Source organism: Pezoporus occidentalis, unplaced genomic scaffold (assembly GCF_034315485.1).
Source record: "Pezoporus occidentalis ecotype Australia unplaced genomic scaffold, CSIRO_AGI_Poc_V1 ctg22, whole genome shotgun sequence".
Taxonomy (NCBI): domain Eukaryota; kingdom Metazoa; phylum Chordata; class Aves; order Psittaciformes; family Psittacidae; genus Pezoporus; species Pezoporus occidentalis.
Genome location: NW_026914072.1, coordinates 3,760,097 through 4,048,454, shown reverse-complemented (window position 1 = coordinate 4,048,454; position 288,358 = coordinate 3,760,097). Strand labels below are relative to the sequence as shown.

At 38.5% G+C, this 288,358-nt stretch overlaps 1 protein-coding gene across 1 annotated transcript; it reads left to right on the top strand.

The window, feature by feature from the left end:
• Positions 1 to 66,305: 66,305 nt before the first annotated feature.
• On the top strand, positions 66,306 to 261,445 carry SPON1 (spondin 1). The gene is made up of 16 exons (XM_062620262.1): positions 66,306 to 66,702; positions 73,968 to 74,074; positions 104,937 to 105,070; positions 126,283 to 126,356; positions 127,029 to 127,151; positions 130,873 to 131,021; positions 222,291 to 222,355; positions 251,659 to 251,860; positions 252,911 to 253,051; positions 253,383 to 253,458; positions 253,887 to 254,069; positions 254,381 to 254,551; positions 254,664 to 254,831; positions 255,765 to 255,929; positions 257,198 to 257,461; positions 257,762 to 261,445. The coding sequence occupies exons 1-16, from the start codon at positions 66,480 to 66,482 to the stop codon at positions 257,923 to 257,925; spliced, it is 2,409 nt and encodes an 802-aa protein (XP_062476246.1). The 5' UTR covers positions 66,306 to 66,479; the 3' UTR covers positions 257,926 to 261,445.
• The last annotated feature ends 26,913 nt before the right edge of the window (positions 261,446 to 288,358 follow it).

The window sequence follows — 288,358 nt, the reverse complement described above, 5'->3', positions numbered from 1 at the left end:
GAAAAATCACATGGAAGAAAATGTAGTATTTTCAGAGAAATTTTGAAAGAAAAAATAATTGAAGAACTTCATAAAGGAAAAGGGATTCAAAAGCAACATGTATTTATTACAATGTAGTTTGTATAAGACTGGCCTGATTGGTGTCTTCCTTTCCTAAAAAACATTCTGAACAAGGGAAATGTGGTGAATACAATCAGGTGTTTGTAAAATATTTATTGTTAAATTAAAAATTATTCGTCAAAATGGTGGTGATCTGGGAAACTAGCTGAAGAATTGTATGGTGAATAAGGGAAGAATCAGATGGAATTTGTCATAAGGTGGTTTTAAATTTTTCTTGCTGAAAACAGTGTAGAGCTCGTTATCAGACTTAAAATTTCTAGGCTTCTCCTGACCTGTGGCATAATCCTCTCACACTTCTTGTTATGCCTGATGTGATAATTTGATGCTAAAATCTTGCCCCAAGATTGACACTAGGTTTAGTGGAATTTTCAAAAAAAAAGAAAGAGATTTTAATTTCAACTGCATTAATGCTTTGTCTTTTGATAAGTAAAATGATAGTCTTTCAAGAGGGATTGTTTCAACTTGGCATCTGCAGCAAAAACCCACCAATTCTTCAGGAGATTATATGTGGATCAGTGAAGATAAGTGAAGATGAGAAATTCTGGGGTAAATTTTGTGAATCCACATATGACAGCATGTTGGCAAATCAACAGATAGTGCATTCCCACAGGCACAGTAATCCTTCGTACAGTCTTGCTGCTATACTATTCCTGTCCACAGTACCCAGAAACAGGGAACTTGAGATACAAAGTACATTACAGTTAAGCTTGATGGGATATTTTGGTAGCCAGTAATATGAAATATTCTTGTAGAATAGACCTTTTCTAGTAATCAGACAATAGCCAGAGTGTATTTGGCATGCAGCAGAACAACAGTGAAGGAGGTATCTCAGTCTCAAAGTGAGTTTATAACAGATATAGGTCTGTAGGACTATGTGCAGTTGTATCATTGGTAACTGGAGAATTTCGGTGTACTCATAAGATAAGCACCACACAATAAAGAATTAGAATCTGCATGATGTCTTATAATAGACATCTGTCTCTGGATCCACTCAAATGGTGACTCCTCTGAAATGTGTTCTGGAGGGCATTCTCAAGCTATTAAAATTAGATTTTTCAGGTGACACATATGTTTCAATACTAACAGATAATTTCTGATTTTGTTAATTTTCTATACAGTTGTCGTGGTTTAAGCAAAGTCAGCCATAAATCACGCAGTTGCTCTCTCACTCCCCACCTTTTTGCCCTCCCCCTTCTCCTGGAGGGATGGGGAGGAGAATCAAAAGAATGCAACTCCCACGGGCTGAGATAAGAGCAGTCCAGTAACTAAGATGTAACACAAACCACTACTGCTACCACCAATAATAATAATGATAAAGGAAATAACAAAGGAAGAGAATACAACACCTCACCACCTGCAACTGATAACTCGCCCCTCCCATGCCCGACCGAGCACTGACCTACACCTAGTCCAACCCCGCAGTCCACTACCCCTTCCAGGTAACTCTGTTACATCCTGGGCATGACGTGCTGTGGTATGGAATACCTCTTTGGTCAGTTTGGGTCAGGTGTCCTGCCTCTGCTTCCTCCCAGCTTCCCCTCCCCCCCTGGCAGAGCATGAGGCTCACAAAGTCCTTGGCCAGGGTAAACATTACTGAGCAGCAACTAAAAACATCGGTGTTATCAGCGCTGTTCCTAGGACAAAAGTCAAAACGCAACGCTGCACCAGCTACTAAGGAGAAAAAATGACTGCTACTGCTGAACCCAGGACAACAGTATATCCTTATAGTTTGATAGGTTGTCTCACAAGTTTCTATGGTCTTTTCATCTCTAATCTTAACCTACGATCTATAATAATGGGTCCACTCTAAGCAAACCTGTTCAGCTGATCATACTCGTCTGTCTTTCATTACTGCTTTTATTTGTTGTGCTATAGTTTTATCTATCCCTAAGGAATACTAAGTTGCAACTCCCTTTTACTAGACCAATAGATTTTGTGCTATGGCTTTGGTTTATTATCTGCTGCTCTGAGACACTGGGTCAGATAGAACAGCGCTGCATCAACTGGAAATTCTTCCTGTGATTCACTGTATGCCACAGATTTCAGTTTTCTTGTTGTTTTCATTTCTTAACAAAAGAGGTGGGCCTCTGTCATTAAAAAGTGTGCTAAGATCAAAAATTCGTAATGAAAGAAAAAGCTGACTGAACTGCAGTTCCAAATACATTTAACTAAGTAGATTGTTGCACTTGAATTAATGTGAGTAACAGAGATGATCGTCTGTGCTGGGAGTTTAAGACTTTAATGAATTTTGTTTATGGAATAAATAAGTAGCCTGAGGTTTTATTTCCCTTCTTGACCATTTTTCCAAAGGGCGTAAGACTCCTGTTTTTATAGCAGTGTTCAGGTGCTCCTGTTCAGGTGCTGTGTTTCAAAGCTGTGATAGAAAGAATTCCAATTTTGAATCTGTGATTCTGGTTCCTGGTAAAACCTCAAAGAATTGCTGGGACCAGAGAACAATTGACACCTGATTGATAGCACGTAGCTGAGTCCAATGACTGTTGGATCCCTTATGGCTGAGACCTCAGGCTACAAAAAGCAGACAGTGAAGCAGAAGTCTTGTGCATTTTTCCGGCAAAGGTGCTCTGAGAAAACAGTGGGAACAATAATACGAAGGTTTTTACAAAATATGCTGACAGTAACCAAATCCTGTAATAGGGTAATTAATAGGGCAAGAAGGGGCTGAATCCTTGGGGTACTTGGTGTTCTATAGGAAAACTTGTTCTGGTTTTTAAGAAAGAATTGTAGAAATGATCAGAAACATGGGATAATTCATGAACTGTACCACAGAGCAGAGAAAGGGCATACAATACTTTCCTGGATACTGGCAAATGCTACATAACACATCCATAGATACTCTTTGAAATATCCAAAAGTTTAAGAGTGTGAAAAGAAACAAGTAAGACAAGCAAGCCCAAAATAGTGGCTAACCTATTCTGAGACCATGGTCGTTCTTGGACTCTCTCTTGTGACATGGTATGGGAGTATATTTTCTCTGACTATATTGTAACATACCTGTTTACAACATTTTGTAATTTGCTATAATGATTCTGTAATTTTTCTTGTCTGATACATGTTTTAACTTAATAGAGATATATGAATAGATGGGTCACTATAACGGAGAAGTAGCTGACATATGGAGAGCTTGCTCATCTGCAGAAAGGTGGTAGCTTGGCACTGAACAGTAGTGGATCCAGGGGTACAGAAGCCATCCCTGAGCAGCAAAGGCTACTTGTTTGGTTAAAAACTCCTTGTTGCACATGCCCCTCAGTTCTTCAAGGACAGCAAAAAATAAATAAATAAAAGAAAAAGCAAATAGTTGACTACTGACAACTTGTATCTTTGTATGTCCTTGTAAGTTACAACTATTGCCCATTAAGAAATGATGTTTCAAATAACCTGCTACTTCAGGATAGAGTGCCTTGTAAAAGCAGAATTATTTCCTGCAGCTGCATTATGGATGTGGAAAATTGTGTGGTTCTGTGCCCGCCAGTCCCATTAGAGGCTCTGCGGAGATCAGTAATTGCTATGACAAACTATGTTTTCATGCTGGAAAACGGATGTTTCACAGGCAATCAAAAAAATAAACCTTTTTTTCTGAGATCAGGAAAGATCTACAACAAAAAATATATTATTTACAATTTCATTCAATTACTCATTTAACTCTGTTAAGATCTAAGATGTAAACTTTCATCTGTGCTCTTTAGTTACTGTTACTGTTTTGTTCTTTCTACCTTTCATGTTATAAGGTTGAGATACTTTCCTGAAAAGCATTCTGCCAGCAAGGCTTTGTATCAAACTTCCATTTCTGTTTTAAGGTAATCATTACATGGGAGGGATTTGTGACTGAAGGAAGTTAATTTCAACTGTCAATGGGCTTTGTTTGTGTTATGTTCTGCTCTGAGTGAAATAACAGCAATATAAAGAGATTAGGTATGGTTCCACAGGGCAGTATTTCAGCCATCGATTCCAGGAGCTGAATTGGGATTCCAGTTCTTGCTCCAATGTCTCTTTTGCATTTTATTAAATAGTGGTGTAGTACAAAATGCTCACAGACACTGGAACAAGGAGGATAGCTGTGCCTGTGCTCTCTCATGCAAGTGGTTTGCTTAGCCCATTAGCAAGTGTTAGTGATTACATGGATGTCAGAGCTATTTTCAAGAGGATCAGGAACACCTCTGTATTTGAGAGGGGAAAAGCGTGGGTCTCAATGTCCCCAGACCTGCACAAAAGAGGATGTAGCACCTTGTTCCTTAAGACACTCAGAATTTAACCAGACAAGGCCCAAAGCAGGCTGTCTTATCCTTGAAGTTATACCGGCTCTGAGGAGGAGGTTGTGTTAAGCAAAAGCATAAAAGCAGAAATTATGTTATGATTATGATTTCGTAATCATTACATAAATTTCATACATATTTATGAAGTTTCTGGTTGCTGCTTTTTGGGGATCCCCTCCATAGGAACTAAAATCATAGAATTTTAGAATGGTTTGGATTGGAAGAGACCTTAAAGCTCATCTAGTTCCATCCCCCTGCCATGGGCAGGGAGACCTTCCATTAGACCAGGTTGCTGAAAGCCCCATCTACCCTGGCCTCGAACACTGCCAGGAATGGGGTAACTATAGCTTCTCTGGGCAATCTGTGCCAGGGCCTCACCACCCTCACAGGGAAGAACTTCCTAATATCTCATCTCTCGTGAGACCTCACTTGGAGTACTGTGTGCAGTTCTGGTGTCCTCAACATTAAAAGGACATGGAGCTGTTGGAGAAGTCCAGAGGAGGGCCACAAAGGGGCTGAAGCACCTCCCGTATGAAGACAGGCTGAGAAAGTTGGGGCTGTTCAGCCTGGAGATGAGAAGGCTGCGTGGAGACCTCATAGCAGCCTTCCACGCAGACTTTCAGTATCTGAAGGGGGCCTACAAGGATGCTGGGGAGGGACTGTTCATTAGGGACTGTAGTGACAGGACAAGGTAACAGGTTAAAACTTAAATAGGGGAAGTTTAGATTGGGTATAAGGAAGAAGTTCTTTACTGTGAGGGTGGTGAGGCACTGGAATGGGTTGCCCAGGGAAGTTGTGAATGCTCCATCCCTGTCAACATTCAAGGCCAGCTTGGATGGAGTCTTGGATGACATGATTTAGTGTGGGACGTCCCTGCAGGGGGGTTGGAACTAGATGATCTTAAGGTCCTTTCCAACACTAACTATTCTATGATTCCATGATTCTATGATCTAAATCTCCCCTCTGTCAGTATAAAGCCATTCGCCTTTGTCTTATCACTAAAAAAAGTCCTCCCATCCTTTGTGTTTGCAGACTACTAATCCAAGTCTGGATGCTATTCTGCTGCTCCTGGGAGCAGGTATCAAAGTTCTTTTGTGTATCCCAAATGCTTAAACATGTGAGTTTTAGAGAAGAAACCAATACTGATGTCCTTTCCTGCTACTTCAATGGAATGGCTTTTATGATTAAAAAGAAATCCACTAACTAATGGGCCTATTTTCAAAATTAACTAGAGTTATGAAAAAAAGAAAACTTAGGACACCCATTAAAAATAAAGCCCTGAGGCAAAGCAATCCATTATGAAATTGTTCAGTAAAAGTATTCCTTTGAAGTTAATTTTTATGGAAATGTTAGTAAAGTTGCATGTTCTTCCATAGAGGTAGGATATGATTTTATATTAGTTACTAAATAGGTCATTAATATTCAGTGTCAAAGTCATTATTTTGGCCGACAGTAATGTAATTACATGCTGTCCAGAGAGGAAAAGTGAGTATGTAGTGCACATGCTGAGAAATGCACATGTTTATCAAGTTATCAGGTGTTCCTTGGCACTGAGAATCTGTCATCCTGAGAATGTTCTATTCTACTGCATTTTAATGAGCACTGCTGAAGCTATGAATGGTCTGTCAGCACTTTTATTAGGCATCTTATTATTAGGGAGTTTATAGGTTGGCTGTAAAACTTTGCTGTAGGCTAAAACAAGTTAATACTTTCAGAGTAATGTTTTGTGCCAAATTTAATTCAGATAGCTTTAGGCATTTTTCCGTGTTCATATCAGAAGGCAATATTCATGTTCTGATTGAAATCTTTTGAAGTAAGGGAAGGCAAAATACAAATGGCCTCAACCTGCAGCTTTACTTATAGCAGACAGTAAAGACAGTCCACTACTGTAGAATAGATGTTTCACGTAATAATGATATACAGTCACTGTAGTGGTGGACTCAGTGTTTCAGGGTTGAAGATAAAGTCCTTATTGAAACAGAATCCTTCTTTGCCTGAGTAGGGTCTTCAGAACTGGAACTGCCCTGAGGCTAGCTGTGAAAACCCTATATGACTAACTTTGACAGAAATAGATTACATCATTTAAAATGAAAACTATTTATTTAAAATGCTGCAGAAAATTCCTGTTACTTTTCCTGTGTTACACTCAGTGACTAGCTCAGCAGAACAGGGAACTTGCAGGGGTCTCTGGTTTACCTTTGTTTGTGGAACAAATGCTCTCATTTCATACATCAGCATTCATAGTTTGATACTGCTGTTCTGCCAAGTCAAAGCATATACTTTTCAGGAGGAAAGGACACAAAGTAGTATATCATTTGATGGTCACTTCAAGACCTTGGATGTGGAAATGTATTGATCTTTAACTTTATAAAATTGTTGACATGGAAGTTGCATAAACCTGTAGCTAAAGAATCTCAAAAACAAAAAATCAAATGATAAAGTATAATAAGTTTTGTGAAAATGTACTTGTTTTATTTCAGTACAACATGAAGGGGGCAGAATGCCACATAGAGTACATGTTGCTTTAGTAAATAAGATTTCATGTAGCACTGTCACTCTGACCTTAAGTCCTAGACTGTGCAGTTTATTTGATGGTAATGGACACGCTGTGTAATAAGTAGAATAAGTAATAAGTTAAATGTGGACAGATTTTATGAACTCAGTGGTTTCCTTAATGCATGGAATTCAAGGCAGAATCTCAGAGCCAAAGGAGTTCCTCCTTTGTCTTTCTTTTTCATTTGCCTTTCTTCATTGCTTCAACTGTCTCCCAGCTGATATCTACCAATTCGAATGCAAAAAAGATAGATGAGTCACCTTGCAGTTTCAGGCAGCTTCTGTGGGAATCCAACATCTGTGGAATACAAATTGTATAAAAACCCAACTACTGTAGTTTTCTACCAAAAGCTAATTCCTAAGTTTTTACAGGTTAGATAATTGTTTTTTAAATTAGCAATGAACAAGTATTTAAGGTGGAACTCTAGTACCTCAGAACTTGGTCAAAGTCTGTGGATATGAGTAACTGTGTCAAGCTTTAGCGTTTTATCAAGTATTGAAGCTGTGCTAAATGTTGGGCAATTATTATAAGATTATTGTCAGTTCTTCCATTTTATTACAATGGGGAGTCCCCTTTGTGGTGGTTTTCAGTTTGAGCCACAGGTTATTCCTGTTGTTGAGTTTTCAGTGGGCTTGGGGGAAAAGTGAAATCGATAAGGGATTTTGAAAGATTATTTGGTCCTCTTTCTTCTGTGCAAAATTATAAAGATGATGCCCGAATTTTGAGAACCCTTCTGAAGTAAAGCGACTGTCACAATTTAAAGTATATCTTTCCCCCTGTTCTGCTAAAAAAAACCCCTTCTTTTATCAAACACCCAAGGCAGCTATACTTGGATTCAAGCATGGGCTTCGAGGTATTCATGCACTGAAGATCTAGAGTGTCATAGCTGAATTTCATGGTTTGCAGGAATTTCATCTACAAGATGAAGAGCTTTTACACTATATTGATATGCAGATATTTTGTTGTCTTGCAGAATCTAGTATTTTTTCCAGTACTTTTTTTGTGTTGGGTTATTTCTAGAGAGGAGACAGTTCTAAAATTTGTTTTGTTGGCTGCCTTTGCTAAAGTACCATGCATAAAGTGAGTTCCTTCTTTTTTTTTCTGTACATATTTATGGTTTTACTTAAAAAAATCTAAGAAAACAAGTGTGAAGATAGCAAAGACGCACTGCACAAACTTCAGGCAGAGACAACTAGAGATAAAAGATACTTGCATCTCAAGGAAGTAGTTTAGTCTATGGCATTAACTGGGGCTTTTGTAAAGTTCAAACCCTGACTCAATGACTGCTGAAGCTCTAAGATGTTTTGTCCTGGGCTTTTTACTGAAAGTGATCTCTGTAGTGTTTGTAGGTAGACAAGATTTTGCCTGAGCTGCTGAGCTAAGTGATGCTGATCTAATAAGTGTGTCTTTCGAAATCAGAGCTGGGTCCCTCTAGTCCTACTAAGAAACCCGTGCACATGGCAGTGTGTACTGCAGCTTTGTGGAAGCTGATTGCCTCCCCAGCTACTGATTGAATAGAGCATATAAACTGCAGGTTTCTCTCAGAAGAGCCACTGATTTATCTCTTTTCTGTACCTGGAAACAGTCTTCCAACTTGAGGAAATACTGTTATTTTTGAGCCTTTTAATACTTTCCTGTCTTTGAAGGAAATCGGCTGATCGTATTGAAAGGGCCTGGAAGAGGGAGGCTGGCATGGAGGGTGGTCACATTATCTTGTCTTCCTTAGGTAATCAGGCTAAAAATGGGCAGAGAGATCTGTGCTAACACTGAGTTTGATTATATATTTCAAAGTCCAACGTTATGTGGAAGTGTTTGATGAATTTTTAAACAGTCTCACAAAAATTCAGGAAAAGCATTTGTACTGTCAAGTTACTTGAAAAAAGTAGTTCTTAACTAGTGCCTGATATTTTTTCTTCAATTAATTGTTCTTACTGGTTGTACTGTAAATTCAGATGCTAAGATTTCATAATTACATACTCTTTTCAGACATGATAATCAAATACAAGAAAATTAAAGTCAATGTTTAACGAATATGTATGTTCATAGAATATGTATGTATCCTGTTAGATGCTTAAGTCTTGATGTTAAAGTCACTGAGATAAAATACATTTTGCTGTTGTTTTAAATAAATTATTGAGGCATAGGCTGAATATGTTATTTACACCATTGCAGATCCTTACCTTGTCTGTCTCAGTTTTATGGATGTGCAGAAATCCTGTGCCTGAGAGAAACTCTTCAGGTGAGGTGATGTGAGGAGAAAGGTAAAACTGACATTCTGTTCAATAAATACCCCTATGGCCACTATGGACGGTTAGTCAAAGGGAATCTGAAAGAAAACTGGTGAGAATACTAAAACAAAAAAAGGTGCCAAAGAGGAGCTTTGTGTAAGTGCTAGTTAGACTGTGAGAAAGGGGAAAGATGAAACAATGGCCAACGAGACGACGAGTAAACCACAAGTTTTCCTACTTTCAGATAAATGTCAGTTTTGCTAGTACCCTTGCTGCCTGTTAGAAATAGTATAGTTTTTTTTTTGTAGTTCTAAAGTTGTATTTTTTTTTATTGCTAGCCTATGTTTAACCTATGCCTGTAGTTATAAAAGTATGCACTTTGCTAGTAGTGTGAAATACGTCTGTGCTGTCAAAGGTTTGTTAAATAAGCCCTGTAAACAGTGGTGATTAGACTATTCCTCTTTTTATAGTCCAAAAGCAGATAGAACCATTAGGTTTATCCAGTGTGACTTTTTACATATTACAGTCTATTACCTTTCATCCAGATATCCCATTTAACAGATACAGATTTTGGTGAAAAAGTAAATTAAGCCAATTAATCTGGGAGATTTTACTTTGTACAGCAAACTGAATAGTTGGGGTTGAGATGCATTTACTATCAAGTATCTGCAGTAGCCAAAAAATGGAGTGAGATACGCCTAGGTGATATCATTTGCCTGTTGATATGTAGTTCTGTTTTCCCTTATTCTAGGCTCTTTATTAATGAGGGTACCTGTCAGCTGGAACTGTTGTTACATTTTGTTATGAATAAGGATGTCTTAAAACAATAATGGAAGTCTCCCAAGGGAAGAATAGTGATGATTCTTTGAGTCTTTTTACTGGTCTTATGGCTTGGAGTCTGTGTTTGTCCCTTGAATTTTTTAATCAAGCATTTTTTACTTTACTTTGTAGTTCTGTACCACTTTCTTGTAACTCCCTTCTTCCTTAGAATTTTATCACAACTGCAAGTGGAATTTTCTGCTTGGTCACAGCTTTTACTTGTGTTTCGTTTGAATGAGGTGGCCTTATAGTCCTTAACTGTGTTCTCTTTGTCTCAAATTCCTCTCATTCCAGTTTCCCTGACAACTTTCAAAGACATATCCTGTGGTAAAGGGTTTTCTGGGCCTAGTTATGAGGTATTGCTCTTAGAGAAAAACAAAAAGAATGTTAAAAATTAATGCAAAATGCATCTTAAACTTTTCCTAGATGATTAAAGGGGAAACCTGTTGTAGTTGCAATGCATGAAACGATGCAGTACTGTGGAGGGAGAGTGCAGCATGTGAGCAACCACGGCAATCATAGGGCAGAAGATCATCAGGAGAAAAGGAAGATGACCTTAAGCTTCAGGTTTACCTTCAGAACTACATGTAATTGAGGTCTGGTGACAATAAGAAGGCCCTTGGTTCAATCATTTTTCTAAGATGAAAAATTTCATAGGTTACTCTTCCTGATGGTTCAATAGGAATTACAACATGCTGGTATTTATTGTTCCAGGGTGGCAGGATTATCTTTGTTTCAGCAGAGGCAGGCAAGCTGAGAGAAAACAGTAAATGTCAAATAACTGGATTTATGAGAGAGTTAACTTGTCCATTTCTGCTGCTTTTTTGAGCACCCATAGCTTGAGATGGTCTAATTTGCTGGTTACGCCAACCTCGCATCTTCCTGAGCTACTTCTGGTTTTAGGAAGAAAGGGGAATGGTGTGATAATACAATCCATCTCTGTGGCATCATACATTTAGTACTACAGGAGCTATCTATGTAGTATCAACAGTGCTAACCTTAGCAAATAGATATTGAGTCGTAGAACAGATAATTCTTTAACTTTTTTCTGTGGGTTCCATAGCGGGATGTTCCCAGTTTGGTGCACACTGGATGAAATTTGGGAATATAAAGGTCTCTTAAACTACCTTAGGTTCACAACTTTAGATACTTGTAATTTTTTAAAGGCTTAAAAATACTTTTGACAACTGACTGATAGTTTTACAAGTTCCAAGAAAAACACCATGAGGAAAACACCATGAGGGAACATTAGCGGGTTTGTTTTTTATGATAAAAATAAGTCCAATTATCATTCTTTTGACTTACAGTGAGCACTTCACAGAAAATTAATTTGTGAAAATGGAGAAAAATATGCATATCAAGGGATATATTTTAAATACCAGTATAGCAAGTAGATGTGTATGCCTTCATTGCAGCTGTCCTCTTTAGCCGTATGTTTTTCTGTCCCCATTCTGTCAGTCTGCAGTTTTAAACAAAGAGTTCCAAATGTCACTGGTATTTTTATGTAAAAGACAGAATCTGTAACCCTTCAGAGATTGTGTTAATAGCTGCTGCAGTTTGCTGTACACAATATTTCAGCATTTTTCTTACACACACATTTTAGGAATATTAAATATGTAATTCTTAACATTTCTTACTAAAAGGTATTGTTAAATTAAATGATGCATTATTAATAAGCATTTTTTTTTAAATGGAACCTAGTAAAGTTAATGTATAATCTATTACAAAGAATAAGCTACATTTAGTTTCTCTGTCTGCCTGTTCTGGTACAATAGTGCTTCCCTGTTTACTGTTCACATGATTTATTATTTTTACTTGATATTTTACTATCTGTTTGCTTATTCTTTTGCCTACATATACATGTGCAAATATGCATCCTGTACAGTTGCACTCATAAGTCAATGTGAGGTGCTCAGTTTTCTTTCCCATTATAATTCTAAATACCCAGGTTTCAGAGTTTTCTCTTGGCTTGGGGTAAAATGGAGAGGTCTTAAATGAGATAAAAGTGGGCTATGGCAAAAGGAACTGTTGCTTTTGCTTCTTTATTGAAACACCAACGGTTGAAGTCTGTAAGGTTCTGTATCAACACCTTCCAAGAACAGGCCTATGCCTGAGGTCAAGTTTAATCTGAGGCACATCTATTACATCCCATGGCAGTTAACACATCCATTTCTTCTCTCTGATTTCATATAAAAGGGCTTCAAAATATGCACAGAGCAAATTCTTCAGTCTGCGTGTGCAGATTCTGTGATTCTTACTGATTTTTAGTCACATTCCTAAGTGGAGTAGTTGGCTGTAGTGATTGGATGAGATCCTTAGCTGTGTTTTAAGTTAGACTGTCCCAATTCCTAAGATGAAAACCTTCAGCTGTAAGCTGAAGTTCAGCTGAAGCTGAAGCTTCAGCTGCAGTTTAAAACATCAAAACAAAATATATTTTATGTACATAACAATTTTTATTTCATAAAGAATTCCAGGAGTTATCTTTAATTTTCAATACATACATTAAAGCATAGTAACCAAGAAAGGTTATCATATCTAAAGATACTTTTCCAATCCCTTATATTTTGGGGGTGGTATTGTGAGGGTGGAACACTGCATAAACTTTCCGTGTTCTTTAGTCTTTTTCAGCCACTCCTGGAGCATCCCGGTGCCAACCCAAAGGGATCTTTGGCCACATATGTCATGGTGAAGAAGTTTGGACACAAGTGTTTTATCATCATATCAGTACTTTAACACAGCAGTCATTAGAATTCACATGTGTAAATCTGTGTTTTTATGAATTTTGCATCTACTTTCTTCTTTCTCTGTTACTGAAACATTGGCATGCATGATTTCTAGTGACATTGTAACCTAAGGGGAGCTACTTGCAACAACAGCAGTTTATTCAGCCTCATGGGAATTTATATTTGGCCTTAACTAACAGTTTTACTCATTTCGTAAAGTGATTGGTCTCATATGACAGTAGTAGCATATGCAGTAAGGTAGTAAGTGCCATCTGCTGACACATTTGGTGTACAAATTTATACACTGAATACTTCATGTATTTTGTAGACTGATCTGGGCAAATGCAGAAGTTTCTTAGCATTTCAAATGTCTTATGAATTGCACAGCTCCTAAGAGCTCCCAGATATGCAGCTCAGACGGATGAGTGAAAAGCCTGCTTGCCTGGACATTAACCTACATATTCAGTTCTTGTTTTCCAGAACATATTCTATGGCTTCCACCCTTTGGACTCAATCAATGACTATTGCACATAAATAGGAGATCTAAGATGTTGTAAAATAAAGTCAGTTGATCTTGTAAATGAAGCACACTGATGCTTTTGGGGAGATATAGAGGAAAAACACTTCTAAAAATCTAAAAAGAAAAAACAAACCATAAAAACATTGTTTGTAAGGCTTTTTTTCTTTTACTGAAAGAACACAACATATGCTTTGACAGGGTTCAGAAACTGTCCATGTGTGTGGATGCTCTGAAATGTTATCAAAGCAAATGTTACATAGCTAAAACATCATAAGAAGATTTTTCTGATTAATATGTAAATGTTCAGTGGAACTCTAAGATGCATTGCTATAGTCCCTGACTCCATCCTCTAATATGTAGTTTTGAATGCATGTTACACAGATCATCTTCCAGAAACATTTACAAATCTATTACTGCTTAGATGATGTGATGATTCGGCCTTATGTTTAGAGCTGGAGGGTATTGGTAGTATGAGTGTGTGGGTACAGCAGGAGATGTACAAGTAGAAGATGTAGAGCTGCAGTGTGGCTGTCACTGCTGTGTGAGCCCTCCCATGCAGCACCCCACTACTGGTGCTCCAGGGTGGGAACAGAGGGTATCTGACTTGTCTGCTGTGCTTGAGTCTGAAGAGGTGGAGCAGATTTGCTGGTGAGAATGGCATGATTGGCTCAATACTGGGGAATATTTGAAGGCACTCTGAATCGGTTGCTATTTTCTAGGCACTGGATTAGTTGATTGTCTTATGATGAGTCTGATTTGAAGGCATTACATTTCAAAACAGATTACTAAGAACTCCATTTTTTGAGAGGAAGGTGTTAGGAATCTGTCTCTACACTAATGTAATACATATAATATATTATTAACACAATATATTGTTATATATTAATATTAATATATTATTACTTATATACAGTGCTGATAACACTGATGTTTTTAGTTGTTGCTAAGTAATGTTTACCCCAACCAAGGACTTTGTGAGTCTCTTACTCTGCCAGGGAGGAGGGGAGGCCAGGAGGAAGCAGAAACAGGACACCTGACCCAAACTGACCAAAGAGGTATTCCATACCACAGCACATCATGCCCAGGGAGGTAACTGGGAGTTACCCGGAAGGGCACTTGCTCTCTTCTGGGTCAGGCTTGTTTTGGCGGGTGGTTTTGTATTCTCTTCCCTTGTTATCACCCTTATCATTATTATTATTATTGGTGGTAGCAGCAGTGATTTGTGTTATACCTTAGTTACTGGACTGTTCTTATCTCAGCCCGTGGGAGTTACATTCTTTTGATTCTCCTCCCCATCCCTCCGGGGGGGGGGGGGGGGGGGTGGGGGTGGGGGAGGTGGGAAGGAAAGAAAGAGGGGGTGGGGGGGGAGTAAGGGGGGGGGAGTGAGTGAACGAGCTGCGTGGCTGGGTTTAAACTACGACAATACCAAACCCCAAAGTATTTAAATCGTAGGGGTTGGTATATGAAGTACACAGGTGATGCATCAAATCAACTCCCCTAAATTACTTCTATTCTAAGGTAAGAAAGATACAATGATGCTAAAGGCATTTTTTTGTGGGGAAGGAAGGGAGGGCATGTTTTTCTTTGTACATGGCTGCAGAGGCTAGAAGGTTAAGTGGACTTGCTCATGGAGAATAAATACCTGCCCATGGGGCAGACACTGACTTTTAAAGGACATTTCAGAAGCATTTAGAACCCTTTGGCTCTCCTTCCCAAAACATTTTCATGTGACATGTTTTCACTATAGTGTGTAAGAAATTACGTACCAAAAGAGAAGAAATGGCTTCTCGTTTACTATGCAATGTATTTAGGATGCCTGAAATATTCAGAAAGCTTTAGAGCTCACTTTTGTTGTTATTTTTCTTTTACACTAGGTGTAAAGTTACAGGAGTACAGCAGCTTGACAGCTCAGGCAGTACCACCCAAAGTAGTGAAGAGGTGATCATTCTGAAAGAAGAAAAATGTCTACTGTTTGAAATCCTTGAACTCTATACCTACTTAGTTTCAATACCTATAATTTTTCAGAGATTAAATCTCAGCAAAAAGTTCTCCATGATTACAGTTGAGAAAGGCAGACAGGGAATGTAGAAATACAGACTGCTAACGTAGAAAACCCTCCAACTGATATTTTTGGCAGCTTCTCTGGTAATGAGATTTAGCTTTATTTCTTCTTTTCAAAAGGACTGCTATCAAAAATTCAATTTTATATAGAAAATTTGTGCTTTTTCTGTTTGTTTTTTTTTGGGGGGTGGACAAAATTCTTACTCAAAAGTTTCATTTATTTAAAAATAGCATCAAGCCTTTTATTTTTCTGGATACTGAAATGAAGCATGCAAATCACATGCGTTTTTAAGGGAGCAATTAATCATACAAATTATATCAGGACCTGTCTCACCTGCTCTCTTACTTTCTCCCTTCAAATAGCTGTCTGCTCCCTAACATCCATCTCAGCTGACTAATCAACTGCCCTCTTCAACTCCCACCAGAGCTGTCACTAGACATTATCCACATGGTTTTCTTTTCTAACATTTTTGTTTCTTTCTTTTCTTGTGTGATTCTTCTTTTCCTCAGTGATTGGTTTTATGAATGAGTGATTTTACTTTTATACTTTTCTTCTTGGTGGGAGCAATTGTTGTCTCCTGACAGACAGCATCGGACTTTAAATATTTAAAAACCACAAAACACTTTTGGTGTGAAATATTAATTGAAAGTAAGTCTATAGGTTTTTCATATTAGCACTCTAATGAATTTAAAAGTTGCTCATTCCTTATATGAGGAGCAGCCAGGTCAACTCAGTATATTGCCCTCTTCAAAGGCAAATGATAAAAATAATTATTCAGCTCTGCTAAAATCCACCAAAAACTTTTGGGAAGCTGTGTACCAGGTTAATGTGTGTCAAGAGATGACAACTGAGAGACATCATCTTGCTGGAGGTCTTGTACATTGTCTTTTTGAAATTTAGAGGTGCTATGGAGGTATTTGTGTGGTGGGAATGAGGGAAGAAGCAGGCATAAAAATAAAACATTTTTAGCAGTTCCCAGTATATTGCTCTAGTCACTACTTGCTTTATTTATAGGACTATCAGACCCAAATGCATACTCACTCTTACCTGTGACAAACTGGCAAGTGGGACATAAAAATGAAAGATTTTTTCCCTTAGCTGGTAGCTAACGAATCATTGATCTTCCCTAAACTAACATTAATCTTAGAAAGGCAGCAAGAGGATTGTAGGTCTTTCATGGAGATTGAAGGCAGTAAATTGGAAAACAAAAAAAGATCCCTTTGTCCCTTTTACTTATTGTTGGGAATATTTTATAACATTGTGGTTGCCAGTTGATTAAAACTTTTATTTCATTAAAGTTTCATGCTTGGAGAGTAACTGTTCCCATAACTAGCTTAGGCAGTAGTCTGCAACATAATTAGATAATTAGAAAACTAGACTTCTCTTGCTGCCTGTATCATTGGTAGAAACACTCTGTGGATGAGCTTTTAGAAAATCTTCTGAAGTATTTAATACAACAACCTCTAGTGAGCAATTCCAAAGCAGTGGCAGACAGTATCTTATTTTCTTAGCGGATCAGGTAATTTAAAAGAGCACAAAAGTAATGGAGGCATTTATTTCTTAGCTCTTCAAAATTAAAGTAGCAGGGCTTGGAAGCATGATATGCAGATATATTGGGGGATAGGTTGGATGTTTTGATTACCATGTCATCTAAATTCTTCCTTCTGCATTTCCCAATCCTCATTTCTACATGAAGGTTTTATATAATCTGTGATGCTGCTTTGTTGTTGTGAAGAAGGACCTGGATTGGTAAAACTGGATTTGGATTCCAGTTAGGACACAGTCTTTGTAGCTGGGCCACTTGTCTAAAACAGATACTCAGAAGATGTTAATGTTTTAAAATTAACAAAATGAGTCTGTACATGGTTGGTAATTCCATATAACACAGTAAATGCAGAGACCTTGCTTTTAGCACAAAAAAAAGGTAGAACTTGGCAGCAGCATATGCAATAACGTTGTATGCTCTTGCCTCTAAAATAAAAACAGGCCCCCAGGCCTGTCACATGGACATAAGCACACTTTTCAGTGTCTGAATTTCTCTCTGATTAGAAAATGTGTAGGGAAAAGCCTCTTGCTAGCTGTGTGTCAAAAAGAGTGTCAAAAAGAGTGGAAAATGGCTTTCTCTATTCATCTTTCTCCCTGCTTTTCAGCAGTATTACCATTAGATTGTAGGTTTGACTACATTACTACAGTCTTGCTGATCTTTTGTAAATGCATACTTTTAATTTTTGAAGTGTACGAAACTCTCATTGCTGTGAAATAAAAACTGATACCAGCTGTGAAGACTTAGCTGTCATTGTATTTTTGAGTATTACTTAAAACTGGGATTTTGTTTCCGTTGTATGGTAGTCCTGACTAAGAGGGAGAGTGTAAGACTGAACTACTCAGAGGTTCTATGATGGCTGGTTAAAAGGAGCCAAAACCTGAACCATTCCTGAGCTCAGTTTTGCAAACAGAATTGAGTAGGTTTCAGAAAAGTTAAGGTTCACCATTTTTTTCTGTTTTAAAGAGAGAGAAAACAGACACAGAACCCCATCTTTGACTGATAGATAAAATTTAACTTTGGGGTTGGCAAATGTTGACTGTAACTGGTTTTTGGCTGAATCCAGTACCTCAGGAAAAATATCTATGAAAAAATATCTTTGGGGTTTGTTTTTTTTCCACATTTCAGTTTTACATTTTCCTCATCTCTCAGACTACCCTAGTGATTACATTGTACATTGCCATGAGGTTAAATTATGAGTTTAAACTGAAATAAATAACTGTTTGTTTGCATTATTATGCCATAAACTATATCTGAAACAATGTCTATAATGTGTGTTGTAAGGTAATCCTAATTCTAAACGTAATCCTAATTATAAATGTAACATATCTAGCCATATAGTCATGACATTACTAGGTAAAGTTTCTATTTATATCATGCTTATTCAATGATGTACAGAGGTTCTAGTAACTCTAGAAATGTACATATTAATAGTTTCCATCGTTCATACATGAACTAAATATTTTGATGTCAGAGGAATTAGTCTTTTGACTTACTAAGTTGAGGGCAATTTTTGAGAGCTGATAGTATTTTCTTTCAATGATGAAGCACATACAGTGGTCCAGATTTGAATTGTGACTTCTGTAGACAAAGAAAGAGGTGGAGGTCAGTCCTGTATGGCTGAAAATATACTTGGTACTAAAACTTAATGGCTGAAGTATACTTATAAGAGTATGTTTTCACGTCTTTTATTCATATACAGTTTTACCAATTTATTCCCATCAGCCTGCTATTTTCATTTCCCATATATTTACATAGACTCTTTCTCAAATAATGTAAAAGTGGAAAAAAAATGCTACATTAATTTTGAGAGACAGAAATCGAGAGAGAAATAAAAGGTGATAGTTGTTCTTGTCTAAAGCATCACATTACAATCAGAGAAACTAAAAAGTTGTGCTTACTGTTCTCCTTGAATGGATTTTGTGTTTTACCCAGCTGTGTGGTTTTAGGATGATGTCACTGGGGAAAGCCACGGTGGGTCTCTACAGAGAAGGAAAATGTTTAGGTGAGGTGCTAACTTGCCACTTATTCCAATAAAAAATATCTCTGTGGCTTCCAGATCAAACACCTATCTTTTCTCTACACATTGGAGAAGCTTCCATTCTGATGTTTTTTCAACAATCTTTCAGTTTTGATTGGAAACATCTTTTGGAAACCTACTTTCATTTCTGTCTTGTACTCCAAGAATGCCTCTGGGCTCTCCCTGTTCAGTGTATGCATCTGGCCAGGGAAACCAAGGGCCTGACGGATTAAACTGGGTGGTTGGTAGCTTGCCTTCACTGGCATTACTGGAAACTGGGTGGGTTTTTTTCACTTGGCTGTTCATTTAAACATTGCCAGGAGTCCTCTGTTTTACTCATTTACCTTCCATTGCCTTTATTTTAGGTGATGGCGATTATAAACAGTTCCTAGAAGCATATTCCCAATTGCAAGTGTTTATTTTCATCTTTATCATAGTTGTTTTGATGACAATTCACCTTTCTGCCATCAGAATGCCAGAATTTATCCTTAATGAAAAAAATGTATTAGCTTTTTCTATGTTGCATGAGATACAGCAGGGCTGGAATCTGTGACAGTGATTTTCTTATTCCTCTCTTTAATATGGAGCAGTGTCCTGACTTGGACTGCTTGTTGTAATGAGCGCCATTTGGTTTTGGTGGGTTTGTTTTTTGCTATACTTGAGTTGTAAATTCTTCATGTCTCTTTATTTTAGGTCACTTTTAGCATCTTTGAGTCTCAGTTGCATTAAAAGAGAACCTCACTCTATATACCTCATTAGGGACACATAGATTCTTATTTCTTGTACATATTTGAATATTTTGTACTCCTAGGGCTATCTGTTAATTAATAGATTGTACAACAAGAACAAAATGGCATCTTATGCAAATACAACAGTCAAGGAAAAATCACCAATTACATATTCTGTGCTGTGAAAATATATTCATGGCCTTTTTTTGAAATGGAAGAGAGTCAAAGTTAATTTACTGAGTAATATGTTGCAAGTGTGAGAGAACAGAACCAACATTAAAATGAATTGCATCCATATAGTCATTGTCAGTGTCTGAGATGCAGTGGTAAGCAAAGCTTTACAAACACTTATTTGTCATTGTGTGAGGACACAAACATATAGGACAAAGAGCAAGCCATAACAGTCAAGTGATCTTTGCCTTGAGGCAAAGAACGGCACCTGCATGGCCATCAGCTGTTGACTTCTGGTGTGATTATACAATGCCAGGTGCTCAGAAAGAGCTCTGGGAATTGTTTTCTTCCCAGAAATAAAATGCTGCTTTCAGTTCCACAGTCTGCAGTGAGCATCCTAAAAGTACTGCCTGAAGAAGAAGGAGATTTGCAATTATGAGATGCTGGTTAAGTGTTAGGCCAGGGTGGGTTTGAGGTATGTAAGTATCTGGTGCAAAAAATTAATGCATAAGTGTTGGAGAGGAAGTCTAGCATATTAAATAAGAAGAGTTTAGTAAATTTCTGTATTCAAAAAGTGTGTTCTGTGGGAGAAGGTTTTTTTTTTTGCTATCATTTTTATACCATGGAGGAGGGATGAAGATGGGGGGGGGGGGGGGGAATAGGTTCTTATATTGAAATAGAAATCCCCTATTAAATCCCTATTGAAATCCCCTAATAAAATCAATGACAGCATTTTAATGCCTAAACAGACAGAAAGAGTCTGGAGAAAAGGGGGAAACAACTCAGCATGCATCTAAGAAACAAACTTCTGTCAGAGGTACTTTACAATTGCATTCATAAATTGAACATGTATAACATGATGATCCTTTCTTGACATTAACTTTTGGTGTGAGTACTTTTTGTTCACCACCTTCTATTTTTTGAGGAATAAAATAAAGTCTCATTATTAATGAGCAGAAAATACTATACTAGAATTAGAGAATGCTTAGAGTTTGGTGGTGTAAATACTCTCAAATTGTTCTGTTAGTTGTCATTGTGTGAAACATGTAATGTAGTTAGAATGATTTTTCATCTCACATAGCAATTTAATTCTCTCTTCCTGGGCTGTAGTTGGAATTTTAGACAGGTATAGCTGCTTATTTTAAAACAATAAGTTTGTCTATTTTGGAGCACTGGAAATCAAGAATTTCAAGGGAAAAAAAAACACACCCTTTTTATTTGATGAGTTACACAGCTTTTCTGGACCTGTCTGTGTGTCTTGGATGTTTCTGAAACAAATTTATAATAATGAGAGGAATATTTGAGATAGTGTATGTTGGAATTTAGCAGTTCTATGGCAATGGGATCCAGAGAAGACAGAGTAGACCCCTAAGGTGACTTAGGGTGAATCTGGAAGACAAAACACTTTTGGCTGCTTTGCTGTATGGTAGCTGTGTTCTTGGCATAGATGAGCACTAATGCATCCTCTAGCTTATTGAAGACCTTTAAATGGTCCGGGTCCTTACAGCTCAGCCGGCAGTTCCACTGCCTTTTGCATCTAGTCCATTACGTTGCTTTTTTAAATAGAAAGTGGTTTTAAAGTAGATTTTTAAGGTATTTATTGGTGGCAGATTTTTTAACATACTAATTTTTCAGGCATGTTACTCACAAATTGATACAAAGCTAAGATCAGGTCTTAGCCTAAACTAAACATGACAGATTCTTTTACCAAGACCTGAAAAAGAACAAAGCCTTTAAAAATCACAGACATTCCTTTACATGATGTAGTTACTTAAAAGAAAATAAGACGTTGTTATAAATTATTTCTTTGTAGCATTTTGTGGGACTTGTAATTACAAAAGCTTATGTTAAACATTTCCGAGAAATTCATGTAATGAACTACTCTAGTTTTTCTTTGCTTTCTGTAATATTTTTGTAGGATATTTAGACAGTAATCAAATTCAGCTCTTTGTTTCAGAGAAAATAAAGATTTTTCTTCTAAACAAAGCTAATAGTTTTGAGATACTATTTTCATATCTGTACTAACATATAATCATGGGCCAGCCATTGTGTTATGTGCTGTACAGGCAGAACGAAGTCTTTATTCCTGAAGACAGAGAAACTGAAAGGTAAATCCATATAAGTAGGACAAATATCACTGGTCAAGTAAAAGGATTATGAGAAGGAGAGCAAATAAAAAACCTTTCTGTGTCTTATATAGTGGAAGAAAAAATGTGAGAGAAGAAAGGGAACAGAAGCAAAGCAGAAGTGAAGGAAATAGTTAATACATTTAATCAGCTGATGTCTGGAAGAAACATGCAAAATCCATTGCTTGGTGGTAAGTGGAGGGTGCATTTGAAGAGGCAGTTTTGGAAGAGAGCTTATGGCTGTGGGAATTCAGTTTAAACTGGATGAAGGATAGCTGCTCAGCCAGAAATACAAAAGACAGCAGATATCTAAAAGGTGAAGCCAGCTGGACAGCAGAAATTGGGACAAAGATGATTTGCAGCACAGCAGCAAAACCAGGAGAAAAAGACAAGCCTGATGCTTTGGTGGAATGACCACATGGTTCACGTTTGCCAGAGGTGGAGATGTCAAACTTCAGTGAGTACAGAGCATGATAACCTGGGCTCAGGACTGCTCTGTCCAGACTCTCCTGGCTTTCTGCTAGCTTGAAGTACAAGTTCTATGAGCCACCACAGTCTGCCCACTGTAAGGATGATGGAGAGAGCTGAGAATGCAGCAGTAGAGTGCAGGGAAGAAGAAAGAATGGGTGCTACAGAACTTAGGAGAAAAGCAAGAAGAAGAAAGAACTGAAAATTATACCAGCTTGTATGGAGAGCTACAGTATGACCCCCAGGCGTCCAGGAATAGAAAACGACAATAAGTGATGAATTAAATGAGATATGCATATCAATTAATGAACCTCAGAATGGGGGCTGAATTTATTTTAGAAATTGTTTTTAAAGTAGGTGATCTGATCTTTATCCAGTTGTTTTGAACAGCTATCATCTAGGACGTACAGGTGTGAATTCCTTTTCTAGCTCCTTTTATTCACCAAGCTGATTGCAAAGGCTTTTGAAAGCCTGACTTCCTCAACAAAGTATTTCAAGTTCTCTGTAATCATTTTAAATACAGGATTAATTACTTTTCTGCAGTAAGACATCGTATTGAATATAATTTTATTCTGATAGCTTACTGCATGGCTTGCTTGTGATTGTTTACATGTAAGCAATTTCTCCTTCTAAAAGCTCATACGTAATAAAGTAGTTCCGATTTCTTTGGGCTTCTCAAGGTAGAAGTTGGTCTCATTGCAGGAACTGGGACAAAGATGCTCTGCAGTTGATCAGCAGTTCCTGTGGGGAAAAGGCATTCTGTGCTTGGATGGTTGAATTCAGCTGGGCAAAAGAGCATACATTGTACAGAGTATGAAACAAAACTTTTGAAGAGTATTAACTTCCATTTTGCCATATCCCAGCTTCCTAATTCTATTTGTATATCGCATGAGCTATACTGTTAGTAATCCTTTCAGGAGGAAAATCAAGCTACTATTGTTGAGAGATCTGATAGCTTTCACCATCAGGTTTTTCTAGAAGCACCACCGAGTGTTTCCAAATGTTGAAACAAATTACAAACAAGAAAATAAAATTCAAGTGCTTTTAATTTATTCTCTTAAAGCATAAGGCTATGTAATGTATGCATATGTATAAGTAGAGATTTTAGTTTCAATTTGGAATGATTAAAAAGTTTCAAAGAGAAGATTTGTACATAAATCAGTAAATCACTGAAACATATACTTAACATAAGTACATGTATTGTCCTTAAGAAGGTGGCATTTGGGGATGGAAGTACATGTTAAAGACTACTCCTGTGTCTCTCTGTATTTTCTTTTTCTCTCTCTTTTTTAAAATCTGAATCTGGCACTGGGTTAATAATTGGTTCTTATCACCCCAGCAATGGTTAGGACTCTACTGTGCTTAACTATATCCCTGTTTCTCAGATGAGGAATTGAATTAAAGGGAAATAAATTGACTTTCCCACATTAACACAGGATGCATATGGACTTCAAAATAATTCACAATATGTGTGAATTGAATACAAGCTGGATGAAAGCATCTCTCCAGGCAGATGGCAGTGAAAACAACCACCAAATTCTTTCCTTTTTGTGTTTTGTTTTTCCTTCAGTTATGTATAAATAAAGTAGGTTAGGATCTTGGGGTAGTCCACAGAACTGTAGCAAAATGTTGTTCAAATCCCAAATGTCCCAGATGGTTCCATTTACCATTCTAAATAAAAATTAAAGCAGTTGTTATCCCAGAATTTTCAACTTGCAAAGCTTCAACTTTGTCTAAAAAGGAAAGTGAGAAGTGAAAATATAGAAACTCAAGTTCAATTTCTTTGTAGATAGATTTAGCCCAGAAAAACTCTTTCAGTTTAAGAATAAGTTAGTGACAGCTCCAAATTTCTGTCTTAACAGAATACATGCAGAGTATGAAAAGGACAAAGAAAGGGATTTCTTTTTTCTACTGAAATTTTGTTTTTATTTTCTAGTGGGCATGGGAAAAAAAAAGATATATACATTGCATCTCCAGCAATTTCATTATGCTTGCACTGATTAGGTACAAATAATGATACTGTAACAGGTAAAGCAGTTTCTAAAATTATTTTAGAAGCTTTCATCTTTAAATAGGATTCTTTTGATGGGCAGTCTAGTTCTGGAATAAATACTAAGTTTAGATTATATTTTGGGGAGTAGGAGGTTGTATGAGAAGTTTGCCAGCATTGTTTGGAATGTGTCTAAATCATGGTACTTGCTTTTACATGTTGAATGATTTTTCGAGTTGTCGTGGTTCAAAACCAGGCAGAGGGCTCGTTCACTCACTCCCCCCCTTTTTGCTCTCCCCCTACTCCCGGAGGGACGGAGAAGAGAATTGAAATGAATGCAACTCCCACGGGTTGAGATAAGAACAGTTTAGTAACTAAGGTATAACACAAATCACTACTGCTACCACCAATAATAACAATGATAAAGGAAATAACAAGGGAAGAGAATACATCACCTCACCACCAGCCAACCGATAACTCGGCCCCCCCCCCCCCCCCCCCCCCAGCCCGACCAACCTCTGACCGATACCTCCTCCAACCCCACAGTCCCAGCCCTTCTGGGTAACTCTCCATTACATCCTGGGCATGACGTGCTGTGGTATGGAATACCTCTTTGGTCAGGTTGGGTCAGGTGTTCTGTCTCCGCTTCCTCCCGGCTTCCCCTCCTCCCTGGCAGAGCATGAGGCTCACAAAGTCCTTGGCCAAACCAAAACATCGCTTGTTATCAGCTCTGTTCCCGAGCTAAAAGTCAAAACACTGCAGTGCACCAGCTACCAAGAAGGAGAAAAATGACTGCTACTGCTGAACCCAGGACATGAGTACAAACCTATTTGAGAATATAGTTATTATTGCTGAATATGTTTTGGTTTTTTTTTTAATATGAGAATGTTGTAGTCATAATGGTTTAAGGGTATCAGGTAAAGTTAGATGCACAGAGGTAATATCTTTTGTTAAACCACTCCTGGAAGAAGTGGGTAAACTTTTCCCCCTACTTAACAACACGAGCTGGCTTATTCAGTTTGTATTCTGACCTCCTACAGACCTGATTTATGAAAATATTAATCTAGTATTTCCTACAGGATCATCTAGATACAGGAGGTTCTTTTCATGGTGTAAGAACAGAATCTTCATCTTTGCTCCCCTTTGGTCTTGCTTCGTCACAGGTGGGTGTACCCTGGGGGCACTTCATGAGTTTCAGAAAGGCACCAGCAGTGGTGTGCCATGGAGCGGCTCTGGATTGGAGATATGCAAAAACATTGGAAGAGGGAGGCTGAAGTGCTTTTTGCATTGTGTTGCAGTGTCTGCCAAAGATATACACTATTTAATAATTTTTAATATAGCTTGTGTGGAATGAAATATTGCTTCTGAAATTCCATCAGAGATTTAAGTCCTATTATGTCTGTCACCATGGTATGGTTTATGCGTGTGAAGCATAAATTGAATTTGACTTGCACTAACAATTAATTCAAAATGAATGGCTGCCACACCTTTACCTGAAAGATTTTATTTTCAGAATAGATTTCAGATTTCATTGTATTTTGTGTGAAGTGTTAAATACTTGATAGAAAGTTGTTTTCAGATGTCTGGAATGGAAACTTTCAGAAGGTGTTGCTGTGTGAAATAAAACCCCATAATGAATTCTGCTCATTTACTGGGGAGCCATTATTCACATGAAAGAAAATAAACTTTAAATCTGCATGTGATGCTGTAGGTTCTAGAGAGGTGATGAACTGTGACACAAGGCTCTGAATTACTTTTAGCTTAACAGCTGTGAAATTGCATGAAAACACATTTATTTGCATATAAAAAAAATAGAAGCCCTTGGATATGAATGAGAGACTTCTGCTACCAAAAGAAGTCTCTACAAAAACCATTAAGATAAAAAAAGCAAGCACTCTCCAGAGACATTTATGAAAGCATTGGAAGTGTTATCATACTCATTGGGCTGGATTCTCTCACTGCTTACTTGATTTACCTGGTAAGGATAATTGCTGGATTTTATGTAGGAAAACCATTAAGTTTCAGTAACAGAGTATCATTTCACTGGCTTTCAAAACATTATGTAAACACATGGTAATGAGTTCACACCAGGAGAGAGAATTCAGTGACATTTTTTTTTTCCTTGGTCATATGCATTGTCTAAATTTGAACTCTGGATTTCTTGTTGGCTTGACATGTTCTTGATAAACAAATTCAGGGACTTACTAAGCAAGTATGAAGGGTGCGGTATCATAGGAGAAACAACATATGAATATCAAAATAATTATAAAGAACAGTGAATTCTGGGTGTAAGACATTACATTTATATTGCAAAGAGTCTGTCTAAGTAGAATGATAATGCTCTTTGATGGTCTGACAGTTTCTTCTCCTCAGGGCTACCTACTAAAAGAACCTTTGAAATGTTTTGTATCAATCTTTTTTCATATCCTTTCTTGGGTTAGATGGTTCTTTTCTGTTTAGTTAAATGAATTTCACTTTTGACGTATACTCTAAAATGTAGTTCTACTCCACAAAAATGACACTACTGGGTCCTATATTTACTTTACTTCAGCAACTAAATGTCAAGTATATTTACTGTTGAAAGTGTTACTTGATAAATCACAAATCTGAAAACTCAGGCTAGACTGTAAGAGGTGCACGGGTTTTGTTCTTTTTTGTCCATTTTCACTGCTGCAGGAAAAGTTCTGCAAGAGAAATTATGCTGCTGGGCTTGCAGAAGTATAGCTGACCAGAACTCATTAGACAGGTGTTTTGGTGATGGCCAAGAAGGATAATAAATCAATTTTCTGTCTCTTCCCTGGGACAACTATATGTGGGGGTTTGTCATTTATGGTGAAATAAGGTTGATTGTCCACAGGGATCGAATCTGTTCTGCAGTTTGTCATAGCCTGTGTTAGAAACCTTGTGGGTGTGTATTCCTCCAGCTGAACAGCCGTGTTCAGCCTTTGGGTGGTACTTACTACTGCGGCCAATTTGCTGGAGACAGAAAACAACCATATCTCAAACTATGTGCTCTGAGGTATAATGCTATTTATCAAACATGTATAAAATGATACCTGTTCCTTGCCCAGGTTAAATAAAGGTGGTTCATCCTCCTAAGTAAAGACTGGTAATTGGAATCATTTTGGCAGGTGACATGTCATGATTTTGAGTCCATTGTTGTCCCTATATACCATCAGAGCTCTCTGATGCTGTGGTGGCCAGTGCATGCATAGTGAACATTGTTTTTTGATAGCTATGTATATATGATTGATGAATTATAAATAATTCATTATAGAAATGAAAACCTTACAATTGACTGCACCTGACTCACAAATCTATGTACGACATCCGCTGATATAAAAAGTGTCCTATTTGCTAAACGGTGACTTTTTCCTGTTGGGAAATGGAGAGTCCTAGTTCCGGTAGTAATTCAGAATTGCCTTGATGCCATTTTCCACGTTCCACTAAGGCAAATCTCATAAAATTAATATTAGTGGCATCCGTTAGTTAAATGATAGTATTTCTTTACTTTCTCTGCCACTGCATCTGCCAAAGGTGTTGATTTACTCTCATGTCTCACTGTGATCTCAACCACAAAGGCCTGGTTTTCCTTAACAAATACCAATCCACGATATACGATTCGTTTTGTTCATCCTTGAGCAATGGCTCCTGGAATACCACTCAAAAGGTAGAAAAGATCAAAAGGTAGATGTTAAATGACAGTAAAAATTAAAACCAGTGTTTAGAAAGCAAAGTCCACTCTAAAGGAAGCTTTTAAAGGGAGTTAAAGCACCTCAGATTTCTGTTCAGACTGAATTCTGTGACTTTTGCATGTAGTTGTACAATATATGCTAAAGCTGTATGGCCACAGATTTGCTGCTGTAGGTGCTTGTGCTGCCTTGGTTAAAGAGTGAAACAAGTCATGATAATTAATTAGTCGCCTTTGCAGAAATTCTATGTTCAAAGCGATATTACTAAGCAGGCTACATCTGCTAAGGACTGAAAACCCCAAATAAAATAGAATGTTTTTCTTAACAGTTATTATAATGTGATGTAATAAGAACAGATGTTTTTTAATGAACACACTGTGTTTGAAAAACAAACCAATGCAACATCTATTTGTACTTGAATTTTTTTTAAAGGCTGTGTTCATTCATGTTTTATAGCATACTTCCTACTGACATGTTTTTTTCTAGCGACAGTTTTTGCTCTAGCGAGACGTACACTCTGGGGTTTCTGAGTTTTTTTTCATTTCTCAGTAACAAAGCCTGAGTTTTTAAACATCTGCAATCAAAACATTCTTGATATTTTCTCTTCCCATGTTTTAAAAGTGCATGTCAATACACAGCAACTGCTGCCATGCCACTGTCACTCTGAATAGCAAATAGAGTTAAAAAGCAACAGGGCATCAAAAAATTCATTTTAGATTGTAACCCTTTACAGACAGAGACAATCTAGCTGTAAAAGGATTGGATTAAAAAATGAGCTAGAATTTAGATTTTAAAAAATCAGGAGGCCAGAGGAAAAGGTCACTCTTTTCAGTAGGCATTCTTGAACTGTAACATGAAAAGAACGAGTGTTTTCATTAGCTAGGAGTAGCAAATTAAATAAATAATTAAACAACCATAACTCAAGTGGTCCAGCACATCTGAAACATGGGAAGTTTTATCTGAAAGTATATCCAAAAAGAAATAAAGTTGTATTATGAAGTTTTAAATTAATATCTTAATATGCAATGATCCCTGCTACTTTTCTGACAAACCCTTGTCCTGAAGCCACTTGACGGGACCCTGTGACCCTGCTGAGGTGCTGACTGGCTCTGAGCTCTGTTCTCCCATCACTGTATGCATCACTATACTCCCCAGGACAGCCTGACCCCTCCACCCCCTTTTCCCATGCCATGGTCCTTTGTCTAGTTTGGTGATTCTATGCTAGAATATTCCCTGCAACACCTCTTCCCACACTGGGAGGGAAGGTTAGATGGGGCTAATATGCATTAATGTCCCTGATGAGCTTCATCTGGGTCTTTCCCATGCCTAAGGATTCTGGAGCCCATTCCAGCTCAGCTGTTCTGTAGCTTGCAGTCTTTGTCCCTGCTGCTCTGTGGTGACCCGAGTTGAGCTGAACTGGCTCCCCAAGAAAATGGGGTTCAGTGCCTGGTTAGTGGACACACAGAAGTGGTAAGTGTTGGAGTTTATTCTGATAAACTTTCAGGTTTCCGTGCTCCTCCAGTTGGGCTGACTGCAGCTGAGCTGTCTCCAAAATCCAGAAGCTGCTGGATGTTTTTCCACAGATCCTTGGAAGGTATGCTGAAAAATGGATTTAGATTATGAAAAAATGAACCTTAAAGAGCAAAATCAGGTTGTTTAGGCAAAAATCTGTTGTGACCAAGTATCCAGAACTGTGGGAGTGCATTTGAGGGTATTTTCATTTGTGTTAGTTATTGAAGCAAAAAATATTAATATGCACTGGTCTCTGTGCAATCCCTTGTATAACTGGTTATTCAATATTTTCTATATTTTACTTGCTTGGGGTGGAGGGCAAAGGTGGAAAGCTTGTTCAGCAACTTGTGAAGCTAAATGTATTTTCTGATCCATATTCCTTTACCAGATATCCTCTGAGAGCAATTTGTTGTCTGGCCAGGTAATTTAACAAGTTATTAGAACAGATCATTAGCTGTGGAATAGTTACAGGTTGGTAATATTGCCAGGGGCATACAGAGTTCATATTTTCATATTCAGAAGGGCAAAATATGTGTTTTATGGTGAAGAGTTTCACTTATATCCACCAGAAAACACAGGGAGGCATTCTCTCCTATGATCTACTTGGTTCTTCCTCATTCTTTGGTTTTTCTAGCTCTCTCTTTCCAATCTGAAATGCTTTGTGTACTTGCAACAGTTGCATTTTAAATGTTGTATGGCAAATTTAATGGCAAATATAATTCAAAGAATAATTATCAGCAAAGTTGTCATGCAATAAAGTTTCTTGTGACCTTACTGCTTTGTGAGAAAAGGTGTTTCAACCAGCAGAAGAACTGGTAGAGTGATGTTAGGGAATAAAGTGATTGTTTAGTACCCACAGGTGAGACCTCTGGAATTAGCTCGATGTCTTAGATGATCCCCTCCCAAATGCTTAGGCCTATCAGGGGTAGAAGCTCTCAGTGGGATCATCTTTGGGTAGATTTTGCTCTCGGTGAGAAGTTCAAATGTAAACAGTGCTGGATTGCTGTGTGTATCACTTTCAGAATACCTAGAGTGATGTAGCCCAAGGAAGGAAGACACCTACAGCATTTGGCTGTGTATTTTCTGATTTCTGACTTCATGCTCATTGAAAGGAATCCAGAAATCAGCAGGCTGTGGAAAGTGATGGGGGGGCCTCGAAGGGGATGGCAGTGCAAATGCTGCTCAAGTGTGGAGAAAATATCTAGAGGTAGCTAGAGAGACGCTAAGTACTTTTTCTGTCTTAGAAATGAGCTGTTACATAAGATTTATGTACAAACTACAGAAAATAAAGCTTTTTGCTTTATTATCCTGTTTACCAGAGAACTGGAGGGATCACCAGTATCATCAAATAGAGGGGAGGGGCCTTTTCAAAACAAACTTCAATAGTGAGAGGTCAACCACTTGTCCTCAGCGCAACTGCTCCCCTATTTTTTTTTTCACTATTCAGTCTTGATGCCAGTTGAACTGAGGAAGATGCTGCTGCTGCAAACATTCAGAAAGAGGCAGCAAAATCCCCACCGCAAGATTTACGTTGGATGTTGAGTCTTATACATGAAGATGCTGAACTCCTCCAGCATGCAGATGTGTTCTGAAAAGCCAGCATCTCTTGTAGTTTATGATCGTAGTCTTGGCTTTTCTAGGTACTCTCTTTTTGTTTCTCTTGTGTTGAATTTAGAGCGATACTGCTAAAGGCACATAATAAAATATACAAGAAATGATCTGCAGTGTGTTAGTATTTTTTGTGGAATCTTGAGCCTTTGAGATCTTGTAGCATTACATCTCGGGCTTCATTAATGCTTTTGCAGTTAATTTAAGCAAGAAGGATCATGAAAATGTAGAGCAAATTGCGGATTACCGTGGTTATTTTTTTACCATTTTAATCTGTGGAGTTAAATCTCCCAGATTATGCATGCCTCAAAGGAGGAAATGATTTCTCCTATATGAGATGGAAATTTCCTTCTGAATAAGTATCTTAAAGGTCCTATATGAATAGCATGTCTTCCTTTAACGCTTTGGCCATCATTAACTGCTTTTTCATTTGCAATGTTTTGGCTACATTTTGGATTTGAATTTAACACTAATGTTCAAGTATTCTGGTCTATGTTGAGATTTTCCACAACAGTAAAGATTTCCCTGCATTTAGTACTTGGAAGCCTTAGAGACTTTTAACACCAACCTTCCCACACAGATTGTGAATACAACTACAGGACACTTTCCCAGTTGCTATATAGTACTATACATATCTTGTTGGAAGGAGCCCTTGATAAAGCATTCTCTACAAAAGTATCTTAAATGTTAAATAATCACTGTGTGCATAGTAAACATTTAAGTTTTAGATTATTTAGTTCCTTTACAATGGTCCATCCACACAAAGCTTTTTCTCAATCTGCTGTATGTAAACAATTTATTATCTCTCTGAATTATTTGGAGTATTTTAAAATGTCTCCTGGAAAACTTGTTTCCCTTCATAGTCAGTACATATAAGCATTTAGGATTTCTGACTGAGGGGATATGTAGATACATGTCTTTGTTCAAAATGAATGTATGTTTGTTTAAAAAGATTCAGATTTAAAAGTAAGAGATTGGAAGAATGAGGTTGCCCTATAATTGTAAGATGTGAAAGTAGTAAAATTCCCATTATCTTTTTTCTTTCATGGCATTCTCTCTACCTAACTTACTGTCAAGGCTGTTGAGATATAGAGATCAAACTGTGTATACCCTGTGTGAGGGATCATCTGACTTTTATAAAGAAATATTTTTAGCTAAATGTTGGTGTAACCTTTATATGAAGGCTTCTCTGAAAACGGGCAATGTGCAGCAAGCCTGATGTGCTCTCTTTCTTAAAATTTAATCGGCTCTAAGCAGAGTTCTACTGTTTTTTTCTTTTTTAGTCAGTTAACTGTGATTTATAACTATGGCGTAGCTTTTCTAAAGCAACAGTATTTATTCCTCACTTGGATTGTAGAAAGATAAAATGCTGGCTGATCAATGCAAAGTCCAGCTCTCTTGGATGCCTCTACCTTCTAGTGCCCTTACCTATCGGATTCCTCTAAGCAGGTCCTTGAAGAAGCAGAAGTTAGTTCCCCTGAAGTCCAGGCAATCCTACTTATTGCCCTGCTTCCTCCATGCACCCTAACACACCTCTCTTCCCCCCACATTCCCCCCGCCCCCCCCAGTCCTTCATTTTAAAGCACACAACATACCATCAGCATAATATTGTAATATTTTAATTCTTTCATATTACAGCTCCTTCCCATGGAGCTTTGTTGTATGTGACTTGTATTACAGTATGACGTTAAGCTACAGTTTGTATGCAGTAAAATGATGCAGAGAACATGCATTAAACCACCCGTAGTTTTAATGCCACATGATGAATGACATCTCATGGGGGTGAGGGAGGAGAAAGGTCGGTTGCTTTAAAGCCACCAAATCCTGATTCCATTAAAATCACTGGGAATCTTGCCATTGACTTTGTTCATTCCAAGATCTGGATTATGAACAAATATTCAACTATAGAACAATAGCAGCATCATTTTCAGGATTAAAAATAAATAAATAAATAAATAAAATAGCTAAATCCAATAACAACTAAAACCCCCAAAACAAAAAAAGCAAAACCAGAAGAACCCACCACCCAACAAAACAAATCAAACCCACAGCAAAAAAATCTCAACAAAACAAAGAAATCACTCCCAAAATCTTTGAGTAATGTTATCCCATATTTATTGTTTCTGAATATTGTAAGCATTTATCTCTTCCCCACCCAGTTTCAGAGCTCAAAACACATGTATTCAAAGGCTTAGATCAATGTAATTCAAACTGGGCAGAAAACTGAGCTACCCATCCCATGCTGCAAGCAAGGTGTAAGATATCTTTCTTTATATAGATGAAATACTGGCATATCTCCTAGGTTAAGGAAAAGGGAATGTAAGGATTTTATCTGGCCTGCTCAGGAAAAGATCAAAGAAAAGGATTTGAGCTTTAAAGAAAAATGACTTTAAACAAATGAGCAGTTACCAAATACTTGCTTATGGTAACAAACATGCTTGCGCACATGTTGTTGTAGTGAATTACTGTTGCCAGTGCAAATGTCTCTTGCAAAATAAACCCCAACAACCCATTTAATATCTCCCTTCCGATTTTATGCCCTTGTTATTATTTTTTTCTTGGTATTTTGCAGCAGGTACAGCTGAACCTGTAGAGTAGATTGGTATCCGTTCAGCTTGAGCAACAAATGCTGAATTAATCCATTCTATATGTCACCTATATGCTTTGGAAAACAAATTATATTTTGGGTTGTAAGAAAGAAAAAAAAAATCCATGAAATATTTGAGGGTTAGTAGAACATTTCCACTTTTCACTGTGATTAAAAACTTAGGTTTTTTTTTATTTTGTTTGTTTGTTTGTTTGTTTTAATGTAGAATTGTCCTGATAGTCACTATAATATTTTCTTCTAATTCAAGTTTGCTATGCAGGATGCAGCATCAGGTCTGTGTTATGAATGTACCAAACACAAAGTATATTATGTGAGTCAAAATATTTCTAGGAAATGTGTTCTTCCTATTCTACGACTGTCAGGCTGGGAGTGCTCTTTTGAGCACTGTGGTTCCCAAGGTTTCTAAAACTCCCAGTTTCTTAGGAAATTTAATTCTTGGAAGCTTCTAAAGTTGTGCTTCCAGTTCTTTGTCTTGAGTTTTTCTAGGTAGTTTGGTTAGTTACTTCAAAGTAAGCTTGCTTGTTTCTGGGTTTTTTCTTTTTTTCCCCTGCAACTTTCTGCTTTATTATAATTTTTTGTGTCCTTCAGAATGTTAATCTTCTGGAGCCCAGGAACTGTGACTTTCCAGACAACACGGTGCTTCTGACATAATGTTGTATGTTTTCTAGTAATTATAAGTAGTTATAAACCAGTTTTGAATTTGTTGTTTTAGTTTTTTTGGGGGTGTGGTTTGGTTGTTTATTTTATTTCTTATTATGTCAAGCTTAGCAAACATTACTTGCATTTACAATATTTTGTGTAGTGTTGCGAGGTGCAGAAGAGAGTTAAGACATTGCTGTATTATTGCAAAAGCTTTCTCTCAAGACTGAAGGTTTCATAAACATAGTGGTTTGTGTTTCATCCAATGAAAATTCCAGCCCATTAAAAGAATGAGATTTCATTGATGAAATTCATCACGTACGGGAAAAAACATTAATATTGAAGGCTGTATTAATTAGTTTTGAATAATTTAGCATGATAAAAGGGATGTTTGCTGTGGAATATGTAAACAGAATTTGCTGTAGAATACAAGTAAAAATATGACTTGATTATAGTAAACTTGATTTTTTCAGAAAGTTTGGTAAAGATAATTTTTTTTAGTATCAAATTATTTTTGCAGTTGGCAAGGTAAGACTCGCTTAAAGATTTACTTACAGGACTAAGTACACATTTATTCTGTATGTGTGGAAACACATGACATTTATCCCTTTTAAACTATGTAGTGGTTTTGTTTCGCCATAGAATTCAAAAATGGTAACAAAGAGCATAAACACTTACGCTCGTATTTGTGGTAGGATTTAATTTAGGGGTGTTTTCTTTATAATTCTGTTGGGTATGTTTTGGGTTTTTTAATCTTTACTGATCATTCTTTTTGCACAAAGAGTAGCAAAATTGGAAACTCCAATGTAAGGGAAATCCAAGAATTTTGGGCAACATACATACACTGGTTATAAAAATAATTCCAGAGAAGTAGGGCAGGAGGAGCACAAGATGTCTGCTTTATCTGAAATCTCATGGCAGGCTGGTCAACAAATGAGTTTCAACATAAAATTACAGTGACCTTGTGAACTGAATAATTCAGAAGCAGATACCAAGGGTCCTAGTATTGGCTGAGAATTGTGTTGACCGTCAGTTAAGTTTTTAAACCCTTTTTTACTTAGATGAGGAAACAGAGCAGAACAGGGATAAAGTGACTGGTAAATTAATTGTTTTGGCTAACTAATATAATTTTGGTTCCATATGAGTAGTTGAATAACTGGGTTGTTTGAACTCAAATACTTAAGACAATTAATGTAAAGGTAGTTGTGATCTCAGAAAAAATGAAACTTATTTTGTGCTTTTTTCTTGCCTATTGGTTTATATTTTCATTCTGGGACAGCCTAGCAGTGCTACTAGTCCATCTGTGCATCCCTCCTGTGATATGATTTCTCTTTAGCTGTGTGTTCCTCACCTTCTGTTGACTTTTTTTGCTTTATTGTTTAGCTGCCATAATATTTGGATTGACAATTCCCTTTGTGCAGATTTTAAATTTTCTAAATGTGATTCAGTAAGTTTGTACTTATATTCGGGTTATTCCTTCCTGCCATAGGCTTTCTGCATTAATTTAATGAAATTTTTCCTTCATAATTTATTTCCTACAACTTCTTTTCATACTATTAAGGTGTTTTGTGTGTTCTCTTGTGTATGTTGCAGTTTCTGCTGAGTTTTGTGGCTCCTGTTGTGGCTTCTTCATTTAACCAGTGCTTCCATAGCATTCATGATTATGTCAGAATAGCCTTTTCTTCTGTGACTTTTAACCTATCTGAGCATTACTTACATAATTTAAAATACAAAGAAATTGGATTTAGACATAATGCCTGGGTACTGCAGTGACCACCACTGTATTGAAACAGCCTGACCCCTTCACTAGCCAGTCAGCAGCAGCTTTCCCCTGATCAGGTGGTCATCAATACCCCCACTTCTACATTTCAGTTCTTACAGCTTTTGGATTTGCAGTTTATGATCCAGAATAGCTTTCTTCCCATTAGCAAGCTGGAACAACAGCTGTAGATCGAAGAACTGTAATTGACAGTTTTGTTTTTTTCCTTCAAACTCTTTAATTATTTGCATTGCTGAACTACATAATGAAAATCGGAACATGAATGTATTCTTTGTATGTGAACACTACTTTCATTAAGCTTTATGGAAATTTAATGCAACTTGTGGTCTTTCACATCCAAATCTTAACATGACTTTTTTTTTTTTTACTGTACTTCAGGTACCCAGAAAAAAATAATATCTCTCTCTATATATATAAATATAATTAAGTATTTTAGGCTTAATTCTCTGTTATATTTTTTTGTGTGTCACTGTCCTGGGTTCAGCAGTAGCAGTCAGTTTTTCTCCTTCTTAGTAGCTGGTGCAGTGCTGTGTTTTTGACTTTCAGCCTGGGAACAGCGCTGATAACACCGATGTTTTTAGTTGCTGCTCAGTAATGTTTACTCTGACCAAGGACTTTGTGAGTCTCATGCTCTGCCAGGGAGGAGGGGAAGCCGGGAGGAAGCAGAGACAGGACACCTGACCCAAGCTAGCCAAAGAGGTATTCCATACCACAGCACGTCATGCCCAGGGGGGTAACTGGGAGTTACCCAGAAGGACACGGGTTCTTCTGGGTCGGACTCGTTTTTCAGTGGGTGGTATTGGATTCTCTTCCCTTGTTATTTTCTCTTACTGTTGTCATTGGTGGTAGCGGTGGTGATTTGTGTTGTACCTTAGTTACTGTACTGTTCTTGTCTCAACCCGTAGGAGTTGCATTCTTTCGATTCTCCTCCCCATCCCTCTGGGAGCGGGTAAGGGGGTGGGGGAGGGGTCTAAGGAAAGAAAGAGGAAGGAAAAGGTGGGGGAGCGAGTGAATGAGCTGTCTGTCTGGGTTTAAACCACAACAGTTCTTTTTGGCACCCAACGTGGGGCATGAAGGGTTGAGATAATGACAGATCTGACCGAATTAATAGTCACTCGTCACAATACTGATTTATTGGCTCTCAGGGTTGTTCCTCTTGATCTCACAGTTTCAGTATATCGTACCTTACTTCCATCCGGTATTTGCTGTATTAGTGTTTTTCAAGTGTGGGGCTTGGGCTAAGGTTCTTGTCTCATTGTACTTTATGGTAGTGACTTGTAATACAATAGACTCATTGATAATGAAACTGATCTGGCTTACGTTCCCAGTGTGGGCACCGCCTTTAAACTTTGGGAGGTATATAATAAAAGTGCTTAGCAATTACACATCTTTTTTCTTCTTCTTGGGTGGTCAACCTGTGAAGGCGACATTCTTTTACCCTCCCAGTCCGTCCCCCCTCCGTCCCCCCCCCGACTGTTTACAGCATCATTTTAGAGTTTTGAAGTTTTTGAATGGCCTGTTAATGCTGTTGAGACCTGTTTGCTGATTGTGATGGGGATCACCATGTTGGCATGCATACAGAGTGTATTTTGCCCATCATTTGGTTTCAAGTGTTAAGCAGAGTCAGGTTTGGGTCTTGTCTGGGGTCGAATGACGATGTAGGAGGACCAAGAGATTTTCCCTGAGGCTGGACAGCCATGAGTGGCAGGGTGTGTGGGATAGTATGGGCACGTATCTAGGTCAGTGGGCCTCTCCAGTACTTTGGAATTTCACCACCGAACAACTGCAAAATCCAGAAGAATTAGTAAAACACTTAAATGAGGTGTGTGGTCAGTAAATTAACATGCATATGTGTGTATTAATATAGTCAAAGCTTTAAAGGATTGATAGTTTAACAGCTTTGTTAATGGTTATGGGATTTCTAATGCATCTTGCCCTCATGCGGTTGTAATTTCACATGTTATCTGTAAAAGACAGTTACAACTCCCACTAGAGTGTCCTTATGGACATGGGTAATTCTGCGCTCTGACTGCTTAAAGAGTCTTCTTTCATCACCCTGTCCTTCAAGAGAGGGTTTAAACCATGACAGTCACTGAGATAAAACTTCAAAAGGAAAGAAAGGAACTGTATTCTTTTTGCTCAGTGATACTTTAATTCATCTTCTTATTTACTGCTAGCAACAGTCTTTCCAAAAAGGTAAATGAGAATCCCCTGAGTGGCGGCTAGGATTAGTTATAAGCAAATGTCAGCAGATCTTATGAACTCCATTAGTTGAATCAACCTCTGAGCAATTTCCCAGCCTGTTGAGGCTTATATCAAGCCACTGTCATGTTAAGATGAAAATTAGGAAAATTAGGAAGTCTTAAAAGATGCAGAGCTGAAAAGAAGAAAAGTCTGTCAAGATTAATGTAATTCCACTGAGCTGTGTGCCATTAAACCAAATCTTTAGTGTACATTTGGATGTTGTTATCGCCTAGTTATTAAAGTTATCATTTTATTGTTGTATTCTTTTTCTTTTGGGGCTGTGCAGGATATACACTTTGAATATACCTGTGATATGAACAGGCAGATAACTGAAGTGACACAGGACACAAAGTACTTTAAATCCTTAAACTCAAATTAATTTTATTTTTAGCTAGTGCAAGAAGAAGATGTAGAATCTGGGGTGTGGTAGTGTATCTTCACAGGTATTTTGGGGGTTTCCTTGACAAGTATTTAGATTTTTCCACTTCTGGCATTTCCTGTAGGTCTGAGGTCTGCACCAATATTTGAAGTAAGGCTGATGTGTATGGAGTGATGAAAGGGGGGGGGGGGGGGTGGCGGGGCAGCAGCGGCAGCAGACCGATCATACCTTGCTACAGCACTAAAGCAATCACCTTGAGAGCTGCGCTGTCTCGCTGGACCATTATAGTAACAAGGATGTGTATGAGCAAAAGAAGCCTTGAAGGAAAGGGCATTGAAATGCTATCAAAACCAGGCAACTACCTTTTACAAGCACGATCTTTTTCAATTCCTAACCACTGGAATAGAATAATAACCAGAGCCTTCCCCCCAGTTAAACAGATACTTGCATTTGTGCAAAATACCTTTTTCTGTCCTTTAAAAACTTATTTCTGCACCTTCCACATAAGCAAATACTGGAAAATTCATTCTTTCCTCTGGAAGAAAACCTTCAAATGGCTCAAGATCATTATTGGGAAATGCTAGCACTTACTGTCCAGATTTTGCTACATATTTTTTTCCAGGCATAGAAATCACTTAATAGAGAATGTATTTTAAAATCCTGTTTTTGGAGGGTTGTTATTTTGTTTTTCAGAAAGGGAAGCTTTCCTGTTTCACTTACACTGGTTGATAGAGTGTTCTTAGAATAAAATTCCATAATGAGCTTGCTTTTGCAATTTTCTAGACTGCATTACTTTTTGACACCAGACTTACGTGTAGAAACTTTCTTGAGTTTAACATACTGTCTAGAGTTAATGCTTCCTTCTTACAGAGCACGTGAAATAAAACAAATGATGGGCACTCACATTATTTGCATGCTTACCATTTAGTGCATTTAGCTATCAGCTACACCAGTCAACTGATTATATATAATTATTTTTTATGACCAAATCACTATAATTGGTGTTGCTTTTTATTATCGTCATCATTAATGTAATGCAAAGCTTCTTAAAAAGACTTTAAAGAGTCTGGTGTGTCACAGAAAACGTGTATTGCCCAAGGTATCTGGATGAGTATGTATGAACAAAATGAGAATCAAATTGCTTATTTTCTAAGCATCCATTGGGAATAAACTAATTTTAATGCTTCTAGACCATTTAGATTTTTTTTTTTTCTTTATTGTTTTCTATTTTTTTGGTACACTTCTACTTTCAGGTTTCAGCTGTAGCTCTCAGGATCAAAACAAAGTGAGAGGCTTATTTTAAGTTGTTGTAGTTTTGGGGATTTTTTTGGTTTTCATTTTGTTTTGTTTTGTTGTTTTTTTTTTTTTTAATTTCTTTCAATCAGAAGACCAAGAAATCTCTTAGGTTCTATTCTTGTCAAGATCCAAGACCTTTAGTATAGAAAATCTGAAGTAAGGGTCTGAAGTGTGTACACTGTTTATATGAATAGAATATCAGACTAAATTCACCAATGAATCAAAAAGTCATAAGGAACATGAAATTGTCTAGTGTACCTTGTATTTCTTCCTATGTGGCTTTAGGCCAGCAGGCCAAGCCTAGTATTTAATGTCAAAACCTGCAAGATTTTTCACACCAGGTCATTCTTGTGATCCGTTATGTCTGCAAGTCAGAAATGTAAAAATGTATCAAAAGAACTGAGTAAGCTAAGTTTTTTTTCAGGAAATTATTACTTTTTCTTTAGCAATGAAAGTCTTCTAGTAATAGTGAAGCTAAGCAAGTAACATAAGGATATACCTGGATTTTTTAAAATGTAAAAATGGATTAAGTAACTGACTACTGCTGCATTCCAATAAGGGTTTAATGGTGATGCATCCTTTTATACACATATAAATACTTGAATGTTTTTGTTAATCTTGCTCACACTGCCTAAAACTGTATCTGATGTCTAAGTATCTTTTTGAGGTAAAATCAAGGAATTCCTTAGCAACTCAGAGAAACGGAAGTAGTGTTGAAGGTAGAAAATGCAAAGCTGTATTTGGAGTGTGCAGGAAGCTGCTGACCTGTGTTGGATTGGGCCTGTATTAGCAGCAGTTTTAGGGCCTCTGGTTTTACCAGTCACATAAAAGATAGTGCCTTAAGCATGCTCTTACCCACCGGTAATGCAGTGATGTAATGGTTTGGGTCAGAGAGAAACTTTCTGCAGCATTTTCTCCTTCACCTCTATCCGAATGGTAACTTGATGAAACCCAGGGACTAGTGTTAGGGCTGCAAACCACACATGTAAATGGAGGATTAACTCTTCTAACTTTGCAATTAATGAATTAGGTTTTTTTTGTGTATGCAAAGTAGCTTGGGGATAGGAAACAACATGGCATGCATTAGATATTTAAATCTTACATTTCCAGAGGCAGGAAAATCAGAGGCTGAGTTTTTCTCCCATTCTCTTCTGTTCCCTAATAAATAGGGTGTACATATAGGCTTTTATCAGCCGTACTAATACAGAAAAGTAACTTGGTTTTTTGTTCCTTATGTGACCAAGTAGGAAGACACAAGTAGTACAGACACCATCTTTCCCGAGCCGTATGGAAATGTAAGACCGTGTACCAAATCATGTACTTCCATATGGATGGAGAGGGCTGGAAAGGAGCAGCACCATCTACTGACTAAACCCCGTCATTACCAATCCAAATCAGACCTATCAATTACGGCGCAATCTGTGTGTTCTAACCATATGAATGTAATTACCAGACCACCCTGTTTTTTTGGGCTTCTATTTTATTTTATTTTTTTAATAAGTTACCCTCTTTTGAATCGCTACGGATTTAACAGCTGGTCCTGTCAGCTCCCTGACAGTTCAGCTACTGGTGAGGACTTTAAAATAGCTACTTGGGATGTGTAGCTTCTGGGTTACTGACATTCCTTGAGGGACAGGAAACTGCTTTAGTATAAGTGTTACAATGACAGGTAGAAACATGAAGTTTCAGATCCTCAGAGGTATTTATGCCCCTAATGAATATATTGGAAATAAGAATTAGGTACCTTTGAGGAACTGGCCTTGCACTGGGGAAGTTCTCTTTGGCTTTAAGGGAGGGCTTCAGGTATAAGAACAGATTTGGCCAAGTGCTATCCAAGCCTGCTGTGATTAGCCAATAAAGCTGAATTGTGTAATCTGTGGGAGTAGGTTCTCTCCTGTGGGCAGATTTATTTTGTGTGTGGGCAAACACAGGCTGACTTTTGTTTAATTTTTTTTTAAAGATGTTTCTCTTTAAAACATTTACGGTTGCCATATTTTCCTCTGTAGCCCATTGCTAAGAGATATTTACCACAGGGCAAAGTTGTGTTGTGATCATTTGGAATGCTAGTAAAAGTCTCCAGTTAAAAGAAGATAATAAGGATAAGATTGATTTTTCTGATAAACATCTCATCTAGAATGCAGGCATAATGCACTTTAATCCAAGAGGTGACTGGAAAAAAAAAAAAAAAAAGGGCAAAACCAGCTTTAGGTCTGTCTTACAAATGACCCAGAAATTTCATCATCTGTTACAGATTTCTGACCTTCTTTTTGAAGGTGTTGTGTAAAAGATGCAAAACAGTCTTCTGCTTGATATACTTTGAAAAGATAAAGGAATGAATTATTTGTGTTGTTTGATGACATGGACATGGAGAGTATCCGTGAGTCTCCAATATGAATTTTATTTATTCATGACCTGTAATGTTGGAATTTTTTTTAATCAAATGTGTTTTACCTGCCCCTTAAAATGTGTCATAACCTTTAATAGATACTTTAAAAGTAGCACCGGATCTGGAGACAAAAGTTGAAAATGGCAGTCAAATTACTTGAAAGCAGGATGAGTTGTGAGTGGAAATTTGATATCACAGTATCACAGTATGCTAGAGATTGGAAGGGACCTCGAAAGATCATCTAGTCCAATCCCCCTGCCGGAGCAGGAACACCTAGATAATGTTACACAGGAATGTGTCCAGGCGGGTTTTGAATGTCTCCAGGGAAGGAGACTCCACAACCTCCCTGGGCAGCCTGTTCCAGTGTTCCGTCACCCTCACTGAGAAGAAGTTTCTTCTCAAGTTTAAGTGGAACCTCTTGTGTTCCAGTTTGCACCCATTACCCCTTGTCCTATCATTGTTTGCCACTGAGTAGAGCCTGGCTCCATCCTCGTGACACTCCCCCTTTATATATTTATAGACACTTATAATGTCACCCCTCAGTCTCCTCCAAACTATAGAGACCCAGCTCCCTCAGTCTTTCCTCATAAGGGAGATGCTCCACTCCCTTAATCATCTTCGTTGCCCTGCGCTGGACTCTCTCCAGCAGCTCCCTGTCCTTCTTGAACTGAGGGGCCCAGAACTGGACACAGTATTCCAGATGGGGTCTCACCAGGGCAGAGTAGAGGGGAAGGAGGACCTCTCTCGACCTACTAACCACCGCCCTTCTAATACACCCCAGGATGCCATTGGCCTTCTTAGCCACAAGGGCACAGTGTTGGCTCATGGTCATCCTGTCGTCCACTAGGACCCCCAGGTCCCTCTCCCCTACGCTGCTCTCTAACAGGTCGTTCCCCAGCCTATACTGGAACCTGGGGTTGTTCCTGCCCAGATGCAGGACTCTACACTTCCCCTTGTTATATTTCATCCAGTTATTCCCTGCCCAACTCTCCAGCCTGTCCAGGTCTCGCTGGATGGCAGCACAGCCTTCTGGCGTGTCAGCCACTCCTCCCAGCTTAGTGTCATCAGCAAACTTGCTGATAGTACACTCAATTCCCTCATCTAAATCGTTGATGAATATATTAAATAATACCGGTCCCAGTACTGACCCTTGAGGCACTCCACTAGTTACAGGCCTCCAACTAGACTCCGCCCCATAGACTACAGTATCATGATATCATGAGAATAGTAGTGTCTTGTAGTTTTAATCTTGAATACTAATATGACAAATGTTTTAAAATACTCCATTTCCAAACACTGTACCTGAATTCGGCTTTCAATATTTTGTGGTGAGATATATTGAAATGGTTCCCACTGAGTGGCTTTAATTATCTGATTTCATGGGTATTAGGACACCAAAGTGGGAAAAGTTAAAGTGAAAGTGAGTGATGGTTGTTACATCATAAAATATTTTTATGTACAGTGAATTCCTTTCCCTTTTGTGTAATACATAACTATTTATCTCTGTTAAACAGAAAGTTTGAACCTCTGGATTCTGTCAGATTCTGGCATGCAACTCTGTAACTGAAATAAAGACTTGCTTTAGAAGCATTGAATCCTTTGAGCAGTAGTATTAGCAGGCTCCATCTCTTCCACCAGGTTGGACACTGGTAGAAGTGTCCCAGCTTTACAATATAGCTAGCAGCTTAATGTTTGAGAATCCTTTCTGGATTCTGTAGGTCCTAACTGACTAACCTGGTGAGGCTCTAGTGAAGAGGTATTTCTCTTTTTTTGGCCCTTTCTATATTTGGGGGGGGTGGGGGGATATTAAAAATGAAGTCTGAAATCAAGTGAAGATCAAGATTAAAAAGTCACGTAGGTCAAAGAACGGTAGACATGGCTGTAGGGCTGAGGAAAAATGTGGTAGAAAGTTGTTACCTGTGATATCCCTAAACATCTTTGTGCTGAGATTGGAATTGAAATATGCAGACATTCTGTCAGGAGTGTGTGTGCACATGACTTGCTGGTACTTGCTTAAATATTGGTGTTTGCACACCTCAGTAATACTTTTTTATCCTAGTTCCTCAATTTACAGTGACAGGTTTTCTAAGTCAGTCTTGGGGAAGTATTACATTTATTCTTGTTCTGAATATTTGCACCAAATTTCTGGATTTTCAGTACTCCCTGGAGAAGTTTAATTATCCTTAAGAAACCTTAATGATAATCTCCCCATCCTGAGACAGGGAGAAGAACTGTTTGGGTGCATTGTAAACCTCTTGGAAATTGAAGGCACTAGGAGTAATGGTTCCTAAATACCTTCAGTTTTTTGTTGTTGTTTTTGGGATGGTTTTGTTTTTTGTTTTTAGCTTGGGGTTTTTGGTTTTTGGGTTGTTTTTTTTTTTAATGCAATTAGAATCAGCATATATTTCTAAAGCTGTAAAATTCCTTTAGGTGATTACATTTTCAAGCAATTAGAAATTCTTTGATGGTGTTTAATATTTGCAAGTTTAAATTTGAGCTTTGCTTTTAATCTCAGAAGTCTAAGCAAACCCCAGCATTTGGATGCTTTAGGAACATTTGTGATCTAGAGTTGTAGTGGGACTCTAGAATAAGTTGTTTGCAAACTCAAATACTGGAAGTTGTAACCCAAACATTTTCCTTCATTTCTTTGCTCCTTATGCTTTCCTCTTAAAGTGCTAAGTAGATTCAGGCGTTTCTCAAGCTGCAGGCTAGGCTTTGCTGAAAGCATTGGGAGATTTAGCAAACATTTCAACAGACCAGCCTTCAGCTTTTGGTATGTAAATAAGCTGCTGCTTAGTCCTTGTGGTTTAACGTTTTGATATAACAATTAAGGAAATATTACCTAATCCCCTTCTGAATAAATGTCCTTACTAGGAACTGCGAAATTCAGACAAGTACTAACCAGTAGGCAAGTTATGCTAAACACTGAATCATAAAATCACTGTAGGAGTTTAGGTTCTTCCTTGTTCACTCATTGAAATAATAGCTACAAGTTAAACATATTTAAAGTACTATTTGTCGCTTATTATTTCAGTATTACTTTGACAAGCGAAGCATAAGTAATAGGATTGACAACATAATGAAGTCCTGAACTCTTGGAGTCATAAGTTCAAAAAAAAATATTTCCTCTGAGAATTTTCTCAGAAAGTGATGTAATATTGAAATAATCAGGATTGAACTGAGTTTATTACAACATGTATAAATATCTGGCACTGACATACTTCATGAAGATATGCATTGGAAATACCAAAACCCAACCCTTTAGAATTTAGTCTTTTCCCAAAGCCAGCGCAGGATCTCATTTCTCCAGCTTAAGCTATGCAGTCTTTGGCCCTATGAACTGAGATCTACTTTCCTTAGGACGAATGAAAGAATCGTGTTCCGTTATATGAAAAACTGTGGACAAGGACACCTCTTGGAATGGAGTCAGACTGCATTTATATCTAAATGTTTCTCACAAATGCATGACAAGAAAAAAAAAGACTTAAGATAAATAGTGTTTTGAGAGAATGTAACTTAGTGGGACAAACTGATAAAATGTTGCTTTGTGTATTTTATAGATAAGATGATTCAGTTGAGCTTTACAGCATAGGTGACTATATATACCATTGTTAGCTTTATTTAATATACAGAAGATAATCCATTTAGTCTGTCTTCCACTTTTAAAAGTGTTTTTGTCTTTTTTTTTTTTTTTTTTTTAATGGGGTACTTGGTTGATATTTTGAGTACTTGGGTCCATGATCCCAGTTTCTATTTGCTGTACTTACATATATAGCAGGGACAGTATGTGCTGTGAGCAAACCTGGAAATGATTACAGCCTGGCATTACTCAACGTTATACCACGTTGGTCTGGGGATTTTTTGAACCTAGGTAGTTTTATCATACCATTATCCATTCAGATTTTTAAGTGTGCTTTCTCTGGCTTGCAGAAGTAGGGTTTTTTAAACATTAATATCAGTTGTAGAAATTGCCATGGAATACTAGGTTTGAATAACTGACACAGGATAGACATTGACATTACTTCCCTTGTCAGCCAAAGCACATGCAAATCTGAAATGAACACTGTAGAACTGTTAGCAGCTACAGCTGCCACTGAGTCTTTTTTATGTTAAGGCAACTTTGGAGGGCGAACATGCAATGATCAGCATTTTTAAAACAAATAATTATAAAATGCTAATTTCATTATTGTCTCTGGAATAACTTTCATCAACTCTGGTAGAAGTAAGAATGGGCTTCGAAGCTGCAGTGAGCTTATCTAAAGACATCTGTCTTCTGCAGGTTGAATAACCATTGATTTTTATTTTTTTTTCCTGATTATTTCTGCATTACCTACCAGGAACTGAAAATACAAATGCTAAATTGATGTGCTGTGAAAGGAGTTAATCGTGTAGGTGCTGGACAAAAACTAGGATTATTTAAAAACATATTCACACAAATGGTATGGTTAATTTCAGACTTCAGGGTCAGATGAGCTAGAGAAGTGTTCTTTATTGCATCTCTCTCTCTTTCTTGGCATCCTTCCATTATGTTATTTATCTACCTAATCCCTTTTATAGTAATAATCTGAATGAGCCAAGAAATACTCTTCTCTGCCATCCCTGGTACACATATCCTTAAACACTATGCTGCTACTGCCATTTCATTGGACAGATTCTGTGCTGGGTGAATCAGTGCAAAGGGATTCCCAGTTCTCCCTTTCATGACAAACAGAGCCAGACCAAAGTAAAAAGACTGTGATGATAATCTGCAAATTTGAATGTTTTTTGCCTTTGATGTAAATGATCATTCACATAGTTAATACATAGTTGAATTGGGTTATGATTGTCAAATTATATTGGGTAATTGGGAAAAAATAAATTATGTTGTTCTTATCATAAACATACAAATTCTGACATTGAGAATAAATGCCATTAAAAGTAATAATAAATGTGCCCAAAAGAATTATTATTGCTATAACATCTAATTTATCTAAAATTGTGCCCACACACTTTTGTGGAAATACTTTCTTCTGAGACAAATTTATAATAACATTATCGTAAAGTATTTCTAAACTACTATACATTAACTACCTACTTAATGTTATTTCATCCTGCTTTTGAAAGAACTGGAGCACAAAAATGACTAAGTGAATTGTCTGTGCTTAAACTGATATTTTGGAAAAGAGTAATATTGGGTTCTGTGCAGGGCCTTAAAATGCCTTTGTATAGCCTGTAAATATACAGGCAGTATGGGCAGTCACTTGGCAAAATTAGTAGTTTACCTCCATCTGGTCTGATTGAAGATTAGATCAAAAATTAATTCCAATGCCTTGAAAATAAAGTATTGCCTCAAACAAATCTTTTGTTTCTCACATTAAGCACAAGCTCCAACAGTGAGAGAAAATCCCATCAAGATAGCCTTTAACCTGCCTTATCCAAATATTCCTTTCAGTTGCATAACTAAAACTTGATTTTCTGCCCCAGAAGAGATCAGGGACTTAAGCCTGTTGTATCTTAATTAGGAGAATCTTTGAAATGAGATGAATTCTGGAGCAGAAACACAATTTCTAAATGACGTTTTACAAAAACTGTTGTCTACTGGGAGCAAGGAAGGGAAAATAGATGTGGTGGTTATGTTTCCTGAAGTGTCTACTTCACTAAGGTGCTTGGGGGTCCCAAACTAGATGGAGGCCAGGGGAGTTAGGATCAAAATTTCATTCCTGCTCTGAACAGGGTTACCTTCAGGGTCTTCCAGCTTCGGCTGGAAATACAAAGTTGTAGGGGGATTTCTGATAAAGAGAAAGCAACACAAAGCCAAATGCACAGATTTTGCGTAAGTGATGGTATACGGAGTACAGTACAAGCAATCTGTACAGATAATCACTGTACAAGTCTGAATACTTCCATTTTAAAAATGGTTTGTATTATTGGCAGAACATGTTGGTAGAGACACTTTTTAACCAAGTTCACGTTCTTTTTGTAAAACCAGTGTGTAGTAAAGATTCCTAGGAGCACAAAAATAACACGCTGTGCTCTCTAAGTCAACTGAGGATGGTTGTAATTCCCCCTCCCCAGACTGCAAGCTTCCTACATACACTCCACCCAGTTAAGAGACTGGTGCCATAAGCACTTAACAACATTAAATAGAAATATATTGTGGTGAAACGAAGAGACTCCTTGTATGTAATAATTGTGCGAAGCTTGGGGCATGTATGTCCAGCATTACTTGACAGAGTCAAGCACCAGTTGTTTTGATTAGGAGCTTTCCTGCATTAATTCCCTCTTGAATTGTACTGGTTTAAGAATCTATTACATTAAGGTTGTTTATTCTGTGTTATTTCTCATAATGGCATCTTCGATGAACTAGACATCATTAAGCATCTGATGGGTGGGTGGCATCTACTGAGGACTTCAAGATTCTGTGTAGTTTTGGCACCAAAGTTCCCTTTATGCATTTAGCAATGGGTTTTTATAGCAGACTATAGTGACAGAGTCCATAAATAATGTGCAAAGCAGTATATAATGTGCAAAGCAGGAGCTGCTGAGGAAACTCTGAGGGGAAAAAAGAGGATTGTAAAAGGTGGAAGCAAGGACAGGCGGCCTGGGAAGAATACAGGGATGTTGTCCGGGAAGCTAGGGACCAGGTTAGGAAAGCTAAGGCCCAGTTAGAATTAAACTTGGCTAGGGATGTGAAAGAGAACAGGAAGGGATTCTATAGGCACACCGCAAATAAAAGACAGACTAGGGACAATGTGGGCCCTCTCTGGAAGCTATAGGGAAAACTGGCTACTCTGGCTTTGGAGAAGGCTGAGGTTCTTAATGACTTCTTTGCCTCAGTCTTCACTTGGCAAAGGGTCTGACCACACCATCCAAGTCTTGGAAGGCAGACGCAGGGACTGTGAGAATGAAGACCTTTGGCCCACTGTAGGAGATGATCTGGTTCGAGACATCTTAAGAACCTGAACATGCACAAGTCCATGGGTCCTGATGAAATCCACCTGCGGGTCCTGAAGGAGCTGGTGAATGAAGTTGCTAAGCCACTGTCCATCATATTTGAGAAATCATGGCAGTCAGGTGAAGTTCCTGACAACTGGAAAAAGGGAAATATAACCCCCATTTTGAAGAAGGGGAAAAATGGATGACGGGGGGATTACAGACCAGTCAGTCTCACCTCTGTGCCTGGCAAAATCTTGGAGCAGATTCCTCTGGAAGGCATGCTAAGGCACATGAAAATCAACAAGGTGCTTGGTGACAGCCAGCATGGCTTCACTAAGGGGAAATCCTGCCTGACCAGTTTGGTGGCCTTCTATGATGGGGCTACAGAACTGATGGACAGGGGTAGAGCAGTTGATGTCATCTACCTGGACTTGTGCAAAGCATTAGGCACTGTCCCACACGACATCCTGGTCTCTAAATTGGAGAGACATCAATTTGAGGGATTGACCACTCGGTGGATAAAGAACTGGCTGGATGGCTGCACGCAGAGTTGTGGTCAATGGCTCAATGTCCAGCTGGAGACCAGTAATGAGTGGTGTCCCTCAGGGTTCGGTGTTGGGACCAGTCTTGTTCAACATCTTTGTCGCTGATATGGACAGTGGGATTGAGTGCACCCTCAGCAAGTTTGCCGATGACACCAAGCTGTGTGGTTTGGTTGATACCCTGGAGGGAAGGAATGCCATCCAGAGGGACCTTGACACCCTTGTGAGGTGGGCTGATGCCAACCTTATGAAGTTTAACCATGCCAAGTGCAAGGTCCTACACCTGGGTCAGAGCAATCCCAGGCACAGCTCCAGGTTGGGCAGAGAAGAGATTCAGAGCAGCCCTGTGGAGAAGGACTTGGGGGTGTTGGTTGATGAGCAAATGAACATGAGCCAGCTTCAGTGTGTGCTTGCAGCCCAGAAAGCCAACCGTATCCTGGACTGCATCAAAAGGAGCGTGACCAACAGGTCAAAGGAGGTGATCCTGCCCCTCTACTCTGCTCTTGTGAGACCTCACTTGGAGTATTGTGTGCAGTTCTGGTGTCTTCAACATAAAAAGGACATGGAACTGTTGGAACAAGTCCAGAGAAGGGCCATGAGGATGATGAGGGGACCAGGGCACCTCCTTTATGAAGACAGGCTGAGGAAGTTGGGGCTGTTCATCCTGGAGAAGGGAAGGCTGCATGGAGACCTCATAGCAGCCTTCTAGTATCTGAAGAGATGCTGTAAGGATGCTGGGGAGGGACTCTTCATTAGGGACTGTTGTGATAAGACAAGGGGTAATGGATTAAATCTTAAACAGGGGAAATTTAGCTTGGCTATAAGGAGGAAGTTCTTTACTGTGAGGGTGGTGAGGCACTGGAATGGGTTACCCAAGGAAGTTGTGAATGCTCCATCCCTGGCAGTGTTCAGGGCCAGGTTGGACAGAGCCTTGGGTGAGATGGTTTAGTGTGAGGTGTCCCTGCCCATGGCAGGGGGGTTGGAACTAGATGATCCTAAGGTCCTTTCCAGCCCTAACTATTCTATGATATTAAAACAGAAGGATAATTTTTTTGCCTCCGGTTAGTATGCATTATTCTTCTGTTTATCAAATGAAGCAGAGCCATCTAAACATGTGCAATCATGAAATTGGAGATTATCTCACAAATGCATATGAGTTATTTCTACTTAGCTGTCACCTAATGTGCACCTTCCAAAGGATATATGTAGATTTGTTTTTTAAAAGAAGTCTGATGATGGTAGGTGGGCTTTTTTTAATGACTAAATAAGGTTCCTCTTAATATTAAAATGACAAATATTATTTCCCCTTGGACTTCTCTGGGTCTCTGTTCAGTTTTCTCTGATTAGTCAGACGCTGCTTACTGCTGAACTTGTCAGAGCGTTTAAGAGGGTCTATCTTGATAACTTTCTCTTCCAAGGGCCATGGCCATCATAACTCTGAGCGTTGACTAATGGCTTGTAACACTTTCTGTACTCTTCAGATGTGTCTTACAAGAGTAACTCTCCTTGAACAGACCAGTGACTGCTCTGGTGTTGGGTGACAGACCTGGAAACTCCTGCATTCAGCTGACTTGTAGTGGGGCAGTTAACCTGCTTGGTTGCCTTTGGGTGTCTCTGTTTAGTTGTGTTTCAGAATGTCGCATAGACAAGCAGACACCTAGTATTTCTCTAAACTATAAGGAGATGCCTTTGCTTGAAAGAATGGACAGCTCTAAGCCCATGTGTCAGTTCTCCAAGCTACCTTAGCTAGGAACCAAGGAGACTTAAAATGTGAAGAAAATCCCCCCTTAGCCTAGCTATGTACAATGCTGTTAGTCCATACTTCAGTATAAGTAGTTTTGTTAGTTTCTTGCACATACCTTTTGGAACAAAAATATCTCATCCTTTCCAAAATTCTGTTGATTTACTGTTTCTACAACATTCAGTGTTGTGTTTCACATTCAGTACACATTAAACATTTAGTGTGCACTTCAAGTTTTCTTTGCAATAAGACTAATCATTTTAAAAACTAATTTGTGTAAAGTAGCATTTGCCTACCATTGCAATCCAAAATAAAGCTTCATCCACATTTGGCAGAACATGTGCTTTGTGGGAGGGACAATGGTAAAGACCTAAGGAAATCTGAACAAGTAAACCAAAGAAATAGAATTCATTAATAAAAGCCCACTTGGGGCACTGGTTAGTTGAACTCCCTTCTGTTTTAGACAGTTGTAATCCCAGACGAAGCTTTCCCTGGCAGCATTTCAGGGCAAAGCTCATTTTCGTTATGAGGAAGTTCTCTTGAAAAGTCTCCTTACTTAGGTCAGGAGACTGAGGTTTCTTAAGCACAGACTACAAATGCCTTTTTTAAGTTTTTATTTTTGTCTGTGTTTATTGCAATCAGTTACATGAAAATTGGAAGAATGCTGATGATGAACAAGGAGTGATGATTTGGAGGCTGGTGTCTTACTCCATGAGCTCTACTGAGTCAGCTGATTTCTGTCCTTTAGCTTTTATCTTTTCTGAAAGAAATTATTTTCCTTAGGTTTGGGAACAGTGTCTTTTGTAGCTCAAACCCATGCAATTCTGCAACAGCTGAAATAACAGAATCTTTTAAAAAGTGAAGATAGGATTTCTCCTGGGCTTATTTTGATTCCCAAGACCTGTCTGCAGATTACTTACTTATACTCAAGTATAATTCTGTGTTTGCAGATACAGATGCTTATCATTTTGCAAGTAAAAGTTTTTGTCTTCCAGAAAATAAGGGATAACCAAAATCACAAAATTTTAACCAGAGCAACAGGATGTCTGCCTCTTTAAGGGGAGTGGTGGTGTGTAGTATCTGCTGTATGAATGCCTTCAAAGATCATTTATTGGCTTCCACCCCTCCAAAACCCCAGCCTCCTAAGCACAGTACAAGTGTGTTTTGTATGTCCAAATGCTTAGGAGCACCTCCAAGGACATTTTGCTGAGTGCAGATACACTGCCTTTGCGGAGACAAGTTAAACTAACAGCAAGGATGTTTTATCCTATTTCCATTGCCAGATAAGCTTTCTGGTCAAACAGAAGACTTAGGAAAATGCCTTAAAATCAGTCTTTATGTTACAACACTGGAATGAGATACCCTCTATTCACGTATGAAGATGGTTTGGCCATAATCATAGCAGTTATCTCTGCTTGCTCCACTTTCCACCTTGGACAGATCCCAACCAGAGATCTGGTATTCATAAAGGCACTCTTTCTCCATACTTTTCGGATTATTTTACAGTTTTAATCTGTTCTTTCTCTGACAGGTGTAGCAGTTTTGAGACTACAGTGACCTAAAAATTATCACAAAATAACTCTGCCACAAGTGCTCACTCTTTCTCAGAGACTTTGATCTCTATTCCTCTAGTCCAAAACTGGATCTTCCTAGATCAGTTATAAATATTGTACTAAGCTCTTGACCTCTCTGTTTACCAGCTTTCTTCAGAAATCACATGGAACTTCAACAAAGAATCACACAGTAACAAGTTACTGCGTAGGGAATCTATTTGCCCAACTCCAGGTGTTTTTTCATTTTTAAATGGCTAATCTGCAACTGCAGTGGTACCATCCTTTGCTAATCAGCCTGTTATTTTGGGATAAAATCACAAACCATGTAGATGAGGCCCTCAGTGGTACGGTTTAGTGGTGGTTTTGGCAGTTCTGGGGTAATGGTTGGACTCAATGATCTTGTCTCTGTCGTAGAAAGCTGGGATTTGGTTACACCAGTGTCTTCCTTCATTTCATATCTAACTGACCAAAATGATTACCAGAAACACACAAGTAACACAAATGAGTCCTGGCACTAAATATTAAGGGCTACTGGCTACAGTTTTGTTTGTTTTACTTGCCTTGTCATTAGCTCCTTCTCTGTTAAATCTACATTTCCTTTGGCTTTGTAAAAGGCTTCCTAGATGAACACTTATTTCTGCCTTTACGGAAATATTGAAATGACAAAACAAAAACATCCAAACTATTTCTAAATGCTAATTTTACTTATTTGTTGGTAAATAAATGAACACTTGCACATTAGTGACCAACAACTCTGATGCCCTACACTTGCTGTAGTAAATGCTGATGTCATTGTAAAGTGTATAATTTACAAAGCTGTAACTCTTTCTACTCTTTCTAAATTGAATTTTAAAGAGTGTTTTGAACCCTAATTCACTTATGGCCACAAACTCCAGGTGTAGAGATACAGATTAGTTATTCTTAGTTTACAGTTACTTTTTTTTATCATCTGTTTCTCTAGAAATTGTGAAGCTGATTTTCTTTCATTCTTTAAAAATCTACTTGTATTTCTCTTCCTCAGTATGTTTTGATAGTTGTAATTCAACAGCCTAGTTTCTAAGTATTTCTTATGTGCTCTCACATATTGCATAAATTAACTAAATTGCAAGGACCTGTATGTGATAATAAATTCTTGCAATCAGTAGAGCAAAGGAATATTTTTAGTAATTTCCACTCCAGGCTGTAATTTGATGTCTAATTTTCTTACAAAAAGCTTTTCTTGCTGACCCATTTTGTCTTCAGCTGTTCCACATGATACAATGTACCTCGCTTTTCAAAATGCCTGTGAATGATGTCTTTGAAAGAAGGTTTTTCTACATGACCCACAGTCATTTTTCAAAAGTGTCATCCCTAGTCAACCATTATTTGGGTTTTCCCTGTGCACAACACATTCCTGCTTCAGTGATGTGTCATCTTTTTAAAGACAGCTTTGCTGTTACAGTAGGAGAGTTCACAAGGTGCAGAAGCGTTGTCACACTTTCAGTTAGAGTAGGACAGGCCCAGTCCAACAAATCACAGGGTCGTTTTATCAGTCTTTTGACTCTTCTGTTTGTGTGGAGAAGCTCAAATGAAGGTTTTGAATTAGCACAGTACACCTGGCTCTGACCCTTCATCTGAAACTTGAATAAAGTAAAACTGAGTGTCTGGAAAGCTAAGTCAGAAGGCATTTTGACTCCCAAAAGACTTTCTGATAGGACAGTGTTTTGCAGGATTTAGGTTAGGTTTTGCTTCAGAATTTTCCCCAAATCTGTGTATTTCTACTTTACTGGGAGATGGTTATGGATAGGCTCCATGTATGGTGATGCTTGTCCTTTGATGGGACGTCCAGGCACTAAAAAAAGAGACAGCTTATTTCATGAGAGGATCATTTTTCCTTTCTATTTCAATGAGATCAGGGTATGGCTTTTTTTGAAAAAGCACTGTTTTCATAGCTGCAAATTTAAATTGCATTTGATGGCATTACCTTTATGTATACATCTACAAAAATACCTTGCTATTTTGTGGACAGTCTCAAATTTCAGATAATTTCTGAGGACAAACTAAAAACCATTCTCTTTCCCAAATGCTGCATAGCTTTCAAAAGCTCTTGCCTATCTGTCTAGTACATATATTGTTAAACCAGACTGTACTTATTTTTTCCTTATCAAACAGTAAAAGGCAATAATGTAGCACTGAATCGGTGGGGTTTACCTGCTGACAGATCAACATAGGTATTTCTCTCTGTGTCATTATATACTTTAATGCTTAAAAAAAAAAAAAAAATCTGTTGGAAGTTTTATGGCCTACGCAGTGCATTCTTTGCTGCAAAGTCTTATAGGATTGTTCTAGTGATTAAATCACAGTCATAAAGAGCACTTGTCAATAGTTGTATTGTGACTAATTTTTCATAAATGGGGTCCACTGTGGAACTGAGTAGTAACATGCTTTATTTCACTAAGTGAATAAACACAAAGGCTTCCTTATTACAAAATAATAAAACCTTCAGTTTACATCTTCTAGATTAAAGTCTAAAGTCATTCATGGTGTGCATAGGTACAGGATAATTGAATTCTTAGTAACAGGTCTAACAAATTTAAGTGGACATGAAAATAGGACTACAGATGTGTTTATGTACCTGTATGTGCTGTTAAAAGATAACAAATTAAACTCTTCAGTTTGAATTTTTTTTCACACATCTTACTAATAGAATTGTTGAACTATGGATGTACTTTTTCCCTATAATAATATTAGAGCTTTTTGAACCTTCAAAGTAAAAAAGCCAATTTGAGATTTTCAAGACCTTCATTCAAATAACTTGAGCATGTATTATTTTATGAAGTTTATTTTAGTACAAGTTTACTTGACCTGTAAGGTTGGACCAGATCCCTAACAATTATGTTGTTTAGGAAAGCTGTGTTAATGTATGATAGAGCCAATACAGGCTAGAAATCCAGAGTTAAACTCCCAGGCTTGTTTTAGAAATATTGTACATCAGAAGAGTTAAAAGCCTCAAAATAAATTTTTGAATAAACTGACAGGAAGCAAAGTGAATGACCTTTTAATAAAATGTGAAAATAATCATAAGAGTAGAGAAAATAACCTGTTCTAAGTGACTAGGTGCAGCAGTACTAGCTGCAGCTATTGCAGTGAGGTCATGTATCCATTTTTGTATTGTAAAGTCTGTTACCTCACAAATTTTGTGTATGGTCTTCTGTTCTTTCTTTTCTTGTGTTATGGAGACCTTGACACAAACACTTCCATTACTGTCTTGTGGTTTGTGTATTCCATTGCTTTCTGTCCCAGTAGAAGATTTTATCAGCTGTAGATCTTGTCAGTCAACATTACATTTTTCAAGAATAGGCTTTACTTACATTGACAATAACATCTAAAATGGCAGACTTGCTCTTCTTGGATGTAAGCATTGAAGGGTTTCTAAGCACAGTAGTAGTGAGAGGTAAAACTTGTATTGATAGATTTATATTATCCAAATAAACTGGAGAAATAATATGAAGTAGAATGTAAATTGGTAAAGATGCATGGAGTGTGTGATAGATGGGAAGAATCAACTGTGCAAGTAAAAGATGGAGAATGACTAACAAGGCTGTAGTACTGTTGAAGAAGGATAAGATGGGTACAGTGAACAAGACAAAAACTGAACTAGTTCCAAAGTAGCAGGCACTTTCCTGCATATGAGGACATGAACTGATCAAGAATAGTTTTGAAAATTATAATCCTGCTTTGGTATATTTCAGAGGCCCTTTCAGGCCTGTTTGCTGTGCTTTCTAATGTTTGTTTTTTGAAAACATCACAAAGTGTTATCAACTTTTCTTTGTACTACAAATGCATTTTCAACAAGTACCCATTGCATGGCTGCAACAGATCGAACTTGACTGAACTCTAGCTGCAGCTAAAACCGAGTCCTGCTCCTTCTCACCCCCTATGTCTTGTTTAGTTCTGCTGCAGGAATTACAAATTGAATGCTCACCTTGAACTAAAGCTTTACCATTTTATTAGGTTTATCTCTGCACTATGAATTAAATTAATGAAAAAAATTTCATCAGGAAGAAACATGTTCCACGTCAGACCAACAGGGAAGTGCAGGGTATCTGGTTTAAAGTTGCTCTCAAAATACTGGGGAATGGTTTTTGGCTTCTGATGATTTCTAAGTGATGTAATAGAATTTTTTTAGCTGTTTGGGATCAAAAGCATCTATTGCCTTTTTGCCTAAAATTAGAGGGGACTGAACTTAATGATCAAGTAATTCTCTGTAGTTATATATCCTTCTCCCGGCACAGCTCATCAAGTTTATGGCTTTGCATTATTCACAGTCTGTGGCATTCATTATTTTTTGTCAAAGAAATGAAGACTGATTTCTTCAAGTATTCCTGAAGTTCTTGAGTACATAGCCACTTTAAAAGCTTAATCAGTCATGGTTTGAGTTTTCTCATGGGGCCGGGAACTTTTCCAAGGGTACACTGCTGTCTCCAGATACTTTTGTGTTCTCGGCTTTTTCCAGCTTATGCATTGCAATCACTGACGCTTTGTCTCATCTGCTTTTTCTATATTGGATTTATGGAAATTATCACAAAACTCCTTTCTATACCATTAGTCTTTTGATATCACTATGCCCCATGTAGCATATCCTGCCGCTCTCACATAACCTAGAACTAGCCTCTCTGGAGTTCTTTGTTCAAGTCTTTCTCTGTTTAATCTCATACTCATGTTCTTTATCATGTGCATCTTCATTATAGTAATTTTTTTCTTCCATTCTGGTTTTGGGGTTTACTTATACAATTTTCAATGTTCTAGTGCTCTAAAAATATCTTGGAGAATAAAGCCATTAATTTTAGACACTTGTGATCTATGCTTTTCATATATGGTAGTGCAAAATAATGATAAAAAAACATAATGACTTAAGATCTTGATGAAATATGGTATTACATGATGTTTTGCTTTGGATAGGGGAAGGCAGGGCATTTGGTAGTTGGAGAAATCCATTCCACCTTGCTGCTCCTGTGATTAAAGAAAAAAACTACTACAGACAGAAGTATTTCACAACTGTATTGGATTTAGACTTTTTGAGGGTGGGGTTACAGTAGTGTGCATATTTCAGTGACCACAGTTTATCTTCATAACTTCTGATTTCTCTAGAAACATTCCAGATGAATCCCTGTCAGTTGACAGAGCTGAAGTCTGGAGGCTGTCAGATGTCATTGTCTGCTCCAGCAGATGATATGACCTGTGAAACTGATACGAAAGAATATAAGTTGTCGGCAGACTTTCAGTTATCATTGTGCTTGTAGTTACTAATGGATTGCGTCTCAAAGAAAATCACATTCTCTCCCAGTATACCAGGTGAACCTCTTTGGGTGGATCTCTAAAGGAAAAGATACCCAACTGCCATTTCCAAGCATTCCCCAGAAAACTATCCTTGTTTCCAGTATCTCTGATCTTATTCTCAAGAATAAGTAAACTTGCAAAATACATTCCAGAGCTGAGAAAACTAAAATGTAGCACAACATGGCACACCAAATTCCAGGAGCTCAGTAGAGACACTGGTTTATGGCACACACTGGTATCCTCCCACACTAACTGCTGTGTATTCTGTAGGCTAGAAAATAGCTCACTTTTTCACCTACATATGACCCTCCTCCTGACACTTTTCTCCTTCCTTCCCTCTAGCATTCTCTTTACTACTTAGGTACCAATTACCTTTCTTCACAGAGATAGTCTAATGAATGTGTTGCTAACTAAATCCTGTGGACATGCACTTAGCTTTGTAAAACAGCTTTCAGACCTGCAGAAAGCAGGTGCGTTTGAAAGTTTATCTTTTTCTTTTTTTTTTTTTTTTCCCAGCTATGCCAGCTGCTCAGGGATATTTCTTCCTTGCACAAAGCCTGTTTTGCATTACCAGCTTGCAATTTTAACCTAATTTTAATTAAAATAAGATGATGTGCACACCAAACTTACAAGGTACATTGTTAGCATAGTACTTTTGGCTGTTTGAAATTCCATCTGTTTGCCAAGCAAGAAATGCTAACTTTTAACATGTTGTATTTTTCCCCCTGTGTATATGAATATACACATTTGAAAGTTTTTCATATGTGTATTTTTTTTACTCATTTGCTGTCAGATATCTTACATTCCTTTCTAAATTGCAGCCACAAAACTCCCTTGATATGACAAGAAATGGGTCTGTAGATCTCTGAAAGATTTCCCAAAGCTCCTTCAATATTTGAACTGGAAATCTGAGATTTAAGAAACTTTGTTGGAGAACTGTTGTGTTTTTTTTCTGTCATCCCCAGCTGCAGAATCTCTCCACAGAGATTCCATGGATAGTGACGGTCTTTATTTCGCCTACACTTCTAGTGACCTGCATGAATATACAGCAACATTTGGTGTAACAGTCAATTGGAAAAATGCACTGAAGAGAAACTTTCTAAACCTCGTTCATTGCCCTAAACCTGCTTTGAAACTATCTTCCAATACTTGTAGAGCTTTAACCATTGCATACAGTAACAATACATAGCTAGTAGCTATTCCTAGGTTATGTTTTTTTAACTTTAGATCTCAGCACTTTACAGAGGTATTCCGCTCTCCTGTTTGACAGGGAGCTGAGCTACAGAGAAATGTGTGCTCAGACTCAGCCCAGCTGTTCAGTGGCAGAAGGAATTCTGATATGTAAGTCTCTTAGTCTTGCAGTCCCACCTTGGCCTTGAGTCTGAGTCCAGACAAACCTGCCACCTAATGAAAGATGAAAAAAAAAAGCATCAGTAAAACCTGTTACAGTAAAAAAAAATTCTTTTTTTTTTTTCAAGGAAGGCCTACTGAATTCTAAAGGAAAATATGGACAGAATAAATGCATAACAGGTAGCAGGAGGCGGCTGTAAAAAGCATTGCTTTGGGAAATGGTTCTATAGTGCAAACATTTGTGTTCTTGAATTATAGTGCCAGCTTGCAAAGGTGTCAGTGAGTTATGTCACTGATGGCATCACCTTATACTTAAGTTTTCTTCCGGTTTCTTCTGTCTTGGTTTCATGGTCAACACCAGAGATCTCAAAGAGTTCTTCATCCTTCCCCTACCTGCTTGGCTGGAGTTTTTGGTGGTTGTTTTGGACAGGGGTTGTGTGCGTCTTTGAAGGTGATGTAATTCTTGGTTTTGAATCTTTTGTGTTAATAGGATGTGTTATTTCACAAGCATTTTCTCTCCACTTTTACAATGTAATCGTTACTGTAATCTGAGCAAGTATGTAATTAAGTCCTATTCTTATCAGTTGATTGAAGCTTTGATTATTTATTGTATAAAAATGCTTTTTAAAGAGGAGGATGGATTGATTGGTTGATTGAATCAATAATAGTTATATATAGAGCTTGGTGAATGTTTTTATAAATGATTTGTCCAGATGTCTTTTATTTTCTTAATGGAAAAAGATGCAGCCCAGGGATTGGTAAAAAAAGTTGTTCTGTATACAAAATTGAATTTATATTAATGCTTGCCCTGATTTTTTATCCTAGCCATTCTTGAAAGCTCCTTACAACTTTCATAGATGAGCTACTGAAAAAAGAGGAGCTTTATCATGTATCACATACCTTAGAGGAATAAAAATGCAGGGTGAGCAAGTCAGAGCAATAATGTATCTACAGTGTTGAGCAATTCAAACACTATGATATAGTGATAAGCAAGCACTGAGTAGATATCTGTAAATGGCAAAGGTGCTGAATAGCAGAATTCAGTTTGATTAGTGTTCAGTCAGATTCAGTCAAGTTAGACTAAGGTCAAGGCTGATGCAAGAGAACCAGCAAACACATAAATTCAGTATATTGAACAAATTGCCAAGATGCTGATTTCTTTTGGGTTGGGATTAGTGTTCTAAATTAACAGAAGCCCTTGTAGACATGTTGTGTGGCTTAGTTTGGAAAGAGCATAAATGAATTTGTTTCTAGTTAAGGTTTTTTTGTTTTGTTTTGCTTTAGAGCTAAACTTTTATTCTGTGCTAAAAGCTTATGTCCTAGGTGCCCATTGACATAGTGATGGTGAGACCAGCAGTGGTGGGCACCTGGAAGAGGGGCAGCAGGGGGGGTGGATGGCACAAGCACTAGAGGGGGAGCACCAAGGAGCACGTCCCCTCCACCCCCACCATACAGACTGGGATGCTCCTAAAGGGAGCAACGGGTGGGGGAGACAATTAGGCATAATTGGATGAGATGTGACCTAGAAATTGCTGGTGCTCCAGGTTTATGTCAGTGTATTTTCCTTATGGGTAAAAAGCCTCATGCTGGGCTTGGTGAAGCTGGTTCTATTTAACCCACTCTTTGGAGTTTTCAGGCATTCCCACGATAGCTTTTGAGTCACTGTGTGGGATAAAGGGAGAGATATTTTAAGAACATGTTTACTCTCTGGTATTGGAAGGGATCCTGAGTTTAAATGTTCCAAGAAGCCTGGGTCTTTCCTCAGCAAACCTCCTCCCCAAAATAGACTGAGGGTGGAAGATGAGTTTCTGTCAACATCTCAACTTGAAAGATCCATTCAAGAACAGCTTTACTTTAATTCCTGCTCCGCCTGTGGTACCCGGAGAGCTGGCAAGACCTTTCTAGATCTTTTGCAGCCTCTGTGCTCTCTTAAAACCATGGGACAAGACATGTTTTCAGCTTCATTCAGTTTTTGCCCCAGTTAAGCACAAAAGGAACCTTAACAAGGCTTCTCTCTCTCCTTCTGTTTCAGCATTGCAGTATTTCTCTAGTAAATGTATGATACTATTCTCATCTTGTCAAGAACCAAATATTTCTATAAAATTAGAAATGAAATGAGTATTAGCAGTGAAAACTTTTTTGTATTGTCACTATAAAAATATGCTGAAGACATGCACGAATGATCAAGCAAATGTAACTGAGCTACTGGGAAGTTTAATATTGGAGATGTATTGCATTGACTGACAGTAGTATTAAATGGTGAACAGACCTCTGCAAACATTTACTGTCATTACTTTTCACTACTTATATTCTTATGAAAGAGGAAGCTGAGAACAGTGCTACAGAGCCATAATAGATCATCTTAAGTGTCTCCCAAGCCCTTTCCTTTGTCTAACAGGACAACAAATATCATAGAATCCTTGGGTTGGAAGGGACCTTAAAGCCTGTCTCCAAATCTTTTTACTGTACAGGCTTCAAAGACAGCATGGACCAATCTGCATTAGAAAAGACTCATTCCTAATGTCGACAGAGGAGAATTGTAGAGGCAGTGATGGTATTTTCCATTTAAATCAATAGAAGAAGTTTCTGTCTTGTTTAAGAAAATGGACTGTGACTGCTGGGGGAGTGGGAAAGGAAATACAGATACAAATTAGATGAATAGCTAGAGCTATAGTATGACATAAAGGTCTAAAAATGGGATAGGCTTATTTGAAAATGCAATCCTCAAATTCCCTGCTTACCCTCCCAATCACCAAAGATTTACTGTAGAATCTTTTGAAGTGTTATTTGCCAGTCACCTCATGCACTCTTACTTTGCCTGAACAGCAGTGTCCTCTGTCTTGGCAGGGATGAGCAACTAAATATTTAGCAACTAAATATTTAGAGAAAGATCTCTCTGGGGACTTCCTACAACCTATGTCTCTTAATTTGGTAGTAGTATTCAGAATGCCCTTACTGCAAACTTCCAATATTAAGTGATCACCCAAACTCTGAGTAGCTTTTGATCCCAATACAATTATTGCTTTCTGAAGAAGAGAAGGCTCCTCTCAGTCTCCAGAAAACGCATCCTGTTCATTTGAGCTCAACTTTAGAGGTCTCACATTTCCATGAGGGACTGATGGTGCCTCAGGAAGACTTAGAGCTTCACAGTTACAAGCTTTCTAAGAAGTGAGGGGTGAGGATATAAGAACTTGCAAGCAAAGCAAGGAATTGAAACCCATGTCTCTCTGACATCCTAAATGATAATTTAATCTCCAGCTCTTGTGTCAAAGCATAGGCATCACTCTTGCCAGTCATCTTTTGAAAGAGATGAATTCCCCTCTTATTATTACTATATTTATATATTAAAGCTGGGCTTAAGCTTCTAGCCTGTGGGTTTGGGAAGTGACTTTTACAGCCCAGTAAAGTTATGAAGCACTTGATGGCTGTGAGATCTAGGGCACCTGTCACCTTTATTTCTTTTTGGCTGGTTTTGTGGGCATCTGCTCAGTGAACTGACTCTTCTAAGGGGTCAGATAATCTTGTAATCATTTTAGACATTAGCCTGAGGCCCTGGTTTACTTTCAGGACTGGGGCCTTAAAATTAGGTGTTGCATAGCCAAGCACTGCATTGCACATATCACCTCATAGGTAATTCCCAAGACTTCAGATAGATATTTGAAATTGTAGAAGGAAAGAGAACTTTTAAAATGCCACCTACGATATCTTCCAGTCAATGTAGGGACATTCTGCACTAGTTAATGCAGTTTTCTAAAATGGCAGTTAAAAATGAGCTCCTTATTAGAGAAACAAAAGTAAGACAGACTGCAGATCTTGTGAAATGCTTTTGTTTGTTAAGAAAGCCCACTTTGTGGTGGGAGGGGACAGAGTATCCTCCAACCATCACAGCTTCATCATATGCAATATTACCCCATAATGGTTATTATGCCTAATAGTCACGGACAGCAACTTGATTCATCCCAGGAAGTACACAAAGAAAAGCAGCACTGCAGTCTCTAAGATACGAAGCTTGCGCTGTTAAATTTGCCATGGATGGCTGGATTCATCACTTTGCATGTGTCTTTGACTGATACATCATGCTGGATGCTTTAGGCAAGCACACACTAATTAGTAGAACAAATAGAAAACCCTGAGGATGCCCATGCTTAATGACATTGCCCAGCTTCTAAACCGGCTCTGCGACAAATTACTTATTTCACGGTTGTAGGCAGCGCAAGTTAATTTATCTGTATCAGTTGCTGAGTTGAGGCATTCAATTTTAACAAGGCACACTGTATTATACCTTTCTAGGAAACTTTCCAGCACCTTAGCTTTTAACAAAACAGAAACTAGAAGAAACAGGCCAGGCCAATTCAGGGATAAAAAAGTAAAAGATACAGAATCTATTTTAAATTTAAAGAGTCAACAGATGCTGATGAATTAGTTAACTTTTAATTAGTTTGGTACCATATAAAACCCTGAAAATTGTGAAAAGGAATCAAACCAAAATGCTCGGAGGAACGCTGAGTTAGAACCCAGAGCTCTGGCTTGGAACAAAGGTGGATTGTGCAGGACCATGTGCGGTTCTCAGTGTGAACACTTCAGTCAGGTAATTGCTTTTCAATCAATCTCAGCAAAAGAAATGAGAAGTCTAGTATGGAGAGTGAATCACAGGCATCTTACACCAATATGGTTATAGTTGTCATTTTCAGTTGTGTATTGGTTTGCTTTCCTTCACTGATAAATTTGACTGAACCTGGATAAAGTGCACCTTGTTCTCATAAAATGAATGAGGTGAACATAGCAGTCAAATGATATGAAAGAGTCAATGACATGGCTGAACTGTAGTCACTTAATTACCTAAACGAACATGATTTTCAGAAGTGTGCAACTAAATACACAATAACAGGTGGATGAGAATTTAGCTTTTAACTTTGTCATTACTAAACATATGTTTTGAGGGTCTATTGGTTTATATTCCTTATATTTTTGTTTATATGTTTACAGACAAGCTTACAGTAGCAAAGCTCTTGGCGAGTATCCTTCCAGAAAGTAAAATGTTCAGTGTCCTAACAGAGACCTGGAAGAACACCTTTATGTGGCACATAGCACTAGGCTGTTGCTAAACAACTTCTAATGGGACGTTTGGAACCCAAAATCTTGCAAATCTGATACTAACAAATGCCTTAGTGGGCACCAAGAGAGTTTGAAGCTGCTTCCTATTTCCCGTATTTCCAAGGGAGTTGTGCTTAAATGCATTGCATTTATGACTCTGCTACAGTCTTCAAGGCAAGGTTAGACAGAGCCTCGGGCAACATGGTCTAGGCGGCAAGGTGCCCTGGCCTATGTCAGGGGCTTGGAACTAGATGATCTTAAGGTCCTTTCCAACCCTAACCATTCTATGATACTCCCAGAGATGGAGACTAAAAAGGAGTTTGTGCCCTCTTGTACATCTGGCATTCTGAAAGTACCCAGGTCCTGATGGAGGACATACCTTTCCAACTTTCTTTTCCACTTATAAAGCAGTGGAGAAAGGGAGAAAAGAGCAGCACCTGGGGATTGAAGCCTTGGGGATCCTGGGCTGTCAAGGTTGATGTGTTTTCCGCTGCCATAAATTCCTTTTGTGGCTTTAAAGAAGTCATTATGTGTCAGCACGCCTTGTATTAAGGCAAAACAATGAGACCTGCTCCCTCCTTATTTAATCCTGTTTGCATCTGTCTGGGTTTTTTCAGTATCTCCCATGTTCACGGAGGTGAACTTTGTTCTCAGCTGTTGTGTGTAGATGGTGTGCTTGCAGGCACACTTACATAAACACAGGTACATCTACATACGGGTACACTTACACAGCCTGCACTGTTGGTGTGCATGCTTGTAGGCTGGGGTAGGAAAAAAATCTCATGTTTCTGGCACATCTATCTCTCTGCATCTCTCTCCTCTGTGGCACTGAGATGCTTACCCCCGAGAAGCTGCAGTCGATGGTCCTTGCTTGTCGAATGCAAGCTGTTGTCTTGGTCCATCTGCACTGATTTAGTTGATAATGTTTATCATGTCTGCTGGTTTGGAGAGAGATGGGGGAGTGGAAGAGTGTTGGGAAATTCTTCGGGGCTTGTTATCCCTGCAGTAACTATAGACTGTGGCATGAATGTGGGTGATTAATTTCAGGTCTGAGGGCTCAGCCCGAGTGGCAGCCTTTCTGCCGCTGGATGTCTGGGAGACAACAGCGTCCCCCCCTGCTCCGCTCCTCCGCCGAACACAGTGAATTCAGCTAGGCTAAATAAACACTGCCGAGCCGCTAATCACACGCTCTGAAACAAACCAGCACTTCACTTCGGGCTCTGGGCAAGATCAGACGTACCTCCTCCTCCACTCCCTCTCCCCTCCCTCTCTGCCCCCTCCCTGCTTTTCCCCTCCCTCTCCCCTGCAGCCGCCCAGCCTGTCCCTCCGACCCGGCAGCTTCACGCTGGGGGCTGCTGCCGGCTGGGGCTGCCCGAGCCCGTCCGGCCCGTGCTGCCCGCCGTGCCGGTCCTGGCCGCACCCCTTGCGGGCGCCGCCGCCGCCGCCCCGCCGGTCAAAAGTTGTGCGAAGCGCCGAGGATGGGAGCGCATCTTCAGCCTCTCGCCCTGCGGCTTCTGGCGTTGACTTTCCCCTTGGTGGCGAAGGGCTTTTCTGACGAAACCTTGGAGAAAGCCGCGAAATCCGAGGGATATTGCAGTCGTATCCTGCGAGCCCAAGGCACCAGGAGGGAAGGGTACAATGAATTTAGCCTCAGGGTGGAGGGCGACCCAGAATTTTACAAGCCTGGGAACAGTTACCGGGGTAAGTTGACCATCCTCTACATCCCCTGTGAACGACAGTGGTCAGGACAAGGGGCTCAAACTATAACGTGTCTCTGCCTGTCATCTGTGGATCGCTTTTAGCGTGCATGTGTGACTGCGTGGGTTAAAACAGGGTAATATATTCCCACGCATTACTTTATTGGGGATGCTTTCATGACAAGTGAGAAGGAGTTGGATTTCACGGTATCACTTTACTCCCAGCCATTAACTCAGTATTGGGAGGAATTTCCTTTCTTTTATGAATTCTCTGTACCGGCTCAGCGCTAGCACAAGATCACAAATTGATGTAATACAAACCACACTCTTCCCCCGTTTACCTACTTCTCTAAGATTTCTTCCTATCCCTTTAAATGTAACACAGTGAATAGGGGAAGCTTTAAGATTCAGCAGGAAGGAAACTCGGAGCTAGTTGTTCTTGCCCTGAAATAGGAATGTTAATATAATGAGTTAGCATATGGGCAAACAGTGATGCAGCACGCTGCCAACTGCCCACATTTTCCACTTGTGTTTATCCCACCCCCGTCCATTTTTTTTTTTTTCTTTTTTTTTTCCCGGGGAAATGAACAGATGGTTCAAACAGGAAAGAGGCAGGGATGGTGCTAATGACCACTGCAAATAAGAGATGAAGGCATCGGCTCTTTGCTGAGCAGTTCACATGCAATCCTCGAAATTACCTTCCGGAGTACATTTCAGTGTGTTTTTCTAGTTAATAGGCAAAGGCAGTTTTTGGTCACTTGTCCTGCCTCACCATATAATACCTTTAGAAGCAAACCTTGGAGCACGTTGTTAACTTCGTCTTTTAAAAGCACTTTGAAAACAATGTGGACGTTTTTAGGTACCAGAGCTGATGTACTTGTTGGGCAATATCTACTTTTTGGAAAGCAAATTTTGAGACTTTCTTCTAAGTATTTCTCCTTACCTTCCTTAGATTCAGTGTAAAGAGCAATGTTTTCCCATTGCATGAACATAGGAACCTTAGCATAGACAGGGAGGAAAAAGTGTGCACACAGCATAGGCACCATGTTCTCTTAAAGGCTGAAAAATACATCTGCAGCAGTGATTAACTGTTTTGAGGATCATCTTGTAACTTTTCATTACTTTAATTTTTATTTTTTATTTAGCACCCCTCCTTAGGAATTGTTTAATTTTAATGTGGTGTGAGGAAATGCCCATTTCCCACAAATTGGTTGACTGTTGCAGGTGTTAGGATTAGTACCTTGGATCTGAAAGATTTCATCTCGCATGCCTGCTTCATACATCTAAGAAGGATAAAGATAAGTGTCGTTTTCTTTGATAGTGACAATTGTGAATGTTCTTAAAAAGTTTTGGAGTTTATTTCCGTAGAAGTGTTGTTGAATATTTTCAGTCATCTACAGAAGAGGTTTCTATTGTGTGGAGCCATAGGGGGAAGGAAACCCCCAGATGAATTAGCGGGACTCATTTTGTAGAGATACTAGGTCTTGGCATTAGGAACTCAATTAATAAGATCATATTAGTATATTGTAGCTTCTTGGCAGTGAGAAAATTACAGATAATAGTAAAAAGTAAAAATGTAGACCAAATATGTGCCCAAGATTTTGGTACTTAGTATTGAAGTACTTAGAGGGCACATAAGATTATCTAGACAGACCTTTAGCAACACTTCCTAAATGGTGCGAAGAAATAAATGTTACCATAGCATACATGTTATCTATGGCAACAGTTAAACTGCACAGCATTAGAGGAAGTTTCAGAGCTCATTCCCAAAGGAGTTTGTGCAGTGCAACTGCAACTCTATTACTGTCTCATACAAAAGCTAGAAAATCCAACTAATGATAAAAAAAAAAAAAAGGTGGGAGGTTTGTGGGGTTTTTATCTGTAAATTACTAGATGCACAACACTGAGGAAGTTTTGCACAACCATTGTTGTGCTGGAGCCAAATGTGCCTGTTTCTATGGCCCCTGCTTGATTTAATGCAATCTGGATCCTTGGCACATTCCCTAGCAGGCTCCTGGAATAAACTAGTGTGTATGCCAGGTGGAGAACAGAGGATTTAATTGCACGTAGAAATGCTGTGCTCCACCAAGTTGATGGTATAGAGCCATCCATTTATGTTCGTGACTCTGTTGATCATTGGCTGCTGAGACGCTCCTGTGAGACCCTCAAGCTACAGTGACTGGAGGGAACACCGCAGCACTCTTGCCATGGGAGAGTCAGATCATCACAGTTCACAACTGCCATTTGTCTTTGGGGAAATTTCTATGGCTTTCCTGTAGCTACTTGCCTTAAATCACGCAGGATCTATTTGCCCTAAAGGGAAATCTCTGGTGGATCTGTGTGTGTGAAAGCCTTGGTTTTCCACTTCTCTGGAACTGTGGCAGAAGAAATGGCCCTGACCCCTGAATAACCTATTTGAATGAGTATGTGCCTCCTCTGGTCTGCACGCACTGGCGCCAGTAAATAAAAACACGTTTTCCTGTCTCAGACACTTCAAAATGAGGTACCTGCAGGGTTGAGGAGATATCTTCCTTTTCTCCCTTATGTCTAACAAAGCAACACTGGCTATGGGCTTTGTGGTGTCTCACAGGTTTGGTGACATGATTGATTTATAACATCTTATTTGGGACTTCAGATGCTGTAGTCTGCAAGGGACATTCGTCTGCCTGGTCTTTCAGGCTGCAGTATGTTGCATCTCCCCTGGCAGCCAAATGCATGTGGTGGGCAAATCCTCCTGTAGTACCACATTTGTGGGCATACCATCCTGGGATGGAGATTCTCTCCTACCTGCTGGTTAACTTACACCCTGATGTAGCTGCTCTTTCTTCACTGAAGGTCAAAGTTCCTGTTGCATTCAAAGGACACAAGTGAGCCTTAGGTTTAGATGGTGTCATGGGGTAATGATCTTTGAAAGTACTCAGTCATAGTTTTATTGTTCTGTAGAGTTAGATTAATGATTGCGTGAGTTTTCCATGAAAAATGAGATAAATTTGATCCTATTAAAAATACAAATGAAATTGCTTCTAAAAAAAGGCAGCAGTGTGTCCATTTCATGTGCTAACATGCAGTGGACATGGTTTCTGCCATATAATTAACATATTATTCTGATGAAGAAAACAAAGATTTGACTAGTGTAGTCCTTAGATATACCATCTATATGGATGCTGTTTATTTTTTTTAATGGAATTTCCACTTGCAGGTTTGTTCACCTCAGTTTCCAAGGAAAACCTCATTTAATCTTGCATACTGCATTGCACTGGTTTGCGGACTTCTAAGGAATGTTGAGCCTTTTTCATTCCATCTCTCTTCCCCCCCAAGATGCAAACCCTCTTTTCTATACTTTGCATATAAACAGTCATCCAGTAAAAATTTTAGCGATTCTTAAATTTCACAGATTATGGTTAAAAGCAGATATTAAAAGTGTATTTGTTGGTACTTGTATGATATACAGTGCAGGATGTGCTGTTGTGTAGGTTGTAGAAAGTCAAATTTCATGCCTGAAACCAAAGGAAAAATTGCTTTGATCACCCCACCTTTAGCTGGGGAGACTGGGGAAGGAGGAGTGTGTTGAAGGTGTCTGCCAAAATGCAATTTGTAATCAGAGATTTGCTGGAGGGGGTGGAAACAGACAAAAGTAATTGTTAATGTGTAATCTTTCCCTTAAAGCATAATCTTTAACTTTGAAACTTGCACTGAGATGTAACTGATCTGTACAGGAAGTTCATATTATTCAGTGGATATTAATGTGAGTACAGTGTGAGCAGTGCCCAGCTGGTTTGTTAAAGGGCAGAGTTTAGCTCAGGAAGAACTCTCAACTCCTAGGGAGGAGGAGCTGCTCTCTCTTGTGGAAACCAGATGTAGCCTGACAGCTTCCCACTGCTGACTGTGCAATGTGAGCCTCCTCCTGGGCTGAAACAATCAGTTCAGAGCCAGTGCCTACAGAACCACCACCATAACAAGGCTGTGTATTTAGGAGTGCCTCAAATATAAGCCTTGCACTGCAGTGGTGTCTGAGCACACTGGGTAGTTCAGAAAACTGACAGAAATCTTTTCAGCTTGGGTGTTTGTTAACATCTGCTCTGGTCTAGTCCAGGGGCCACCAAAGCACGTGTTCGTGTTGGTACCCTTGAGTTGAGGTTGCACGGACACTAAAGTCCTCAACAAGTCACACCAACATCTCACTTGGGTCCACTTTGCTCCTGCAGTCCATCACCCTCTGGCCCCTTGCCAGTCTCTGGGTGTCCTGTTCCTCCGCAGCAGTGGCTGCTTAGGGGCTGGACCCGGGTCGAGTCTCCAACGGTTTGTTCTCCCTTTAGGCTGGATGTGTTCCTTGGTCGGGCTGACAGCAGAGCCGCCTGGATGCGGGTGCTGGAGGAGCAGTGCACCACAGGGAAGGGCAGGATCATTTGTGGTGGGGAAAGCAGGGATTTATTGTGGGTTTAAATGACTGTGCAACCACAGCATGAGTACTGCTAACCTTAGGCATGCAAAAACTGTGAGTCAGGATTTGGAATGACCTTCCTGTCTTCTTTTTTCCTTTTTCTTTCCTGATGTTTTTGTAGCATTTCCGATGTCCTCTAGTTTATAGGTAGGCATTTGTTTAGAAATTTGAAAGCTGGCTGGTTTGATCTGTAAATTTGTGAGGAAAAAGATGAAAACTGTTGAGTCAATTCACAGCTGGATTCTCTGTTTGCATAATTAAGTGTTTCTGGTGTAACCTTTTACTCATAGTGATTCAGAGTTTTGAATTATATGTAACACATGGAAAAACTTGTTTAATGTAAATACCTTTATGACAATTAGTTTCTAAGAATTGGTGTTCAAGCAAATGCGATGCATTTGTGCTTGTTGAGTTGAGCAGTATGCTGTTGTCAGTTACTGTAACTGAGGGGCTGGCTGTGGATTTGCATTCAGATAAGAGCTGCGAAAGTGTGTGAAATTGGACAAATAATACTAATTATTGAGCAGATAATGGATTAATTAATTGGAGCAATACTTAGAAATGTAATAAGAAATCTTAATGCTATTTTGCTACTGCTTAGTTCCTGTATATAAAATGTGAAAGTTTTTCTCCCCCGATTTATGAATTTTAACCTTATTATAAGGTTCCATGGGATGGAAAGTGTGCTGAAAATTCTGAGAGCTGGGGGACTTGCTGTTATGCTGATTGCTGCTCTAGGTTTGTAAAGGTGCTTGCAGGCATACAGGTCTAAACAGGTCACTTCGATTTAAATTTTTAACCTTTTGTCTCTGTCCAAAAACCCCCTTTTCCACATACAGTCAGGAAGTTATGTATGTTTTTCAGACCCAAATACAGCTGCATAATGCTATAAATCTTCAAATCCGATTTTATATTTTTTGACAACTGAATTTCTGGACCAAAGAGCTCTCCATATATTGCAAATAACTGGGAATATTTTGAAATCCATCTCTTTTAAGAACAATCTGTAATTTTAGTAAGGTGATTCAACCCCTCATGGCCTATTTGTGTGAGGAGGAGTCTTCTGTGAACACTCTCTTATGAAGCAGCACTGGTAGTTGTATGAAAGCTCTGGGTGGTCTTTAGTTTTTATTGTGCCAGTCAGGGTTTGAGAGTGCGACAGCAGTGCGCTACAAGCAGCGCTGCCTGCATTGTGCTTAAAGTAAAAGCTACTTAAAAGCATCAGTAGTCTGGTTTTCTGTCTGTCTTAGTTCAAAAAGTCCTTTTCCCTAATATTTACCTCTGTTTCAGAAAAGGATTCCTAAAAGGTGTTGAAAAAGGTTCAGTAATTTTAAAACTCCCCCAAAAGTCCTGCCTCAAAGTTCTGCCTTTTTCCATCTTTCTGATGGTGTTACAAAGGGTTGCAGCTGGTGTCACTTGACTGTTGCTGGTGGTGCCTAGGTACTGATGATGGCAAACCGGAAAACCATACCAATGTATCTTGCTCTAGCAGAAAAGGAGGGATGTGATCCTGGTCCTGAGTGTGGCAAAATCAGATTAGTCAGCATTATGTTACTTGTTCTCTGCCGGTGGCTCTAGTGACACCCTCCTGGACGGGACTGGTATGTAAAGAAAGGGGGATTGCTGATGTGTAGCATGCTTTGGGCAACCGGAGCTGCCAGTGCAGTCTTTAGAGGTCAGCTTCAGCTATGAGTTGTACTCTGCATCCTCCTCTGCCCTGAGGTTCCGGGAGAGGAAAGACAGTTCTAGAGTGACCATCTCCACCAGCTGGAGTGCTGAGCTGGAGCAGACAATGTGGTCATCTTGCTTTACAGCTAAAGAAACTTCCTGCTGAAGTGCTGAAATGTGCTGAAATACCTATATCCTTGTCTGGGCAGGACAAAAGCTGAAGCCAGATATTCAGGAGATGTTCCCTTGCATTAAAGAAACCCACAAACTGAAACTGAATAACCCACAAGGGAAAAAAAAAAAAAGAGATCCACCACAATAACCCTCTGTCCTGCCTTCAGTTTGGATAATTTTCTCCCTAGTAGCTGGTGCAGTGCTGAGTTTTAGCTTCAGTCTGAGAACAATGCTGATGATAACACACCAGTGTTTTAGTTGTTGCTCCGTAACACCCTGATCAAGGACTGCTCAGTCTCTCATGTTCTAGCAATGAGGAGGGGCACAAGAAGCCAGGAAGAAGCAGAGACAGGACATGTGACCCAAATTAGCTAAAGGGGTATTCCATACCACAGCACGTCATGGCCAGTATATAAACTGGGGGGAGTTGCCTGGAAGGGCAGATCACTGCTCGGGTTGGGCTGGGTATCGGTCAGTGGCTGGGTTTACTGTTTTTTTCCCTTTTAGTTTTATATTATTTTCCCTTGTTATTTCCCTTGTTAGTAGTAGTAGTAGTAGTAGTATTAGTAGTATATATTGCACTTGAGTTATTAAGCTGTTCTCATATCAACCTGCAGGTTTTACATTCTTTTGATTCTCCATCCTGCCTGGGAAAAGCTAAGGTGAGGGTTTAAACCAACTGTGTTTAAACCATGACGCCCTTGTGTAGATCTGAGCAGATTAGCAATCTGCTTTGAGGGGAAAAATACCCAAGCAAATCCACAAACCCTGAGGTATTTCACATCATGCCAGTCTTCTCTGGTTTATGTGGAAACTTGGACTCAACGTTTTTATATTCTGGTTGGCTCTGCTCCATGTTGTTAGCGCTCTAGGTCCGGTGAATACCAACTTAAAACGCATTAAAAGTTGAACTCTGAAAATATATGCAAGTGTTGACTTCCCAATTAATATTATATTTCATTATTTCTCTGTTCACTGTATCTTAGTGACACTTTCTGCTGCCACTCCTGCTTACTTTCGAGGATTCACGTTGATCGCCCTTAAAGAAGGAAAAGAAGGTGACAAAGAAGATGACCATGCAGGAAGTTTTCAGGTGAGAGAACTTTGCTGACCTGCACCTCTAGGAGTCTTCCTTACTGCATGCTTGGCTCAAAGGGTGATGTTACACACACAGCAGAATGCAGACAATGTTGTGTAAGCACAAATATTTGTGGAAGTTGACGTGAGAACAACATGGCATATTTTATATTCCATGCAGCCTCTTAAAGAGGTCAAGACTTGTGCCTTGACTTCAGACTGCCTTCTCACATTCTTAGTTAAAAATAAGCATTAATTGTTTGAACTAGAGGCTAGGACACCAGCATTTGTTATCCAAATAATATGAAAATTGCTTTGTTCACATTTTGCTTTTTGTGTTTCTTTGCCTAGATATTTTTGTCCATTCAGATGTAGATTATGACTCTGAGAAGTGCTTGCCACAGCTATAATTACTACTTTATCAGTCATAAATTAGATTCTGCTGTTTTATTGATGCTCTGTAGTATTTTACTTAACAAACACATTCAGCGGGATGAAATGTTGTTTATCCTTATTAAAATGATCGGAATCCAGAGTGATGATTCACGTAATAGTGTTTCCAGCTAATTCAAGATCACATTGCATGAAAGGAATTCTGGAAATTGAGAATACAGTTCATATTTCTGAAAGTAGGTAGAAATGATGTAGTTTTGTTGTTTGTTGATTCTAAGATGAAGCATTGTTTGCTATTTGACTTTCCAAACTTAGAAAAAATGTTGAACAATACTGACTATAACTTACAGGATGGGTAATAACATTGATAATAATAACAGTTTATAGAAAATTATGCTTACCTCAAAGAATAAGTTCTATATATTTAAGGGAAATACTCTAAAGTTCTAATATTGGTGATCTACAAGGAGACAGAAACCAACTTAATCCTAGCAGCTCTTCCTGAAGCATCTTCTGTTTTTTGTGTACAACAAATACAATATGCAAACTCTACATGTATTTGCCCTTAGTTTGCCTAGAGGCCTTTCTGCTTTTTGTCAGAAAATCTAGAGTAAGTGTGAACTTATTTGATATTGGAATAACTCCATCATCCTTGATATTAAACAATTTCCTAATAGTATTTTGGTGAAATATTTTTAGTTTTCTTAGGTTGTTTCTTTTTAGTTTTTTTTTTTTTTTTAAAGCATAAGCTAGCATTGAAACATCAGCTGCTGTTCAGGAGTGGAAATGGCATTGTTTTATCTATTTTAAAAGAAACTTGTCACCATTCATTTCTGTATTTTAGTTGTTAATATCTCTCTAGCTGTGGGTTATGGGAAAGACTTGGCCTGACTTTTGCCTTTATGGCTAGGCATATTTCTAACTCAGTGCAGTGAGAACCTCACTAAGCTTTGCTGAAGTACAGAGGAATTGAAAGTGAGCAGAGTGGGATGCAAATGGAAAATCTGTATAGGTCAAAAAAAAAAAAAAGCCCAGTGGGTCTCAGTGGAAGGAAGATTGTTGGATTAGCTTTATTTTATGACTTGCAATCCGAAATCAGTATTCGTGTTGGTGGATGAGAGTTTCAAAGGCCCTCACTGTGCTCACCCCACATCAGCACAATTAACTGAAGTTCACTCAGGTAGTGTCTGCCAGTCTTGATGCAGATTTAAGATTCATACTGGAGTATCCAATGAATGCTTACAATGATGAATACTGATGTCTCTTGTGTTGTGGCTAGGAACTAGAGAAGGAAAAATGTTTAGCTCAAGGGTTTGTGCTGCTTTTATTATAATGTGGAGGTCCTCATGGTGTCTGAGGAGCTGTGCAGTGGAATTAAAACCTGTGTGTGCAATAACTTTCACATCGCTCACTGTTACATTTTTCCTGTGCTCAGATGGAGAAAAGGTTATTCAATGAATTACTCAGTGGAACAGAACTCAGTGAAAATTCCTTAATAGTGGCAAGAAACTAAATGCTACTGCTGGACTACTGGCATAAACCTCTGCCTCCATGAGGAGACACATAAACTCTTCAAATGATAGTCAAGGCAAAGCATGTGAATGCACTGCATGAAGCGGAGTGCTTTATTCATGTTAACAAGACTTTGCAGTATAGCCAGGATAGAAAGAAATGAAAGTTGACCACAAAAAGCATGTGTTCCCCCATGCTTTACAGATTGTAATCCACTTTATTTTCAAGCCTGTGAGCATCACTTTCAGGTCATGAAGTGTGTGTTGTAATGTTTTTGGTGGGGAAAATCTGAATCCATGCTCTGCACTCAGGTCAAGATTCTGTTGGGGCTGTGGCTTCTGTTTTGCACAGCTATAGAGTTTTAAACTGATCAACAAATGTAGTGCCTCAAAGCACTGGAAAGGGGCACATGCTAGAGCAACAAGGTGTTAAGGGCTGACATCTCAGTGACTGGTGTGGACATTGTACACTCGGGCTGGAAGAACACTTTTTAGCAGTTGTGGTCATGCTGCAGCAGTTCGAGTGCTGCAACCCACTGCAAAGGGTGACTTGCAGTAAGCAGCTGCCATGACTTGCCTCTGCAGGGGCTTTGCTCTGCTTTTTACAACCTTCTTATGGTTCATTTACTTCTGTCTGACACTGCGAGTCAGCAGGAACGGTCAATCTTCATTAATCATTAAGCTGCAGGGTCTCGGTCCTATAAATAGCACAGCTGTTAAAAAAGTTCTTGGACAGGCAGGTATTTTTGGGTTTTGTATTCTGGTGGGGGTTTTTTGTTTGTTGTTTTTATTTTTTTTTTTTTTGCTACTTATGGTTACCTTTATACTTGCCATGGACCAGAGACCCTTAGGGAAGTGTAGTTTGGATTCTGCCATCCTAAATCTGTTTTCCTCTGAGAAAGTTGAGGCTTTTAAATCTGATTTTACTACTGTTTATTTAATGCTTTGACACTTGTTTTTCTTTGTCCTTTTATCATACCCAGTACACAATTTGTCTCTAAAACAATCGACTGATATTGTCTCCCACAAATGTGTAAACGTATGTTAAATAGCTAAATTAAATATGGTTGGGGAGTTAAAGATGCCAAATTCAGTCATAGAAGTCTGGGGATGTTATAACACGGCTCTTACACCAATAGTAATTGTAGAACTCGGGGGCACAGTGCACACTTTGAAAGCTTTGGTTATCATGTCCTGTTGGCTTCTTTACATAACCCGTTCCCAACTGTTGTCATGCAGATTGCTGGTCTGTCTCTTTCTTGATGTTTAGCAACAGTCTGGAAATTGTTTGAAGGCAGATTATACTCTAAGGCAACAATCAAGCACTGATTGTCTATAGGATAGTACCTAAACTGGCCTTCTTAATCATCATATGTATACAGTGTAATAGATTGAGTCTGGTAAATAACATAGAATACTAGCAATGTAGTTCTGACCCTCATCTCGTCTGTCTCCCTTGTTTTATGAGGAAGAATAAATATCCCAAGAGAACTCTTGGTGGATGTTTTCTGAATCTGTTCTGAAGAGGTGTTCAACGCCACCAAAAACTTCATCTCTTGATGTGGCCTGTTCAAGCTTTTAATAATGTCTAAACTGGAACTTCATTAATAGTGTTTATATTGCTCTCATAATATTTTCTTCCTAAATTAAGAATTTGCTTGGTATTTTGAGACAGTTATTACGAAGTTTCCCCTGTTCTCTCTCCAACTTCACATACACTCTGCCTCTTTCTTGTTAAAATTTCCATATTTTCATTGTAGGGCATCTTTTTTTTTTTAATTTTGCCATTTCTGCAGCTGAGAGTTCAGTCTTATTTATAACCCCCTGAAAATAGTCAGTCTGGACCCTCAGCATAGAATAATGTAGGATTCAGATAAAATAATCCTTGGGAGCATCATAATTTCTTCACTTGTCTCCATGCAGAATCCTCTAAAGGTACTAAATGTGCCTCTATTGCAGGAGCATCACAGCATTGGTCAGGAGGTCCATGATAAAAGTCCTAAATCCTTTCCTGGATGTGTTGCTGCCTATGTTGTGATACCTCGTTTTCTGTCTGCATTTTGTTCTAAGTGCAGAGCTTTGTTGAATTTATAAAAAGTTCTAAACTACAATCCTATCCTCCAAAGTGCTCACAATTCATCCAAAAATTGGTGCTATTTGTGGACTTTATAAGTACATGTTTGAAAATTAATGTGAAATATTGTGTGCAAATGTGACCTGCTTTTCTCATGTACAGTGATAAACTGAGTCATAAAGTCTCAAAATTAGAACCTTATCTGTGTTGCTTTGCATGATCATTTGTTAGATACTTACGTCCACTATTTTTGTGGGAGTTCGGTGTTAAATGCATTTATCGTATTAGTATTTCTGGAGATGTCCTTTTGACTTATTTTTCTTTAGATTGAATTAAGCAATTCTTAGTTTAGGTTACTGAATTTAACGATCCACCAGTGCAAAACCACCACAAGAGCATGAGCAGGCACTGCAGTAGCAAGAATGAAGGTTTCATTAAAAGTATGGCATTTGTGAAAAACGGGAATGTGTTCTGCAGAAGAAAACATTTCAGGAAAGCTAGAGTAGTAGTGAGCTAAGTGAGGAAAGTGGTCTTTTGTTCTAAGTTCTCCTCGGGGCTTACCCTGAAACAATAGCCCAACCTTTGTTTCGTTGCCTTTGCTGTTGAAGACATGCTGACTGGTGACCAGGTCTTTTGAATTGTTTAGCTGACTGATGTGCTTGCTAAAGCTTTTAGATTAAAAGGTGTTTTTACAAGCTCTTAGAAAAGTAGCTCCTCAGTTGCAGTGTTCCAGCATTTTACAGGAATTTGACAGCTTTTTAAGCAATCAATAGCACTGCAGTTTGAAAGAAGCAGTCTTAAAAGGCTTTTAGCCATGTCTCACGATTTATTTATACTTATAGGCAAAGCCTGTTTATAGTTTTCTTAAAATTAATGACTGCAATTATTAAGCTTTTTATATTAAAATTAAGCTATACTTACGTAATCTTGATGTTGCACAGAACTTGTATTTTGTTGTTTTTGTTTTGTTTTTTTTTTTTTAATTTAACCTTGTATCCCAATATAAGCACATTGGGCTATTTAGTAAACTGCTTACTCTGAGATGTATGCAAGGGTGTAGTTTTGCTTAACAAGTGCTCAGAACTTTGCAGTACTTTGCTCGTCTGCATTCTCTACATTCCCTTTTCCAGCATTTTATCACTGAAACTGAGTCTGTCCTCTTAGTGCTTGTAAGCACATGAAAGTAATGCGTTTTTACTCTGATGTGAAACGTTCAATCACTAATGGTTTGCAAATCGGGGGGTGGGAATGAATTTCCAGTTCATAGTGAAATCTCATACTTTAGGTTTCTTAGTAAAGCTTCCTCACAGTACTGAATGAAAACAATGTTTCTATCCAATTACATTTTCAAATTTTAAACTCTTCAGGGTTTTCATGGAGGAGGGCTGAGACGCTGCGGGTAGAAACACAGTCCTCAAGTGATGGATGATGGGAGGGAGAAAGGATTCAACCTATTTGTGTCCTTAAGCCTAGTAATTATATGGCCATAACATTATATACCTGCATTAAATTTTCGAACAGAATACACAGTAGTATGTGCTGGTTTCAAAGAGGCATGGATGCTGTGTGCCCCCCCCCCAAGGGGGGTGAATGCAGTTGCATCCAAGCACCTAAATGAAAATTGTCTTTCTGAAATACCGATCAGTTCTACTATCAGCAGGGGATAAATCAATGTGAAATACCTGCACACAGTCATTAAATTAATGATCCAAAAGGATAACTACAGGAATACATTAAAATGAAAGAATTAAAATATGCCAGGTATATGATCTGGAGACTGAGACAGTAGAGGTGAATTCTGAGTCTGTAGAATTTAAGTCTCCAGGTTTTTTGCATTAGTGAGAGTGTTCATGAATTTTCTTTCTGTAAGAATCATTGCGTATATTATCCTAGACAGAAAAAAAAGAAACAATTTCATAATAGTAAAACAAGCTCTAGTTCTCACCTTTTCTGCAGGGTGGAATTGATTGTTCTTGATGTAAACTTTCCCATATTTTTCTACAAGTCTCTTGACTTCCACATGATGATACTCAGGGATTAAATGAGTTTAAAAGCAGATAAAAGGTATCTGCCACAGGCTGGTCTAGCATTGATTGGAAAATGTGAACACTTTGAATGAGATTAAATACCAAAATCTCTGGTACAGTGGAGGAACCAAAATCTGAACCACTTGTTGCCAAGGGTTTGGTTAAAAATTGCTTCAGGAGGCAGCTGTGTTTTGCTTCATACAGCAGAAGATAATAATTTAGCAGACTGGGGAGTTCCAGGAACTTGTAGAAGACCAACAGCTCTGTGATAGTCACTATTTGTTACTGATGAGGCTGTAGGAAAAGCTACCAAGATTTTGGCCATGTTTTGCATTCTTCCTTTAAGCGTTTATTTGGGTTGGTTTGAGTTTACCTGATGAATGAGGCAAAGACACTTGCATTGTAACATTTCCCACTGTTTATACTAAATGTTGGCTTCTTGCACCTTGGAAATTCCCTCAATTCACTGTATACATAGTTGCAATATCTTTTGGAATTAATTATTGAAACCATAACATCTCACAGCCAGAATCAGAAAACATAGCAAATTTCTGAGTACTGCCCTTTTATGTATTTTTACTACAGTGGGTCTTTGAAGTAAGATGCGTTTACAAAGAGGAAATAAATATTAAACTGTACTTGCTTGCAATATAACTTCACTACTAAATGAAAGTGGGTTTTGGTTACTCAGTCTTGGCTCTTGTCCCTGTTGACAACTTGATTATCTCAGTTGTTTCACTGGAGAGAAGGGATGATATCCAGAGGGACCTTGACACACTTGAGAGGTGGGCCAACATCAACCTCATGAAGTTCAAGCAAGCCAAGTACAAGGTCCTACACCTGGGTCAGGACAATCCCAGGCACTACAGGTTTGGCAGAGAAGAGATTCAGAGCAGCCCTGTGGAGAAGGACTTGGCGGTGTTGATCAACGGTAAACAACATGAGCCAGCTTTAGTGTGTGCTCACAGCTCAGAAAGCCAACTGTAGCCTGGGCTGCATCAAAAGCAGCTTGGCCAGCAAGTCAAAGGAGGTGATCCTGCCCCTCTGCTCTCGTGAGACTCCATTTGGAGTACTGTATGCAGTTATGGTGTCCTCAACGTAAAAATGACTTGGAACTGTTGGAACAAGTCCAGAGGAGGGCCATGAGGATGATCAGGGGACTGGAGCACCTCCTTTATGAAGACAGGCTGTGGAAGTTGGGGCTGTTCAGCCTGGAGAAGAGAAGGCTGCGTGGAGACCTCGTAGCAGCCTTCCAGTATCTGAAAGGGGCCCTATAAGGATGCAGGGGAGGGACTCTTCTTTAGGGACTGTAGTGACAGGACAAGGGGTAGTTGGTTCAAGCTAAAAGAGGGGATGTTCAGGTTAGATATAAGGGTAATGGAACAAGTTGCCCAAGGAAGTTGTGAATGCTTCATCACTGGCAGTATTCAAAGCCAGGCTGGACAGAGCCTTGGATGACATGGTCTAGTGTAAGGTGCCCCTGCCCATGGCATGGGGGGTTGAACTAGACGATCTTAAGGTCCTTTCCAACCTGAGCCATTCTATGATCTTACCACTGTGAGTCTTAATGTAGTTTCTTGGTTGATAATGTAATACAGAAAAGCCAAGAGGCTTTTTGTGACAGCCCTCTGGGATTTATGTGGCCCAAACTTTTCCACCATGAGTGCAAAGAGGATGAGTGTCAACACATAACAAGCTGAAACAAGGCAGGGTAAGACCAGGTCTGAGGAAGAACTTTTCCTCTGTGAGGACAGTCAGGCAGTGGCAGAGGTTGCCCAGGGCAGACTACGAAGTTTCTCACTGCAAGTTTTGAAGACTTGTCTGGATACAAGTATTTGTATGCCTAGTAATGTATTTTGATCATTGAAGTTATGAACAAATGCAAACACACAAAATACTGCCCAGTCTCTACTACCTACTTTAGAGTGTGCACTGTAAGACATGTACAAACAGCCTTTTACATGGGCATTTGAATCAATCTGAAAAAGTTCATATCCGTTGATTTCATATTGAACAACTTGCCTATATATGTATCTTTAAGCTAAATAGTCATAATTTGATCACTCAAAGCAGAAATCTCTTTCTCCCCAGCACCCCTTCATCAGGGCATACACATGCTGATGGAAGCCTGCCTCTTGAGATATGACAGCTAAAATTCCAGACTCCTTTTCAGATCCAAGGCTTATCAGAGTCAGGTTATCTGAAGTCCAACTTCTGCCCTGCCTTGCAGCCTACCAATATGTGCAGCCTACCCGCACAGTGCTGGGTTACTCCATGGTCAGATATAAGAATTGCTTAATTAAATTTCCTGTTAAAAGAGAGTATCTACTAGTTTATTCTGTTCCTTGGATTAACACTAAACTGTAAGGCTTTCTGGTTCTAAGAGGCTCATTAGAGATTTTTTTCCTAGAATTTGGCGCTGACACATCAGCTCCACTCTGTGAGAAGAGTAAAGAGTGGAAATGACTCTGGAAGCACTGTCCCTTTCTGCCATGGAGACTCCAGTCAGGTCTTCAGACACATCAGCATTGGCAGTTCCCTTCTTGTCCTTTTGGGACTTGGGATCATTTGGCACCTTACAAGGTTCACTGTTCAGGTCTCAATTCCAGAGTTGAGGGCAGTTTTGTTCTTGCAGTTATTTAATTCAGAGCCAGTCTGGTTCCACGTGTGCAAATCCCACTAACTCTTTTATCAGTCAGTAAAAGCTGTATGTTCTTCCCCTGGGCGCTATTTGACAACTCAGTGACTCTAAAGGAATGTATTTCAAATATGGCTTTTCTACAGCCCAGGTATTCTACCCAACTTGTTGTTCCAGTCTCAGATAGTCTTTCTTCACATGGCAACTCACCTGGGCCATGTGAAATTTTAGAAAAGACACTTAACCCTCTGGCAACAGCCAGGTGCTTTACAGTTACCATAGGGTAACTGTCATGGGTTGTAGCTCTAGATGTACATAGGCTCCAAGTTGTTTGAAATGTCTGTACAGTGTCTCTTTCTTCATTCATCATGTTGCCATCAGGCTTTCCTCCTTAGGTTTCCCCTTTGGTCTCCTCATTATTTACCCACTTCATCTAAGGCACTCCTCAATTGCTCTAGGTTCTTTGTGTCTCTACTGAGAAAGATCAGCACTCTTATCTCATTAGCTCCTATTATCCTTCTTTAATGCTCCAAGAATTACCTCTGATGTAGTTATTAGCAATTCTGCAGCATCAGAAAACCTTCAGTGTGTCAGTTCCAATGAATTGTACCTTAGAGCAAGCATCTGTTCTTTGCACTTCCACTTCACATAAGGTTACGAAGCCCTTATCAGGTATTTCCTACTGATCTGGACTTCTTCAGCTATCACTGCTTGCCACCTTCACTATGATAGCTATGGATCTGGACAACTGTGCTACCCTTATAATGACACAGGGCTTTAAAAGGAAGTGTTATCCTGGGGAACATGCTTATTCTGATGCTTCTCTCCAAAAGAGCACTGCCAGCCCCCCGGCTGCAGTGACTAGGCTGCAGACACAGAAATATGTCTGTAACTGAAAGTCTTTTCTCATAATGTGCTTTCTTTTCACTTCAACTGATTGTGGGGGGTGGGGCAGGAGGAAGGAGGAAGGTGATGATAAAGGTTGAGGCTCAACTTGGCAGTTTCTCCAGGTTATGCAGACTTTTCTACTGCTGGAAAAAAATCCTGCTGTCAGTCCTCTGGACTTGAGGGAAACATGCAGTAGAAACTCTCCCAGTTAAATAAAGAAGATGACTTAATTATTACTGCCCCCGCCCCTTCGTGTTCAGAGAGAGTCTGGTGACTTGGAAACAGAATGACCCTTTTAAATTCAGGAATTTACCTGCCTGACTCGACAACGAATGATTGTGGTAGGAAAAATCCTTCCTCCATGTTTCATAGTCAAGTGAGGAAAGTCCTCACCACAAGTCATGGCTGAACTAATTGCTAGCAGACTAAATGAACTGCTTCCTATGGCAGTTGTCTTGAGAGCTGCTTTTTAAATTCTGAAGGGAATTTGCATTACCAAAGCGACAAATATTCATTATTCTAGACTGCATGTGTACCCTTCTCAGCCCCAGATACTGTCCACTCTGACAGTCTTCCTTAATAACTACTTCCTTTCTAATGATGGTAGGGACCTCTCAGTGTTTGCGGAAGGATACTGTTTTAACTCCCGTTGCTGTCCTGAACAATTGTAATTGATTATTCTCTTTGCTGTGATAGTTCTTTCTCATGACCTAATAACCCAAGATCGTTAGTCATCTGATCACAGTGTATTTATTCTACACCAGAGTGATACAAAACCTGTTCAGGGAAGTGGCTGTATCTTTTAATTCTGGTGCATTCAACATGCTTGCCTTTTACTGCTTTATCCTAATGTACCTTCATAGATGTTTTTAGTCATTTCATTTCATTTAGCCAGGAATGCAGATCCATAATGATGCCCTCAGAATCACATGCAAGGACTCATACAACTGAAAAATACGCATTCTCATCCTAAACACATCAGATGTTTTGTTTCGATGCTAGTCTTTACTCAAGAGACTTTGCAGACATGTTTCTGAGTAGGATGCTTGATTTTCTTTGGTCTATTTTGTCTGAAAACTGCAAGGTAAGGCTAAGATGTAGCTTTAAGAAGTCTTCTTTCCCTAACCTGGCTGAGACTAGAGTTCCAGACCCCAAAGCCATATAATGTTGCTTTTTCTGTCCCACCTACTCTTGCAGAACTCCAGGGACTTGTCTTGTCCAGCATGATGCTGGATTGCTTCAGTGTTAAAGTGACTTTGTTCACCACTGGTTTGTGAAGTCTGGGATTATAAGGATATTGCTAGATGAAAGTATTTATACAGGAGGATCTCTTCAGACATATGCACAAAGTTCAGTCTTCAGAATTTCTCCTGGTTTCAACCTGCATTCTTGATTATTTTCTAATTGCTTGCTATCTACCTCAGCCTATGCTAGATATGGTCACCTGAATGTTATCTCCTAGTAACATAAAGCCCTGCCAGAGAGGTTTTTAGTGCTCATCTGCTACATAACTGTAATTTTACAAGGGCATCCTGAGGCACTATCCCAGTGTGCAGTCCCACCAGTGGAATTTTATTCACCTTTCTGTTAAGCACTCACACTAATCCCAGCCTGCCCCTGCATCTGAGTCTGTGTGGATTTCCTGATGGTGGTCATCACTGCTGTAAGAGTAATGCTTTCATGGACGACTTCTCATCTGCTAAATTGTTCAGTCACTGAATTGCCCTGGTACCTGTGCAAGACTGTCAATCAGCAGAAAAAGCCAGGGCATACGGCTTTCACTTTAAGCCAGAAAGGTTTTCTCTGTCTCCTCTCCTTCCTGGACTTGCCCCTTTAGTTCTGAGATCTTCCTAAATATAAGAAGAACTTTTATGTTCTGCATTGGCTGAGCCATGTCCTTTCCTCAGACTCTAATCCCTGTATGCTCTATCAGGGAGACACCAAAGAACAGCCGTAAAGAGATACGGTCTCACAAGAGACCACTTCTGAGTCAGGTTATTTCTCAAGCAGTAGTATAGGTGTTTCTATCCTAGATAGCAGATAGAAGATAGCTTCAGGACAGCCTCTGACTTAGAGGAGTGACTGGCAGGAGATTGACTTACTAAGGAAGCACTACAGATTCAAGGATATATCTAGAAATAATGCACTATGTGCCAATATAGTTATACAGTTTTGTTTTCTGAAATGATTCTTAAGTCCCAAGTAATTTTGTTAGTGGAAGGACCTGTTGCTGGGAATCACCCCCGGGTGGAAATTTCCATAGCAGCAATCATTGACAGGGGACAGAAAAGTTACTTGTGAGTATGTCACTCCTTGGAGGTGGCTTGCTTGTCTTTGTTTTTTTTTTTTTTTTTTAAAACAAACCCAAACCAAACAACAGTTTAGCTCCATCTATCCTGCCTTCTGCTCTGTTTTGCCTCCCTTTTCAGTTGCTGTGAGAAAAAACTGAAAATCGTGTGTTCCACTTGACTTTTTTCGTGGCTTTATAAGGGGTAGGATATGGATGCACCCTGCCCATACAGCAAAAGCAGAATTTTATGGCTTGCATGCTCTTGATTTCGGTTGATATAGGTAAGTGAGAATATAATGAATACCTATATAGGCAAGACATCTCAAGAAGCCATTATTACTGGCAACCTGTATATAAAAAAATAGTCAACCTCTATAAAAAAATAGTCAAATAACCTCCCAAGCAATATTTCCTGGAAAATATTTTATTTGCCATGCAGTTACTTTTGCTTATTAAAAGAGCATATTAAAATTAATTTTCATATGAAAGTAAACTAAGAATAGTAAGGAAATTCCTGACCCAGCTACACAAAAGCTAATGTTTGGCTCTTGAAAGTGCTTTTCAGAGCACTCAGTAATTAGAAAGGGAAATTGCCTGCTGGTATAGAGCTGCCATTTTGTACCCCATTCTCTGCATTGTCACTGTGGGTAGGGTTATTATGCAATCTCTGGCAAGCTCAACCTACCAGACTGCTTACTAATTTGTAGGCTGGAGGTGTAAATTGAAAAGCCTTCATCCTGCTTCTGTTTACTTCATGTATTGAACTGGCCTCCAATTATTCTCATCTATGTGAATTGAGGCACTGTTGTTGCTCTTGCCTCTTTTTTTTCTTTTTACCTTGTGGGTGGGCAGAGCTCATTTGGACCTGCCTTTCTTTTCAAAAGAAACATGTAAAAGAACATGTAAGAAGTAGTTTCACTACTTGCTGTTTTATAACTTTAATGATTATATAACTTGATACAGTCAGTAGTGTAGCAGGGTTTCCTTAGGGCATTACCAGTGTTTGTTCATGATTTGTCAGGTATACATCACGGTTTTGTTCTCCTGGAACGAATTTCATTTTATCCCCCATCCCCCGCCCCTTAATTCTGATTTTAAAGCTGACTCTGCTTGCATGGGAGGCTTAATTGTACCTGATGTTGCTCAGTTTCGCCTGTTTGTCACAAACTGATTTTTGCTAACCTACTGCTTTTTAAAGAGGAGGAAAACAGAGAAAAGGAGAGAGGGGACATAAAGTAGCAAACCAGTCTTTAAAATGAAGAAATGCTTTCTCCTGCAACGTCTCTTGAGCAATAGGTCAATTTCATAGGAAAATTGGCTACCTATACAGTTAATAGAAAAATATTTTGTGGGAGCTTCAGGGAGGTATTTGAAATGGTTGCCAAGGCAGCAGCTTGTATCTTATTGGTGGTCCTTTTGCTCTGGCCTCTCTGTACGTGATCGTGTGGGAATCACAGATGTAGGAATAAAACAAGAACCTGCAGTTAGTAAATTATCCTCCATGCTAATCCTACCTGTTAAGAAAATCTGCCCACACGCTGTGATAAATCCCAGTATTATTAAGATAATCATAGATGTTTTCTGTATGTTCTGTGTGCATAGGGCCAGTATGGCTTTTGGCTATGCGAAGTTTCCTGGCTTTGAGATTGTTTTAATAACCTAGTTTTAAAGGTTATACAAAGTACTTTACATAAATTAGAGTTGGGTTATGATATATTTAGACACTGGGATTATATAATAGCCTTAGCTTCAAATACATTGTTTTCCAGACAATATTTTGGATTTTTTTTCTTGGAGCTCGCGTGAGATTTCTGTAAAGGATGAAAAAGAGCTGTCAGCTACAGGCTCAGAGCTGTCTGTACATTGACCTGTTTTTTCCTCTTTGTTCAGCTGATGATCATCAGCTCATCTGATTGCATGAGCTGCAAAATGTATTAAACCCACGTAATAATAAACAACCAGCTTTGTATGTGATGCGAATGTTACGCAACTGCAAGCTTCCACAGGAAGGACACAGTGTACATCGCAGTATTCTGGGGTTTCTAAACACATTTACCTCTTGCTGCTGACTATGAAAGAGACTTGGAATTTCTTTTTGGGAATAACAAACCTGATACAATCTATGTGAAAGCTTATCTTGGAGTATAACCGTTGCTGTTCATATTTTCACATCAATACGCATCATGTCCAATTAGAAGTTAGTTTATGCCTGAGCCAAATAAGTGAGAATTGCATAAATATGTGAAGGAACACTGCAAGATTAAAAATATGATAACCATAAAGGCAGGATAAAATGCTGAACTCCCTGCTGTTTTAAGATATTTAACTCTTGATGCATACTTCTTGTATGAATTTAGAGAAATTATCACTAAATTTTTCTTTTTTTTTTTTTTTTTTTTTTCCCCTGGTTAAATTTGCTGAATCTTGCCCTAATGTTCTTCTGTTGTCAGTGCTACCAGAGTTGTGTTTACATTTACGGATATAATACAGCTTTCAAATGTGCCTTTATATTGCCTTTCTACTGAAGTTTTTGGAGTTTTTGCATAAATTAAATTCCATAAATGTTTTTGTAGGAAGGGGATTTATCATATCCACTTTACAGAAGAGTAAATCTTGAAGTAACTTACTCAAGGTCACATAACACACTTGAGCTATCATTAAACTTCAGTTCTGCTCTCCACTTGTGTTTGCCTCCCAAGTCAGGAATGTTTAAATAGTCATCTGTCTTCTTGCATTCCAGTCCTGTCCATGCATAAAATCACAAATATTTGTAAAATGTATAACATTCCAACTGTAAGTGTGAAATACAAGATGGAGTTTTTAACGTACAGGAGTGTCTCTACAGTGGGGTCCCTAAAAACAATTCCAGTATGATAGCTGTTGTGCTGGTATGTATTGGAAAGATAAGCAAGTCCTTCCTACTGCAGGATTAAAATGACAAAACCCCTCCAAATATTCTTGGTGCTCATGGCTTAGTCACTTAAACCAGTAATTGGGTTTGTATCTGTACTATATTTTAGTTCTTCCTGTTGTTGGCACAGATTCAGAAACAGCAGCATTTACACATATTTTAGATTAGTAAACAGAATGAGTTAATGCCTACTGAGCTCTGTATAATATGGAAATAGTGTGTTTAAAAAAAAAAAAAAAGGGTTAAAATAATCCCAGAAGTAGTGAGTCTCATCTATTAAATATTATTCCCAGCCTTTCATTTTAATACTTCTCTAATTACATGGTTCATATTCTGGAGACAAGCTGTCATTTATCAACTGTTGGCATCTCTTGCAAATTAATTTTTCCTTTATATGTGGTTGAATTTCTGACCATCAGAAGCTGTTTTTCCCTTTTTGAGCCATTTTTTCCCATGCTGCTTTGTTCAAGTTGTTTGAGGGTTGCATACCTTGTAGGATTGTTCTCTCAAGTACCTGTGCAAAATTTGTAAGAAAGTCTGCAAAAGATGTAAAAGCACAGAAAAATAACAAGAAAATGAGTGCTGACTTAGAGCTTTGTATAGCTTTTAATTGAAATGTATTGAGAATAATTCAGAATAACTACCAAATGTGAATCTCTGAATAGACACTGGTGTGATTGGATGTTCATAACTTCTGAGGCAGATTTCCCATATCGCCAAAATTTAGCTTTAAATGTGAAAAATGGCATGAAACTTCTCAGTAGTCCCTTTGCTGGAAGCATTTAGTTTCTGCAGTGAAAGTCCTGCATTATTTCTAGGCCTTACATGCTCACGTTCTGTAAATGTTTCCATAGACAGGTTAGGCTATTTGTGTTACTTGTGTTGAAATTACATGATTTTGGGTACATTCTGTTCTCAGATAAAAACTTTCACAGTTACATACTTCAGATTATCACATGGAAATCTAGAAGAAAGGGACAGCTGTTTATATTCCTACATGTCAACACTTCATCATTTTGAAAAGATGGTATTGTCTTGACTTGTATTTGGTGCTGCACTTGGTTTTATTTTTTATGGCATCCTCTCCCAGATGTCTCAAGTCATGTGAATGAAAGAAGCTTTGTTCAAGGTTGGAAAAACTACCTGTAGCAGATTAAGGGTAGTAAAAGAAGACAAGGAAGTACAAAGAAACGTTTTTTAATGCATATAAAAAATGAGAAACAGAAATTAATTGACTACGTACTTCACAAAATCGTAGAACAATGCAGGTTGGAAGACACCTTGTAAGGCCATCTGGTCCAAACCCATATGGGGGTGATACCTCTTTTGTTCCATGGAAATCTGATCATTGCCAAAATGAAAGTTTGTGCATAACACCTTTGCTACTGCCATTTGCCTTGTAACTATTGCTGGAATTTGTATTTGAATGACCAGGATAATGTAGGAGCTGAATGCAAAGAATAAGGTTTCATGATTTCTCAGACTCTTGTGTAGTATCAATCTACAGACAAATAGAAGCTATATATCTTGTGACTATCAGGCTGTCAGTAGCACATAGAATCATAGAATAGTTAGGGTTGGAAAGGACCTTAAGATCATCTAGTTCCACCCCCCCTGCCATGGGCAGGGACACCTCACACTAAAGCATGCATGAACATGGACAGCACTGTGAGTGTATTGAAGACGTTTTTGATTGGGAGCAGAAAGTACAGGCAATTTTGGGTGATTTCTAATTAATGTTACTGCTTCCTTTTGTTGCTGCTAAATGAAAGACACACCAAAATAATGCAGAAGGACTATTTATTTTCTGCAGTTAGGGCCAGTAAGGCTACACAGGAGGTTCTTTGAATCAAGAGGAAAAGAAACTGGTTGAAATGAGAAATTTTCACTGTCAAAATATGCTACAGTTCAAACTAGTTAAACAATGTAATCACTTAGAAATTTCCAATAGAAAGGTCAGCAGTGCTTTATATTCAGATAATACTGAAGCATACCATTCTTTTTACTGCATTATATACAAAGCTAAGTATTAAACAAAATATTGACTCAACAATGCTTGAAATGATGAAAAATCAAAACATTTCAGAATGGATTGTTTTGAATGTGTTAATTTTTCCAAATGCTTTAAGATGATATTTCAATAAAATGGCCTATATCCAGAAGAAAAACTTGTTTTGACAAAATTACATGTTGAAACTGGAAATGTTGTAAAATAATGTTTTTCCTATTACTTGTAGTTAGCAATGGTAGGAGTTCTAAATCCTAAATCTCAGTGTAGCAAGAAATACTACCAAGTCAATTAGAAACTTAGTTTAAAATGTACCTTTGACATAATGAAATGTCTGGGGCTTTGTTTTGTATTGAAGTGGGTTTGCTCAGAGTGCAAAGTTGAGGGCTGGAAATGGAGCCGGCATGAATACAGTTTTGGCTCCTTTAATTCACATAATTTATTCCGTTCTTCTCGTTCTTGATTCATACACATTTGCCTGTTTTGCAGCAATGGCGTATTGCTATTGTTGATGCTACAGATCTGCAATTTTAAACTTTCTTGTTTATGTGTCGAATCGGTTTGGAAATGAATTTTCTAGTTTCTTAATGAATATCCCTCTTGGTCTGTGACTGCATATATTGAATTTCTACTAGTCCTAATGAAATTTCAAGTGGAACAACTTTATAGTCTTGAAATACATATTCATTGGAATTAAATCCCTTTGAGATGGGGATAAATTTATGTCTCTTTTTGTTTTTTTTCTTCCCTAAAGGTATTGTGTTGTCATCTGCATGTATGGTAAGATGGGAGTACAAATTTTTAATTGGAAAACCTATTTACAGACATAAAGTTGACACATATAAAGAAAGCTTCTACTTCAAAGCAAAATATGCTAAGCCATCAGGAGATGAAAACTTTGTCTAATGCATATATACATATATATACATATATACGGTTGCTCTGAAATGTGCTTGCAGCTTTAGCTATTCTATGCAGCAAACCTGAGATCATTATGTTGCTTGCAGCTTGGTGGTGTCAAGGCAAGTGATGTAGGCAGGCTGTATTCCGCTTTCTTCTTCACATTCCTCATTGCTCTTCCTACTCCTTCCTCCAGTGTGGGCAGAGTGGCCAGCCTTGAGCACTGGCACCATATGTAAGCATCTGGTCTGCATGGCACCCTCTTGGCAGGACCTGGTTTCACACACAGAATCATAGACTCATAGAATAGTTAGGGTTGGAAAGGACCTTAAGATCATCTAGTTCCAACACCCCTGTCATGGGCAGGGACACCTCACTTTAAACCATCTCACCCAAGGCCTTGTCCAACCTGGCCTTGAACACTGCCAGGGATGGAGCATTCACAACCTCCCTGGACAACCCATTCCAGTGCCTCACCACCCTAACAGGAAAGAATTTCCTTCTTATATCCGACCTAAACTTCCCCTGTTTAAGTTTTAACCCGTTACCCCTTGTCCTATCACTATGTCCCTAATGAAGAGTCCCTCCCCAGGATCCCTATAGGCTCCCTTCAGATACTGGAAGGCTGCTAAGAGGTCATGCCTTCCTCACCTCAGTTTTACTGTGTTTCTGTCCTTCAGAAATTTGCTGTCCTCTATGCAGTTTTTCTTGGAAATGCACTTGGAATGTACAAATAATTTCAGAAGCAGGTTTATCAAAATCACTGGATTAAAAAAAAGTTTTGTGCCAAGTACTTGACAAAAGTGATGGTCCGTGTCATAATGCAGAGGTACAATCAAGTTAACATTTTATTTGGTCTATCATTTGAAGCAAGATAGAATCTGTGTATCCACTGAGGATTATGAAGAGCCACTGTACCAATGTGGGGGGAGGAATGCTATTTTAGGCCCTTGTGCAACAACAGAGTTGGAGCTTTTTATGCTTTGTAAATGTTTTGTAGCTTTTAAAAGTTAAATAGACAATGATGTCTGCATGAGAAGATGCCACTTAATATGGCTTTGTTTCTCTAATCATAATAGTATCAAACTTCTTCAGACTCCTGCGTAGGAGAATGCTCGTCATTGAGGCATGCTTCTGCCTGCTAAGCCAGGTTTAGTGAGTGAGAGTTGCATTGGACAAACCTCATCTTTACCACTGTATACTGCTTGGAATTAATGTGAAAGCAAGATACCACTATATATATTGGTTTTAGCCTGGCAAAGTTTGTTAGTCTTTATAATGTTAATCTATGTACAATTTAATATAGTTCCACTTCAGTTTACAGAGCTCTGAAGAATTTTCTTACAAGCTTTTACAAAATTTATTGTTACCCTATTTTTTCAGAATCCATTCCTGCATTTTTATTTCCTTTAAGAGGATTGTGCAACTCTCTAGCAGACATCTTATAGCATGAAGAAGTATCATGAAATAGCGTAATTCCAAGAGAATATAGGACCTTTTTTAAAAACAAACAAACAAGCAAAAGCAAACCCAAAGCAAAACCAAAAACCAAAATCTACCCCCCAAAACAAAATCAGACATTCCAACCAACCAAAAAAAAAAAACCACCCCAAACCCAACCCAACCCAATACAATGAAAAAAACACCACTAAAACACACACGCCCATGAAGCTTTAAATGACTTCTTTCCTGATATGCATGCTATTGTTTTGTTCCCATAATGAACACTTTGTGCAAGACAGTATACAGAAGTGTCCAAATCAGGCTTTAATAAATGCAGTTTTCACATTTGGTGGTGAGAGATTTTCCTTTAGTGACAGCACTTAACTCCCTTCAGTTGGCACTTGAGGAAAGCCTACCACACTCTTGAAAAGAAACCTGAAATCTGCCCACAAGGCTCACCTTGTTGCCAGACTGTGACTTCACTTTTGACTTACTACAGTGTGTCTTTCTGAAGCAGAACCCTCTCATACTAGATGGGAAAAAAAGCATAACATGTTGATTTCCTTGAAACTCTCAGTAAGCAGGTTTAATTTACCAGAAGGGTGCTACAGATAATGTGAAATTAGGCTTTATTGAAAACCTTGGACACAGAGGCAGGCAGGGGAATTACTCCTGACTAGACTGTACAGTCTGTGATGTCCTCTAAGGAAAGAATCTGAGGATCTGTGCATTGGTATATAAAAAGTAAGAGAAGCCTTAACTTGGATTATCTCTTGTCTCTGCCTAACATGCAGGCACACACTCATATACGTACAAAGAATTTGGTGGCTTTATATTTGCTCTCAACTATGTCAGTGCTGCCACAAACCCTGACTTTCTGTAGCTCTTCCGTACCGACAGTATTCCTCATTCAATAGCCAATGCAAATTGTTAACCAAAAAATTTGAGAGCTCCTTTAGGGAGGTAAATGCTGCCTTAAATTTATCTGTATAAAGCCTGTAGTTCCAGTTCACCTGTGTTTTTTCTCTAACTGTGGTTTTAGCAATAGATTAAGTCTCTCTGAAATAGATTATGTTCTGTATGCAGTCATCTGAAGGCTATGGGAATTTGTGTGGAATCTGCCTGAACTAGGTTAGGATGTATGTTTTGGCATTGAGATGCTCATGAGAAACATGAATAGCACAAGTGCCAGAGCTGCTAATGTGTCAAAGCTCCAACACCAAGCAGGATAATAATGCTATTAAAAATATGTATTCTCTGTGATACTTAAATCCCTTCTTAACTTAAATGAAGAGCTCCAAGTGAGGTAGCTATTCTTGACAGAATATTCATAATGCGGAGTAGTGTAATATTTCCTAAAACGAAGGAGAAATGAAAAGCCTGAACAAACTAAGCAAGTTGAAAAATGCTGATCCAGTAAAATGTGCAGAGTCACATTTTGCTATGTATTTCATGAATTTGATCAATTTTGATTCTAATAGCAGAACAGGCATTTCCTTTGTAGTTTACTATCTAATGTTATGTTGTAGAATACAGTAGAAATATAGTAATACTATTATTGATCACATTAGTAAGGAAGCTCCCTCTGGGTTTAAGCTCGTGTTGTACTTTGTACTCTACAGAGTCATAGATAGTAAGGTTCCTTTGGCTGGCAATTAACACTCTGACAAAGGCAAGAGAGGAAGGTTGAGGAGGAAGGCAGGCTGTTATCATCACTCTGCAGGGAGAAACTGAGATATAGAAAGGTGGCTTCAGTAGAAGAGCTATGTGTGTCTTTTGAGCAGCCACTATAAAATTTCTTCCTTATCCAATGTTTTGTGTGTCTCCTCAAATTTAACACTGCTTTTCTTTTGATTGACTGGTTTTGCAACTGTGTTCTTATCGGGGATGTTGTTCCTGAAATAAAAATGGCAGTTCCTGAATTTAAAATGGAATTGACAATGAACCTAGAGTTCCTTGCCACAGAAATGTAAATGAGAAGTGCGTGTGTGAGCAGAAGATAAGGTCCATGTCTTTTGTGTGAGCCCACAGCAAATATTTCTCTGGCACTCACATTACTTGTGTATTGCTCATTACGGTGCTGAAGATATAGGCAATATACAATTGTGACAACAGTACATGAAGAATGATATTCTTATCAAAAGATAATCACATCATTAATTTCAAAGGGAAAAGGTACGCCTCAGCAGTCTCATTTAACACCAACTTTACTAAACTGACATGCAGTGATTAGTAAATGACTCTCACCCAGTCCATGTGGTTTGTTCTGATATGAAAGCCAGATATTTCTGATTGCTTAGATAATCTTTCTGGAACTGATGGTAAGAATGGTGGACTTAGGACTAAATCCTACTTTCTGTCTCAAGTATTGTTTCATTATGACCATCAGAATGTGAGGGGTTTTTGTTATTTACATTTCTCAACTCTTTGGCTGCTTAAAGCTTATGTTTATGGTGAACAGAAGTTCTAGACCACTGAATTTAAAGTATGTCCTTGACTGGACTTGGATGGTGGCTAGAAATCCTTACTAATAAAGTGATCTATTAGTTGCAGTGAAGGCGCATCCTGTCAAGCATTTATAAATGGTATTTTTGTGCAAAGATCTGTATGCATTGACAGAAGCGAAGACATATGGGCTCACTCATGTAAAGACAGTTCCTGCAGTTATTTAGGAAAACCCTAGTACCAGTATGAAAAGTTTCATATAGTTCTGACAAATTAAGAATGTGCTGACAAGCTTTTCCTTTGCATATAGCAAAAATATAAAGGCTGATTTTTTTGAAAATATGCTCACAACAATCAGACATGCCTTTGACTTTCCTCAAGCATGTCCATAAGCATATTTTGGATTTGTCCTAGATTCAGTCCTGCCAGGGTCTAAGCACTCTTCCTCTGATTTCTAATGACCTTAAGCTACATGCTTAGCCTAAGGCCTGCATGTTGGTTTAGGTCCATATTTATAAGTCTTTGTCTTGTGCTGAAACATAAAGAATCTGAATGAATCGTTTACCATAGGGATTTAGAAAATGTGAGGGAAAAAATATTTTGTAATGCATTGTTAGTTTCCTTTACATGCATGCATAAGTGGCCTCCTGTGTCACCCAGGCATTAATCTTATTCGCTAAAGTTATTTTGAATTTTTGGTGCTGCCAGATGCAGCACCATGTGTGTATGTATATACACATGTTGCAGTTGCAGTAACAAGGCCAAAGTGCTCATGCTGACTTAAACATAAATTCTTGATGGAGACGTGTTATATCTGACTACTGATGAGCCCTAGTTAAAGATGAAACACGAGGCCATGGCTGGGGAGGAAGTTTGGAAAAGTGTTCTGCCCCTTTTCAGACAGGGGCCTTTGTTTGTGAGGGTCAGAAATAAATGCAGAAGGAGCTTTGTTGTTTGTTTTTAATTGAACATTTTCAAAAGTGCTAAGTTAGCATTCTTAGAACTGATGTGATTTCAGCCCTGAGAGCAATGCTAGAAGAGATTATCAATATTTTGGGGAAACTTTTTGGTGTCTTGTCTCTTCTGAAGGAAACACCAGTATATTAACCCTTCTAATGAAATACAGAAATTTTCAAATTATGTTTTTGTTGGCTAAAAATTTCTTCCAGACATAATTTTCCGTTAGAAGAAGAGGTGGCCCACGTGTGTTAAAAGGCATTCAGTCTGGATGGAGAGAAGATTCAAGTGTCTTGAGTTGTTAGAACAGGGATTGCACCAAGGACTTTTGCAGTCCTGAAGCGTGCTCCTCCACGCAGCAATTTCAGTCAATTTTCAGACTGATTTCTCTTCCTTTTCAATCCCTCTGCGTTATAAACCCAGTAAAATACGTCACTGGGTCAAGCAGGGAAGAGACTTGTGGGGGAAGTCATTAAAATAAACAGAGCAGAGATTTGAAGACACATTCCCTGACTGTCAAGTCAGTTTTTGCCCTTGGTTCAGTGAGTATACATGTGAGGTAGAATGGACCAAGAAAAGAGACTGGCTGAAGGTTACTCACTCTGTAGAAGCTTGCACTGACAGTGAACTGCCCAATTCAGAATGCATGAATGAATGTGAGTCTTCCATAGCTGAAGCAGAGCCTTTAATGTTGGTCCCAGAGCAGGCTCTACTAGAATGTCCTTCAGCTTTTACAAGACAAATAAGTAAATAAGGTTTGTCTTCTAATCCCAGTGTGCAGCCAAATTAAAATACAAACTTTTTTTTTTTTGCAAAGCAAGGTTCTTATTTTTTAACAATATTTAAATTTCCATTTTAGATTAATTTTGCTACAACCTCTTGATATGTTCAAAAATGCTGTCATGTAAAAGATGCCATTGGTAAACTGGAGCTCTGCCAAACTTGTTTTTTTTCTACTTCCTGGGATCTGTGAGCTTCAGTGCACCAAACTGGGTGACCTTTGTCAGAATTTGGCTACTCTTTTTACAAAAGTGAGATAAAGGGTTGGTACACAGGGGGACATCCTAACTTTCTGGCTTCCACGGGTTTCCCTGACTTGAATTCCTAGTTGATTCATTAGCCACTTTGCCAATAGCTCAAATTAGATGGAAATCACAGAGCAGGCTGATCTGGGCTTCTCATATTTAGTCTTTTCCCAGAGAGCTCCTGTTTGAAGTCTGAGACCAATTGGAAATACAATGAGCTGTTAAGGATAATAATGAATAAGTTTTTATAGAGCATTTAATACATTGTTTTGAAAAAGGAGGTCAGTGTCTATATTCCCACTTCACAACTGAGGAACAGACAACACTAAAGTGATTTGAGAAAGGTTGCCTAGCAATAAAAATTACATTTCACTTCCAGTCCAGTGTTGCTTTATTTTATATCACTTTGTTTTATAAGGCTCTGAAAACACTTATTTCCTTATACAATGTGCCAATGCCTTTATCTGTCTAGAAAATCAGATTAAAATGGGCTCTTAAATACGAGGTAGATAAATTGCAGCAAATATATTTGTGAGAGATCGCAGCAGTCTTTTTCTCTTTCCAAAGAAATGTGTATTATAAGCTTATATGAAAGATCCTAACTGTAGTAACTTGCACCAGAAATATAAAAAATCCTTAAGTTTTCACTGCTTTCAAGTGGTTGTTATCTGAAAATTCTTGATTATGAAGTTGATTTCTGTATAACATCCTCTTCAGCAAGCACTGTTTCTCTGGGGCTGAAAGCACTTGAGGTGGCACCTATCAAAAGTTACTTTTTTTCCTTGTGAAAATTTCTTATCAGACTAAAATTCTTCTTACTTTCTTTGCAAAATAAATAATACTGAAGTAGTTCGACAACATAACACTGAGTATAAATAATCCCTCTGCAAAAGTATTATGTAAAGAATCCTGTGTGTATCTTTGTTGAAGTTTATTGTGGTTATAGTAGTATTTGAAATGAGTGTGTTGGTTCTGTAATCTTAGAAGGATCATTTACACTCTGATCTTCCAAATACAGGGAGGAGAGTAACAAGAAATCCATATGAGCCAGTGGTAAGCCTAAGTGGTCATTCTCAATTTTTTATTTTGTATTTTTTTTGTTTTTTTTTTATATTGGGTTTGGTTTTCTGCAGCTGCTGCTTTGGGCTGTCCTTGGCTCAGGTGAAGGGAACTGCAGCTAGAGCACTGCTGTGATTAAAGCTGACTCTGTTCCCAGGGGGCCAGCCAAAGATCCCCGTAACATAGCCTTGCTCTGTGTCCACATCATCCTCACTGTGGTTGTTTTTCTGTCTTAAGGCTGCAATAGTGCAGTTCTGCTTCCTAATGCTGGGAACAGTTTTGAAACTAGTACATCCTCATTTTCATTTGACTAAGTGTTCGTAAAATTTGCCCTTTTTTCACCTGCTTGTTTCATGCTCCCAAATGTAAGCTGTATCTAGATCATAAAAGAATCCTGATTTCATTGACAAGCAAGTTCAGTCTCTTAGCTCCTGCCTGAAGGGAATGAAAAAAACGTACAAGTTAATGTGTTTGAACAGTTCAGCGTCGTCTGACCTCAGTACGTTTGCTCTAGATTTAAGTCTAACTTGATTAAATTATACATCAAGCCAGAAGTTCTGTTTCTTTGAAACTAAAATTTTCAGTCTTGCCCAGAATCCTCATACCTCATTTCAAATGCTGTAAAAGGAGCTGTGTAGGCTGAACACAAAACACGAAGAATAAAGGTAAGCCATTTGTCATGCAAGGCACGAAGGGACTCGTTGCTTTTGTACCAAATGTCACCCGAAGTATATTGAATCAATTTACCTAACTGTTTTCATAGCAATGTTAATGTTGCACTTAGAAGAAAAATTTGTAGGAAACAAAAAATAAACTTGTGACCTTTAATCCACTGTCACTGAGTACTTGGTTGAAAGCAGTCTCAAAGCACAATGGTCTTTGTTTATTCATCTCTTGAGTTTCAGGGACAGCTTTTACTAAATTGATAATTTTCAATTTACAAGTATATGCCTTTATAATTCAACATGTTGCAACATTAAGTTAGCCAAGAATGGTCCAAACTCAAGAAAAAAAATATAATGTGTGTGTGTATATATATAATATAAATAAAATAAGGTTTACTAAATGCTTTCAAGTTATTGTTATCTGTCTTTATCAATATACATCTTCTTTTTTCATATATATAGAAGTAAGAAGAAATTGCTGTGCTTTAAGCCATCCATAGACAGTCTCTTGGGCAGAAAAGGCTGTTTAGTGTAAAAGCTGACAGTGTAGTGCGTCATCTGTAATGCACTTCAAGTTCCCCTCATGTTGATCTTCTTTCTTCCTCTGTTTGAATTGCACCTCAGAATAGACCCTCCTGCCTGCCCTACAACAGGTGTAATGTAACTCTCAGGTTTGTTAGGCTGAACAGCAACCTGCAGTACAGTGTTACTACAAGATTCTTGACAGCAAATATTTTGTTAATGCATAAGAGTCTCATACAGGATTCCTGCATTTTTTCCTTTTGATCATCCAGCACAGCTTGCTTTTCAATGAACACACTATTCAAATTGATTGTTTTAAAGAAGAGAAGGTAGTTGGACAGAAGTATTCAAATACTTCCCTTCAGAACACCTCACAGACAAATATTGTGGTTTTGGTTTTTTGTTTGCTTTTAATTTTTGGAAGATGGTTTATATCAGTTCTGTGATTCTGCACAGACTCTGAAGAAAATACTGTGTTCTTTAGTCAAAGAAATTGGTTACAAGAGGCACATCTTTGAGGCAGGTTTTTTTTAAACTGACTTTTTCCATCATGAGGTTTCCATTCCATATAATAATCTCTCTTCTAAATTAATCCCTAAAGGGCAAATATTATTACCATTGTGTTAGAGCCAATGTTCTTTTTATAATGGAAAATTTTCCTCAAGGAGGTGATAGTTTTTCAACATTCTGGAAGTCAGGCTCCATATTAGCTCTTCCAAAGAAGAACACTGCCTACAGAGATGCTTATCTGGTGAACTTTGAATGTTTTGTTTTGTCTTTAACTCAGTTGTTCCAGTAGAGCACAGCTGTTTCAGTGGGTGGAAAGTGATGATGTGTCCACAGAACAAGAAATGGTGCTGCAGATCCCAGCCAATGGTTTAAACTGAGGAAGTGGACGCACGCCAGTAGAGGATTTATATAACTTCATTTCCTTTTGTTCTTTATATTAATTCCCTTCTTTGTGGTGCATAGCATTCTGACTTTTGAAAATACTGATAGAAATGTAATGATAGAGAGGACACCTGCTTGGTGTCATTTATCTGACTACCATTTTATAGAAATCAGAAACAGATAGCAAGCTCTATCACTCAGCATGAAATGTTCCAATTCTGGGAAAAGAAAACCACTCATTCATCAGTTTAACTACTAAGCAGTTTTCCAGTCCTGCTTTTCAGGAGCACCCAAAACTTGTCCTCAACCCTGCCAGTGTTTGGAATAAGCAAGGAATGCAAAGCTGAGCCTGGAGCTGGTAAATTCTCCCTTTTACTAACCTTCTTTTCATGCTTGTAGATTTACCCAAGTTCAGCTAGATTCTATGACATTTGTTCAAATCAAGGTTAACTCTAAGCGTTTTGTTCAGGATTTACACTAGTTTCCCTAAGGGAATAAATTGGTCTAATAATATTACATTCATAATGGGAAAAACCCACAGCAAAGCACACTAAAAACTAAATAGGAAGTTAAGATAATGTCATTGCATTTGTGGATTCGAAGGAATTAATCACACAGAGAGTCCACCCCTCTGAGACCTCACATTCTTTGGCCAAGGTTTCTTTTAGCTTTTAGGAATTTTGTCCATTATGTAGTTAATTTGCTGGCCAATTACTGAAAATGTGAGGCTTCCCGTTACAGATAACCTGGAGTTTTAGAAGCTGTGATTTTGCAAATACTACATTTTAATCTCCATGCCTTTTTTCCTGCCAATTCTTTCCTTCATGCTTATGTGGTCTGACTTGATTCTAGAAGGAAAATCAGGACTGTATTATTTTCAGAGATTAAGTATCCTTCTCCCCCCCACCTCAAGTTGGCCAGGATGCTAACGCTTTCTCCTGTGCTATGTGTGAGTGAACCAGTATCATCGACCGTCCTAAAATACTGTGTTATTTGGAATCTTCTTGTGTAAGTAGTGAACCCATTCTGTATCACCCCCTAAGAACTTTTCATAAAGAATCAAATCTCCATGGATATGGAAAAAACCCCGTAATTTAAAAAATATATATTTTCAGTTTGGTTTATATTTCTCTGAAGTCCTAGAATCTGAATCATTCTCCTGTTTTTTATCAAATTTCTTAACATATTTTTTTTTCTTTAATCCTCTCAGGTTAATTGGCATTTGAGCCTTTCCATCTACTTAGGAGTTCTTTACTATATTCTGTCAACAGTAGGAGTCTTTATTAAGATGTGTTCTCTCTAATTTTAATTCAGAGGAGTTCTTTTTTTTGGAGGATCTTGTCCTTTTGTGGTCAGATTTTCCCAGTAGACACTGATTGCCTAAGTCTTCTTGCTCTGATTGTTCCTGATGCAGGAAATTGTAATGTAGCCTTGAGGTTCAACCACTTCCTGTTCTTCCAGGATTGTGTTCTAAAATGCAGGCAGAACTTTTACATTACTTCATTATAGGCATCTCTGTTCCTTGAGAAAATTCATAACTAGCTCAGTTGCAGGAATTGGGTAGATTATAGAAGTGCAAAATATGTCTACATTTCTGTGTGTTTGTTGCTACTGGAAAAGGTCACGGATGTACTCCCACTTAATGACTATCTAGAATTCAAACAAATATTTCAAGTTCAGGTTTTGCAGTAGCCAGAATTTTGACTTATAACAATGACTCACAGTTGCTCACAACTCCTTCTTGCAGTATTAGTTACTGGATTTGATTTTGGTGTTCCTTGTGATTGCGTTTATTACTGGGGGAAAAAGCAGGACTCACTCACCTAGAATGGATTCAATTCACCTTGAATGAAACAAAAATTGACTTAACATGCAAATACATCACAGATGGGTCTACAATGATGACTGGTGGAGGAATGGTATTTAGGGATATGAAAACAGCCAAATTCTTGTTGACTGAAAATAGAACTCTATCCTTTGAGAACACAGGTTCATTTCAGTTGGCTTCTCAAGAAACACTCACTGATGAAGTTTGTGGCAGAAGAGCTAAACTAAATTTGCAAATGCCAGCATACGTGAAAGGTTCATTGATCATTGCTGAGTAGTTTTTACCTGGTCAGTTGTAAAGTAGTTAAGCTTACCTATAATTCCTCAGTCTTTCTTTACCTGAACTGAACATGTTTTTAAATCTTTTAGCTAATGTGAGTTATGATGCTACAGCAGCAGTTTGCATCTGACAAGAGAATATGGGGCTAGTGTAACTTGTACAGTGATTTTCAAATTTTCTGCTTTTCTAGAACAGCTGTGTTTTAGGATGACCTCCTAAGAGCCCTTTCAAGTGAATCATCCTGCTTTTCTATAACGCGCAATAGAATTTTATTTTGTATGATATAAAAATCACACACTCTTCACTAAAAGCTTCCACCAAAACTGGGTTTTGATTGAGAATTAATTCCTGTGAGATATGGATAAAAGGTCAATTGACATGGTCCTGAATAATCAAGATAACCTTTCTGAGGGAGAAGTGAAAAGTTTTAGGTCTTTATTTTATTGTTACATAAATAAGGCAGACAGAATGAATACAGTTCATGGCCAAGACAGAACTGTAGAGTAGGGATTTATTGATGCTCAAGTTCATTAAATTGTATCCGGTGGAAGTATAAAATGAGCAGTGTCACTTTAAGCCTACAGTAGATTGCATGCTTCAGTGTTAGATAAAATCTAGCAAAGTAGATGTAGCTGTACGCATTGTGTTTAGTTACACAGATTCTGCAAAGCATTTAAAGAGTTGAACAATATTAGTGGCTTTAGATTTAAACCCCATTAACCATTACCCTATTGACCAGCTAAATAGTTTTTCAGCATTCCTTTAGGGCAGTGCCCCTTCATTCTGCCATGGAAAACTGGGTAGGTTTTTGGGCTCAGCTAAAAATGTTTGGGAATGATGGAAGTATCATTGGGTGAGGCAACCTGGCTGCTTGCTCACTAAAGCAGATCTGGTCAAACTATAGAGATTGCCACTTTTTCAGAATGTAAAAAGTATTTTGTTTTGGTTTTTTCTATTTTTTTTTTTTTTTTTTTGCTTGTTTGCTTGTGTTTTGGGTTTCTTTGGGTGTTTTGGCTTGTTTGTTTAAGTTCTGTTTTGGTTTTGCTAGTTGTTTTTTTTTTTTCCCCAAATACTTTTTTAAAGTTATGTTACTGCCAGAAGATTTTTATTTTTCAGTTGTAGTCTGGTAAAAGCGTCTGTGTTGTTACAATCAGAATTGTAAAAAAGCTCCTTCAGAGTTCTCTTGTACATGGATATATACAGCTTCTTTCCTCAAATGATAAGGTTTATAATTCATTGCCTGAATCTTGACCCAATGCAGTGTGAATTATGGCTTCATTGAATGAAAGTGGAAAAGTGGACCACCAAGTAATTCTGAAGAGAAATTTGCAATATCACAGTATCACCTGTTTCCAAATCAAACTTGGCAGCTTCAGATGAATTTTCTTTGAGTTGTGATGAACAGAAGGTTTAAATTACAATCCCTGAAGAACATATGTAATGAGAAAGCTATTTTGTCACAGACACCTTTGAGTAAAATCCTTAGAACACCACCACTTCCAAATCTGCCTCTCTGGTTTTGTGTTGACTTATGCCACTTAAACCTTTCTGTTAAACATCAATCAACCAAAAAAAAGCAAAAAGCTCTGTAAATTGAACTGAATAATGGTCTCTGAATTATAGACTGTTATGATTCACATTACCTCTTCTGACCTGGAGATTCTTTTGGTACATCAAGAAGAATACTGTTTAAGCAAATATTTACATGGATGTCCACCCATGGACAGATGGAACATGTTAAAAGCATGTTCCACCTGTCCTAACCAGTTGCCATGATATAAAAAAAATATTAAATTATGCATTTTAATTATTTTTAGTTCATTAACATTTACGGGACGCTCCAGTAATCAGGATCTAAGAAAAAGGTTATCTGTAGCCTCTCTCAGAGAGGACTAACTTCTGTTCACATGGAACTGAATTATTCTTCTGTCTTAGTTTTTTGGATTTTTCATTTTCATTTCACTGAATAATCTGCGTGTTATAAACAAATTTACCAAAGTAGTGCTGAGCTAAGCAGAGAATTATAAATAACCCCACTGAAGGGAAAACATGAACTTACAAAGCACATTTAAGAGACATTGGCTATCTACATCCTTATCTTTTCATATTCTTCTATTTCCTCAGATCATAGATGAAGAAGAAACACAGTTCATGAGTAATTGTCCTGTTGCTGTTACTGAGAGCACACCTAGGAGGAGGACACGCATTCAAGTGTTTTGGACGGCTCCTCCTTCTGGTACAGGCTGTGTAATTCTGAAGTGAGTATTTTAAGGCATATTAAACTAACCATTAAAGTAAAATTTAGTTAATAATGAATCTAATATTTATTAGATTAGGAACTACTGGTGTTCTTACATATTTTTTTCTTCTTTGACACATTGTGTCAAGGGTTGTACTACTTGCACGATGAAATATTAGCAACTTAAAGCCCAAGTAATCAAAGTTACTCCATGCCTTCAGTAACTATTGAATTGGTAACCCTAATTGAACTGGGTAGGCTCTCAGTCATTTATTTCATGTGAAAATCTGAAGATACTGAATCTTAAAGGTTAAATTTACATTACTTCATTTGAGATTTGGATAAAACACATGATCTTAATTCAGATGATTAACAGGGATTTTCTGCAGAGTTGGGATTTTCTAAACTGACCTTTATCAGTAAAAACTGATTTACTTGTTTCAAGGTGAATGCTTCGATTTTTGAGCTGGTGATCTGATGTTTTTCTATTATTTCTATAGGCTATTTTAAAGCATGTGCATCCACGCTTTTTAGCAACAGACAAAAGTAACATTATGTAGGTGCACTTTGCTTTAGGGCCGCCCATTTGTCTGTAGACACCTTAAGGCACTTCTTACTATGAAAAGTGTCAGAGGAAACTGTCAGAGAAACATTGTCCTATCTCTTAAGATTTTGCTTGTCATATTTAATAGGACAGGTTGGTCAAATATGCATGGAAAATTGGGATTTCTTTGCTTGCTTTGAATCTGTGTCTGTGATTACCCTTTGCAGCTGCCAAGATGTGCCCTACAGTAGACCAAAGGATTTCAGAGAGTCTTGTCAGTACTGGGGGCACCTTCAGAGACATAAAAAATTCCAGGTGTTTTAAGGAGATGCTAGGGTAAAGGTTGCACTGAAGATAGTTCAGTGCAATTCAGAAAAATGTGTTATTAAAATTGCAGCTGATTTCTGAGCAGGCTGCAAAATTGCCACCAGCAAAATTGGTCCATGACTTGCTCTCCCCTTACCCTGTGCTTCTCTTTCTTCTTTTGCTAGTTATGTGAAAAATGCAAGCTTGCTCCCAGTGGTTTTATTGAGCTCCGAGGGTGACTGCCCAATTCCCGAGGGCAGTTCAGAGAAAGAATGAAACAGTCACTGATAGTACAAGTTGCTGATGCCAGATACTAACATCATAAAGTGGCATTTTGTTTGTGTTGTGGTGCAGTCCTCTGTGGCATCATACATAGCAATCACTGTGGTTTTGGCATTAACATTTGCATTTTTTCTTTTGTATGTAAAGCTTTGACCACATCCAGATTAGAATTTACAGTCAGCACTCTATAACCCTTCTTTATGGTCAGCTCCCATGGAAGAGCATAGACATGTTGGAGGCAATTATCAAAATTATTCTGTCATTTGTGAAGGCTTAATAATATGATAAAAATGAAGGTCTAAAAGCAGTAATTATTTTAAATAGTTAAGTCCAAAGTCATAATGAAAAAATCCTGAAACCTTGACCTTTAGAGGACACAAAAGCCATCTGTATTTTTCTATTTTCTGTGTGTGATGGAGTGTATGTAGCTTTTTATTATCAATACATATCTGTTTCAGTCCTTGGAGACTGTCTGAAAAGTTTTTTCAGAATTTCCAAACCAGAATGGCAGCATATTGGAGCCTGTTCTGAAACAGAAGGATATACTTTTTCCTTTGCACAATTGACTTCAATATATAGAAACGTTAAACGTAGTCAGAAGTAAAGCATAGCGATCCATAAAACTTAATATGGTTGTAGTGCTAAATATTGGGTCTTTTTTTTAGGTTTATAATGGGACAATTAAGTATAGAGGCTTTCAGGAAGTTTTTCCTGGACTAATACTGCAGGTTGGGAAATTTTATTTTTTTTTTTTTTTTGTCATGGTCTGTGAAGTCTGTTACCTGTGATAGAAACAGTTGCCCCCATTTGACTTCTTCTCAATGCTTTCTAGGCTTAGTGGTCAGTCTGGTTGTGGCAAGCATAATGTAACACAGAAACGGTAATTTGCAGTTCTAGGGTTCAGTAAGGGATGCTAAATCTTTTGGCACTAGCACGTGTGTATAATGCTAGCTTCCTGGGGGACTGAAAATTACAATGTTTAGGAGAATATGATCACTACTTTGCTTTCCAAAACATCACTTGCTGTGCGAAAGCTTAGAATTGAGGGGAGGAAGAGGGAAATAGTGCAACATTGAATGGTAATTCATAATTGCTTAGTCAGGAACAATTCATCCATTCTTTTCATTCCCACTACGTGATGACACTGAAGTAGCCTAACAGTTCAAATCTTCCGAGCTCTTTACTAAACTGCCACTGTGCTGAATGTACTTCCAGGATGCAAACAGTAGCCAAGGCTCTGTTTTTCCAAAGGCTGTGCTTGAGTCTCACTGAAGACACAAGACTGCTTAGATTTCACACAGTACTCAGGAGACCCTCTGGCTTTAAGCCCTCTTTTCACTTGCCTGATGTATGCTAGGAACACTGTGCAGCTAAATCCAGTTATAGGAAGGTGCACCAACTCCAGCATACCAGCTCTTGAAATTATTTCTGCAGATGGATGAACTGGAGGAACAGTGTATCATTTGGGGGATGGCTTCAGACACTGCAAGACAATTTCAAACACCTTGATTTTTAGAATGACCTAATGAAAATGGAATGCGTCATCAGGTGTCAGTGTAGTGAAACTCATCACAGCACTAGGTACTTGAATGGGAAGTTTTGCTATGTGAAACAAAGTTATTATAAAAATATAAATCAACAGAATGCTCTTGGGTCTTACGTAGCAATAAGGATTCACTTGGCTGCCTCAGGAACTGTGCTAGCTTCAGAAGTTACCCAAAGCTATCAGCAGGAGCAGGAAAGTGCTTGCAACAATATTTTTCTTGCTTCTCTGGTTAAATGTACGTATCTGGACCATTCTGAACTGTTACACTGTGCGCAGTCTACTTGCATGCATGTTCGGAATTCAACATCTTATCCTTACTTGCTTTCCCTTGTGTCTTGTGATTGATTGGATGCTAAGGTGCCATGTAATAATATGACAGGATCAGATCATTGCCTTCATTTTCTGATAAAAATTTCTGTTCTAAAGCCTATTTACTAGATTTCTGGGCACTTCAGAAAGCATTTGCTTTTCAGGAGTGATGGAGAATCACCACTTTTAGGCCTCATCTAGCCCCATATTCCTAGACTGGACTGATTAGTTGGATTCCTCCAGATAAGGTGTCTCTGAGCAGGCAGGTAGAGGTCTGACCCCTGTAATTGATGGAAAACTCAGAACAAATAGTTTTCTGGAAGTACTAGAATTATATATACATACATACATAATATATACACACACATATATATATAAAATATATACTAGAATTCCATAATATAATACAAGAGTGAAGAAAATGTTGTAAATTGTCTTAGTTGTCACATATTAAAATTTCATGGTAGGGAGAATCTTGTTAATATCCAAATTGTTTCTATCTGTCAGCTGGTGCAGATCTCATGGAGTCAAGTATTGCTAGATCGTAAATATCTTTTTCTCCTTTAGCATTTGGTGATTTTTGCTGAGTCTGAGATTAATTGTTGATGTAGTGAATGATGACTGTATGCAGATAAGTTGTATTCAATTTACCGTTTAGAAAAGAAACCACAGTCCTCTGATTGGCTCCTGGAATAATTTTCTCAGGCAATGGATGTGACTTGTATGGTAAATGTAACAAAAGTTCTTGCTGACGAGTTCCTTCTTTCTGCTATACATATAATTAAATAGCCAACAAATTGAAACCTGGTATCTATAAATAGCGTTTATTACCATTACTACTTGCAGAAATCATTGCATTTATCATAATGTCTCTACTGTATGTTTCTAGAAATATTTTCTGAGACATATCCAGGGAAATGTTTTCTATTTTTTCAGGAAAATTGTGAAACATTGTTTTTCTGCATACGTAATGATCTCCATGATTTTAATTACATCGGGGTTGGCTTGTATGTAGTCAGAGAGTAGAGGAATTTTAATATAAAAACTATGATATATTTAGTAGATCATCTTATAGGTAGTTGTGCTATTGTAGCAAAGCTACCATAACTATGAGAACAACTTCAGTGTACCAACCCTAACTATTCTATGATTCTATGAATATTCGAAGTATAAAAGCAAACAACAGAAAAACCTGCTTGTTTGAATTGGATATCGAGCCTGTTATTCAGTCTTTTCCATTTATCGTTTCAGTCCTCCTGTGCAACTGTTCAGGTATGTGTCAACAATTTTACCTGCCTGTTTATTAGAGCGCTAATACTGGAGCAGTTGAGCACAGTTATAAAGCATTTACTGAAAGCTTTCCATTATGACTAAATATAATGGCCAAGGAGACACAGAGAATAATCTCACTGCCTTGCCCAGCAAGAGCTTTTAGTAACAACTATATACAGTTTATGGAAAAATAGAAGGTAACAGTTCTCATATTGTAAATAGCTATATTGATTTTCCCAGTGGAATCAATGTCTTCTGCATGCAAATGATCAAAATTCCTGTGCTAATCTTTAAAGAAATACAAATCTGTATCTTCCAGTTAACCTCTACTCGACAGCAGCAGTAAACTGCTTCTGAACTTAATTTTTCATAGAGATAATAACAGCATAGCTTAATATTTCTTTGTGCATAGCTTAAATATTTTATGTAGACACTTTCTGTATTTCTACACAATTAAGTTAGCAATCTAAGATATTTCTGTACATCCTAACAGTCCTTAGAACAAATGCAACCTTTGATATACAGAAAATGTGCAGTTTCCATATGCAATTCTTTTGACATGCTGTCATTTTTCCCCCGCTCTTCACTTTTAGAAACTGATGTAACAGAAATGTACACCGCTTTAAATGGCTAGGGGCATAGATTGGAAGTGAGTAGATTTGGGTCCATTCCTATTTTTCACACACAATTATTACAGCTCAACTCATTTTTCAATGCCTCTGTTTTCTCAAATGTAAATAGAGGCCAGTGACTCTATAAAACACTGCAAGACAGAAAAGATTGTGTTAAACTATGACAGTTAGTATTGTACTATTCTAATTACTTAAAAATAATTTAAATGTTTTCTTCATCCAGCTATTTTCTTATTTTTTTACAAAAAAAGGACAAAAATATAAATATCGCCGTGTAACTAACTGCTCTATATTTCATTTTTTAGGCTAAACACCCACAGAGAGTTTACTTGTATTATGAAAGAAGAATAACCCACATTCCTATACACCTTCTGTATTTATAGCAGCTCTAATATTTAGTTGTAGAAATGCATATTTGCGTTTTAATATACACAGTACAGTAGCAGTCCCTTGGATCTACTGACTAAACACATTTACATTTAAAACAATAATCCGTTTCACTTCTAGTTTCTCACAGATAGAATATTGTTTGTGTAACTTCACAATGGGAACACATGAATTTGGAACTTTGTAAATGGATTTTCTTGTAATTTTTTGGTATTCTAAATAATCTTTGTTACAGCACAATTAATATAGTGATCCTTAGAATCTAGGTAGATTCATTCAAATGCTGTTTTGTTTGCAAGGGCGTAGTGTTGCAGAGAAACTTAATGGGTTTGCTACTGGAAGAAGGGTTTACTCTTTCAGGAGCACAAAGCAGTAGAAACACAATGTGGAAAAAAAAAAGGTAGTAAGAAGATGATGGTCTTTTCTCTTAGCGGTAAGGGGAATATAGTTATGGCTTTATTATGGAAGACTGTACATTCAAAATGCCTACAATAATTTCATATTTAGAAAAATCAGTGTCATAGTACATTTTGAGGTACTTGAAATTAATGTGCAAGTACTCTCATTGGCCCATATGGTTACTATTTTGCACAAATACTTGTTTTTTGTAAAACAAGCTTTTAACAGAAACAAACTAACAAAAGTGTCTTTTGATGAGCAGTGGGGTAGGAATGCCAGCGTTAGAATAGTACAACACGCTTCATGGTAAGACACTGATGTCAGTTCCCATTTTGATCATTGTTGAATTTTCTCCAGATTTTCTGGAGAAATCTGCAATTGAGATTAATTAATTATTCAAGTTCACATTCAACATAGACTCAAACACAGAGCTGATCAGAAGTGGACTGTATTCACATTTGATACTTAGAGAGATATATGGGTTATTTAAAACTTTCATTTTTATTTCTTAGAAATAATCCATGCCGAGTTTCTTGGTCCTTCTACGTTGTCACCACTGTTAAGAGTACCTACTATGTGTTTAAATTGTGCACCTGGAAAAAAAAATCACATGAAGTAGTATGTCATTTGTAGTGCTGCTATACCGATATTATATAGATCAACTTTCTGATCCAAAGCTTGAAGATAAATAGAGAAGCCGTGATAAATGATGTCAGAAGGGATTTTGGTGAAATACCCAGGTCTTTTACTGTCTGACAAACGCATGACAATAGGATGTACTATGAATGAGTTGCCCCTGTCCACTTCCTTTCTTCTTAGAGGTGGAGCTTTGGCAGTTTCCATAAGAAAGTGGTGCCAATACTTATGTGTTACTGCTACCGTTTTGCTAAAACGATTCCTCTGATGCCCCTTATTCTCAGATACTGTAACCCTCTTTTCAAGCCCCCCTTCTAGAAATCTGATTGTTCTCATCAGCCTTGTCTGACCTGACCCCATATGATCCATGTCCTTGAATTCTGATGCCCAGAACTGGGCATTGTAATCCTACAGATGCCTTACATGTCTCCATGTGGTCCTAGAGAAAGTGCTTCCAGCAGTGTTTGCTGCTTTTCATAAGAGAACATTTACTAGACTTCCTTCATCCTGCTATCAAATGCTTCTCTCATTTGCTTTTCCATTTCTTTGTACAAATAATTGCTCTTATCTAAAACTAGGACTTTGTGTTTAATGTTATATAATTACAGCTTGATACTGTCTGCAGTCAGGCACTTGTTCTCTATTCATGTTATTAATGCAAATACTGATGTATGTGCATAGCTACACTGAACTTGAAACTCTTCAGTGAGTTACACCTGAGTTCTGAACACATGAAAAAGCAAAATCATTTGTTTTGAACACATGAATACTGCTGCCCAAAAATTCCTGCCATCTATTTCTGATGTAATTAATGTGTAAGCATTTTTTTTTTTTAAAAAGATAAAATCTGAGATTTGGGGTCTGTGTATTTAGAAATCTTAGATTTATGCAAAAAAAAAAATCAAGAAAATATTTTCTTTGGTAGTATTTTTTTATTGACAAAATTTGTGTTGAAAGAGGATAAATCCTCAAGGAGTTATTGCATCTATTTATATATACGAGACAGGAAATGCAAAAATATTTAAGGCATGTAAGGAAGGAATATATCTGAAATATCTTGCACTGAAACCTGATGTTGTCTGAATTTTGCTCCCAGTAAGTGGAGAAATAAATCAGAACTCTGATTTCTTTCTGGCCAAGTCTTTAGTGTAGAGTCTCTATTTTCATAAATGTCAAGTAGTGGCATGATTAAAAACATAATAAATAAACAGACTCCATAATTTTCTTGCTGTTTGCTGTTTGTAAATGAAAATAGTTTTTAATTTAAGAACGCAGCAGCTGTAGAGTGTTTGCCATGCAGTAGCAGCTGTCAGGAGCACTCCTGCTTATGTTACAAACAGATGTTTAATTTGACTTCAATGACATTGTCAATTTTTGAGGGGAAACAAAGAGAGGAAAGGAATAAAAATAATCATCATAATCATAATTCGATTTCCTTTCAAAACATAAAGCAGAATTGCTATTGATGAAATCTCAAATGTTTTCATTTTGTTTTACTGAATATTTTAAATCAGTGGGGTTTTTAACTGCGCGAATTGAAATTAAGCTTTCTCAGTGCATGGTAATTCATGTAAAGGAAGGGAATTATCTTATGTCAGGAAACGAATGTGTTATTTTAATGTAGTATGCTACATTTTAAAAATATTATTTATGAATCAAAATATACTATTTCTGCAGTTTATAGATGAAGAGATTTTTGCCTCTATGTTAAACCCAGGGCAACAGTGAGCCCACTGTAATACAAACATCATTCTGTTTACTGCAGTTTAACAGTATTCTCATTTCACATCAACAAAAGTGAAGGGCAGAGTGGGTCCAGTAATGATGAAATGAGATAATGAAAGAGCTAAGTAACATGATGCGGCTAATTTTTAATTTTAGTGACCAATGATTTTATACAGTATGTGCCCTGTAACTAGGAGGCCTTAGTAAAATGTGATTTTAGAATATCTTGGCAAGATAGACTGTTACTCAAAATGTTTATAGACCTAGACAAGAGAGATGAAATTAGCAGTTTATGGTCTCAATACTGAAACGCTGGCAATTTTTGAATGCTACAAAGTCTAATTTAAATTAGTCATGAAGATGGCACACCTTCCTTGTCATTTGCTGCTTTGTAATCCAATCTGCTCAGGTATTTCAGGGCTCTGTGTCTCTGTGAGGGTGTGCAATAAGCCTGCAGTTAAATTAAAGAAGGTATATTGGGTATGCTGATTTGTGTGAAATTTTCTGTGTTAGCAAAATTTTTCTAGCATGCCAAGTTCAGTATTTGCTGAACTGTCTGCATGCCACAAGAATCCAGCACAGCTCTGCAGAATACATTTTACAGGTAAAATTTCAAGCCCAACTGTATTTCGGTATGAAAGGCAAATGGGTGAATTAACCAACCAAGTGTTGGATCCTGCCATCCTTACTTATAGTGAATAGTTTTTAAATTCTCATGTGGATTTAAATATATTAACTGGAGACTCTTGAAGAGTGTTCAGAATCTGAACACTGTATTTATCTTAATTTTCTTTTTTTTTTTGTTTTCATATGAAGCACCACTAAATCTGTTCTGATTTGTTTCCTTAAAGCAGTTGCTACGTGGCTTACTGCAATTCTTTAGAAATTATGAAAGGAAAAGAGCACCTAGAAATAATAATTGATCTTCATGTAAACTGATGAATTGATTCTTATTGTCTTTTTACTTACCTGGTTTGACAGTGTTTTGAAGGGGTTTGTGAAAGGATTGAAACATTAAATTCACCAATAATTGAGTGGTTTTTTTTCTTGCAGTAATTAGGTACGCACTTTTCTGTCTTTTATCCTTCATTAGACATGCATTAAGTATCTTTGCTGCCTGAATGCTTTCTGCACTGCTTTCCTGAATAAATAGATCTGTTGCTCAGTCAGTTCACTGCTTCAGCAGAATGTGGTTTGAAGTCTTGCAATGCACCAGAAAGCAAGCTCGGTTCCTTCAGTGGTTCCTGGGTTTTCATTTGCTGCAGAATGGATATAAGCTGCAGATGCCAAGGGCCTGTGTCTAGCGAAGGAATTGGCCCTGTTTGTTAGGGAGGTAATGAGCTTGATGCTGGCTTACTGCATATTGTATCTACCCTGGTGATATGTTTAATATGTACCAACACCTCATTTAAATTCTACAGATTACCCATCCTAATGTTGCTTGCCATGCATATCTCTGAAAATTGAATATACGCTTGCTTGGTACATAGGAAAAAGGTGTAATCTCTCATGATGCAATTGCCTTGCAGTAGTTTTTTGAAGTAGATACACAATGAGACATGAAACTTGTCTACAAAATAGAAAAATGTTCCATACTGCAGGGCTGATGCCATATTCTGAGATGCCACCATTTCATGATGGTTCATAAAGGAATTGTCTTGTTCATCAAAGTTAATTTAGATAACAAATACTAATAAACAGCCATTTATCTAATTGCTCTGTATAAATTGTGGACAAAACATTGTTTTCAATACAGTGAAGAAACCCAAGTAGTTCTTCATTCTTCCCACTTTTATAGTATTTGTCTGCATTTTTGCTGCACATAGTTCTATGCACAAAATACTAAATTTGTTCAGGCAACTAAACAATTAACTCATAATTAAACAACAAACTCATTAACAGGAAGCAAATTTCACAGATACTCAGAAATGTGTATTATCAGTAAGCCATTGCGTTCAGCAAGAATAAATTTTTAAGTACTATCCTTATAATTTTTCAGTTTTCCAGTGGCTACTCATGCATCAGATGAAATTCAGGCTGTGATTGCCTTCTGATTAAGTGAAACTGAAGTTGGTAATTGATTTCAGTGGAAGGTTGGTCAGTTCTGAATGGAATGTCATCTCACAATCAACAGCAGCATAAAATTGCAGGGCACATCTATGTTTTCAAAACGCCTTCAACATCATTGCATGCTTTAATTTTCAAAGCATGTGTGTATTCTGTCTCTCTGTGTAAATGCTTGGTGGTAGCAAATAACTGCCTGCTACGAAAACCAGTATCAGACTGGTATCTTGCAGATTTGTTTTTTTTGTTGCTTCAGTTTTGAAATCTAAACCAGCTACTGGAAGAGTTTGAATTGCACTGCTGTGGTCCATCACAAAACCACAACTGATTTGTATATTTCGCATGCACAATACTGGAGGAGCAGCCCTGCGTTTCTCTTCAACTCTGATACCTTGCTCTATTTCCTCCCGTGTCTGTAATCATGTACAGTATATCTCAGTTATCCACATTCAGACACTTCCTTCTTAGAGTTTCTAATGAACTTAACCTAATTAACTTCACTTTTGTTCCACATAAAACTTGGTAGGGCTGGATTCTAGATCCTAGACGTTGCCTGCTTCTCAAAGCTGCTAATATTAACGGTAATTCACAGCCTTAATCCTTTCATTTCTACTTACTGCTGTTCACAGTGCTCCTTTAACAGTGCTATTTATGTGCTCTCCTTGTCCTGATGATTGAGGGAGATACAGACTGCATAGTGTTTCCTTAATCCCTAGTCCTTTATGCATAGTTGTAATCATTGTAATCACTTCTTCCATGAAATGGTGACCTTTATCCAGATCAACAAGATTTCAAGAGCACCACAGAGGCAAAAGGCTTCTTGATACTGTTGGGTTGTTTTCCTCTCCCTGCCGCTGAATGATGTTTTATGGAAAAAGCTTCAAACCAACCACCTTGAGAAGGAATCGGTCACCTTCAAGGAGGTTCATTATCCCAGACAGTTTTGGGAAGCTAATTGTATATAATGTATATGTAGTCATATCCACAATTCTCAGCAAAGAGAGAGGACTAGACTTTTTTCTTGCCTCCCTATTCATATCTTGGACATTTTTTGATTCTTTTCCTAATGCTTTTTTTTTAGTACCTTTCAACATTGTTATTTCCTTAACCCTAAGGGTATTTTTCTGATTTTCACATAGTGCGCTTAGCAACTCCTTCTCCATTTATTTTCTTGGTCCTTTTGTTTGCTGTGCTCCAGTAACAGTGATTACTGTATATTTCACTGCCCCAGGTCTGTGCTGCTTTAGCTGCTGAATCTTCTTTATCATCCTATTCAGCTTCCGGATCCTTACTCCTTTGAGCCTTTAGACACCTAATTCATAAGTGTTCCCCATGTCAATTTTCATGCTTATGAATCTCTTTTACATCAATTCTTATTAAAAAACCAGCTCTGTCACCCAGCCTTTACCTTCTCCTAATCTAATCAATCATCTGATATTGTTTTCCCTTTGCGCAATAATCTGGGTCAGGTAAAATCACAACAGACTTTTTTTGGTGTCTTTAAACTTCAAGGATTACTGTGGTCTGTTTGCTGGGCTGACCTGCTTAGAGTTGTTCCATTCAGCTTCAATGCATGCATGCCCTGTACACGGTTTCCATCAATATACTTTGAAATTCCACTAGTAAGCCAAAGGTGATTTCTGCTGTAATTTTGTACTGAAATCGTTCAGAATCTTCCTCAGTCCCATGTGTAGGTGTTGTCTGTAAATGATTAGGCACTGCCCTTCTGTTCCCACGTTGATTAGAGCACAATAAAAGAGATCAGGTTACTGAACTTGTCTGAGGCTAATCTGTGGTTTGTTAATATTAATGTCCATGAAACAATAGAAGTATTGGAAGCTCTGTGCTTCCCGTCAATGATCCTGGCAGAGTATACTTTAAAGGCAACTTCTTATTCGCATCATTCATAGGGGCAGTACATGTGAATGTTTCATTTTTGCATTGTCCAAGCAGCTGCTCAGTATTCCCAAACATAGAACGAAGAGCACAGCTCTGGTATTGATATTTTTATTTATTTGTAGGTTACTGGGGCCAGCTTGTTTTTTTGATCTGTTGTAGCAAAACTGCTACTATTGCTGCTGGTGTGGCAGCTAATCAGACACTAAAAGGTGATATTCAATTTAGCATTTCTAGGACTGAAGCAGGAAGAGTAAAACCCTGCTGTACAGGCTCCCTGCATTGCATTCTCTAAAAATCTACCTATCAATGTTTTGCAATAATATTGGCTACAAATCCTTACTGCAACAAATTTTTGCAACCAGAACAATTGTATGAACTGAAGAGTCTACCTGACATTGGTCTCGGCTGCAAACTTGTTGCAGCAGATGTTAAACAAAGAGAAGCTTTATGAAAACCTGCCTAGTGATGTAGAATAACTTCATGGATTAATTTGATCATTCTTTTATAACTGTAAGTTGCATGAACAGGGTGGTCTTTCAGCTATTTCTGAAATACAATTTGAATGTGCCTTCTTCCCATGTACTATCCCTTCAGAATGAGGAAGGTGGAACAGATCAGTGCCCTCTTACCTTGATTGGTCCTTTCTTTCTTTTCATTTCTCTGCACTCATGTCTTACAGTGTAAACAGGCAGTATATCTTGGCATGAGCTGTCTGGATGTTTAGTAGGCTGCAGTCTCAGCAGAAGAGCCCAGGTAGAAGAGATTCAGATATTACAGGTATTAATTCTTGAAAGCTGAAACGTGTGTCTCAGCTGTGCTATCTCTTCTGATGGTTTCAGATCCAGTTCTAGTGGATATGTGGTGACAGACTTAACTTCAAGTACTAAAGGTACTGCATCCAAATAATCCTACTCTAGGCAGATATATTCATAATTTTAAGGTCTCTTTTTACTATTAAGCATTTTAATATCAAGTGAAATTATCTTAGTTTCAGTGGGTATTAATTCTGTTCATTGTGTCACATTAACCTTCAAGCTCCTGTCAACTGAAATGAGGTGAAGATTTTTCTTGATTGGAAGACATCAAGACATTTGGAAGATTTTTCATGATTGGAAGACATTGCAAGGCACTTTACTCCAGTTTGGATTCCTGCTGCTGAATACCCAGTAATCAGTATTTCACAAGTGGGTGGACCTGGTTAGGATGTTTCTCTGACATATTTTTGTCTGTACCAGCAAATAATTCAGTACATTGCTAGTTGAAACCTCTTCCAAAGCAATAGCTGGAGAATAACAGCTCTGATATTTTTGGGTTATATCTACAAATTTTCTTCCTTCCTTCCTGAATCCCATACAGATATTAAAGATTTTGAACAATTTTTCTAAAGTTTTGGGGAATTTTTTTAAGCTTCATTGACTGGACAATTATGTTGAAGTTTAACTTTTACTTATTTTTCTATTTTTTAAATACAATATAGAAAAAAAAAGTGTTGTTTGTGGGTTTATTTTCTTGTTTTTTATCCCCCCAACCTGGAGTGAGGGCAAGTGGCTTGACAAGGGAGAGAAATATGTGTAGGATATAAAGATTAAAAGAAATGTAAAAGGGCAAATATGTTTTTTACCGTGTCGCGGCTGTCCACACTTGCTGTGCAATAATAGCAAGATCAGCAGAGGTCAAATAGTGACAGCAAAGAGCTTGAGCACTGGTGAAGAATAGCGCATATTGGAGGGTTTGAAATGGAGCCTTTGCCAGTGTAGTTCATTTTTTTGCCATATAAAGTAGGTAAAGCAGACTAGAGACTGAAAATGGGGGCAATGATTGCCCCTTTTCTTGCTTCTCTTGAACAGCCAGAGGAATCAAGTCTTTGACAAATGGGTGTTATATGGGTTGCACAGGCCTTTTAAGCAGAAGTAAAAAAAAATGCTTGATAAGTTTTATTTTTTTTTTTTCATTTTTTTCATTTTGATTTTTGGATTTATTAGTTAATACACAAATGCAGTGCATCAGTTCTTATTACAAGTTAGCTCAATGAATACAGCTATGAGGTTGTGTGACTTTGGGCCCACTAGCTTGATAAAAATGATATTCCCACCTTTGCTAGATTTTTTTGATCTACTCCACAAAACCCGTGCTCAGAATAACACAATAAATCTATTCCCCAAACACCCAGTCCTATCCAATCTTTTCTGCCTTTTCTTTATAATGCCTAGTTTTAAAATTAGAGGAGATAGTACTTGCTACAAACAATGGTGACTAGCAAAATACCTGGTGAAGATGCAGCCCACAAAGAGCAGTGGGCTTTAAGCAGTACGAAATTTGCCCAGGAGTCCCAGACAAACTCCTCCTTTCATCTTTTTTGCTTCTATTGTTTTGGGTTCTCTTCTCCCACAAGTAATAGGTGTAGTGTACATGTCAGAAATACTTTTGTCAGTATGAGTTTTTATGCTGTAGATTTTAGATTAAATATTTATGTCTTGTGGCCATTCAAGCAAAGAACAGAGAAATTTTCTGAGGACAAATACAAGATAGCAGCATATATAATTGTGTTTCCCCTTAGAGCTTTTTATTGTATTATACATGATGGCCAAATCAGTCCTGAAGTAAGTGAGCTTCCATGGGTGTGTGTGGTGGTTGATCTGAGTGTGATATAAAGGACAACCAAAAGGATTTTCAAGCTAGAGCAAATTTGTAGGACAAATTTGAAGTACTTTGCTCTTGCTGTGGGATTTCTCTCCATTATATTTTCTTACAGGATGGGTGAAATGCTGAAAAATGAAAATCTGCAGAGGGATATTCTGGGTGTATATGTGCGCACTGAATATTTTAGAAGTGAGCAGCTTGTATTTATTTATTTAGTCATCTGACTAATCTATTACAGAAAAAGAACTCATCTGTGCAAGGATGTAATTATTGCACTATGGCAACACTGATACATTTTACATTAATGTTACTATTGTTTATCCATCATCAAATATCATGTCTCGTTGGTTTGCTCCAACTATGTGAACAACTTACTGAACAACAAACAAATCCAACAAAGCAACAACAAAACATGCACTATCTCTGTTAGCTTCTTAGTTAGACATACAGAAAGAAATCACTTTGTGCAAGTTGTTAATAGTACTGACCTTTGTCAATGGTGGCTGATGACAAAATTAGATTCAATTAGATTCTACTGTAGATGGAGCTTGTTCTTTGGTGAAACTGGGCACGCTTTCCTAGTTGAAAATTATTTTGGAGAATGTAGTTGTCAAATACCCTTCCAGTGTAAAAATTGCTGGGCATCTAATGGCTAAAGTGTTGTATATGCTTTTAGAGGTAATTTCATTTATTTTTAATAAGAAATGAAAACAAGTATTGTTGGTAAACTTCTAGGAGTTTGTATGTTTCCTGACCAGTGCTTGACAGAAACATACGTTGTGGTGGTGTTTTTTTTTTTTGTAAGATATCACAAAAGGAAATGGAATGAGAATGTCCTAAATAAAACATCAGAATGATGGCATCTACTAATGTCAACAAAATTACAGTAGATGTATGTGTTTTACACCTCTCTTTCTAGTGATAAGGTTAAATGGTGCATTCAGAAATCCCTTGTCTCCTAAGAACAGCACAACCAAAAAAGCAAATGAACTTAGCATTCTGTTGAGTATAATTATTCTCAGTTGGTTTCTGGGGTGGGAAACAACTTATAATAATTAAATCAATAAGAAAATAATTTTGATGGCTAGAGGGGCAAGAAAAGATTAACTCATAAGGAATACAGAGAAGAAAAAGTTATTTTCTGCAATCCAGTGATTTGTGTAGCGATTTCTTAATATCCAGATGAAACTGAGGGTATCCTTACCAGTTCTGGCAAAACCTGTTTTGTTAAAATGTAACTCTAATATTGTGCTTAGAGGTTCTGATGTAAGCTTAAAAAATGTCATAGGAACAGTTCATATAGATCCTCTTCCTTCTTTTGTCACATCCCTGCACATTGGCAATTTAAAATAAGAGTATTTCTGTTGATGCTGGTATTTGACAAAAGGAGCAAGAAAGATGATCTAAAGCTGTTTTTATGAAAGAAAGAGATGAAAACTCTCCAAACATACCAAAGCATCAACTGTGTTTCTGGTATGACTTGGAGCATTCCCAAAGCTGCACAGAGTTTTTATGGTCTCTGACATTTCCTGATTGTCAGTATCCCAAATGCAATTTATGTAACTTTAGTAGAGCTTTTCACAGCAGGATGGTACAATTGTTGTGGAACAGTGCTGGAGAGGGACCTTCTTGTGCCAGGGAGGTCCTTCAGGGCAGGTCTTCCTCCCCCCATGCTCAGGTATGGTCTGACCAAACTGAGACAGGACAGATTCTGACCTGCTTGTATCCAACCAACAGCACTCTGAGGTAGTATTACCAAAACAAATGTTACAGAATCTACTAGATATTCCTTGATTTTGCTGAGAGAACTGCAAAGCAAATAATAAATAACACTTTGGGGAGTTTGTTTTAATAAATAAACCCAGGTGCTGCTAGGTGTATAAATGCCTGTAACAATCAGTTTTGCTCCTTAGTTTGGTGATGGAAAAGCTTAAACATAAATCCAGAAGTGTCACTTTGAAGAAAATGGGAAACAAACAGATTTTTGGAGTCATATTTGTTTCCTTTTTGTTTTTTATTCCTGCAAGCTGACAAAGAGAGAAAAATTTTGATTGAATATCCACTTCAGTTTGTTAATATATAGGGGAAAGCAAATGGATCTCCTCTCCTCTCCTCTTCTCATAAAATTCAGACAATGCTGGATGTTGGAGGTGGTGGTAAGGATTCAAGCAGACTAAGCTGATGTGAATCTTGCGTAAAGCCTTAAAAGCTTTCTTAGCTCTCTGTCAAAGTTAGCCTTTCCATTGTTAAGCACATTTCTTAAGACTCAAAACCAAAGAAACAATCTTTAGTTCAAATCGGAACTTTTATAGAGGAAGAAGAATTATGTCAAAAAAAAAAGGGAACAAAAGGTAGTGATAAAACCTAGGCAGATACATTGATCAGATGCTTGGGTCTGTCTTCAATCTAGAAGCTGCTTATTAAAAGAAATAATATTTAAAAAAATATTTAATATGGTTTCTGTCTGAGCATTTGTAAAATTGTGTAGTGGTATTTATGCAGGTATCTAACCTAACAATATTCTTCCACTTAGAATCAGTCACAAAACTCCCATTTAGATTGTTGGCTGTCTATAATTTCAAACACAGCTGAAGAGACAATGATTCAGAAAGCTATGAAGCTTTTGTTGTTAGAAAATGAACTGTTCCCATGACATTTCACAGTGACAGGACAACTGCAGCAAAAAAAAAAAAAGTACACTTTCAACTTCAAACAGTATTTCTATGTTTTATTTCTAAAATAACTGCTTCTCAGATTAAATACTCATAATATGTTATCTGCAGATTTGGGAGCTCCTTTATCAAGCAGCTGATTTCCTGTTTTGTTTGGACTTTGTAAGCGGTGTCTTGTTTGGTTCATTTGAGTAAGCTTTGGCAAACTGGTTGTTTAAAATTATGTTTAAAGCAGAGGATCATAGAATGCTGTAGGTTGGAATGGGCTTCTGGAAGTTGTTTAATCCACATCCCTGCCTGAAGTTGGTGTTGTTACATCAGGTAGCTTGAGTAGGTTGCTAAGACATCTGATCAAGTTTTGAATATATCATGGGGCCTTGAATGTCTAGGCAGCCTGTTTCAGTGTTTGATCACTTTGACCGTCCTTGTGGTAGGAAAGATTTTCCTTGTATCTGCATGACATTTTTTGTGTCCACACTTGTCTGTTACCTGGCATCCTACACCCATGCACTTCTGAGAAGCATCTGGCTCTACCTCTTCTGTATCTGAGAAGCATCTGGCTCTACCTCTTCTGTATCTGAGAAGCATCTGGCTCTGCCTCTTCTGTATCTTTCCTATAGGTAGCTGAAGACAAGCAGTAAGATCCGTCCTTTGCATTTTCTTCTCTCAGCCTCTCCTCAAACATCATGGGCTCCATTCCTCTAATAATCTTAATAACCTTTCACTGGAGTTTCCCTAGTAATGTAGTGTCTTTTTTTAATTGGGCAGCCCACAACTGGATGTAATACTCCAGATGTGGCCTCACAATTATCAAATGGAGGGGAAGAAATCCCATTCCTCTACCAGGTTACTAAGCTTTTGCTGACACTCCCCCCACCTCCCCAGGAGGCTGGTGGCTCCTGACCCAGCACCTATGGCGTTCTGCTGACTCATGGTCAGCTTGTGCACCAAAACCGCCAAGGTGTTTCCTGTAAAGCTGCTCTCTGGCTAGCAGGTGCCCATACTGTACTGTTGTAACTGCATTATTCCACCCTGTGTGCAAGACTTTGACTTTTCATGGGGTTCCTGCCAATCCATTTCTTAAATCTGTTGGAAATCAGCCTGAGTACTAGCCTTACCCTCCAGCATGTCAACTGCTCCCTCAATATCCTTTGCAAACTTGTTGAGGTTGCACTCTACCCTCTTATCCAGGACATTAATGAAGATGCTATTGCCCCTACTGTCAGTCCTGGAGGATGGCGGCTGGTTACTGGCCACTGTATGAGAAATTAAAGCATCTTCATAATGTGTGAGTTGTGACAATGCATATACATTGCAGCTCAGATTGCTCTTACTTTGAATTTTATTAATCATCATACATGATTTTCCAGTTGTAGACTACAGTGTTTGCAAAACCTGATTGATGGTATATAAAAAATAGTATGTCTTTCACTGAGTCTGTATGCAAATATTGGTTTTCAATTGCAGTGTAGCACACAGAAAGTCTTTACAGTTGTCTTTGGTTTTCAATGCAAAGACTGGAAAACCTAAGGTAGCATGCCACAGGCTGGCCATTGGGCTGATATTCTTGCCAGCAGTTCTTTTAGTGGTTTTGTTTGTTTTATTTTTCTCCTTGTTTCCTGCTGGAAACCTTGAAAAAGATTTCTCAGAAAGCTTTCATTCTGCTTCTCACATACTTGATTGGTCTCTTCTGGCACTTTAAATTGCTCCATGATAGTTTTCATGTTAATATGAAAGATAGGTTTCATTTACTTTCTATTATTTGCTACAGGCTCATATTTATCCCTAGTGTAAACACTGCCTTATAAAGATGAGACCTAGGAGTTGCCCTTCACCAAATACTGGCAGATCATGTCTTTGCTTTTTGCAAACATCAGTCTTGCTCTTCCTTGTTTCACAGTGTTTTCACAGTGTTGGTTGGTGGCCTGTGTTGTCATATGCTACATCTTCCTCTAGGAGTTGCCAGCACTACTATGGATGAGAGTGAGCTGTAGTTTGTGCACCCTTTCAGGTTTGATCTAGCTTTGAGAGGTTTACAAAATCCACATATTCTCCCAGGTGCTTTACAATGTGAAACAAAGAATTCCTTCCACTCCTACTCTAGCCTTGTACCTTGGCAAAGAAAGCACAGTACAATTGCATCTTAATTTTGGTAACTTTATGGGTGGGACAATTGCCAAGTTCTTAGCCAGTTTTCTGGAAACCTGGAAAGGATTTTTTTGGGTATAGACTCTGGGCTGGATGTAGCTCTGGTCTGGCATGCTCATCACCTGCTGTACTGGTTGGTAGGGGTGGCAGGTGCATGTGCCCTTGGCCAAATCCCACCAAATCTTCCCCTGAGACAGGCTCCCAGGAAAACTCCTTGTTCAGCTCTTGTCCTGTCCACCTGGCGGTGCTGGTGGCTCAGGGGAGGGAAGTGGGCCCTAAGTCCATGGGGTACATGACCATAGCTGGTCACAGGTCAGGCTGGCCCAGGATGTGAAGCAGCCCCCGGGGCAGCCATTCTGAACCGCTGCTCCACAAAGCCAAGCTCCTGCAGCCGGGGATCTCCCTGGAGTTGGGAGCTGGTCGAGGGGCGAGCCCTCCCTGTGGAGGTGAGTGATGGTGCACGTTGGGTTCTTGAACATCGACTGTGAGAGCAGCAGGGTAGTGGCGAGTCCATGCGACACCCCATATGACATTTTTTTGCTCACTTCAGTTAGTATGAGTGAGGAGTAATTCAAGTTATCACAAGATAAATATTTGACTGTAAGGTTAAGCTAAGACGAGAGTCTGGCCCTTGCCATGTAGAGTTTTAAAAAGGAGTTACGGTACAACATGTTGCTGGAAGAATGTGCTCCCTCACTGATAAGCACAGAATGCCAGCTCCTGAAGAAGGTTCTCCTCAGAAAAACTGTGCAAAGAATGTCTTTGACTTTAACAAAATTCCGTTTTCTTATAGACAGAAGATAGAAGTTTACATGCAAATTAAATTTTTATAGTTAAAAAATAGTCAAAGAAGCCAGTTAAGTTTGATTAGTACTGGAAGGGGTCACCTGAGCCATTTGAACTTATTTTCCAGTTGATTATTGGTTTTGATATTTACCATATGGTGGTTACATGACCCTAATAATTAAGGAGAACTTGGGTTCGGTGCTTTGCTGACTTGAAGATCTCTGATGCAAAATTCAGTTTATGTTCTCTAAGATGGGAGGCTAAATCTCAGCCGAATTTCATTTGTACCATTCCAGCTGTGAAAAATAAACTTACATGATTTTCCCTGGATCATTTTCAGGTTCAGCCTCCTTCTCCTCCCCCCTGCTGAGGCTCACAAACTCACATTTTGTTTGAACTATAAGCCTTAATAAATTATTCTGCATTTAATTACTTGAAAGTGGCTTGTCTTCTGGAACCTTTGAATTGCTTTTAAAGACCTTAGATTATGCTACCTCTTTTTCTGTGTTACGTGATATTTGTGCTGAATTGCTGTCATGTATCAAAAGTACTTGTGTCTTCATAGTGCCATGTAATTTCCTACAAAGAGCTGCTTGCTTTATCTGTACTATTGTTTCTGAAATTGAATACAGTTTTAGTATTTCAATATAAGATTTGATTGAAATATTGCATATTCAGTTGACCATCATGCATTCCAAGAGCAGAGAGCCTCATCCTATGACTGTGATCGCTTCTCCGAAGGTAATAACATTCCAAGGTTCTGAAAATGTGATGAAATTCAAATGCAGTTTGAATTAAAAGTATCCTATCTGTAGTCCTGTATGTATATGTGTTGTCAGAAGACGGAAATATGCCTAGGTCTTAGCAGTCCAGTTCTGTCCTTTTGCTAATTTATCATGCATTTCCTCCTTCCTTTAAGGAATAAATGTATTTAAAGCTTTTTTTTTTTTTTCCTTTTTTTCTTTTTTCTCTCTCTCCTTATAGGGCCAGTATTGTGCAGAAGCGCATAATTTATTTTCAAGATGAGGGTTCTCTCACCAAGAAAATTTGTGAACAAGGTAGGGTAAAGTAAAACATGTTTCTGACCTCCTTGTTGTGTTCTACATATTTCTCTTAACTCATTATTTTCAACTAAAATTTTTAGACCTTGAACAGTCCAGGTTCTAATTTGGGATCTTCTGTTTAATTATGCTCTTACTTATCACATATACTGCTCCTCCTACAGTTTTCCTTGTCTGCCCCTAATTGTGATACTTGTAACTTTTTATCTGGTGTTCATATGAAACCCATTTGTTTCTGGGGCACTTAGTTTATTAAATCCTGGGCTATTCCATCTTTTCCTAAACCTAAGAATTGCAGTTGGTTATTGCTTTGGAAATAAATTTGTGTTATGTGCTTTGGCGGTCCAGAAAATTAAAGCCTATTGTGTTTTGAGATTTTTTCCATATCAGATAAGAACTAGAAACAAACCTGTTTCAAATCTAGGATGACTGGAATAGTAGTGCCTTCTGATTAAAAATGCAGATTTCAGTTATTACATCCATTTATTTGTAAGATTCAGGTACTTCAGGGTTCAAGTTTAAGCTAGTGTAACCCAACTTAAAAATAAACAAAAAAGATGATGTGTTGGAATCACATTTATTTCCTGTAGCATTTATTATGTCAACATTGCGATCATTTGCTGAGTTTGAGTGTAACCCTTTTCAATGGGTATGTTGCTGCTTTTTCAGACTCAGCCTCAGAAGGTGTAACTGAGAAACCAATTTTAGATTGTTGTGCCTGTGGAACAGCCAAATACAGGCTAACCTTTTATGGAAACTGGTCAGAAAAAACACATCCCAAAGATTTTCCACGTGAGTATTACTGTTTTGCTATTGTTGTACCATATAGGGACTGTGAAGAGGGTTGAAGCCTGCTGTATGACACATTACTTATTTACAGCTCAGCAGTGCAAATTATGACATATATGGAATATATATATATAAAAAATATTCAGTACTGAAAATCTATGGACCTTTCTGTAAATGCTATCTGTTAAAAATAAATTCTATTACTTTGTCTGATATTTTGAATGGAGGTACGTATGAGATCACAATTTCAAGATTTCTTTGTGGTGGAAAAGTTACTTTTTTTTGGCTTATAATCTACAGTTAGGAAATGAGATTTTGAGAAAAAGGCCACCATGGATGGACAGCGCACTGACATCTTGATACTGCAACCATGCCAATCTAGCCAGTATGTTTTCCTTCAAAGTCTTAAAAAGATTCTAGTTAGTTTTGGTGAGCCCTGAATCTTGCTGCCCAAGGACACTAATTAGATATATAAACCTTTATAATATCATCTTCTTTGTTAGTTTCATAGACAGATAACATACAGAATCTGAGCTTTGCCTGTCTGCTTTTTTTTAAGTTTCTGAACTACAGAATCAGTATTCTTGTTGCAGTAACCCAAGTAACTGTAAAGAGCTAAAATTACAAAAACGTGTATTATGCATTTGTTCCTTCATTGCTGACTCCACAGCCTGTGGTAATAAGGGTTAGGAAACAATTTGAGAAGATGAATCTCATTTTACTTGTCTTTAAACTTTGTTCTGTTGTCTGTGGCCGATACTTATATAGACTTCATATGTCAATTATAACTCAAATACAGTTTTTGTGTTAGTTATCTCAGGGTCTTAACAGCCTAAGAAGTATTGCTTATGTTGACTCTCATAATTTTAAGTTGAATGCAGCATTGTTCAAATATTATTTGTCAGCATAATGCATGGCAGATGAATAAGCAAACCCAGTAATTGCAGGAATGCCCTTTTAGGTTGCTGCATTATTTGTATATTTGCTGAGTGCAACATTATCCGCATTATTTGCATGGATTCAGCTGGTGATTAGAAATAGTGTATGAGAAAATGATTGAAAACTATGAAATTACTATGACTTAATGATGTAATATTGGGGTAAATGGCCTTTTCTTTTAGAACTAAGTCAGTAAGCACATAAGGAGTATGGGTGCATGAATGAAAGTAAGCAAGTTGTAATAGTTTGCCACAATATTGGACTCTGTAGACTGTCTCTCCCCACTGAGAAAGTCTTGAATAATATTAATGTTAAAAAAAAAAAAAAAGGCCAAAGTGAAAAGCATGTAATACTAACAGGTTTAAGCCCAGTAAGAGCAGCTGATAAGATTTTATGTTGAAATTTCTGAAAGTCATGAAAAAGATCTCATCCAGATCTAATGATGTCAATAATGAAAACTAGTCATTGATGTTATTCTTTAAAATGTTGATCTTGTGGAGTAATTACATTAAAATAAAGTGTTATTCATGATGGACTGTGATAAATCACTAATTATTTGCCAACGCATCACATAAAAAATTCTGCTCTCTATATATCAGTATGGGTGAAGTAGAAAGCAGATCATTACACTTTCCACCTTTTATTTAATTTATCTTTTTATTTGCTTTAAAAATCCCTGAATAATAGGTACTTCATTGCTTAGCTTTTCTCCAAAGAACTGCTTTTGCCAAATGAAGTATTTTCTTTTGCTATTACACAGAAATATTCCTGCAAGGCACAGCACAACCCTTTTAATTCTGGGAAACTATTCTGAGGTTATCCTCAATAATTTCACATTTATTATACTATTGTAATTAAAATACTTCTGTTCCATTCAATTTAAAAGATGTTTTCAGAGTTATCAGATGTGTCTATGAAACACTGCTTAGAATGAAACTGCTGCAGCACAGTCTTGTTCTGAGTGTGCCGACTGAATGGAGAGAGATATACCACAGCTGTAGAAAGGGTTCAAAAGCTAACTCTTGAAACAGTTTTGCTCTGCAGAGCCAGTATCTTCAGGGAGAGGTGTTTGGTGGAAGAGCTCTGATTGCAAAATGTTCAAATTTTCTTGTCCTGTTCAAGATAGAGAGGGAGAGAAGCTTTGGAGCACATGGAACAATTCATTATCATTTTTACTGAAGACTTAGAGGCACTCTGGTTCCTCTCTGTAGTGTTGCATTTTTCTTTTGCAGGGACTGTGTGAAACCTTCCCTTTCAGTAAACTTAAGTGTCACAGTCTTTCAGGGAAAGCTGTTGTCTATGACTTGTGAGATCGTTAGAAGTGTGTGCTAGGAAGAAAGAATGGGCAAAACTGGTGGTCCCATCACTGGACCTGAACGACAGTATCTCTCTCTGGTTTGACAAGGTGCCAGTATATATTTAAGGAACTACTAGGTCTTAGATTAAGAAACCATCTTTTGACACTGTTGTCTCCTGAGCTATTACCTGTGGGGGAGTGGAGGTTTAGTTGTTTTGCGTATGATTTTGATTTTTGCCCTCCATATGGGGCTCAAGTACAGCTTAGCTTTAATTGATTCTGAAAACAACAAGCCTGCTACAATTCAGAGCTAAGTAAGTGTACTTTGGTACAAATTTAGCATTAAGGAAATGTTAGAGGCTCTGCTGTATTGCTAGGCCATCTCCCTTATCTATCTATTCTGCTTGCTATGCTTTTTTAGCTTTCTTTTTTCCCCTACTGTTGGTTTTCATTTTTTATTTCTAATCTATTTTCTGTTCTCCTGTGGTTAGGTTCCTGAATCTGACTTCATCTATTCAATTTTCTACACTGTCTTTTTTCAATGTCATTGACCCACCTTTTATTTCTTAAATTTGCATTCCTCTTATTTACTTCATTATTCATTTTTCATTCATTTATTCTAGTTTTCAGCTGGTTTTGCTGCTACTCTCTACATTTTGCATTGCAAAGAAAAGTGTTAAATATTATCTCACTCCATCATTCTGTCTCACTCATCTCCTAGTCTTTGCATTGTTACCAGACTGTTTGCTTATATGAGCAATTAATTTTCTCATCCTTTTCCTTTAAGCATTCTTTTTCCCAAAATCTTTGCAGAGTTATTTGACACTTGAGTTCAATTTTATTTCCAGCACTGTGGGACTTGTGTGACTCCTTATTTCTGCTTGACTCTCTTTTCAATTCAATCAGACTTCTATAAGATTTTTCTCTTTAAACCTTGACATTTTATTCTTTTTCTGTTCAGCAAGACAAGAAACAAACCAGGAATTCTTTGCCTAGCTTTACAACTCTTACACTGAGAAATCTGAACAAGTAAACTCAGTGAATATAGACGCACCAAAATTCACTTCTTTGCTCTCTTCCTAAATTAATAGGCACACCTACTAATTGAAACAACTTGCTGTTAACCTTTGAGTGACCACTGAAGTCTTCCCTTGCAAGTTCCATCCCTCAAAATATTTTATATGGAAAGTTAAAATTACTTAAACTTCCTGAATTGAAGTCTTTGGCGGAAAAAAAATATTTGGGAGGCTGCTTTGTTAGTTGGAATACAGTCTTTCTCACCATTGCTGCCTGTGTTGTTATATCCAACAATTACTGACACTCTAAAGATACGGTGTGTTGATGCAGTGGGAGCTGACAGTGTGCAAAAAACTTGGTGCTGGTGAAGACCGGGCACTTCAAACCTTGCACTTGAGTAACAAATTAGGAATTGTGCTTTGAAGTTGTTTGGGTTATTAATTTTATTTTATTCCCCTCCCTCCCCGATAGGACGCACCAACCACTGGTCTGCTATCATTGGTAGTTCTCACTCAAAAAACTACATCCTTTGGGAGTATGGAGGATATGCTAGTGAAGGTGTCAAACAAGTTGCAGAGTTGGGATCCCCAGTGAAGATGGAAGAAGAAATTCGACAACAAGTAGGTGTAATTTAGTGCATACTTAAAAAAAAATGCATCCTGCCTTGGTCTGCAAGTGATTTGTCATTGACAATGTCTGTGAACGTCATTTTGCCAGTTTATTTTTGGTTAAGCAGATTAGGAGAGCTGCCTTTCTTTCTAGGCTCATTCCTACTCTGGCAGAAGTTTTTGCCTGTGAAAGGGCAAGTAAATTGCAGTATTCTGAGCTTAGAGATATCTGTGTGTCATGTAAGGCATAAATCAGAGGTAGAAAAGTAAAATTCATCTTTCTGGGCATAATTATGGAGGCACATATAATTTGTTAAAGGAAGACCTTGAAGACTGCTAGCAGGATTCCTTATTCCTTTTTAAAGTGGCAATTTTTCACTTTATAGTATATAACAGCATTTAGATTTATGTGTTTTTTTTTGTTTCTTTTTTTTTGCTGGTGTGCACCTTATTTGCAATTTTCTGCAGATTCATTCAAGTTAGAAATGCTCTTACAGGAAAGTGAGGTGATTTTTGTTGCTAAGCAGGGGAGCTTTACACAACTGTACTAATGAAAACTGATGAATCAGGATTAACGGTTTAAGGGCAGAAGAGCCTTTACAATTTATCATCTTACAGGGGATTGATTCAGCTGAACAGAAATCAATCTTTCAAATAGTTTATAGATAATTTTCATTTTGTTACATGAAGTAACATGCAACCAAATAAGATCTACCAGGACATGGTGATGATTATTTTTAGGATGTCTACCCCCATGAAGTTTAAGGACTCACTAGAGACCAACCTCAGTTGTAAGACAGAAAGGATGTAAATATTATTACATATAATAGAGCTATACATATGATTTTATGTATATGTATGTGTGTGGGAAAGTGCATATATAATATACAGTTATCATTGCTTCACATGGGAGAGAAAGTAGAAGGTGCTCCTAACAGTATCACCTTGTACAATCAGGACAAAAGGGAAAATTCATTTGGTAAAAAGAGTTAAAAGCAGAAAAGTTAAAGACAGGTTTGGTTTAATGCAGTCTCCGTTTGAGTCTGCTTTCCTGACTTCCCCCCAAACTGATTAAGTGATACAAGAAAAATTAAATAAAACCAATTTATAACATAATAGATTATAGAGGATATGTAGGGGAATATGAAAGGGAAAAGCAATGAGAAATTGGGGGAAGGGGGAGATATGATGATTGAGACGTTACTCTTTTTCTCATACTAAACCTTGGTGTACTAGGGGAAAGAAAATAGGCCTTGATCATACATAACATGCCTTTGCAACTTTACAGAGAAGTGTCTGGATTTTACCCTAGCAATCCAATATAAACCCAGATGGATGAAAATTCTAGTATTCTTTATACCACATGTGATTTGTCATTTTTCCTGCTTGCTTGGCAAATCAAGATTTTCTCATAACAGGTCCATATGAAATAAAGAAACTCAGCTTAATTAGAATCTTTGTGCAAAAAGAGATAATTTCTTTTCAGTCTTCATAAATACTTTATAAATAAGGGTTTGGAACATCAGAACTGCCACTATACAAAGATTAGGTCTGCTCCAGAAGTAGCAGGGGCATAGGGAAAGTATGGGATGAAGTACAGAGGTGCAGTTATGAAAGGTCATACTGAACGTTGGTGGAAGAGGCAGTGAATGAAGAGAATCTGGTAAAGAATAAATATGATGACTCTCTGCTTTCCAAATTCTGAGTTCTTTCTCATTATGTGCCCTGTATTTGTAAAAGGGAGGTATATTTATACGTTCAATTCAAATCAGAGGTGATTGTGACTTTTAAAGTACATAAATAGCTAACTGGCTACAGTTTCAGGGGCTGTTGAAATTGGAGCTGAAATGAATGAATGTCACAGTTCATATCACCATCAGGCTTGTCTCATTGCGTCAGGCCTGCAATCAATCCCACTGATTCTTCTGGTTCAGTCTAATCCAAGCAGTGACCTAGTGCTGCTGTAACTGGATTTTACCTAGAACAGCGTGGTGCATCGACAAATGCTATAACATTTTTATCAAGTTTATTTCACTTTTTCTTTCATTTTAACACGTCTTAAAGCTGTGTTAATATTTTTGAGAGAAACTAAGGTAAAGTCCTAGAATGAAGACAGCAGAGCTACTAATGCCAGGAGCTAATTTGCCAACATTTCATTCAGGCTTCCAATACCCCTGCCAATCTTGAAATCTGATAGCATTGTTTCCTCCCCCACATTTCTCAGTCTATCCCAGAATCCTTCTGCCCATTTTCCATTTATTTTACCTTTATTTCCCTTATCTGTTGTCCTCACAGCCTTCTGCTGTGGGGTGGTGGGAGGATGCAATTCGTTAAAACCACTCTTCCAAGCTGCCTTTGAGGTTTTTAAAGATACAAGTCAATTCCTGTTCTTAATTCTGGTACCTGGACCCAGGTGCCTGTGCAGTGGCATGGGGCTGGGTCTGTAGCCCTTGCCTGCAGCGTGCTCCCAGTAGGTAGTGTACTGCTCTCAAGGCCAGACTTGATTTGGAGATCTGCTGTGTGTCTGCTGTGTTTTGAAGGCAGTTTCTTAGGGGAATACGTAGGCACATATTTATGTAACCAATGTCTGTGTTATCTAAGATTTTATTAAGGAAAAAAAAAAAGTAATGATTTTCATGGATTATTACTAAAAAATTACCATCCATCTATGAAACAAAGAAAAAAGGGTTTCTTTAAGCAGAGTTTGAAGCGTTCTAACAGTTATGTCATTAACTAAAGATTCTCAAGCATGAGCATTTCTGCTCTCTATTTGACAGACTGCTGAATCATCATCAGCTTTTCCTCTTGACTGAGCACCTTCAAGTGCTCTGGTGTGTGTTGTTACTGTAAAGAGCCTCTGCCTTATTTTTGTATGAATGGCTCTGGGTACTGTAAACTTCCTTTCTAGTTTGTTTGTCTGGGAGAACTTAAAGGAACTAATCAGCCTTTTTGTTCAACTTTTCCTGGCAGCCTAAAGGAAAGCCACAGCAATGAGAGTTTTAGTGAAACAAACCATCAAGTGGTTGTTGTACGCAATAGGATAATTCATGTGTTATACTTCAGGGGTTAAAAATGAACAGAGGGTGGAAAAGGAATTTGTGAGCACAAGAATGTTCACTGTCCTCATGTATCTCTGAAATGTATTCACTCTTTCACTTTGTTTTCAGAAAGTCTGATTTCTCCAGAACCTGATATTTGATAAACTTCCTGGACAGAATCAAATACAGAATTTGAAAGGGGAATTCTGCAATCATATTGTGATTGCTCTGTTTAAACAAACAAACAGGTGGTCAAAACATGAACCAGAAAGAATAAAGCATAGTGCTGAATGTGATATCCTGGGTAGAGGAAATGAGATTAAAATACAGACATTGTCGTTCCTCTTTGATTTAAATGTCTTGAACCTTAAGAGAACTCATTTGGTTTTGCCTAATTATTTTAGGATAAATGCTGTGTTATTTTGCCACCATTTTTTGAAAAAAAAGCAAAACATGATAAGTAATATTCTGTACCTTTCTGCTATCTCCAGAAAATACAGTATGTACTCTTTTCTTATTCCTATGGACACATAGATGCCATTCTTACAGGTTTGGTTTAATGCTCTTTGAAATGTCAGTAAGTGGGATGACTTTTTCTGTTGTCTTTAGTGACCTCAGATTAGAGCTGACTATCCCTCCAGCCCTTTCAGCAGGGCAAGTTCTGCTTTCGAGAAAGATGCTGGTAAATTTTTTGACACATAATTTAAGTTGCATGCAGTAATTGAAGATGAAACTTGAAATATCTGAACGTTCTACAGGATAATATTGTTATGACTCTATCCAGACATTTATTTTTACAAAATAGTTCTGGTTTGGATTTATTTATTTATTTATTTAAATATGGTCATGTAATTAAAAGATGAAAAGAGATTAAAAAAGAAATAAAAATAATTTCATTGTTGGATTTATCCTGTTTAATTGACTCCCCCCCTCCCAACCCCCATCCCCCCTAAATGTAACTTTAGTATTTCAATCAAATAGTGAATGTTTCGGTAATTGTTTTGTAACAGAGCAAGATGTTGTTTCATAGAAAAATGGGGTCATTAGGTTTTACTGACTGAAGCTGGTAAATCACCTGACTTACAAAGTAAAATTGGCAGTGTATTAATTACTTTTTTGTCACAGTGCTAGGCAAATTATTATCCAGTTTTCAGAGGCACCAGCCTCTCTCTGTTCAAAAGACAGGAATGCTTAGGAATGCTTATGGTGTGGCCATAAAGTCAAATATAAAAAGCATAGTCACTATTCTTACAAATAGCCCCAAACCCCTTTAGGTTTCTGTGCAAAGCCCATAGAAATTTTCATTAGAATTTGGGCCTGGTCTAACAGTGAAATAGTAAAACACAGTCCAAGCACGCTTTCTGCTTTTGATACAGTCTGACAGGATATTTTTAATGGGGTGTTTAATCTAATTCTGGACTGATCAAGCTGCTTGATTGTAAATTTGTACCTGGAATTTGCTTGCTCAGATTCTTCTGTTGCTCTGTGCATGAACCTCTACTGTGAATTACGGTACTTTTAATGGCTTTTGCAAGTGTCAAGTGGTAGATTTCTTTTTGGAAGGTTTACCTTATATAATAATTTAAAAACTCTTGTTAATTGAGTTTTGAAATGCCTGTTTATTGTACTAAATTTCATAAAGTATTCTTGCCAAAAATAAATGGATGCTTATTTATACCATAAAGGGGAGGTTTCTCTGTTTACCTATCAGTAAATAACTCATACAACAGGGTTCGGAACAACTCTTCTAGGGTGCCTTCCATCTTTTAATAAACTTCTGTTGGAAACTGTAATTAGGATGATTCACAGTTTATGTTGCTGTCTTTAAACAAACCAACCAATTTTTCCGAATTGCATTTTTTTTTAGTACTTGAGTGTAAAGATATGCTTCTCTAGTAAGAAAGCTGATTTTGAATGCTGTGCTATCTTGCTCTCTGTGGCCATATGATTAATTGCTGTGAGTATGATAACACTTCAGGCCAAAATACTTTTGCAAAACAGTGGCTTGGTTATGTTTCATAGAAAAACTCTAAGAAGTCACCAACAAAGTTTAAGTTGACAAGCAGGTATTCTTTATTGCGGCACCAGGAGAAATGGGGGTTAGCTTCTCCGCGCATGTCTCGCTCAAGCACCAAACAAGCCGTGATTATACAATCATCAAACATATGTATTCATTACATTACATGCATATTCATAACACTACTTATGCATGACCTCATTCTTCTAGAAAATTCCTCCCACATGCACACAATAATTTGGTAGTGGTCTTTGGGACCCCTGGTGGTTGTTTCTTCATCATCTTCCTCTTCCTCTTCATCACTTCATCCTTTGGCTGAACATTGGAGTTGGCCAGCCTTGTCCGTTTGCCAGCTCCTTAGTTGGTTCTAACTGGTTTCCTTAAACATTAACTGAAGAGTTCTCTGCCTTATCATTGTTATAGAGTCCACCTGGGGTCCAGGTCACTTAGTTACAAGCAAAAGGTTCATTCTATATCCAATGAGCTATCCTTCATTCTGTTTTTCTTGTCCTTTCTCCATCTCTGTTAACATTGCTTTTTCAAGTTTTATCAAGTTGCTTCTTACCAGGTTTAGTAAAAGGAACAGGAAAATGCTTTAAAATTACTGGAAAATCGCTCTTTGACAGTAGAGCTGTAAAACCTTAGTGAAACATCCTGGTTACCGTTGCTTATTTGGATTTGTGGTATGTCTTTAGTGCACTTGTATTTGTTATGTGCAGAGCTAGGCCAGGCATTTTGTTGTCAGAGAGAAATGAAGGTCTTTTCTGCTGCTAAAGATCTGTGAAAATCAGAGAATTTTTGCACTTGTGATCTACAAACTGTTAAACCACTGTAGTTCTGTGGTGGATAGGTATTCCCCTTGCAAGAAACAGTGCTTGCAATTTGTGTGCATTATGGTGCACTCATGCCATAGAGAACGAGGATGGGTGTTTGCTATTGTTGTTTCAAGAATTTTATCTCAATATACTGTGTGGGTGTATAATGTTACATTGCAGGACATTTCTTCATCTATTTAAAATTAGAAAATGCTTTTGGAAATTGTCAGTACTGAGCAGTCTCCTGTTAGGGTGTTGTTTCCTTAGGAAATAATCTCATGTTGACTTGCACACGCTGCACGCAAATGGAGCTCCAATCTTGCTTAATGAATTCCAGAGGTTTCACACCTCTAACTTGTGTGGGAGTCTTTGAAGTTTTGCCCTCTGAATAATTACTGTTTTCGGTATAAGACAATTTGTGTAACCAGTCGAGTTAGGGTTTTAACAGTTAGCTTCCTTTTCATTTACCTTAATTTGCCTTGCTGCTTATTTTCTTCCAATTATCACAGACCATCTATTTCTAATATGAAACAGGAAAAAATGCTTTTCAGTAAAATCTAATAATCTGGTTCTCTTTGAATAAAAAAACCCTTAAACAAGATAGAATTGTTCTTTTGCAAAAGACAGGGTTTAATGCAAAGGCTAGTCTTTTCTCAGTGAATCCTGATGATAAATTTTGCAGAAATTCCTGCCCCTTTTTAATGTCTGTAAGAGCTGGAGGAGCCCATCAAAGCTTATAAAGATTTTCTCTGTGTCTCTGATACCTGGATACCAGTAAAGCAATGGCAGAGGAAGGAAAGAGTAGCTTCTGGTAGGTTCATTCCTTTGGACAGTATGCAGTATTCTTTGTTCTCCAGCACACAGACATAAAAGTCACTAGGAAATGTTGTTTGATCAAGACAATATGATTGGATTGCTTTTAAAATATCCTGCCTTTTCATTTCCTGCAGCTATATTTTAGCATATGGTTCTGCTGTCACAAAATTATTACTATCCTGTAGCAGATTCATTCAGTGGAAAGATGCAACGGAATGAATTTCAGTTTATTTTCCTTCAGCCTACTAGTTGTAGTATTTTTAAAACATGAACATTTCCAATGAATTGATTCTTCTTGTGGGGATAGGCTGAGGGACAAACTCTATCTGACAGCAGTAGTTCAGCACTCCTAACATCAGACTTTGGTCAGAAGAATCAGTCTTATTACTTCGTTCAAATTACTATTTGGAATGGCAGATCTAAATTCTAACAAGAAACAACAGACGCATTTAAGGAGTGACTCTAAGGCACTCAGGAACTATCTTACAGCAACACGAGCAGAACGTTAAGTAGCACAAACTGTAGAAGAGCTAACACCACTAATGCCAAATTGCTTGTCAGGCATGTAGAGCAGATACTTAGGCTCCTCCTACTCTGGGAGACATTGCCTAAACTCCTCTTGACTTTAGCAAAGTCTGTATTTTAAGGGTGCAGAGTACCCCTGAATTAAACTAGGAAGAGCTGACTTCTCCCTGAATGCTTTCACCTGCAGTGAATTAACCTGTGATTAAAATGCAGTGAATGCATAGTTGGTGGCATTCAGCTGCCTATCAGGGAGGTCCTGCAAATGCTAAAGAAGTGCCTGAAGTCTCATTAGCAGCATTTGTCAGGAACCACCATTGTTTTCTTTCTTGATGCATTATAAAAAAATGTTCAAAGGAACAGCATAATGTAACAGCTGAAGCTGAGGAGTCTTACTAGCTCATTTGACTTGCAAATACTTAATTATTCAGATAAATTTTCAACTTACACTAAGGAAGAAAACCCACAGTGCCAAGTTCATCATCCTAAAAGCATTGGCTTTTTAGGGGTTTGTTTGTTTGTTTGTTTGTTTAGGAATCTCAGTTCAGAACTCTGTTACTGTGATTATATCAAATGCTTATTTCAACCTAAATTCCAGCAGAACACTCAGCAAAATACCACATACAAATGCCATACGTATGTACAAAATATGGATGCAAACATATGAATGTTACTTCTCCGGTGTCATTTTCCAAGACAGCTCCTCCCAGTTAAATATCTAGATCAGATACTGATTTCAAAATATCTTATGGCATTTAGTGTGCAATGAATAAGCATACTCGGGTATTATCTTACATATGTATTAATATGTAATGAAACAACTGGTCCAATAAGGAGGATAGTCATCAGTCATTATTTAAACTTTTAACTTTGTTTTCTTAGATTGCTTTTTCAGTCTGAATTTGAAAGGACTATTGTTTTGTAGTTTATGTCAGTGAAAAACAAAAGCAGGGCTACTTATTTTTAGTGAGGGGAAGGTCAATGCTGTTGACTAGTAGTTAGCTCAGGAAGGACCGACATGCTTGCAGATTGTACGTTTCTTTGAAGTTCACCCATCAAATATTAACACAAAATAAAACATGAATTAATTTAGGAACTGCAGCATATGCTGCAGCCTGAAACAGATTCAAGAGTTAACATACGGCTCAGATGGCAATGTCTGTTATTGTCATTAATTGTTGGTTACAAACTCCCTGGATTCCTTTCTAAAAGATGTCACTGGGGTCTCTGTCAGTCAGCTATCTCCTTAAACATGACTTAACTCATTTGTCGTATTCTGGCTTCAGTCAGTGATAGAATATTTACATTATTCTATAGAAAATTTGTTTTCCAATAACAAATTGGAAATTTGAGTGAGATAGTAACCTGTAGGACAACATGTAAGTTGATGCTTTGCCACAATAAACACTGAGAACCTCAAATGCTTATTTTCTTCTTAATGAGTGAAAAGAGGCTAGCACTGTACCTGGAGTGGTCTGTGAGGTGCTTAGACACTGTATACCTTACCTATAGAGTGAGTCATCTAATTGGGACAAGTCAGTTTATTCCTTTTACAAAATTTTGTTTTATGCTGTACTGGTCAATCTTGGGAAAGAAAAAAAGAATGAGCTGACTGGATAAATTACTTGCAGAAATTGAATGCATCTTAAAATCAGAATCTGGTCCATATTCTCCATAAAATGATAACACTAATTTAGATGTTGAGGATGCAGTGATTTTTGCCTCTCTCCCTTTCTTTTATAACTGACTTTTTGAATGCTTTCAATATTTTTAATAAATTCAACACTTTAAAAGTATCTTACTTAAGAATAAATATCAACATAGGAAACAGAACACTTTAAAGTAGCCTCTATTTGTAAATTCCATTCAAATATGGAGTTTATTAGGCATATTTTGTTCTAGACTAAAAAGTATACTTATACTACATAATTCATAAAGTTATTTTGATATGCAAACCAGATAAATTCTTTCTACTAGTTGCCGATTTGGGGATTGGTTGTTGAGTATCTAGCAGACAGATGTCCCTACAAACAAGGATTAAATAAGTGTGAGTATATTTCTGCTATATGACATTTTAATTTGTGTGATATGAGATGGGATTTATTGCTTCTATTTAGATATAAATTCCTGTATTAGTTGAGAGCAGAATGATAAATGATTTCTTGATGACTATCATTTTGAGCATACATAAATCAAAACTTCAACTTTCCTTTTCAAATATGCTTATTAATCTATTAACTGTACCTACTTTATTTCATTTTGAAAGAAGATTCGTACTTTGAGGGTAAGGGGAATGAAGAGATGGGAAATGGACAGTTGGTGTTTTGCCCACAGAGGAAGAAGTTTATTGGTTTGGGGTTTTTTTGGTTCATTATTTTTTTATCTATAATGGACTTAATCTTTAGTTGGCTGTGTAGTCAGAGAGGTTGTGGTCTGCAAAATGATGGTTTATCATTTATGTTCAAGTTGCTAAGAGGAAGGAGCTGTGCTTTGGGGTTGTGCAGGAGGTTGAAGACAAATCCTTGTACTTCTAACATAAGCAATGTAGATTCTAGCTAAAATTTTGGAAATATACCTAGTCCCACATAAATCTAAGACTGATTAATATCTACAGACTCTTTCACTTGGCATTTTCTTGTTCCTTACATTCATGCTCCAAAACACCAAAATGAAACATTTGCTTCTAGTGTTCTTCCAAAATAATTAGGTCAGTTCACTCAGCTGAATCATCCCTGTTGTTCCATCCTCACAGCTTCAGTTCCTCAGAACAATTTTCAGAACACAGTTTGTTACATGTATGATTTTTTGCTTTCATTCCTCTTACAGCTGAGAATGGGCCTCTAAAAGCAGTTTTCCAGAACTGCATTTTTTCTGCTGAAAAATGTAGTGTGGCTATTGCATTTAAAATAAAAACCAAATGAATAAATAGGTCTTCATTAGTTTTAAAACAATATCTATACAAAGGGGAATGCATGCGTACAAAAATGCATGTAATACACAGCCATGAATAGCAGAGTTCTCCTTCTTACAAGACGTGTGCATTTCCCCAGTCTTTAGATTAAAAGAGTAATCCAGAAGTTCCTAAAAATAATTTGCAACCAAGGTCTGTTGCTAACTCTTCATTTTTCTTTGGCTTAAAGAAGTGACAATACTACAAATAAATGGAATCTCTTGGTTATTTGAATTATATGACAAGACTGTGCTGTAAGACTCGTGAAACAGATTGTGTTGATGGCAAATTAAAAATGCATGATTCCTTTTTAAGCATAGGAGTTTGAATCCCACACAGAGACCTTCTTAGAAACATAGTTACAGAAGCTTTTTCTTTTCGTTTTGCAAATGGTAGTGCAATTTTTCTATATCCCATATAAATTGACTTTGATAATCACCCCGTGAAATTAAGGTTTAAAAATTTGGTATGTCGTTAGTCATATAAAAATGTTTCACTTGAGTTCTACAGGCAAAGAAATACCCACAGTAGACACCTATTCAAAGATACAAAAGCTGCCAATAAATCATCTGTTAGCTGCCACTTTGGACATTTCCTCTGTGTGGGTTTTTTTCCCCCCACCTTTTTTTTTTCTTTCTCTTCTCTTCCCACCCCCCGAAAGAAGACTGAGCAGAAATAGTGCCCATGTGCATCTCTGATGTACTTTTTATCTCTCCCTCTCTTTTGCTCTGTCCTTTTCATACATGTTCATGGACAAAGTGGGGAAAAAGGCTCAGGAAAGAACAGACATCCTTCATCACTTTACCCACAGTAGTGTTAAATCCTAGAATATAATCTAACAATATTCATTTAAGAATCTTTAACTAATTTAATTTGCATAAATTGCAATATAGAAGACACTAGATTTCCCTGCATCAGTACCTAATGTGTGTTTGCTGGTCTGCTATCACTGTCAGCCCTGTGTTTCCACCTTGGCTTTAGATAGCATGCTCTCAAACATAGCTTCAGACACACTACTTTTGCTGTCAGTAGCACTGGTGTTGCCCCAAAACTCTGTGTGATGTTCAGAATGATTTTGATCATATACAAACAATGCAGTAAGTTCAGGAAAACCAAGACCTGAGGGGTTTTGTGTCCTTTTGATAGAAGGCGTTTTTACTGATTACTGCTTCAATTTTGTAGGTGTGCACATGAGCGTCTGTAGGAGAATATATTCAGTTTGTTCTGAACTTATCGTCAGCTTAGCAATGTTAAGAACATAAAAAGCAGGTTACTCCTTGATTATTCATATATTATCAATGATATTCATGTTTCTTAATTTAGTCAGAAGCCTGCCTATGTGAAAGTCAGTGCATCTTTGCACATTTGGGACTCATCTTCCTGGGGCAGCTTTTGGATGTAAGAAATGGTTTGAGTTTAACAGACAATAGTTATGCTGCGTCAACTCCCCAGGCAGAAACTGTTGTTCTGGAGGGGTAGCTTGCTTGCACTTTAGCTTCGTGATGTTTCAACACACTGAAAGACAGCAAACAGCAAGGAAAGGAAGAAAACTGAAAGGAAGAAAACAGCACAAACCAATTGTAGCACAGAGTAACACTCCTCAGAGGTGATCTGTTCTGCAGTAGCTCCTTGGGCTTTTGCAGGCAAATTCAAAGTTACAAGGGCATGTGTATAAGAAGATAAGAATCCAGAGTGCCCTGTCCTGAGATTTACTGAGTAAAGACATCTCTCCTTGAAATTACAGCATATAGTGTCAATGCTCATTAGATTCAATTCAAAGGCCCATTACTTTAATGGGACTTGAATCAGTCCTTCAAGGCTTCACAACTAGGGTCCCTGTTGGTTGTAGTCCCAGTTATTTCACTAGGAAAATTCTGTAAACTTTCTTCTCAGGGTCAGTATGTGGGTTTGGGGCATACAGATGGTTTGGGATGTGTCATCTCATGTCACCTCACAGGACGGAGGTCTAAATCGAAATCAGAACAGTTTGAAAAGAAAAAGCTTTCCAATATAAAATTCAGATCTGTTTTTCAGAGTGAAATTCCAGAGGAATTTTATGTGGGATATATAGTGTGTTTGTAGTTAAGCAGGAGCAGAGTTTATTTATATGTCTGCCTTTACTTTTCTTGCTCCTTTGCATTTCTGCAACACTATTAAGGAAAGTACAAGGAAAAATTCATTTTCACTGAACAAAATCAGGGTAAAGCCTACTGTGTTTCATACATACACAGTTGTTTTAAATGCTTCCCTTTTCAAAAGCTAATTACATGATTGCTGCATTACTGAAGAGCTGAGAAGAACGTATCTGTAACGAGCAGAATCTGGATAGATTTTAAATGCATCTCTTTTAGCTCTCCCTGTGTACTAGGTGTGCTTATGAAGATCTTCATTTACAATAGATTGCTGTTACTTTTTATAAAGTAGTTTCCCACTCTCCATAATTGATATATTAGTATGTCCCTTAAGTGTGTTTTCTTGTTCATCTGTACTCCATTAAGATTAAACAGAATGGTCATTAGATCATAAAGAAATAAAATATTCACTTCTCTACTTACTGCAAAAAAAGGCTGCTATTATCTGTCAAATATAAAGATTAACTTTGCCTTCAGGTACATTTTTAATGGCCTTTTAAATATAGCCCTGAACCACTGTAACACACAGTAACTGATGAAGAACTTTGTTCATCAGGGGAACTATATCTTAATTAGGTATCAGCTCCAGAATTTTTTACTCAGCTTATGCTCTTAGCTGTGAAAGACTTTTATCCATGGTCGTCTGAATTCATGACACAGATGCAGGGCAAGTTAAAATCAGGGAGACAGTTTGTACTTCATTACTTGCTATAGACTTTTTAATAGGTTTTAATTAAAATGTCAAAGATCATATTCTGTGTATATTTCTTGTTCAAATAACAGTGGAGAATATGAGTTTGTAAAGATATGAGATTATCTGATTTTCAGTGTGCAAGTGTAAATTGCATTTGCAAAGGTGTTCAATCATGTAACAAAAGCAAAATCTTATTCTTAGAAATGTAGGGAATGGTGTTTGTTTCCCTTAATCATTCTAGTCTGTTGTTACTTTTCTCCACTGTTCTTTTCTTCTAATGGGAAAAAGATAATGTGTCAAATGGTGAAAGTAGTTTTCAAATCAGGGAACACAGAGGTTGCTTCTATTTTATTCTATTTTATGACTGAGTAGTAATAGATATAAAATACATATATCAGCATATATGATATATGCAGCAGCATAACTGCAAAGCTGTTCTTGCCAGTAATGGTCATGTTTACTGGCAGTGTTTATCCAAAGGTAAATTTTGCAAAATAAATATGGTATTAATGACTGATCATTTTTATCAGGAGCATTTACAGTCAGATTTATTTATTACATCATTATTAATGCTGCCATGGCTCCAAAGTCACAGTGTTCAAAGTATCAATATTTTGTAATTTTGATTGTTACTGACGGTGAGATCTCTCCATTAGTTCTTGGCTCTGGGCCATTGTTCTGACTGTCCTGATACTGCTAAAGTAATTTGAGATTTGGGTAGCAGTCATAATTGTAATGAGAAGCTTTGGGATATTCTACCTTATGTTTATTGTATTAGGGTTTGCTTGTTTTTTTTTTTCTTTAAATGATGTTGTTAATTTCCGTGATACTTAAGATCTTAAGGGAAAAGCCCTTTTCCTGGGAAGTCTTGTGTACTGTAATGCCATTCTATGCCATTATTTATTTGGAGGCTGTCTTGGGCACAGCAGTCATGAAATGATAGTTTTTGATTCTTGATGAAGTAAGGAAGGGGTCATCAGAACTGCTACCTTGGTCTTCTGGAGGACAGCTTTTGACCTGTTTAGGAGACTGGTTGACGGAGTCTCCTGGGAGACGGTCCTGAAGAGCAGAGAAGTCCAGGAAGGCTGAACATTCTTCAGGAAGGACATCTTAAAGGCACAGGAGCAGGCCATCCTATGTGCTGAAAGACAAGCCAGCAGCGAAGGCAGCTGGCCTGGATGAACAGAGAGCTTTGGCTGGAACTCAGGAAAAAAAGGAGAGTTTATGACCTTTGGAAGAAGGGGAAGGCAACTCAGGAGGACTGCAAAGATGCTGTGAGGTTAAACAGGGAGAAAATTTGAAGGACTAAAGCCCAACTAAAACTTCATCTGGCTACTGCCATAAAAGACTAATAAAAAAAAGGTTTCTATAAATACATTAGCAACAAAAGGAGGGTTAAGGAGGATCCCCATCCTTTATTGGATTTTGTCAAACTAGACTTTAATAAAGCCTTTGACAGTGTTTCCCACAGCATTCCCCTGGGGACACTGCCTGCCTGTGGCTTGGACCGGTGTAGTCTTCACTGGGTAAAAAACTGACCGGATGGCAGAGCCAGGAGAGGTGGTGAATGGTGTTAATCCATTTGGAATGGGTTTCCCAAGGAAGTAGTTGAGTCACCATCCCTGGAGGTACTTACAAGATGTATATATGTGGCACTTGGCACATGGGTTAGTGGTAGATTTGGCAGTGCTGAACTTGATTTTAAAGGTCTTTTCCAACCTAAATGATTCTATTACTCTATTTACAGGAACTAGTAAAATGACATTTCATCCATTTTAAAGAACTAGTTTTTAGTACAGAGCTCATGGAAAGATTAAAGAAAATTGTTATTTTGGTTTTATAAACTGAAATTAGCACATGTTGAACATGCCTTATTTTAATACCAAGTACATGTTTGGTTAGTCAGATTAAGGCTTTCAGTTTTTAAGTCAGAAACATAACATTTAAGGTAACAGTTTGTTGGCATCAAAGCCACCACTTTCTTTCAGTAGTGGTTTAGTTTTGTTAGCTGCAGATGCCTTCCTGAGTGCCCTCAGATCTCCAGGACTGGTTCAGCTACCCATACTAGCAGTTCAGCTCAGGAGCTGATCTGATCTTAGTACTGCTGCCTTCTCCCAGTCTGGGAAGGAAGGTGCTCTTTTCTACTTGACTTTGTGTTTTGACACATCTCTCTGCAGTCTGCTGTGCCTTGTCATTTGATTGGGAATACAGCTCCTGTGATGCTTATAGGAAGTGTTGTTTCTTCTTTTTATTGGTTTTCTTTGGGTGAAAACATTCTTACTGACACGTCCCTCACTCATTATGTAAAGCAGGTAATTTGCTGATTACTTGTGCTCCAATTAGCAGCATGATTGGATATGTGTCACTCAGCAAAGTTTTAGAATAATCTTCAGAAGAGGGCAGCTTATTCAGAAACAGCTCTTCCAGTGTCACCTTCTCAGTATCCCAGTATCTCACCCTCACCAGTATCCCAGAAGCCCCCCTTCTCACTCTCTGCTGAACTCCTTGTGTGGGTCCTATATCAGTGACTGGATCTTCTTTTTATGGAAATGGACAACTACACTTACCTGACCTAAGCCTGTTTCTGTCTCTCTGCTTCCTCTCCTAATCAGGGGCTCAGATAGAGCTGCTTGATTTCCTCAGTGGAGCTCCACTGGAGACATGGGCTGGAATTAAATTAACAATAAATACTCAAGACAATTTGATCCTCACTTATCTGTAAATGTATTCTGACAACCTCTACACAGCGCAGTAACAGTGTCATTTCTTATGTGTTTGTTGTGCAAACTAGAGGAAATGAGTTCTTTGCATGTTCAGTCTTGCCTTTTCAGCTCATCTTCCTTTCTAATCTTTCTGGACTTCACTGAAAAGCATTATAGTAAACGTATCAACTTTTTCTGAAATGGTTTTCCAGGCTTCCCTTAAAGAGCACCTATGTTTCAACCTCTCCCAGATTGTATGCCAACATTTGGTCAGTTCTTCTGTACTTAATTTTAATGCTTTCCAGAATTTATGAAGTATATAATCTTTTCTTTAAATAGCAGTTGCAATTAAGTGAAGGAATTCAGTTGCAGGCTGTTTATTCATCCATAATGTTACATGAGAAAATTTTTCTTTTTTTTTTTTCTTGTGCAAGATATAAAAAACAAGATTGTAAGTCCCTTGTCATTTTTTATTTCTGACTTCACATCTTTTTGACATCTGTTTCAAGAAGACTAGGCTTTGTTTCAACTCCACTATTGTTTTGGCCAGTGTGTGCTGTAAAACAACACTGTGAAGTGGTGTTAAATTTACAAATAAATGTAATAAATTCCTATATGGTCCTAATATGTTTTGACTGTCCAGCTATTAACTAAAGCCCCTAACCTTTCCCATGTGCTGGTGACTTTAAACAAAAATAGCAATACCCCCCCCCCCCCCCCGAAAATAACAGACGAATTGCTTTTCATATCTGTGTGCCATAAGTCTGTTACATGTTTGTTAAAGCAAGAAAAATATCTTGCTTTCTACAGAAAAAATTAGATCTTTGGTATCCTGTAAAATTTAATTTTTTAGTAGCAGAAGGGATTGGGCCTAGTCAAATTAATACAGTGCTGGCTTTGTTCTTGAAGCACCGACAGTCAGACTTCAACCTAAGAGAAAAATCTTTGTAATAAGAATAATTGCAGAAGACCTTTGTGTTTTTCTAAACTTATGTTGCTGGCTTGTAGTAATGTAAATTCTTGTAGAGACGTGAGCTTATTGCTACCTATATTTTTCCTCTTAGATTAGCTTGCTACTTTTCCATTAGATGTGGTATAGACCCAAGTTATTTTTAAGGATTTAGAAGAAAAAGCTAAGAAACTTAGAAAAATAAAGGGAAAAGGATCGATGGCCAGTTTGCACTTGAATGAGTCACCACTGCACTTGTTATCGCTTTTTCCTTGGGAATAGTCATTTATGTCCCCTGAATCTTAGATACCTTTTGGAGAAAAAGAGGCTATTGGTACTTTCTTTTCTTATTATGGTCTTAGGAGAATAAATAGAATGTATCAGTTTAGTACATGTTGGTGAAGCATATAAAAATGTAGGAGGAAAAACTGGCTTATAGGTATTTTTATCCCTTTTGCTTAACTGATGACACAATTCCTTGATATCATAATTAAGACAAAAATGATTTTCCCACAGTTATGTCCAGTAGCATCTTCTGTTCACAGAAGGTTCTTCTAATAGTTTCAGAGCACTTTAAAATATTTAATAAAAGAAAATCCCTAAAACTCAGGCAAGTTATTTCTGTTACTGTAGAATGGTTAAATGCCTTGCATGTGTCCTAAATCAGTGACTAAACTGGGAATTAACTTCTGGACCAATTTAAGGACACATGTATTTGTAAAGCTTTTCCTGGTTGCTATGTAGAAATTCTTCAAAATGTTCATAAATAAGTATTTTTGTTATGTCTCTGTTGTGTGATATCTCTAGACTGAATTTCAAAAGAGGAAGATTGTGTTCCAGTGTAAGGCAGTAACTAAGTCACAGGGTCTTTTCTTTAGCCAGTGCCTTTGAACAGGGATTTTGGCTGTGCATGACTTTCAGGGTTGCTTTAAACTAAATTCTTTCATTAAAAGGTGATTCTGACAGAGCCATTTTCAAAGCTTAAGTTGCATGGGAACTTGATGCTTAAGAGTGAGAATATTAACTTGTAAGATAGTATGGGTACTGTAGAATATATTTCATCACCTTTTTTTCGTTAGGGCACAGAAAAGTGGCTAAGGCAGAATACCAGCAGCCAGAATTCCTTGGCGCTGATAGTTCTATTGCATCCTGCAATAGTGGGCACTTCAGTCTATCTTTTAATACCTGTCACAGACAGTCATTCTGTGAATTGACTGTAATGTTAGGCAGAGCATGTATACGATGTGACAGTTAATATTCTACATGCCGTTGTAAAGCACTTGTAAAATACTGTGAAGTGCTTCTGACATTTGAGAGAGGGAACGTTTGTGCTGTTACTCTTAATATCACAACCCCATGCAGGAGGAGGCTGATAGCGAAGGAGAGATGGAAGAATCATTTGAAGGTTTCCAAGGTAAAAGGGAAATAATGTAATCTTAATTTGAGGATAAATAGGAGAATCTGTAGGAATTAATTAGAATCCTTTTAACAGTTTTGCACTTCTGCAAGTGTGGATAAAAGGAATTTGGCCTGTTCTTTATGCAATAACAAAGACTTGGTGGTAGTGCCTTCATTTCACTCAGTTTTTGAAGCATGAGAAAATAAGATAGTTTCCAATCCAAATGGGATAATTCTATTTTCTTCACAGCGTATGAGAGAAGAAAGGCTGCCATGTGTTAATAAGATCATCACTTTAATAGCAGCTATTTATCTCAGAATGCTCTCTGGAGGTAAACACAATGATCACTTTTAAAAGCATAATTCAGCCTGGCTATTCTCTGAATCCTGTTCTTATTGAGGTGGTTGGTTCAGCTGATCTATTTAAATGGTGACGAATGCAGAAGACTATTTCTTCAAGAATGTCTCTTATACTTGTTCTAGCTTGATTTAGGATTCAATAGCAAATGCAACAAAAAAAATCTCTAAGCAGAAGGGCTGATCAGTCTGGGTGGAAATATACAGGAAAAATCATTTTTCTTTATGCTGCACTGGAGGGATATGAAGCTGGCAAAAAGTATTTTGCAAATGGCAAGAAAAAATCATACATTCTCATCAGGAATGACACAGATCACTGCAATCAGGTTTGCTGCTAGAAATAGTGCTGCTTTGTATATGTGGTAAACTGGTTGCTAAGGAATATGTAGGTTGAGCCTTTTCACGTTAAAGTATAGGCTAATACCTGTGGGAGATTCTTATTAGAAGCTGGTTACAGGTGAATTAAAATGAATTTAGAGATAAAGTGGTTAGAAAAAGGCAATATGCCCAAACTACAGTGGTCTTACAAGAACTCAATCCAGCAGTCTGTCTCATAAAAACACTGATCACAAACTTTTGTACAGCTTTTTTGGCTGCTGGTTTGGTTGCTGGTAGAGGGGAACCTCCTACTTTTGCATCCATACATTCAGTTTTGTACTTGTGAGGGCGGATGTTTCATACTCCAGCTTTTGTTTCTTTTCCAGTGGGATTTTATACTTTCCCCTAGTGTAATAGCAATGAGCCCATCCCGTTTCATTCTCTTCCTAGTAAAGGATAGAGCTGTTCCTTTTCCTTTTTCTGGGTACTCAGCTTATACAGGGCAAGATCTTAGAATGAGAATCACTGTGCATTGCTTTGAGGCTCGTGGATGTGGGTATTTGGCTGTTGACTCATGAATACACTTTCGTTCAGTCTACAGAGCCAAAAAAAAAAGGTACTCTAGACCTCTCAGTACTAAATTAAAGAGTTTTTCTGTTTGGGTGTATTTGTAAAAAACAAGTGGTTTAAGAGACATTTTCCCATAATGAAAATACTTTCACAGTCATGTAGGTTTATAATTGCTTTTCCAAAATTCAGAGAGAGTTTCTAATATTTCCATCAGAACCTTCACCCAGTGGCAGTCCAGGTAGTCTTATGCACATTTGCACAAATTGTACCTATAAATTTTGCAAACAAGACAGAAAACTTTTCAATGACTTGGTCATCCATTTGTAGATTACTACCACATATTTATTCCCTAATATTCTCCTTCTTCACGTATAGCTCTAGAAGTTGGAAATGTTGACGTTTTCTCCTCTGAAATAAAAACAGCATTAAAAAAAAATAAAAAAAATCCCTTGCACTTATTTGGCTACTTATCATAGGCATTTCCTTTAAGTTTTCACATTTACTTGACTTGAGTTACTGAGTTTAATAATGTTCAAGAAGCAAGTATAGACATAAAAAAAAAAAAAGGATTGGTTAACATTGAGGAGAAATGTATTGATTTAATTAAATTTCTGTCATGTGCCCTAGAAAGAAATGTCAAATTAAAGCCAGTTATATTGGTTAGATATTTCAGATCTGACAAAAATGAAGTCTTTATTAATTCCTAGATTCCTAATTGTTTTATCTGTATCACAGCACACCATAGCTCTGCTACAGTTCTGCTCTTGCTCCCATTGTAGTTACATAGGATGTGGGCACAGGAGAGAGGAATTCAAGCCTGTCTCCTTAATTGCTTAGTTTCTTTTAATGCTCATATATTACCTGCAGAATTTAGTTGATGATCGCTGCTGCTGCTGCTGTTATTGGAAGCCTCAGCTCACAGTCTCTTTCATCTTATGGTTCATCTTGACAGCTAGGACATGCTGTTATCTCCAGTCTGTATATGAAGAATTGGACGTAGGTAAAGTGGTTTGTTGAAAGAGCATGTGGGAAGTCTTTAGAGGAACAGAGAATTATTCCATTGCTGGCTATCTAAGGCTATCTCTGAGAATGTGAATGTGCAGAGTAAAAGCCCAGACTCCTTGACTGGAGTCTTTAGTTCCTGCCCTGTGTAGCTGTAACTCTGTCTCTGTCTTGTCTCTTTTTCCTTTACTTTTTTATCTTGTTGATTTGGGTGTTTTTTCTTTTTGCCTTTTTTTTTTCTTGTTTTTATTTTCCCATCTTCCTTGTCCATGCGTGTCAGTTGCTTTTCTCCCTCCTTCTTTTAGAATGTCCTTATTTTCTGGAAAGAAAAGAAATAATATAGTTGAACTGAGCTATTCCTGCCCTGCTCAGTTATGCAAATATGGTGCTATTTAATTTGAAGAAGTTAGAAATATCTTCATCCCGCATTATTGTTTTTTCATCTCGATTTCAGATCCACAAGACCAATATTGTTTCACAACTTCTCTCCAGTACTTTTTGGAGATTAGTGGTGCGAACAGACCAATTTTGTTAAAAAAAAAAAAAAACCAACAAAAAAACAGACCCCCAAAGCAACTGTGGTTTTTAATGAATTTGAGCAAACTCTTAGAATTCTACAATTTCATGTCCAGGAGAATCCTTAAACTATTTTTTTCCAGGTTATTCAGAAGATTTCACTTTGGTAAAATAGGTTGCTCTTTTTTATGATTTGTTTGTTGTTGGTGGTGTTGGGTTTTTTATGGTTGTGCTGTTCCATTGTATGGTTATCAAAGGAGTATCTGAAAACGTAGCATTGCTACTATGTGATGAACTAATATATATAATTAGTAATTTAAAACAAATTAAAAAACCAACTTCCAATTAAGAACATGAATATTTTTTTTAATTGAAATACGGTTCATAAAGATTCTTATTTTCTTTCTAAAGTAATTTTTTTCTAAACTGGCATTTTTATTGCAATGGGCTAGAAAATCTAATTCATACATTGAAATGAGCAACAGAAGGAATATGAATGGCAAATGTCATGCCTACCCTATAACACTGGAATCCAAACAGTTAATATGAGAGAGAAGCTAAAATAATTTAACTACTAGAACAAAATTTATCTTGAGGAAAATGAACTACCTCTGACAAATGACAGAAGACAGTTAAGGACGAGTTTGTTTCTGCTGAAAAGGCATACTCCTAGAATCATGTTACTTTAATGAAAAACAAATTTTACTGGCAAAGGCCCTATTTCCCATTTTTGCTGGGAGAACTCAGAGCCTTTATAGGCAGAATTCTCTCAAGTGAGTATCCTGAGTCATGGAACATCAGCCTCTGCCAACAGTACTGATGCTCCCAAATCAAAGCTAATAGATCATTTCTCTCTTACCTTAGAAGCCATTCTTCCCTACTTTTTTCAAGGCACACATTCTTTCCAAATCAGAGTTTGAAACCCAGGAGAAAACAGGGTGAACAGAGTCTCATAAACAAAAGAGAAACTTGGTTAGTCAAATTCTTTTCTTTTGTTTCAGAATAGAAACGACTTCTACAGTGTCAGACACAATTTTAGATTAAGATCTTGGAAATGTTAATAGATTTTTGTTTGACTGTCCCATGAGAGTGTCTCAGACCTGATGATCCCTACCAATTTTGAGCCAATACAATTAAAATGAGAATAAAAAAATAATTAAAAAAAAATCCTTCTAACATTTATATAGTTGCTTGGGTTTGATTTTGTCTGTTTTTAATTTATTGTGTTGGAAGAACATTATTACTGTGCTCAGCTGCAGCTGTTGCGCAGTGAAATTTTCTGTACACATTTTCTCTGCCATAATTTATTTTTTTAGCGTTTGTGTTGACTTTGTAGTTTTTAGCTTTTGTGTTGACTTTCGTGGCACTCTTGCTGTCCGTTATCAACCAAACTGGTGAGGCCAGTGCCGATTCCTGCTTGTCTTGGCATCAGAGCAATATGTGTACGGTATTTATGCAGATATATCCTTGGTTGACTGCTGCCTCACAGCATGTAGAGCCCTGATTAGTACAAGGATCTAAGCATATAGAACTGCAAGCACAACATTCCAGCCTGTTTTTAGACCCGTATCATCTCACAGTACAGCCAGAAGTGTGCTTTATTTTTCCATGGAAGTGTTATTAGTGCATATATGCCTCTATACTAGCACTGACTTTGACCCTCATAAACTTTGTCTTCCTGTGAAATTAGACTGTTGTTGAAATGGTACTAACATTTGAATGTTAGAATGCTATTGAACCTGCTTTTATATAAAAAATCGTATCAATAAGGTAGAAATAATTTTAATAGGTTTAATGGCACTTTCATCATGCAAATAGCTTGTCTGTGACCACCTAAGTCATTAAGGTGTTTGCTGACAATGCAGACTAACAGTAGTATAACTTGAATACTTCTGTGTGAAGGTTTATTTTAAAAAGCTTCAGCAAATTTTTATGCCTTTATCTGTCCCCATTATGTCTGGCTGCTAGAACCCATCTGTACTCCACATACTTTATCTTGCTCCTTGACAGGGAGCTGCTAAACATACATAAATTTGTGAACCTAATTGCTGTTGAATATTTTTCCAATTGTGTTTCAGGGGAAATATTCTGACCCATAAAAAGTCTGAACCATAAAAATACCATAACCGTGAAGTTAAGGTATCTATACTGCCTATACTTCTGGTCTTTTCCTTAAATTTAACTTTACCTGTCTTCTCCTTGAAACAATTATTATTTTGAATGTAAAAATAATGATCAATTAGCTGAAATTTAATCAGCCATTTCTTCTGAGTCACCTACCATGTTAGCTCAAAACATAGCGTGACTTGATGCAGCAATAGGGGTACATTGTTTATTGCACATATAAGGGCCATAGTGGTTTTCCAAATGGGATCTATTGGTGTATTGTCAGCCTTTGCACTTATTTCATCTTTGAGTGGTGGGAAATGGAGTAAATGCAATACTTTGCCAGAGAGTTGTAAAATTGACTGAGAGTGAATAACTCTCAGGGAATGATATTCTTGTCATGTCTCACTTCTTGCTGTATTAACAGATGATAGTGATTGTAAAAAGATTGAAATAATATATATGTCAATCTTGATATTTATTAATTTCATGAAAAATTGGGCATTACAAGAAAAACCTAGCGCAGCGTAAGAAAACTCAGAATTATAAATAATCCTTCCTGATTATCAAAATCCATTTAAATCCATATTTTTTTTTTTTAGAAAAAAATCAACAAAAAAACGTAGCTATAGGAATTTGCTGCTTGACAGTACTTGAAATTCACATATTGTAGCTTGACCATGAGTGTCATCAGCACTGTTGAGGGAAGTGCCTGTTGCTTATATTTTCCTCAAAAGCTACATCTGGTATTTCAGAAGTTGTCAGGTTTTTTACATTTTCTTTTTTCTCTTTTTTACTGCTGTTACAACTAGAAATTTTGCTGTTCTCTGCTTTTCTATCCGGCACCATGCATTTCAGAGTATCACATCATAGCCATTAACAATGACTATGACGTGAAACATTGCTCAATGTTGGCATATATCTCATTAAAAAATGCAAACACACTTATTTTACAATTGTTTTTACAGACAAGTGTAAAATAATGGCTTATTGTGAACAGTAAATGTAAAAAAAGATAATCTATTTCAGTCAAATAATTTATAATCAGATATTTCTCATATCTAACTTGATGTTCTGCTGGGATATGAAATTCCTACCCAGATATTTAGCAGGCAAGTCATAGGATTCCATGTAAACCAAAAAGGTTTGAATAAAGTTGAGGTAGCTTGTTACATGTGGAGATTTTTGGCTGCCTAATATGCATGTAAAAATAGAGTGCAGTCTCCACGCAGTTTGAAAAATACATTTTTGTGTCTAATGATGATGATTTTTCTTCAGAAAACTTCAAACTTTTTAAATTTTAAATTTAAAATATTTCTTCAGTATAATTAGCAGAGAAACAACAAAAAGACACCAGATATGGAATTCCAGTGCACCATGCAATTTAGGAATATGACACCTGTATTGTAATTCCTTTACTATTTTTAATATTTGTAGGTTTTTGTATCTACTTTGATCATATGTAACAGGAATAATGTTAATGTTTTGGAATAGAACTGCTTGGAATAAGTTTCTATTACAGTTGTTCACTGCCTTAACTTTTTTTTTACCATATAACTAACTTTCAATCCTGCTTAAGCTTTATATACTTCAAAACAAATTAGCTTTGTCCCATAAGTATACATTTTTTAATAGGATAATGTACTTTTAGTCACAAGAAATAAGGAAAAAAACCCCAAACCAGAGATTTTCAACTTCAAAAGTTTTAAGTTTTAGAGTAATTTTTCTAGGATGATTAGTAAATGTATTTCCCTGGCTAGGTGCTTTGTTACAGAAAGTGCTGAATGTTAGTATGGTTTTGTGAGAAAAAATGCTATATACTGTTGCAGGCACTTAGTATATACAGAGTTTTGCTGTGCTTTGAACATAATCCAGTGCTACAGTCACTGCTGTCTTTTGCTTCTGCTAAATCCTGCCTTTTGGTACTAAGTTAGCATGAGACTGGCAACTTCCAGCAGCTCATTGGTGGTGTTAAATTCTTCTGGATGTGGGATTGGATGCAGTGCTAGCTACATTTCCTGCTTGTGCAATTCAGACTAAGAGCTTGCCTGTGGAGATAGATTACTTGGGCATTAAGGTTTCAGCTGTGCCTGGCCTCTGGAGAAGCACAGGGCTGAAAGAGCAGTCATCAAGTTGGTTCTGCACTTTTGATGGCTATCCGTGTGAAAGAATTCATGGGTGCCTCATAAAAGAGGTAAGAAAGGCAAATGATGTACAGTGCCAGACACAGTGAATCCAGCTCCCATTCTGCTAGAATGCTGCTTCCTCTGGAGTGCTCACTACTCAGATCAGAGTTGTTCTTCCAGTGTTAAGAACACAGGCATGAGATTACAAGATCATTTTGAATAACTTTTATTTCTCTGTATTACTAGGCTAAGATCTTCCAATACCATGATTAAAATACTTGGGTTCATGAAAGTGGTTTTAAAATTGATTTATAAGAACTGGAAAAATGAGATTTAGAAGAATTTATATCTTCTTTCTTCTGTAAGTGGTTTATATGCTTATTTTTGGTTGTATGGCTGTCTTTCCAGTTATTGTGCTACAATTATAAGAAATGGAATTGTTTAAGAAGAGGAAATTTTAAAAGACACCAGACTTCTTGAGATTTTAAGTAAAGCCTTGAACATTATAATAGTTTTGATGAAACCTCAACATTTTCAACTGCATATAACCTTCCATCTTTCCTTATTTTACAACTTCATGTATTCTCTAAACTAGTCTCTAAGCTGAAGTCTAATAAGGATAAAATATGACTAGGAAGCAGTTTGCCTCCTGCTAGCTCCAATACTATATATATTTTCAAAGCATGTGGCCCCTTGCTTATATTTGTTGAATTTAATATGCCCTGCAGCATATATAATACTGTTTTTTACATATATAAATTATGGAAGCTAGAGTATGTGAACATAAATGAGATCTTAGCGTCTCAAAGGACTTAAATGCTTGTTTTTCAGACACATGAATTTATGCTTCTTTAACATGGATTTTGAACTGTAACATTTTTGTTAAAATATTTGAAAAGCATAGATATTCATTTTTAGGTTTGTTTCCTAAGGAACAAGTTTACATGATCGTGCTGTTCATCTGCAACTATAGATCTGGAAACTATTGAGCAAACCTGAACGAAGGGTAGAAACTGAAAATGAGTTTGTGTTAGAAGAACTTCCCTGAAGTGCCAGTGAATGATTTCTGCTTTTTCACTTCACATTTCTAAGTGGAGCTTGAGCAATGTGAGTATCTTCCACTGTTCTCATTTTTCTGTACAAATGAAGATAGAATCTCATTTTTATCTTTGCTGAAATACAGCAACAGCATTACTGCTGCACAGCTTCCTTAACCCTGGGCTGTAAGCTCCGTGAGAATACCACGGTTTGAGTGTACCTCCTTGTGAGACTGTCACTGACTGCAGCTTTCACCGGTATAGCAGATGTTTCACTGCTTTGCAATGTGTCAGTGGTGTACTCTGCCTTGGAGAGCAGTCAGAGGTCTGGCAGCATGGTATGAATCCCCATCATGGAACCAGTGGTTTTGGTAAATGTGACTGAGCTAAAAGGCACTTACCTCTTAATTGAAGTGGAGGGCTCTCAGACTTTTATTCAGGTGAGAAAATTTGAATCTCTTGCTTCAGATTCTCACCATATCACTAAATGACTAGTGTCAGGTTTATGGCAGATTGCCTGTTAGATTGACATATGGATTTGTCGGGTGCCTCAAAACCAATAAAGCAGATTAGTGAGCATCTGATCTCATTAACTACCCACTCATTAGTTTGAGCACCAACAGTGGCTCTATTGTAGCTGTCTTCTAGATGGTTGAGTTTATTTTCATAGTCGTATGCTCGGACAGTGCAAAAATGAAACTACGGTGAGTTACTGAAGTAATGCTGACCTTAAATGAGCCCAGGATTTGCTTTGGTGGATAAATTTAAAATGTTGATGGTAATTAAAGTAAGGTCTGTTAATTACTCTATGTATCATAATCTCATTTTCTCAGATTTCTTAATTTTCCTTTCTTCATCATTAAAGCTAATGTAGATCCTCAGTTTCACTACTGTCTCATATTTTATGTGCTAAGAATGCCTAAAGTTATGCCCCTCCTCATACTGGGTCTTTTCCTCTTCATTTATGATCAAAGAAAAATCTTGTCCTGCTATCCTTATTGCCATCATTAGAATCACAGATACTTTGAGAATGTGTATTAAATGTTTTATTTTCCGAGCATCATTGCCTTGTACAGGTTTTAAAACTTTGTTTTAAATTAATCATCTCATAGCATAGTCATTCCCTAGGGTGTCCATGATGCATTCAGACACCAGGTTTCCCAGTGCAATGTTTAATATCCATAAGGTCATTGTCAGTTCTTTTCATTTTCACATTCTATTGTTTAACAAACACTGTCTTCTTATTCTTTCTTTTACCTAACCCAGTGTTAAAAGGAATATTAATTATCTTGTTCCCGGTTTTATCTGTTGTTTTATACGAATTGTTCCATTTCGTACTATATTGCGTTGAATCTTTATTTCTTTATGAAATAATTGACAAAAGGTCTATCGTGTAGTATTCTTCATAATTATTCTTTTGGCATACATCCTTTGTGTGTGTGTGTATATATCTATACACATATGTATATATGCAGGTGTGTGTGTATATATCTATACGCATATGTATAAATGCAGGTGTGTGTGTGTTATATATTACACACACAGCTGCAAAACCACATATGGAAATATTTGTAGCCTGCCCTTCTCTCTCAGTTTCATTCAAACAGATTTGAACAGTAGATTTAAAAAGACAAGTAGAATCCGACACCCTGGAGTTGTGGAAGAGTGCTTGGGGAGCATTACTACATTAAAAACCCAAGTTTACGTTCTCTACTTTGTATCATGGCAAATAATTCAATTCTCTGGTTTTGTTTCCCTCCTGTGAGGTGATGACCATAGAAATAATGTAGATTAGTTAGTGCAGATATATAGAGTATCATTGCAGCCATATGTGTTCTTGTTTTCATGGCAAGAAATAGTCAAATCAGTGTAGAAGTTGCAGTGTCATAAATTAGGTGTAGTAGAAATTCTTGCAGGATTTCTTATTTTTTTTTTTTCTGGTGGGGGGCGTTTTTGTTTGTTTGTTTGTTTAATAGACTCAGAATAGTTAGGGTTGGAAAGGACCTTAAGATCATCTAGTTCCAACCCCCCTGCCATGGGCAGGGCCATCTCACACTAAACCATGTCACCCAAGGCTCTGTCCAACCTGGAATTGAACATTGCCAGGGATGGAGCATCCACAACTTCACCGGGCAACCCATTCCAGTGCCTCACCACCCTTACAGTTTTTGTGCAAGTGTAGCATGAAAAATCGTCATTTCTGTCCTGGTTTCTTGCTGAGTGTAGAATCAGAATTGTAGAATCAGAATCGTAGAATCATTTAGGTTGGAAAAGACCTATAAGATTGAGTCAGGCCATATAGTCTCCTATTTTTTTCATTTGTCATTAATCAATCTAGTCAATGAAACAGTTGTGGGGAAAAAAAAAAAACAAACTCTACTAAGGCTTAACCAAATTATAAACATCAGTCCATAGAACTCATCAGCTATATAAAATGTAAAGCTTTAATTACAATGATCTGGGAGAAAAACTGCCAATGATTTTTGGTTTGGGATATTTATTATGGGCAAAAAAATACATTGGTCAGAAAAAAATACTGTGTTAAATGTCCTTAACCAAATATTGGTAGAGTAATAAAGTTGTATGCTACAGAGAGATCAGACTTTCTGATAAAAGAATTAATATATTTAGGTGGAAAAACTTGAATATGTCAAATATTTGGTGTGGTAATTAATAAAAATTTAAAACCATTGGATTAACTGCAATTAATTACATTTTTACAATGCAGTGACTTAACTATGCTGTATTATCAAATCATAAATATGCAATATAGCATGTCAGGGGATATGCTAATCAACCTAGAAATTTATGCCTTTATATTATAAAGAAGGAAGTCCTAATGAAGTTTTACAAGTGTAAGATGAGCTCTATATCTAATATCATGAACAACCAAATTTCTAATAACAAAACTGCTTGGTTCTCCGTGTGTTTTGTTATGTTAGTATTAGTGGCAAATTTTTTGAAATGAAAATAACTGAGGAACACATTTTAATTATTCTTCAAATTGAATGTAATATTTTTAAATATCATGAAGAGTTTAATAAAAAGGGAAAATGAAAATCTGATAAGATTGAGAGAGGAGAATTTTGCCGTGGTAGATCTGACATTCTAGTCCATTTCCTCTTGTTATGCAATTGCCAATTCTTAAATTATTAAAAATGCATCAATGCAAATTTGCATACTTACTATAATGTATCAGAGACATGCTAATAAGAAGGACAAAAAAGATTTTACTGTTTTATTGAAAGAATTACTAGTTTTTGAATTTTAATAAAAGTGTGGTTTCCTATTTTGAAAAATAAAAACCAGCCAGCGACTCCTAGGTCTGTTCATAACTAAGTGAAAAGCACATTTTCAGATCGTAACAAGGAGTTTTATGATTTGTTCAGCAATGTCTGATTCTCAAACATCTTCCTTTTAGTAAATGATAACTGTAATCCTTGAAGTAAAGAAGATTTTTCTTTAGCCTGAGTGTAGGAATCTTATCCCATCAGAGGTATCTGGACCTCTGAATAAATGGACTGGTATATTTCTACTGTACCTTATTGTGTATTAGCACCAAGGAAACTTCTCTTAATTTCCGTGAAGAAAAATGTTAGCCGAGAGCAGCTCAGATGTGCCTAACACATTTTGACAGAGCAAGGAAATTTTAAACCCAGCATATTATTGAAAATGTGGTATCCCTAGATGGCATTTTGGGAGCTTCTGCACTGCCTAGAGTCTGAGAGCTCATTCAGGGAGTTTTCCATACCTCTTCCGTAGTCTGTTCTGATCCCAGTCAATTCTGTAACCCAAAATCTTAGAAGTTAATTTTCAATCCCAGTAATCATCCTAGGTACTCCTGAGCACACCACCTCTCTTCCTATGACAGCTCAGCAAGGAGATTATTAATGCTCTACTCAGGGTTAGGAGGGAGGCAGATCTGGCATGAATGCCTTATGAGGATTACCTTGGAGACAGCATAAGAAAGAAGAAAAATGTAACCAAAATGGAATAAAGTACCAATTGCTTGGGTAGATGTAACCTGCTGGCTCCCGGTGTGCACCTGCCAGGAGTAGGGGAATGTTAGTAGAGTTGAATAGAAAAGCTAATTCACTATCTACAGAAGGAGAAAGTTGATTCACAAGGACTCTTAGCAAAGATATGAGTGTTGGGTCATCCTGCCTATGTGTGGTTTGACCTACCCTGAAGCTTCATGTAAACTGAAGTTACAGTCCACTCTTCTTCACATTTCCTTAACAAGTGTTTTTTTCTGGTGGTTGGTCTCTAAAGTCAGCTCTGATAAGAAACATGCAGATTTCCCTCTCCCTACCCAAAATAATTAAAAAAAAACCCCACATGTGATTTATTTCAGGAGATTTTTGGAGAGCTCTGCATGTGCCATACAGCAGCTCCCCCAAGGAATACAGGGAAAAGTGGATGAGCAAGTAAGTGGAGCTTCATCTGTACCTAGAGGTGGTGAAAACCATGGAGGAGTGGGTGTACAGTAAAATGTGCCACCTTGAGATCCTGTTTAGAGTGGAGCTAGGGAGCATTGCCTGTTGCTGCCTGTGTTCTGCTCCTCTTGCATTAAAAAAAAATAGAATGAAGAAAAATCTTCTGTTTTATCCTTTTGGTGGAGAAAATCTCATGCTTTTATTCTCTCATTACGGATTTCTGCTCAAGCCCAAAAACCTTGAGGGCATAATTTAACCAAGAATCCCAATATTTATTGGTTAAGTGAAAATCTGATGTTTTCGTGTGACAGGTTTTGTAAGGTCTGTTCATTTCAGAATCTGAGGTGCTCTATGGCAGGTTGTATACGGTGCTGATGGGACTTCAGCGAGCCATACTGCAAAGCTCTCTCTTGGCAGAAGCCCACTGGTCTGTCTTCTCTGTGTGTTTATGAGTCTGTATCTGCCCACCTGAAACTCTTGCTGGGTAGCTGCAGTTAGAGATGACCAATTGATGCTTCCATCTTCAAATGAATTTTAAAAATATCTGCTTGCTCCTTCTTTTTAAATAAGCCCATCTATGCGGAACAGTCCTGTACAACCTTATATGTGCAAACTATGCAAAATACTCAAACCAGCACAGCTTCACATGGAGAAAAAGTTCCCAGTGACAACTAGTCCACTTGGCATAATCACTGAGCACAAATACCCAGATCTGAAACTCTTTGCTAGTGCTACGTGCTGCTGTAGTTCTGTCCAAATCTATTTGTTTGCACTACATTGTGGCTTTTACCTCCAGCAGAAGCAGAGTACTTTATGGTCACAGATGTTAATGCAGATTTTCTTGATGACCCTTTACAGTTTGTGGCATTTTCTCATGCTGTTCTCAAGAAGGCAGCGCATCTTCATTCCAGTGACAGCCAGCAGTATTATAGAGCAAGTGCCAGCTGAATGGGAATAGAGCTCATGCTTATCTGGTGATACCTCAGGGGGAACAGAACATTTGTGAAATTCTTCTTGGCTGTCAGAGGAGTCGGGGCATTTTCCTTCTCTCTTCTCAATTCACTTTTCAATCTCAATAGCTTATTGGAATGACAGGGTATCAAAACGTCTGGAAAGCTAATACCATACATCAAGCACCTGTGTATTGCAGAGGTCTGACAGTGCTAACAGAATAGATGGATTTTATATAATCTCTGTCTCCTGAAAAGAATAAAAGAAAAATATTAGAGACTTGACCTGTGATCTCAGAGAAATAGTCTGAGTTTTGTCTGGGTGGCTTGGCAGAATTGGGTGCACTGAATACTGTTCCACTCGGTATTTCATAAGCAGAAATGTCCCATGTATAAGAGTAGTTGTGACCATTCTGAAGGAAATGAAGGAAATCCTCAGAGCACTGGTCCCGTCTCTCAGAACTGGTGTCCAATCCAACTGCTGATCTTGTTTCAGGAATTTGAGTTTCATTACCACATTACCCATGACATGTTGATTAGCTGTGCATCCAAAAGAATCAAGGTAACTTTCCTTACCTCCCAGTTTTCACTGAGACTCAGAAAAGTTTCCTTGTTTCCTGTCTACTCTTTTCAGCTGAAGTGAGTTATCTGTTTAAGTCCATCCACCAACTCAAAATCTCCAGTCAAAGTGACAAAGTGTAACACGTGCTGCCTGCCCAATGCTGGGATGCTGCCCACAGTTCTTCTCAGAGGAGGCTGGCAGATCTGGGGGAGGAAAAGAAGCAGTGCAGCAGCTTTTTCCTGTGGAAAATGACCTTTTGGAGAGTTGGTGGCCTCGACAGACACCAGGGTGCTGACTGTCACACAAAAGTGGGAAAAGACCAAGAGTGCAGAGATGGTGTAGAGAGCTGAAATCGACACTGAGCCTTTCAGAAGGGTTTGAAGGATATTTTCCTTTCTAGTTCCCCCACATTCATGCATTATTTGGAGGGAGAAAAACAGTGGGCAAAAATGGGTCCCAGCAGCCATAGGCTCAAAGGAGCTTGCTGTCTTTGCTGCCTGCTTCCCCTCTACTACTTCCCTTCACTAACCAGTTTCTTCCATGTGTGTCATCAGTAATGGCAAATAGAATTTTGAGCTTTCCCTGCAGATATAGAGGTAAGGGTGCATTTTGGGATAACCAAGTTGTCCAAGTAGATCTTTTTCTCACATAACACAGCCCCTACTACTGGGGAAAGACCATCTTGGTGTGAAGGTTGTTTCAATATTGATTCAGCATAAGGGTAGCTGGGAATTCAGAACTCCAAGTGGTGACAACAGATCACCCAAATACTAACATACTAAAAGTGAATGCTCCAAGTTTCTAAAAGAAGTGTGTGTATGTGTAAGTTTGCAGTAGTAACACACTTGTCTATCAAAGATCCTCGTGGTGTTGAATTGAGGAAGAAACATATGTAATGTGGCAGTGAACAAGGAGGTTTGGGGAGCTGTTGAATTATACATTTTCTGGTTAAATTGCCACTTAGTGCTAGAGCTTGGCTTATGAAAGATGCAAATGTGTAGACATTGATGTAAACTTTGGAGGAAGCATGATGTAACGTGCATGGCGTGTGTTGGGAATGAAGATTTACTCATGCTATGTAAAAATTAAACTGATGCACAACACTCAGTTTATCAAAGCAGATTTTGTACTTACTGGTAAGAAAGCTTGTTTTGGACTTGTTTGTAGAGCCATGTTTAGGAAACGCAACCAAGAGAGATTTGAGCTAACTTGTGCTCTTAGGAGTTTACTATGCAGAGTACCAGTCACGACAAATGGAAAAAGCTATTAGTAAAAAAATGTTTCTTAATTACTTGAGTACAGAGAATAAAAGCATTATTTTTGAAGGAAGAAGCCTGGGAAAATTTTTCTGTCTGATCTTTTGCCCTTGGGATATTTTGTGCAGCCTGGATCTGTTTCATATCTGACTGCTGTTCATCACCTACTCTAGCTGGTGCCGCACTCAGTTCTGGTAAGGTAGCCTTACGAGTTATATTTCGCTCAAGGCTAGACCATTACTGGCATTGCTGTGAAAATAATACTTGAAAAGGCATGAAGAAACTAAGGGTGTTTAGTAAAATCAAAACTAGCTATTTCTCCTTACAGACAATTAAAGCATAAATAATCACGTGAGGATTCACTTCAGGCTGAAAAACATTGGCATCTCTTAAAAATCTGTTCCTTTGTTTCAGTTACCACAAGCATTCAAGGACTGGCATTAATTAAGGTACTTCTTAATGGTATATTACTACTGAGTGCAGTACTAATGGGCTTATTTTTCCGCATTGCCGTTCCATTTATCCTATGTGTGCTTTGCATTTTACAAGCTAATTTGATGTATACTACTCCATTACTATATATAGCTGCTGAAATAATTTGCAGAACAATATAAACAATTCATGTGTCTTGTGTGTTTGTTGCCTTAAGTATTGTGCATAAACCTAGCAGGAAGATGAAAATACAGTATCTTTTCTAGGACTGTATCAGGTCATAATGGCATTCCTTGAGATCTCAGAATTCATGTTGTAATGTTGTTCACAGATTTTTCCTATGTCCACCAAATTACTGAGTGGTCTGTCATGATTGAGATTTCCCTGGGCTCCCAGTTAAACTAAGGCCTTTCCTAATCCTAAACAAATGCTGTGATTGACTCTGATAGAATGGTAAAAAATGAGGAAGGGGAGGGCAGAAAATGTAGATGTCTTCTCTCGTCAGGGCCACATGATGATTTGCTAATATTTTAAATAGCTGCTTGCCTAACTAGCTATTATTTTCAGGTGCCTCTCATTCTTGCTGTGCACTTGTAGTTATTAGTTTTTGTTTTTATCTTGGGAGGGGGTCGGGAGAGGTTCTGCATGTAGAGCCTGTAGTTTCAAGAAATTAATTTAGCGATGCCTATATGAACTGAGCTTACTGTAACCAGGCAGTACTCTCAGAGCCAGGGAAGAATTTCTGTGGTCCCTAAATAACAAAGTCTGTTACAACAAATAGACCATTTCAGCTCCTCCATGGAAGCAGATTTCAATGTGCTGCAAGATTTTCTTACAGCACCGTAGAAACGTATCTGGGTCTACATGGACAGACCTATATGTATGTGAGAAGCAAATAACCTCTCATTTGTTTGGAATTTATGGCTTCCTAATTACAAATGTGGAGATACGGTGGTTTACTACTTTCTTACTTCATAGCAAACTAAATTGTATTTATATAATGTTTGCATGGAGAACTCATAGCTCTTAGCAACAGCTAAGAAACAGCTGAACAGGTTTAGACTGTAAAGAATTAAACAAAGTGCTTTACTGATATTTTTTTTCCAATACTGGAAAATTTTAAACAGGCAGGAGAAAATTTATAATAATGTTTTATTTCTTTTTACTTAAAAAGTATCCTCCTCTAAATTAGGGTTTTCCTGCAGTTAACTAGGGTTAAAGAAAATAGGTTTTGATCATAAAACAAAGCATTTAAAAATATAAATAATGATATTTGCCATCTTTAAGGGAAAAAATAAAGTGGCATATTATTGGCTGAGAACTGATGTTCATGAATTGAAAGTCAGAATCTACTGGTAGAACAGTTTTACTGATGTAGGGAACAGTGCCTCATTTCCGAGCAGTAGCTCATATCTGTCAGACTTTGATACGCATTTGCAATGCAACATGTTGCAGTTGTTAGAGGAAATGTCAGTCTCTAGTGAGCAAACTAATAGTGGATTTAGTAAGGTTTTGAAAGTATTTTGGAGTAAAAGAACTTCCTCTGGTAGGCAAGAGACTGAATTAAAGGAGTAGTAAATCCGTGAGACCTTCACAACAAGATTTGGAGGAAAAAACATATGGTGTTTATTTTCCCCAATAGTTTACGATTATGACTATCATTTTGCATCTGAAATTATTTTTCAAAGATTTACAGGTTACAACATAGAGACATACTGTTGAAAAATATTATAAAAATCGAATTCTGAAATTTCATCTTTACCTTTGGAAAATTTAACATCTGGAAATGAAACTGGATGAAAAACTAAGCAGGTTCTATAGCAAGCACACGTCTTTTACTAGCAAATGCATCTACATCCACTTGGAAACCTATGTAAGCACACAGCTTTCTAAACTTCAAGCTTGGAAAAACTTGAACCAAGCTCCAGAAATCAGTTGAGGTTTATTCGGGCTGTTAGTATCTTTGTTTAATGCCATCACATGCAAGATGGCAGCAATAGTGGATTTTACTAAGAGCTGTATGTGAGATAATAAAGTAAGATCTACTTAATTTTCCAAAGTAGCTTTGCAGTGTTAACAGCAAGGAGAAGCAATAAGAAGTTGTTCATTGCAAAAATGCCTCTTCAAACACACCCAGTAGAATTGCAAATGAAAAGTGGACCTCTTTTTTATATATATATAAAAAATCTCGTTATAACCACACATAAAAAATTTATGACTCATGTAGCCCTTAGTATTTCCTAGTAAAACCTTAACTTTTTGATCATTCTGGATTCGATAAGTTCTCTCTCAATTGCTCTTCTTGGCATAAGGGCTTCAAAAGAGGAAAATCAACTATAGTTATCTTACTACCCCCTCACACCTGTGTTATGCATCATTTTCTTAAAATAAGCAATGAGGTAATTGGTCTGTATACCTGTAGACCTAAACTAAATACCTAAATCTATTTTTAGTCTGAAAGCTGAAAATATGCTGTTTAGTTAAAAATACTGGGTTTAGCTTTCAATTTGCATAAAAATGTTTTCAGAATTGGCATAGTTTCCTTCTGCTTCTTTCTTGTACTCTGTTTTATATGCCTACTGAGATCCTGTACTGCAATTACTGCCATATGGGAAAGCAAGTTTAATTTTACAATGGAAATCCAACACTGGGTAATCACATTGCTGGACTAGAAACAGATATGCATTAAGCGTAAAAATCATCCTGTTAGGTCTATCAAGCAAATCTCAGATAAGTAGCAGAGATTGATTTATCTGAGATTATCTGCAGAAACTCATGTTATCCCCTAAATTCTTTCATGCTAGATATGTCTTTTTGAATTTACCATCCTGTTTGGCTCAGGGCCAAGGTATTAGAAGAAAAGCAGAGTGGGCATTTTAGATTTTCTTGCATCTATCCAGTTTCAACTTTTCTTTCTGAAACTGGGTGAAACTAGGGTCAGGTCAGGTGCAAATGGAAGGTGGCCTATTTTAAGTCTGGCTTTTGGTTTGGATAGAGAATAACGCCTGTGTGAACTGCAGTGGACGGCCAGCTGCCATGGCCTGAGAGCATGCAGACTACAGTGTCTCAAGGTACTGCAGTGAGCAGCAGCGGGTCTGCTGGGTGGTGGAGGAAAAGTAGTGTGTTAATGTGATCTGACACACTGCGCACATGTCCTCAGTGCTGTGGCAACTACACAATGAGCACGAGCACTGCAGGAGATCCAGTGAATGCTCCCTGGAGAATTCATCTGATATCTTTTTAAACTCAACATGGCAACTTGTGACAGGTACAGTCTAACGGCCATATGTTTCTTGCCTAATTGCAGGAAAAGTTGCCCACATGCCTAAAATTAGCCAGAGAAATAAACTCTGAATGTGGGGATGCTCAGCGTCACAGAAGGACAGTACTGGCAATGCAGAGAAAGCAGTCCTTTAATTAGTGCTGCATGACACGCGTGAGTACCCACAGTACCTGCCAGTGAGGCAGGACTACAAAATTGCTCTTTTGCAGAACCAAGGAGCTTGTCCACACAAGTTAATGTCCAGCAGCTCTGCTGGGTGAAAGTTTCTTCTGCCATCACACAAGCTATGTCCTCTTCCCACATACCTGGAGCGGAAGTCAGTTTACACATCTGACAGCAGAGTAAGCATCTCTGATAGCACACCAGTCCTTGATACTCACTCAAAACCGTGTGTAGCTGTTATAGGGGAGATAAGCTATTGATCAAAGACTAACAGCTTAAAGTAATTCTTCATAACCAAAGTGCTACCCAGTGGAGGCAGTCATTCATAGGGTCTTTATTACTTTTTTCTCATACATAGAACTGCAAGTAGAGTTTTGTATCTATTTTTTTTCTGAAATTGTATACATTCAGGCAGGCAGCAGGTCATAAACATGTAAATATGTATGTGGGAATAGCAAAGTATATTTTTTTTTCTTTTTAAGTTGTTTTAATTAATTTTCTTCAATGTTTACAGTATACAGGAGTTCAAAAGAGGCCTGAAGGTCATGTGCAGACATATGCCTTGCTTTACCACAGTCAAAACTGGAGAACCAAGTATCTTTGCATGATAAGAGCTCCAACTATGGCAGCTATTTGTGCAGTAAAGTATCTCACTGAGCTTTTCCCTCCAAAGCCACAATCCCAAAATCTTGCTCAGACCAGAAGTTTTATCCTTGAGGAGTTTTCAAAACAGCTGCCTTTGAACCAGATTTTCAGCCTTTATTCAGGGCTGGATCTGCAAATGACTACAGCAGTGGTGTAGCATTATCCTGCATAGGAACTAACTACTTTATCATTAATGTCTGAAGAACATTCATGGTGGTTTGGAAAAACAAACTATATTGTAGACTCCAAGAAGGAAGACATTTCATGTAACATGAAAAGTAAGCTTTAAATGCCCTTAGTACAGCTCAGAAAAGCGACCTCATGTCTGTTTAATTCATTTCTTCAGCCTGTAGAGGGGAAATGTTAAGGGAGAAAGGGTGTTTTTTTAAGGCTCTCAGGCTTCTGAAAAAAATATTCAAAGCTAGATAATGTTTTCAGCATCACTGAAGAGCAGAGGTAATTCTTTTCTAATTAGATCCATGTTCTTTCCTCCTGATTTTGAGCACATCATGAAGACATCTAAGTTTGGAGAGACATTTTCATTACCCTGTAAAATACTATTAGATATGAGGCATCTCCACAGGATTAATTTGTGTTTTAAAGAGGAAAGGTCAGACTGAGGAAATTTACATTTAGAATCTTTTTCTTTCTTCATAAGGAGGTACAATACAGCTCATGAAAAATACAGGACTATGGCTTTTCTGCAAGGAAAGCTGTTAAGGTATGAAATTATTTTGTGTCATTTGAGAAGAAAAATGTTGTAACTTGTTTTTTAGAGTTTTTAATTTTTTTTTACTTTTCTGTGTAACGTAGGCATACAGCTGCCCAACACACACACAGACACCTACATAAATGTTTAATAGTGCAGCTTGAATGAATTTTATTGCTTACAGATGCCAAAAAAGCTCACCAATTAGCTTTAACTTGGTTTTAAAAAGCCAGAGATGACACTGTAAAGCCTTTTATTGCCTGAAAATGAAAGAACCATCTAGGATCTGCTACTGTTCTGCAAATATATTTTTTTAAATAAGTTGTCCCACTAGGCTGCTCCAAGCTACTTACCAGCTGATAATTTCCACACAAAAGAAAATCTGTTCTCTTCATTCCTTTTGTCTTTCACCTGTTTAAGATTTGAACTTTTGGATCAGTGTTAACACACACTGCCGCAATTCTTTTGGAAATCGTTAAAAACTATTAATAAACTGAAAATATATCGTAGACATAAGAAGTTGAGTGGGAGAGCTGCAAAGTATTTGCTAAGTAAAGGGAATGTTTCAGCAACATTGTCACTGAAAATCAGACAATTTTCTGCCATTTCTGATTATAATGCCTCCTGTTTCTAAAATATCTGGGTATATTTTTTTTTCCCCAAACTAAATTTTGTTGGTTTGGTTTTTTTTTTTTTTTTTTTTGGGGGGGGGGGGGGGGGATTTTTGTTTTAAATTTACTTACTAAGAGGGATTGAGATCGCAAATTTTATTTTCCATTTCCTTTTGCTAATTGGAACCTATGATAGTTTCTGATCAAGAACATAGCCTCAAAGTCTCACTCAGCCCTTCAGTGTCCTCAAACAGTTTTCCATCTTTTGGGCTGTGTCAGTATGTGCTGTGAGAGAGGGGCGGGTGAGGGCTGTGAATGACACAGAGCCTGTTAGGGTCTTGGATATGGAAGAAGGTGCCACAGGTTGAAGCCCCTTGTGCACTGAACTGAAGAGGTCTTTCCTGATCTGCCGTGGAAAAAGGTTCCTTGATCTGCTACAGAAATACACAGATAAAGTCTGCATGGGCTGGACTGGCAGCACTGCAGTCAAAATTGTAAGTTTGAGCCTCAAGGTGAGTGACACCTATAATATTGAAGGGCCACTGTCTTACAAACCCAAGTATATTCACTTCTTCTGTATTTAGAATTGTAACATATAGGAAACTAAAAACTTTGCTGTCCGGGTTGTAGTATTGCCAGGCACCACACATTTTAAAAATACTTGTATTCATATTGTAATCAAGTTTTCCCCCTTGCTTATTTTCAAAGTGGCATGGTTTTACTTATATTGAAGGTAGTGGGTTAGTTAGTGCTGTGTCTGAATAACAAGGGTAAAATGTCTTTAAAGTCATAGAACTCATTTTCCTGCGCTATTTTTCCTCTCGATTACATTTTAGCCATAGAGGCTTATTCTGTAGACTAAAAAGCCCTGCAGGAGACCGAATCACACATGAACTTTTATGCAACTTTTTGTTTGAATTTGATGTTTTTTTTCACCTTTCTCATCAGAATGGTCAATGTTTTACTGAAATGTTGGCATATGGGGAGCAGGAAGGGTGCCAACTGATCTTAATGTTTCAACAACAACAGGAGGGAAAAAAAGAAAAAAAGAAAGAATAGCTGCAGAGTGTACTGTTTTTATGGAATAATGACCTTTCTCAAAGCATTCGATTCCCCTTGAGCTGTGGCTGCTTCCAGTCATTTCTTAATGTGTAAGCACAGCCAGGCTCAAAAGTGTTTTAGGCTTTAGGTTCCAACTGTTCCATTTATCTCCAGCTTGACAAGTTAGCATGGTAACCATTATGTTAAGCCATAAAAGGAAAAGTCACGAGATAAACTGTGGCTTTTTTGCACTGCTCTTTATTCTTGTTTTTTCTGTAACCAAGTAGAGCAGACATGTACTAAGTTTGATGGAATTAGTAATTCTCATCATATGAGGATGAAGACGTGATGACAGTTACATTTACAAATCTTTTATATTAGTGCAGTTTAATCATTTGTCCCTGTGGCTCATAAAATACAATAATGCAACTATTAAAATAATGTTAATGACTTGCAGTAAGCAGACTAATGGTTCAACCCATGCAGGACTGTGTAGGGGCTGAGAACTTTACTAGTGACACTGCTTCCCTCACTGGGCCTACTTTAATTATATTCCCTGTATGTGTTCCCCCTTAATAAAATTTCACTACATTTGTTCCTTTATTTGTCCTGGAGTCTGTTACCTCCTGAGGATATTCAGTTACATATTTTGAATTAAGACCTCTTCTAACAAACTCAACCTGCTTAAAGAATAATGTGTAAGCTGGTGGTTTATGACAAAGATAATTCCTGTCATGTTTATTACAACAACATATCTTTATAAATGATCCTGAGTCAGCCTTTCTCAGTCATTGAATTTCTGGTCTCCAGATAGATGAAGTTACCATTTTCGGTTTGGCCTTGTTTTTTTTTCTCAACTGATGTTCAATTCTTTGCTATTCCAAGTAAAGCTGTTGCAGACTAAAGCCTGAATTTGTTATGGATATTGGGCTGAGTTTTATGATGACTTTTTTTTTTTTTTAACATTGATTGATGTGTAATGAGGCGTGAATGTGGGCATAAACGTTGCAGTTAGGAAACTGGGGTATAAACAATGCCTGCTTTATCTGCCTGATTCCAAATACGTTTAACAAAGTTGGCTTCCTGCTATGTGTAAATGTGTTCAAATGTTCAGCTCTCAGTTGCTCTAGTGGGGAAATTTTTTATTCAATCTTGGCTTATGTTGCTCCTTTCAAAATAAAAACTGTTTAAAGTCCATCAGTCTAAATTTCGAAATCTAATCCTAGGAGATTTACATCAGCATTGTAACTGGAAACTAATCAGGTACTTTAGTAGTGAGCAACTAACATCTGTTATATATATACTTTAAACAAACAAACAAACAAAAATAAGGTATGTTTTATTCCTTACTACTTATTCCAAGGAAGGTGTCCTTAAAGAATTGGTTGTTTATAGGAAGACTGGGGAAATGTACAGTTTCTGTAGTAGCTGTGTACTAACAAGGATAATATTATATAAATATAGTATGAGTTACATGGCAATTTTGACTGATAAGCATAGAATGAGAATGGGTCAACCTATAAAGGAAAAATGACTAGCAAACAGGGGGAAATGCCTGTCCATATCCTATTACAGATTCATAGTAGAATCTGTAGAATTTTGGGATCAATAAAACCTTCTACTGTATAAGTCACTATAATTCATCCCCTTTTACAATGAGATTGGTAACTTCTGCTTGACTAAGTCTATTTTTGACTAAGTCTGATCTTCTGGAAAGAAGTACAGGCTTAACTTGACGAAAAGGCATGGGGAATCCACTGTGTCTCTTGGCAGGTTACTTTAGCGATTCATCACTGATAGACTTTAATGAGTGTGAGCAGGTTTCTCTAAGTCTCCTGAAAGAAGTACGCCTAAAAAAACTGCAATGCTTGACAGAATTAGTAAATCAGACCTGATAGGTCATAAACACGCTCAGTTACTTTTTCAAAATCAGGCATAAATGAAAGTTTAATTTACAGTGTCAGATTTTATTTAAAGGTATTTAGAATTCTCCACTAAATTCCTGCTAACATTTCAACAAATTAGAAAATTGAGTTGTAACATCTAATTTTTTCATACTCTGATAGTTTTTCTTTAAAGTCATTTTGAAAACATATGTTTGAACTCTAATGTTTTCTTTCAACAAAAACTAAGTTTACCCTTGGCAGAAAGGAAGAGAAAGGCCAGGAAGACAAGTTTGATTAAATAATGACATGCAGTTCTTAAAGAAGTCTTTAAAAATAAAAAAGGAAAAAAAAAAACCCAGAAGAAAAAAAAAGAATGGTTGTCCATGGAAACATTAATTGAGGCAAATGAAATGTGCAATGAATTAGGGAAACTAAAAAGGGAATTTTGCACAAGCAAAGCACATTGGGAACAAAAAATGTTAAATATATGTTTCTGTAAAAGAAGTGTCTGAATATTGTTAGTTGGCTAAACTAGTGAGGGAACCAAATTTCTTCATTGGTTTTCACTACACAGAAGAAGAAGACAGCTTTTTGACATATATTTTTTGCAAGTATTTTACGTGAAACCTTAATACATGAGGTATTATGTCCTGGAGAGATTAGACTGATTGATATCTCCAAATTACAGTAAGTCATCATACCTAAGCATAGTCATTTATAACTGAAGGACGTTATGAATGAAGGTACAAGGTTGCTAAGAAAATGGTATGAGCTGTCATTGAAATAAATTATCTTTCTGGAAGATAAACAGTGAAACGGTCATGTTTATATATGATGTAACACTTTTTTATAATTTGAGTAGTTAATCTGTTGATGAGCAATATGTAAGAAAGGCCCAATAATGTTAAAAATAAGCCATGAGGCTTACACAGACCTTGTATTTTTGTAGTGAAAACCCAGATCAAATGATTGCAGTATGGAAGCAGCAGCATTAGAGGAGAGACGGAGACAGACCAACCACTTTCAGATGTGTCTGTTTGAGGCAGTGCCATGATACACATACTATATGAAAATCTGAGGCAGCAGTAAAGAAGAAATTTGAACTACTGATGAATATTATCAAATTCATAGGAAACACATTAGAAAACACTTGACTTGTATACTTCATCAAATTACAGATCGTCAAAAAACAGGGCTAAGGTAATAGGATACGTTCTGCTGTCCTGTAGGGTGGCTAATAATACAATATCAGAATGTCATATAAACCAAAAATCACTTTGATAATTTAGGTGCCTGTTCAAAAAATATCTACAAATATTGATGGCAGTTACACATCCGCATAGTGTGGAAAAAAAAAAATTCCCAGTAAAGTACAATTTTTACCAGTCTTTCAGTAGTGACTGAGAGAGTTTGCTTTCTGTACAAGCTATAGGCAACAAGTAAAATATTTTGGAACTTTGGTCTGAATAAGGTAAAAAAAGTCAGTCTTACTATAGCACAACTTGATGTGGATGAAAGCAAACCAGAACTCTGGCAAAGCTTCAGTTTCTTTTCCATTTAACTGTAGCACTGAGCACTAAAGGTGCTACTTTTTATGTTGTTATTTGGTAGTTGTTTTTTTTTTTCCCCAATCTATTTTGGCAGCAATTAGTTTCTTATAGTCCTTTTATATCCTTCAGCTGCTGTTCAAGTCTCTTGGCCTTAACTGCCTCTTAAATGTTTTTTTCTATGGGGAGCAGTAAATAAAGAATAGTATAGAAATGTTATTCAGGAGTTCCTACTTACTTTTTTATTTCTCAGAATATACGAATAATGAATTAAATTAAAGAGCTTAAAATACCAAATGGATAAGAAGTAATGCTTGTTCAGGGTAGTTTTGCTTATGGAATTCATTGTTATGGCCCTTTCAAAGTCCTATTCTAAACAATTATTTCAAAACCTGTGATTAATTTTTTTATGTACACATTTGGCACAGCTAAACTGCACAGAATAAAGTAACGATACTGATATTTGAACCCTAATTGCTTGGGTTTATGAAGAAAAATTGTCTCATACAGACTGTATAATTGTCCTTCCTGGGTTTGTTACATGTTTTTTGTGATAGAACAGGATCTCAGCACACAGGTCTGGATATACCAGAGCCTCTGTTTTAGTGATCCTAGCAGTAATGGCTTAAAGACATTGAAAGACTTCATAAAGTAGGGGACCATTTTGACATTAACACTAGTGGTAACTGGTGACAAGTCAAGTGACTGAAGTTTGCATATTTTTATTGTAATCAGCATGAAGCTTCTGAAACATAAGCAGCTTTTTCTTTTTCTGATTCTTTATCAACACACAATAGCTGCTTATCTGTGTACACTTACTATCTTTCTCCTTTTGCTACAATTCAGTTTTCTGGCATACGTCCATCTTTTCCATAAGACTCTAGCAATTTTCAAATTCATTTTGAATATCTGTATTCAAATGCAGATTTTGTCTTTGTAGCTGGGACCAAGTAGAAGGCATCTTTGAAGAAATGCTAATAAGAGTACTGTGATAAGGCACTGCTCCTTAGACATACCTTCCTTCTTAAGAACATTTCTTTGAAATCTAGACTAAAAAAATAAACCATTTTCCTCTTATCAACTTGGCTTTAATGTGCTCAGAATAGCGCATCGACAGAAAAGTTGATGGGTGATAGCGAGCTGTTCATTTACTGTGCTGAAGGTAGGGGAGTCTGCTTTATTCCAATCTATAAAGGGATTTTCAAGAAACACCTATTTATGTCCCTTTTCTTCTCTATTATTTAGCTGACTGAAATGACACACCAGCCCTGGGCACATGATAAACAGTGCTGAAACCTGGCTTATCGTCTTCAATGTAGAGATGCAGAATACTGCAGCAAAGAAATTACTTGGATGGGAAATGCTATCAGGGTAGCTTCAGATCTGATGTATAGAAATGTCTTTAAAAAAAAGTAATGGATAAAAGAACGTAAAGCCTGTAAAGGGCATTTGTGTGAAATCTGAGAGAACCTGAAAAATTGCAGATCTTGAATGGTTCTGTCGCTGTAAGAGAGAACATTTTCTTCATTGAGAAAAGATCACTGAAGAGAAAAATGTCATGCACAAGTCTACTCACATGATACTGTGTGATTTGCGGCACGTATCAAGCTACACAATTGTACTTAACAATTGCAGGACAGATTTAAGGTTAAAGAAAATTCCTAATAGCTATTATTCTCTCTTAAAAGCAGATAAAGTCCTTTTAGCTGCATTTGGTATCATTTTTAATATGGATCTATTAGAGTTAAGTTGGTAGAGATAGCTCAGTCATCACAAATTACTTTTCTGTCTGATGTTCAAGCCTTTGATAGCGTACTTTGTGTTTGAATTGAATTTTGGAGTGACACTAAGCATGTTAATTAGATTCTCTTTGTGCTGTAAGAGGGAGGAAAACCAGAAGGGATCATTTTTAACATTTCACTTGAGCACTGTTTGCAGTGCATAGATCTCTTTCCTCCAATACTGCATCTAATTAGAAGTAGACATTTCTAGTATTGACATGTTCACTATCTAATCTGAGTTTGCTAAAGGTATGTGTGGCTGTCATGGTTTAAACCAAACCAGGGAACGCATTCACTCACTTCCCCCCCCCCCCTTCTTGCCCTGCCCCTACTCCCAGAGGGGCGGAGAGGAGAGTCAAGAAGAATGCAACTCCCACGGGTTGAGATAAGAACAGTTTAGTAACTAAGGTATAACACAAATCACTACTGCTACCACCAATAATAACAGTGATAAAGGAAATAACAAGGGAAGAGAATACAACACCTCACCAGCAGCCAACTGATAACTTGCCCCCCCCCCCCCCGCCAGCCCGACCAAGCACCGACCGATACCTCCTCCAACCCTTCAGACTCCCAGCCCTTCCGGGTAACTCTCCATTACACCCTGGGCACGACGTGCTGTGGTATGGAATACCTCTTTGGTCAGTTTGGGTCAGGTGTTCTGTCTCCGCCCCCTCCCGGCTTCCCCTCCTCCCCGGCAGAGCATGAGGCTCACAAAGTCCTTGGCCAAACCAAAACATCCTTGTTATCAGCTCTGTTCCCGAGCTGAAAGTCAAAACACTGCACTGCACCAGTGTCCTGGGTTCAGCAGTAGCAGTCATTTTTCCCCTTCTTGGTAGCTGGTGCAGTGCTGTGTTTTGACTTTCAGCTTGGGAACAGAGCTGATAGTGATGTTTAGGTTTGGCCAAGGACTTTGTGAGCCTCATGCTCTGCCAGGGAGGAGGGGAAGCCAGGAGGAAGCAGAGACAGGACACCTGACCCAAACTGACCAAAGAGGTATTCCATACCACAGCACGTCATGCCCAGGATGTAACTGGGAGTTAGCCAGAAGGGCTGGGAGACTGCAGGGTTGGAGGAGGTATCGGTCAGAGCTTGGTCGGGCTGGGGGGGCGAGTTATCGGTTGGCTGGTGGTGAGATGATGTATTCTCTTCCCTTGTTATTTCCTTTATCATTATTATCATTGGTGGTAGCAGTAGTGATTTGTGTTATACCTTAGTTACTAAACTGTTCTTATCTCAACCCGTGGGAGTTGCATTCTTTTTGATTCTCCTCTCCGTCCCTCCGAGAGCAGGGGGAGGGCAAGAAAGGGGGGGAAGTGAGCGAACGAGTTACCTGACTGGGTTTAAACCACGACAGTTCTTTTTGGCGCCCAACGTGGGGCACGAAGGGTTGAGATAACGACAGATTTGACTGGATTAATAGTCACTCATCACAATGACGATTTATTGGCTCTCAGAGTTGTTTTGCTTGATCTCACAGCTTCAGAATGTTGTAACTTACGTAGAGCCGGTATTTGCTGTGTTAGTGTTTATCAAGTATGGGGCCTGGGCTAAGGTTCTTGTCTCACTGTGCTTTATGGCAATGGCTTGTAATACGGGCGGGCTCCAGCAGCAGGGCGGGACGGACGTGGCCGTGGACTTGTACCTGGCCGTCCGGCTGCTCTTCACCGCCCTGGCCCTCACCCTACTCTCCATCTTCGTGAGGCTGCGGGGAGCCGAGGGGGAGCGGCCCCGGGAGCCGGCGGCAGCCGAACCGGCCCGGGAGAGCGGCCCCGGGGACCAAGCGGCGGCGGGAGCGGGGCCGGAGGCCGCGAGGGGACGGCTGCCGGTGGAGGAGGTCGGGGCGGTCGAGGAGCAGAACGAAGGGGCTGCCGAGCAGCGGGAGAAGGCGGCGGAGGAGCCGAGCCCCGCGGAGGAGCCGAGCCCCGCGGCCGAGCCCAGCCCCGCGACGGCCGAGAGCGTTTCCCGGAAGCCGCCCGCCGAGCCCCAGGAGGATGCAGGAGACCACGCAGCATTTCCCAGCAAGGCAGAGGAGGAAGAGCTGGACTCAGGAAAAGAGAAGCTGGCGGTGGGAGAGCCGGCAAGCACAGCAGCTGCACCAGCCCCAGTGACAAGTACAGCAGCTACACCAGCCCCAGTGACAAGCACAGCAGCATCAACTGAGAGTTCTGAAGGTTTTGAATGGCCTTTGGGTATCCTTGGGACCTGCCTGCTGATTGTGATGGGGATCAGCATGTTGGCACACACACAGGCTGTGTTCTACCCACAACCATTTTGTCTGATCTCAAAAGTTAAGCAGAGTCAGGTTTGGGTCTTGTCTGGGGTTAGACGACAATGCTGGGGGACCAAGAGGTTTTCCCCAAGGCTGGAGAGTCATGAGTGGCAGGGTGTGTGGGACACTATGGGCAAGTATCTAGTCCACTGGGCCCCTCCAGTGCTTTGGAAGCATCGGAGATGGAAGGCAGCTGTATGGAGTCCCCAGCAACAAGCTGCAGAAACTGCTTAAGGGGACAGTGAATTATTTTAAGCCTGGTGGGCCCATGGCACTTCAGGCCATCAGAGCAGAGATGCAACACAGAGATGGACTCATGATCGAGGGGTGGACTTAGCAATGGACACTATTGCCTAGGTTATTCACGAGTGTGAACACTGCACACAGTCTCTCCTGCTCTGGAAGACTGTTAAAAGAGATGGAGCCTGACATGGACCAGATGGACGCAGCAGCTTTATAGGGACTGGTCCATGCACTAAGTTAAGAGTGCACCGAGATAAGAGTGATGGCATATTGAAAATGTGGGATCTGAGCATGACGTGAATGGTATGGAATAAGGGGTGGATAATGTCCTGGGTTCAGCAGTAGCAGTCATTTTTCCCCTTCTTGGTAGCTGGTGCAGTGCTGTGTTTTGACTTTCAGCTTGGGAACAGAGCTGATAGTGATGTTTAGGTTTGGCCAAGGACTTTGTGAGCCTCATGCTCTGCCAGGGAGGAGGGGAAGCCAGGAGGAAGCAGAGACAGGACACCTGACCCAAACTGACCAAAGAGGTATTCCATACCACAGCACGTCATGCCCAGGATGTAACTGGGAGTTAGCCAGAAGGGCTGGGAGACTGCAGGGTTGGAGGAGGTATCGGTCAGAGCTTGGTCGGGCTGGGGGGGGGCGAGTTATCGGTTGGCTGGTGGTGAGATGATGTATTCTCTTCCCTTGTTATTTCCTTTATCATTATTATCATTGGTGGTAGCAGTAGTGATTTGTGTTATACCTTAGTTACTAAACTGTTCTTATCTCAACCCGTGGGAGTTGCATTCTTTTTGATTCTCCTCTCCGTCCCTCCGAGAGCAGGGGGAGGGCAAGAAAGGGGGGGAAGTGAGCGAACGAGTTACCTGACTGGGTTTAAACCACGACAACCAGCCACCAAGAAGGAGAAAAACGACTGCTACTGCTGAACCCAGGATAGTGGCCTTCGGATAATATGCACCTAGCGGAGAGTAATTTTTTTAAAATGAATAAAAAGTATTATCCTGAGTGTTTTATTTAAATGTTAATATATTCTATTACAACAACGCTGTTTTATAACATGGAAACTGCACAGCTACTTGACTAGAACAAAAGTATAGCACACATCAGCTAAACAGGGAAAATATTTAGGTTGGCTGATCCTTGTTTCACAACCATGCCTTTTTTTTTTTTTTCCTTTTAAATCTTTTTCTACAAATGGAACAATGGCATCAGGGGTGTCAGTAATGACAAGGAGAGGAGGCAAAGGGCTTTGCCTGCTTTACTCACAGTTGCTGAAGTGTGCTGGTAGCGCCAAGTGCCAGGAGGCATCACTGCCTATAAGCTTTGCCAGTACTTATGTTGGCACTCCTGTCATTTGGAACAGTACTAGGTGTGTTAGTAGGTGCATCTGAGGAGCTGAGGACAAACATTTTCCTCTACAAACATGTTCCTATGGTTGAGAGTAAAGCAGAAAAGACCCTCCTCCATCTCCTTGTTCATGCTTCTAATTCTGCTGCCAGTAGGGGTTTGGATGCGGAGTCTGACCCAGGGACTGTATGGAATATTACCATCCCCAATGCCTCAGCAATCAGCCAGAGCAGCCAATTGCTTCTCAAACCCAGAGTCCACCTTGTCAGCTGTCCAGTGGTCCCCATTTAATCTGATGTGGTGACTCTCAGGCTGAGGTCTCCAAAGAGGGTGGTGGCAGGAATTTGAGGGATAACAAAAATGTTAACTGTGTGCACAAACACACTAAAAAACAAACCTGAAAAGGGAGAAAAGGAAAAACCAGTGGAAGAGAGAACAGAGTAATGAAAATAATGAAAATAGTAACTGTACCACTGAATGGTGACAAGACACGAGAAAGAATGAGGTAGAACAAAACAAATGATGTAAAGAAAATAAAAATAAAGCCTATAAAATGAAGTGGCATTTACTGTCATGCTTATAAAGGCCAACAAGTTCAATTTGCAGTTATTGGGAAAGTTTTAAGGTATTAGAGGAATATAAAAGAAGTGCAAGGAGAAAATAGTGAGTTAAAACCTTTGCAACTCACCCACATTGGCAGTGTTTGGAAGTAAGGGGTTTGGTGCAGGAGGTGGCACAGCTAAACAGGTCTTTCTGGAGAGCTGACTTCTCCCAGCAGGCAGCATGTCAAGGAAGATATCCAGGCATTTACCACTAACAGAAAGATTATGGATCTGCTGGAGAGAAGGGATCTGACAGCTGTGAGAAGATCTGGCAGAAGGGAGATATAGAAAAATTAAGCCCCAGATGAGAGAGAACTGAGGTCAAAACAGGAACAGATGTGCGCCAAAAATAGAAGGACAAGAAAAAGACAGTTGCAAAGGTCTTTGCAAGTAGTCAGATAGCAGGGAGCAGGCAGAGACATCTTATTAAAGGAGAGATGGAAAAGCAGTGATGACACAAAAGGAAGAAAAAAATTGCAGTGCATTAAGAAGCCTCTTCCCTCTCTTTTAATTCAAGTCATTCTCATTTCGCTCTAAATAAATCACCCCTTGAATCCTCAACCTGTGTTATTACTTGGAAAAGAAATGAACCTTATGTAAATGGCACCAGGGCAGACATTACTGAATGCCACTGCAAACCCAAAATAATGACATTAGAGGCATTAATAAAGTACAGTCTACATTTAGTTCTAATTAGAGAAAAGATAGCAGCGAAATTGCTACATAAAGTTTAGATAAAGAATTCAAACAAATTACAGAAATTGTGGAAATGTGTAACTTTTGGATTGTGTACGATTCCCTGACTTTCCTCTAATGTATCTGCTCCATTCTGGTGTTTGTTGTCCCTAATAATTTCCCAATGCATTGTGGGGAGCCAGCCCCTTTCTTGGTGGTAGGCCAGAAGCTCACCTCAGTCATACTGGCATCTGAGTCCCCAGCAAGTCCCCAGCTGACAGTTTCCATGTGGCAATCCTGGTAGTAGGAGGCTGTTTCTGACAGAGGGACAGGGAATGAGAATGAACTTCCAATAGCAACCAAAAGAAAGAACGATAACCGACCCATTTGAACTTACTTAGCTTTTTTCTATCACAAACCCAAATGTGTTAGGAAAAGTATCTATTCAGCAACTTATTCTTTCTGCAACATTTCTAAAGAAAATAACCCTGAGTTGTAGTGACTTTCTAGGAATGTCTTTGAGACAGAAAAGACAGTGTGGGGAAAAAACTGGAGTCAGAAATCTTATTTGTTTGAGAATGGATCCTGGGAGACCATCAGAGCTGAACTGGCAAGGTGGATGGAGAATCTAGACATTTCGCTTTTGTGTTTGGAATGGAGCAACAGCACTCAAAAACCTGGTTAACTTTCACATATTGGTATGCAGTTACTAGTGAATGTCACCAAATGTTTATCTTGGTATTGCCGATGAATTCCTCAGAAATAGGCTTGTGATTCCCAATTAACTAATTTTCTTGTTTCACTTAGCTTGGTATTTAAGGCAGACCAACTTGCCTCTCAGTTTCAACCCCAAGAGCAGTCTTACAGTGCTGACACGTAATGGCAACAAACTCACCCCATGAACAGATTTTGGTGGCTTATTGAGGCACAGTGATTTGAAATGATGCGTAGATAAACCTTCTGTAATAACAGGAAGAATAAATATTTTTTTCTCTGTCTTAATGTCTAACTCCGGTTGCTACCGTTACTAGCTTTATGGCATGCACGATTCTCAACCATGTGAAAACAGTTTTACATGATTTCCTATGCTCTCTTTCTGTTATAGGTTCATGTTTACAGCTGTTTCTCCTGTTATTCGCTCTAGCAGTTTGATTGCTATTCTGCTTTTAAATTTCTTCAAGGGATTTTCAGAAAGCTGTATGTACAGTCTTTCATCAGATAGAAAGAGGACAGTTGGCAGATTCATTACCTGTAAAAATAGCATTTTATTTTTATGGCAGTGCTATAAAACAACTGATACACTCGTGCTAATTAACAAAGTTACATTGGTAATTAACTGGCTGGTCTACATATATGTGCTTCATTTTACATGGGAACATTTTCCTTCTTAATTTGTCTGTCTTTATAGTAGCTCATTAGCAGCTGATCCAATAGCAGTCATCCATTTTGTGGACCTAACCTTAAGGGTAGGTGGGGACCACAAAAAAGCCTGGTTTATGATATATCTCTGCCCTTCTGTCTGAATTTATAAACCCCTTTCCACTTGTCTCTGAGCCCCTATATTTAGAACTGTGTAACTTCTTGTAGCAGCTACAGTATTGTTTCTATGGAAAAATATGTGTGGGCAGTTATAGACAGCCCTGAAAAATATCAAGTGCAAAAAGTTGGGATTCTTTTTTCAGCTTTTTTACTTCCTGTAAGAGGCTACTCCTGTCCTTAAACAAAACAGTGATTATCAGGAGGGAATGCAAGAGATGACACTTCAAATTTGAGACTCTGATAAAGGGAGGATAAAGACTATTCTCAGAAAACTGCATGAGGTGTGCAGTACAGCCATGGTGCTTCCAACTTCAACTTTGTTAAGGCAGCATAAAAGATGACAAGCAAGTATAGTGGTGGTGGTTGTTGTTGTTGTAGAAAAAGAGGTGATAGAGCTAGTAAGGACAGTCACAAGAAGAGCTTCCCTACAGGATATTTCACATACAGGAACAGTAAAAATAGTACCAAGGAGGAGATAAAATGAAACCTTGACAGCTCTCCTCTCTTAATCTTTTAGTAGCAACAGAACAGATGCCTTTGCTAAAGAATGGTCCAAAGAGGAGTAGGGTGAGGGAAACTCAAAACCAACAATGGTAGAGCACTTGTGTACAGTGGAGGGAAGGGTCCAAACAATGATTCATATGTGTCAAAAGGATGCTGTGCTTCAGGCTGTTACAGGGCATGGCAATATTTTGTATGTAGACTAAAATGCCTGCATTTGCACCTTGAGCAAATATGCATGGCTAGCAAAATAAAACATACACAGACATAATATCCCTGAGCAGAAATCTGCATCATGATCGCATTACTAATTACAGCATTCACTGTTCATAGCAAATATTCCAATGGACCTCCTGACTAAACTTTCCATAACTATATTTCTGACTTATTATTTCTTGACAAACATGCATGAGAACTGCCAGAGCTATGTGGGCTGTTCCCTGTCACTGTGAATTGGGCATATGGTCTGAGCACAGTGACTGGAAGCAAGCTTTTCTGTCTTGTCATCAGATCCACATAAGCACATAGTTTATACCGGCATTTGCAGGCTCTTATAGAGTCTACAACTTTGCATATGTGATGTTTGAAGATGTTGATACAAAAGGATCTTTCTCTTTGCTTTTTGTGTCACCTATTACATGTAAAAGTAAGCAGAAGCCATGTAATCTAAAAGTAGCTTTGTGTCCAGGCATCTCTTGAACTGTCCATCCTGAAGTGCTACCAAATTTTCATAGCTGTTACAGACAAGAAACTTCTGTTTCCAATAAAGCTAGTGAGAAAAATAGTGAGGAGGAAGAGCATTGACCTAGAACTCTTTCTGCCTCTGTTCCCTCACCCATCCTATCCTAATTAAGCTAACTTCTGGAAGATTTGGTGGACTAAAGAGTCGTTTGAAAACAGTAAAGAGTCATTTGAAAACAGTGAAGATGTCAAAAGTTGTTCTTTGTGTAACATCACAATTAGGTATGTTTATACGATACATAAAGCTGGAGTCTAGTTTTGAGCTTTAATTTGCTTCCAGTTCAAACGGTTGAAATATGAAGGTCTCCAGGCACTCATGGACCTCCTGATTAACTAGTTCTCCCCCTAACTAAAGTTAATTCATCCCAGTTATAAGCTGGAGGAGGCAGAGAGCTGAGAGCCATTTGAAAGAGCTCTGCTTATGCACCGGAGGGAGGCATGGGGAAAAGAGAACACTCAGCCCTAGGGACCCTCCAAGCCCATGGAGAGCTAAAGGCTCACACTGTTGTGTCCATGTTCCCCAAGCTGAGGAAAAAGCCACCAGTCCAGGACAAGTCTCTTCAGTCAGTTCTGGGAACCACCTCTGGGGACTCGTCCAGTCCTGTTTGGGCCACTGAGCTGTAAGCATATGTTTTCTACCTGATGCCTGTTCTTAACTGCAGGGGCAATGTTAATCTGAAATTTATTATATAATTTTAACGTAGCTCAGGGTGGACTGAAGAGGAAGCATGGTCCCAGTTCCAGAAATGTAGAGCATTGAACTGCATTTTAGTGGCAAGAACAACTAAGCAATTTGCCTTTCTGCTGAGTAAACAGACTACGACTCAAATCACGTCTGTTTGAAGACAGGAGCAAAAGGTATTGAGCAGGAAAAAATGTCTGCTGAATTGGCTTAAGTTCTTTCTCACCCTGAATTTTAGGTCTTGAACTGTTCGATATAAATGACCAAATGCTGAGCCAATTTCAGTGAACCGCCAAAATTGCCTCAGCGAAGGATTTTATCTAGTGTTATTTATATAAATTTTTAGACAATTGTGCTATAATGAGTATCTTCAGTACACCTAGCCTGTGGAGTTCCTCACCTGAAGAGTGCTTATGCTAGCTAAAATCTGTTTCAGCCTTTGGAGAAAGGTTCAGTCCTGAACTTATTTTCCTTGTGTAAGTCTTAATTTTATCTCTGGGTAGTGAATTCATTATGCATGGATTCTGAAAGCAGCTTTTGCAGAGCCCTATATACTTCATTTGTAGTATACTTTGTGAGAAAATTTCAGTGAATTTCAGCTGAAAAATGTCTTTGGACTTCAGAAACAGTCTAAAGCTTGAGGAAAGGGAGTTTACAAATAGCCATACTTGGGAAATGAAGCTTCTATGAAAACTGTAAATACAGGAAATGTATCTAGATAAGAAAACTTGTCTTGAAAGTTAGTTTAAGGTATAGAGATGCATAAGAAAGTCATAGTTCACATAATATAAAGCTATAGCAAGTAGTTCTCACAGATGTATTGATAGTTTCCAGTATTTTGAGTTTGCTACCCATCCACTATGGAAGGTTTTATAAAAGAAATTTCCTGTAAAATGCAGTTGTGTTCTGAACTATGGGTGTGGGGAGTTCTGGACTCATTCAGTGATTTCTGTATTTAGTTTGCATTGTCGACACAAGGCCTTTTTTTCCATTTGCTCTACCTGTAATTTACATGCATTCTTACGTGTCCTTAACTCCCACATTCTCCTGTACTAAATAAAACTATCCCTGGCACTGAGCAATCTGTTATTTGGGTTTTTTTTGTTTTTGTTTTTTTTTTTCTGAATTTCTGGTCCTGATTTCATTGATCTAAACCTCTTAGTGGTTTGGTTGCACTCGGTATCTAACAGGAAATTTGTAAACATTCCTGTTAATAAGAAACAGATATACACAAATCTTCCCAGATCACTTTAACTGAAATAACAGAAATGATGAACAGAATGCATTTTTAATTCTTCCATCAGAAAATTGGACTGTGTATGCCACAGGGAACCAGACCCACTGAGGGAAGCTGTCTAATATTTATAGTGTAGTTTTTGAGAGTAGCGGCATATATAATTGAAATTATGTTTCAGGGGGACCTGTCATAATACTCGTGGCATATGGAATAACATTTACTTAGTGAATGATTTGAAACCACTCTCTTTTTCATCCTATTAAGCATCCAGATGTTTTCCATGTTTGTGTTCTTATTTGCAAAGTAGAGACACACTATTGCTATTGCAGGATAAGATATAGAAATGGAAATGAAGTAGGTATTTTCTGTCTGCATGTGGGGTTTTTGCTACCTATTTGTGATGAGATTGCAATGCTGTCCTGGGTTCAGCAGTAACAGTCATTTTTCTCCTTCTTAGTAGCTGGTGCAATGCTGTGTTTTTTGACTTTCAGCCTGGGAACAGCGCTGATAACATCCCTGTTTTTAGTCATTGCTCTGTAACGTTTACTCTGGCCAAGGACTTTGTGAGTCTCATGCTCTGCCAGGGAGGAGGGGAAGCCAGGAGGAAGCAGAGACAGGACCCAAACTAGCCAAAGCGGTATTCCATACCACAGCATGTCATGCCCACTATATAAACTGGGGGCAGTTACCCGGAAGGGCTAGATCACTGCTCAGTCAGGCTGGGTATTGTTCAGCGGATGACAAGCGGTTGTATTCTCTTCTCTTGTTATTTCCCTTATCATTATTATTATTGGTGGTAGCAGCAGTGGTTTGTGTTATACCTTAGTTACTGGACTGTTCTTATCTCAACCCATGGGAGTTACATTCTTTAGATTCTCCTCCCCATCCCTCCAGGAGTGGGGGGAGGAAGAGGAGGAAGCAAGCAAGCGGCTGCATGGTTCTGAGTTGCTGGCTGGGCTTAAACCATGGCAAATGCAAACATTTGCAGGCCATCATGTAGGTAGCTAAACTTTCTATAAAAGTTTTAGATTTGTCTGTATAGTAATATTCTGTTTTACCATAAAATTTTATTTCCATATAAAGTGTATAAATAATGTTTGTAAAAGCATGCAGAAGTTACACAAAATACTACAACATGTGACCTCTAATTAAATGACAAATCTGTTATTAGGGTGATGGATATCTCAGGAGTTTGGAATAAAACAGAAAACACAATGATAGGCATGGTTTCAGCTGGAATTAATCCAAGGCAGCAGTGCTAGGAAATGGTGCATCACGAAGTGGGAGACAATGGCTGAGAAACAAGCTTTGTATCCTCACATTCCAAAGTTATCTCCCCAGTTTTACAACTAATGTCTGTGGTAGCATCTCAGAGAAGATGCCAGTGTTTGTAAAGATGCTGATAATACACTATCCTTTCCTTTATAAAAAGTGATCCTGCTACCTAAAAGTTGACGTGAAAAAGCTGGGTTGCATAAGAGAAGCATAAAATGCCCAACTCATCTGGCCATCCTCTGAGAATAAATTTAGTGGCAGAGAAACAGTAAGAATCAAATTTTAGGATTGTAGAGTCCCCATCTTTCACATGGAAAACCCTACTATTGATATAATATGATACAATAATATATCTGCTGAATGTGGTTTATATTTAGGTCTAGAAATGTCAGTAGATTGTATCTGTATAGTGAACAGTTTCTGGAATCAAAAATCTGCCTGTTTTTTTCCAAAGCTCAGTAGAGCAAAAGGCTTAGAGCTTTTTGGCACATTGATGTCAACAGAAGGTTTGATGCAAGGGAATTCTAAATACATGGAATAAATACAGCTAAATAATCTAACAGTGATGTAGGAAGCTCTGGTTCTACATCTGTTGTTCTTATCTCACCAGAAGAAGCTCTCCATGGCACAGTTTCTACCATATCAAGTAACTTGACTAAATAATGCAACATTTAATATTCATTCAGAGGCAGTGTCCAGAAAGCAGCAGTTATTTTCCAGTTAGACATCTATCTGTACAGTCCATACAATTTTACCAAACCCTCAACTTTAAGTATACCTTTTTGAACTGTATATAATCATACTGTAAATGCTTAGAGTCCTGTTAAAACTGTCAGATAAGAGGTATTCTCATGTTATAACGGCCTTCCTGATAGAAATTTGCATCTTAATTCAGAGTTGGATTTCTCTCATGACAGATTTCAGAGATTGGGTACTCATAGGTCTGTCTTTGTCAGATTTGATAAGCAACTTTTTTTGGACTTTTTTATGTCTGCAAAAATCTGTGCCATTCTGAAACATTAAACCAATTGCTTCCACTTCTCAGGAAACTGTTCCATTTGTCAGGGTGTATGAAGTATTGGAGGAGATCCCAACCAATCTCCTGCTGCAGTGCTGCTGCTTTCACTGAATCACAGGAGAGCCCGAGGGTGATTCCAGAGGCTTTGTCCTTGGCCTGGGAACAGGCATACCAGTGCTTTTGTAAAGACAGGGATCAGCTCTGCCAGGAAGATGGATTTTGTTTCTTGGCACAGACCCAAATATGCAAACACACTTCTTGCATAAAGAAAAGGATTCCTGACTATCCTGTCTATTGTTGGTAAGGGCTTATACCTGGTGATTCCTCCTCAGATATCTTAGTTGACAAAGAGGTAACGTGTGTTGGTGGGGTCAGGGATGTCAAGGCTGACATCATGAAGGTGAATGAGTCTGTTTCTGGAGGGTAGCCTTGTTCAGCACTTGGCAGAACACCCTGCCAAAGAGAACATGTCTTTGCTGCTACTGGATCTCAGCCATTCCCAAGATGATCCAAGAGGTTCAAGGGAAGAGCCAGGATGTGGCTGGAACTGCAGCTAGCTCCTGGAAACAGCTGAGAGTGGGACCTGCTGCTCCTCCTTTATGTTTTCTGGTCAAAACTATTTAGCATACTTGAATTTTATCTGAGTTTCCTAGAGGAAAAGATCAATCAAATGACCATTGTAACCAATGTTACCAAGTTCAGAAAGTGATTTTTAGTTAAAGAAAAAAAATAATCAGTTTTCTGTGGAAAGTTATCTTTTTTTTGAAGAAAAAGTCCATTTGAATCCCTGTAGACCTCATGTATTAGAATGCTAATGAGAAATGTTTCCTATTTGGAACTAATGAGCAGATATAGTATAGAAATGTGACTAATAGTTTATATTAAACCAAGCATTAAGACAAAAAGTATACTTTGTGGTCCCTAGTAATTAAACGTCTTCAGTCAGAAGAGCCCAGTGCCTTCTTGCTGTGTGGTAAATAGGGGTGATACATGAGCTATCAGAATTGAGTTTCAAAGTGATAATCGGCTTAAGGCAGTCAAGCAAAAAAAAGTACTTTAGGTGCTTCCTTTTTTTTTTTCTTGTCAGTGATTAAATAGGACAGCACTCTTGGTTTAAATTACCTAAGTAAAAGTGCAAGGTTTTGAGAAAAACATATACATGACTTCTGTGTATCTAGAAAACATAAAATTATTTAAAAAATAGTTTTTATATTTCTCAAATACACTGCTGGGCACATTTAAGATATGTTAGAAGTAGCACAAAAAGAAAGCTACTCGTCTTGCTCAGTAGCTTTATGTTAGAATAATCTTTACCAGGTTTCTGCAGAAGTGTTTTACTGTAGTGTCAGTCATACCAGAAATTCTAACTTATTGGAGCTCAGCTATTTTATGTTCAAGAGGTTCCTGGAATAGGAGGGAGATTTTCATAAATACATGATGGGGCAGATGTTGTACTGATATCTGTTCAATGAAAATGGATACCCACTTTGGCTCCTCATCTCTGCCTGTTTGAGATAATCACAGTGGAAGCGAGTGGTAGTGACAGGCCATTAAGTTTGGTACTGCCACACACTGGCAATATTTTTCTCCTACTACATTTTTTAATGCTGTAAACTCAGAATAAAATCAGGGGTGCACTGTCTGCAACAGCTTGAAAACAGTCTATATTTCTCAGTTAGTATCGTATTTGATAAAGAAATATGGCAGTGGTCCATGGCAAATCCTGTTATCAGAATAATGATGTGATGCAGTCCATTTGGTTGTGCTTAACTACTGCTAAACAGATATACTTTTTATTCCCTCTACTTTCCCATCCCTGCTATGAGGTTCAATATTCAGGGCACTCACACGGCCAGCTTTATATGAATCTAAACAGGTTTACATAAAGTTAAACCAAAGAGAATGTAGAAAAGCAGTAAAGCTAAAGTAGTAAGCTTATGGGAAAGAAGGACTTACTAGAAATACTTCTTCAGAAAATGTAACAGGATTCATAACTGTTTTGACTTTGCTGAATGCCTCACTCTTCATGAGATGCTCTTTCTGCAAGTCAGTTTTTCTTTCCTCATCTCCTTCCATTCCTTTTTCTTTCTTTTGTTCACTTCCTCTTTAGAAGAGACAGAAGAAGCAAAAGTCCCTTTGGAGATTAAAAGTACTTGGGGTGATGAAACAACGTTTGGAAGGAAAATTTGGTCCAGATAACTCTTCTTTCTTAGCCCTTTAATAATTGGGAAAAGAAAAGAACTTTTGGTCCAAAATCTTATTATGTCACTGGCCAGTCATTTTTCTGTGAAACTGAAACATGTGTCTTTGTGTCAGACATTTTTGGGATTTGAAATGCAGTCGCTGCAAAGACTGCGACACACTGATTCTGGTCTGAGTGGCATCTCTTTGCATAGAAGTTACTTTCAATTACTTTCAAAAAGATACTTCTTTAGGAGTTATCTTCAAGCAAATTAATAAAGGTAGTGAGAAAAATGTCATACTTTTGAAGAAAATTTTTGATGTGCACACTTTACAAACAAAATTGGGTCAAATGTCAGCCTCATTGTTATAACTGAAATCTGGGATACTTTTGGCTTAATCAAGAGATGACGTAGAAAATGCTTTGTTTAGTATGTAAGTAGTAAGTCATCACCTATATTTGTTGTCCATGGGACTTTAAATAGGCATGACTCCAACCTGAGTAGACTCTGAGACATGTAATGGCCCTTGCTTATTGCTTTTAGTGTACTGATGGGAGCGTGATGTTTTACAGTTAAATCTTGCTGTCTTGGTTAAAGGTATTGCCACTGTCAGTAGTCTGCCTAGCCCCCTGCTACAGAAGATACTGTGGCATAAAAGCGTATATACTCATCCTCACATTCTTAAAGTGAAAATAATATGCTTGCTTAAACTGCACATGAAGATGGGCTTGAGATAAGGTTTCAAACTAAGAATTCTTACATGTTTGGTTTTGGATTTTTTTTCCCTTTTTTTGTTATCCTTTAAATGGTGGGCGCACAGATGTGCTGAAGAAATTAGTATAGCCATCCATCTGGGATCTTCATCAAACAAAACATGCTCTTTTTGCAAACTTTCAAAATACTGTCCTCAAAAAAAGAATTTTAATGCCCTTGGCTATGAACTTAGGACTCAGAAAATAGCTCTTTTTCTTTCCAAATGCATTGAAAAAGCCAAAGCATTAGAAACCACTCTATAAGCTTTTATCAAGCTTTTGTTAGCAGCTCTTATCCATTTTATAAGCTTTTACGTGGTATATCTATCCTGAATACTGACAAATATCAGCCTAAACCTGTTGATTTTACTCTTATAAATCACACTGTTAATAAATAATAAAACTTGTTACTAAAAGAACTGAGCCTTCACTTTTAAAACAATAAAACAAAATACTAGACAGCATTGAGGAGTCCGGAAAGAGATGACAGCAATCAAGATTTGTCTTTGTTAACATTTGTCTTCATTAATAATTAATGCTATAAAAATGGTTCCTGGGAAAACAGCAAATCAGTTGCTGGAATAGAGAATTGCAAGGCCAATGAAGAAAAAGATTTTCTTCCTATCTTTTTGGGCTCATTTTTCAGACAATTAGTCTTCAGGTACATTCATTTGATTGACTCAGAATTTTATTTTCAAATTCTGAAATTGATGAGCTATTTGTTAAAGTCATTCTAAGTGTCAGTATAATTATGTGAGGGATTATTGTCTCTTCATTTATTTTTCTGGAGTGATTAGCTTGTGATGCTCTAAAACTCATTTATGAGAAGGACTTAAATTTATAATGTTTTAATTAAAATTGGATTTTGTAGAAAATGGGAAAATTTACATTCAACACATACAGTTGTTTCAAATGTGTTTGACAGCAGTTGTCTTTTTATTAGTTTAGGATAATTGATTGGGGCATTTATGTACTAATGTTATTTAATTAACTTCAGCAGTGAGGTAATTAATTTACTTACTGGTTGTCCAAGAAAAAAAAAATAATTGTGTGGTAGTTTAGCCAGCTGCTTTCATTTCCCTGCATTCTTCTTGTTGCATGATTTTTTCAAATAGACATTATCTTTAGAAGGATTCAGAGGCTATATCTGTTGTATTGGAGAGGACAATTTCTGCATTTTTCCCATGGCAAACCAAGGTACAGTGTAAATCACACAGAGGGAGCAGAGCAATTGCATAGTCTTCACTTTGGAAGATGCTATTAAATTAGATACGCTATCCATCAACAGCAGTTACTTCTTTGCTTTTGAATTAAAAATGTAGATTTCTTTTAAAACATTCCTTATGGCAACATTGCTGAATATCTGATGTGTGTAAGAATCAGGTGTAAAAGTTCGACACTGAGCAGATAGATAACTAAAAATAAAATAAAATACGTGTCTATGCAAAACCTTGGGTGAAAGAGAAGTTTAGTTCAGCATTTCCAAGAGATAGGTTTAGGATGCAGCATGGAGAATTATACGTAAGATACCTAATTCAAAAGAATTCTGCCTTGCTTTCCACATACCGAGTACTGACATTTTAGTGATGCATAAGGTGTTTGGGAACTTCCTGTGCTTGTGGTTTTGCCCATGTTTTTTCTGTGCCATAAAGTGTGTGCTAAAACTGCCCCTGAAAGAACCCTGCTGTTTACTTGTGAAATATACATGTTTCGTCACATTATTTCTGCTGAAAAGACTGAGTTAGCAGTGCTTGGTGAAGGACCATTCTCGGGGTCTCAGCAACCAGAAGACTCACTGTGTTAATAGTGGAAAAGTTGTGTTGAGAGTGCTGACAGTGATGCACCACAGCTGTTACCATCACAGCGCATCAAGACTGCTATGGTGGGTGAGACCAAAGGTCTGCCTGTGGCAGTTGCCCACTGTCCCCTCTCCAGCAAGAGGCTTGGCCTGTGGGTTAGGAAGCAGTCACAAATGGCCCCCACTTCCACAGGAGGGCTGGGCATGGCTCTGATTCCTCCTGATATTCCCCCAGCCTCCAAGTATTTTCAGCTCAACAGCTTCCCAAGACATGTATGGTTTCTCATTAATTAATTCCCCAAATCCCCCCCCCCCACTTTAATTCCCTGTCCTCTTGAATGATTTAGCAGGCCCTGCAACACTAGCCACACATTTAGAATCCTTCAGGTGTCTTATCATGTCTTTCTGCCAGTTTTGAACCTGAATGCCATGAGCTTTGTCTTATGCTCTTTAATTCTTAGAAATGGTTTCCATTCACTTACCAGGTTATAGGCCTTAATATATGATGGCTGCACTAATCTGCTCCTGCTAAACTGTATGTCCTCAAGCCTTGCAAGATGGTGGTCTGGAGTGGGATTCTCCCGGTTTACTTGGTTCTATTTAAAGAGCATTTGTTTAATTTCCTCTACTAACGAGCATGCCTAAATTTGTGTCACATCAGTTCTTTAAGCTTTACTCATATTAGTCAAGTAAGTAGACACAGTGAGATGTAGAAATGGAGTGATTTAGAAAAGAAGCATACTTAAATTCCTGGAGTGCTTAAAATGACAAATGACATTAAACTCTGAAAAGCGGTTCTATGAAAATGATACTGACATCTCTGACTCACAAGGACATCTAGTCAGTTTTGGGGAGGGAAGAAATATCCAGTCAAATGTTTTGTTGACTTACAGACAGAAAGGTCAGGTCAGAAACCTGCACTCTGCCCATTCAGGTCTAAGTAGCTCCATACAGATTCCCCACAGCAGCGTTAAAAGAGTAATTTTTTGTCCTTTCTTCTACCTTCTAACATTTGGTTCCTGTCCATGTGTGTTTCATTGCTCCTGTTCCTGAAAATTTTGCTTTGCCTTTGAGTATATTAGAAATCCTGCTGATAGAATGATCCTACATTGTTGGTTTTTTTTTTGTCAGTAACATACTGAACCAGCGTCAGCTGTTTCTTGGGAAGTTACTGTCTGAATGGAACTCTCACCTCCATACTTCTAAACATTTACATGACCTCTCTCATACCTTTCCTCACTGATGTTTTTTTTTTTTAATTTACTGAATGATACACAGCAGAGAACAGCTCATTCTTTGCAGCTGTTTTAATATCATCCTGTAAGCAAACCGTATGCTATATTTATCTATCATTGTCAAAAAACTTTCTGTGGTGCTTTTTTATTTGTTAGCTAGTCCCAAATGTGATGTTACTCATAATAATTCATGCGCCATCATGTCTCAATGCCTAATTTAAAAATTGATGACTTAAATTTCATCAATGTTCCTGGCATTCCCTTAAATATTCTCTTATTTTTTATCATACCTTAACTGAAAAGTTTCTCGGTTGATTCATAAGCCTATTCCTAATCCAAAGAAGTTCAAGTGAGAAAGTCACATTTCTCATGTATTTACAAAGGGTGGAGATTGAGAGGTTGTTTCAGAAGGGCAAGGATGATTCTGTGTTTTCTAATTTGAACATCCTGGGTTTGTTGGTATTTTTTGGCATACTGTTTTTGAGAACTAGCTACTATCTGATGTGTTTTCACAATTAAGGTAAAAAGACAGAGACTGAGTAACTTCTTAATATTTCTGTGAAGAAGTTTAACAAATCAAATGTCCTAAGTCTCATTTAAAGTCTAGTTTTCTATATCTGTTTTTTTTTTTTCATTTTTTAAAGAACCTCCCTCCCTGCTTTATTTTTTTTTTTTTCTTTATCCCTGTGTGCGGAAGCCAGTGCTAGTATTCGTCCACATGATGTGGTGATAAATACTGTGATTTCCCTTCTCCTGCTTGTTATTTATCTGATTATGCTCAAAAATCTGAATTAGTATTCTTGATGTTTCATCTTTTTTGATTAGCCACTGTTTCCTAAGCCATTTCCAGAATTAGTTTTCCAGGATACTGGTCCTTTGTTCACATATTCTGTATGCTTTGTTCCTAAACCACAGGTATTTATAAACCTCTGCAGGGAATTAATCTAATTTACTAAGTGATCTGTGCAGTAAAATTGACCTGCTCTTAACTTTCTGCAACCATTGCCATATTCTCATACTGTTAGGAAAGTACCATTATCCCTACTTTATTAGCTACATAAACATTTCGGTGCCGACGCATAGTACATGTTTTGTGCTCCCGCTGTAGTAGGAGTTGTAGCATGTGACCCTTACCAAGTGGTAGCTCCAGGCATAGGTGGCATCTCAAAACTTCTTTTATTTTTCCATACATATTTTAAAAGTGTTTTGGTTAATGTGGTCATGGGGTACTTAGGAAGAATACCATACCTTAGCCATAAATTATCCAGTATCACAAAGGCTAGAAAATAAGAACGAGCTAAAAAATATTTTAAATATCCACCTACAGATTAATGGTTGTATTCTCGTGTAGCCTTTAAATAATGCTTTTCTTCAGTATCCCTGTCTCCAATGTGTATCTAGTCATGCCAGAGGAGCATCATTCTACATCTCTTCCACAGACAAGTCTGAGCAGTCTCCTGCCTAACCCTGCTTGACAACCACAGAACAAAAGTACAAAGAGAGTAGAATGATTTTTTAATTTTTTAATTTTATTTTAATCATGTTGTGGGTGGAGTGGACTGGTGGGGTGAGAAGGGTAGAGCATGGGTTGTATTTTTAAATAGCAGTGGTTGACACCTCCTTTAAATGCTTCCAGTAGAAGTAGCATATGAACACAGTGACTAACAGTGCCTGACAATTTCAGTTTTACAGCAGTTATTGCTTTGACAGGCCTTGACTTTCTGCCAATTCAGTTGGAAAGAGGCTTTATACCCCTTTTGCTCTAAGGGCTTTCCAGATTCTCTCTCTTTTTTCCTAAGCACATATTTCATTCTTGCATAACTCTGATTTCTCTGGAGTAGTGGCCACAGTCACCTCTTTTCCCCCCATACCATGCCCACCTGTGCTGTCTCTGCTGTTAAATCATTAAGACACATACACACATTCTGAGAAAACAGGAGAGATAATTACAACATTAACTGATCTTTTGTCTCATTATTTTTTTTTTAAAAACATCTGTCTTTGACTTGAACTGCAACTGCTTGGAACTTATAAACGTTAAGTGTAGAGTCAAGCTGTTTGTTAACAGCCTCCACCCATGACAATGACCATGTTGCTCCGAACATAGATGCAGTATTTCTGTAGTATGTCAGTCTCTTTAGGCTACATATGAGCTCCCAGTAAACAGCTAGACATGCTGGGTGATGGACAGTAGAGATTTACCCTCTTACAAGTTCCTGGCAAGGTGTCAATGTAAAACAGGCAAAGCTGTGGGAACTTATATTTCTTAGAAGAAACACACTTTATTAAGGACCAACATCAAGGTTCTCACTAGTTCATCGTGTCTTTTTCTCTTCAAGTTTAAGCCCATTACTGTTTATAAATATTTATAATTTTTAGTTACTGAGAGAAATAAGGTTAATGAAGTTAGTCATGTCCACAAAGTACTTAAACTGATGGGTCTTAGTTTAACATAAATCAAGCTGGCAATTATCAGAATAGTTCACAAGTTGGGCTAAAATGAGTTGCTGATGTCAACTTGTCTTTAAATAGTCAAATGTTCACAATGCAAAATCCCATTGTCTTTTCTGCTCTGCTTTCTGGGACTACAAAAACTACCTTGGCATTGGAGAATGGATTAATTTTTCACTCTGAATGGTGCTGCCAGGTCCAGGCTGGGTACTAGAAAAGTACTGTAAAAAGTACTAAAAAATGTACTGGATATTAGAAAAGTGATGCCACCTTTTAATGGTCTTCATCTTGTTGATGGCTCAGAAAAACTCAGTGTCTGCCACCATCAGTCTATAGTGGAGATGGAGTTCACTAGTAAAAGAAAAGTTTAACAGAAGAAATATCTTCTTTATCTCCTTATTGTTGTCTTATAGTCACCTACTGGCAGAATATTTGTGAGAAATAAATTTTGTCTGTAGGTAAATAGATAGCTCAGGAGGGCTATTTTTTCTTTTTATCCTCGTGCATCAATACTTTGTTGTAAAGACTGCATGTAAGATTGTAGGACAAACCAAAGGAGCCAACACAACCCTCCCTCCACCCCAGCAACTAAACTAATTTCAGAGTTTCTATGAAGTTACAGAATGATTTTTACTTATTTCATAGATATAGTTATCAATATGAATACTTTGTAGAGGAAGTTTTTAAACTGTCAGCAAAGTCCCCAGCAGCTAATTGTAGCGTAAGTGGCCAGTTTTACAAACTTGCCATTTTCCTTTGATAACCAAATATCTTCTGCAGAGTTCTCAGGTCTTTTGTAATTAAATAATGGATAATACTTAGGTACCTTACCTAAGTAAACATTGGAAAGCCTGTAGAGAAAATGGCTGTGAACTGGGAAGGAGAGGGGGGAAGTTTTGGAGTAAAAATATGTATTAACTATTCGTATGCTATAATCATTATCTTGTGCAATAACCTAAAAACTACCATTTGGCACAAAGAATAACGAATACAAATAGTATGTTTATATGTAGGAAGTTTATTAATATCATTCTGGTGAAAGAGCTGGAAGTGGCTTCTCATTTGATAAATTTTTTAAAAGCATGTAGTAGTGATAAAAATATATGAAACATACTAATAGGGATTTTAACAGATTATTTATAATTTCTCAGAAGAAATCTGCTGGATGTGCTAAGATACTTTGGGTAACATACTCAAAACAACTGTCGAGATTCACTGAGGGACACTTACACCTTTCCTTTACTTTGTGGCTCACTATTGTCAGTAGATTTTCCTCCACACAGGACGTTCTCCAAAGGACAGGTGCAGTACTAGAATTTTTTTGGGTGGGCCCAAGTGAGAGTCAAATAATGTTCCATCATCTGGAGAGTCACAATCTGAGCTAGTCTTCAAGCATATGTTGCCTTGGCTATCTCCACTATTAATAGACATTTACAGGGCATTTTGACAGTGGCTGTTAAAAACATCTGGCTGCATGAAAACTGAATATGAATTTCACATATTGAATGTGAAAATAATGAAGAATTCAAAATATTTTATTAACCTGGGCTCTAAGTAAGTTCAGTTCTAGTTTAATTTCAACGAGTTTTCTGGTCTGCTAGAGATGTAATTTGTTAGTCATAATTAACACTCTTCTTATAATTTTTATACAGGCATATATATTAAATTGAAATAAAAACTCTTAAGTAAATGCAATAAATTGTCAGCTCAAAAATTCTCAGTATAAAACAAAGACTATATCTTTTGTTGTTGGTGCCACCTGCAGAACAGAATAAACAAAAAACCTTTCATATAAGTCAGCTTTCCTAAACAGGCTACCAAATTTTTACCATCACTTTGATGTATACAGTTTTCACCAAGTATTGTCTGTTAGTGGTATGTCACTCCAGTATAGCTACATATTAATGTACAACATCTTCCTTCAGTACTTCTGTTGTTGAAAAGGAATCTTAGTTCATCATGGTGTTTTGTAAATGCTGTAACAAACAACAGAGGACTATAACAATCTAATACAACATAATGTAACAATACAATGAACACTATAACAGTCATCATTATGGCTAAGTGGCTAATGCATTTAAACCTATATGAATTTTGTGGTCACTGGCAATTTTGAAGACAAATGTCCTAAAATGAAGAAATTACTGAAATAATCTCAAAAACCCCTCATAAAACCTATTTTAAGTTGAATAAAATTCAAGTCAACCTCAAAATCTTCCTACTCTTTCAGTGATTTTTTTTCTTTAGGGCTTCTTCTGAAAGTGCAAGCAAAGCCCATTCAGCATAAAATGAGAATATGTAGGAAAGGGGATTTTGTGGCTATCTGCACTTTTGCAGTTTCAGACCTGCCAGGGCTCAGGCTGGTGGCCTAAATACTCCTCCACTGAGTTATGATCAGGTGCCTTATGCAGAGTCACAGAAGCTGCCAAGGAATCTGATATATTCTAAGTCAGCATATGTCTGATGGTTTATTTTTTCTCCTCCATTGTTTTGTTTTTTTTCATTATGTTTGCTCTTCTACTTTTTTAATTTTGAGTTTTATTTTGTTTATATGTATGGCTCATCACTAATGCATTTTAATGTTTACTGCATCATCTGGAAAAAATAGGATATTAAAAGCTATATAAATCTGTTTATAAACATGTTACTGAGTATAGCTCTTTGCAAAGGGAAAAACATCCAAGATGTTTTAATTGACAGTTTGGTTCAAGCTCATCCATCTCATTTGTGAATATCTCCACATATGAACAGCACTCACGTTTACCCATTTACAGCCACATCTTCACTGAGTCCATTTACATAATAAATTAGCATACACATGGATGAGAGGTGGAGTAAGCTTAGCAGTGAAAGCATGTTCATGAGCAAAGTGCACAGCACTGTTCAATGTTCATGAGCTGTGTGCAATCTAACAAGTCACAGTGCAGAACAAAGGGTGGTTGTGTTATGTTGCATGGTGAATGACCAGCTGTGAAAAATGGAATTTTCAGTGGATTTACAGAAGGCCAGCATATTGAGTTGGAGAGTTCGCTCTCTCTTCCTCAGACTGAAAGTCTTGAAAGCGAAGATTTTCTTTTCTCTGTCTTCAGAGAGCAGAATAATTTTGAGTCAAATAAGGGAATTAAATATTTAAACACTGTCAACAAAACACATCTGCATATATTTGTTCGAATCTATGAACATAACTCCTTTTCTATTCAACCTGATTTTTACTCTTGAGATGGTTTTGCACCTAAATGTGACAAACCATAGTGTTTGGGCCAACAGGGTAGAAATGCCTTATTGTTTCATAACAGAGTGTTTTCTTACAATCTTTCCCAGATTGAGAATTGTAAAATATTGTTTTCAGTAAGTATTTTACTCTTAGGAAATCTGTGTTCTGAAGTTTAGCAGACATGTCTTTTTATTGAACTAATACATACTCTAAGGGCCAGATTTTCAGATAGACTTCCATAAGTGTATGTGTAAGCTGATCATACAGATTTTATTTAGAAGTACATACTTTCTCAGTTACTGCAAACTTATTTTGAGAAATTGAAATATGTGGGTTTGAGTACTGAACGTATTATTTTACACCAGCAGAAGACAACTTCTGACGAGGAGGGGGTACTTAAAAACCTGAGTCAGTATGTGCTCTGAGTGCAAGATAGACCCAAATACTTTCTCAGAAAGCCCACAGAGAATCCAAACCAAGACTACTCTCACATGTCCTTCTTGTACTTCTTTCTAACAGGGTATCTCCATGGGATGGGGTTTAGATATGCAAGGAGACAGTACTGGAGCTTACTTTTCAGTCATACATAATGTAGTTAATAACTGTGTCTTCCACATCACTTTTGCATCCTGTTTAAATGAGACCATTGCATACTTTTTTGTCCATTTTAAGCTAAAATATCTAGTGGCTTAATAACAGCCCTTGTTCTTTAAAATGTACTTAGAGATCCAATTTAAGATGCTAAGTTGCTTAAGGATGGAGCAGAACTACTTTTCCTTCTTGATAAAAGCTCTTTCTGCATTTTAATCTGCTAATCAATGGTAATAAGCTATGGAAATATAGAGGTATAGTAGTTTTTTTGAAGAGGGACATTCCTAACAAAAAGAAGCCGCTTTTTAAGATGCTCTTCCAGCATCTCAAGTGTTTCAGTTCATACAGTCAAAAAGTCTGACTCACTGACATCCATGGGCAATCAGGTCAGTGACTGAACTCAAAGAATGGCCTAAAATAAACATGCAGCCTAAAACAGCTGCAGAAACTGTTTATCCTTGTTCAGCGGTACAGTATTCGCTTTTGCAGTGAACATGAATATTTTTCTAGTTGTATTGGCCTGTTTTGTGTTGCAGGTTTTTGTTTTCAAGTTTGTTTTCCAAAAGTGAGACAGTACTGGCTGTCTTGAACTCTCAGAAAATTGGCCAGGGTAATGGAAGAGCCTTCCATTCAGGCAAGGCTCCCAGTGCTGCAAGAAGCCTGTGATCCCGTAGGTTACTCGCCTGGACAGCGCTCGCAGCCACATAGCAGGCAGCTTGGAAACTCAGAGCTGCAGGAGGGATAATCAATCTCATTTCAACTTCATGGCAGGGAGCCAAAAAATCCTACAAGTCATGGCCTGAGCAAAAAGCTGAGTCCCCTTTAGAAACATATGCAGTGGGCTTCTGGATTTGTCAGACCTTTGAATACCAGTCACGAGCAAATTAAGTGAGATCCCGGGGTCCCAAGCAGCTTGCTAGATAGGAAACCAAGTATATTTCCAGCAGAAGGCTGCCCAAGCTTTGAAGAAATTCATCAAAACAACCATGTGTTTCTACAATCTCTTTCTACCTCAGCAAATTAGTATTGTTGCACTGAAAAATTGACATCCAGCTGTATTGCTATTAACCCTTGATTTACATCGGGTCTTGCACGTTTCAGAACAGAGTTCCTGTTCTGCAATGAATACCACTGAAGGAGGTATAACAGGTTGCCCTAACAAAACAATAACATATATTGCGTTTATATTATGCTTTAACACATTGCCTGAATCAAAATACCCTCTCCTCTCTTTTTCTCCTCCTGTTTCTTTCCATGTTTGTCATTCTGGGATAAGAAGTTGTTACTTCCTAAAAGCAGCATGCAGTTGTGGCTTTAGATGAGATGGCAAAATCTTGTGTTTATTATTTTGCAAAGGACTCACTCTGCCAGTCCCAGTTTCTGGAGTTTAACAGCACGGTAGTTGCTCTGATGGATAGCTAAACTCAAATTCCTTCTAACCAGGTATTGTACTGCTCACCGGTAACTGTAAGGAATGTGTGGGAATAAGGCACAGAGTGATGCTTCCTCTGAAAAAGTAGTGGCTTTGAGCACAGTGTGCAGCATGCAATGACCTGAGATGATTCCAAAACCACAGGAGTTTAATCAGATAGATGGGGACTAAGTAGCCCCCAAATACATGTACCATGAAGTGAAACTTAACCAGTGTGTGTCAAGCCCAGGGTTTGGTTATTGCAGCATAATGCAGAAAGACCCAAACTCGATTTGAACTAGGCTAGATATGGCAACAAAGAGATCTGCACAAGCTAATTTATTCTACAGAGAGAAACTATCAGCTGTCCCTCACTGCAAATCCTTTTGGACAAGCAACAAGAACAAGGGAAGGGACTGGGGAAGGAACTCTGTTGCCATACCTACAAAGCTGTTAATTCCTGAATGATTTCACATACAACAGCCTTCTTTCATTTCCACTATACCAAGTTGTATTGATTTTTGCTGCTGTAGCAGTGCCATAAAGACCTGACCACTGCCTCTAGGCATAGATGTGTTATGTTTTTATAGGCGTGTAAGACAGAGATAATCCATGCCCTAGGCAGCTATAGAGTCAAAAGACAACAGGATGTTAAAAATATATGGGGAAAAAGAGGGCTAGGAGGGTAGTTAAACCGCCTATGAACCTGTAGACAAGAAGTTATAAACTGAAACAAGAACACAAAGTTGCATTACTATTTCTCCCGTACCATATGTGAAAATTAATCAATGTTAATCACTACAGCATTATGAGATAAAGCAGTGATTTTAGTACTTATGATGTGAATGCGTTCATTAGGAAGGACTTGCTTGTTCTTGCAACAGGCATACAACAGATCACTCGACCCACCAAATACCATCTTTAGTGAATCAATGCTGGTGTGCTTTCATCATGTTGTGTGATATTAATTAGCTATTAAAGGTAGGAGACACAGAATTTTTAACACTATTGAAAGTATATAAAAAGCAAGAAGTCATATTTTATTTTGCTTCACATCACATATTCAAAGCTGAAAGGGCTGATAATATGACTGCTTGAAGTGAGGTTCCACAGATGAAGGTAGGGTAATTTAGCAGGGTTAATTTCAACAATAACAGTTGTTGTTTTGATAACCACTACATGTCTCACACTTATACAAAGTCTCCCAGAGAGTCTCCTGGAAATCCATGTTTAAGTTGTCCTTGATCAGCAATAGAGAAAAATCTTTGCCTTGTAAACGTCTGTTCTTGCTCTGCCTTAGAGCACTGGAATATTGATTTTAATCTTTGCTTCTCATTCATTCAATTAGTGTAATTGCATATGAATGTTCTTCTTTGTCCTCCTTTTTCTTGTAATGTTCTCACAGCTCAGTCAGTAACATCATGTTTCACAGGGGATTTATCTTAGCCTGAGCATTGTGACAGTGTAACTACAGATAGGTCAAGTTAGTCACTGGGTTGAATCACTGGTAGCATGTCCCCACTGAAGCAGGCATTCCCCAGTCTTAGACTGTCAGCCCAGAAGACTGCTATCAAGAGATATAAGGATCAATTTTTAAGCATCAGTTATCATTCTTGTGCCTAGTTTGAATATATCTTTGCACTTCTATTTCATGATCAGATTAGCTGTGGATTTAGGATACGCTAGAAACTAGTTTAGGACTTGCAGATTTTAGATGTATATGCGTAAGGTGCGTCTTTATAGCTTATTGTGGCGAGTCATTTTGATGCGCACTGATGTGATGTGTTCATTGAATTAATACAATTTTTATTTCTTTAAAAATCATACCTACACCTCACTGACTAGGTCTTCCACTTTCATGCATACTGTGTCCAAACCTTTGTTTTCCATGGTTTTATGTCAATAGGAGCAATCACTTATTAAAGTTTACTTTGTAGCAAAAGCTTATTGTGTTAAAAAGAATGGCAAGTACTTGAATGAAGACATTTATGCTGCACTTATGTGAGGTACAGCAGAAAAGAAACCAGTAATATTCTATTTGCTAGTGTTTAAAGTACCACCACTTATGTGTAATCAGAGGGTTTCAGAATCCTATTTACACAAACAAAATAATAAAAATATTCACATTTTCTATAATTGTTGTGTGTTAAAATGATGTATTTAAGCTACGTAGTACGTTGGCTGAATGCATGTAAGAAATACAGCACTTCACTAGCAAGTTGAAATGTATTCTTGTAAAACTGATTTTATGTCTTATGTATAAAGCTACAGAATTTTCTAACATTAAGGCTAACTTTTAAATGCTATTAATGGCCAGCACTCTATTATTTCAATAGAGAGCTGGTTCTTCTAAAATAATTTCTCACACTATCAGCATGGTTATTTTCTTTTTAACGCAATCTATTAGAAGGTAATTAGATGCAATTCAAGAGACAATTCTCCATTCACCAGACAATAAGAACACTTTGGAGAAGAACTTTGCCTACAGATATGTGTGTGTAATGAATAAATGAATAATTTTTACCAGATGACAATAATATATTCTATATTGCGCTGGGGCATTTACTTATAAAACAGCCTAGAAATGTCAAACATTTTGATATATAAGCTCTTACTGAATTTTAGTTCTCTCAAATCCTATATAAATTGATGAGAATAAGTCCTTTACTTCCATGAGATAAAATACGGATCACCCCTCAGGGAGAAGTTAAAGAAATGCGTGGATAAGAAGACTGGAAAAGGTGCTTTCAGTGCCATAATTGATCAGTTGACGGTACTGACACCCAGGCACCAGCTGCCTGCTGATCTAGATGGAAATCAGTGTAATGAATGTGTAGGGGAATTATTTCAGGCATTTCATTTAACAATAAGTGGCTAAGCTATAATGTATTCCAGAAGAAATTATGCTTCAAAGTTGAATAAGCACCTGATTATTTTCACTTAAATTATTTTAAGGAAAGTTATCTAAAACAGAAAATCCCATCTTCTAGAACTGCAGGTTAATAAAGGTCTTGGACTTTCTTCAATCACACCTTAATAATAACATTAGCTTGTGGTGATTATAAGAACTAAATTTTCCAAGGCCAAATTCCTTGTAAAACATTTCAATTTCATAGCCTGGAATAAAAGCCCAAGTTTTTTGAAAAATAAGCTAAGTACTAGGGGTTCCACAAGTAAGATAGACCTCTTGCTTCTCAAGGGAGTGAGATTCACCAAGAGGCCTTACGTTAAAATAATAATAATAAAAAAAATAAATCTAAATGTATATAACAGTGTGTCCAAGTGATTCCTATTAGATGTTTCTTCTGGGAATTTCTCTTTTGTGGGATCTGGAAGTCAGACAAATAGATTTTTCCACCTTTGGCAGAAACTGACAGCATGTCCCACTGTAACCAGCAGTTGTGAGGCTGAAGATTATTATGCCTTTTTCCCAATGTCTTTCTAAAATGTTCCTTTCTGATTCATGGAAATCCTTAAGCAATATATTTCATTGGTTTCACTTTGAGATAAATGGATCCACTATTTTCCTTCTTCTAAAATTTTCTGAGACAGATATCAGCAATAACCTTAATACTTCTCTGAATCTTATATTCTTTTTCTTCTCTCTCAGTGAATCAAAGTGAAATAGTTTTAGAAGCTGTTCAGAACATCTGACCATCTAAAGGCCTAAAAGCTGCAAACATGCTGAGCTGCAGAACACATCAATTTATTTTATTAAGATTAGAGCCCAAAATAGTCTTGGTACTTTCCAAACACAGAGGCAGCACCTGTCTTTGACTTTGTGTTATTACTATGAAAAAATCCATGACATTTTGTTTGAGATTTTCTCTTACTTTTTTCACCTTCAAAATGTTGCTCTGGCATGAAATATTTTTGCAGGTGAACACAAAAACTTGCTGAATGTTCTTTTTTTTTCCCTAGCATGTTAATGAAATAGAATGTGAAATCATGATGTTTATTTTCTTAATGACTATGCTTCAGGTAATTAATTCATGTAATTTCTAGGTCCTGGATATTTCTTTGCATCAAAGCTTATGTTGTAAAGATAATGGGATTAAGTGGTATGTAGGTGGTATAGATTCTGGAAATGCTGGCACTGTGTGTTCATGAAGCCTTCTGTGGCCTGCAGAATGATGGAGCTCCTAAATATATCTTCCCTTCTCTGCTTAGGTAAGCAAATAAATGAAAAACAAAACATGCAGAGCTAATGAATACTGTAAGAGCTCCCTGCTCTAATCTACCAGGAGATCCCAGTAGGAACAAATACTTCTGTTTTTAATAACAAAAGTTTGATTCTACTTTCAGAAATGCCTGTAAAGCTTTAAGTTTCAGCAGATAAATATTTATGTCTGAAAGGGAGAGCTTAGACACAAAACCGGATTGACTGCATGTTTAGCATTTATCTGTGGCTTTTTTGTGTTTTCAGTCCATAGCTGAGGAGTTTAAGTGTGCCCTCTGAAAGCAGTCAGAAAACATTTAGGGCCAGATCATTGCTGTTCTGAATGTGGCTACGGGGAGAGCACGCACACATCGAACATCTCCAGAAGAACAAGGAGATTACTGTCACAACTCAGTGACAGTCTGGTCTGGTCTGACAGTGTGTCTGGTCAATGGGTAAATTGAGACTGTTCGTGCAACTTTGGGTGGTCCTGCAGGGTTTATTGCTTTGGCTTCTTCCTGTACCTGCTCCTTCCTTCATAATTCAGCACTGTGGGAGGACAAAGGCTGCAAACTGCTTCTTGAAAAACTATCATGACCAATTGTTACACATTTTTCAGCAGCCAAACACATTTCTAGTACTGAATAAACAAGCCCCACCTTCAAAGTAATGTTAAGACCCCCCGAGGCCCAGCTACTTTGTTACTATTTGCTCATTAGCCTAAAACATCTGCTCTTTTGCCTTCTCTCCTCCTCTCTGTTCTTTTGAAGATGATTGCTGCAAGGAACAGAAAAAGACCTTCAGAAGGATGGAGGAAACTGAAGAAAAAGAAAAAAAAAGGGAAATATCACACCCTACTGTGAAGTTACCCTGAAGTTACCTGGGGTTTTTGGCAGATACAGAGAATCAGAAGAAAGATCTGGCCACAGATATTATTTTAGCTACTTTTCAATTCTGCATATCCTGTGCAAAAATAATGTTACATAAGTGTACAATTCCCTGTACTTTATTCAGCCAGATTAACAGTGGCCAGTAGTATAAAAATCGAAAGCAGTTACCTGATCTGAAACCAGCGGACACATTTATCATTTGGGGTCCTAATGTTTCAGTGTAATGAAAGGGCATCAAATGCTTGGTAAGACTATGGAAATATTTTAATACCTGATAGTTCATGCATGTGTCAAAGAAGCAATATACAATGCATTCCCAGGACTTTTTTAAATCAACTCAACTATGTGGATAAACTTGTACCTTTCACAATCATAAATCTTTTCTTGCTTCACATTTCCACTGCAGAGAGTACATTTTTGCAATAAACTGTGCTGGTTTTGTTCTTGCTGATTACAATCTCTCTTTGGGGAAATACCAGTTTACCTATACACTCAATTTTGCCCCAGATACATCATAAATGTGCTCCTGCAGACAAGAGAAAAAATTACATGCACTTATCAAAGTACAAAAATGGACCTTCTACTAAAATCAAATCCCTAGACTTTAATTTTGGTGAGCATTGGATTCACAACTTGTCTTTGCAGCTGAAATAGAAAACTGGTAAAATGGTCTCTCAGGCTTTTGGAAGAGAGACAGAAATAATCTTATCTCTGTACCTTCCCTGCTGGTCTTTTTAGCAAGAATCTCCCAGGAATGCTCAGCTAGAACATACTTCAAAGAAATTACTCCCTTAATCATCACACTAAAATGTGAAATATTTGGGAAGTGTGGCAATATTTTCATCAAGAATGTACTTGTAGGAAATTACTTTGTTAAGTAATTGTGAATTAACCTGTTCTCCTTGCTCAGATGCTGAGGTTTCATTTTTTTGAACACCACCTTTAAAGCAGCTATTAAGAAAACAATAGGACCACTCACCTAAAATAATTAAAAAGTAAATCACTGCTGACACCAAAGTGTATTTAAAAGCAGCTGCAGTTGATAAGATGGTTGGATTTTTGTCCACAAAAATGAAAGGCATGCAGCCACGTGGGACCAATAACACTGGATGATTTATTGTAGGAGAAATGTGCAGAACAAATCAGTAGAAATGTGGACCTGAAGGCAGAAAAAAAGAAACTGTGAATGGTTAAGGCTTTTTGTACGTTCTTGCGCACCTGAAGGAAATAGTGATTAAGAGAGCAGTCTTTGAGAAGAGCTGATACAATTTGGGCTGTATTCCTGGTCAGGAAGAGAGAGCTACTGAGAGCAGTTTAGAACTTCTTGTATCTGTGAATGGTACAAAGAACTATATGGAAAGCAGGTGAAAAGAAAAAAAAGAGAAGGGTACTAATCACTTTGGTAATCTGATCATACCTTATGAAGTGTTAAATTCAGATTCACTTGGACATGCTTATAGTAAGTAGTAGTTTCCTTCAAAGAGAGCCATAACTTAAGAACTAAACCAACATTATTTGTGAATAGTATCTGCACTTGCAAATGTTCTTGCCTGTTGTATACAGCAGTTCTGACTCAGAAAATGAATAATTGGTAAAATGTAAGCCTATGAGCAATTGGGATCATTCCAGATCTTTGTGTGAGAAAGGTTTACTTTCATCTATAAAAGGAGGTGAATGTTTCGGAGAAATGGAAGCTGAGTGGTTAAGAGCATTAAACATTGGCTCAGTAGGCCCAGGCTGTGTTCCCAGAGTTTTCACAAATGTTTGTCTTACAGGAGAAAATTTTACAGGAAGAAATAATGCTCAAAATTTAAGGTAATTCTGAAGTTTGAACATATCCTATGTTTAATTAACTGGCTGAGTGGTGGGGAGGAGAAACCATATGAGACAGCAGGAACTGTTCAAAACCAGGGAGTAGTGGATCTTGGTCCTCAGACTTTGAAAATATTTTGTAGGTTTTCCTGGCCCATCAGGGTATATCTTACTGGAGACTGGATTTCCCTTTTCCTTGACTGTGTGATTTCTTTCTAGGGCTTAATATATTTTATTTCATTTATATAGTTCCTGTGAAATGTTATGACTTCCGTGTTGGTTCTGGCACAGCAAGTAGCACTGTATGAAGTCTGTTGGTGAACAGAAAGCTTAGTTTTGGAATTACAGTTGTCAAGACAGGATGGAGTGGTGGAAGGTCATTTGCTTTCTGACTGGGGTAAAGATGGAGGAGGCTGAATCAGTAGTTTGAGGTATTATTTTTGGGGAGTGGGTGTGTTGATTTTTTTTTTCTTTTTTTTTTTTTAAAGCATGGGTTATAAAGCAATTACTCCAGAACAGGATAAGATATAACATACTTCCAGCTTTGTGGATGGTATTTGAGGAAAGGAATTGTTAAGCATTCTCATCTGTCTTCCTCAGAGAAGCAACCTCATTTATAATGCTACTATAGTTAGGTGCCTATTGGAAAGACTCACTTTCATTCTTCAAAGCCAACTACGTGCCCTCTGAGGGTCTGGTTTATAGCATGCCTTTTACATTGCTTTTACATGGTCTTTGGTTTTGTGAAAGATGTGGTTTGAAACATAGATTATCTGTTTGATGGTGTCCTGGTTTCACAGAGTTAGTGTAGTTAATGTATTTCAGAGACAGCTTGATCATGCCTGCTGGTTTAATTAATGTTTTAACCACAAATTCAGATTGACAGTCCAGATTGTAGACAGTGCCATGGTTGCATGTAATTACTTTGATTATAGAGGGTGGCTCTTCAAGTCATTCAGTATCATAGAACAAGCTTGGTGTCTCCACCTTTACTGTGGATTAGCAGGTTTCACTTCTTCACAGTTACAGATGACACCAGTGGTGGTGTGATTGTCACTCTTACTTCTCAAGGCACGCTGTTGTATCACCATAGTACTGCTGGAAGTCAGTGAACATGCTTGGAAAGCAGCTTTCTGAACCGAAAGTGCTTTATTGCTCTGCTAACTTTGCTGTAGTTTTTTGTGTCTGCACAGCAGTGCAAATGATTTACGGGAGAGCTCTAGAACATAATCATTATTTAAAAGCATTTTTAAAGTCCTTGAAGCAAGGTGCCATGAAAATACAAAGTGCTATTAATTGGCTCATCAAGCTTCAGAGAATGCCACAGTAACTGCGTATTTAATACCCTTTCATCACTTACTGTGGTACACCTCTGCAGTTCTGGTGTAAGTGAACATTTCCATCAGTTTCTTTCAGCATACAACTGCAGCATCAGGGGAAGACAAGATGGAACGAACCTGTGCATTTTAGAGGCTTTTGCATTAGGAACATGAACACTAAAAACATTCATCCTGATTAGCCAAAGGGTGATGTATCTTTAAAGTTACTCCAGTCAATAGAGTCCAACTACTGGCTTCTTAATGAGACGTGGCATTTACCATGCTTTGCTGCTCTGATTATTAACCACTTTGGAAGCTTGCCCTGCAATAACAGAGCAGTTCTAGTCTCTTTAGAGATCTGTGAAAAGAAACAACCTGATTTTATTTTAAGGGATAGAAAATGACTTTAATAAAGTGGCTTAACACCTAGAGTTAGGACTTCAGTGGTACCAGTCTACTTTTGTACAAAATAAAGAAGGGAATAATGTTTGTGTTCAGTGGTCCCCTGGAAATCCCCCAGCAAGAGGCTGATATGGGAGGGGACTCCAGGGAAAGGAAAAAAAAAGGATGAAAGAAAATAAATATCTGCACGCAGTATCCCTGATTTAAGAGAACTGAGAATGATTCTAATACTGTACAGTTCAGATCATGGAGTTCCTAGGAAAGAGTTTATTAGATACTTAAAGGAATACAAATGAGATGATCACAACAGAAATATGTGCTTTACCTCTGGAATGAGAAGTGTGCTTTTTTTTTTTGTTGGCTCTGAATATGTCAGAGAATATTCAAAATGCCTGTTTCATGGCATAATAATGTGTTGTGTCTTTTCATGATAACATGACTAACAGCTAAACTCTAAAATTTAAACCAAACTTCAGCACATAAGCTTCAGAGATAAGCATATAAATATAATTACAAATCAGCAAGGGATGTACATCACAATAGTAATTTTTAGCAGTACACACAGCTTTAAGGTGCATCTCTGCCAGTTACTGGTATTTTACAGCTAAAATGAAGATACTTACATTTTCCTGACCTTACTGCAGTGATTGTTTATCGCTATTTTCTTATTATTAGAATTAATATTGCAGCATGCAAGATCAGAGTAATATGTTGAGTACCCTCTTTTAAGGAACAGCCCCCATCCCTGTTCCTTGATTTAGAACAACACTGATCATAAAATAACTATATGAATGATATGCTCAGCAATTGGATGTCCTATGGATTTCCAGAGTCCTTTAGGGATGTTTGGTAAACAAACACATTTCTTCGTGTCTGGCTTATTACAGAGACAACATCACCCATTTATCTCTCATTACTAAAGTCTGACATACAGCACTGTGGCTATAGGGTTTAATTCATGTTTCTCTGTTTTATTTTTGCTATTCTAAGTAAACAGCTAGAAACCAAAACATTACTTTCTACAGTGGAATTATTAGTTCTTCCCTGGTATGTTAAGTACATCAATTGCAGATGTCATTTTAATGGCATCTCCTACTGTTTTTAAAGCTGTAATCATATATAATTCATCTCTCATATATTAATTCTGCTTGATGGCACGTGTAAATTATAGCCATATTAACTGATCTAAAGATATCTGAGGCTCTTAAAGCTCCTGTGGGCACCAGGTAGGGAGATAACCTTCACCTGACTTCCCTTTCACTATTCTGAGGGAAAAGTTAGTGCTAAATGGCTTACAAAACCAAAACCAAAACCTCATAATACCATTCCCAACTGTGTAAGTGCTGGAAAGCCATCAGAGATGGGAGACAGTGTTGCCCAGCTCAAGCCCCTGACCTTTCTGAAAAGTGATAACAGTGACAAGATGACTTTGCTGGGCAGTCTCAGTTTCTGGATTTGCCTCCATTGTTGTGGATGGAATGATGCACTTCACTCACAAGAGAGAAGCAAGGATATATTTCAGTGAAAAAATGTGAGTTAATTGAGGCCAATGGTAAATGAAACAGTGGTTTAACAGGCAAAGTACACTTGGTTGTGTACTGCGTAGAGGATAGGGTCAGACAGAACTGTCAGGGACACCCTCCTGTTGCATCCTGAGGTTCAGAAAGAACCCTCTTGGGTCCTAAACTCCTTTTCAGAGGGGAGTCTAGTAGCAGCTGCCTTTAGACTTATTCCCAGACTTAGTGAATGGTTTATGTCTAAAGGATTATATGTGCACAATCTATGCTTCCTTTATATCACATATCTACGATTTTGAAGTTTTAGTGCTCTTATTCCCAATTCACTTACTATCTGACATGGTAAGGAGTCTTTCAACCTCAAGAAGTAACCTTGAGAGGGATTCCTGCTCAAGGGGAGATCTAGCATGCAGCCCACTGCCATGCAGGAGACCTCAATGGGCTCTGGGTTGTCTGCTATTTGTGGAGTAGGATGATTGAGTTATATTCGCATACTAGACATATATCAGTTGTAGCATGCTGTACTAGTCCTTGGGTGTTGAGCAAAATTTACAGCCCTTAGCTATTGTGGTGTTACCTATCTCTCCAGAGTCCAGCTGAAGCCAGATAGAGTGGGGAGCACACCACGGCATCCACGTAGCATCTGCCTAAACAAGACCTTTCTAAAAGTATACAAATCCACGCTGAGGAACAGGACAGGAGAGTTCCCTGTCTGAAAAATAAAAGGTGTCAACTGTGAAAGCTAATCCTGCCCACAGGATGGATAGTGCAGTCAGTTTCCTTCTCTCTCTGTCCCAGCATACCAAAGTGCAGAAGCAAAGATGAGGAAAAACTAATGTACACAAGCAGAATCGGGGCTATCAGACTGTAGCTGCTGTCTGTGGAGAGCTATGTAGATAGTCTTTTGAGTCACACAGGTGTCGGCTGAGTTGTTTTTCAAAGGCAAGGGAGTTGCAAAGAAAGGAGGCGGCAAAGGCAGCCCCAGTGGGAAAAATGTCAACATCTCCATTCCTTGGAGAAAACTCTGACATTCCACTTAAACCCCTGCTCTCCAAAGTCCTGTCAGAGATTGAGATGACTGTATTTAAAATCTGAGACAAGCATGATTTGGTCATTAAATTCTGAGCCAGTTAATGCCAAAGCATAAACCATGAGACTGCACAGTGCCAGAGAAATGGTCCAGGAGGGCAGCAACCTGTTTGTCATGGCAATGGCTGAAAGTGTAGGGGGAGAGGAAGAGGTGAAATTGATTCTAAGAGAATACTGCTTTGCAGATTATTAAAAATGTAATTCATGGTAGGATCCTCAATTCCTTAATTTGTTTAAAGGCTATATTTTTTTTTTGATTTTTTTTTTTGGTTTTTTTTTTGTTTTTTTGTTGTTTTTTTTTGGTGGGCTTATGTATTTTTTGAGGAAAGGAATGGTACAGGGTGGCTTAGACACATCTTACTGAAGGGATATGAAGCTGTTATGATTGCCTCTGTACAGTAGTTAAAGCGTATTTAGAATACTTCAGTTGTACATTCTGAATGCAAAAAAACACCTAACCCCAACATTGATTTGTCAAGATACCATCAGGGTCAAGAAAACTTACCTCCTGAGCTAATTTTATGGTCTTCTTTAACATCGTTTGTTATTATCCAAAGAATTGCTTGTGTTCGAGCTACTATCTTTGAGTAATGTCAGAGAGCAGCAGCAGGATGAATAATAGCGATACCTGGAATCTTACTGCCGGCATTTGCCAGAAAACGGGATCTTTCTGTCCCCATTCTCTGGGCTTCTTCTCAGAGCAGGCCTAGCCTTCTCCTTAGGTTTTCTGCGGATACTTAAGTAGCTGGAGCTCACAAATTCATAGCATGCCCAAGAACCTGTCTCAGTGCTTTCATTCCTGTCTGTTTTGAAACTATTTGAAAGAGTCTGAGAAAAAAGATGCTGTAGTTACCTGAACATGGATATGCTGAGTGAACCTAATGCTTTAAAACACTTTTCTCATTATCTCCAGTGAATGCGGTTTTTGTCTTGCTGCTTGCAGGTTGCCATTCAGGTGCATACATCTGCTTTATTATACACAGAATGCCTTGGTGTGTTGGATTGGTTTGTGGTTTTTTTTTCCCTTCTGTTTCTTTTCTGGTGTGCTCATGTATTTCGAAATCATTTGTAAATTTAAAATAACAGTAGCTTTATAGCAGTTAGGTATAGGTTTAAAGGCTAGTTTAGTCTAGAGGATTGATGAAATTGTCAAGCTAGGACAGGAGGAGGGCAAAAGGGTATGGATTGGATAAACCTATTAAGAAGAGTGTGGGATTTACACCACTTACGATCAGCTTGAAAGTCTAGTTTAATTTCCTACCTTAAAACCAATCATCCCTAAGGGTAGTGAAAAGATATTCCCTTGTTTCTGGTAAGTAATTTAGGACTCTGTAATGTTCCTGTAGTCCTAAAGACAGCAAAGCATTCTAAGAATTAAGCAAAATGTGGAGTAAAAAAATCAACGTGCAGTCAAGAAGTGGATTCACAAGAGAAACCCTTCTTTTCTACAAAACCTGCTCAGCCACAGAAAGTACTTTGAGCATAGCTAGGGCTCATTAACACAAACTGCTAAGCTTTGTACTATGCAAAAATGAATTATTGCTTTATTGGGACACCCTACATTATGTAACTGCACCTTAATGGAAATAAATTAGAGCATATGATTTCCAATGTTGCCATTAGCAACACTTCTGTTATTAATTTCAGCCTACATTCACCTCCTGAAACAACCACTTCATCGAAAGAAAACCCTGTGGGACAAGTAATGCAGAAGGTTGTTAATACAAAGTGAATCAGTGTTTTGGGGTTATATACTAAGAGTAGCAATAAGGAGTAACAAAACTTCTTTTTAATTCCCATACTAGTAATTTTTAATAAAATCAGGAATTATAATTAGTATAATTCCCTTTTAAAAGCTTTTCTTAAGCATACATTTTCAGCTAAAGTCACCATTGTGAAACTGTAGCTTCAACAGTATATTTCCATAGTTCCTGGAAAATATAGACAATATCCACATTTCAGGAAAATTCTCAGCCTGATTATCTAACACAGAGTTTTTTCTTTGTTAAAGTGAATTATAGAATTGCTAAGTACAGGAAAGCTTTGCTGTACAGCTCAGTGATTCAGCTGGGACTGTCTGAAGCACTGGGTTACATGCTCTTCTGAAATGGAGATGGTTTCGTCTCAGTTTGTTTCAGTTGCATCCCAGCAGTATTTTCTTATCTATCTCAGCCCTGAAATCATAGAATTACAGAACGATTTGGGTTGGAAGGGACCTTAAAGCTCATCTAGTTCCAACCCTCTGCCACAGGCAGGAACACCTTCTACTAGTTCGGGTTGCCCAAAAGCCGATCCAACCTGGCCTTGAACGCTGTCAGGGATGGGGCAAATAGTGCTTTTGTAATTGAGTGGATGTTACTAAAAGTCTGAAAATTCCCCCAGGTTTTCTTATTTGGTGAACTAAACCCCACGGATTTTGTATTCCCTGAAATGTCATTACCCATTTTTTGAAGAAAAGAAATAAGACGTTTTAATTAAAGACATTCAAGAAAGTATTTGTACAGGAAAATACTGAATTTGTATGTACTATGACCAAACAATAGCTTTCATTCAGGCATGTTTATATATCTTGTAATATGTGTTGTTTTCTCAGCTGCCTCAAAATAATGGTCATGAACATAGAGAAGTCAAAGTAAAATGGGCAAACACAATTCTGGTATAATTCCACTGACTGAAATGTGTTTTTGCTGTTGCTTAAAGTAACCCCAAGTCTGTGATCCTATACTTTAACTATAATCTACATTAGGCATAGAATTTAACAGAATTTAGAATTTAATTCTGGACTTTTTTTTTTTATTTTTCCCCTTCCAAATGAACTAATTTGTGACTAAAAGCTTAACCTTTTCAAAAATGCTCTCTCTTTTATGGAATGGAAAAAAAAACAGCTTCTGCACATTCTTTCATAAAAAAGTCTCTGCATGTTAAAAAGAACAGACAAACTGCATCTCAGCACTGAGGCTCAGGGCAACTTCAGCAATCTCCTTGGCTGCACCCACAAGAAAATAGATGTGTACACTTCACTTATAGCTTAAGTAGAATCTAACTACATGTACTTAAAATTAAAATTATAGTGCTAATATCTTTCTAGCATTAAGAGGTTGTTACAGGAAAAACAAAATCATTGTCCAGAGCTCAGAATTCTTCCTTCTCCAGCAAGTACCCTAACCGTGAGTCTTGCACTCTGGCCCCAAAATTGAAACCTTTTATTAGGCTGTGGTAGTTTCATCAGAATAGATAGCAACGTCATCTAGATAGTCTTTCACTCAGCAGCAGGGACAGTTGAAAGACAGCCATAAACATAAACCTTTGGTAGAAAATTGTGCCTATATAAAGGTATGACCACTAGTAGAGCACTGTAGCAAACGCTGTCACCATTCCTAGTTTAGAAGGGAGGTGTCTGCTTTCAGAAGTGATCTTCATACCATCAGTTCCAAGTAAACATGAGCTTTTATCAATGAATAAGATGCATCAGCCCATAAGAGGAATAATATAAGCAACCTCTTGTCTTCAGTGCTCAACCCTAAGGCTTCTTTGTAGCCTATCTGGCTGCTCAAAGTGTGCAAACAGATGTTTGTATTGTCTGTCAAATATTTCCTCCTAACAGCACCCTTTAACAAGGTATCTAACTATATAACTTATGTAGCAACAAGGAGCCAAAAACTGAGTCTTGAAGACTTCTGTTAGTCTGAAACTATTTCCAGGAACTGAAGAAGTGCTAGGGATACCGAATAAATGCTTTTCACATCCTGAAGTGATTTCTATGTGTCTGCACAGCGTGGAGGTGGAAATAATGTCTATATACTAATCACAGAAAACTGACTGGCTTTTAAGAGCACACAGCTATGCCCCCAAAGCACTATATCATTTTCATTTTCATAGCATTTGATTCCCCACAGAAGACATATTGTTCATTATACTTCTTCATTCTCATCTTATCTCTTTCTTCTTCAATAACAAATTATTTTTTGAGGGCAAGGATGATCCTGCAGTGCAGATGTTATCTTAAAAGTCAGATATGTAGGTTTGTTTCCAGAAGATGCTCAATTAATCATCTGTGAATTGAGGATAATGTTGCTTTTTCTACTTTCTAAGAATCTTGTGAAAAGGAGGCTACTGTGGATATTACAAAGATGAGTGTTGTAGAAGGAATTAAATGTTCTCTGCTCTAAAACAATGGAATGAATGCCAAGCAGTGGTGGTGTAAATTGAGTGCATTGAAGCTCTGTCTCAGAACAGGTTTTTTTTCATTCCCACAGTTGACTGAATCTGACTCTGATTTCGATATCAGATAATACAGTCACGTGTTTAGCTGAATTGAATGAAATCATTATTTTGAAGTGCTAAGTGATCTGCACACTAACATTTTCTAATGTAATTTGGCACACATAAAATACTAGTAATAAGAAACACTTTTTAAAATAACTTCCAGTTCAGAAAATATACTGATCACATCAGTTACCAAAAAGCAGCAGGAGCACATGAAACAGTTTATGCAGCTTTTCAGATCCTACTAATCTCTCTTTTATTCTAAAGGTATTCAGACAATGCTTAAAACTTCAGCTGAAAGCTTTCATTACTTTTTTAATGGATGTTACCCTTTAAGAAAGTTGCTTTAAATTCCCTTGGTTGAGAAAGACTTCAAATCAAATTCCATCTTCAGTGCTGCTTTTTTGAGCTGTATCCCACTTTCTGTTCTTGAAGATGAGGAAATGTTTTTAATCTTTTGTGAAGTGCACAGCTGGATGAACTAATTTAGCGGTGGTTTCACACTATGGGATTCTATATTTGTTGCCATTTAATGCCATTATTCTGTGTGCATGTTCATTTGTACATTGCAGGAACAAATGGATCTAAAGTAAGTGATTAATTTTTGCCAACTTGAGGACATCGGTAAGCTGGCTGTATTAGAATGACGTTGGCAACTTTCTGAAATCATGCTATTAGGACTTTTTGGAGGACAGCACCTTCATAAAGAACTGCTGTTGAGTCAACCACTCACCCCCAACTTGAAACACAAATATAGAAAGAGGATCTGAAGAGAAGGAGAATTGATTGCTATTTTTGCACGTGTTAATGTAGGCCAAATCCAAAAAATATTGAAGTCAATCTAGAAACTACTTTGGGTTCACTGGACTTTTTGAGCATATTCTAGGCATGTAAAGAAGCAGTCATCCTATTTCAACTGGTTGTGTCGAGGCTGCCAGTGGCATAGCACAGCGCTGTGCTCCCTTCTTAGCAGAACCTGCACTCTGTTGCATGATACCCATTTGCACAAACAAAGCTGAGCAAAAACTCAACTGCAAATTCCCAAGTATCAATTCTGTGATTTGTACTAAAGGACGAAACTGCCTTAAATGAGAAAAGGAAAGAGGGTTGAGACTTTTTTCCTGTGTATCTCTGTAAAAACTGACAGGTAGTCCCAGATTTATTCCTTGACAACTTCCACATGCACAAAGGGCACAACACAGGCTTGAAAACTCTCGAAGCCCTTTCCTGTTTGCCCTCCCCATCCCCCCATCCATCCCTCCCCCCCCCCAGCTTTATTGTTGAAAGAGATGTGTATCAGACTTTACCTAAAGGATTTTCAACAGCTCCAAGCAAGAGGTTCGGTGTCCTCTTTAACTTGTTCTGACATTGTAACATTTGACACTCCATCATTTTGTAAATGATGCAGTTTTCTTTTTAAAAATCTAACAGTTTCATTACTTGGGAGTCATTGCTTCCCAGCCAAATACATAAATGATGACACCTTGAAACATACAACAGTGAAAGATTCTAGATCTTTTTGCCATATTTTGACATGAATCTGAGTTTGTTTACTTCAAAAATAAACTTTGGAAATATGAAGAGGAAAGAAAAATGAGTTCAAATGTAATACAGAAAAGAAACGTTAACTAAAATTCATAAACCCTGTATGCCTCTATAAAATCTGTGCAATTGGATTTTCAAGGCAGTTGGATTATATCAACCAGTTACATAACATTAATCTGTGGGTTTCTCTTCAGGCATTTTGTATCCTCTCAGTTTCTCCCATCTGCCAGTAAATTATAGCTGATGCCAGCAAATCCGAGCATCAGACCTTTTCTACGAATTGTTCACGAGGCTGTGAACTCGTGCGGTGTGTAACATCTGTTTGCCTGGCCTCTTCGAGTTTATCGTGTTCCCTTAGGAATGTGGAGGTCCACTGGAGGTAGAGGAAGGTCACTGCTGTGCTGGATGAACTCTGGAGCCTGCTCCCTTCAGAACCTGGAGAGAGACAGGCTGGTGGCACCACGAGTGATGAGGGGAGCTGTGCTGCCCAGGCTGCCACAGAACTGACACCCAGACCTCATGCACACTTTGCTGGATTGTTTTCAAGGACATAAATATTTGTCCAAGGGAAACTCCTTACTGTACAAACCGTCTACTGAGGTGTCTTCCTATTAGTGAATGCAGTAGTATATACATACTGGCATTAGTGTGCACATTATATTTTAATTTGTTTTTAATTTTGAATTATTAAAAATTGTATGATGCAGGTGACTGAATAATTAGAATATCAGTCTGGAGTAACAATTATTTAATTCAAGTTGCAGCTTAATCCTGTGTAATTGTTAAGGATCTCTAGGTACCAAAAATGTGCATTTTCATTCCAACAGAATGCTGGATTCTGCATCTTTGGGTTTTAGTTACTGTTCAGGTCATGAATTCAGCTGTTGCACCTGAATCTTAACCTCCCTTAAAATTTTTGGGATGTCTGAATGCACCCTGCTCTGTTTATTTCCTTCCCTCTGCACTTTCTCCAAAGCTAGTACTTAGAGGTCATCTACTCATCATATGCATTTTTAGTTTGAATAACGCTTTTAGTTTGAAAATTCTTTCAGATATGAGCGATTTGAATGTTAGTGACATAATTACTGGCTTGTATTAGATAAGCAGTGTATTATTTTAATAAATGTAATCATCTATGCTCATAATAATCTTCCTTTGGGATGTACAATGCACATTTAATAATTTTGAATGCAGATGTGTTTTCAAGGCAAATAACTGAAGGTCGGAGTGGCTGCAAAGTGTTGAGATGCTGAAACAAGGAAAATTAGAAGTTAAGGCAAATTCCATTGACAGAGAAAAACAAGTAAAGTCTTATAACTTCAGACTTTTAACTTCATTAATTTATCAGTTTCCTTTTACATTACTTTGAGGGGAAACCTGTCTTTTGCAGGCATGGAGGTAAGAAGATTTCCATAGGTGAGCCTGGACACGCATGATGCCTTACTCTGCTGGGTTCTGCTCAGGAGCAGGAGCTGGGCAAGGGTTGTGCCGGTAGCTCAGGCTTCTGCTTCTGGCCCAGAGCCTGCCCCAGGGAACCCAGCTGCCCACTGTGCCTCTGCTCCACTCATCATAATGTTCTCTTCAGTCCCACTGCACTAGTAGTATGGGAATTTGATTAAATCTTTCTATACTCACTTGCCTTTATAGAGTCAGATTTTCATCTAATGTAGAATAGGCTTTGGCAAAGCAGTAGTGTTTATAAAAGGGATTTTCAAGCAGTGTCTTATCCGTTCACTCAGGCTGAGTGAGAGGTCACGTCACATAAATATTCCCAAGACTAAAAACTCTCTGTGTTACAGAGCGGGTCTATCAGCACCATAATTACCCTGCTTTGGTTAAAAAGAGAGAGCCAGAAAATACTGGGAGTGGTAGAAACAAACAGCAAAAATTATTTTCTTTAAGCAGGGGTGTACATGGAGCTAGTCTGGGGTATCAGAGCTATTGCTGTCTAGCAGGAAATGGCACTATTATCACTAAACTGTAAGGTCAGCTCTGCTGGAAATGCCAATTACTGGTGACGTATGGGGTGGGTTTCTTAGTGTAATTGGGGTAGAAGTCATGTGAGTGAACTGTAAACTGTGTGTTCCTCTCGGTGATTTACTGGGGTGGATTCCTCAAGGAGATGGGGAAAATGCTTCTAAAAACTGTGATAGATGTCTTCTGGGCATCAGAGCCTTGTTAGTGGTCCTGCCTTTGTCCTGGGTTTATTGTGCCAATATAAAGTTTGAAACTGCTGATGCAGGAATTCCTACAGACTTTAGGAAATAATCTTTGTACAATGCTTTGCCACACTGTGGGCTTCCACAGATGGCTGCTGTATTTCACACTGTAATTTTCATGTGCATAAATGGGGAGCAAACACAAAGTGCTATCCATGGCTTTACCTGGAGGAGATTGTAGTGCATCCACCATGGATTTGTTATATCCTCTACCCAGATAAGGATAATAAATAATATATCATACATGCTCACATGTTTTGTTAGTTTGCCAAGAGCAGCAGAATCTAGTTTTTGTCTCCCTCGTGATCTGTAGATCTGTAACATATTAAGAGCCATTTTTGTGTCTTTGTTTTTTTTTAACCTGGTAAATTCTTCTGGTGACAAGGGTTGTTGGAGAGTCACAAATTTGACAGCCCAGGATATACTTTTTGCCACTAAACTACTACATGTGGACTAACAGCCCAGCATACAGCACGGCTACCTCTTTCTGTGACAGTGTTACCAGAACAAGGCTCAGCTTGCTAATATTATCTTGGGGTATTTCCCCATTACAAAGGTTATTGTCTTATTTATTCATGTCATTGTGCATCACTCTGAAACCTTTCCCTTCAGCTCATGATTGAAAAATAACATAGTCTCTGAATGCTAGTGGTTTAAGCTCTCTTTAGTTCCTGCAGAAAAGAAGGCTGCGCCCAAAATCTCACTGCCTTTGCTTGCCGCTATTGCCTCCTGCCTTCAGAGAGGCTTCTTGATGAATCCTGTACAGCTGAGAGGACAAGGTACCCAGATAGCAAAAAGGACAAAGCACATTTCCCATAGCCAGAGCTTGGAGGCGCAGTTTGGTTTAGTGCCTCTTACTTTTTTTCTGTAAATCAGATTACTCTTGTTATAATATTGTCCCAATCACTTTCTTTTCTCTTTTTACAGAGCGATGAGGTTTTAACAGTCATCAAGGCAAAAGCACAGTGGCCTGCCTGGCAACCCTTAAATGTGTAAGTAAGTAGGGAATAGTAGTCTCAGTTAATGGGCTGCTGTAAACGCGTTGTCTCATAGAATCATTCACTCTTGCAAAGAAATAATCTAAAAGTATTTTGATAGATGAGTTTTTTCATCCCCCCCCCAGCTGCTTTTTTCTGTCTCTCCTCTTCAGCATCTCCTCATTTTTTACATGTTTTGGTTCACTGACTCTTACAGCAGAAGAATTATCCCATGGAGTTTGTGCCTTTATTGAACAATTATGTTTATTCAATGCTTGTTCAAATACATGTCGTACTCCTTACATATAGTATTTTGTATCATCGTGTGTCACGCGCCGTGACAACTCTCTTTGTCAATACGGCAAATCCACAATCCACCACTGAAACACTTTTAAATGACTAATTCTTTAAAATGCTTATCTGAAACACTCCACAATAGCATCATGATCCTGAAGGTAGTGTAACTATGGTTGTTTCACCAAATGAAACAGCAAACTGGCTTCCCAGTATGCTGACTCCAGGGTTTCTGGCACTCACCCGAAAAGAGGAAAAAACTCCTCTCAGGATACTCTTGAGTTTACTGGTTGTCTTTTGAGGGGGTGGGTGGTGGTTCCTGCATAACTTACCTGTTCTTGGCCCAAAGTTCATGCTCATTATCCAAGCCCACATGAGTGAGACTTACAAGAAATGACTAAAGGTGAGAACCCAGTATAAGGGGACACCCCACTGGCTGACGGTTGAAGTAAGTCCTTGGAGAAGCAGGGCAATTAGTCTACCGCAAGACTGTAAGGACCAGGTAGTCCCGTTTCCTCTGTAAAAAGTATAAGGGAAGCAGTTAGTGGAACACTGTGTCTGTTTTGTCATCTGTATTTCAGAAAGTATGTGAAAATTTGGAGGTTAGTCAAAAAAAAACTGCAAAAGAGTTCAGTTTTCAGAAAACATCCCCTACCGTAAGAGGCTTAGGAACTCCTAAGCAGCTTAGGGTTTAAGCTGTTCTGCTTATCCCCTCCCCCACAGCTAAAAGGGAAAAAAAAATAAAGAAAGGGTGAGGAGGTGAGCACAGCTTAAATAGTGAAGAGATTTCTGATAGCTGATCCCTCTTTAATCTAGAAGCAAAAAACCCAACTGTGAAATCCCTCATAGCGTGGAAGCTAAGGAAATCTGTGACAAGGAAATTCTCAGTAAAAATATGGGAAAAGCTTTAAGAGTGTGACTAACCTTCAGAGCAGTTTACCTGAACATGAGATGGATTTTCCATCACTTGAACCTATTTTAATCCTGAGACAGAGCTGTGAGCTCTGCACAGGAATTGTGGCGTAGGCTTTTTTTGGCTGGTGTTATGCAAGTGGTCACTCAAGGTGACAGTAATGGCATTCTTTATTTATGGTCTTATTCCCCTGAAAGTGCCAGTATTTGGATTTGGTACTGTTTGAATGTTGTAGTTGTGGATAGCAGTTTTTTCCTTTCTGCCTTCTTTCTATTCACTCCAAACTAACACTTTAAAATGGAAACTTCTGTCCACTTCTCTGTTCTGCTACAGGGAGGTGTCTGACTGAAACAAGTCATTTATTTTTTTCATTTCAGTTTCAGTTACTTTCCTAAACCATCATTTGCACATGATGTTTCTGTATCAACGTGAGCAGTGCTAATAGGCATTAACAACTCTGGGCGCTAGGATGCCAGCACTGGACCACCAATGCTTTGGCATTGACAGGAAAGCAAATTTGTACTTTGTTCACAGAAAGATGGAGAGAGGATATCCTGCTCCAGAGTCTCAATACATCATCTTTCAAATGCACTGAATATATTACATAACAAAAATCAAAGCTAATGAAAGTATGTTGCCCCTCGTCATAATACCTACTTTAATATATCATTGTGAAACTTCGCAAAAAAATTGAGAGTGAACAACTTCAGATACTTTCTAGGCATATTCTTTCACAGATGTGCCTGCAGACATCTTTGCAACATACTCCAGATGTTCTTCCAGTCAATTGTTTCTTTTTCTATCTGGTAATTCTCACCTTTCAGGAATATAAAAAAGAATAAATCTTGGTGTTTGTGTTTTTAAATGCTGTGTCAGTGTTCCCCTAACAAATGTTCCTTCACTTTACAGGTAGTGTTAGATTTTTGGCTTTTAAAATAATTGCTTATCATAATTTATCATTATGTCCTTTTTTCTTTCTTTTTGTCCTGTCGTGGTTTAAACCCTAGCCAGACAGCTTGTTCACTCGCTCCCGGTGAGTGGTGCTGGGCTGACAGCGCTTGCCTTGGCAGGTTGGTGGGAGTGTGATATAGTCAATCTGCCAGGCCTCCCCATATTTATACTTCAACCATCGTCCTCCATACCAAAGAGGCTTTAACCGCTTGGCTTGTTTAATTGCAGCACATGTTTCACACTCATGAATAACCTGGGCAATAGTGTCCATTGTTAAGTCCACCCCTCGATCACGAGCCCATCTATATGTTGCATCTCTGCCCTGATGGCCTGAAGTGTCATGGGCCCACCGGGCCAAAAATAATTCACCTTTATGTTGCCAATCTAAGTCCATCTGAGCCACTTCAATCTTAGCCGCTTTATCCACTTGTTGGTTGTGCTGGTGTTCCTCAGTGGCCTGACTCTTGGGTACGTGGGCATCTACATGACGTACCTTCACCACCAGGTTCTGCACCCTGGCAGCAATGTCTTTCCACAGTGCAGCAGCCCAGATGGGTTTACCTCTGCGTTGCCAGTTGCTCTGCTTCTGTTGCTTCAACCACCCCCACAGGGCATTTGCCACCATCCATGAGTCAGTATAGAGATAAAGTACTGGCCACTTTTCTCGTTCAGCAATGTCCAGGGCCAGCTGGATGGCTTTCACCTCAGCAAACTGACTCGATTCACCCTCTCCTTCAGCAGTTTCTGCAACTTGTCGTCCAGGACTCCATACAGCTGCCTTCCATCTCCGATGCTTTCCCACAATACGGCAGGACCCATCAGTAAACAAGGCATACTGCTTTTCACTTTCTGACAGTTTATTATATGGTAGGGCCTCTTCAGCACGCATCACCTCCTCCTCTGCTGACATTCCGAAATCTTTGCCCTCTGTCCAGTCCATGATGACTTCTAGAATGCATGGACAACTGAGATTTCCTATTCGAGTTCGTTGTGTAATTAGTGCAGCCCACTTACTCCATGAAGCATCAGTTGCATGATGTGTAGAGGAGACCCTGCCTTTGAACATCCAGCCCAGCATGGGCAGCCGGGGTGCCAGGAGGAGCTGTGCTTCAGTGCCAATCACTTCCGAAGCAGCTCGATCCCCTTCATAGGCTGCCAATATCTCTTTCTCAGTTGGGGTATAGCTGGCGAGTCGACCTCGAGTCTCCCCTGGAGCTTTCTGCCAGAGGCTCCAGGTAGGACCGTTCTCCCCAGCTGCAGTGTACAGCACATTTTTTACATCTGGCCCGGTCTGGACTGGTCCAAGGGCTACTGCGTGAACTATCTCGTGTTTAATTTGCTCAAAGGCTTGTTGCTGCTCAGGGCCCCATTTAAAATCATTCTTCTTCCGGGTCACATGATAGAGAGGGCTTACAATCGAACTGTAATTTAGGATGTGCATTCTCCAGAACCCCACAACACCTAAGAAAGCTTGCGTTTCTTTCTTATTAGTTGGTGGAGACATTGCTGTTATCTTGTTGATCACATCTGTGGGGATCTGTCTACATCCATCTTGCCATTTTATTCCCCAAAACTGAATCTCCTGTGCAGGTCCCTTGACCTTAATCCGTTTTATGGCAAAACCGGCTTTCAGCAGGATTTGGATTGTTTTCCTCCCTTTCTCAAAAGCTTCTTCCTCTGTATCACCCCACACAATAATGTCATCAATGGATTGCAGGTGTTCTGGAGCTTGCCTTTGTTCCAGTGCAGTCTGGATCAGTCCATGGCAAATGGTAGGGCTGTGTTTCCACCCCTGGGGCAGTCGGTTCCAAGTGAACTGGACACCCCTCCAAGTAAAAGCAAACTGTGGCCTGCACTCTGCTGCCAAAGGAATTGAGAAAAATGCATTGGCAATATCAATCGTGGCATACCACTTGGCTGCCTTTGACTCTAGTTCATACTGAAGTTCTAGCATGTCTGGTATGGCAGCACTCAATGGTGGTGTGACTTCGTTCAGGCCACGATAGTCTACTGTTAGTCTCCACTCTCCATTAGACTTCCACACTGGCCATATGGGGCTATTAAAGGGTGAGTGGGTCCTACTCATCACTCCTTGACTCTCCAGTCTACATATCAGCTTATGGATGGGAATCAGGGAGTCTCAGTTGGTGTGATATTGCTGCTGGTGCACTGTTGTGGTCACAATTTGCACTTGTTCTTCAACTTTCAGCAACCCCACAGCAGAAGGATCCTTTGAGAGACCAGGCAAGGTGGACAACTGCTTAATTTCTTCTGTCTCGTAAGCAGCAATACCAAAAGCCCATCGGTACCGTTTTGGGTCTTTGAAGGACCCTCCCCTCAGGTAGTCTATGCCAAGGATGCATGGAGCCTCTGGACCAGTCACAATAGGGTGCTTTTGCCATTCCCTCCCAGTCAGGCTGATTTCAGCCTCCAGCACAGTCAACTCTTGGGATCCTCCTGTCACTCCAGAAATATAGATGGGTTCCACCCCTTGACAGCTTGATGGCATCAGGGTACACTGTGCACCAGTATCTACTAGAGCCTTATACTTCTGTGGGACTGATGTGCCAGGCCATCTGATCCACACAGTCCAGTAAATCCGACTGTCCCCTGCCACCACCTGGCTGGAGACAGGGCCCCTCTAATGGTCATCACAGCGTTGGACACTTAAGTCGTGGTGAAAGGGATTATTCTTCGTTATCACAGGAGCTGGAGTAAAATCAGCTCTTCCACTCCATCTGGGAAACTGCTCACCAGAGACTGAAGCCGTAGCTCTCATGGGATGATCAGTCTTGGCCCTTGCTCCCCTCTTCAGTTCACTCACCCATTCCTCCAAAGCTGAAGTAGGTTTTCCAACCCACTTTGTCATGTCTTCTCCGTGATCCAGCAGGTAAAACCATAGGGTACCCTGTGGCGTATACCTCCTGTATCTCCTCTCTCGAACAATAGGACGCCTTTTGTTAATAGCGGAGACGTGTGTTGGTACACGTGAGGAGCCGGATAAATCAGATAGATCGTCCCTCAATTGTTTGAGGTCCTGGGGCAGTTTTTCCACAGCTGAGATGATGGAAGAGGTGAGATTGTCTTTGAACTCTTGGAGTTTATGAACCATTTCATCCACTGTTAGTGGTACTATGTCATTCCAGGTTACTGTTGCCAATGAATGGGCACATGATGACGGTGCATTCCGTGTAAGTTTTTGCCACATGGGTCGTGTACATTCAACTTCATCTGGACCTATGGGTGTATCCCCGTTATTCGGCTTGATGTGATAGATCATCTCTACGATGGCTGATTCCCTCAGAGACTGGATGCCTTTGTCTATAGTAGTCCACTTGGCCGAACGACTCGTAACATCACAGTATCACAGTATCACAGTATGCTAGAGATTGGAAGGGACCTCAAAAGATCATCTAGTCCAATCCCCCTGCCGGATCAGGAACACCTAGATAATGTTACACAGGAATGTGTCCAGGCGGGTTTTGAATGTCTCCAGGGAAGGAGACTCCACAACCTCCCTGGGCAGCCTGTTCCAGTGTTCCGTCACCCGCACTGAGAAGAAGTTTCTTCTCAAGTTTAAGTGGAACCTCTTGTGTTCCAGTTTGCACCCATTACCCCTTGTCCTATCATTGTTTGCCACTGAGTAGAGCCTGGCTCCATCCTTGTGACACTCCCCCTTTATATATTTATAGACACTAATAAGGTCACCCCTCAGTCTCCTCTTCTCTAAACTATAGAGACCCAGCTCCCTCAGTCTTTCCTCATAAGGGAGATGCTCCACTCCCTTAATCATCTTCGTTGCCCTGCGCTGGACTCTCTCCAGCAGCTCCCTGTCCTTCTTGAACTGAGGGGCCCAGAACTGGACACAATATTCCAGATGGGGTCTCACCAGGGCAGAGTAGAGGGGAAGGAGGACCTCTCTCGACCTACTAACCACCACCCTTCTAATACACCCCAGGATGCCATTGGCCTTCTTAGCCACAAGGGCACAGTGTTGGCTCATGGTCATCCTGTCGTCCACTAGGACCCCCAGGTCCCTCTCCCCTACACTGCTCTCTAACAGGTCGTTTCCCAACCTATACTGGAACCTGGGGTTGTTCCTGCCCAGATGCAGGACTCTACACTTTCCCTTGTTATATTTCATCCAGTTATTCCCTGCCCAACTCTCCAGCCTGTCCAGGTCTCGCTGGATGGCAGCACAGCCTTCTGGCGTGTCAGCCACTCCTCCCAGCTTAGTGTCATCAGCAAACTTGCTGATAGTACACTCAATTCCCTCATCTAAATCATTGATGAATATATTAAATAATACCGGTCCCAGTACTGATCCTTGAGGCACTCCACTAGTTACAGGCCTCCAACTAGACTCCGCCCCATAGACTACAACTCTCTGGCTTCTCTCCTTCAGCCAGTTCGCAGTCCACCTCACTACCTGATCATCCAGTCCACACTTCCTCAATTTAGCCGTGAGGATGCTGTGGGAGACTGTGTCAAATGCTTTGCTGAAGTCAAGGTAGACCACATCCACCGCTCTGCCATCATCCATCCACCGTGTTATTTCCTCATAAAAGGCTAAGAGATTGGTCAAACATGATTTCCCCCTGGTGAAACCATGTTGACTGCCCCTCATAACCCTCTTATCCTTGATGTGCCTTAAGATGGCACCAAGGACAAGGTGTTCCATCATCCTTGTACGGAAACCTTTCTTTCACAGCTGCCAAGAGCCGCCTCCAAAGGCTGAGGGACTTTTTCTCTCTTGCAATTGCTTTGTCAATTCCCCCTTCTCTAGCAAGTGATCCCAGCTGCTTGGCTTCTGTACCTTCTAGTTCGTGATCATCGGCCCCATTGTCCCAGCATCAGAGTAACCAGGTGACGATGTGCTCCCCTGGTTGACGGGTAAAATCTTTTCGCATATTCCGCAGCTCGGTTGAGGTCCGAGGTCAAGAAGTTACCCCTTCTTCATCATGTGATGATGATTCCTGATCAGATTCTGGACCGGGTGGTGAATTCATTGTTTCTTCATCTCGCTTCACCCTTTTTGCCTCCTTTTCGCTTGTTCTCTTGCGTACAGGGGCAACCGATATTGGTACAAAGTGGTCCTCTGGTTTGGCTGCAGTGATTATCACTGTGGTTTGAGTAGCAACTGTACTTGTTGCTGGGGGTGGTGTAGCTGCTGTGCTTGGAGATGGGGTAACCGCGCTGTCTGTTGCAGTCGAAGTTTGAGCAGCTGCTGTGCTTGCCACTGGGGTAGCTGCGCTGTTCATTGCAGCCAAAGTTTGAGTAGCGACTGTACTTGTCACTGGGGGTGGTGAAGCTGCTGTGCCTGGAGCTGGAGTAGCTGTGCTGACAGATCCAGCGACATTTTTTTCCTTTTGAAGGTGCTGGATAGTGTTGAACAAGGCCCTGTAAGCACAGGCCAAGCCCCAGCACAGTGCCATGATTTGTCCATCTCTGGTATGGCCAGAATGACCACACACCTCATTTAAGTGTTTTACTAATTCTCCTGGATTTTCCAGTTGTTCTGTGGTGAAATTCCAAAGTACTGGAGGGGCCCACTGACCTAGATACGTGCCCATACTATCCCACACACCCTGCCCCTCATGACTATCCAGCCTCAGGGAAAATCTCTCGGTCCTCCTACATCGTCGTTTGACCCCAGACAAGACCCAAACCTGACTCTGCTTAACTCTTGAAATCAGTCGTGGGCAAAACACACTCTGTATGCGTGCCAGCATGGTGATTCCCATCAGGATCAGCAAACAAGTCTCAACAGCACTAAAAGGCCATTCAAAAAATTCAAAACTCTCAAATGTAAATGGTCTGGGGGGACAACTGGGAGGGTAAAAGGATGTCTCCTTCCCAGGTTGAGCACCTGAGAAGGAGAAAAAAGATGTGTAATTGCTAAGCACCTCCATCATATACCTCCCAAAGTATAAAGGTGGTGAGCACACTGGGAACATAAGCCAGATCAGTTTCATGATCAATGATTCTATTGTATTACAAGTCATTACCATAAAGTACAATGGGACAAAAACCTTAGCGCAAGCCCCACACTTGAAAAACACTAATACAGCAAATACCGGATGGAAGTAAGATAGGATATACTGAAACTGTGAGATCAAGAGGAACAACCCTGAGAGCCAAAAAATCAGCATTGTGACGAGTGACTATTAATCCAGTCAGATCTGTCGTTATCTCAACCCTTGTGCCCCATGTTGGACGCCAAAAAGAAGTGTCATGGTTTAAACCCTAGCCAGACAGCTTGTTCACTCGCTCCCAGTGAGTGGTGCTGGGCTGACAGCAGTCGAGGCCCCCCCCCCCCCTTCCCAGGGCTCTCCCCTCCCCCACTCCCGGAGGAACGGGGAGGAGGATCGAAAGGTTGCAACTCCTACGGGTTGAGACAAGAACAGTCCAGCAACCAATGTACAACACAAATCACCACCGCTACCACCAATGACAACAATGATAAGGGAAAATAACAAGGGAAGAGAATACAATACCACTGGCCAAGAAACGAGTCCAACCCAGAAGCCCGTGTCCTTCCGGGTAACTCCCAGTTACACCCCACCCCGGGCATGATGTGCTGTGGTATGGAATACCTCCTTGGCTAGCCTGGGTCAGGCGCCCCGTCTCTGCTTCCTCATGGCTTCCCCTCCTCCCTGGCAGAGCATGAGCCTCACAGAGTCCTTGGTCAGGGTAAACATCACTTAGCAACAACCGAAAACATCGCTATCACCAGCACTGTTCCCAGGCTGGAAGTCAAAACACAGCACTGCACCAGCTACCACAAAGGAGAAACATGACTGCTACTGCTAAACTCAGGACATTTGCTTTTTTGTTTTTCTTTTTTTTTTTTGATTCCATTTAAAAAGACGATCTAAGCTTCAAAAGAAAACATCATTTTCAATAGCTATTAGCTCCTGGTGTTAATTTCCCATGTGCTGTTATGGATGGTCCTTCTTGAAATTTAGATTAGAGTTGTGCAAGTGTTGAATAATGACTCCTCAGGGTAAACATTTGGTCTATTATTATGCGTAGCACAGCCATCTTACTAATCAAAAATTGACTAAAAGTCATGACTAACCTTCTTTTGCATAATCATTAGTCACATTTCTAATATATAATATGGTGTGACAGGGGGGCCAATATGGTGTTACAATGTGTCATAATAAGCACAGCCTAAAACCCTTCCTGAATGGGTTTTACAACGATTATCAAATGCATAATACCAGTGAGCTGATTTACAGAGACCTGAAGTGTCAAAAGTTGATAGATTTGGCGTGCTTATAGTTCAGCGCTCACCTCAGAATTTCTTGTAGGGATTTTTGTTGCTAACCTTATCCAAGTTAGTTACAGCAATTACACTTAGATCAGAGGGAGGAGGAACAGTGACCTCCAAAACTTGTGAGGGCTGTAAGAGTGTTACTCTGTTTGCGCGCTGTTGTGGAGAATGGGGACGAGGCATGGCAACAGCAGGCTGTGGGAGCAACAGCACAGGTACTGACTCTGCTGGAGTGCAGGGACATTCACAGAGGTGGTGGCAGACACTGTCATGGAGGAGAGCCTTACGGGCTCAGTATTTGCTTGTCACAGGCACCAGCTCACTCAGACCCATCCTTTTTCAGGGGAAAGAGAGAGAAAACACGCCAGGTGGAGGACATAGGGGGCTCAGAATGACCCTGGGCACCAGGGTGATCGCCACGCAGCCAGGACAGGCACTGCACCTGCCCCTGGGGCTGCCGGGTCCTCTCCCATCTTCCCAGAACAGCAAGGAAGACTGCAGCATCTCCTCTCCCTACAGAGGCTGTACAAGGGAAGCCCTTATTTCTTGCCCATGTTTGAGCCATGAGTAAGCCCCTGGTTTTCTACTCTGGCCACCTGTAATAACATATGAGAGGATGTTTTTGGCCAGGCACCTCTAACAGATTTGTCAAGCGGCTTTGCTTCTACCCTGTCAATGCTGGTCAGTGAGGCTGTGGCTCCAGAGGCCAGTTTTACCTCACTAACTAATGTTTCCAGCTCTTTATAGACAGAGGACATGAAGTGTGTAAGTCTGTGTCTAAATCTGACAATGATTCCAAAATCCTTCTGTTTATGACACCAGAGGTAAGAAGGGAAATGGAACTGGGAGCTTTTCTTCTGCTTAGGGTGAAGAAATGGAGACTTCTCAGTGTAGATCCAGTGGGCATACCATGACACCTCAGGAAGAGTTCCTTGGCTTCAGACAGTGAGTTCAGATACAAGAAATCACAGTAGGGACTGAGACAAGTTGCCAGCCCTATGGAGGGAAAGATACAATGACACCTAGTAATTTTCTGAAATGCTTTCTGTTAAGTATGATAAAGGCTAATATACTTCAACGTATTGTCATCTCCCAGTACAATATAACGCTGTGGAAACTGTAACCTGCCATACTTCACTGTCTGTTTTTCATCATTCCTCTCCTCAGTTCCTGTATGTGCCTGCTCTTTGTCACTGTTTTTCCTTTTTTTCCCTATTACTTATCTTCACTGTTCTCTATTCAGTTTCTTACCCAGGGCACTAGCATGCAGGAAACTCCTGAGTTTTTTTCATGCAGGAGACAGTTTTGGGTGATCTTTGTGAACTAGTCTTATGGCTGCCCAGCTGAGAGAGCATTGGTAAAGTGAGGAGGAGTGCCTGAGAAAGCATGCCAGATCAAGTAATAAAAGATTTTGCTGATACTGATGTTTGTATTACCAAGTTAGGTGTTTGAAAGTCTGACTTTAAAGTACTTGCAGGGAATGCATTCTTCCTTGAGCATGAGGGTATCGGTATACAGCATGCTAGCACATGAAAGTAGTTTTTTCTTATCTTACTTGTATAAACAAGAGCACAGCTCATTGCTCCCTTCCTCTCAGCTGTGTTTCAGGCAGAATAGAATTTTACTTTCATACCCAGCTGCAAATCATTGGCCTTTGGCAGTACAGAGGATAAAATACAGCAAATACAGATAGTACAGCTGATATCCAAATCTGCACATCCAGCATCTGTAAAATAATCAAACCATGACAGAAGAATGTGGGGATAAAGAAGGCAAGACTTCAGAGATAGTATGCATCAAATTCCACTGGAGCAAATACCTTTAAAAAAATCTTACCTTAAATTCTCTTCCTCCAAATATATGATGTTTGTTTTGTGGTTTTGGTGGGTTTTTTTTTGGCTGTATTTGTTATGCCTCTTTACAAATGCTGACATCTCTCTTGTGATGCCCCGCTTTTGCATTCAGTAGGCACTTTTATCTAAATAAAAGCTTCCCAGGATAATCCACCAGAAGAAAATCAGCACACATCTTATATCCGGATCAATTTCTCCTACTCTATAATGGGAGTGAGTTACAAGAACAAAACCAGGACCTTTTGGGATGTGTAGGGGGCTAGCTCTTGGGCACAGAAGAAGCTGTCAATTCCACATCTTGGCATGAGCTGGATTGTCTTTAATGTGGTGAAATCCAAACCGCAGATTGTTATCAGGGTGCTTGCTGCTTTTCCAGCTGCCTGTTTTCTCATGGTCGCTGTGTCCTCTGTGATTCCTCAACATCAGGGAAAGGCATTATCATATGTGTATCGTTCTTTTATATAACAGCATGTTTGTCCTGATGGTTGGGGAGTAGGATAAAGCAAATTCTTCAGGTGGCACTCTGATTTTCCAAAATGGCAGATCGTCCATGCCAAGATGCCTCATCAGCACAAGGAATGTCATCTCACCATATAGTGCTTAGCTCTCTGGAAATAAAGAGTGGAATTGAAAATGGGTAGTTGGACAGGAGTCACACATAGACATATCTCTGGGTAGTTTCTGACATTTTGAAAATATATCCAGTAAAAGTATAGGTTCTTTCTCAATCTATGCAAAGACAGAGGTATTTGAATGGTAATTCTTGTGTCTAATCACTTTTTTGTAGTTCCTGTAATCCAGGGAAGCATTCAGCCCTGTGCAACATTGTGGAATATAGCCTTCCATGTACATATAGCCTAAGACTGATAAACACAAGCATAGATCAGCTGAGGATGGAAATTATTCTCCAGTGTGTCATGTATTGCATTATTAAACACCTAGACCTTACCAATTATTAAAGACTGGTACAAATAGCATGCCTTTCCAAGTATTTTCATACGTTCATTCTGGCTTTTCCCGATTACATAAAAAGGCAATATCAATTTGGGGGAAAAAAAAAAAAAGTTTTAACTTTCTGTCCTAAAACCATTCAGATTCTAAAAAACTGGTAAGAAGACCTCACTTCTCTGCATAAATTAGCTGCCTGTTTCCCATTCCTTTCCTGCCAGAGCTTCAGTCTGTGGCCCTAGCTAGGAGAATGAATATGCTTGGACAGGGGAGTCCAGCAGTATATTTGTAATTATTAGTAAGCACATCATGTGTTTTCTAATTATTCATTTTTTCAGATGGTTCATTTTAGGTTTAATAGGTCAACCTATAGACAACATGTTTCAATGCAAAAATTCAAGATATTTTATCTAAGAAAACAGCATAGTGAGAGTACCCAACACTAAAATATTCACAAGCATAACTTTTCATACTCCTTTCATTTATTTTTTCTTTTATGCAGAAGCAACACTGCTTTCCAACCTTTTTACCTCCTCTGTCCATTACTTGTTACAAGCAGTGCACATTGAAGTGCTAGGCACTTTTCTTTATTATAATTCTGAAGTACTTGAAGTTTGGAATGTTATCCTCCTCTTGCTTCTCTCCCTCCTGTTTTCATTTCATCTCTCCATGCTGTTTGCGAGGATAGTCATGGTCCTGTGGTTTTCCTGTGCCTCTTGACTTGTGCAGAGCTTACTTCTTTTCTCATCCATTTAAGCAGCTCTTCCTCCTTTATTTGGGGATTACCTGAAAATGCTCCAGTGAGAACTTGGAAGTGAAGCTTAGGAGAAGAAGAGGCCTAGTCCTTTACCCTTCAGATCGATAGAACTATTTAGTCCAATTTATCAGTTAGTATGGTTACCTCATTATCCCTTCCAGATTACCCCATCAATCCCCTTCCATTTCAAGTTTTATAATCTTTCCTCTGAATACAAAAATATTAGGGCTGAAAATGCAACAGGGTATTCCCAAGTGTGGTTTTTAGCATCAAGGTAGATAATATGACTAATAACTGGGCAAAAAAGTAAACAGTTCCAGAAATCAAATGAAGAGTATTCTAGAGAAAGGTGATGGGAAATGCAAAAATGCTCTGATCCAAAATATGTTTGAGCTGATGGATCATGCTAGTTGGAGAAAAAAAATGCTAACATACTGTATCTCATTTTCCTTTCTTTACTCTTGAGTGAGAGCTCTTTCTATCTTTGTTTTCTTTCAGAATTATTCTTCCACAATTTGAGCAAAAAAGTCTTGTATGATTCGATCCTGCAGTGAATTTACTGTGATAAATAAGTCTTCATTAAAGCACTTGGGAATGGAAAGCTAAGCCACAGCTGAGTAGGGATTTCCATCTATTTGGAGTTTCAGTGTTTGTTTGCTTCTCATTTTACTTATTTTTTACTTACATTTTTTAGTTTTTGCTTTTTCTACTTTACTGTAATCTGCTATTCTTGTGTCCATAAAACTTCTCTTCCCTGAAGTAGCCTCCATATTTAAATCATTGAATGATTACTCATTGTAAGATGGAGAGCCACTTCAGTCAGAAGTTGAACTCTCTACTGTCTTCGGAAATGTAATAACTCCCTCTCCTCATCTTATGCTTCACTGATAAAGATCTCAATTTATTGTGTTTCATATTCTGCTCTTTACAACTCACACAGTCTTAATGTGGTGGTATCTCACTGATTAATGTCCTTGTGTAAAACCAGAGATTATGTATGCAGTTGCATACTTAGAAGCCTTCAGCAGTGTAAACGAGTGTAATAAGAATTTGTGACTACATTAATGTTATCAATATTGTCTAATCAGTTCTATCAGACGATAGAGAGCTGAAACATGAATGTTATCCATGTAAACATGATGTGTTGCTGAACCTCTCTGCTGACCTTCTCAAGTGTTATATCTTTTGTGAGCTTCAGAGAAAGGCTGATTTACAAAAGGACACTGGAAAGCATTTAGGCAACCATTTGCTGTAAACACCTAATTCTCAAACTTTCAGTTCCTCAAGTGTTGATATATTGAGATAGTTATTAGTAACATTTATAAATGCATACAAAGACAACCAAATAGTAAATACTTATTAGCCAGAGAAAGCAAGCAATCAATAGGATTTTCCCCTTAATGACAGGGAGGAAAGACAGAAGAGTTTTCTGAAGGAAATTAATTTCTAAAATGTTTGGTAAACACAGTGACTTAACCAGCTTTGTAATCAGGGAGGGTATGTGTGGAATACGTACAGGTCAGCTGCATGTTCTCATCAATTTAAAATTCCTCTACGTTTATTTTATGGCACTTACTCCGTGATGATAGCTTTCAGATCCCAGCTGCCTTGGAAGAGAGCCTGTTCCTGGCCAACAAAAATATTTTCTTCTCTTTCCAGATTTTTAGCCTTTTTTAAAAAACACCATCACATTACTTAAAATAGAATGCATGACAGGTAATTTTTCACAACACTTAGGTTTGTTTCATTTTTTGACTGAATTCAACCTAAGAAACAATGTTCCTGTTGACCTAAAAAAGCACTTTTAAATTAAATGATAATTTGGTTAGAATAGTTGAAATTGATTTTCCATTACTTGTGTAATTTCTCTGTGCTGGAAATAGGACAAAATTACATACATTTACATAGTTTTCTAGAGTGAAGATTTCAAGTAGATGTTTCCTTTTCTGTTGACCTATAAAATAAATATTATCTGAGAAATCTTTTTAAGATTTTCTGTATATCTTTCATAAGTAATCTGTTTTGGGATTTATGTAATTGATCTTCATAGATATCTATCTGGGGAATACGAGAAATGAATTTACCTATTCATCTATGTGAACTCTATCTACCACAAAGGAAAAAACATGACTGCTACTGCTGAACCCAGGACACTGTCTAAACAGCCTGTGCAGAAAAAGTGTGCATGCATGCATGCCATAACTGAAACTGGCAATTTTCCTTTGATAAGACTTATATGAATAATATTTATAGGTTATATTCAAAATCAGTACCTTGTTGTGCTACTACATTTGGAGCAATTTGTTTGGGAGGGCTTAATGGAGAGAGTGTTGGAGGAAAAAGAAACAGATGTACAGAGTAGTTTCATGGCTTCGATCAGTGACCTTAATGGAGAAGAAGAAACAGAATTTTGTTTCTCCCTGTTTACTTGTTGCCTCTGATTTTGGTAAAACCAAGCTAGTGTCAGCAACTTGCTTGTTCCTTTGTTTTTGTTTCCCAGAATTCCTTAATTTTGGGAAGGTTCAATGCAGTTAATTATTATAAATACAATCAAAATAATTAGGCAGTTTATTCCAGCTACATTTTTCAAGGCATTTCAGTTAAGGTTTGGGACGTGCTGAAACCATGTGTGACAGCAGCACTGGCCTGAGCCAAGTGAGTCAGTAAGAGCAAAAAAGCAGAGATAGTGGAGTTGTGCAGCCTTCAGACAAGGTAAGCCTTACACATGTGTTGGGAATCTGTGGCACAGTCTCACACCACCACCTTTGCTGCCAAGCCTTGCATCAGCTGCTGCTTGAATGCATCAAAATAACACTTTTTGTAGGGCCAGAATGTACTTGGCTTGTTCAGGGCCGACAGTGTGTGTTTAACTGTTTAAGAAATCCACATAACAAAAATATGGTCTGTTTAGTTGTGTCATTAGGAAATAAAGCCCCTGTTCGCACAGCCACTATCTGGGGATGCTCTGCGCCAGCAAGAGGATGTGCTTTGCATCCCATTCCCTTGCTGCCACCACCTGGTTCTGCACTGTCGCACCTCTGCACCAAGCCCAGATAGAAACCCTCTCTTTTTCTTTTCCTCTGGAGCCAGGCATTTGCTGTATCTAACTCAGAATCCCTATGACAGTGCCAAATGTCATTCTCTGATAAATTTATACTAATCAGCATTGAAAGGGGGAGATAGAAATCAATGCACCTTTCAGCTTTGATAACAGAGAGGCTTTAGATAAAAAATAATTAAATGCCCAGAGCCCTAGAGACTAGAGACCTGACTATGTCTGTAAGTTAATTCTGTGAATTAGTCTTCCTAGAGCATCTTATTAGGGATGGATAGAATTATTCACAAGTACCACACCAAACTCCTCACAGCATACAAACTAAAATTCACTGAAAAGTACCTACTAATTTTCATTAATCAGCTTCAGTAGAGAAGACAGGGGTTTGAATTTTGCAGTCATCCCAGTTCATATCCATCTACTTACACTATTTCACATGAAAGAAAACTGTACCTTTAGTTCTTTTAAAATGTTATGTAGTGACAAAATTTTTGCTTTGTGTGATGTCTAGGTGAGTAAATTCTGAGATTAGTTGCTCATTTTCATTTGCTGTAAATCTCTTTTTCTGTCCCATTAAGAATACTGAAAAGATTTCCTGTCCCACCGTGCAATGCACTGTTATTGGTATTAGAATGTAATTTATAAATATGTGCATTAGAAATGTGTAAATGATTCAGCTGCTTAATTAATCAAGTCCTCAGACTATGTAGCTGAGAATTAAAAAAAAAAAGCCACATTTAAACACTTAGATTTGGGTTTAACTGGCATTCTGAATGGCAGAATACAGACTGAACTGCAATTAACCAGCTATAATGGGCATAGTTTAAATTTATTTCTTGGTTTTGCCAAAGTGAAAAGAAAGAAAAGCTCATATCATAGTCCTTTAATCATTTATCCACTGTATATATTAACATTTGAGTATACAAATTGCTTATAAACATGGTTGCACCTAATGATTTGAAAAATAAATCATGCATGTGTAATTCACCTAATGTGACTGAGAATCAGCAGAGGGTCATATTGAAATAAGAAAGCTTATTACTTATTGCTAATTCTTATATTCTTAAAATGCTCATTTTTCTTGCATGCTTGTTAGACATTTTCTCCTAATTGAAAGCTGCATTTATCTTCCTCTGTATTGTTAAGAAATAAGGTTCAGATATTGTCTTGCTTTACAAGTTCATATATCCTTCCCTTGCTGCATTTAACCCATTGAACACCTTATGATGTGTATGTTGTTGCATTACCTGTAAGTTTCTTTTAATAGAGAAAAGTGTGCATAGCTAACTCTCCAGTTATAAAAGCGTACTGTAAACCAGCAGCTGTTAAATCTTTCAATGTGGAAAGGGTGAAGGCATATGAAGAACAGGGACATTATTTTAATTAAAAGAAAATAATGCAGGTCACATGGGAAACTGTTTATCATGCTGTCAGTGCAATCCAGTGAGCTCAGAGTGTTTGTGACAGTGGCTCTGTTAGGGAGCTGGGCAGCAGCAGAGAAGCTCACAGTCCTGTTATTAAAAAATATGCTATTTATTTTGGACACCAATAACATTCTGATGTTACGATAGATTTTTGAAAGACATTTTCTGTCTTTTAATATAGTAATGTGAATAGTATGGCCCTTGCAGAATATATTATATATTGAATATGTTCTCAGGGACTTGCTACTGTAATGAAGTGGGATGAATGAAATGTGGTTATAGTTGACATCTCACTGGATCTATGTTATTCTAAAAGAAAATATATGAATGTTTTGCTGAAGAATTATGCTGTGCTTTTCTCTTGACAGATGAGTGCATTTAAATTTTGAGATGCTTGAAAATATATTTTAAATCCCCAAGTGGCTCTCCCCAAGTACACATATGCTTTTATAAGAATAACAGTTGTAATGTATTGTATGGCCCATATTTTACCTTAAATAGACACTATGGGAATATTTAAAACCAATTTTGTGTGAGGTATGTCTTGTCTAAACTTAAAACCCTACTTCAATTCTGCAGTGAAAGCATTATGATCTCTGTAGTGTATGTACTTATAATTATGGAGACTATTCATAATGAATAGCTACCTACACTGCAAGAGGAGCAGAACTGTAGATTGAAACAGTGCTGTGAGGAAGTGACACATTTTGGGATGGGCAATTGCTTTGGGTGATGGTTGCATTGAGTGTGGCTGTCTGCTGGCACTGGGAGTGAAGGGGAAAAGCCTAGACCGATTGGAAGGAAATCAGGTCAGCACTGTGAGATTGCTCTGGGATGAGACCCAAAGCACAGAGGGAAATTCACCTCAGAAAGGAAACCCTCGTCTCAACCACCCATAGGTATCTCTCTGTTTGCACTCATACAGGATGCTGCTCAGAGCTATTGCACATTACAGCTCAGTGCTGGCACAGAATAATAGAAAGTGATTTCAGGATTTGCCTGAATAGAGGGAAATAGCATGTTCAATAATTTTCTTGTCTGGGTGAATGTAAACTATGGATTCATTTTTGTAACAAGTGCAAGATGAGGGAAACATTATGTATCACTTGTAGTTCACCTTGTAGGATATCGATTACAATACCTTGTTTTCAGTTGGTTTAATTCAGATTTAAATTTTCATGCTAAGTTAGGGGAAAAATACAATGGTTTAGTTATGTGTAGGATTTTATAATAGCTGTTTAACTATGAAGGGCTTGTTTTGTCATCTTTTGGAAAAATGACTTGATAATCACTGACTTGAAAAACTCATCCACATCTGACCAAGTTTAATGATTGTACAGAGATCTCAGTATTCCCCTGATCACTTGTTAACATCTGGTAGCTCATTATTTCCGCAGAAACTGACCTTATTTGAGATGCCGTGTAAAGCATAAAGAGGTAAACAAAAACTTTGTGAAAGCCAGAGTAGAAGCCCATGAAATGCAGCAAGAACAATCAGAATGCAGAGTGCAGACTGATGGGGAAATATGTTTTGATAGAAGCCTTTTGAAAGGCAGAACTGTTTTTAATAGTTAAAAGTACGGTACTTTGGTGAAACTGCAGGAAGAACTGGAGGAAAGCAGCTAATGCAAATTGGCATTTGCACACTTATCATGGCCAGTGGTATTACTCTTGCAAGAAGTAATCAAGACCTGAATTTACACTAATTCTTTCGGCATTCAACAATAAATTTTATTTTCCTTACATTAAAGTAGGAAAAAAACCCTGAAACATATCTTGAAGTTCTAAAACTAAGAAATGCTCAAATTCCAACCTATTTTCTTAGAAAGTAATTCTTTAAAGTAAGAGTTTTCATAGGAAATGTAACAAAGGCAAAAGAAGACAGTTCTTCAAGGCAAAATACATTACATTATCAAATCTGCTACATTGCATTGTGGAAGAAATGCAAGCGCATTGGTTAAAGTAAGTATCTGTCTTGTTCAGTGTTTTGTGCTCAATTTCTTGGATGAGATCTCTTGCTATAGTCCTAAAAGGAAAAAAATGCTTTCTCACGAAGTATTTCTTATTCATTACTGATGAAAAGGCTTTGTCATTAAGTAAAATATATTTTTTTTTGGTCAACTGCTCACAAGGGAACAGGCGTAATAATATTTCTGGGTTTAAACGTTTAAAAAAGTCTAGTTAATCGTAAGGTGTGGTAGTAACAGTAAGTCCTTGCAGAACTTTCCAGGCAGTCAATGGTACCTACTACAGCAAAGAGACAGCCATAAAAATCATGTTCTGGTAGCTCTGTGCTTTTTAAGTGTAATTTTTACCAGTGTGAGTGTGCTATTTGAGCCTTTTAACTAAAAGCCACATTAACTTCAGTAGTTTGATGACATGCGCCCCAGGGCTAGAGTATAATGATAGTCTGCAAAGATTTTTGTTGTTTCCTTCTCCCTTACACACACACACCCCCACACACCCAAATTCTGGAAAGCATGTATTTGTATTGTTGCATGGTTGCATCTTATTTCAGTAGTGCACTATAGCACATGCATTTTCTTTACTTTTTATTCCCGTAAATCTCTGGAGATTTGTTTTCCCCACAATTCCTTATCTCTCTTGTTATCTCCCACTGTTATATTGTTCTGTCAATCCTAAAATGGTGTAAAAACTATTATCTGTCAATGCAGATGTAAATGAAGTTTCCTTACATGCAAAATGTCATTACAGTACTAGGAAGCATTTCCAAAGTTTGGGATTTTGTATACAAAATGAGAGAAATGAGAAGGGGAGACAGAGCGCTGTCTCTATGGCAACACTATGGTGTGTCTAGTTCAGCTGTTTTCTTCTTTATGATTTTATAGATAGCTGGGATTGATCCAGTAAAGTTTAATATTGTCGGAAATAGAAGAATTATAATACTGCAGTCTGATCAGAAATAGTAATGGATAAAGGAAAATCTGATATAAAAAAAAAATTCCAAACATATATAAGGAAAATGTCAGGCATGACTTTTGATAATGTGGAGACAAATAAATACATAAGTCATAAGTCTGTCTGGAGTATGAAACAATCCTGAGTGATCCAGCTTTGCATTTGGCTAGTATTTAAACTCTATTTTAGGTCAGCAAAGTCCCTGTGGTATATGTTTCCTTCCTGCTTTGTATCATTCCTCTACACTGTTGATGCACCGTCTTAAAGACCACCATCTCCCCTAAACCACAAGGTGATCCCTGTTCGTAGGACTTGACCTGAAGTACTTCAAAAGGTTGATAGAAGTGGCAGTAAACTCCTGAGAGCTGTGTGCAGGAGGAATTTATGTTGAATGGGCAGTTTATGCATTAAAGCTAATCAAACCACTTTTGTTAAAAGGCTTTGACTTCAAACTGAAAGCTTTCACATAAAACTTGGACCCAAACAGTAAACTTATGGTTTCACACTGAAAACAAAAAATCTTCCTAGTGGTTTTAGATTTTTAAAATAAAAATTCTAAATTTTAACAAAAAAGCAGAAATATTTGTTTCACCAAAGCCAAAAGATCTAACTGAAGTAAATCTCAGAGAAAACATTGTAAAAATCCACACAAAATAATTTGAACTTTTACCAGTTTTTATAATTCATCTAGATTTGAGATTGGGTATGATTGAGCTCAAAATGCATGTATATGTTTGGATAATTAATATAAGAAACAAGCTTTAATTGTATGAATTTTAATTCTATTAACATCTTTGGAACATACTTTACAAGAATGACTAAACCCAGCACCATACACTGCCCTTGCAACTTGGTTAGTCTCTTTTAGTAGCTCTGTGAGCTCCATTTAAGAGTAAAAAGAACAGAGTATCTTATTTTCACAGAAAACAGGACTAGAGATAGCTGCAAATTTCTACCTCTCCTAGCATGATGTCACATGCTATTGTAAAGTACCATGTTCACCCAAGTCTTTGCATTTATAGCTACACACATTCATTAAGTGTTGACTGAGAAACACTAATCACAAAACTACATCATGCTTATAAAAAAAAATGGTGTCTTAAGTGTTATATGTATTACTGAGACTTAGGGAAACTTCATTGTTTGACAGATGGAATGACACACGCCTTAAGAAAAAAAAGGTAAGGGAGAACATCTGTGTTTGTTGGAAAAGGAAAAAAAATTGTATCGATCTTTTTTTTGTCAGAGCAAGCACATATGGCGGTCCCACTTTCACTTATCTTTTGTTTTCTTTTCTTTCTATTTCAAATTCAAATGTCACTAGGCAAGGAAAGAAGTTGGGTATTACAACATAGAAAAGGTTTAACTAAGAACAGTCACTGCTAGAACTTGATACTAATTGTTCATGGAAATTAATGGCCATCCAATTAAATCAAACTTACTCATCCCATTCTACCCTTGCTTTTGTTTTCTTTACATGTTCCTCTCATTGGCAGTTGCTGTTTTATGATTATTTCCTAACCATCTGTGGTCTTTCCTGGAGCCAAAATCATTTCCCTTTATAATTTCATGAGTAATCACGTATGCTTTTTTTTCATGCAATTATATGTGTCTAGTTACTAATCCTAACTCCTCATTCTTGTGTAAGTACTCACCAAGTAATGGGAATGATCTGCCATTTAAATTAGTAGTGAACAGAAATCTATACGCAAACTTTCAAACTCCTCCACTTGTTATCTTCTTGCATTGTTATGAATGAAATGGTAATTAAACATTTACTCTAGTTCACATCTCCAGACACCAAAAGGCATGTGTAGGTTAGATGGGTATAGATGCTGAATGAAATAGTATGTGCATCATTTTAACAAAGATGGTGAAGGGTTGGACATTGTCAGTGACAAAACAGGACCAAGGGAATGTAAAATGCAATTCTGAGTTTTTGCTACTCATTAAATAAATGATTTTGCAATGCCTGACAATACTGTTTTAAAATCTTTGAAAGGGATTTAAAGGAGTATCTACATTTTGCAGCTATTTCAATAAATAGCCTCATAAGCAATTGTCGTGGTTTAAACCCAGTCAGGTAACTTGCTCACTCACTCCCAGTGAGCGGTGCCGAGCTGACAACAATCGAGGTCCGTGTCCCCCCCCCCACCGGGGTTCTCCCCTTCCCCACTCCTGGAGGAACGGGGAGGAGGATCGAAAAAAGTGCAACTCCCACGGGTTGAGACAAGAACAGTCCAGCAACCAATGTACAACACAAATCACCACCGCTACCACCAACGACAGCAATGATAAGGGAAAATAACAAAGGAAGAGAATACGATACCACCGGCCAAGAGAACGAGTCCCACCCAGAAGCCCCTGTCCTTCTGGGTAACTCCCAGTCACCCCTCACCCCGGCCATGACGTGCTGTGGTATGGAATACCTCCCCGGCTAGCCCAGGTCAGGCGCCCCGTCTCTGCTTCCTCCTGGCTTCCCCTCCTCCCTGGCAGAGCATGAGCCTCACAAAGTCCTTGGACAGGGTAAACATCACTTAGCAACAACTGAAAATATCGACTTCACCAACACTGTTCTCAGGCTGGAAGTCAAAACACAGCACTGCACCAGCTACCACAAAGGAAAAAAAAAACATGACTGCTACTGCTGAACCCAGGACAGCAATTTGTGTTAAAAATAAATATTTGCTGTAATCTAATATTGAGAATAAATTGATAGCAAAGCAGGTTTCATTGCTAAAGCAGTCTGATAAGTAAGTCTATGCTGTTTATCTGATATTGTTAATGGGAAAGAAAAAGATCAGAAAGCTGGCTGGTATTTTTCTTATGCTGGGTCTAAGAACTGATTTTTCATCACTGTTTCCCAGGAAAAAGAGAGCATGGGTCAGCGTTTTGTAGGTGAAAAGGTGATACAAAGCAACAGTGCTTTTACAACATCCCATAGTATTTCCTTTGTAAATACAGCTGTAGTTACTCTGCGCAATTTGTAGCCTCAATTTTCCTAGGAAGTGAAGAAGAGAGTTTCCTGGATTTGTACAGTTAGAGTCTTTTGGCTTTGTAGTCAGCCTGGCCCTGGTAAAACACAGCAATGTCATATATTGCAAAAGGATTCCTGAAACATAATTTGAATGTAAGTGCACAGTAAGTGATCTAAGAAGTGACAAAGTTATTCTAAACAGAAGCAAATGTCACCAGCACCATGTGGGATAACCACACCTAACTGGTTTGTGACAATCTGCAAAGAACATGTACACAAGTCAGCAGTTTTCAGAAACCGCAATTCTAACTTGAGACATCTCAGATTTAACTTTTTACACTTTTTTTTTTTTTTTTTTTTGGTGAGGAAAGCCTGTTCATGTTTGTTAATTGTATCATTAGGGTGTACCTACTCTGAAGGTATTAAATCAAACAGCTGGTATAGTAATGAAAAATACATTATTATTATCTAAAGTAGCAATCCAGGTATGTTTAGATGACAATTTGAAAACGTCTGAAAGATGTGCTGCCCAAAGTCCCTTCCTTTTGTAATGCTTTTTAAAAATACACAGATTAATATGATTTTAGAGCAGCATTTGTTCTGATCTGTGGTTTTTATGTCAGTGGCAATAACATAATTGCTTAGTGCTGTATGCAATTATATATCCATCTCTTACCTGGTTATAGGCAACATTCTTATTTTAAGTTTCTTATGCAGGCCTTTTTGTAGTCCAAAAGGTTAACACATAAGAATTATTTGTGGCTTGGTCTGCTCTTTCATTGTGAAATAAATAGCTAAACTCTTACTATCCCCTCCTCTGAGGAGCTCAGAGACAAAAACATCTTGGCATTAAAGTGCTTTTCAGCTTTTCATATGGATGTCAGAAAAATTTCATTGACTCAGTGTTCATTTTATTGCAGTTTTGTTTTCCTCAGCTCTTTTGGAGCATACACATGTTTAAATTATTCATTAGGTTAAATGCTTACCCACCCTGCATTTAAGCAGAACTTAAACAGGATTCTCCCCTTCCTCTGTGCAACTCTGAAATTCTGTTTCCATGTTCGAGTGTTGATACATGTGGACAAAACTTTGTTGTTCATGTAATGGTCCTAATTCTTTTGCATCATTTCCTAAATAGTATACTTAATAATACAGCATCTAAATATGCCATCAAATTAGTTCTGTTAGTTGTAGACTTCTATAAGAGTAGTATTTTAGATTTAATTTTAGATGTTAATTTTCTTCTTTTTTCTTTGAAACTAGTAAACTTTTCAGGGTGTTATGATTTTAAAGTTATTTTCGATAAAACAGATGTTGTGTAGGTGCTGCTGGTAGGCAGAAGGTGCAGAGTTGGAAGTTCAGGGGTGTGAAATGTGTTTCCGTGCTTATAACTGTTTGTATCAATAGCAAAAGGGTTTACAGATGAATAAATAGTGTTCATCCTGGGAAGTGTATATGAGATGCAGTGTAAGCCTCTCAGAAAGGATGATGTCACTTTTTCTGACTAGAGGTATAATAGGCAATTAATTTACCATTTCCCTAAAATATGCAATTTTCATGGTCTATGAGTTAAACTCTCTGCTTAAAATAATAGTGTTTTCACATGCTCAGTGCCGCCTAGAACTGACACTAAACCTCAAACAGGCATCAGACTTAGATGGGCTTCTCTTGCGTGTACACTTTTTTCTTCCTATTTGAAATGGCTACTTAGTTTAGCCTTAGCACAAGCGAGATCAGATCCTGGCATATTCAAAGGAACCTGGTATCCAGACTCTAAAAATGGGCTTAGGATGTGATTACACCTTAATATAGCCCTATGAAGAAACCTGAAGAATTACATGCTATTTCAAACTACCATGTACCCCGTAGAGTTATTAAATCCATGAAATCAATTAGATTTTTTTTTCCCCAGCATAAAATGTAGAAGAATAACTGATGTAGAATTTTATTTCAAAGAACCATCGTAACGATCAGTATTTTACCCTCTCCTGTCAAATACGCTCACTTAATGACAACATTATTTTGAACCTACCGCCAAAGTCAGAACGTGGATAACTGTGAAGCAGTTCCATTCAGCTCTGTCCTTACATAATAGGCTTTAAGCATGGGTGAGGCAAAAATGTCTGTCTTACACAAATGTAGTACACACAGCATCCAGGAAGTAAAATTCACATTGATTCCAAAACTCTATAAATAGCCTAATTTGTTGAACTAGCTCCTATCATAGAGACAAAGAGTACATGCTCAGGCTGCCTTTTTCTACTTCTTTTATACTAATCAAATATTAAATCAAAAGTAATCTAAAAGTTTTACATCCTGAAAATATTATTTTCAATATTTCTATCCACCTTCCTTGTGTGAGCTCCATTACCTTGTATGGGGATATCGATAAAACACAACACTATTGGTTCAACACTCAAAACCACATCTTGCAGCAGGTTGAGGTTTCTGTTGGTTTGTCAAAGGCTTTCTTAACCACCTACCCCAGCAGTGATAGCAACTAGATTGTCCCTTAGGGGAAAAGCATGTAAAGCAAAACCTTGTTTGTGTTCTTTCAGCTTTAAAAAAAAAACCAAAACACCACAGAAACATATACATATAAAACCAGAAACAAACGTAACCAACCAACAATAACCCTTGGGAAAAAAAAGAGCATTTCCTTGTGCTGCTCAGTATGTGTCATCCCTACAGCTGGAGATCCAAATAATGCTAAGATAAAGAACATACATAGAATAAAAATAAAGAAAATGGAAAACATTAGAGTGCAGGACACTATCTGGTACTTTCCTCACCCTGTACTATGTGGCAGGAATTGTGAGCAAGGTGGATCAGGCTCACAGTGGAAAAGTACTGTCTGCTTCAGCTAATGAAAGCAGGATTCCCTAGGCCTGTGGGGTTCTCAAGCTTGTCACCTAGAACTTGCCTGATGTTTAGGATTTGATCTGCAACTCCTATTTGCCATTGTTTTTATGCATGTATACGTGAAAGGGAATGGAACATGTTGGTCTCACAGCAAAGTCACATCAGTTGGAAACTTTAGGCTTTTCCTGTGGGCATTACCAAACATGCTCAACCTGTCACAGAAGAACACTCTCTTAAAATTTAAGAGCCTTAAAATGATAATATATACTTATATTGAAAGCAGAGATAGAGATGATGATCTACATTCCTGTTTCATCAGGTGTGTTGACAATACAGAAATGAAAAAGGTCAGGTTTAGGATGCACTTGAGTATCACTAGATTCCTTCAGAATATCCATAGGCAAATCTTAGGACACTTGAGCCTGATGTGTTGTTGAGGTATGCCTGGAAGGATTTAGGTTCCTGCCAGCTTCATAAATTGTTGCTCGTGTGGAGAATGGAAACATCTGAAATCTGTCACTTCATTAAAAACCCTAGTAAATAAAACCCACCAAAGATCATTTAAGATTGTAAAAGACCAATCAGTGCCTGTCCCTATGTCCAGGTAGTATTTACTAAATGTGCCTTAGATCAGCCCATTTCTCCTCCTTAATTACAGCAGCTCAAGAAGGACTCTGAATGTTGGGTAACATTACACATCTGTGGTTCAAATTATTCATACTGCTTGCAGGTACCACATAAAGTAGCAAGTGTAACAAATACATTTTATGATAATATATAAATACTTCATTATTGTCTGAACAAGAGTCGAAGAAAAAAGAGAAAAAACATGCCTTCATTTGTCTTCTATTCCTTCACATTTCTGTTAAACAGCTACAGGATGAAATACAGTAAAACGGCCATAAAACTACCTATTTTTCTTAAAGAAGGAGCAGAAGATAGGTAATTTTTTTTCAGAGTGCTCTGAAATTGGAAAATGATGCAAGCTGCAGATCTCCTGATATAATTTAACACATGCAAAGACTTGCAGGCAAAGCACATCTCCTGAAGTGTTCCTTTGCACAGTTTCAATATTGATAGAGTTTAATTTAACTACTCAAGTATTTTTTATTCATATGAATAACACAATTAATATTTACTTTCCTAACAAAGTACTCAAAGCTTTAATTATATGTGCCTACCACAACAGGTGACGAAAGTTTTCCATTCCTATGTGTCTAAAGTGATTGCCAACCCTCTGCTTTTAAATGGTATGACTGTATCTGCCTCTTGTTTTTCCTGAACACATGTGCACAGAGCAGTGAGTGTCGTGTCACACAATGCATACCAACTCAGTAGTATCAGCTCAGGTGCTGGATACAGTAGTGAGCAGCTCCACACAGCCTTTGCTTTTCCCCTGCAAGAGCTGACCCGCGACTTTATTCTGCATCTGCAATGTCCATATTAGACATATTCTTAATCTAAAGATCATGTATGCAAACACATTTCTTACTGTTTTGATTTCTGCTGTGTACTGCTTCAAGTACAAAATTCCTATAGGGCATTCTTAGAAACCCATGTAACGCAGTAAATCCTTTAGTTAATTGAAGTCAGCTGTCAGGGTTTTTAAGACTAATCACTGCTACGTACTTGACAAATATATCAGGATACTGTACTCACAGATTGAAGTTGATACCATCATTCATTATTTATTACTTTACATTAGGTAAGTTGTTCAATTGAACAAAAAAAAAGAGTCATTGAGTTATTAGCATCTCTTTCTGGGAAAGGGAGGATTAATGTCATCTCTTTTAGAAGCTGTTCTACTTGGAGTCCTTAATTTAAGGACTTTACGCAGTAAGAAACACTGGAACAGAAGTGGCCAGAACATTTCACCCATTGGCAAATGCCTGCTTCTTCATTTGACTCTTGAGGATGAGCTAGAAACACTAATTTTTAGACATCTTACATTTAAAACTGTGATAACTACTCAAAATAACGATCTCTGGGCTGTTCAGTTTTCTAATATGCTGAGAATGCTAAGAACTGGGTGGCATGGTTTAGTGTGAGGTGTCCCTGCCCATGGCAGGGGGGTTGGAACTAGATGATCTTAAGGTCCTTTCCAACCCTAACTATTCTATGATTCTAACTAGGAAAAATAGACCAATGAAATGCTACACTTTTACAGGGACTCAAGCATTTGGATGCTCAAAAGGCAGTGTGTTTTAGCATAAAACACAAAAAGAACCAGGCTTCAATTTGACTCTGTATTGGCTCAAGTCCTGTAACTGAAGAAAACCTGTGTTGACACCAACCAGACCAGTATTTGGAAGAGCAGATTTGCCAAAATCGCATTTTAAATACTTCTGCATTTGTTGTTGCTCACCAGAAGGATGCCATGAAGTGGTCCAGCTTTTCATCTGTGAACAGGAACTTCCAGTTCAGGCCTGATTTTATTTTTCATCTGCACAGGAATGTGATAGCTGCTCGTCAGCATTGCAGAGCACTTCATGATTCAGCACGATTTGATTTCTTCCTAAGAGAACAGCTGAAAAAGGCTGGATGAATAGGGGCTCTTTCACATACATTGGCAGAAACCTACAGGAGACTTGGATGAACTCTCTAGGGCTGGCAGTGGCCATTAATCTCTCAGCTGAGCACTAAAACTCTGTTAATGAGTGCTTTCTTGCACACATACACAAGTAACACTTCCAAGCACTTTTGGCATCAGAATTTCTATTCTCTTTTGGGGGTAAAAAGTATTCCAGCAATCAAACCCTCACAGTATTTCTCAGCTATTTTACTTATTTATTTTATTATTGTTATTATTATATGACTAAGACATAAGCTGCTGCAGCTCTTTATTGCTACATCTCTCTCACCCATTAAACTGTAAATCTCCTTGAACAATGTCAGAGCTGTTTCTCAGATGATACTTGGAGACTGAAACTAGACAGGGCCAAACAGCTGTCTCCCCCCACCCTGTTTCTCCATCTCTATGTACCAAACAGCATTGTGCCAGTGTTCAGCATTTCCCAGTCTGAAGTACTAGTTTCATTTCCATCTAGCAGCAAATAAATTCATGTCTTGCTATGGCAAATTTGCAGGAGAGCTGCTCCCTCTGCTGAGTTTTCTGTCGATCGTCACCGGCACCTGATGTCCTTCCTCACCATGCTTGGCCCCAGTCCCGACTGGAACGTGGGTCTGTCTGCTGAAGACCTCTGTACCAAGGACTGTGGCTGGGTTCAGAAAGTCGTTCAGGATTTAATACCCTGGGATGCTGGTACAGACAGTGGCATTAGCTATGAGGTATTTGTAATATATTAAATACATAAAGTTTATCTTAATCGGTGAAGAATTAGTGCTATTTGATCCATGGTAATGCCATACATGCCTTTATACTACTCTTGTAAAAATTTTGTTCATAATGAATTAAAAGTCATTTAGACAGATGCTACAACTACTGTCGGTTGTTGCATCTGAATTCCCTGAGCATTATTATTAATGGATAATATTACATTCACCTAGGATATTATTACATTCATCTACTTAATAAATGGATGACTTAGTCTGCTCAAAACTAAGTATCAAGGTGTCCAAACCCTTTGATACAGATCTGTGTGCCACCAGCAGCCATTATCGCCTTTTCTACTGTTTCAACTCCAATGCCAACTATTCTGTTTTGCACAGAAAACATAACTGTTCCTTACAGTGTTTGAAACTCTGAGATTCTCATCACTACAAGGCTCTAAAAATCATACATTTTCTCTGTCTCCATCACTTTCTCAGTCCTAAAGATTCACATCATCATCAGGTAAAGTCCTGGTTTTGACCAAATGAGTTATGTCACATTCATGAACTGGTTAGGTCTCCATAGGTTCCAAGCATGCCTACACCGTGAGTCTACAGAGAGTACAGAAAGTTGATGGTAGACAAGAAGAGGCACAGCCTCAAACACCACACATACTCACTTTTCAGGTAACAGAAGATAGCTGATTTTTTTCTTTCAGACCTGGTCTCTTTAGAACCTAAGGAATTTCTCCAGTTATAATACAACTCTGGAGGCATACTGGATATATATTTTTTATTAATGTAGTTGTGTTTAACCACACAACAAGACTCACATCTTATTGTGAACCCAGCTTCAGGGTTGAGCCCCAAAGTGTTAGAGAAGTGCTTCCTGACAAAATAAAAATTCCAACGAAAAATCCAACACCTTACCATTAAGTACAACTGCACTGAGTTCATCTTAGATTGGAATTTCTCAATTTCACATTCTGAAGAAGTTTTAATTTCTGCAGATGAATTGTATTATTAATTATTTGTTTCTTTTTAACTATTTTTTCTTTTTGACTGCAGTCTCCGAACAAACCTACAGTGCCTCAAGAAAAGATCAGACCACTTACAAGTTTAGATCATCCCCAAAGTCCATTTTATGACCCGGAAGGAGGCTCCATCAAGCTGGTAGCCAGAGTTGTCATTGAGAGAATTGCACGCAAGGTATAATGCACATATATAACATTCTTAAGCAAACAAAACACCCTACTTCGTACACAAAAAATACCAATCCTACCCCCCCCCCAATCTACCCTCTTTAACCTACACCAAACAAAGATTATGGCAGAAAAGAACTAAATCTGTCTTAATGTATTATTTCTCCTGCTTGTGGTAATAACTGCATCTGCTTATTTGGGGATTCGTTTTAAGTATGCATAAGCATGAGAAGAGAAGAAAGTGCTGCAGATGCGATAGTGCCTCACAGTACACTGGGTTAATCCCCCTCGCTGCATACATGTACAAGTTTCCTGTAACACAATTAATTCCTTTGCAGGGGGAGCAGTGCAATATTGTACCTGATAACATCGACGATATTGTGGCAGATCTAGCACCAGAGGAAAAAGAAGAAGGTACATTTTAAATTAGTTTGTGCTGTACTAATTTACATTTTGTTCCATTTTCTACTGTCATTTTTAGATAAAGTACAAAACTGACTTAGGAGCAAAAGCCTTATTCAGTGCCAAAAAGTGATTTTGGTTTTCATCTTTTCTGGTATTTACAATTAGCCTTCTCATGCAGTAAAGGAAACTGCATGCATTCCTGGAAGATGACAGTAACAATGGAAGTGATAAAAGAGAGAAGCCTTTTGGGATTTGAATTTATTTTTTTTTAAATGAAAGTTGGCAATTAGTCTTGGAGGGTGGGGGGCTAAAATGGAGAAGATAGAATGCAGGAGGAAAGACTGTATCCTACTAGCATCTAAAGTAATCACCAGTCAGGTAAAGAGAGCCAAATGGAAGACTACTTTTAACATTCACTGCCTTTTCTTACTTTTCAGATGATACCCCTGAGACCTGCATATATTCAAACTGGTCCCCATGGTCAGCTTGCAGCTCTTCTACTTGTGAAAAGGGCAAGAGGATGAGGCAGAGAATGCTTAAAGCTCAGCTGGACCTCAGTGTGCCCTGCCCAGATACCCAAGATTTTCAGCCATGCATGGGTCCAGGCTGCAGTGATGAAGGTAATAAAAAGGAAAGAGTGGAGAACCTCTTGTAGGGTTTGCTCTTCCCTTAAAGTTCTTAAAGCTACTGGCTGCTGCAGTGTGACTTGAGCTATAGCAAAGAGGACTAATTGCTAAATAATACAAACTGGATTCATCTTAGTTGGTGCACAAAGCACACAGAAATAAAACGGAAAGGAGCAAAGTAAGCAATCAAGGAAGCACGGTATGTGAGAGGCAGCATAAAAGTGACATTGCACACAAATAGGCAGCTACAGATTTATCAGCAATTCTGTTAATATTAGCTATTGAAATGGTTCTCTGTGTTTTAGATGCTTCCACTTGCATGATGTCTGACTGGATTACATGGTCCCCCTGTAGTGTTTCCTGTGGAATGGGAACGCGATCTAGAGAGAGATATGTAAAACAATTCCCTGAAGATGGCTCTATGTGTAAAGTGCCTACTGAAGAAACTGAGAAATGTATTGTAAATGAGGAATGTTGTAAGTATTTTATTTGGCTTTGTAAAACCCAGCCAATAGCAGGAGTACTGCCCAAACCATGGTTTTATATAAGCTCTACTAGTGAATGATTTTGTCTGTCCATTTTAAATAGCCCCTAGCAGCTGCCTTGTCACTGAATGGGGAGAGTGGGATGAATGCAGCGCTAGCTGTGGCACAGGGATGAAGAGACGACACAGAATGATCAAGATGACTCCTGCTGATGGATCCATGTGCAAGGCAGAAACTACAGAGGCAGAGAAATGCATGATGCCTGAATGCCGTAAGTGTCCATGAGTTTCTCTTCTCTGCTATAAAGACAGGCATAATTTCTGACATGTTCCTCCATCACACAGATAATATACCTAAACAAGAAGCAATGCTGCTTTTTCTTGTTCTTCTTAAAATTAGCTCCCCTAAGGAATGCGCATTAAGTACCAGTTTCACCAGCAAGATGAGAATGTTGAGAAAAAATATTCAGTAGTATCCTATTACTGTATTACCCAGACAGCAATGTGCATATTAGCAAGCCATACCTAAGCAACTCTGATTTATGGAATATGAGGTATATTTAATCATAAGGCTATAATAAAACAGTGCGCTCTCCTTTTAGCTCATGAACAGTTCAGAAATTGAAGTGCTCCTTTCATGTGGTCAGCCAATCTCATTCTTACTGTGACTACTGAACTAGATGATCTTAAGGTCCTTTCCAACACTTAGTATTCTATGATTCTATGATTCATATTGTTTAAATGTCAAGAAATGTTAAGATTTTCATGAAAGACAAAGAAAATTTAAAAGATTTTTGGTAGACAAAATGTGGAATTATCACATTTTAGACTATATCAACTCGAGTTTCAGTCAGTCCACTTTAACAATCCAGATTTTTTTATAGGAGTCATGACTGAAACATACCTTCTTAAACTATTTATTTCCCAGGAGCACTGGGATTCTGCAGATATAAATAGGCTATAAAGACAGCAAAGAAAAGGTATTAAAATGAGGCAAAGCTTTCAATTTAATATAGTGTTTTCTGAGCATCTCTAGCAACATCATTCAGATTATGATTCATTTTGTCCAAATGTATACAACAAAGTATAATTGGTTGATGACAGATAAAGCCGTACATTTTCCACCTGTATTATTTTCAAAATAATGCAGTAGCTTCATAATTTATGTACAATAAAAATTCATTACCTTTTTGTTTTCATATCAGATACCATCCCCTGTCTACTCTCGCCTTGGTCTGAATGGAGTGACTGCAGTGTAACATGTGGGAAGGGCATGCGAACCCGTCAAAGGATGCTGAAATCTGCTGCTGAGCTGGGAGACTGCAATGAGGAGCTAGAACAAGCAGAAAAGTGCATGCTGCCCGAATGCCGTAAGTGTGGGAAACTCTCTGGAGAGAGAAGTTTAATTATGAATGGCAAAGTCTATGGGTCAAAACTCTATCACCAGTTTTTAGCATCACCTCTTAGGCAGGATAGCAACTATGGATTTTTTTTTTCTTTTTATTATTAGTATTATTATTATTATTAGTGCGGATTTTCATTTACTGAGAGCTAGAATATGACCATCATTTCAACTTGCCTTACTGAACCTTATGCTGATGACCAATATTGCTTTGGGCATGCTGTTTCTGCATATTTAACACACTACAAACTTCAGGCAACAGTCCGTGCCCTTCCCAGCAGTAAATAAGTCAGAATTATAAAACCTCTCTTTTACTCAAAAGCAGTGTGTGTTCTAGGAAGGAAGGAAAGAAGAATTAAAAACATCTCTGTAGTTCTTTTAGCTCACGCAAAGAGCACAAAAGAGGCTCGCTCCATCTTTGATACATCTCTGAATGGTATTATAGATTTTTTTACTGATCTACGTATCCCTTTGTAACCAGGAATACATATGAGCCACTGAATGCTGTGGAAACAGCTGCATTGATTTTTTTTTTTTACCTTACTCCTTTCTTGAGTGATACAAATTTCTAGTTGCTTTGCAGTCTTGTGAAGTGCCCAAGGCGCTGCTGAACAAGTAAGATATGATTGCTTTTAGTGTCCTGTTGCCAGCTGGTTTATGAGGATTTATAAAGAAATTACATTATTTTTCACAGAAAGTATTAGTCAGTTTGCTAATTCAGCTTTTCTTAAATTATGTGAAATATCATTTTCATTATTATTCACTGGGGCTGTAAGTTTTAAGTAGTGCTGAAAGATGAAAACTTTTAAAGCTTTTAGTACATCTCGTTTATTGCATAACACAGCCAGTAAAGCGAGGCTTACACCTCAGAGGCATCAGATTCTTTGTGAATATAACTCAATATTTAACAGCTTTTCATTATAAAACAGGCATATGGGTGAGAGAGTTGAAGAAAGCACAGGGGAAGAATTATTTATACTTTCTTGGTAATTTTAGTGATCTGCCAGCACCACTCTTGAAAAAGAAATTGAGGAAAGTGTCAAATAGTAATTCTGACTAGAAATGGACTCCAAAAAAATTGACGTGTAGCCTCACAACATTTGCTGAAAAGACTGGGGGCTTAAGCTGCTTTCCTGTGTTCAGAGTGCAAAAACTCATTAGGCACGTCTGCATGTTTCACCTTGACCTTATGTTTAGGTCTCACAGCTTTCATGTAACATTTCTCATTCTTTACAGCCATTGACTGTGAACTAACTGAATGGTCCCAGTGGTCCGAATGCAATACCTCATGTGGAAAGGGCCACATGATCAGAACGAGAATGATTAAAATAGAACCACAGTTTGGAGGAACAGCATGCCCAGAAACTGTCCAACGCACAAAATGTCGAGTCAGGAAATGCCTGAGAGGCCCAGGTATGGAAAAAAGGCGCTGGAAAGAGGCCCGGGAGAAAAGGAGAAGTGAACAAGCAAAAAAAAATATAGATAGTGAGCAATATCCAGGTGAGTGTGAAACCATTTTTCAGCATGCTTATGTCTGTTTTTCTTTTCTGCATGACAGGAGTTTGTGAGCAGCTCCAGTTCATGCATTTCAGTCTAGGAAAAGGTTTAGCGACAAAGCAAAGCATTTTTCAGTGTTTGACAAACGCACCTTGAGTACACTTAACTAGGGTTTCTTAATTCCTACTGTAAGAACTAGGCTCTATGCTCTCTTCGATGCAAAAGCTGTAAGTGTGCACAATTACACTGAGATAGGTAGGTTAGACTGAAATACTAAAAACTTACTCAAATGACTTTTTTCAGTTTGTAGGCTGAAGCCATGGACTGCTTGGACAGAATGTTCTACACTCTGTGGAGGTGGAATTCAGGAACGCTACATGATGGTAAAGAAGAGGTCCAAAAGTACTCAGTTTACTAGCTGCAAAGACAAAAAGGAGCTAAGAGCATGTAATGTTCATCCTTGTTAACAAAACACAAGGCTTCCAAGAGATGCACTCTGAGCTAAATGGAAAGTCAACCTTGGTTTGTTTTTTAAAGAAACAACAAAAATATAAAGTGTATATTAGTTTTCATTTTTTGCAGTGTGGTTTGCTTTTCAGTCTTGCTGGTGCAAGAAATATATTTTATAAATATTTCCTTACAGGTTTATGCTGAGAGTAAATCTTTGATACTCCAGCCAGCCCTTAATGCATAAAAATAGTAAGTCATTATGAGTTATTTAACTAAAATACAGGCATATCTGTGAACATGGAATAGCCATATAGAAACATTACTTGTAAAGACATGGAATGCATGCATATTAGCATTACTAAGTTAAAGTGACATGTTTCATATGTGGGAGGATTTCTCTCAATTAGATTTTGGAAATCCAAAGCAGTGCCTACTTGATTCCGCAACTATGCCAAGGAGTCATTTCAGTGATGCTGGTTCAATACTATTGAAGGTGCATGTTTATCATTTTACACTATTGGGTCAAGCTATGGTAATTATCCTGTATACTTTTCTTCACATGGATGCTATAGTCCATGCAAAATGGTCTTAGTTTCTTTAAATCTTAAAAAGGAAATAATTTGTGCAGCTCAATAATGGTGCCTGCCCACTACATAGTCACAGCCAAAACAGCACACACAGAAAACCTGTGAATGTCAGAATATATTTAGATTCCATATTCTTATATTGGGTCTATCCACTACCTCTCCAAATGGATACAGAACTACTAGAAATTGGTCCAAATACAGAGTTGCAACAGCTGTGTCATAGAAAGACTTCACATGAGACACTAAAAATTAGATTCAGTTTCATCAGGATGTTAATCACAGGCAAAGAGAGAAAGAGGTTTATAAAATAATACAAATGGTAGAGAAAAGGTGAGCCAGGTTCTCATGTGTCCCTTATAACAAACAAAGGGAAGGGAGCCTGTGAAATGAAATAATGACAGCCTTTTAACGTATTAATTACAGATTGACACAAGAATATATGTACAGCTCTCTCATTTATGTTTTTTTACTCAGAGTATAGGAGGATCTAAAATTTACTAAATTTGTGAGAATTTCTCATTTGTAGATACACCAGCCAGGATAAATGTCTTCCCTGACCACCTGAGTGATTAACAAATTGTCTGAGATTAGAAAATAACTGCTCAGCATTCTAATGCTGTTTCACACCATCTCTTGCAGAGTTTAGCTCTCATCCCTACACGTAATCAGGTGTAGGACCAGCGAGACCTTGGGCTTCACTTGCTATTGGAATATAGCACTGTCCTATAAGTTTAACAACAAAGATGAAAGGTGAAGGTGATGGGTTATCTTTTGGTCCAGGAAAGGCAGCATAAAGTCTATGTCTCTACATAAGTAATAACAATGCACTGAAAGTAAAGGCTGTTGATGTTGACACTTAAAACAAGCTTGAGAGAAATGAATGGAGAAAAATTTACTTTATAGTCTCTTTAAACTAGCCTTAAGTAATTTACTCACTTCCTTAACACTTGGTCACAATCCTGAGAACCTGGCACCCAGGTTTTAAGTGCCCACATTTGATGTGAACCACAACCCACTGAGGCTGTTCAACTGCACCATCACTACCCTGGGAATCCTCTCATTACCTCCCTGCACCCAAGCAGGCTAGATGGGCTGGCTGCATGATACTGTAGGCTTTTCATCGTCATTTCTTCACTAAACACTGCAAGGCCTGCTCAGAACTTCCACAGTTGTCGCATCCCACTCCCTCAAGGCATTTTACTGCTCTTTTTGAGATCTGGAATGAAGGGAGAGCTGGGGAAATAATGGAACCAACCACAGTGTTAAGCCTCTCCTGCCACTGCTAAACAAAATGGCTGCAGGCCCATAGTGAACCAAACCAGGAGGGAAAAAATAATACAAGGTTTAATGCCGAAACCAAACAGCTCCCCACTTTGCGCAGCGTGGCTCATTTAATAATATAATTCAGATAGTTTGCCTCCTTGCGCCTGTTGAAAAATTTTGCAGTTTATGTCTCTACAGCACTGTCATTACAGTGTAGCAGCAAGACTGTGCCTAGGTCATGACCTTACCTTGCACATTACCCTTTTGTGACTAAAGTAAAAAAAGTAACCCTCCAACAGAAAAGCCCAGTGGAATGATACAGGTACTGGAGGAGTGACCAGCTGGACATATTTCTGATGAAGAATCAGATGTCTACAGGGAAGGGCTACAGGGATTCCTGCCAGGCGCTCAGCCAGTGAAAACCTACATGTGCAGTCAAGACTGCCACAACCACCTACCTTTGCGAGCTGCTCTTGCTGAGCCCGACAGAGGCTGTGACAGTGTGGGTTTTGTACGCTTGGGTCTGTGAGAGCTTGGGGCAGGGGGAGCATAGGAAAAAAGTTTGTCCTCAATGGAAAAAAAAATATGTGAGTTTATGGACTATATTTATCTCATCAACCTTTACCACTTGTTCAAGTTAATCTTGCAAAATCACACCTGTTTCTGCAAATAATCAATTAAAAACAGCACTGTATTTTCATTTCATTTGTTCCATTTCATTAACCTATTTTGGTTTTTAATTACTCCCTTTGCCAAAGGCTACATAGTCCAAATACACCTTGAGGTATGTAGGAAATACACAACATCTTCCCAAACGTGCCACAAAATTGTGCATTAAAACAACCTGGCATCTCTTTCAATGTGGTCCTTACTAATTTGATTCTCTATATTTTTTGTTAGGAGGTTGTCCAGTGTGATTTCCACTCATTTCTCTTAGGCTTATTAAAGTAATGAATGTTGGATTTTCCCCTCCACACTTTGTTAATGCATGCAATGGCACCATAGATTGCACTGGCTCAGAAATGTGTGATGGTTCCTGCTTGGGTTCAGCTTTTCACACTGTTTTTCCTGTTGAAACATTTTACAAACCACTTGTCCTTCCTATAACTTGATACAATATTTAAGCTTGTTACATTTTGTAAAAAAACCCACACAAATAAAAACAAATAAAAAAAAAAAGGTTGATTTTCTATTCAGAAAAGAAGCTCTGATACACAATCTCTAAAAATATTGCATCGTTACTGTAAACTTTCTAGTAGTGTAATAGCCACTGATTATCAGTCAATAAAAATAAGAACTGTTATCTCTCCTATCTTGCAAATAATCCTGCTGAACTGAAAGCACAGATGTCGTTCCAGTTTTGTAGACCTCAAAAATCAGATCTTAGCATTGTGTGTACATTGTGTTTTTTTTTCCCTAACATACAAACTGTAGAGGTTTTACACATAGTAAAAAGTAAAAGCTAGAGGCTTAACACCTGTACAGTAGGACTCTGTGTGCAGCATAAGATTCGAACAAAATTTTGTTTATTTGCATTTTTAGATTTCCTTCCTTGTTTCTGTTTGCTGTGGAATTATGAAAAAGCTACCATGAACATTTCTTACCAAAGTCTTGTGTAGATGTTTTGTAGCTGTCTGGCTAACACATTATTATTATTATTTTGGAATAAAGACATCTTTACTATGAATTTTATTCTTGTATGAGATTCTGTTCAACCAATATGACTATGTACACCAAAACCCCCATACGGTTATCAATATAAGCAGTCATGTTCTTATTTACATTTCATTCTTGGTTCAATCTAACAGTATATCAGAAGTGAGCTGGATTTTACTAGAGCCACTTATTCTTTCCTCTTGGAAGTGATTTGTATCACAGTTTTTGTTGGATAGTTTGTTGTTCTTTAGGAATCACTGAGTAACTTAGGATCATTACCCAAATTACCCTGTATAACTCTCATGAGGGTTTTGTTGCTGTTGTTGTTGGTTTTTAATAAAAGAGAAACTATTTAAAAGAACATATTTTAAAGCCTTGTGAATGGTAAAATAGTTAAAAAATGAGCTTTTGAAAAGTCTGAGATTTTGTGAAACTTTTAACTGATTTTTTGTGCTACTAGTAGACTATTTAGGCACACTGCGAGTGCAAGCATGTCACTGATAATTACACAGAAAATTACAGACCAGTTTTCCCCATAAGGGGTCACAGAGCACCTAAATCAGTACAGTGACCATACGGCCTCTATAAATGCCAGCCATCCAAGTTACTGCTTGGGACCTTCTTGACAGCATGCCTGCCCCAACTGGGGATGCTCTTCTTTGCATGGCCAACACACCTAAACCATAACTGGCATGGCAGAAAGACAGAGTAGGTCCTCAAGCATGATTTGTAATATGATTATATCATTTAACTCTCCTTTTAGAGGTACCTGCAGTTCTCAGGGCCACAGATACTGATTCTGGGGCGGGAAAAAAATAGCAAATCCCTGAAAATATGCACAGCTCAGCTAAAATCTGAAGCCTAGCATTGCAGTTCATTTGGCAACTATCATTTCCATTTCTGATATAGTTAATAATACCACAACATATCATCACATGGCTACGTGCTTAACTGCAAAGCAAATTATGGTGAGAATATGTGTGTATAAATATATCATATGGTACCGAGTACATACACCATTGTCTTATGTTTTTTCCACTTAGGAAGCAGTATACTAACTTCAACTACTAAGCACTTCAACTAACTACTAAACTTCAATTTACCAAAAAATTGAAATGTGCTTAAAAATCTCTTGCTGCCATGTTCCAGGCACTTAGTATACTTTGCTTCACATCCACACCCATTTAAGATCTTTATTGCAACGTTTTCAAATTTGAGACTCAGTCACTTCATGCAGTGTTGTGCAAAACAAAGCAATTACAGGCCAGCTGAAAGATACTGAGTTCTGTCTCCTCTGGTTTCCAAAAGACAGAACAGTTTCTGCCCTAACTGATGGACACATTAACTGCTCAGGAGGCAATGACAGTTTTCACATGTGGTCTAGATAGTAGCTTAATGAATCTAAAATGCTAACACTTGGAACTCTGAGTTCTTCTCATCTTCTTTGAAAAAGTCCTAGGGAACATCATGTACTCCACCTTCAGTAATAAACTTTCAAACACACAGGCAGGAAAGTCCTCATATTCTCCTCACCTGTCACATTAGCACAAGTGAAGATAAAGCCACTCTTAACTACCAGTTTGCTTCCTGTTAATTAGCAAATGGCAGGGTATTTTGGAATAGGTCTTTTAAAATATACATTTGATGTAAGTTTCAAAGAAAGATCAAAGGTTGTTTCCAAACACCATGAACATTTCCCATCACCCCTCTCCCTGCACCATTTGAACCAGTAGCAGCATTGCAGGCACAGAGAGCAGCTCAGGCAGATGTCTCTTAAGGACTCTCTCAGGAGTGTATGGCAGCACCTGGACAAGTGCCTGCTATCTCTGAAAGGCCCCAAAGCCCTGCATGACCCCTGCATCGTGCCAGTTACTGCCTCAGTGCACTTCATGGGCTCAGCCCCAAGGCCATCCTAATCACCACAGCACCAACTCACCAGATTCTCTGTGAAGCCTGAACATGCCACAAGATGATGCTCTGCAGGGAGAGGCCATGGGCACAGTACAACACCTGCCTTTTAGAGTGTATCATAAATTCTGGGTTTAAGCACAATGGGCAGGACCATGGATCAATCCCCAGACATGGAGAACAGCTGCACTCCTGGTGCTCACCCATTCATACTGGAAATAGCCAAGGGCCTTGAACATTCACCCACTCAAGGCCCAAACACGGAAAGGATGCCACAGCAGCATGGTGTGTGCCAAACCAGCTGCACTTACACTGCCTTGTGTCTGGAGCAGGATTAAAAAAAAAGGAGAGCGAGCACACATGCATATGAAGACAAAGAGAGCAAACAGGACACATGGGTGGATCACAGAATCCTTTCAAGCAATGCTGTCTCTCCCACCTAAAGACTTATATGATGCTGCAAAAAAGTCATCCCTCCTTGTGCTTGTAGTGGCTGGGGCCAGCATGGAGAAGATGGTATGACTGAATCAGTACAGAAAGCATCAGTACCTACACCACAGCTGCTCTGCTAATACTGCCTGTAAAACTATACTGGACAGTACTAGCAGCAAGGTTAGGGTTAGCAGAACAGAAAAGTCCCACCGTTGACTTTCTTGCAGTCCTGATTCGTTCTGGAGAAGGGCTGAGCATCACCTGTGGAGAGCCAGTGGCTCATTCCTGCATCTGAACAGCCTGGGGCTCAGATCAACAGAACTAGGGGGCCCAAAACCATCATCCATCTCCTGGGGAGGTAGAGCAAGGGCAGTGTATAGGAGTAGCCAGTGGCACACCCATAAAGCCTCCTTAAGTAACCTCCCCAGATAGGACTACAAGGGTTAGAGGTAGGATTTATGCTTTTGTTGTATTTATATAAGCCCTGAACCAAGAAATTTGGGCCAACAGCTGAAAAAAAAAAAAAAAAAAGAAGCAAATGACAGAATGACAGATCCACACTTTATCCTGAACCTCCAGGTTTTAGACGTTACTTTTCCACAATATGTTATCAACAGAAGTTAGAAACAGCAAAAAAAGTTTTTTTTTACTCACAAAACCCTTAAGCCCACCTGAGCAATGAGGGAACCAAACAAGCATCTAGAAAAGAAAAGCAAAGAAGGGGTCTAGATTATAATTTAGAAATGTGAAAATGATGTACACCATGAATTCAAAACACATAAAATGTTATCAATGGCAGAAGAGAATTTTTATACCACTTACATAAAAAGATACACAGAGAACAGAATGCACAACTAGGGGAACAGTACTTCCAAGTGCAAACAAGCAGCTAAATTACTTAGAAGGTCTCTCTCAGAAGTCTCCATTAAAGACATTTGTCATACAAGCTACTTGCAAACATATAGTTCTACTTACTTTTCTATGGCTTGTTTCAACTTCTAGTTTACATCTACCTTAAATGTCGGAGGTGAGCATAAATATCTATGAATGGATCACTCCTGAAGAACACAGGGGTGTACAGAAAGGAGTACTGATGTTAATCTATGCACATATATAGGCTCGAAACGCGCTACTGGAACGCTGCCTACTAGAGAAATAAAACCAGAGCCCACTAGATGGCACTGGAAGCTAATACAGACAGCTGCCCTTTCAAAAAGAAAGAAAACCCCAACTGAGCAGTAGAATCTATACGCGCAGTATCACTGACTGGATACACTGATCTGCACAGGATCTAAGTCAGCATTTTTATCTGCAAACTCAACACTGCTAACACCAAGAGCCTTTCCACTGCAGACATGCCTGGTACCTTGCAGGGAGACATGAATCTTATCCTACCCTTTTTCACTTAGCTGCTGTCATCGTTTAAACCCAGTCAGGTAACTCGTTCGCTCACTTCCCCCCCTTTCTTGCCCTCCCCCTGCTCCCGGAGGGACAGAGAGGAGAATCGAAAAGAATGCAACTCCCACAGGTTGAGATAAGAACAGTTTAGTACCTAAGGTATAACACAAATCACTACTGCTACCACCAATAATAACAATGATAAAGGAAATAACAAGGGAAGAGAATACAACACCTCAGCACCAGCTGACCGCTAACTCGCCCCCCAAGCCCGACCAAGCTCCGACCCATACCTCCTCCAACCCTACAGTCTCCCAGCCCTTCCAGCTAACTCCCAGTTACATCCTGGGCACGACGTGCTGTGGTGTGGAATACCTCTTTGGTCAGTTTGGGTCAGGTGTCCTGTCTCTGCTTCCTCCCGGCTTCCCCTCCTCCCTGGCAGAGCATGAGCCTCACAAAGTCCTTGGTCAGGGTAAACATCACTTAGCAACAACCGAAAACATCGGCTTCACCAACACTGTTCCCAGGCTGGAAGTCAAAACACAGCACTGCACCAGCTAACACAAAGGAAAAACATGACTGCTACTGCTGAACCCAGGACAGCTGCAAAAGTGCAGTGGGTACAGACTCGATGGGAAGGTGGTGAGAAGGATGCAGTGAAATGAGCTAACAGTCTGTTTTCTGCACATGAAGCCACAGCATCCATGGACTGCTTTTCTAGTGAGGCGTCCATACTGTCCCCTAGAGAAAAAGCATATTTATGAATCTTCAGAAGCAGCTACACTGCAGAAATCCTACAGCCCAGCACTAAACCACCTGGCTAGGAGGCAGGAACCTAGGGCTCCAAACACTCTGGCAAGGGAGGGCAAAAGGAGATGAGGTTTAAAGCCAGCCTCCTCGAGTGCTTCTGCTGGGATGCAGGGCTGGCAGCCCTGGGGCTGTAGCTGGGCCTCCCAAGCAACCCACAGGGTGGCACCTGGCTGAAGCCAAAGTTAGAACCATGCATGAGGTTGTGAGGCTGGTGTGGCTCAAAAGTCATTTTTTGCTGCCTTGTTTCTTCATGGGTGAGACAGAAAAGCACCTGCTACAGTTGTGGTGGGATTGTTTTAATCACCATTGCTACATAAAAATAATCACTTTTGTGGTGAAACTGGTTTAGAACTGTTAAGGAATCTGACTTATCTGACTTCTGTGCCTGGGCACAGAAAAGCAGCCCCAGCCTCTACTTGGTTGGTTTGGGTCTAATGGGCAGCTACCTGACTACAGCTTTTTCTCCTTTTTTCACATTAAAGTACATTCTTATATTAAAACAGTCTTACAGATCAAAAGAATAGGGCTCATCTCTATTTTGATATAATTTGTGAAATTTTCTTAGGGTGAATCACCTAACAAAGCAGAAGGTTTCAAATTCTTTATTAAAAAATAAAAATAAAAATAATATTTTGTCTATTTTTGCAGTTAGGAAAAAAAAAAGAACAAAACATCAATTATCAATAAAAGCAACAGGTAGGCATATTATTTCAAGTAACAACAACTAAGCATTCTCATATACAGTAGGTGCTGCGCTACTACTGAAGGTATGAATTTTGCACTGGCAATTAGAATACAGAATACGCAAAGAATAGATGCAACATTATTTTATAAATTAGTAAAAAAAGATTTTATTCATTTTAGAATTTTAAATGTAAAATATAAATGACAGCCAAATCAAGTTGAACATTTTAACATTCCTTTGAAATGTTAGATTTCTCACTGAGGGTTCTCTTTTCAGTTTATACTTGAACCATTTATGCACTGGCTTAACAGAACATCCTACCTGCAGCATTCCAAGAAGGGAAAGTTATTGAAGGAGCAGTTTGTTAGCAGAGCTGTACTTCCAGACAGTCTCTCTGAGCACAGGGCTAACAGCATGCATGGTCAATTGGCTTACCCTTTTTTGTCTTGCTAGAAGCTGATGCGCAGCATTTATTCTAAAGCAGCATAAAAAAAAGCATACCTGGAGCTAGCTATGTCTATCTTCCATATGTTCATTTAATGCGCTTAAGACATTCACAATTAACAGTTTGCCTTCCTGAAATAGCTATCTCTAGATGCATTTTTTTTTGAGCTTTTCATTTCTATGGTGACCAAAACCAGACTAACTGGGGACAACTTGGTTATTTCTGTCCTGCTGCAATGATCTTTTTGTTTTCTATTTAGAATTAAATTGAAAAATTACAGAAAAAAAAACAATCCAGAGCTGATTGTACAGAACACACACCTCTAACAGGGGTAGAGGCTGTTTATTTTTGTTTCATTAATTGCAGGAAAAGTAGTTTTAATTGATTTCTTGAGAGCCTTCAGGTAATTGCTTGGAACTATTTCCAAAAGAAACGCGCAGAAAGAAAAGCCCCACCTTTCACATCCACCCCAGGCTGAAATCCCCATCTGAGACTCCTCCACCGCGTCTGTAGGTGGCAGCATGAGAGCAGGTTTCTAACCCAGGGAGCTTCGCTCTTCCCAAATTACTCCAACAAAGTAGCTCAGGCGCAGAGCTGGGCCAGGAAGCAGGGTAGTGGACAGGAGCAAGCAGAGTTTCCCACAAACCAAAACAGTGCTTTTGACGTTAGGAGAGCTACAAAGCTAGACCAAAGGTCAGCCTCGACCGCACAAATCCAGACCCACCAAGCACCAATGACAACAGGCAGTGCCTGTAAGAGACAATGGGCTGTTGCAACCTGAAGGGGCTCCAGGAAGTCAGTCAAATCGTCAGACACCTACTGAACATAGGTCCAACCCAGTACAGACTCCTGACATGCTCTAAAATCACCATCTCTTGAGAGCAAAATTTCTCTTAAGTATAGCATTTTGAAGGAAAATCGCTTTGCAAAGATAAAAAAAAAAAACAAAAAAAAACCTCTAGTTGTTAAACTCATCAGCAATATCATACTTGTGCTTTACATGGCCCACAGAACACACATGCAGCAATAGTTTAGGAATCTGAAGTCTCTGACTGAATGTTTTGGTAGAGCCAGGCCCCTCAGAATTTATTTTATAAATAACAGCAGGGAACTGATTGCTCAGCTCCCAGTTTTCAAACTGCTCCCTTAGGTCCATTGCCTTCCCTGAGCTACTCCTCCTGGCATGAAGCGATTATATTAAAGTAATTGGATATTGTGTGATTTGACTGCAGAAAAGAAAACCACAATCTCAGCAGAGCAAACTTTGCTTGTGATACAACAAAACCTGTTCCCTCTTCCCTCCCTTCAAATACCGAAGGGCCAGAATGTTAGAAAAGAAAGAACTAGGTTGCTATGACTACGATAATTTAACATCAGCATCTTCTCATTAACACTTTCCTTCTTAAAAATCTAGGTTTTAATCATCTAATATACTTAGAGTCTTTAATCTAAAGTTTTCCATATAATGTTCCTGATTTTAATCTTTGTCAGTGATATGGACAGTGGGATCAAGTGCACCCTGAGCCAGTTAGCCAAGCTTTGTGGTGTGGTTGACAGGCTGGAGGGAAAGGATGGGATCCAGAGGGACCTGGACAAGCTGGAGAGGTGGCACCACACGAGTCTCATGCAGTTCAACAAGGGCAAGTGTAAGGTCCTGCACCAGTGTCAGGGCAATCCCAAGCACAAATACAGGCTGAGTGGAGAATGGATTGAGAGCAGCCTTGAGGAGGAGGACTTGGGGGTGTTGCTTGACAAGAAGCTCACCATGATCCAGCAGTGTGCTCTTGCAGCCAAGAAACCGATTGTGGTCTGCATTCCCAGCACCATGACCAAGGGAGGGGATTCTCCCCCTCCACTAGTGCTGCATCCAGCTCTGGAGCCTCTACCACAAGAGGGGCAGAGACCTGTTGGAGCAAGTCCACAAGAGACCATGAAGATGCTGTGAGGCCAGATCATCTCTGCAATGGAGACAGGCTGAGAGAGCTGGGCTCGTTCACCCTGGAGAAGAGAAGGCTCCATGGAGACCTTGGAGCAGCTTCCAGTGCCTAAAGGGGTTGACAATAAAACTAGACAGGGGCTTTTGACAAGGGCCTGTAGTGACAGGACCAGGGGGAATGGCTTTAACCTGACAGAGGGGAGATTTAGATTAGGAATAAGGCAGAAGTTCTTCCCTGTGAGGGTGGTAAGGCCCTGGCACAGGGTGCCCAGAGAAGCTGTGGCTGCCCCATCCCTGGAAGCGCTCAGGGCCAGGTTGGAACTAGATGACCTTTAAGGCCCCTTCCAACCGAAATCATTCTATAATTTAACATGTGCTAAAGTTGTTCAGATATTTCAGTAATTCATTTTTGAGAACGTGTGCTGCTTTACCAACAGTTAATTTTTACAGCCCACCATGCACTGTAGCAGGGACTTCGCAGTTTGGTAAGAGAGATGTCCTCTTACTGTTAGTGAGAAGGCAACACCCATCTTTCTGTCTTTATGAGGAACAATATATGGATAAACTAGACAGCTTTACAGTAAACCTCCGTGTACACCAGCAGGCTCTAGTTGCCCTGATGAACCCCTTTTTTGCCTGTTGAGACTGGGGAATGGGTTGGAGACGGTATTGTTCTATAGCATGTTGTTTACTGTAATGGATCTTCACACCTTTCTCATTACTACACTGAAGAAATATACAGTGAACAGTCATGTCTGAAAGCCTCTCTGCAAAAACATTTCTTGTAGAAAAGAGGACTGACAAAGTGAATTGATCATACTTTCTTCCTAAACAGGGTTAAGGTTGTGCATGTTTGGAATCTTATTAGTAAACTACATTACACAAGCCAACATCTCTATTTGCTACAGAGAAATTGCAAATTAACCCCATTCAAAAGTAGGTCAGCTCACATCGCCTGAAAGATCAGTACTGTGTGATCAATCTTAATATCGTTATCAAGTAATCTGTGGAAAACTGTTTGGCAGACAATGCACTTTGACTCCATGCCCAGGGCTTTTGCTTTGTGATTAATGATTGTGCTATTCCCCATTTGTCCCCTGATAAGTTACACCTGTCCACCACTTAAGTAGACTTCATCTAAAATTCATGGAAGCATTAAAAAATTCACCACTTGGGAAATGAGAACAAAAGAGGAAAAATATTCTCAGTATTTAGGGGAAAAGTTACTGGAAGTTCACATTTCAGACTCACTGTTTGACAATCAGACTCACTGTTTGACAATATACTTCCACAGAGTGCTTATGATTTAATGTTTTCCAGATATATACAATACTTTTAACATGTATGGCTCTGAATGTATGCTTACAATTAAAGGAGATTTTTCCCATTTTATTCTTCTCCAACCCACCAAAGGAACAGAATCTACTGTCTACAGATCAGACTAAATTATGCTGCAGTCCTCCAAGACCAGCTGGTGTGTATTATATGGATAGCTGTTTGCTTCATCTCCTTCAACATCTGTAATAACAATAGCATTTGAACAACTCAAGAACAGGAACAAAGAGGATTTCAACCTCATATTTAAATTCTGAGGCATTATAACATATTAATTTTTTATAACATTATAACATGTTTTTTTCCAAACAGCTACTGGCAAAAGATAGTGCCATATACTGGCATTTTATAACTGCAGCTAACTGAGCCACTCAGACAGGAGCCTACGCCTACCCCACCCTCCAAAAAACCCTTTTAAAGTAAAGAACTCAACTGTTCAGAACTGGAAAAATATTCCCCCAAAATCTTACAAGAAAAATAATCTGTGGGTTCTTTCAAGGTAATTTTGGTGTTTTCTCAGGCAGAACTTGGGAATATGATCATAATGCAGTTTAGAACATTTCCTGCATGAGTCTATGGAAGCCAATATACTGAGTGACTTCAAGAAGATTTCAGTGTTGGAAAAGAGGAAATAAATTTGAAGAGCATTTCTTGGAGCTTCTTTGCTCTTTTAGATACTCCTCAGTACCCTCTTGCATTCTTTGTTTTTAATATTTAAAGAAATATTAATCGATCTCTCTGGAAGCCCTATGAAACTGAGTGCATCATCTGGCTGTAACAAAGTCAGCAGAAATTGTATAAAAACATTCACATGACTGATACTTAACTCTTCAACAAATTCAAAATTCTTTATATTTCCAAGTTACACGTTTCCTGCAGCCAAGAGATGACTGAAATGATTTAACTGAATTTCACAATTTAGCAGATACTAACTGAGAACAGCAGGCAAAATTGCAGCAGAAAACCACAAACATCTTTACTCCACAACATGACTCTATTTCAGTGGGTTGCTTCGCAAAATAAACAACCTTCCCCATAAAGAAAGCAGTACGAATCTGGTGATTTTAAATTAAGATATGTGAGGGGTTTTTAAATTTTAAGTCCCCATCATAAATCACAAATGATTTTCCATGAAACACCAGTGCCCTCTGTAAAGTTCTCCTTGCAGCCTTGAATACACCTTGCCTTGTATGCCTAAAAGACGTAGTATCTAAATGCACAGGTACCTTCCTCTGTCAGAGGACTGAACCTGCAAGCTTAATTCACAAGCATTTGGTAGTAAACCATACAGAAATGCAGTCCCCATCCCTTCCCTTCACATTAAGAGATTAGTCTCATCAGAACTGAGCAAGTTTTCTTGTAGAAGGGTAGGAAAGACATTGCATATTGTATTGGTAAAAGCAAAACTGCAGCATACCCAAGAACTGAAACACAGATGATGAGGCTCAGCTTCCAGTCCTGCTCTCCCCAGGACTGAGGAAAAGGGCTCGATTACATATAGCCAGATGGAGGAAGAAGCTTCCATGTATCAGCTTAGCAAATGTCCTGTTGCCCAACAGCGAGACTTCCTCATCTCAGCCCTTTCAACTTGTCTTCCAGCCCTCTGCTGAGCCAGGGACTTGAAGTATGTTTTAGTTGGCCATAAAGTTGGAAAGAAGCAACAAGAGATAAAACATAACAAAAAGAAAAAAAAACACAGCAAAAACATAACAAAAGCCAAAGAAATGACAAAACAAATTAAACAGCTGGAGAAAATACAGAAAAAAATGCAAAATAACCATTAACATCTCCATGTTGCATTAATCTGATAGGCAAAACCAAGGAAGACTCATATATTTTCAAAAGTTTTTAGAAAACAAACTGTTATTTACAGTTCTGACTTAATTTTGTATTTCTAGACTCTTTATTTTGTTATGTTGGGTACACACTTTATACAGTGATGGCTTTATTTTATACACAAACAGAAAATCAAAAGTGCCAAGCCTTGCTGATCTCACAGAGTGCCAACAGCTTTAAAGGCAACAATATATTTTCCCATAATCTGCTTCTATAACATGAGTAGTTTCAGTGGCTATAAAAAAGAAATGGGAAAAAAATGAGGACACATTCAAGTTTTAGTTTAAACACTGCTTCCTGGTTACTGTCAAAAATTACTTTTAGACACTCCTTGAACAAACAGTGTCTATAGGACACAAATGCCAGTAAACTACTATTTATGCACCCAGGTCATGCCAAAAATCCCTGTTTATTGCCCTTCGCCCCCTCCTACCTGTTTGCCCCTTGATACAGAAGAGGCTTCCAGAATTAAACCTGGTCCTGAAGGGTTGCCAATACATTTTAAGAGGTTTTCAATTAAGTCTTTAAACTGATTCAGGTTCTAATCCAGTTAATTTAATAAACAGACAGTAGTAAGAAGAGTTTTCATAATATACCCTTTAATTCATAGATACCAGTATTTTTTGGGGGGGCAAAAGGGGTTATTTGTAATTTTTTTCAGGCCAGGAGAGCATATTTATCTTCTCCTTTATTTTCCCCCATTCCCCATTGTCGTGGTTTAAACCCAGTCAGGTAACTCGTTCGCTCACTTCCCCCCCTTTTCTTGCCCTCCCCCTGCTCTCGGAGGGACGGAGAGGAGAATCAAAAAGAATGCAACTCCCACGGGTTGAGATAAGAACAGTTTAGTAACTAAGGTATAACACAAATCACTACTGCTACCACCAATGATAATAATGATAAAGGAAATAACAAGGGAAGAGAATACATCATCTCACCACCAGCCAACCGATAACTCGCCCCCCCAGCCCGACCAAGCTCTGACCGATACCTCCTCCAACCCTGCAGTCTCCCAGCCCTTCCGGCTAACTCCCAGTTACATCCTGGGCATGACGTGCTGTGGTATGGAATACCTCTTTGGTCCGTTTGGGTCAGGTGTCCTGTCTCTACTTCCTCCTGGCTTCCCCTCCTCCCTGGCAGAGCATGAGGCTCACAAAGTCCTTGGCCAAACCTAAACATCGCTTGTTATCAGCTCTGTCCCCGAGCTGAAAGTCAAAACATTGCACTGCACCAGCTACCAAGAAGGGGAAAAATGACTGCTACTGCTGAACCCAGGACATTATCCACCCCTTATTCCATACCATTCACGTCATGCTCAGATCCCACATTTTCAATATACTCTTATCTTAGTGCATGGACCAGTCCCTATAAAGCTGCTGAGTCCATCTGGTCCATGATGTCAGGCTCCATCTCTTGTAACAGTCTTCCAGAGCAGGAGAGACTGTGTGCAGTGTTCACACTCGTGAATAACCTGGACAATAGTGTCCATTGCTAAGTCCACCCCTCGATCATGAGTCCATCTCTGTGTTGCATCTCTGCTCTGATGGCCTGAAGTGCCATGGGCCCACCAGGCTTAAAATAATTCACTGTCCCCTTAAGCAGTTTCTGCAGCTTGTTGCTGGGGACTCCATGCAGCTGCCTTCCATCTCCGACGCTTCCAAAGCACTGGAGGGGCCCAGTGGACTAGATACTTGCCCATACTGTCCCACACACCCTGCCACTCATGACTGTCCAGCCTTGGAGAAAACCTTTTGGTCCCCCTATATTGTCGTCTAACCCCAGACAAGACCCAAACCTGACTCTGCTTAACTTTTGAGATCAGACAAAATGGTTGTGGGTAGAACACAGCCTGTGTGTGTGCCAACATGCTGATCCCCATCACGATCAGCAGGCAGGTCCCAAGGATACCCAAAGGCCATTCAAAACCTTCAGAACTCTCAGTTGATGCTGCTGTACTCGTCACTGGGGCTGGTGTAGCTGCTGTGCTTGCCGGCTCTCCCACCACCAGCTTCTCTTTTCCCGAGTCCAGATCTTCCTCCTCTGCCTTGCTGGGAAATGCTGCGTGGTCTCCTGCATCCTCCTGGGGCTCGGCGGGCGGCTGCCGGGAAATGCTCTCGGCCGTCGCGGGGCTGGGCTCGGCCGCGGGGCTCGGCTCCTCCGCGGGGCTCGGCTCCTCCGCGGGGCTCGGCTCCTCCGCCGCCTTCTCCCGCTGCTCGGCAGCCGCCTCCTTCCTCTCCTCGACCGCCCCGACCTCCTCCACCGGCAGCCGTCCCCTCGCGGACTCCGGCCCCGCTCCCGCCGCCGCTTGGTCCCCGGGGCCGCTCTCCCGGGCCGCTTCAGCAGCCGCCGGCTCCCGGGGCCGCTCCCCTCGGCTCCCCGCAGCCTCACGAAGATGGAGAGTAGGGTGAGGGCCAGGACGGTGAAGAGCAGCCGGACGGCCAGGTACAAGTCCACGGCCACGTCCGTCCCGCCCTGCTGCTGGAGCCCGCCCGTATTACAAGCCATTGCCATAAAGCACAGTGAGACAAGAACCTTAGCCCAGGCCCCATACTTGATAAACACTATCACAGCAAATACCGGCTCTAAGTAAGTTACAACATTCTGAAGCTGTGAGATCAAGGAAAACAACTCTGAGAGCCAATAAATCAGCATTGTGACGAGTGACTATTAATCCGGTCAGATCTGTCGTTATCTCAACCCTTCGTGCCCCACGTTGGGCGCCAAAAAGAACTGTCGTGGTTTAAACCCAGTCAGGTAACTCGTTCGCTCACTTCCCCCCCTTTTCTTGCCCTCCCCCTGCTCTCGGAGGGACGGAGAGGAGAATCAAAAAGAATGCAACTCCCACGGGTTGAGATAAGAACAGTTTAGTAACTAAGGTATAACACAAATCACTACTGCTACCACCAATGATAATAATGATAAAGGAAATAACAAGGGAAGAGAATACATCATCTCACCACCAGCCAACCGATAACTCGCCCCCCAGCCCGACCAAGCTCTGACCGATACCTCCTCCAACCCCGCAGTCTCCCAGCCCTTCCGGCTAACTCCCAGTTACATCCTGGGCATGACGTGCTGTGGTATGGAATACCTCTTTGGTCCGTTTGGGTCAGGTGTCCTGTCTCTACTTCCTCCTGGCTTCCCCTCCTCCCTGGCAGAGCATGAGGCTCACAAAGTCCTTGGCCAAACCTAAACATCGCTTGTTATCAGCTCTGTCCCCGAGCTGAAAGTCAAAACATTGCACTGCACCAGCTACCAAGAAGGGGAAAAATGACTGCTACTGCTGAACCCAGGACACCCATTTTATGGTTAATGTTGTACACTTGAATGTTTTTATTTGATAATTTAAAGGCTCCTTACCCTTAATATCCCAATGAGTTGAAACAGTTTTGGCCTCAGTTTATTCATGGCATAACTCCATTTTCTCCAGTTGGAAAGCACCAAGCATGGCAAGTTTTTCATTAGTTGTAAATCCTGTCTATTCTTCACAAAAAATAAAGAAAACACCAAACCCAACACACAAAAACCACACAAAAAACCAACCAAACAAAAGAAACCACATAAAAAAACAAGTGAGCAAATTATGAAAGGAGGAATCATGTAAAACCTCATGAATTCTTATACAGGCTCAAATTCCTAGACTGATCAAGTACAACTTTTCCTTCCTGCAATTTCTGAAATCCTATTTTCATTTGGATCAATCTGAGGCAACAGAAATACTTTTTCCTTCTTCTCTGGTTACACTGTTTATCCTTGTCTTACTCCCCAGAGCCATAAAATGCAGGGCAACAACTGCATCATCTTCATTAAAAATAAACATGAAATCTCCGCAACAATATTCAGCTTTTCCCTCAGAATAAAACTAGAAAAGGGTAGCCACTTCATGTTAGCTGATAACTTTGAGCAACTTGGTCTAGGGGAGGGTGTCCCTGCTCATCGCAGGGAGTTGGAACTACATGAGCTTTAAGGTCCCTTCCAATCCAAACCAGTCTGTGATTCTATTCAGAATTATATAACTGATGCATCCCATCCATCTCTGTCTTTTGCCAGTTCTGTTCAGTCTGGATTTTGGCCTTGCATATATTGCAGTCATGTTAAACTGTGAACAAAGTGGAATAATTTAATGGTAAAATACTACAAAAATCAGTAACTCCAAAGAAAACATGAGGTGGAAAGAAGAAACTCATCCACTATATGAAGCACTGGAGAGACAGGAATAGGTGACAGAACCACAAGAAGCCAGCATTTCAGGCATGCCATCCTCTCTGCAGGTCTGACCTCCCACACCTAACGTCAACCTACATGTACATTAGATTAACTTTTTAAGCTGTTTTAGAGTGATGTCATGCAGTAAACAAACCACTGTAAATAAAATCAATGAAGCAAAATAGTTTTTATACAGGAAGAGCTTTTACTCCACCCAGGAATGTGATGAGAGGGGAAGGGACTTCAAACAAGAAAAGAATAATCTCTTATTCTTCAGATGCACCACAGGTTTAAGCACAAAACTTAAGAGTCTTAAAAACAGAGCCACAACTTGTGCTTTGCTAGAAAAAGAGTTGGCAGAAGGGAGAATTGTTTTCACAGAACAGTATCAGCATAGAGAGAGAATAATCCTAAAAAAGATAGGAGGGAAGCACTGAAGAAAAAGTTCATAGTTCTCTCCAGTAAAAAGCCATGATCAGGTGTGGTAGGCAAGATATTCTTCTGGTGTTTTAAATCCTAAACAAAATCTGGTTTTATGCACATGACTCCTGGCATATTCTGGTAAAAATGGGTCCATCTATGCTTTACATTCCTCACAGAAAAATTGTCTACTGTTGCATAGACTTCAGATGCAGCAAAGGCAGGGGAAGAGAAGGGAAGGATCATGCTAAAAGGAATATATGAACCTATAAAGGTTTTATTTTCATATCAACAGAAAAGCATATCAGAAACAATGGAAAATAACAGAAACTGAATCACAGCTTCTTCATACACATTCTGGCATTGTTTCTCCTGTAAGAGTGGACCTAATGTATTCCTCATTCTCCACAGATAATTTTAATCTATCAAAGCATTAACAGATTTCAGACTGTCAAAGCCATAGTATTTATCTATATACAGCCTCTGCCAAAGTACATATTTTCATATACACTGCCATATGTTTTGTTCAGTCTGTTATTAAATTAATCAAACATGGCAGCTACTACTAATGGCTCGCTTTAATAAACTGCATCCATCACCATGCAGACAGGGCTTGTGTACAGTTACATATGCTGAACTCAGCCCTAGGCTTGTTCATACTGTCCTCCTATACAGCTCACATTTATCCTCTGTTGCCACTAGTCGACATCTCGTATTTATCACCACCAGGAGACGCAGATGCAGACAGTGCTAGACTGACGCAATGACTTGCCAGACTTGATGCAAGAATAATGGCAGAAATATTACATTTGCTAAATCCAAAAAGTGGATTTTGTAGCTTTCCAGCTTTCCAAAAAAAAAAAAAAAAAAAAAGTTCCAAGTATTCTGTCATGTTTTCCCAGCTGCTGGAAGTTACATTTTGTCTTTAACACTGAAATGGCTCTTTGGTGCTACAGAAAAGCATTCTCATAAGATTATTTTCATATTTTTAAGCACACAGTAATTCTCACATTCTACACTTTTCCCCTGTTTCCAGTGCAATTTGATTTAGGTAGGTGATTCATATAATAGTGGCTTCAGCTTAACCCTTTTGAGTACATCCATCATTCTGGTCAGGATCATAAGTAATGTTGCGCTCTCAAAAACTAAATAACACACTTGACTGAAATATTCATCTGTTACGTACATATTTTCCACTCAAATAGCTTCACCTAATAACTCACAAAAGCTTTTAGTACATGAAAATTATGAGATTAAACATGATGCCTTTCGATATACTTGCTCCCTTCCATCTCAGGAGAACAGCATTAAATAAAGCCATTCATTTTATCTAAAGGGATCTCTGTAGTGCTTCATCTGCTAAACAATTTCATTAAATTCTCCATCCCTAGTAGAAATAAAGCACAATTTCACATAGCCACAGATTTTAGCTGCCATTATCACTGCTGAGATGCATTAAACACATTTATTCAGTCTAACATAAATCAGATGATCTACATGCTATAAAACCTCCTGGGATGGTAACTAGTTGCTCTTGAGATTGGACTCATGAGGAACAAAACGTCTTTCTCTCACCACTACTGTAGGTCACAGCATTTGTGAAATGCTAGGTACCAGCGAAATAGTGGCTACAGTTGCCTAAATGGAAAATACAGGCCTTTATCATCACCAAATCGCAAGCCCCATAACGTTTTGCTTTTTAACAGGCATTGGTTTCATAAGACTGCAGAAGAGAAAAGGCAGCTTTCATTGCACCAAGCAAATTAGGGAATACTTCTCCTGCCAAACTGAGAAAGTGGAGGTGGAAATCTCTCTGCTGTGGTATGAACATCCATAACTGTCATTACCTACATTTTCAGAAGTTGATTGGCTTCAAAAACATATGCTATAACGTTGTGTAAGGAAGGTTCAGGAGGTACTAGCTGATGGTTTTGAAGACAGACAACGTTAAATATTATGCCTTCTGTAGAAAATACAGGAGACAGGAAAAAAAACTCATTTTGCTCTCCAACATTTTAAAACTGTGTTATGCTGAGCATTCATCAGAAGTAAAATTTTGCTTGACTATGAAGACACTGCATCCTTCAGCTCATAAACCAGTAGGAAATAATGTGTTCTGGAACAAATTATTTGTTGGGAAACCAACCATCCGTTTTTCATAAAATGGGTCAGCATACATACATATTGGCCTGATGAGTACCAGAGGCAACATTACATACAACAGAGGTATTTTTAGAATTGGGAAAGCCAGTTCACACTCTACAGCCCCTTGTAGCACACAATCGCTCATCCAGCCTTTTTATCCAGCTTTTCTCATGGTGCTTCATATCCATAACCTTGGGAAGCAGACTGGGGCCAAAGAGCGAGCTCCCGCTGCCCGCAAAGTAGGTTATCTGAAAAGGAGACCTGATGCATGCAGAGCAGCTATTGATCAGAGGAGAAAAGAAGGACTATACCCCCCTCTTATAATCCCCGGAAGGGCCTAGGGCTGCTAAAATATTCTCGTATCATTGCCTCGGGGCCTGGCTGGTATAATTTTTTTTTTCTTTCTGTAAATCAGATAGTTGATTTTGTTTCTGGTGCTAGTCTGATGTACACAGAAAGCTTTCATGATGTCCAGGCAAATGTTTTTATACTGAATATTAAAATGCAGTAACAGTATTCACATCTGTTATTACAGCAAATCATGCCCTCATGATTACGCACAACACATTTCAGGATTAGCAAACAAAGGTTCGGTCAAGTGAAGTTATCATACGATAGTTAGGGTTGGAAAGGACCTTAAGATCATAAATACCACCCTCAGAACAAGTTGTAGTTTCATTCTAATGAGTGCTCTTAGTAGGATTTAACCAACTTCTGTATTAGGCTGTCTTCAAGGAAATGTTCTACATCTTCAGTTGTACACTGACTGAAGCAAATCTTTTCCATCCACCCACAGAAAAAAAAAAAAACTTGTTGATTTGAAATCCAATGTGGCTACACAACTAAGTAATAATGACCCCTGGAAAGATTTTGAAGAGGCTACAAATAAATGATGTTAAAACAGAGATTAGCAATGGAAGCTTCTGTACTTCTCTGAGTAGCTGAGTACAGCTGACAAAAAGGTTTTTTCCTGAAACAATAGAGTAAGGAAGACTTTAGAGAAGCTAGTTAGCTGAAGTTACAAAGACTGAGAAATATTCATAATAATTGGGTTCAAGGAGATGAAAGCAGCAAAAAAAAGTGCTATTCATTTGCACAAACACTTGGGTTTCTTTAAACCATTCATCTGGAGACAAAAACCTACTATCAAAACGTATTCACCATGGCTCCTGGGCTGATTTTCAAGGTGCTGGCTGGAGGTCAGCATCATGCATGGCACCCTAGCTCCCAGAGCTGCTGCTAAAAGACATTCCCACTACAACTTATAGACACCAGGATTTTTTTGTCTGTTTTATGCAACAAGTGTAATATATTACCATATAATTTTCTATATGAAACACTCCTGAAATATTGACATATTTCTCCTGTATTTATTATCTGCCAAGGATCACTCTCTCTTCTCATACACATCATCTTGCATAATGAGCTTAAGCATCAAATTCTGACCTCAATATGGGTATATTATTACATGGTGCAAAAGAGAGATGTTGCATAAGAATTAAAGAGAGAGGCTAATGCAGAAATTGTACAAGGTACTTCATATCTGTGCTATTAAACAAGAAAAATGAAAACTTTTCTTTTTCAGATCATCTTTAGCTGCTGATATCCTGACAAACGCGTGAACAGGACATTTATTACCCTCAGATCCCATATTTTGTGAAGTGAACCTGTACCTAAGGTATTATATTGTTAATACACACCTTTTCACAAGGATAAACCCACAATACACATGGTAACTTAAGCCCAGTGTACATGTTCCTGATTCTACATTACGGATAAGGGCTGCACAAAGCTCTTCCACTCACCACTCTGTAGCTGAAAGTATGAAGATTTCAGACCCACACACATCCCATGTAGCCCCAGGCACCAAAATCACCTATCTTAGAAATCATAGACTGTATGAACAGTCAACCAGGAAAAACATTATCCATTCTTTTTCATTTCCCATGGTTTCTGTATCCTTACTGGATCCAGCTGAAAAGCAATAGCACCCCAAAAAGATCAGGATCTTATACTGTAAATCAGGGCAACATTTGTGTTCATCTGCCTTCCTAGTTGTCTGGTATATTTTCTTGTGACAGATTTAATTACAAATACAATAATGTATTGTTACATACGTTTAATGTTATTCAGTAATAAATCTCCTGTCTTCTACCTTTACATTCCTTTCACTCACTCATTTTTTCTGCTTTGCTTCCTATTCTGTATTCCCTCTAGGTGGAGAAAGGTGTTTTGTTTTTTTGTTTGCTTGTTTTCCCACCTTAGAAAATACAGATTTCATCTGCAGGATGTTAGCTGCCATATTTGACAGCTGCTTAAGACAGCAGAATTTAACTCAGTCAAAAGTTCATTGTAATTCAAACTTTTGTATGCGAAAGAATACCATATAAACAGAAACCTATCACATGGGTCTTTGGTCCAGTAGGATTCCCCCGTTTAAAACTTTTCTGAAGGGGAAAAAGCTTTTCTTTCATAATTAGATATCAACAGTAATTGTTCCTACCTACACCAGTGAAGCACAGAGCCACTAAAACAATTATGCTCTCTGAGGACCACTCAAATACCATTATATACCTCTGAGGCTGGAAAAAAATTGCATGTTTCTGGTCTGTCAGGAAGAGCTTTCCAGAGTCAATATTCATATTGCTGCAGGGAAATATATCTAATCTCTAAATATTCTCTCTATAATTTTTATTATTATTATTATTTATAAGACAATATAGTGTGTAAATAACAGCAGCTCCATCTGCATGCGGAATTGATGAGAAGCTGATTTCAGAAAGCAGTGATTCATAAATCAACCTCCCTGAAATGGAAGAATGAACAAAACATCCTCCCACTACACTAAGCAGTCCAAAATCTGTGAGTCTGAAATGTACTCTTTGAGCATCTTCCCTAGGTTAAAGACACACCTGTGGGCTTAGCACCAAGGTTTTCCTTCTCTCCGGTTCACAGCTATCATTCTTACTGAATAAAATATTATGAACAAACAAGATCAGGAGGTTTTTTACTCTGAGAACTGCACAACCACATAGCTGGAAGGAAATCCAAAAGCTTACTATTGAGACCAACAAACTAAGAATAGAACTGGATGGTAGAGTGCCGCAATGCCATACATTCACACAAATGTACAAAAGCAAAGTATGTCAGTAGCTTTAAATAGACTTTTTAACTCTTGACAGAAAACATAATTAATGCTTCTGTAGTGATTTTTCATTAAAGAAAAAATTTGAATGAATGCACTGACCTAAACTTTTCATGAAGAACATCAAGGTAACAAAGTATCTACAGCAGTATTTATGACATTTTAAAGCTAAACAGACTTATCAAAATTTTATGCATTTTCTAGCAATTGTTCTGAAAAACACTTAAGCAGTTGCATCAATTCAAGTGAGATCAGTCTTACTGTTAAAAGGACACACTGATATGGAGATTGCTTTGGCAACCATGTATTGCTTTGATGACTTGGAATGCATGGTTGTCAAAGCTATGTGAACATTAGCAGAATGAAGCTCACACCCCAGCTAATGAAGGGCCTGCCTCCAGGGTGATATTAATAATATTATTTTTATCCAGTTAAACATTTTATATTTCAGCTACAAAGCAATAGTAACTTAAAAAAAAAATAGGATAGAAACTGAAGGCTCAGTAGTATTGTTATTAATAATCGGCCATTATAATAAAAGTCTCATTGCAATTGTGAAGAATGGCAATAGAACAGTCCTACAGTGAAAAAACGGAACTATAATGTTCATACTTTCTACAAATTTGTCATAAAGTCAGTTTATACACTAAATTTTATGGGTAATTTCTTCTTTTATATCTGTATCATATGTGCTTGTGTTTTCTTTTTATTATTACTGTTAAAGCGCATTATAAAAAGGACAGAGGAAAAATAAAGCTGACGAAGTTGACGTGAATATAAGTTATGTATTGAAAGTAAAAATATCTTATCCTCTATAAAATGATAGCTTCCAAATTAAACTAGTGGTGGTCTGTCACTGCTTGGACTTAGAATAATAAAAATACAGAGCAGACACATATCTGGTTTATTATCACAGTTTCCAAAACCACGCACACACTTAATTTACGAACCAGTAACACTTCAGCTGCATTATTCTCCACATTTAGAGGTTTGTGAGGGATTTTTTTTAGGTGTAGGGTTCTCAGAACGTAATCCTTTTATTGTGAGGGCATTCTTCTTACAAGTATCACACACTCATGCGTGCACATAGTGTAGAGTGTAGCAGGCTGAATGTGTGAGACTGCAATACCTAAAGCCTCCTACCCTGCTTCTGCAAGTGTCTTTTTCCACTTTTTAGGTGTTAGACTATTTGGTTTGGAGAGCATTGCTTCTTGGATATGACAAAAAAGATAGAAAACCCCACAGCTTCAATACATCTTCCAGCTATAGCAGATGGTATAAAAAAATAAACTCCCTGCCCCTGGGTCCTCATACAATAGCCACATCAAAAATAAACTCAGTTCAGATTTCTGTAGTTTTACTCTCCACTGAAGAAACAGGGAATACACTTTTAAATTCCAGTTTAACTACCAGGCACAGTGGGTTGTTTTTTGTTTTGCTGTTGGCTGGTTTGTTTTATTATGACTGCTTACAGAATAGTAAAAACAGCCCATTAAAGTTAAAATTAACAGCTAGTTTTCTCACATATACAAGGGATTTCAAAACCACTCAAACCAAGAAGCTGAAAAAGCAAGTGCTCTGAGCAAAAGGAAGCAACTGGATGTGGAAGATTGGCAGAAAAAGATAGAGCTTTCCAGGCATGGGTAGCGCTCCATAGTTCTCTGCTTACCACCTCAGCCACATGAAAATGTTAAAGGGACTCTAAGCAGTTGTCTGCTGGACACAAAAATTTATTTTCTAGCAGACCAGCAGATCATTGTTTATCTTCATTGACATTCCATTGCCATATTCCCGGGGAACAGAGGACATGGAGTAATAAAAAAAAAAATAAAAAAATATGAGAGCTTCTAGGGAAATTTGAAATGTTCTATCATTAGTCTGTGAAAACATCAGATCAGATAATGGATGTCAAAAACAATTATATAAATCAATCTATATTGTCATAAAGATTATAACCTTAACCTAGCTAAAGATTTGGAAAAAACTATAAAAAGCTAGTGCATTTATGGTCATTTAAGATCACTATTTTTTGCTTCTTTTCTTATGGAATAGGGAAATATTAATCCCATTTTACAAATGGCAAATTTCAAGGAAAAATACTTCATGACCAAAGAGTAGAACAACTTATTAAGCGCATGTCTACACGAAAAGATGAGAAAGATGTAGTCACTCTAATAAAATTACAATACTGCTGTAAAGTAGCACCCATCTTTTAGGAGTTGATACTTCTGTTTATGAATAAATATAGCACAAATGGCCTTGAGTTGAATAGCTCAGCAGATATGAAACTTCTGGATGGATAAAAAAAGGATTTGGGGATCACATCTCCAGACTTTTGCCAAATGACAAATGAACCAGTTTCTGTGCCTGGAATGAGCAGAGGCAAACATATATCATATACGCTGAACAACCACTGAGGAAATGGAAGCTAAACTCAGATAATAACATCAAAGAATCCTAGAACAGTTTGTGTTGGAAGGGACCTTCAAAGCTCATCTAGTCCAACTCCCCTGCAATGAGCAGGGACATCTTCAACTAGAGCAGGTCACTCAGAATCACATCCAGCCTGGCCTTAAACGTCTCCAGGGATGGTGCTTCTACCACATCTCTACCGTAAGATGGTGCTTCTACCACCGTAATGAATTTTTTCCCATACATCCAGCCTGAATCTCCCTTCTTTTGGTTTAAAACCTTCACCCCTTGTCCTAGTGAAACAGGCGCTCTTAAAAAGTCTTTCCCCATCTTTCCTATAGGCACCTTTTAAGAACTGAAAGGCTGCACTAAGGTGTCCCCTGAGTCTTTTCTCCAAGCTAAACAACCTCAACTCTCTCTGCTTTTCCTCACAGGAGAGGTGCTCCATCCCTCTGATCATTTTTGTGGCCCTTCTCTGAACCTTCTCCAATAGGTCCATGTCTTTCTGGTACTGAAGACTCCAGAGCTGGACCCAGCACTCCAGGTGGGATCTCATCAGAGCAGAGGGGCAGAATGACCTCCATAGATCTGCCGACCACACCTTTTTAGATGCAGCCAAGATACAACTGCCTTCTAGGCTGCAGGTGCACACTGCCAGCTCATGTCCAATCTTTCATCCACCAGTACCCCCAGGTCCTTTTGCTCAAGGGTATTCTCAATCACTTCATCACCCAGCCTGTATTGACACCAGGGGTTGCCCTGCCTCAGATGCAGGACCGTGCAACTTGGCTCTGCTGAGCCCCATGAGGTCTGCATGGGCCCAACTCTGCATGGGCCTGTTCAAGTCCCACTGGATGGCATCCTGTCCCTCGGCCATGTCAACTGCACCACTAAAAGTGATTGTCTCAAACTATTTGCTGAAAGATTTCAGCTAAGATCATACACGATTTCAAACACAGAAAGTAAACAGGACAAGAACTGGCATTATTGCTGGCATTTCCAGCATTTACTAATTTGATTGCCTAAATAATGAGAAATGCCTGCATATTTTCACTATTTAAATCCATTGGTGGAAGGTACATTGAAATTTTAGGTAAGTCAATTTGCTTTTAGCTCATAAATAAGTCTTTTTTTCAAATTCTAAGAGAACTATGAGAAAAAAAAAATCTGGTAGAACAGACACTATGTGGTTTCACCTTCTGTTCATGTAGATTTTTGGTTTTATTCATACTCCATCAAGGAAAAAGAAGAAAATAGTTAGAGCACACAGCATTGACATGCTGCCTAGGTTCTCAGATACTCTTTCTTCCCATTTGAGGTTGGGGAGGACTTAAGTAGTATAAGAGAATCCATGGAATGAGAGCTCAAACAGCCAGAAAAAAATTCCCCATTATTTGTAAAGGTGATAGCACACAATACATTAAACCAAAGCTAAACTAAAATCTCCTCGATAAGGAAAAAAAAAGGAAATAATCTACTCATTTATTAAAAAGACCCCAAAATTGTTACTCATGCCGCACAAGACAAATTCTGTACAGCTTGGGTACCAGCTCTGTCAGTAATTCACAGCTTCTGCTCTTTTCAGCACATGGTTTAAAAAAGCCATTTATATGATTTTCTTTGATTATGTAGATTGTCAGTCTTATTATCAAAGCCTATTGGAAATTTTACTGATAATTGTAAAATTAACAGATTCAACATGAAACTTGATTAAGAACAGCCTACTTGATTTCAAGTATGGAGACACAATAAGCACTCAATTGTCTTGCTGAAATTAGCGCAATTTTTTTGTTGAATACTCTGCATAAACAGAGTATCAACTGGACCCACTAAATTCAGCTAGGTTCACACACTGAAATTTCTGTCTAATGAACCCAGGAGAGACTGGACGCAGGAAAAAACTCTAAAGAGACAGGGCACCTGGGAAAATGCCATTTACAGCCTTTTTGTTACCACCAAGACCATCCTGCCTACCTGCATTTTTAAAGCAAAGAACAGGCAGAGAATTTTTGTTTCTTTAGGGGGTGGGGGGAGGAGGGGGTGTTGTGGTTTAAGCCCACCGGTAACTCAGAACCAGGCAGCCACTCTCTCACTCCCCACACCCACTTCTTCCTCCTCCCCCCACTCCTGGAGGGATGGGGAGGAGAATCGAAAGAATGTAACTCGCATGGGTTGAGATAAGAACAGTCCAGTAACTAAGGTATAACACAAAACCACTGCTGCTACCACCAATAATAATAATGATAAGGGATATAGCAAGGGAAGAGAAAATAACCGCTCACCACCCACCGACCGATACCCAGCCAAACCCGAGCAGTGATCTAGCCCTTCCAGGTAACTCCCCCCAGTGTATATACTGGCCATGACGTGCTGTGGTATGGAATACCTCTTTGGTCAGTTTGGGTCAGGTGTTCTGTCTCTGCTTCCTCCCGGCTTCCCCTCCTCCCTGGCAGAGCATGAGACTCACAAAGTCCTTGGTCGGAGTAAACATTACTGAGCAGCAACTAAAAACATCGGTGTTATCAGCGCTGTTCCCAGGCTGAAAGTCAAAAACACAGCACTGCACCAGCTACTAAGAAGAAAAATGACTGCTACTGCTAAACCCAGGACAGGTGGAAGGAGTGTGAGGATCTAAAAATAGAAGTAATCTCAAACAGTTTCAGTTCTAATTTGTTAGAATATTTTGGCTCAAAGTAGATAATAAATCATGGCCAAACCTTCTTTTTCACATAAGATGCCTCTTCTGAAGGGTTCTTTCATTCTGATTAAAAGTTTGAATCCTTAAATTGCTCTGATTACAAACTCCTAAACAACTTACAGAACCAAACCAAAGCATTTTTGAGAACTTCATTAGCACAGCATTCAGCACAAACACAAACCCTGCAGCAGACTGAAAGACGTGACAAATGCACTGGGGTAGGGGTAACAGTAAAACAGGCAATTGGGCTGAGGCAGTGCCCATTTATCCTTCCAATGATAACATCTTTAGCTGAGAGAGCATATGTAGCCATGGAGTGAGTTCACGTTTATCTCTAAATCATACAACCCTTTCCTTTTATAAATTGTAATTATAAAAGATATATATAGGTGAAAACTATGCCATTGCTGGCATGCATTGTACAGGCTGTGTTTTGTAAGATGTATGTCTGGTGCTGATGCCAGCAAAGACAATAAATCCATCTTTCTTCAAATGGCATTTTTGAAGACAATAAGGATGATTCCATGATTCTATGTTTCTCCTGGCTGAAGACCCCTGTCCTAATATACTGCCTGAGCTTTTCCGTTCAGCTTGCTGTTTAGCAGCAAGAGTCTTAATGCAAATAAGAATCACGTTGCAAACCATCGGACTTCTGCAGGTCTATTTTATGGGTTTTTCTAAAAAACAAAAATTAGCATGTGATTCTTCTATGTATAATAGAAGCCAACTGCCTAGAAGACATCCTGCAGTTATCTACTTTAAAATTTACTGAAGATATTTATTTCCAGTCAGAAACAACACAGTAATTTTTTGACAAAGTTGACTGTGGAACCACTTAAGACTGTAACAAGGAAAAGCTGTTCTGATGAGCACCAATGAAAACAAACACGTGTTTACAGAAGTGACTCTGGTGTACAAAGTGTATTTTACTGCTGTATAAATTATGGGGTCTCAGTATCTGGGGTTTAGCTTTTATAATGTTTTTGATATTCACCACTCTAACACTTTGAAACATCCTCTTTCATTAAGAAAAAGTATTTTTCATTCCCTGAAACTAATAAAATTAAAATACAATCCCAGGCAAAGTTTACTTTGAACAAGGAGGAGAAAAAAGACTCCATAAACACTCTCAAAGA

Coding starts and splice junctions, on each gene's coding strand:
- SPON1 (XM_062620262.1), top strand. CDS start 66,480: ATGGGAGCGCATCTTCAGCCTCTCGCCCTGCGGCTTCTGGCGTTGACT. Junction 253,052..253,382: donor TTGAGAGAATTGCACGCAAG/GTATAATGCACA, acceptor ATTCCTTTGCAG/GGGGAGCAGTGCAATATTGT. Junction 255,930..257,197: donor GTGCATGCTGCCCGAATGCC/GTAAGTGTGGGA, acceptor CATTCTTTACAG/CCATTGACTGTGAACTAACT.